This window comes from Bos javanicus, chromosome 13 (assembly GCF_032452875.1).
Source record: "Bos javanicus breed banteng chromosome 13, ARS-OSU_banteng_1.0, whole genome shotgun sequence".
Taxonomy (NCBI): Eukaryota; Metazoa; Chordata; class Mammalia; order Artiodactyla; family Bovidae; genus Bos; species Bos javanicus.
Genome location: NC_083880.1, coordinates 47,234,435 through 47,453,837, shown reverse-complemented (window position 1 = coordinate 47,453,837; position 219,403 = coordinate 47,234,435). Strand labels below are relative to the sequence as shown.

The window sequence follows — 219,403 nt, the reverse complement described above, 5'->3', positions numbered from 1 at the left end:
CAGCTTTGAGCAGAATTGTCCAATTCACTGCAGTCCCCACCATTGCTTGGTTTCTTTTGTATCAGACCTGTTAGTTTTCTTCATTAAGGGCAAAGAGTGTATCTTACAGTTCCACAAAGTCTAATACAGTGCTTTATGGGCATTTAGGTTATTGAATGAAGAACCAACACATTTCTGCGCCAGGATGCAGTGTTGTAAGGTACAAACAGATGGGCTGGTATTGTTTCAATTTCCTAAATGACCCTCTTCAGCTGCTGGGGAGGCCGGCTACTCTGTAGACAGAGTTGATACTACCTGGTGAGTCAAGTCTGCGAGACACCCTCTGCTCAGGCCAGTGAGCCCAGTTCACAACCACCTCCAAGTCCCCTCCTCCAGGCTGTGCACAGAGGAGCCTCCGTTACTGTGTACAGTGAGGGAGGCAGGTAAAGGGCCAAGAACAGCTTTGACTCTGCTGACCTTCAGAGGGCCACCTTATTTGGTTTGCTCTGTCATCTAAATTCCTATCCTAAGGTTTCTTTCCTGGATTCAGTCCCACAGGCTCCTAGCCTCACAGTGCGTAGCTCAGTTACGGTTTAATGCCAGCATGGGGTGCGTGCAGACTGTCTCATTTGCCACGAGGTATTGCACAAATTTCTTCTGGACCCTCAGTTTCCTTATAACGTGGGGATAAACCCGTTCTATAGGGTTCCTACCCCATAGGGTAATTGTGTTGCTGTTTAGTTGCTAGGTCCTGTCCACCTCTTGTGATCCCATGTACCTGCCAGGCTCCTCTGTCCATGGGATTTCCCAGACAATACTGGAGTGGGTTGCCATTTCCTACTCCATGGGATCTTCCCAACCCAGGGATCAAACCCGTGTCTCCTGCATTGGCAGGTGGATTCTTTGTCACTAAACCACCAGGGAAGCCCAGGGTAATTGTGAGGGTTTAATAAAACAATGTGGGAGGGTGTTTCACACACAGCCTGGCACCCAGTAAGTGGAAGCTGCTGTTTGAGAGTGAAGACGTTCACTCCTTTGGCTACGGGGAGTAGTGCTGGGAATGAAACAGGGAGAGGAGAGAGCCTATCTGTTATCCCTGAGGCCAACCTGGGAAAACTGTTCCATGGTGGAGTGAACCCAGAGCCAGGGGGCAGAGCCAGCAGGGCAGTCCTGCCCTCTTCCCTGACAGCTGCCTGTGGGAGGGGGTGAGGAGGTCTCCAGCCCCCACCCTTCTCCAGCATATAGTTGCTCTAGTCCTCCTCTGGTTGAACACAACAGGAAGGGAAGGACCATGGATTCTAATTTTAAGTTCATCCATGAAATATTTGGGGACATCTACTATTAACATTTGCCTAGACATCAAATCAGAGAAGGTAATGGCACCCCACTCCAGTACTCTTGCCTGGAGAATCCCATGGACAGAGGAGCCTGGTAGGCTGCAGTCCATGGGGTCGCTAGAGTCGGGCACGACTGAGCGACTTCACTTTTACTTTTCACTTTCATGCATTAGAGAAGGAAATGGCAACCCACTCCAGTGTTCTTGCCTGGAGAATCCCAGGGACAGAGGAGCCTGTTGGGCTGCCTTCTATGGGGTCGCACAGAGTCGGACATGACTGACGCAACTTAGCAGCAGCAGCAGCAGACATCAAATAGGAATGTCCACTTCCTCCAGAAGTTTTCAGCTTACTGAGAGAGAAAGAGATCCATACCTGAACTGGCTAAATGCAATAAGTACTATTAATGAGTAATTCAGAAAATTTTGCTCTTCTAAGTACATCAGAGAAGAAAGGAGGCTCAACAGTCTCTGAAAAACATCTGGCTGAGACAAGGCTCAAGGGCAGGTGGAAGGGAAATTTGGGCTGGTCCCAAACTGATGATGGGTGCTATGGTCTGGGTGCCCAGGATGGGCACTGGGAGAGCTGGGGATTAAGGTTGCCAGAGTGACACAGAACTAGGTTGTGACCAGCTAAGGAATGAGGAACTTTGGTAATTTTCTTTTTAAATTTTGTTTTCTTTTTCTCAAAATTATCAGTGCATATATCTGACAAAGTCATGGGGTCCCATCAGGCTGGTCATGAAAATCAGTAGTCTTCTGCAAAGGAAGAGGAGCCCTTTTCCCTTGCTCCCCCAGAAACACTCACCTTCAATTCTTCCAGCTGAAACCTTTCGTACTGACTTCTATATCACCGCATGAAATATTTATATTACCATTTAACAGTGTTTCAGTATTAGGCCGAGTCAATTGATTTTCTCCAGTGGAAGATGGATATTTTGCTCTGTTCCCTCATCATCCCCTGTGGTACATACTTCCAGGCCCTACCTTTTCTCCATAAAATTGTGTCACTGTGATTGGATCAATATTAAATGTTGACATTACCAAGAATGCTCCTGCTAAGTCGCTTCAGTCATGTCTGACCCTGTGTGACCCCATAGATGGCAGCCCACCAGGCTCCCTGATCCCTGGGATTCTCTAGGCAAGAATACTGGAGTGGGTTGCCATTTCCTTCTCCAATTCTTACCAAGAATATATAAGCCCTATTTTACAGATAAGCCAGGACAGATATTTATGACTTCGCCTTTAAAAAGAAACAACTTGAGTTTTTCCTGGAATTAACAATCTTGTTTTGTTTGTTTGCATAATTTTCCATATCAGTTAGGTTCAGTTCAGCTGTTCAATCATGTCCAACTCTTTACAACCCCATGGACTGCAGTACTCCAGGCTTCCCTGTCCGTCACCAACTCCTGGAGCTTACTCAAACTCATGTCCTTTGTGATATCCATGGTGATGTCATTCAACCATCTCATCCTCTGTTGTCCCCTTCTCCTCCCGCCTTCAATCTTTCCCAGCATCAGAGTCTTTTCCAGTGAGTCAGCTCTTTGCATCAAGTGGCCAAAGTATCGGAGTTTCAGCTTGAGAATCCATTCTTCCAATGAATATTCAGGACTGATTTCCTTTAGGATTGACTGGTTGGAGTTCCTTGCAGTCCAAGGGACTCTCAAGAGTCTTCTCCAACACCACAGTTCAAAAACATCAATTCTTGGGTGCTCAGCTTTCTTTATAGTCCAACTCTCACATCTATACATGACTACTGGAAAAACCATAACTGACTAGATGGACCTTTGTTGGCAGAGTAATGTCTCTGCTTTTAAATATGTACTCTAGGTTAGTCATAACTTTTCTTCCAAGGAGCAAGCGTCTTTTAATTTCATGGCTGCAGTCACCATCTGCAGTGGTTTTGGAGCCCCGAAAAATAAAGTCTCTCACGGTTTCCATTGTTTCTCCACCTATTTGCCATGAAGTGATGGAACCAGATGCCATAATCTTAGTCTTCTGAATGTTGAGCTTTAAGCCAACTTTTTCACTCTCCTCTTTTACCTTCATCAAGAGACTCTAGTTTTTCTTCGCTTTCTGCCATAACAGTGGTATCATCTGCATATCTGAGGTTATTGATATTTCTCCCTGCAATCTTGATTCCAGCTTCTGCTTCATCCAACCCAGCTTTTCTCATGATTTACTCTGCATATAAATTAAACAAGCAGGGTGACAATATACAGCCTTGACGTACTCCTTTCCTGACTTGGAACCAGTCTGTTGTTCCATGTCCAGTTCTAACTGTTGCTTCTTTTTTTTTAATTAATTAATTTTTTATTGGAGGATAATTGCTTTATAGAATTTTGCTGTTTTCTGTCAAACCTCCACATGAATCAGCCATAGGTATACATATATCCCCTCCCTTTTGAAACTCCCTCCCATCTCCCTCCCCATCCCATCCCTCTAGGTTGATACAGAGCCCCCATTTGAGTTTCTTGAGCCATACGGCAAATTCCCATTGGCTATCTATTTTACATATGGTAATATAAATTTCCATGTTACTCTTTCATATATTTCATCCTCTCCTCCCCTCTCCCCATGTCCATAAGTCTATTCTCTATGTCTGCTTCTCCATGCTGCCCTCTAAATAAATTCTTCAGTACCATTTTTCTAGATTCCATATATATGTGTTAGAATACGGTATTTATCTTTCTCTTTCTGACTCACTTCACTCTGTATAATAGGTTCTAGGTTCATTCACCTCATCAAAACTGACTCAAATGCGTTCCTTTTAATGGCTGAGTAATATTCCATCATGTATATATACCGCACTTCTTTATCCATTCATCTGTCGATGGACATCTAGGTTGCTTCCATGTTCTAACTATTGTAAATAGTGCTGCAATGAACAATGGGATACATGTGTCTCTTTCAATTTTGGTTTCCTTGGGATATATACCTAGGAGTGGGATTTCTGGGTTATATGGTAGTTTTATTCCTAGTTTTTAAATGAATCTCCATACCATCTTCCATAGTGGCTGTATCAATTTACATTCCCACCAACAGTGCAAGAGTGTTCCTTTTTCTCCATGCCCTTTCCAGCATTTATTGTTTGTAGACTTTTTCATGAGGGCCATTCTGATTGGTGTGAGGTGATATCTCATTGTAGTTTTGATTTGCATTGCTCTATTAATGAGTGATGTTGAGCATCTTTTCATGTGTTTGTTAGCCTTCTGTATGTCTTCTTTGGAGAAATGTCTGTTTAGGTCTTTTCCCACTTTTTGATTGGGTTGTTTGTTTTTCTGGCATTGAGTTGTATGTGCTGCTTTTATATTTTGGAAATTAATCCTTTGTCAGTTGTTTCATTTGATATTATTTTCTCTCATTCTGAGGGTTGTCTTTTCACCTTTCTTATATTTCCCTTTGCTGTGCAAAAGCTTTAAAGTTCAATCAGGTCCCACTTGTTTATTTTTGTTTTTATTTCCATTACTCTAGGATGTCAGTCATAGAGGATCTTGCTTTGATTTGTATCATCGAGTGTTCTGCCAATGTTTTCCTCTAAGAGTTTTATAGTCTCTGGTGTTACATTTAGGTCTTTAATCCATTTTGAGTTTATCTTTGTATGGTGTTAGGAAGTGTTCTAATTTCACTGTTTTACATGTAGATGTTCAGTTTCCCAGCACCATTTATTGAAGAGGCTGTCTTTGCCCCATTGTATATTCTTTCCTCCTTTATCAAAAATAAGGTACCCATAGGTGCATGGGTTTATTTCTGGGCTTTCTATCTTGTTCCATTGGTCTATAGTTCTGTTTTTGTGCCCGTACCATACTGTCTTGATGACTGTAGCTTTGTAGTGTAATCTGAAGTCACAAAGCTTGATTCCTCCAGTTCCATTCTTCTTTCTCAAAACTGCTTTGGCTATTCAGGGTCTTTTTTGTTTCCATATGAATTGTGAAATTTTTTGTTCTAGTTCTGTGAAAAATACCATTGGTAATTTGATAGGGATTGAATTAAATCTAATGGCACCCCACTCCAGTACTCTTGCCTGGAGAATCCCATGGACAGAGGAGCCTGGTAGGCTGTAGTCCATGGGGTCGCTAAGAGCGATTTCACTGTCACTTTTCACTTTCATGCATTGGAGAAGGAAATGGCAACCCACTCCAGTGTTCTTGCCTGGAGAATCCCAGGGACAGGGGAGCCTGGTGGGCTGCTGTCTATGGGGTCACACAGAGTCGGACACGACTGAAGTGACTTAGCAGCAGCAGCAACATTAAATCTGTAGATTGCTTTTGGTAGTATAGTCATTTTCACAATATTGATTCTTCCTACCCAGGAACATGGAATATCTTTCCATCTGTTTATGTCATCCTTGATTTCTTTCATTAGTGTCTTATGATTTTCTGTGTACAGTTCTTTTGTTTCCTTAGGTAAGTTTATTCCTAGATATTTAATTCTTTTGTTGCAGTGATGAATAGGATTGATTCCTTAATTGCTCTTTCTGATTTTTTATTGTTAGTATATTGAAATGCAAGTGATTTCTGTGTATTAATTTTGTATCCTACAACTTTGCTAAATTCACTGATTAGCTCTAGTTATTTTCTGATACTATCTTTAGGGCTTTCTATGTACAGTATCATGTCATCTGCAAACAGTGAGAGCTTTACTTCTTCCTTTCCTTTTATTTCTTTTTCTTCTCTGATTGCTGTCGCTAGGACTTCCAGAACTATAGTGAATAATAGTGGTGAAAGTGGACACCCTTGTCTTGTTCCTGATCTTAGGGGGGATGCTTTCAGTTTTTCACCATTGAGAATAATATTTGCTGTAGGCTTATCATATATGGCCTTTACTCTGTTGAGGTAGGTTGCTTCTATGCCCATATTTTGAAGAGTTTTAATCATAAATAGGTGCTGAATTTTGCCAAAGGCTTTTTTTGCATCTATTGAGATGATCATATGGTTTTAATCTTTCAATTTGTTAATATAGTGTATCACATTGACTGATTTCTGTATATTGAAGAATCCTTCTATCCCTCAAATAAACCCAACTTGATCATGGTGTATGAGCTTTTTGATGTGTTGCTGAATTCTGTTTGTTAAAATTTTGTTGAGGATTTTTGCATCTATGGTCCTCAGTGATATTGGCCTGTAGTTTTCTTTCTTTCTTTTTTTTTTTTTTTTTTGGCCTGTAGTTTTCTACCACCATGGACCAGTGACAAACAACTCATGGATCAGCTGTGGTCCAGAGGCCATCTTGATTACTCAGTACAAAGGCTTCATCACTTCCACGTCTGCTCTTCTAAATCTGGTAGACATTTCAAATTGCAAGCTCCAAGAATTTGACTTCCTTTTCCTATGTATTCTGCTGTGTCATCCATTCCCTAGGCCCATAAGTGCAGAACGTATTAACTGCTGGAGAGAAATATTGGAAGAAGTAGCAATTAGGTCACAGAAAACAGTGGAAATAAAACTGCATCGGTTAACTCTCCAAGTTTCACTCTTGATGCAGAAATGAGAAGTATAAAATTGGCTTTTAAAAAAGGAAGAGAACAAGAGACTAATCATAATTTGTAAATTAACGACAACCTACAGAAAAAAAAGTGTGTTTTTTTTTTTAATAGTAGGATGGATTATTCGGAGAAGGCGATGGCACCCCACTCCAGTACTCTTGCCTGGAAAATCCCATGGATGGAGGAGCCTGGTGGGCTGCAGTCCATGGGGTCGCTAAGAGTCGGACACGATTGAGCGACTTCACTTTCACTTTTCCCTTTCATGCATTGGAGAAGGAAATGGCAACCCACTCCAGTGTTCTTGCTTGGAGAATTCCAGGGACGGGGGAGCCTGGTGGGCTACCACCGTCTATGGGGTCGCACAGAGTCGGACACGACTGAAGTGACTTAGCAGCAGCAGCAGGTTGGATTATTACAAACAGTAGCAAAATCAAGAACCCTTCTACTATACTAGACTAATGGTTAGAAACCATAATAAGGGTTCCACTCCCACTAACTGTGAAACAAAACACCTAGAAATCAAATTAATAGGAAGTCACTGAATGCATTTGAAGAAAATAAAGAAAGCTTACTGAGATACTTGAGAGATTAGTTTACTCACCAAGTTGTGTCCAACTCTTTGAATCCCCATGGACTGCAGCATGCCAGGCCTCCCTGTCTTTCACCATCTCTCAGAGTTTGCCCAAGCTCATGTCCAAATTAGTAAGTTTATATTGTAAAGAGTTATACATTTGTCTACAAATATAATTCCATCCTAGTCAAAATCATGTAGAAGGGGTAAGGAGGACTTGACAAAGTGATCCTCAAATCTATCTAAAAATTAAAGGGGTGATACTAACCAGAAAAAGATTTCAACAGAGAAACTTGAGGGAGTACTTATTATCCTTTTTGATATTGTATGACATTGAAAAGCTACAGAAATTAAAATAGAATAATTCTGCACATACATGAAAAGAGAAGTAAGTGAAACAGAAAGATTCAAAAAGAGGCCTAAATGTCAATAAAAAATTTAATATATGACAAATGCACAATAAAAATCATGAGAGGAAGGATGAGTTGTTTAAAAAATGGTGTTAGAACAATTGGTTAACAAATGTGCCCATTCCTGGACTCCTCTTTGTATTTCCTTGTTCGTTTGGGCTGGGTGTCCTCATGTGACTTGTATTGGCCAATGAAATGTGAGTTCGAGTGATGCATGTCACTTCTGATAAGCTGTAAGAGCCAGTGCACAGTTTCCCTTGTTTCTACTTCCTCTAGTGAGTCCTGAGTAAGAATGATGCACAGAAGAGCTCCTAAGTGACGCATAATAAATGTGTAGTGTGAGAGAGAAATAAACCTTTGTTTAAAGCCTCTGGAATTTAGAGTTTCTATTATGCATCATAACCCAGCCTACCCTGACTGATATAATTTCTATCTCACACTTTAAACTTGTCCTGAGGCAGGAGGCAAATGAGCCCCGCCAGGGTAAAGCAATTGGAGATTCATTCTATATTGATGGAGATTCATCTCTATTGACAGAAATTCCAAGATAAGAATAGCAGGACAATTAGGGAGGAGGCTAGATCTGGCACATACAACATATTTCTCATTCCCAAAGTCAGGAGATCTCTCTGATCACACAAACACAGAAAAGGCTCCTAGAGGCCAAAGGGGAGTCATGTCAAGGGATATTCTACCCAGCTGACTTTTCAGTAGGATCCATCTTAGCTAAGAGATGTGTGCACACACAAGGAAGGATCCTGAGATATACCAAATATGGAAAGTGAATCATAATGATATGATTTGTATATGATTTCCAGGTGAATCATAATGATTGGCCAAAGGAATCATAATGATTGGCCAAAGGAAACCCAGAAGAAGTGCCTCATATAAGTGATTTTAAATGCCATGTGGGTGCAACTTAAGCACTCTCCCTCTGCCTGTGTGTCTCTCCACACATACTATACTCTTTTCCCTCCTACTAAATACTTTACTTGCTTCACTACTTTCCAACTTTGTGGAAATTCTTTTCTGCAAAGTCAAAGAGCCAGGGCCCTTGTCACTGACCACTGGTCTAGTGGCTAGGATCTGGTGTTTTCACCACTGCAACCTAGCCTTAATCGCTGGTTGGGAATCCAAGCCCTGCTCCAAGCCATTGCAGGCCACCCAAGATCAGTTAGAAGAAAAACAATTCACACCAATATTTTAGAGATGCAAATCATTAATATTCAGAGTATTAATGTTTTGGAGTATTTGTGGTTTTGAGAGGAGTGTTAGGGGGATGGCATTCAATTCAGTTCAGTTCAGTTCAGTTCTATCGCTCAATCGTGTCTGAGACTTTGTGACCCCATGGACTGCAGCACGCTAGGCCTCCCTGTCCATCACCAATTCCTGGAGTTTACTCAAACTCATGCCCATTGAGCCAGTGATGCCATCCAGCCATCTCATCCTCTGTTGTCCCCTTCTCCTCCTGCCCTCCATCTTTCCCAGCATCAGGGTCTTTTCTAATGAGTCAGTTCTTCACATCAGGTGGCCAAATTATTGGAGTTTCAGCTTCAAAGGCATTGCTGAACCCCCAAGATAAAGTGCTATATGCAGGGCCAGCTACATAATAAAGCACAGAATTAAAATGCAGGGTCCCTTGTTTTAAAATTTATATAATTTCAAGATGGTGACCACAGAGCATAAACTATGCATTGGGGCATCAGATCAGATCAGTCGCTCAGTCATGTCCGACTCTTTGCGACCCCATGAATCGCAGCATGCCAGGCCTCCCTGTCCAACACCAACTCCTGGAGTTCACTCAGACTCACGTCCATCGAGTCAGTGATGCCATCCAGCCATCTCATCCTCTGTCGTCCCCTTCTCCTCTTGCCCCCAATCCCTCCCAGCATCAGAGTCTTTTCCAATGAGTCAACTCTTCGCATGAGGTGGCCAAAGTACTGGAGTTTCAGCTTTAGCATCATTCCTTCCAAAGAAATCCCAGGGCTGATCTCCTTCAGAATGGACTGGTTGGATCTCCTTGCAGTCCAAAGGACTCTCAAGAGTCTTCTCCAACACCACAGTTCAACAGCATCAATTCTTCGGCACTCAGCCTTCTTAACAGTCCAACTCTCACATCCATACATGACCACAGGAAAAACCATAGCCTTGACTAGACGGGGCATAGTTTATGCATAAACTATGGGAGATCAGCCCTGGGATTTCTTTGGAAGGAATGATGCTAAAGCTGAAACTCTAGTACTTTGGCCACCTCATGCGAAGAATTGACACAATTTCCTAACTATGCTGCCTCAGATTATACTTCCACAAGGCAGTGAGGTTGATGTTTGTGTTTCATTCATGAAGTCTTTACTCCAGTGTTGCCTTCTCATTTAAGCTAACCTCTGTCCTCCATACTCCTTATTTATTTTTCTCCTGTAATACTTTTCACTATCCATCATGGTATACATTTACACATTTATCTTATTTATGTGTATCTCCCCTACTAGAATGTAATCCATGAGGGCACATATTTTTGTCTATTTTGGTCATTATTATATCCTCAACACCTAGGACAGTGCCTATCATATAGTGATTACTCAGTAAATATCTATCGAAAGAGTGAACAAATGAATTTAAAGAATATCAATAAGAATATCTAACAGGCATCCACACATTATTGGTTCACCTGCTCAACAATAGTTAATGATTTTGTTTCAAGTCACAGTATCATGTTATCCCCTGTGAATAGGGTAACAACTGCACCACAGCATCCTCTGTCTAATAACAAAATTGGGTCCTTGGCCCATTGCTGGAAATCCTGACGGTAATTGTGAAATTGCTCATTACACAGGATGTCATGAGGTTGGGACTCTATAGAACAGAGGGTCTCCGCCACCCACGCCTGTTAGGAATTGGGCTGCACAGAAGGAGGTGAGCAGTGGCAAGCGAGCAAAGCTTCATCTGTATTTACAGCTGCTTCCTATCACCGTCTGAGCTCTGCCTCCTGTCAGATCAGCAGCAGCATTAGATTCTCTTAAAAGCACAAACCCTACTGTGAACTGCACATTCCAGGGATATACATTGTGTGCTCCTCACGAGAATCATCCTGAAATCACCCCCCACCCCTGCCCTTATCCCCAGTCCATGGAAAAAAATCATCTTCCATGAAATTGGTTCCTGGTGCCAAAAAGGTTAGGGACTGCTGCTACAGGGAAAGAGTCTTTTTTTAAAAAATAATTTTACTAGGTTGTAATTTACCATAAAATGCACTCATTTGAATGGTATGGCTTGATGCACTTAGATATATGTATAGATATATGTATATACTTACATTCTATGTTGTTTTATTTGGTAAAAATACACAAAATTAAGTTTACCATAATAACGATTTAAGTGTACAGTTCAGTAATGTTAAGTATATTTACATTGTACAACAAAGATTCTCTAGAATATTTTTATCTTGAAAAATTGAAACTGTATACCCACTAAACATGAAATCCTCCTCCCCAGGGGAAAAGTTTCCTTTTAATTCATCCTTATAATGAAGCATTCAGAATGCATAAAGAACTCCTTAAAGTAATCTCAAAATCGGACTACTTCCAGAAAGAGTCAAGGAATCATTTACTACTCTTAAGTGTACAAATAAAAGAAAAACTATCCAATTCAAATCAACTACTAAATTAATAAAAAGAATTTAGAGGCTCCTGTAAATAATAGTCTTCTATCTGGGGCTCAAATGATGGGACCAGGACTAGCTTCTCTTTGCATTTCAGTTCTTTTTTTTTTTTTTCTAATTTTATTTTATTTTTAAACTTAACATAATTGTATTAGTTTTGCCAAATATCAAAATGAATCCGCCACAGTGCATTTCAGTTCTGTCTCTAGGTATTATAACCCTTCCCAGGGTGGTGGGAGCAGCCAACCTTTTCTTCCTGGGCCTTGTGAGGAGGCTCTTCCTTCCTGGCAATCCAAACAGATGACTCCTCAGTCCAATGGTAAGATGACTTCCCATTAGATCAGTCTGGTTTCCTGCCCAAGATGGAACTAATCTCTGTGGGCAGAGGAATGGAGTCTATTGATAGTCTTAAACCAATTAGGATCCATGAGGGAGCTTGGGTAGGAGTCTACCTTCTATGCACTGACTGGCTGAGAATGTGAGAGTGATGATTTTAATTAAGAAAATTGAGTGCAGGTGATAAGGGGGAATGGCTGCTGGGGCAACATCAGAATGTCATCATTGCTATGTACTTTATACAATTATATCAGTCAATCACTTAGTATTCAGTGAGTTCCAGTTGCAAAATGAGCACCTTGATGAACTTTGGAGTTGTGGATCAGGTTGTACCTGAATTTTCATTTAGGGCTTCTGAAAGAAGTGTTTCCAGGACAAACCTGTAAGGTGGTGAGGTGGGAGAAACAGGACAGGGAAGGAGAGGAAGCCCAGCAAGAATGTCAGCCCTGGCCTGATCATTCCAGAGCTGAGAGTAAATTACACACCCAGGCAAAGGAACTAGGCTATTGTACTCCCACACCAATGTTTGTCTACTGGCCATGGAGAAGGGGGGAAATTTCCAGGTACTTCCAGCCCTCCAGGTAATCACGGAGGCACCTATACCCAAGGGCACTCTTCTGAAGGTTTCTAGTGGTAGCCATTCACAATGAAACTGACTGGAGATAGGTGCGCAGAGCTGGTCAAAGATGGGCTTTCAACAGAAACCACTACAGAATAGATGTGACCATGATTTTCTGTGAAAGCTGGTGCCAGATGAGCAGGCTCAGGGGCACAACACCAGGGCAGAGGTCAAGCATCCTACCTTGAGAGGAGTTGTTACCAAAAGTGCCACACAAAGGAGTAAGGTGCAAGGATGGCACTGGGAACAGCCACCATGGGCCTAGAAGAATGTAGTTGTGGAACAGAGAAGAGTGAGATGCAGGTGTCAAGAAGGACAGTCAAGAGTGGGTGGGGGGCTTCCCTAGTGGTCTAAAGGTTAAGAATCCACCTGCCAATTCAAGGGGCACAGTTTTGATCCCAGGTCTGGGAAGATTCCACATTTGTTGTTGTTTGGTCACTCAGTTGCGTGTGATTCTTTGCAGCCCCATGAACTGCAGCATGCCAGGCTTCCCTGTCCTTTACCATCTCCCAGAGTTTGCTCAAATTCATGTACATTGAGTCAGTAATATCATCCAACCATCTCATCCTCTGTCACCCCCTTCTCCTCCCGCCTTCAATCTTTCCCAGCATCAGAGTCTTTTCCAGAGAGTCACCTCTTTGCATCAGATGGCCAAAGTATTGGAGTTTTATCTTCAGCATCAGCCCTTCCAATGAATATTCAGGGTCGACTTCCTTTAGGATTGACTGGTTTGATCTCCTTGCTGTCCAAGGGACTCTCAAGCATCTTTTCAGCACCACAGTTCAAAAGCATCAGTTCTTCAATGCTCAGCCATTTTTTATTTTCCAGCTCTTACATCTGAGAGTCCAACTTTGAAGGTCAGCAGGATTTAATTACAGAACTTCTACAAGACTGGGGAAACAGAGACTCTTGGAGGGTACAAGCAAAACCTTGTGCACACCAGGACCCAGAAGAAAGTAGCAGTAACCTCACAAAAGACTGAGCCAGACTTGGCTGTGTGTGCTTGGGAGTCTGGTGGAGGTGTGGGTCAACTTGGCCTACCACAGGGTCAGGGGCACTGACTACAGCAATCCTGGGAGGCCCAGCATGCTGGTGTCAGTCCCTCTGAAGGAGGTCACCATTGCCCCTACCATGGCCTCAGGTCAAACTACAGGGAGGGAACACAGCCCCACCCATTAGCAGAAAATTGGATTAAAGATTTACTGAGCATGGCCTTGCCTACCAGAACAAGATCCAGTTTTCCTCATGGCCAGTCCCTCCCATCAGGAAGCTTGCACAAGCTTCCACATACCTTGAAGCAACTAAGCCTGTGTGCCACAACTACTGAGCCTGTGCTCTAGAGCCTGGGAGCCACAGTAAGAGAAGAAAAAGGTGAAAGTGTTAGTCGCTCCACTGTGTCTGACTCTTTGCGACCCTGTGGACTGTAGCCTGCCAGGCTCCTCTGTCCATGGGGTTTTCCAGGCAAGAAGAGAAACCCCCTCAATGAGAAGACCATACACCACAGTGAAGAGTAGCCTCCACTCACTGCAGCTAGATAAAGCCCACATTCAGCAAGGAAGACCCAGCTGAGCCAAATAGAGAACTATAAATAAATAAATTAAGCAAATAAATCTTTCAAAAAATTTTTCCTACTTCTTAACAACATAACAAAAAAGTGAAAAGGACAAGATAGCTTTTTTCCTATTTTCTCACCTTGCACCATCAACACTCACCAACCCAAGCCTCAGATTGGCCTTGGGCTCACCCATCCCAGAGCACGTCTGGGCTTGGCAAACTGCTCTTCACCTGGGCTCCAGAGATGCTCTCCCAGTGCTGTCACTGGTGCAAGGCCTCAGTCTCAATCCTCAGCTCTACCCCTCCCGCAGTGCCCTGACAACACCCAAGCCCTCCAAGCCGGCTCCAGCAGTTAACTTTCCAGATAGTAACTTTGGCTGTGCAGCAGTTACTATCAGTGTGGCATCCAGATCCTCTGGCAGTCCTTTCACTGGTTATGTGTGCCCAGCCCTGGGGTTTCTGTTCTTTTTCAAGTCTGTGACTTTCATGGGAGGACTGTTCTGGAGTTCTTGGAGCTCTTCTGTAAGTTCTAGGATTCTACATTCCCTGCGTGCTAAGCATCTCAGTTGTGTCTGAATCTTTGTGATTCTATGGACTATAGCCAACCAGGCTCCTTTGTCCATGAGATTCTCCAGGCAAGAATACTGGAGTGGGTTGCTATTTCCTTCTCCAATGCATGAAAGTGAAAAGTGAAAGTGAAGTCGCTCAGTTGTGTCCGACTCCTAGCGACCCCATGGACTGCAGCCTTCCAGGCTCCTCCACCCATGGGATTTTCCAGGCAAGAGTACTGGAGTGGGGTGCCATCGCCTTCTCCATATGTTTCCTGGGACAGCCCTTAATCAATGAGTGATAGTATAGGAGAAGGAAAAGTCCAGTTCTCTTGCCTGAGGGCAAGGTAACTCAAGAGCTCAGGTGAGGCTGGACTGCACCTGAAAAGCTGCCCTAAATCAGATTTGCTTCCCCATCTTCTTCCATCTAATTTCCCCTAAGAAGCCCTTCCTCAGGAATCTGTTGCACATAACTCTTTTCAAAGTCTGTTTCCAGGGAATAAGACCTAAGTCACTATGCTGGTTGGCTCCAGTTACTTGGGCCATCAGTCTCCATAAGAAGGCTGGAACTGAAACTGTGCAACTCGGACTGGGACTTGAACCCATGGTCTTTTAATTGAGATCACACATGTGGTCTCAGGACTCCATGAAACTCAGGTTCTTGATATCTCATTTCAGAAAGAATTCAGTGAGAGACAAAGTATTGGGGAAGAAGTGGATTTATTTAGAGGAACACAGTCCACAAACAGAGTGTGGGCTACCTCAGCAGGTGAGAGTGGCACCAGAGTACAGGGCCGTCAGTTTTTATAGGGGTGGCTAATTTCATAAGCTAATAAGTGGGAGGAGTATTTCAGCTATTTAGGGGAAGGGGTGGGGAGTTCGAAGAATCAGGCTATGACCCACTTTTGACCTTTTATGGTTGACCTTGGAACTGTCATGGTGCCTAGGGGTGTGTCATTTAGCATACTGATGTGTTACAATTAGTGTATGCTGAGGCTCAAAGTCTAGTGGAAGTCTTGTCTTCCATCTTGGACCTAGTTGTTTCTAACCATTTATGTCATGACCTATGGCTATGGCATTCTTTTAAAGTTTGTGCCCTGTCCCCTTCCCTCCTATTTCAGAACTAGATCCTTAGGAAGCTTCAGTTCATGCTCTGATAGCCTCATAACTGGTAAGGAAAAGTTTCTTCCCTACCAGCTTCAGGTAGAAAAATCCCAGAAAGCGTTCTGTTTAGCCAGAGTGTATCCAGTGTCCATTCCTGCAACCATTACAATGGACAGGAAAATGGGACTCTGCAGACTCCCCAAGAATTACATTGTTAGAAAGTAGGAAAGCATTCCCTAAGTGATAGGGACACTGTTCTGGTTAGACAGAGGAATAAATGGTAACTGCATTTGTGAGAATACAGGCTTGGCTGCAAGTGACAGAGATAAAAAATAATACCACCTGAAGATGATAGAAATGGGCTTTTCAAGCGCACTAGTGGTAAGGTGATGCTGGGAGGGATTGGGGGCAGGAGGAGAAGGGGACGACAGAGGATGAGATGGCTGGATGGCATCACTGACTCGATGGACGTGAGTCTGAGTGAACTCTGGGAGTTGGTGATGGACAGGGAGGCCTGGCGCGCTGCGATTCATGGGGTCGCAAAGAGTCGGACACGACTGAGCGACTGAACTGAACTGAAGTGGTAAGGAATCCGCCTGTCAATGCAGAAGATGCAAGAGACACAGTTTCGATCCCTGGGTCAGAAAGATCTGCTAGAGTATGAAATGGCATTCCACACCAGTATTCTTGACTGGAAAATTCCATGGACAAAGAAGCCTGGAAGGCTAAATTTCATGGGGCTGCAAAAAGTTGGACATGACTGAGCACAAACAGATAGAAATAGTTTTTTCTCTCACAAAAAGGTCCAAGGTGGTATAGCATCTCAGCTCTATCATGTTGCCAGAAGCTCTGGCATCTTCTTTCTTCTTGTTCTACCTTTCCTGCTCTGTGTTGCTTTTGACCACATGATTCAATATAGCTCCCCAGCCCTCTGCCTTCCATCACTGTAGTAGAGAAAGGGGGAAAAACAAGGGAGAGCATACTCCTTTTTTTTTATGAGTGAGATCCAGCAGTGAGACCTATGGCCACATCTAGCTTCAAGAGAAGCCAGGCAGAGCTGACTTTATTCTTGGCGGCCATGTGCCCAGCTAAAATTTGTTGTTCTGGAAAAAGGGGAGAAGAAATATTGAGAGACACCTGGTCTCCCAAGACTCTTTCCAGATATTTATATTTGTGGGCATTTAGGGAAAAGACTACTGGGATTTTTGAATCCCAGTGAAAAAGGACCGACTTAAAGTAATATTTCTCAGTCATATCCTATAAAATGCTTCTTCTAAGGGATTCTAATAGGTGTAACAGTAAATCAGAGTTCCATAATCAAATACATTTGGGAAATTCTGGACTAAATGCTAGGGTTTTTTTTCTTTAATCACATGACTTCCGTCATGCCCTCATGGACACTATGACACTCCCAGGAGGACACAGATTGCAATGACATGTACTGATATCTCCAGGAGGAGTGTTTTTAGGAAACTGTTTGGAAAATATTTTCTTCAAAAAGGGTCATCTTCTCCAACTCTCTCATTGGCGTTTTTCCACTGTAACTCCTACATTCACAAAGATAACTACCATACTCCTGGTCGTTTTTCAGTTCATTTCTACTGAAACTTTTGTTGTATGCCCCAAGCTGGTTCAGTTTGGAGAGGTGGAGAGACCTGTGCACACACAGTCCCAAAGGTAGGGAGGAACAAGCAAGTATCTCAATGGGGTGCTGACTAGGTTGATTTGACTGAAGTCAAGTACCTGTAGGGGCTCAGCCAGTGAAGAATTTACCTGCAATGCAGAAGACCTGGGTTCAATCCCTGGGTCAGGAAGATCCCCTGGAGAAGGGAATGGAAACCCACTCCAGCATTCTTGCCTGGAGAATCCCATGGACAGAGGAGCCTGAAGGGCTAGAGTCCATGGGATCTTAAAGAGTCGGACATGACTGAGTGACTAACACTTTCACTGTCTTTCAAGTATCTGCAAAGTTGATTAATGTCAGATGATGACAGACTAGGAAAATAATTTGACTATCCAGCAGGCACTGAGGAGTTCTTGAAGGGCTTTTTTTTTTTATGAGGGAACCAATACACTTAAATTTGTATTTTAGCAGGAGAAGGCAATGGCACCCCACTTCAGTACTCTTGCCTGGAAAATCCCATGGACGGAGGAGCCTGGTAGGCAGCAGTCCACGGGGTCGCACAGAGTCAGACATGACTGAGGGACTTCACTTTCACTTTTCACTTTCATGCATTGGAGAAGGAAATGGCAGTGTTCTTGCTGGGAGAATCCCAGGGACCGGGGAGCCTGGTGGGCAGCTGTCTATGGGGTCGCACAGAGTCGGACACGACTGAAGCGACTTAGCAGCAGCAGTAGGATTATTTCTTGGATGGCATTACCAATTCAATGGACATGAACTTGGGCAAACTCCAGGATACAGTGAGGGACGGGGAGGCCTGGCGTACTGCAGCGCATGGGTTTGCAAATATCTGGACACGACTTCGTGACTGAACAACAAGTAACTGTGACAAGCTGGGGATGAGAATAGGACCTACAAAGTCAATGAAAGTCACTTTTGGAACCATCCAAGTTCATGTGGTACCAGGCTGAAACGTTTCTCTGTTCCATCTACCAGTTTGGGCAGATTAGGAGGGACCTTGAAGACAGGGCAGTGCAACTCAGCAGGCAGAGCCACAGCCCTCTAGGAATGTCCTCAGACAATAAGCTACTATTTTCTGGAATTAAGGTGGACCCCAGGGCTGCAGTTTGACCCATCTTGGTACTTGTTCTTCCACTGTTTCTTAGCCTCAGCTCCATTCAGAGCTTTGTCTCTGTGGATATCCCTAGATTATTAATATCCTTCACCCTGATTCCTGGACCTTGGGAGAGGTTAAGTTGCCCTCAAGAGTATCACAAAGGTCCACGAGTTTAGGTTGTCCAAAGGCTATTCTGGGCATATAGATGGTCCCAATACAGACCACAGAGGGCCAAAGTCTGCTGACTTTGTGCAGCCCAAATATTTACTTGTCAAGCCCCCTAAAATGAGGGAACAAGAGCAGAAATGAGTCAATGCATTCTTGTGTTTATTTTTTGACCTGGTTTACTATAGAAGGACTCAGAAAACCTCAATGTGGCCAACATCTGCCCATCACCATGCTGAAGTTGCTCCAGTGACCTTAGAGGCCAAACTAAGTGAATTCTGGGTCTTGAGACATACCAAAGCAGACCACTCCTCCTGCTTGGGTGAGCCAGAATTTTAAATTTCAGTGTTTAACTTCCTCTCTCCTTTTTCTCCTTTACTTTTTAATTGTTGTTATTGAAAATAATGCAACATTTAAAAATTGTACATAAAAATAATTACCCTCAGGAAATTCCCTGGTAGTCCAGTGGTTAGGACTCAGAACTTTCATTGACAATGACCTGGGTTCGATCCCTGGCTAGGGAACTAAGATTCCACAAGCCTTGTGGTGTGGCCAAAAAAAAAAAAAAAAAAAATTTACCCTCAGCCCTCTCCCTTAACACAATCCCACATATTTAATGTTTGATTTCAGTTTTTGTCATTTGAAGATATTTTTGTATGTAATTCTATTCATAGCACACACACGATTGTGTACCAATATTTAAACTTGCTGTTGATTAATTCCTAGGTTGTTTGAAAATATAACCATAGTTTTTAAAGATAAGACAACCTAATAGTAGTAAAAAAATCAAAATTAGAAATACTCTTAGTATTACCAGCCCTCTTAATTTTCTATCCCAGTCTTGTGTCAAGAATTTATTTTCTGGAGTCAGTTAATTTGGGGCTCAAATTCTGGGTCTGCCACTTAATACTTTGTGTAAGGTTACAAAAATTACTTGACATCAGATGTAAAGTTGACATAAAGTTATGAGAGCTCAGTTGGTAAAGAATCCGGTTTGATTCCTGGGTCAGGAAGATCTGCTGGAGAAGGGATAGACTACCCACTCCCATATTCTTGGGCTTCCCTTGTGGCTCAGCTGGTAAAGAATCCATCTAAAATGCAGGAGACCTGGGTTTGATCCCTGAGTTGGAAAGATCCCCTGGAGAAGGGAAAGCCTACCCACTCCAGTATTCTGGCCTGGAGAATTCCATGGGCTATATAGTCCATGGTGTCACAAAGAGTCGGACATGACTATATGACTTTCACTTTCACTATGGCTATAGTGAAGAGTAAATAAGAGAATGTACATGAACTATCTGGCACATTTTTGGTCATGGTAAGCTTTCAAGACATCTGAGTTCCTTTTCTTTGGTTTTACTATACACACATATTTCTGTAGAGTTGCAGTTATGAAATACTTGTTAGTTTCCCATTGAAATTGTATTGTAACTAATTTCTGTTACTGCAGTTTTCAGAATTACTATTTAAAAGTGGTGGACGGACTCTCTCTCTCTCTGCCCCTCCCTCCCTCCCTCCTTTCCTCCCCCGCACGCTCCTCCGCTCTCTTCTCCTGCTATCTTGGATTCTCCTGCTATCTTCTAAATAAAATGGAGCTGTAGCACTGATTTGCCTAAGAGCTGTGGCATGGTTTGTCTAAGACCCGAGAGCTGTGACGCGCTGAGGGCTTTGATGTCCGTCGCTCCAAATCTTTTTTGTGACGAGACAAAGAACCGAGGAACATACACTCGCGTGACACACACATGAAGCTAACACAACACTGTAAATCATCTATACCCCAATAAAAATTTTTTTAATAAAATAAAATTAGCACTATTGGGAATTCTCTGGCGATGCAGTGGTTAGGACTGTCACGCGAGTGTATGTTCCTTGGTTCTTTGTCTCGTCACAACAAAGAGTTGGAGCGACGGACATTGAAGCCCTCAGCGCATCACAGCTCTCGGGTCTTGGACAAACCGTGTTACAGCTCTTGGGCAAATCAGTGTTACAGCTCCGTTTTGTTTGGAAGATAGCAGGAGAATCCAAGACTCGAAGACAAGAGAGTGGAGGAGTGCGTGGGGAGAGAGAAAGAGAAAGAGAGAGAGAGAGAGAGAGCGCGTGCGCATGCCCGCGGGAGAGAAAGTCCATGAGAAAGCGCTTTGGCTCCTCCTTTTATATGTTTTTTCCTCCACCTGGGCCTGCCCTATGCAAATTGGGCTTAGCCAGGAGTGCTATTTGTTCTGCCTGAAGTCTTCACTCTGGTCCTTGGACCTTCCTTTGACCTTCCTTGTCTTATAGTCACCGCCATTTAGGACTCCTTTTCCCTATTCTACCTACCTAACAGGACCAAGCATTTTCACTGTGGTGGCCCAAGTCTGGTCCCTGATTTGGGAGCTAAGATTCTGTAAGCCGCAAGGTGTGGCCAAAAAAAACTAGCAATATTTTCAGAAATCTTTGAGCTTTCTTGACTACAGCTTCTCCTGGCCACTATCTCTATGGCCTAACAGACAACTCTCTTAGGAATACATAGATTATCCCCCTATGAATTGATAACTGGAAGGCATATGCATTGGGACTTCCCTGTAGCTCAAACAGTAAAGAACCTGCCTGCAATGCAGCAGACCTAGGTTTGATCCCTGGGTCGGGAAGATCCTCTGGAGAAGGGAATGGCAATCCACTCCAGTGTTCTTGCCTGGAGAGTCCCATGGACAGAGGAAAAAAAAGAAAAAAAAAAATAAAAAAAAAATAAAAAAATAAAAGTGGTGGAGTTAGGATCTGAAGCTAAGCACTTCAAATCCTGCTGTCCTACTCTTGATTTTTTTTTTTTCCATCAAATGATTTGGAAGCTATATATCTCATCTTTATTTTATGTAGTTACCTTTGAAATTTAAAGACACCTGAACTTATATTTTTTAGTCAGGTGTCATCAATGAAACGGAATCTATTGCTTTCATTTGGTAAGGTAATTTAAGCACGATTTTTCTTCTTTCCTCTTCTCTTGCCTCCTAGTTTCTATTTAAACTTTTATTATTCATAGTGAAAAATTTTTAATTCTTTTAATAACTATTTTTATATCAGTAATGTTTTTAATAGCAACATAAACAAGAATTACTTAGACTTAGTTCAAAGTTTTATTAAGTTTCATTGTTCATCATTATTTATTTTATACAACTCTTCTTTTAAAAACTGTGGTAAAGTACACATAACATAAAGTTTGCCATCTTAACCATTTTTGGGCTTCCCAGGTGGCACTAGTGGTAAAGAACATGCCTACCAATGCAGGTAGATGCAAGAGACACAGGTTCAATCCCTGGGTCAAGAAGATCCCCTGGAAGAGGGCATGGCAACCTACTCCAGTAACTTGCCTGGAGAATACTATGGATGGAAGAGTCAACAAAAGAGTCCAAAATGCAGTACTTGGGTGCAATCTCAAAAATGACAGAATGACCTTGGTTAGTTTCCAAAGCAAACTGTTCAACATCACCGTAATCCAAGTCTATGCCACAACCACTAGTGCTGAAGAAGCTGAAGCTGACCTAATACACGACCTACTTCTCTCATGATCGACTTCACTGAAGACCTACAAGACCTTCTAGAACTAACAACGAAGAAAAAAGATGTCCTTTTCATAGAAGATTGGAATGCAAAAGTAGGAAGAGAAGATACCTGGAGTAACAGGCAAGTTTGACCTTGGAGTACAGAATGAAGCAGGGCAAAGCCTAACAGAGTTTTGTCAAGAGAACACACTGGTCATAGCGCACACCCTTTTCCAACAACACAAGAGATGACTCTATACATGGACATGACCAATGGTCAATATCGAAATCAGATTGATTATATTCTTTGCAGCCAAAGATGGAGAAATGCTATACAGGCAGCAAAAATAAGACTTGGAGCTGACTGTGGCTCAGATCATGAGCTCCTTGTTGCAAAATTCATGCTTAAATTGAAGAAAGTAGAGAAAACTACTAGGCCATTCAGGTATGACATAAATCAAATCCTTTATGATTATACAGTGGAGGTGATGAATAGACTCAGGGAATTAGATCTGGTAGACAGAGTGCCTGAAGAACTATGGACAGAGTTTCATAACATTGTACAGGAAGTGGTGACCAAAATCATCCCCAAGAAAAAGAAATGCAAGGCAAATTGGTTGTCTGAGGAGGCTTTACAAATAGCTGGGGAAAGAAGAGAAGTGAAAGGAAAAGGAGAGAGGGAAAGATATACCCATTTGAATGCAGAGTTCCAGAGAAGAGCAAGAAGAGACAACAAGGCTTTCTTAAATGAACAGTGGAAAGAAATAGAGGAAAACAATAGAATGGGAAAGATTAGAGATTTCTTCAAGAAAACTGGAGATATCAAGGGAACATTTCATGCAAGCATGGGCACAATAAAGGACAGAAACAGTAAGGACCTTACAGAAGCAGAAGATATTAAGAGGTGGCAAGAATACATACAAGAACTATACAAAAAAGGCCTTGATGACTGGGATAAGCAAGATGGTGTGGTCAGTCACCTAGAGCCAGACATCCTGGAGTGTGAAGTCAAGTGGGCCTTAGGAAGCATTACTACAAACAAAGCTAGTGGAGGTGATGGAATTCCAGTTGAGCTATTGCAAATCCTAAAAGATGATGCTGTTAAAGTGCCACACTCAATATGTAAGCAAATTTGGAAAACTCAGCAGTGGCCACAGGACTGGAAAAGTTCAGTGTTCATTCCAATCCCAACGATGGCCAATGCCAAAGAATGTTCCAAGTACCATATAATTGCACTCATTTCACATGCTAGTAAGATTATACTCAAAATCCTTCAAGCTAGGTTTCATCAGTACATGAACTGAAAGCTTCTAGAAGTACAAATTGAGTTTAGAAAAAGCAGAGGAACCAGAAATCAAATTACCAACATCCATTGGATCATAGAGAAAGCAAAGGAATTCCAGAAAAACATCTACTTCTGCTTCATTGACTACGCTAAAGCCTCTGATTGTGTGGATCCCTTGGGAAGATCCCCTGGAGAAAGGAATGGCCAGTATTCCTGCCTGGAGAATCCCATGGACAGAGGGGCCTGGTGGGATAAAGTCCATGGGGTCCCAAAGAGTTGGACATGTCTGAGCAACTATCTCTCTCAGACATTCAGATGATACCACTCTAATGGCAGAAAGTGAAGAACTGAAGAGCCTCTTAATGACGATGGAAAAGGAGAGTGAAAAAGCTGACCTAAAACTCAATCTTCAAAAAACTAAGATCGTGGCATCTGGTCCCAACACTTCATGGTGAAAAGAAGGGGAAAAAGTGGAAATAGTGACAGATTTTATTTTCTTGGGCTCCAAAATCACTGCAGACAATGACTGCAGCCATGAAATTAAAAGACACTTGCTCCTTGGAAGGGGACTATGACAAACCTAGACTACATATTAAAAAGCAAAGATATCACTTTGCTGCCAAAGGTCTGCACAATTTAGTCATGTAGTCATGTATGGATGTGAAAGTTGGACCATAAAGAAGGCTAAGGGCCAAAGAATTGATGCTTTCAAATTGTGGTGTTGGAGAAGACGCTTGAGAGTCCCTTGGACTGTAAGGAGATCAAACTAGTCATTTCTAAAAAATCAACCCTCTATATTTGTTGGAAGGACTGATGCTGAAGCTGAAGCTCCAATACTTTGGCCACCTCATGGGAAGAGCCAATTTATTGGAAAAGATTCTGATGCTGGGAAAGGAGGAAAAAGGAGAAAGGGGTGGCAATGAATGAGATGGTTAAATAGCCTCACCAATTCAAAGGACATGAATCTGAGCAAACTCTGGGAGCTCATGAAGGAGAGGGGAGCCTGGCGTGCTGCAGTACATGGGGTCTCAGAGTCGGGCACGACATAGGGACTGAACAACAACTGACAACCACTCTATTGCCATTCACCTGGAAACAGGACTTTGTCAGCTGCTAACCAATAAGGAACAAAAAACAAAAAAATTCCGTATGTCTTCTGAGAAGTGTATTTCTTTTCCTTTGCCACACTTGGTCCCAACAACAATAACAACAAACAAAGCCTGCCAGATTATGTGCCCAAGAGGGACAAAATCCTTTTATGCAAATAATTTTTAAGTCTTCTCCCACTCAATAATTACCGCTTTTCACTTCCACTTGGTGAGTATAACCAATGTGGTGGAAGAGTGCCACCTGTCCACAGCTAAAGCCTTACTGCACCTGGAAAAGGGGTATGGCAGAGCAGGTGCCGGGCTGTGCTTTCTCACCAGTGAGATTCCTGGTTATCAGGACAACTTCTTCAGGGTTCTCCTCTTTAGATTTCCTTCTTTCCATGTATCACTTCCCCACTTCTTCCTGCAATCACTTCCAAACTGCTCATACCTAGATCCTACCTTTGTTGGGATTCACACTAAGACTAGTTGGAGGTCATCGGGTGCACCTAGAAGTTTCAAACAAGGGCTTAGTTGCATGAGAGTTGGCACTGGGGGCCCTAGAGGCATGGCCAAGAGATGGAAACAAGGTCAGTCAGGAGATGAAGACACTCCTATCCAGGAGGGGTGATGAAAGCCAGCCCAAGTCAGCGATGTTCTGTCTAATCCCAGAAACATTCACAGTAATTTAATGAATCACAGGAGGGTGTAACTCTGGAAGGAGGTTCTTTGGGTATGGTGAGGGTTTTGACATTGCTTCCCAGTCTTGCTTTTCCTGGGATGTTCCAGGACTCTAGGAAGACAAAACACCATTTCACATGCTCCATCAGGGAAAGCAGCATCTTGCAAAGAATGATTCCATCCTGATAGGCCAACAGAGTGGTCCAAGGTCGTCCAAGCCCAGTCCATAAGAAGGCTTGCCAGGTTGGCAATGGTGTGTCACCTACTTGGTTTATTGGCCTGACTATGACTTAGCAAAGCTAAGTGAACTTTTCCAGTCTAAACCAGTGTGGGTACATGGGCAGAATAGAGCAGGGGGTGAGGGCATAGACCTGAACAGAATGCCAGAGCTGGGAAATTTTGTGGATGCCTTCTGCTATGCCATAGCTTCTTACTCAGTTTGGCTCCTGCTTCTCTGGTCCTCAGGGATGGGGTTTCCAATGCAGCCCAGCCCACATCATGGTACTGCCATCTCCAGTGCAACTTCAAGCTGACCTACAATTGTGGCTTCCAGAACAACAGGGGCACCACCTGCACCCCAACAACCAGTGAGTCACAGCCTGGGTGGTCCGGTGTGTGGTCTGATCACTCCATGTCCTTCATGCTGGAGCCCTGCCCCAGAGTTCAGTCATTAGATATGCCCTGGTTTTAACCCGATTATTTCAGAAGTATCCCCACCTGAGTCCAGGGGACCTGAGAAACTGGTAGCAGTTAGCGGTCTCTACTCCAGCCGCCAAGCCTCCTCTAGGCCAGGCAAACAGGCCACCCCAACTGCCCCTCTTCCCTGCCTGCTAGTCTCTAGGAGATCATCAGAGCAACTTTGCTGTCCATAAGAATAACAGCCTGTTGGTGAAAACAACAGCCTGCTAAGGGAGGTAGATCAGGGAAATCAAAGAAGCAGAATTCTCTGTTTCAGTCCCTCCAAAAGCACCAGCCTGATCTTGCCAGGAGCAGTGTCTGATCCATCTCTCAGACCATCTCTCAGACCACATGTCTGGCTTACCTCTCGGGAACAACTGAGCCTGAAATATTCCCTTCCTTAGCAACAAAGGTCACAGCATTCATGAATCATTCCAACTTGTTATGAAGTTACTCCTTATAATGAAACCAAACCTGCTTTCCTATATTTTCCATCATTTCGTATGTTTATTGTATATTTGTATTTCATTCACAAAATATTATAACTTTTGTTTAAATTTTTAAATTTATTTTTATAAAGTTGTGCCAATTTTTGAAATCTATTCATGTATCTATAGTTTATTCTCTCTCATCCATCATGAGGGAATTGAACCCACTAGACTACTGGGAAGTCCCAATAATTTTTTCTTTTTTTTTTTAATAATTTACACCAGGCCTGATATGGTCAACATTGGCCCACGGATGGGTCAGCCATGCACTCTGCCTGCAAATCCTAGCCTCGTGTTCAGCCAGAACCTGAGTGTTGACTGCCTGAGCGCTTACTCTGGGCCAGGATTTCGCCCATTTTTTTCTTATTAACATTGTCAAATGTTATTTTTGTTTTCTCCTTTTTGCTTTGATATTAATAATACTTTTCAAACTTGTCTATTTTATTGTTTTTCCTCCAGTTAATTTTTAGTTTTCTTTGGGGATTTTATTTGTTTCCATTTTATTCATTTATGCTTTTACCTTTAGTGATTTCTGCTTATTCTTCCTTTGGATTTATTTTGCTATTCACTTGCTAACTTCTTAGGTTGAAAACTTAATTAATCTAATGCCAGCCTTTCTTGTTTTGTCCTCAATGCATCTGTGGGTATGCATTTTCCTGACTACTGCTTTGACTACATGCCAAGATGCTGACATATAGGTTTATAATTATTGTTTATTTCTGAATAGTTTATTAAAAATTCCTTTTGCAAACAAGAATCATTAAGAAAGCTTTTCCAAAAATTTTGGAAATAAATCTTTCTTATATTTTAATTTTGTTGCATGGTGGCCAGAGAATATGGCGCATGTGAATTTTCACTTTTCTATAACTCTCATCCACCTCAAATCTGTTCTTTGATCCCCCTCAAAGAAACTCTCATTTCTTTTTCATGGAATGCTCCAGTGAACATGTGCCAGCAGTTCATGTGGCAGGAGAGGGGTGTGGTTCTCCCCTGGAAACTCCTTCATGGTGAGCTCTGCAACTGCCCACTTCTCTGCTCTCTATCCCATCACGGTCATGTGTTGACCCAGGAAAGGGAAACCTGCTCTTAGACATTCAAAGTGGGACATGTGTGGTTTGCCTCTACTTCCTGCGGTGCTTCTCTGGAGATGTTTCAATCCCTCCTCAATAAACCTAGGAAATCAAGATGGCATTCATTAGTTTTCAGGAAACTGGTGCCTCCTCTCTTTGCCCTGAAAACTATACTTCTCTTAATGTGTTCCAAAAGCAGCTTTCTCTTTTTCATGGCCCAGAGCATAAACTAAAACACCAAGCCAGTGTTTCCCACACTGTGTTCCATAGTATCAGTCCTGTAGATATTAATAGGTGATGTACAGAAAGGGTTCTGTTTGGGCACTGTTGAATCAAACAAAGAGGAAATGACCCCTTCAGAGCCTCTGTATTTTTTAGTGCATTAATTGACATAACAAAAGGAGAGGAGAGCATGGTTGTGGGTCCCAAAGTAATCTGGAATGCAGCCTTTCTGTGGGACAAGGGTAATGTTTCACAGCAGACACTGTATGCCACTGCTATTTTCTTCTTTATTGTTGTTAAACATTTATTTTTTTTAAATTTAAGTGCAGTTAATTTACAATGTTGTGTTAGTTTGAAATGTACAGCAAAATGAATCAATTATGCATACATATGTTTATATGCCACTACTATTTTCAAATATGCTCCTACAAAGTCTTTAGTCTTGGTCAAATTTTATTTAGCCCAAAGGTTAGAGCCAGTCCTTCACACCACACTCTGAATGTGCTTGTATCTTGATTTTGAAATCCAGTGTTTCTGCTACCCCTCTAGATTTCTTACTGTGGGTATATCAGATCAGCTTGCCATCTATGTTCTCATGCAGTGCACAGATAAGCACTTGGGAAGGACAGGACCAAGGACAGAGCCTCGCAGTGTGTTTCTGGAATAGGGAGGACACACACATTTCACTGATACTTTTTAGATATTGCCTAAGCCATCCCAGGGACGGGGGAGCCTGGTGGGCTGCCGTCTATGGAGTCGCACAGAGTCGGACACGACTGAAGCAACTTAGCAGCAGCAGCAGCAAGCCATCACTTCTCATACTTACTTGTGCAGGTGATCATCTGAGAATATTTTTAAATGCAGAATCTGGAAGATTGGACAAGAGTCTGGTATTCTGCATTTCCAACAAGCTCCCAGGAGACGCTAACGCTGCATGCCCCAAGACTACATTTTGAGTAGTAAGAGCACTGAGTTGAGGTGGATTCTAAGGCTACATTTGTACTCAGTGAGAAAGAATACCATAATCAATTAATTAGTAATGCTTGCCATGGACAGAGGAATGAGTTGATAATACATGTCATCTTTGTCCTATAACTCTATCTCTGTTTTGAAAATGATGTATTATTCAAGAGAGTAGAGAAAGAAAAGTTGTAACATCCTGGAATGCGAAGTCAAGTGGGCCTTAGGAAGCATCACTATGAACAAACCTAGTGGAGGTGATGGAATTCCAGTTGAGCTATTTCAAATCCTAAAAGATGATGCTGTGAAAGTGCTGCACTCACTATGCCAGCAAATTTGGAAAACTCAGCAGTGGCCACAGGACTGGAAAAGGTCAGTTTTCATTCCAAACCCAAAGAAAGGCAATGCCAAGAATGTTCAAACTACTGCACAACTGCACTCATCTCACATGCGAGCAAATTAATGCTCAAAATTCTCCAAGCCAGGCTTCAGCAATAAATGAACCATGAACTTCCAGATGTTCAAGCTGGATTTAGAAAAGGCAGGGGAACCAGAGATCAAATTGTCAACATCCATTGGATCATGGAAAAAGCAAGAGAGTTCCAGAAAAACATCTACTTCTGCTTTATTGACTATGCCAAAGCCTTTGACTGTGTGGATTACCACAAACTGTGGAAAATTCATAAAGAGATGGGAATACCAGACCACCTGACCTGCCTCCTGAGAAATCTGTGTGCAGGTCAAAAAGCAACAGTTAGAACTGGACATGGAACAACAGACTGGTTCCAAATCAGGAAAGGAGTACATAAAGGCAGTATATTGTCACCCTGTTTATTTAACTTATATGTAGAGTACATCATGAGAAATGCTGGAATAGATGAAGAACAAGCTGGAATCAAGATTGCCAGGAGAAATATCAATAACCTCAGATACACAGATGACACCACCCTTATGGGAGGAAGTGAAGAAGAACTAAAGAGCCTCTTGATGAAAGTGAGAGAGGAGAGTGAAAAAATTGGCTTAAAACTCAGCATTCAGAAAACTAAGATCATTGCATCTGATCCCATCACTTCATGGCAAATAGATGGGGAAACAGTGGAAACAGTGCAGGCTTTACTTTGGGGGGCTCCAAAATCACTGCAGATGGTGACTGCAGCCATGAAATGAAAAGAAGCTTGCTACTTAGAAGAAAAGTTATGACCAACCTAGACAGCATATTAAAAAAGAGAGATATTACTTTGCCAACAAAGGTCTGTCTAGTCAAAACTATGGTTTTTCCAGTAGTCATGTATGATGTGAGAGTTGGACTCTAAAGAAAGCTGAGTACAGAAGAATTGATGTTTTTGAACTGTGGTGTTGGAGAAGACTCTTGAGAGTCCCTCGGACTGCAAGGAGACCCAACCAGTCCATCCTAAAGGAAATCAGCCCTGAATATTATTGGAAGGACTGATGTTGAAGCTGAAACTCCAATACTTTGGCCACCCCATGCGAAGAACTGACTCATTGGAAAAGACCCTGATGCTGGAAAAGATTGAAGGCTGGAGGAGAAGGGGACGACAGAGGATGAGATGGTTGGATGGCATCACCAACTCAACGGACATGAATTTGAGTCAACTCTGGGAGTTGGTAATGGACAAGGTGGCCTGGCGTGCTGCAGTCCATGGTGTCACAAAGAGTCGGACACGACTGAGTGACTGAACTGAACTGAACATGGATTCTCTAGTTGCATTGCCCAGGCTTGTTTCTCCCAGGCATATAATATCTTAGTTACTCAACCATAGATCAAACTCGTGTCCCCTGCATTGCAAAGTGGATTCTTAACCACTGGTCTACCAGGGAAGTCCCCTATCATAGGGATTTTTATCAATTGTTGATATCCAATTAAAGAATTCAAAATAAAATGACACTGTTATATTACCCTAAAAGGGGCAAGCTTGGAGAATGAACTTTCTATGACTTTCCTATTTCTGTAAAATAATAATATATTCTGACAATACCAAGAACTAATAAAGCTATTGAAATTTCTTATACTGCTGGTGAGAATATAAACAGTTACAAACACTTTGGAGAACTGTCTGACAGTATTATTAAAGTTGAAGGTATTTGTGCTCAATTCAAGCTAGGCTTCAGCAGTATGTGAACTGAGAACTTTCAGATGTACAAGCTGGGTTTAGAAAAGGCAGAGGAAACAGACATCAAGTTGCCAACGTTCGCTGGATCATAGAGAAAGCAAGGGAAGTCCAGAAAAACACCTACTTCTGCTTCATTGACTACACTAAAGTCTGTGACTGTGTGGATCACAATAAACTGTAAAATTCTTAAAGAGATAGGAGTACTGACCACCTTATCTCTCACCTGAGAAACCTGTATATGGCTCAAGAAGCAACAGTTAGACTGAACTTGGAACAACTGACTGGTTCAAAATTGGGAAAGGTGTATGTCAAGGCTGTATGTTGTCACCCTGTTGATTTAACTTATATGCAGAGTACATCATGTGAAATGCCTAGCTGGATGAGTCATAGACAGGAATCAAGATTGTCAGGAGAAATATCAACAACCTCAGATATGCAGATGATACCACTTTAATGGCAGAAAGTGAAGAGGAACTAAAGAGCCTCTTGATGAAGGTGAAAGAGGAGAGTGAAGAGTTGGCTTAAAACTCAACATTTAAAAAACTAAGATCATGGCATCTGGTCCCATCACTTCACGACAAATAGAAAGGGAAAAAGTGGCATCAGGGATAGATTTTATTTTCTTGGGCTCCAAAATCACTGCAGACAATGACTGCAGCCATGAAATTAAAAGATGCTTGCTCTGCAGAAGGCAAGCTATGACAAAGCTAGACAGCATATTAAAAAGCAGAGACATCACTTTGCTAACAAAGGTCCATATAGTCAAAGCTGTGGTTTTATCAATAGTCATGTATGGATGTGAGGAGTTGGACCATAAAGAAGGCTGAGCACCAAAGAATGGGCACTTTCAAACTGTGGTGCTGGAGAAGATTCTTGAGAATCCCTCGGACAGCAAGGAGATCAAACTTGTCAATCCTAAAGGAAATCAACTGAATATTTATCAGAAGGACTGATGCTGGATGAAGCACTAGCTGGAATCAAGATTGCTGGGAAAAATATCAATAACCTCAGATATGCAGATGACACCACCCTTATGGCAGAAAGTGAAGAGGAACTAAAAAGCCTCTTGATGAAGGTGAAAGAGGAGAGTGCAAAAGCTGGCTTAAAACTCAACATTCAGAAAACAAAGATCATGGCATCTGGTCCCATCACTTCATGGGAAATAGATGGGGAAACAATGGAACCAGTGACAGACTTTATTTTGGGGGGCTCCAAAATCACTGCAAATGGTGACTACAGCCACAAAATTGAAAGACACTTGCTCCTTGAAAGAAAAACTACGACAACCTCAGTTCAGTTCAGTTGCTCAGTTGTGTCCGACCCTTTGCGACCCCATGAATCGCAGCACGCCAGGCCTCCCTGCCCATCACCAACTCCTGGAGTTCACTCAGACTCATGTCCATCGAGTTGGTGATTCCATCCAGCCATCTCATCCTCTGTCGTCCCCTTCTCCTCCTGCCCCCAGTCCCTCCCAGCATCAGAGTCTTTTCCAATGAGTCAACTCTTTGCATGAGGTGGCCGACATACTGGAGTTTCAGCTTCAGCATCATTCCTTCCAAAGAACACCCAGGACTGATCTCCTTCAGAATGGACTGGTTGGATCTCCTTGCAGTCCGAGGGACTCTCAAGAGTCTTCTCCAACACCACAGTTCAAAAGCATCAATTCTTCAGTGCTCAGCTTTCTTCACAGTCCAACTCTAACATCCATACATGACCACTGGAAAAACCATAGTCTTGACTAGACGGACCTTTGTTGGCAAAGTAATGTCTCTGCTTTTCAATATGCTATCTCGGTTGGTCATAACTTTTCTTCCAAGGAGTAAGCGTCTTTTAATTTCATGGCTGCAGTAGATAGTATATTAAAAAGCAGAGACATTACATTACCAACAAAGGTCCATACTATCAGCCCTATGGTTTTTCCAGGAGTCATGTATGGATGTGAGAGTTAGACCATAAAGAAGGCTGAGCACTGAAGAATTGATAACTTTAGAACTGTGGTGCTGAAGAAGACTCTTGAGAGTCCCTTGGACTACAAGGAGATCAAACCAGTCAGTCCTAAAGGAAATCAGTCCTGAATATTTATTGGAAGGACTGATGCTAAAACTGAAACTCCAATATTTTGGCCACCAGATGTGAAGACCTGACTCATTAGAAAAAATCCTGATGCTGGGAAAGATTGAAGGCAAAAGGAGAAGCGGGCAGCAGAGGATAAGATGGTTAGATAGTATCACCGACTCGAAGGACATAAATCTGAGCAAACTTGAGAGATAGTGAGAGACAGGAGAACCTGTCTCTGCATGGCGTGCTGCAGTCCATGGAGTTGCAAAGAATCGAACATGACTTTTTGAAATTTTGAAATTTCCATGACTTTTTGATTTTTGAATCTCTTTAAGAATTTTCCACAGTTTGTTGTAATCCACACAGTCAAAGGCTTTGATGTAGTCTATAAAGCAGAAGTAGATGTTTTCCTGGAACTCTCTTGCTTTTTCGATGATCCAACAGATGTTGGAAACTTGATCTCTGGTTCCTCTGCCTTTTCTACAAACTCAGTTTGTACTTCTAGAAGCTCTCAGTTCATGTATTGATAAAACCCAGCTTGAAAGATTTTGAGTATAACCTTACTAGCATGTGAAATGAGTGCAACTGTGTGGTAGTTTGAACATTCTTTGGCCTTTCTTTGGGATTGGAATGAAAACTGACCTTTTCCAGTCCTGTGGCCACTGCTGAGTTTTCTAAATTTGCTGGCATATTGAGTGCAGCACTTTCACAGCATCGTCTTTTAGGATTTGAAATAGCTCAATTGGAATTCCATCACCTCCACTAGCTTTGTTCATAGAGATGCTTCCTAAGGCCCACTTGACTTCACGTTCCAGGATGTCTGGCTTTAGGTGGGTGATCACACAATTGTGGTTATCTGGGTCATGAAGATCTTTTTTGTATAGTTCTTCTGTGTATTCTTGCCACCTCTTCTTAATATCTTCTGCTTCTGTTAGATCCATACCATTTCTGTCCTTTATACAAACACTTATATCTTTTAACCTATTCCCTCTAGGAAAAGATTAATGACTATGAGTGATCACAGTGGTTTTTCAGGTGTTCAAAAGATTGAAATAAGATCCTCTGAAGTTTAAAGAAAAATCCAAATGGATGGTCATGATGGAAAGGACTGTCTTACACGTTTCCACATACGTGGACTCTTAGATGAGGGATAGTATGGTTCCCTGTGGGGAGGAAGAGAATGAAGGTTACAAGAGGGAAAAAGGATGCTGATGAGGCCTACTCAGTGATAAAAGGATTTTTCTTACTTAGTTCCTTTGCATTGCTTTCTCCGTAACCCTAAAGACCCTCCTAGTCTGGCCCTGGAGAGAAGATGCAGGACCTGGAGAAGGGTCTACAGTTCAGAATGGACTATCAGACACAGGGAAGAGGGAACATATACCAACAGTGACTGAGCCACGCGTGCTTTCTTTAAATAATTTTATTTATTTATTTTATTTATTAATCTTTGGCTGTACCAGGTCTTTGTTGCTGCATAGGCTTTTCTCTAGTTGTGGCGAGTAGGGGCTACTGTCTAGCTGCCATGCACAGGCTTCTCATCACAGTGGCTTCTCTTGTTGCGGAGCACAGGCTCTAGGATGCGTGGACTTCAGTTGTTGGAGCATGTGGGCTCATTAGTTGTGGCTCCCAGGCTCCAGAGCACAGGCTTGGTAGTTGTGGCACACTGGCTTAGCTGCTTTGTGGCATGTGGCATCTGCCCAGATCAGGGACTGAATCTGTGTCTCCTGCATTGGCAGACAGACTCCTTACCACTAAGCCTTATGCACGCTTTCTAATGCAAGGAACATGTGAGTTGAAGACTTAGAAGACTACGTGGATCTGAATATAGGCCTACCCATGGGAATTGCCCTAAAACCTTGTGTTTTTGGAGCTGGGCCAGGGGTCGAGGGGAGCCTTGGGCTTCCCAGGTGGCACTAGTAGTAAAGAACCCACCTGCCAATGCAGGAGACATAAGAGGCTCAGATTGGATCCTGGGTAGAGAAGATCCCCTGGAGGAGGGCATAGCAATCCACTCCAGTATTCTTGCCTGGAGATTCCCTAAGGACAGAGGAGCCTGGCAGGCTGCAATCCATAGGGTCGCAAAGAGTCAGACACGACTGAAGTGACTTAGCACACTGGTGTTATTATCTGATGTACTAAAACTGAAACTAAACATTTCTTCAGTTTTTCATTTCAAATCACTGATTAAATGGAAGCCTGTACAGTTCATGCCTGTTTAACATACTAATCAGTATGAAAGTAAGCCTCCATTAATAAAGAAAGTGAAAGTGAAGTTGCTCAGTCGTTTCCAACTCTTTTCGACCCCATGGACACCAGGCTCCTCAGTCCACGGAATTTTCTATGCAAGAGTACTGGAGCGGGTTGCCATTTCCTTCTCCATTAATAAAAGATCCACACAATTCCTTGATTATGTTCACAAGGGTATCTCAAATTCAGATAGCTTATTATCAGGAAATGTTGGGATTTGGCTCCACCAGAGGATACTATGTAAGGCTATGGGCTTCTATCTTTGAGATCCATGAGTATTTTGAAATATTGTTTAGTAAATGATAATATTATTGATTAAGCTTCCCTTGTGACTCAGATGGTAAAGAATCTGCCTGCAATGCAGGAGACCTGGTTTGATCCCTGGGTTGGGAAGATCCTCTGGAGGAGGGCATGGAAATCCACTCCAGTATTCATGCCTGGAGAATCCCATGGACAGAGAAACCTGGTGGGTTACTGTCCATGAGGTCCCATAGAGTCGGACATGACCAAGTGGCTAACACACACACAATGCTGCTGCTGAGTTTGAAATTCTCTCCTCCTTCTGGGCATGAATACAATTATTTCCAGCCCTCAGGATTATAGGAACAACCTTTGGAAGATAACACATAAGGTCTACTAATCATCTGGTTGTATTCTTTTGTTTCTCTTATCATGTAGGTATATAAAAAGATACATTGTATCTCTCAGTCTAGTTGCAGTCATCAGCCTTGAAGAGGGTCCTCATGATAATCACCTCATGGTATTCATGCCCTTGTGTAATCCCCTCCCAACCTGAAGCAAGCCTGGCCTGCGTGATCAATAGAATATGGCAGAAGTAATAGTAATGGTGGATGTCTTCCAAGCCCAGATAAGAAAAGGCAACTCTGCTTCTGCCTTGGTCTCTTACTTTGCTTTCTCTGGGAGAAGCCAGCCTCCAAGCCATAAGGCCATTCAGCAATTTCACAGAAAAACCCATATGGAGAGGAACCAGCTTGCCAACCCTGAGAGAGCCTTGGCCAAGCTTCCAGGTCACTGCAGTCCTGGCTGACTGTGACGTCAAAAGAGATCCTGAGCCAGAAACACCCAGTGAAGCAACTCCCAAATCTCTATATGGCAGAAACCATGGGAGATGCCACTAAATTTAGAATATTTTTCACACAGCAATAGTAACTTGTATAAAAGTCCTTGAGGTCATGACATTAATCAATATCATAAAAGATGAAGATTTTGAAGAGAATAGTGCAGCAAAAAGACAGAAAGGTAGGTTAGGGACAAGCCCTGCTTACCAGCCTTACCAAAAAAAATTCTCCCAGCAGTTCCCAGGGGGAAATCAGGTTCTTTCTGCCCCTAAAACATGTTCAGTTCAATTCATGAGAAATTCAGTGAGCACCTGCTATACGGCAGGTCCTGCATGAGATTCTGGGGTTTCAAGGACAAAACAAACTGCTTTTCCTTCAAGAGCCCACATTTGAGCTGGAAAGGCGGCCTCACATACAACTAGCAAGTGGGTAGTGAAACAGCAATTCCTAGCATTCTGTGATAATGAGGTTGGGGGGCTCAGGCAAGAATGGGGCACACAGGTGGTGAGGCTTTGGGGAAAAGCAACATCTTCCCAGATGAAGTGGAATGCAAGGGCAGGAAATAAACATTCATTCTAGGTAGAGAGGGCAGGCAACACCAGTTAACACCCTGTGATGAGTCTGGGGGAAGGGTGAGGTAGAGCCAGTCTAGGAAGGGCCTTGAAGGCCTTGCAAAGGAATATGGACTGTCTCTCCAGTAAGCAAAGAAAGGTAAGTGATGAAGGATGGTATTAGGAGCAAGCTGAGTGGTGGGTATTAAACAGTTTTAAGCTGGACTAAAGTTTTAATCCTAACAGTTTTATGAAAAGGCACCATGCACCTCTGTACTTTAGTTGAAGTTAAAAAGAATAAAAGAAAAAGTTATTCAAATGCTGAGTTAAAAAAATTAACATCAACAAGACATATGAACAGTAAGCTTTGCTGTTATAAACAAGCACTTCATATACTGTATAGCGTTTTGGGTCAAATACATTTAGGAACATTTATACTTTGGGTAGCTAGATCATTAATATGGATATAAATATATAATCTTTGTCATTGCATTATAATAAAAATATGATATACAATTGAGCTCATCAACACCAAATATTAATTTAGTTAATATTTATAATTTATTAATATTAATTTGGTTTAATATCTTAAACTGGTTCAGGTTCAGCAAATTGTTACTATTAAGTAGCAAAGTGAAAAAACATTTTTAAGGAAATATTTATTATAAGGATATGAGGTATGTTTTTATAATGCAGAAATGCACTAGGCTGCAGAAAAGAATTGGAACCAGAAAGACAGACAAGTCAGGAATCCAGGCCATAGTTCCTCTTTCTTCTTGGCCTTTCTTTGCATTATAGCCTACTTCTCCTTCTCTTTTACTTTGTCCTCTCTCCCTTCCTCCCCCTCCTCCTCCCTCTCCTACTTCTTTTTCTCTGTCCCTGCAGATTGGCTTTCTCTGTTTCTTGGGCCTTGCAGCTGCAGTGGTATGTTAGAGTTAGCACCTTATAGATTCTTGAAAGCTAATTGCTATTTTCAGGAATTTTGTAGGCTAGTGCTTAAACACACTCATTAAAAATTGTTGTATAAATTAAAGATAGACATATTTTATTAAAGATAAAAGTAATAAATACTTGAAAGTCATCAATTCTTAATTATGTATTTTACTACATTTTCTATTGCCTATGCTCTGGAGGCTATTTGTGTCTATTTTATTTGTATGTTGAGAATACAATATAATGGTAGAGCATTGTGCATCTCTTCCCAACTCTGCATTTGCTCACCTTCATGTCTGTAGCCTGAAATCAGCTATGATAGGAATTTTTACATCACAGAAATTGGCAAAAAATATAATTGATTCATTGTTTTGTTGACTGTCAAAACTTAAGAAATTAATGATAAAATGTTAATAACGCAGAAAAGACCATGTGAAAGGATTACCCATTCAAAAATTAAGCTTAAAATAGTATTTTTTAAAAATTTATTTGGCTGTGCCAGGTTTCACTGTCCACACAGGACCCGCCATCTTCCCTCTGGCACGTGGCACCTTTTGGTTGAGGCACGGGGGAATCTTTGTTGCAGCGTGTGAACTCTTAGTTGCTCATGGGGGATCTAGTTCCCTTACCAGGGATCAAACCTGGGCCTCCTGCATAGGGAGCTCAGATTCTTAGCCACCGAACCACCAAGAAAGTTCCAAAATAGTATATTATGAACTACAAAAATAGTATACAATTAACATATTGTATATATGTAACCTTTGCACTGAGAATAGCACAAAAATTTAAGGAAATATTTTCCAGTGTTCAAAAACATTGCCTTTTTTAGCAAAGAAGTTTTGGGTTGGTTTTTTTTTTTTTTTTTTTGCCACTTTATATTTTTAACTGAAGGATATTTGTTTTACAGAATTTTGTGGGTTTTTTGTAATACATCAACAAGAATCAGCCATAGGTACACCCATGTCCCCTCCCTCCCATCTCCCTCCCCATCTCACCCTTCTAGATAGTCACAGAGCCCCTGTTTGAGTTTCCTGAGTCATACAGCAAATTCCCATTGGCTATCTATTTTACATATGGTATTATAAATTTCCATGTTTCTCTCTCCATACATCTCACCCTCTCCCTCCATCCCTCCCCCAGGGTCCTTAGGTCTGTTTTTCTATGTCTGTTTCTCCATTGCAGCCCTGAAAACAAATTAATCAGTATCGTCTTTCTAGATTCCATACGTGTGCATCAGTGTATGATATTTGTATTTCTCTTTCTGACTTACTTCACTCCGTATAATAGGCTCTAGGTTCACCCACCTCATTAGAACTGACTCAAATGCATTCCTTTTTATGGGTAGTATTCCGTCGTATTCATGTACCACAGCTTCTATATCCATTCATCTGTCGATGGACATCTAGGTTGCTTCCACGTTCTAGCTATTGTAAATATTGCTGCAGTGAACATTGGGGTACATGTGTCTTTTTCAGTTTTGGTTTCTTCAGGGTATATGCATAGTAGTGGGATTGCTGGGTTATTTGGTGGTTTTATTTCTAGTTTTTAAAGGAATCTCCATACTGTCTTCCACAGTGGCTCTATCAATTTACATTCACACCAGCAATGCAAGAGGGTTCCCTTTTCTCCATGCCCTTTCCCGCATTTATTATTTACAGACTTTTTGATGATGGCCATTCTGACTGGTGTGAGGTGGTATCTCATTGTAGTTTTGATTTGCGTTTCTAATAATGAGTGATGTTGAGCATTTTTTCGTGTGTTTGTTAGCCATCTGTATGTCTTTGGAGAAATCTGTTTAGGTCTATTTCCCACTTTTTGATTGGGTTGTTTGCTTTTCTGAAGTTGAGTTATATGAGCTGCTTGTATATTATGGAAATTAATTCTTTGCCAGTTGTTTCATTTGCCATGATTTTCCCCCATTCTGAGAGTTGTCTTTTCACCTTGTTTGTAGTTTCCTTTGCTGTGCAAAGGCTTTTGCATTTAATTAGATCCCACTTGTTTATTTTTGCTTTTATTTTTTATTTTTTTTGAAAGTCACAAAACTTTTATTTATTTATTTTTCAGGATTGATGGCAATGTCTATTTTAATGGGGTTGAATTTATATAAATATAAAATCCATTTGCAAAAATTCAGCAAATGAACACTTAATTTTATGCAGTTTGTTGTACATATATTTTACATTAAAAATTTGTAAGCAAACATTAACTAATTCGCTCTGAAATACTTTTTTTTTAATTTAATTTTTAAAAATTAAAAAAAATTATTTTTTAAAAATATAAGTTTATTTATTTTAACTGGAGGCTAATTACTTTACACTACTGTAGTGATTTTGCCATACATTGATATGAATCCGCCACGGGTTTACATGTGTTCCCCATCCTGAACCCACCTCCCACCTCCCTCCACACCCCATCCCTCTGGGTCATCCCAGTGCACCAGCCCTGAGCACCCTGTCTCATGCATTTTTGCTTTTATTTCCATTACTCTAGAAGGCGGGTCATAGAAGATCTTGCTTTGATTTCTATCATCGAGTGTTCTGCCTATGCTTTCCTCTAAGAGTTTTATAGTTTCTGGCCTTACATCCATTTTGAGTTTATCTTTGTGTATGGCATTAAGAAGTGTGCTAATCTCATTCAGAAACGTCTTCTTATCACTGATAAACCTGTCAGGTGTTTTTTTGTAAAGTTCTAAAATGTGTTTTTGTTGTTTTACTTTTGTCCTCCTTGGTTACATAAATGAAAACTCATATTCATAACATTCATATCAGAGCTATCAGTTCAGTTCAGTCACTCAGTAGCGTCTGACTCTTTGTGACCCCATGGACTGCAGCACAGGCTTCCCTGTCCATCACCAGCTCCCAGAGCTTGCTCAAACTCATGTCCATCAAGTCAGTGATGTCATCCAACCATGTCATCTTCTGTCGTCCCCTTCTCCTCCTGCCTTCAATCTTTCCCAGCATCAGGGTCTTTTCTAAGGAGTCAGTTCTTCGCATCAGGTGGTCAAAATATTGGAGCTTCAGCTTCAGCATCAGTCCTTCCAATGAATCAGGACTGATTTCCCTTAGGATTGACTGGTTTGATCTTCTTCCAGTCCAAGTTACTCTCAAGAGTCTTCAGCACCACGGTTCAAAAGCATCAATCAGTTGGAGCTATACTCACTTTTAATTGCAACTATAGTTTTGCTACAAATACAAGGGTTCAGCAAAAATCAATGAAAGTTTTCTGTTAGAATCAATTGGCTAAGTGGAATTTGCAATAAACAACATTGTATATTTTATTATCTATAAATTTTTTGCCACACATCCTTTATGTCAGAAAGGTTTGTAATAAATTTATGTATTATTATAAGCATTTATTTTTCATAAACATCTACCAACATACCACTTGATGGTCACCTTATTTTTATTTTATTTTGATTTTTTTTGGTGGTGCTGGATCTTCATTGCTGCACTCGAGCTTTCTCTAGTTGCATGTGGGGGCTTCTCACTGCAGTGGCTTCTCTTATTGCAGAGCACAGGCTCTAGGTGCACAGGCTTCGGTAGTTGTAGCACTCGGGCCCAGTAGTTGCCTCTCTCGGGCTCTAGAGCATGGGCTCAGTAGTTGTGGCCCACAGGCTTGGTTGCTCTGTGGCATGTGGAATCTTTCTGGATCAGGAATCAAACCCATGTCCCTTGCATTGGCAATCGGATTCTTAACAATTGTACCACCAGGGAAGTCCTGGATGGCCACCTTACACTCCTCAAATTTCCAACCAGATTAAAACATTGCCTTTAAATTTCAATTTCATATTTCCATGGCAGGTAATCTTTCAGTATGAGTCAATTGGTTGCCTTTGGTTTAGTCAGCTGAACTGAGGATGCTGGTCACATAGTATTTAAATCTTCCTCCAAGGCCAGGGAGCCTTTTCTTAGAGAAGAGGGGAGGGCAATGGGCTGAGCAGGCATTCCAAAAAAATGTCTACTCTAACATACTCAGTAGACAAACTCACATTTCTTCAAAAAGTAAGCAAAAGTCACACAGAAGGAAATGGCTGAGACAAAAAGATAGTAGGGTAAGTTAGAAGAGGAAATATGGATGAGATCAGAAAATATTGCAGAAAAACTAAAATTTAAGAACAGAATTAAAATCCATTTTGGAGAATGACCTTTAGAAGCTGACGTCTAGTTTTGTTGGAGTTCACATTAAATACATTTTACCATCTCTCTTAAAGAAAGCTGAGTGCCGAAGAATTGATGCTTTTGAACTGTGATGTTGGATGAAGACTCTTGAGAATCCCTTGGACTGTAAGGAGATCCAACCAGTCAATCCTAAAGGAAATCAATCCTGAATATTCATTGGAAGGACTGATGCTGAAGCTAAAGCTCCAATACTTTGACCACCTGATGTGAAGAGCCAACTCACTGGAGAAGACTGGAGAAAGATTGAAGGCAGGAGGAGAAGGGAACGACAGAGGATGAGATGGTTGGATGGGCATCACTGACTCTACAGACATGAGTTTGAGCAAGCTCCCGGATCTGGTGATGGACAGGGAAACCTGTTGTGCTGCAGTCCATGAGGTTGCAAAGAGTCAGACACTACTGAGCGACTGAACTGAACTTGCCCCCAGATGACATTTATTTTTACAACATTCTTCTGTCCAGTGAGATATAAGCTGAAGACTTCTGGGAATTACTGGGCCAGTTTTGTTTTCTTGATTTAGGTGCCATCTCTTCCTCTCTCTAGCTTCTTCTTTTTTTCTTGTTGAATTATGGGTTGCATGCTCCTTATGATACTTTAATGCCTGATGATCTGAGGTGGAGCTGAGGCAGTGATGTTAGGATTGGGGATTGGCTGGAAATACAGATTATCATTAGCAGAGAGGTTTGACTGCACAGAGACCATAGTAAATTAATTGCTCTCAGACTCATATTGAAACCCTACCAGTGAGGGGCAAGTGACAATTAAGCTGCATCTGGTGGCAGACTTTATAGTGGTGAGTTTGATGTATTCCAATTCTACAGCTGCATCTGCCAGCAGGCTTTAAGTCAGAATCTGAAACTTATTTTAGAGTGTGTGTGACTTGCCCATTATTTTATTTACCACTTGTATCTGTTGCTCTTTCCTGCAGTACACACTTGTCTCAGTCACAGTTTTGGCCAGCTCACAAGCTAATCCTAGCCAAAATATAACACCCTGTAGATACTACTGTTAAGACTAGGCTGATAATTGTTTCTTTGTTGATATCCTTGTCTTTTCTACCTGGACCCCATTATTTTCTCAGATATTTTTGTTGATTTTATTCAGTACATGGTAAGCTCTTTTATCTGCACACTTCCTCATCTCAGGATAATATTATTCTCATATAATTTCAGTTACTAGGTCTAATCCACTTGTTCTGGTCTCCTTCTAAGAAATTAATTATAGTCATGCTAGCACAGCAGTCAGGGATTTTGAGTTCATGTTTCAGAAAACTTGAATTACTAATGGCTTAAATAAAACAGGAATTTATTTTGCTTACATAATGACATGTCCAGTGATAGGTAGTTGCTAGTCTTGGTCTGGTGTCCTAAAGGACATCTTGGTCTTTTCCCTCATGGTCAGAATATTGCTGCTTCAGCACCAGCTATCACATACCTAAATCCCTCACATATGCAGTTCACAGTAGAGTTCATGCTCCTATGAGAATCTAATGCCACCACTGATCTGGCAGAAGGTGAAGCTCAGGTGGTAATGCAAGCAGTGGGGAGTGGCTGTAAATACAGATGAAGCTTTGCTCACTCACCAGCCACTCACCTCCTGCTGGGCAGCCCAGTTCCTAACAGGCCACAGACTATATTGGTTTTGGTCCATGGCCCAGGGCTTGGGACCCCTAACATACAGGACAAAACAAATGTCCTCATATTTACCGTAGAGCTGAGCGCCGAAGAATTGATGCTTTTGAACTGTGGTGTTGGAGAAGACTCTTGAGAGTCCCTTGGACTGCAAGGAGATCCAAACAGTCCATTCTGAAGGAGATCAGCCCTGGGATTTCTTTGGAAGGAATGATGCTAAAGCTGAAACTCCAGTACTTTGGCCACCTCATGCGAAGAGTTGACTCATTGGAAAAGACTCTGATGCTGGGAGGTATTGGGGGCAGGAGGAGAAGGGGACGACAGAGGATGAGATGGCTGGATGGCATCACTGACTCGATGGATGTGAGTCTGAGTGAACTCCGGGAGTTGGTGATGGACAGGGAGGCCTGGCGTGCTGCGATTCACGGGGTCCCAGAGTCGGACACGATTGAGCGACTGATCTGATCTGATAATAATACCAAATAACAATGCCAGATAATTGAAAGAATATATATAATATAATAATTCAATAATAATCATGTTGACCAAAAAACTTGGATTATATTATACATTTTATTTAAGATGAAATAATGTCATTCCTAATTCTAACAGAAGATAATAGATTAAAGAAAGTTTTTTATTCCCAAAGCATACTTTATTTTTATTTATTTTTTATTATTTTTTAAAAAGTTATCTTTCATTTTTAATGGTAGCATAATTGATGACAATATTATGTAAGTATCGGGGTACAGTATACTGAGTCACAATTTTTGAAGGTTAAATTCCATTTAGAGTTAATATAAAATAGCAGCTGTGTTCCCTGTATTGTATCCTCACGGCTTATTTACTTTACACACAGTAGTTTGTACCTCTTAATTCTCTCCCCTTCTCTTGCCCCTACCTTCTTCCTTTTCTCCACTGGTAATCACTGCTTTGTTCTCTATATCTGTGAATCTGGTTCTTTTCTGTTATACTCATTATTTTATTTTTTAGAGTCCACACATAAGTAATGTCATACAGTATTTGTCTTTCATTGTCTGACTTGTGTCACTTAGTATAATACCCTCCAAGTCCATTCATGTTTCTGCAAATGGCAAAATTTCATTCCCTTTTTTATGATTGAGTAGTATTCCATCAAATTGCTGACATCCGTTGGATCATAGAAAAAAGCAAGAAAATTCCAGAAAAACATCTACTTCTGTTTCATTGACCATGCTAAAGCCTTTGACTGTGTGGCTCAAAACAAACTGTAGAAGATTCTTAAAGAGATGGGAATACCAGACCACCTTATCTGCCTCCTAAGAAACCTGTATATGGCTCAAGAAGCAGCAGTTCGAACTGGAACAACAGACTGGTTCCAAATTGGGAAGGGAGTACATCAAGGCTGTATATTGTCATCCTGCTTATTTAACTTATATGCAGAGTACATCATGCAAAATGCCGGGCTGGATGAAGCACAAGATGGAATCAAGATTGCAGGGAGAAATATCAATAACCTCAGATATGCAGATGACATCACCTTTATGGCAGAAAGTGAAGAAGAACTAAAGAGCCTCTTGATGAAAGTGAAAGAGGAGAGTGAAAAAGTTGGTTTAAAACTCAACATTCAGAAAACTAATATCATGGTATCCAGTCCCATCACTTCATGGCAAATAGATCGAGAAACAATGGAAACAGTGAGAGACTTCATTTTCTTGGGCTCCAAAATCACTGCAGATGCAGCCATGAAATTGCTCATTGGAAGAAAAGCTATGACCAACCTAGGCAGCATATTAAAAAGCAGAGACATTACTTTGCCAACAAAGGTCCACATAGTCAAAGGTATGGTTTTTCCAGTAGTGATGTATGGATGTGAGAGTTGGACCATAAAGAAGGCTGAGCACTAAAGAATTGATGCTTTTGGACTGTGGTGTTGGAGAAGACTCTTGAGAGTCCCTTGGATTGCAAGGAGATCCAACCAGTCAATCCTAAAGGAAATCAGTTCTGAATATTCATTGGAAGGACTGATGCAGAAGCTGAAGCTCCAGTACTTTGGCCACCTGATGTGAAGAGACAACTCGTTAGAGAAGGTCCTGATGCTGGAAAGATTGAAGGCGGGAGAAGGGGATGACAGAGGATAAGGTAGTTGGATAGCATCACTGACTCAATGGACTTGAGTTTGAGTAAACTCCGGGAGTTGGTGATGGACAGGGAGGCCTGGCATGCCGCAGTCCATGGGGTCGCAAACAGTTGGACATGACTAAGCGACAACAAAACTGATACACATACCAATTCCATATATGTGAAATTCTTCAGGATTTTCCCTAAAGACAATTATATTATCTGCAGATAATGGTAGGTTTTTGTTTTCTTTCCAATGCTTTCACTTTTCTTTTCTTTTTTGATCTTTCTTTACTGTGAACAATGTGCTGACAGAGGCTATTCTTATTTGTATCTTTAAAGGTAAAACTTTTAATTTTTCACCACTGAGAAGGAGGTGTTTTTCTTTTGGTTTAGGTTTTTTCCACTTGTTTGTTTTCTTTATGGTAAAATTCTTAATGATGAAAGATAGGTTAAAGTAATTAAGTGATTCTCTTCTGTTTCTAGTGTGCTGAGTGCAGCCCCTTCCATATCTTACAGCTTCAGGGTGTGTAGTGAAACCGCTCAGTCATGTTGGACTCTTTGTGACCCCGTGGACTGTAGCCCACCAGGCTCCTCCAAGAATACTGGAGTGGGTTGCCATTTCCTTCTCCAGGGGATCTTCCTGATCCAGGGATCGAACCCAGGTCTCCTGCATTGCAGGCAGACGCTTTAACCCCTGAGCCACCAGGGAAGCTTCTCTTAGGAACTGGACTATAAATCCCCTTGTTCCCTCATCCCTCTGATGGGATTATTGTGAGGGTCTGTAGACTGTTTTCATAAAATGGTTGTTGAATTTATTATTTGTGGGGTTTTTTTCTGAATCTATTGAGATGATTTTTTGCTTTTCAGTCTGTAGCTGGGTAAATTAATATTGCTATTTTCTAGTGGCTAAATGGCATCCTTTTCTTCTTGGGATAAACACTCCTTGGGAACATTTGTTTTCTACAGTTGCTGCATTTAGTTAGCTGTGCATACATGCTCAATCACTCAGTCATGTCCAACTCTTTGTGACCCCACAGACTGTAGCCCACCAAGGTCCTCCTCTGTCCATGGGATTTTTCCAGGCAAGAATATTGGAGTGAGTTGCCATTTCCTACTCCAGGGGATCTTCCTGACCCAGGGGTCGAATCTGCATCTTCTGCATTGGCAGGCAGACTCTTTACCTTTGTGCCACCTGGGAAGCCCCATTTGGTTAGCTAGTGGTTTATTTATACTTGTTACATCTGTAAAGTGAGGCTGAACTATCAGTGTCCTTCTTTCACTGTCCTTTCTGATTTGCTGTGAATGTTACACTAGCAGTGGTTAGTGACCTGGTGTTGTTTGGTCACTAAGTTGTCTCTGACTCTGAGACCCTATGGACTACAATGCGTCAGGCTTCCCCATCCTTCACTATCTTCCAGAGTTGTTCAAACTCATGTGCACTGAGTCAGTGATGCTACTCAACCATCTCATCCTCTGTTGCCCCCTTCTCTTCTTGCCCTCAATCTTTCCCAGCATCAGGGTCTTTTCCAGTGAGTCAGCTCTTTGCACCTGGTGGCCAAAGTATTGGAGCTTCAGCTTCAGTATTAGTCCTTCCAAATCAGGGTTGATTTCCTTTAGGATTGACTGGTTTGATTTCCTTGCTGTCCAAGTGATTCTCAAGTCTTCTCCAGCACCACAATTTGAAACCATCAGTTCAGCAGTCAACCTTCTTCATGGTCTATCTCACATCCATACATGACTTTTGGAAAAACCATAGCTTTCACTATATGGACCTTTTTTGGCAAAGTGATATCTCTGCTTTATAATATATTATCTAGGTTTGTCATAGCTTTCCTTCCAAGGAGCAAGTGTCTTTTAAAATCATGGCTGCAGTCACTGTCTGCAGTGATTTTAGAGCCCAAGAAAATAAAATCTGTCATTGATTCCACTTTTCCCCTTCTATTTGCCATGAAGTGATGGGATTGGATGCCATGATCTTTGTTTTTTGAATGTTGAATTTTAAGCCAGCTTCTTCACTCTCCTCTTTTACCTTCATCAAGAGGCTCTTTAGTTTGTCTCTACTTTCTGCTATTAGAGTGGCATCATCTGCATATCTGAGGTTGTTGATATTTCTCCTGGAAATCTTGATTCCAGCTTGTGATTCATCCAGCCCAGTGTTTTGCATGATGTACTCTGCATAGAAGTTAAATAAGCAAGGTGACTATTTACAGCCTTGATGTACACTTTTTCCAATTTTGAACTAACCTGTTGTTCCATATTTCATTGTAACTATTGCTTCTTGACCTGCATAAAGGTTTCTCAGGAGGCAGGTAAGGTGGTCTGGTATTCCCATCTCTTTAAGGGATGGTTAGTGACTAGCCTCACACAAATTGGTGAATCTTATTTCTGAATTTGGGTAAGACAGAGTTTTTCTGTTTCTTGAAGGTAATATAGGTGCCTACAAAGACATCTAGGTTTGGTGAAGTACTTTTGTGCCTAGAATTTTTTATTTGGATTCAATTTCTTTAATGTATAAATCTATTCAAGTTTTCTATTTCTTGAATAATTTTTTGGTAAGTCATATTTTTACCAGTAATTGTCTACTTTATCTCATTTTTCAAAGGTATAGTTTAAAATACTGAGTTCAGAGTTTTAGGAGAGCTGCTCATCTCTCCTCCCTTGCAGGGTTGGGTAAACATGGAAAGGTGACAAAGAAAGATATGCTTTTGTTCTGTTCTGAGATAAGCCTCCAAAAGACATGGGGGAGGAGCTGTTAATTTCTCAGATACTCCTAGTTATAGTCATTAACAATTTTAATTGCAATTTAAAAAGAAAACATTAAATGCCACATTCTAAGTGTGTAGGGGACAGGGAAAACAAGGGTCCATGGGCTAGGCAGAGGCACCAAAGGTGACTTCAGGTGAAGGTGAGAGATAAGTAAGGCGGGATGCTTATTTGGCACAAAGGCCACAGCCACGTGATGGAGACCTACAGGCCAAGTCAAGGAGGTAGAACTTCATCCTAGTTACTTGGTTTCCCACCTTTTGCCAAAATGCACCATTTTGGAGAGAATGGTAGGAGAAGGGTGAAAGACACAGACTTTTTTCTTAGTACTTTAAAGCCTTGTTTTAACATAACTTGAGGTGAAGGAGTGATAAGGATAAAAAGAGATGAAGGAGAGGCTGGATCAATAGAGTGCCCTTAGAGTAGCTAAGGATGTGGTGTGACCAGAGTGACAAAAGCCTGCAGTCAAATGGGAGAATTTGACCTGGGTGTTGGGAGGAAAGGGTGTGAATGGAGCTTTGGGACAAGAATGCACTAGGGGTTCAGGAAATCAAGTGCTTTGCAGCTGTGTGACCTTGGGCAAGTTACTTAATTCCCAAAGCCTTGGAATACCAGAATAAGGTCTCTGACTTTCAACTGAGTTCCATGCAATTTGAAATTTCTGTGGCTACGTCACAAGGATCTGAGGATCAATGGGGTGGGTGGAAACTCCAGGGGTGTATTTCCCAAGGTCCCGTCTTTAACCTCAGTAGCACCCACATTCTTTCTCATTTGTGCAGCAGGGGCCCGAGCGATAGCATTGTTTGGGAAGCCAAAAGATTCTGCAGTATGAAACATTAAAGTAGTAAAGAGTAACTGCCACGGCTGATTCATGTCAATGTATAGCAAAAACCACCACAACATTGTAACACTCCAGTTAAAATAAATAAATAAATAAATAAATAAATAAATACCACCACCACCCCCCCCCAAAAAAGAGCAACTGCCACGGATATTCAACCACCACTGGGATTTTTAAAACAGTGAAACACAGCATTCTAGAAAAATTAATGCACAATGATGTGCAAAATGGATTAGAGAGGGGAGAAACTAGAACCTCGGTTCTCAAGGAATGGTCTGTTGACCAGGAGTATCAGCATCCATCACCTGGAAGCACGCAAAAAAGGCAGGATCTTGAGCCCTGACTCAGAACTGCTGAATCAGAATCTACATTGACTTTAGATGATTTAGAAATACTTCAAGCCTTTGTTAATGAGGGACCAAACCAGGGACTTCAGATTTAGTGAACTGCTGGGACTAGGAACGTCCAATAAATGAATGATGAGCCCACTATGTGGGACTGATGAATGGCAGGGAGACGCCACCCCTTACCCCCAGTGGGGAAGGACCCTCAGATCCAGCCCCAAAGGTGGTGGTCATACCACAGCAGAGGGATCAACAGGACTTTTGATTTTTCACGAGAAGCATGAAATCCTGATTCCAATGTTTAATCTTCTGACTTTTTAACCTTGACAATGTTAAATTTCCTGAAAGTGATATTGTGGTTGTATAGAATGTTTTTGTTCATAGGAGACTTACGGTGAAGTGTTTGGAGGTGAAATATGATGTCTGCTGCTGCTGCTGCTGCTGCTAAGTCGATTCAGTCGGGTCCAACTCTGTGCGACCCCATAGACGGCAGCCCACTAGGCTCTCCTGTCCCTGGGATTCTCCAGGCAAGAACACTGGAGTGGGTTGCCATTTCCTTCTCCAATGCATGGAAGTGAAAAGTGAAAGTGAAGTTGCTCAGTCGTGTCTGATTCTTAGTGGACCCCATGGACTGCAGCCCACCAGGCTCCTCTGTCCATGGGATTTTCCAGGCAAGAGTACTGGAGTGGGGTGCCACTCCCAAATGGTTCAGCCAGGTGAAAAAAGGGAGAATGAGAGAGAGGAGGTACAACTGGAAGATCTAGTATTTATTATAAATAAATGAGTATTTATTATATCTTTCTTACAAATTTTTTTTTAGTTCTACCAGTTTATTGCTACCAACCTGTGACCCTCCACCCTCATGCACACATGCTCAGTCATGTAACCCCATGGACTGCAGCCTGCCAGGCTCCTCTGTCCATGGACTTTTCCAGGCAAGAATACTGGAGTGGGTTGCCATTTCCTTCTCCAATATCTTTCTTACAACTTTTCCTGAGGGTTTGAAGTTTTCAAAATAAAAATTGTTATGGTATTGATCTCTAATATCAGTCTATATTAAAATTTCCTTATTTGTCCTAATAATGTCCTTTATATATATGTTTCTTTTAGATCTTAAATCCAATTAAGGTTCACATGTTGTATGTTGCATTTAGCTGTCACACCTCTTTAATATTTTAATCTGCAGGAGTTTTTTTTTTTTGTCTTTCATGATGTATATGTGTATGATTTGCAGTCCTGATGTTTGGCCAGGCTCCCCTACTTAAAAACATCTCTGCCATCCCTATCACAGTGCCTAACAAGAGAGACATTGCTATACTCTCACTATAAACTCTGAGCCAGTCTTGAGGACAGATGACGAAATGGTGTGATAAGTGATTTGGAAAGGCCCCTTAATATGAGCTGGTGAGGGAACAGTGAAAAGGGGGCAGTGAAGAAGGCACCCCAGAGGAAAGTAACTGACAAGTTGGGGAGAAAGATAAACTAGCTGAGGTTTATGGGAGATGAGGGTGTTAACAATGAAGAGAATGAGAAAAAAAGTGGAGAGAGAGAAGTGAGAGTTATTGATTTAAGTATGCTTTCTTCAAGGGACAGAATTCAGACAGCTTTCTTAGAATTCTAGCTCATCACCTTAAATCTTGTGCAACATTGAGCAAGGTTACTGAACCTCTCAGGCTCTGTAATCTTAGAGTGAAAATGGAGGAAATAATGCCTCCCTGCAAAGGGATAGGGAGAAAAACATGGTGCAAGGAGCACCTGGCACCCGGTAGACACACATAAATGTTCATGTGGTATTCTTGTCTCTTCTCCACCATCCTGTGTTCAGTTGAATATGCTCCTTGCTGCATCATCTCACAAGACTTTCAGGGTCAATGATTCCTGGGAAGAAACAAAAGCAAGGTTTTCCTATTCCCTAACGAATTAAAATGAAAGCTGGCAATAGAACAGGTACAACTCCAAGAGAAGACGCTGGAGCAGAACCAAGCTGGGTCTGTAAGGGGCCCCACACACGAGGCAAGCACACTTATGTTGTGTCAAGGTCACGTGCATCTTATCATACCACTCTGAGAACATCACTACCTGAACAGCTGGCTGTGTTCTACTGCGGAAATGATTTTCCTCTTTGTGTCAGTGTTTCTGCACTAGTGCTTTGGCTTGGTAACAAATATGTAAGAGCTTTTGTTGGAAGGAAAAAAAATCTTAATGTGACCTTCAGTTTCACAATTTTGCCTGAGGCCAGTTCTTGCAGTACTTGTAGATGTATCTGAGAAAGTCTCCGTGTCCAGAATGTCCAGAATGTATAAAGAACTCTTTTTTTAAACCATGATGAAGTGCTGTTTATTACCATAAAACCAATTACTAATTTTCTATACACACATAGCACAAATTTCCATATTTTAAGTTACCCGTTGGCCATTTTATATTCAAAAAATAGCTTTATTGATGTGCAAATTAAAATTGAGTGTATTTTACAGAGTGTGTGCAATTATGATCACAATCAAGTTCTGAGCCTTTGCATCACTCCCATTAGCAGCCATTCTCCATTTCCTTCCAATTCCTCCAGCCTTAGGCAACCACTGACCTACTTTCTGTCTTTGTGACTTTGCCTATTTTGGACATTTTGTATAAATGGAATCATACAGTGTGTGGTCTGTTGTGACTTGCTTCTTTCACTAAGCATGTTTACAAGGTTCATTGATATTGTGGAAGAACTCAGAAATTAGTAACAAGGGGCAAATAATTTTTAAAAATGGGCAAAAGTCTTAAATATTTCACAACAGAACATATTACAATGACCAATAAACACATGACAATATATTAATCTTCACTGTAATTGAGAAAATATAAGTTAGGGACTTCCCTGGTGGTTCAGTGGTTAAGACTCTGCGCTTCAAAGCAGGGGCACAGGTTCAATCTCTGATTGGGGAATTAAGATCCCATATGGTTGATGGTGTGGTCTAAATAAATAAATAAATAAAAATAAAATACATCTTTAAAAAGAAAATATAAGTTAAAATTACTTCAAGGTATCTTTTTATGCATACTAGATGGTTAAAATTTTTTTAAATTAATAATATCTAGGATTGGGGGTGTGTGAAGCAACTAAAAATCTCATACACTGATGGTGGGAGTGTAAAAATGTTGCAATCACTTTAGAAATCTGATTGCTCTCTAACCCCATAACCAGTAATTCCACTCTTGGTATTTATCCACATGAACGGAAAACATTTATCTGTAAAAAAAATAAAAAAACAAACACTTGCACATGAGTATTCATAACAGTCTTAGTCATAAAAGCCAAAAAATTAGATAAATAATTCCAAATATCCATTAACAGTATCTTCATACAATGGAATGGGACATCTATCAGCAATAAAAAGGAATGAATGATTGCTGCTTGCAACAATACAGGTAAACCTCTAAAACATTATGCTGAGTGAAAGAAGCCAGACACAAAAATTGTATATACACTGTGTTATTTCATTTATGTGGTAAACCTAATCGATGATGAAAAAAGTCAGAAAATGGTTACCTCTTGGAAGGTTACTAACTGGGAAGTGACATGGAGGAATTCCTAGAGTGATGGAGACATTCTGAATCTTGAAATGGGTGGTGATTATGTGGGTATATATAAGGGTAGATAGTCACCCAGATGTCTACTTAAGATCTTCACATTTTCTCCATGTAAATTATACCACAGGTAAAAATATTAAAGGTTATTCCTTGACTTTGGCTGGCAGGCAACTTATTCTTGTTTGGTTAAACACCCCGGCACCACCCCCCCCCACCCCCACCCCCCCACCGCCCCGCTTCTGTCCCCTTCACCCTGTGCTGTACCTTTAGTTGTAGTAATACTAAAAGATGGGTATTCTGCCTTTTGAGCAGGATTAGGGCTGGCTCTGACCTGGGGAGGGGGCTGGGGCTCAGGGCAGCTACTCAGCAGTGCCCTACCAGGAGGGAAAAGAGATGAGTCACGATGTAAAGGGACTTTTGACTCAGAAAGGAAGGAACTTGCTAGAACAAAAAGTTGTATGTAAAGCACCTGGCACTGGTCTAGGAATCTTGTTGTTTGACCTCAAGCTTCCTTCAGCTTGTTTTTGAGGTCTTTGCACACCTGCCTGCTCTTTTGACCATACAGAATTTTGTCTGCAAAGTGGTATCTCTGCTTTTTAACACGCTGTCTAGGTTTGTTATAGTTTTCCTTCCAAGGAGCAAGTATCTTTTAATTTCAGGCAATTCACTGTGATTTTGGAGCCCAAGAAAATAAAACCTGTTACTGTTTTGACTTTTTCCTTTCCTGACAAAGGTCTGTATAGTCAAAGGGATAGTTTTTCCAATAGTCATGTCTGGATGTGAGATTTGGACCATAAAGAAGGCTGAGTGCCGAAGAATTGATGCTTTTGAATTGTGGTGCTGGAGAAGACTCTTGAGAGTCCCTTGGACAACAAGGAGATCAAACCAGTCAACCCTAAAGGAAATCAACCCTGAATATTCACTGGAAGGACTGAATACCCATTGGAAGGACTACTCCTGCTCAAAAGGCAGAATACCCACCTTCTTTTAGTATTACTATAACTAAAGGTACAGCACAGGGTGAAGGCGGCAGGATAGGGGATGCTGGGGTGTTTAACCAAACAAGAATAAGTTGCCTGCCAGCCAAAGTCAAGGAACAACCTTTAATATTTTTACCTGTAGTATAATTTACATGGAGAAAATGTGAAGATCTTAAGCAGACATCTGAATGACTATCTACCCTTATATACATCCATATAACCACCACCCATTTCAAGATTCATCAGTCCTTCCAATGAATGAAGGATTTGAGGCTGAAGCTCCAATACTTTGGCCACCTGATTCAAAAAGGCAACTCACTGGAAGACCCTGATGCTGAGAAAGACTGAGGGCAAGAGGAGAAGGGGGCAACAGAGGATGAGATGGTTGGATGGCATCACTGACTCAATGGACATGAGTTTGAGCAAACTCTGGGAGATAGTGAAGGACAGGGAAGCCTGGCATGCTGCAGTCCATGGAGTCAGAGAGTCAGACACAACTTAGCGACTGAACAACAAATCCTCTTTTTGGTCCCAGGGCCAAGAAGCCTCTTCAGAGAAGCTGTCCTGGATGTTGTATTAACATGGATTCATCTCTACTCACTCTCATCTTGCTCTATTTGAATCAGAGTGCAGTACCCTACCCACAGTAAGTCTTCTACAGGTATTTATGGCATCAGTAAATAGTAGCTTATTATTAAGCTGGGGCTATTATTGATATCACCTTTGTTGAATCAAAGAAGAAATAGGTGATTTTGAGAAAGAGCCTAGAGGAAGCTGAGGGGTGGCAAATGGTGGGGAAATCCAAGGTTGGTGAGAGTGAGAAAAACTCAGTGAAATTGGAAACGGACTGGTGATGATGGAAATGGGGGCTGATGAGAGATATTGAAACTCAGGGGAGGACTTCCCTGGTGGCCCAGTGATATGGTCTTCTAATGCAGAGAGTATGGGTTTGATCCCTGATGGGGGAACTGGGGAACTAAGATCCCATATGCTGGAGGGTGTGACCAAAAAAAATTTTTTAATGGATAAATAAAACCTGTTAAAAAAAAAAAAAAAAAAAAACTTCAGGGAAAAGTTTCCTTTTCACAGAAACAAAAATCAGAAAATTTTGAGTCCCGTAAGACCAAGTCAGGTCTTGGCTGACTCTCCCTTCTTCTGTCTCTCCAGGATGAGGTGTCCCTGCTGCTCTGTGGCCCCCTAATATCCTCTGGGTAGATTTATGGAGATGAATAAATCTCCATAAATGGCCAAGTCTTTATCTCCAGCCCTAAGCTGTCTCCCAAGCTCCTGACTCGTGTTTCTAAATATCATCAGGCATTCCTAGTCTGGTGTTCCACAAACATGCAAACCTTAACAAGAGTCAGACACAAAGTCCTTTTTGCCCTCTGGTCTCCAGCCTCTCAACCCTCCATTCACACTCCCATGTTCCCAATAACACCACGTCATCTGTGAAGTCAACATCTAACCATCCACCAAATTGGACTCTTAGATGATTTTCATCTTTAGCCTTTCTCCCCAAATCTGCTGTCTTTTAAATCTTGTCACTCCTAATATCAGCAATAATAAAAATAATGATGATAATTATTATTTATGGCTGCCATTTTATTGTTTCAACCATATTTTGAGAAAGGTGCTAGTCATGGGACCTTAATCTCTCTGAGCCTCAGTATCTTTGTCATATGGGGACAAGAACCGTGTACTTCATGGGGTGGTTGTGAGGGTTACACTAAAAATAACAATTGTGAAGTATTTGGAACAGTCAGTATCTTGATTGTAGTAAAGTGCTCAACAAACATTATTGCCACTAATTTTATTTTTTCATTATTATTAAAATTGACCCATTTCACAGGTGATGACCAGATAGGTTAAGTAACTCTTCCAAGCTCAGCTAATTGAGTTTTTCCAGTCTGGCTCTTCATATCTATCCCTATTGCCATAGCATTAATGAATCACTTCTCATATAGACTTTTCATCACCTTCTAAGCAGTCTTCTCTCCATCCATTTCTTTGTCCACCTCTCCATCCTCCACACAAGAAACACCTCAAATGCCTATAAGGGGTGCTTAGTAGATGCTCTCAGTGTTCCACCCAAATGCTCAACTCCCCCTGGGTTCCACTGACAACAGCTGTTCGTCATACACCTGGCTTCTCTGTGCTTTTGTTTCCAAAGGTCTACATCTATTTAGAGGACTATCCTACATCTGTACTGGGCTACTGGAATTGTTCTGCCTAAAAGCACAGAGAGGACAGGAGCTTATGTCTTGACTGTCAAGTACTGGGTACGAGCACCCAGCTCCCTTATTGAGATATAACTTCTTCTCCAGAACTCCCCTATGAGATCAGGATGAGGCTGAGACCTTACCTAAAATCACTTCTCTCTTAGCTTCTGTTCTCCTCATTTTGCATTCCCCACTGTCTTAGCAATTTCTCCTGGCAGCCTTTCCTTCATAAATCACCTGCAAACAAACCTTTGTCTGGTTCTGGAAAATCTGATCGAAGACATTGGATCTTACAAGGCTCTCAGGAATTTCTCCTGGTTTCTGTTTTTAGTTTTGTAGCACTTGACCTCTATGAATGAACTATGTAGTATTAGCCTTGTGGATCACCTGGAGAAGACAGAATTTGACTACTAGGTGAGACATCATGGTTTCTTGGCCAGCCAAGAGACACATGGCATTGTACAGGAGACTAACCTGAGTACTGTGGAAAAGCAGGTGGGAAGAATCGACTAGAGAGAGAAAGGTAATATGAAGATTCTAGTATATGTTCATTGCATAAACTTCAGAACTTCAAGTACAACAAAGAAATTGAGTCACTTGTAATCCGACCAACTCATGGATAATTACTACTCATAACTGATATCTTATTGTATTCCTGTTAGTTATCTATTGTTGTACAATAAATTATCCCCAGATGTAGAGGCCTAAAACAAAACTAAACATTTATTATATAACTTCTGTGGTCAGGAATTCAGGAACAGCCTAGCTGGGGTTCAGGCTTAGGGTCCTGGGAGGTTGCAGTTTTAAGACATTAACTGGGTCTGCAGTCAGCTGAAGGTCTGACTGGGACTGAAAAATCCTCTTCCAAGATGACATGCTCACAAGGCCTTTGGCAGGGGGCCTCAGTTTTTTGTCACATGAACCTCTCGCAAGAGCTGCTTGAGTATCCTCACGGCATGACTGCTAGCTTCCCCTAAAGCAAGGGATCCAAGAGAAAACAAGATAAAAGACACAAGGTGTTCATAGCCTTAGAAGTCACACATTGTTCTTTTTCCAAACTTCTTTGATTACACAGGTCAGCTTTGTTCATTGTGGGAGGGAACTACCCTGTAAATCATTCACCTACCCAAAAACCATTCACAAGTGTATGAATAATAGAAGGAAAGGATCATTGGGGGCCTTTCGGGAGGTCGGTTATCATGATCCCCTTCCATTCTTCTCTTTCATTTTGTATTTCTCTGTCTCTCTTTTTCAATTGTACACACTATCTTTTATAGGAAATTATACTGGTTGCTCACTCAACTGCCATTTCCTTTTTCTTTATTGTTAACACAGCACCAACTCATTAATGTTTTATTTTTTGGGATTCTTAGCAGCAGACAACATAATCTTCTCTAGCAGAAAGTATGTTGTTCACAGAATCATTGGCAGGGCTGAAGAAACATGATCTATGTTAGAGGTGGGTAAACTATGGCCAGCAGACTTACTGCCTATTTTTACAAATAGAGTTTTATTAAAACATAGTAACACTCTTTTGTCTACATATTGTCTATAGTTGCTTTCACACTACAATGCAGAGTTGAGTAGTTGTGACAGAGACCATATATAATACACAAAGCTTAAAATATTTACCACTTGGCCCTTTAAGAAAAAGTCAGAATGGTGAATCCACTATAGTATGGAGGTTCTTCAAAAAAAATAAAAACAGAATTACCATATGATCCAGCAATACCACTTGTGGGTGTATATGTCCAAAAGAATTCAAGGCGGGATCTTAAAGAGATGTTTGCATACCCATGTTTATTGCAGTACTACTTACAACAGCCAAAGATGGAAATAATCTTAATGCCATTGACAGAGAAATGGATCAAGAAAATGAGATTTACCTGGTGGTCCAGTGGTTAAGACTTGGTGCTTCCAATGCAAGAGGCATGAGTTCAATTCCTGGTGAGGGAGCTAAGATCCCACATACCACATGGCATGGTCAAAAAAACACAAACAAACAAGATAATGTGGTATATCTTGTTTGTGTTTATGATACAGAGAAATAATCTTCCTGCAATATAGGAGACCAGGGTTTGATCCCTGGGTCAGGAAGATCTCCTGGAGAAGGAAATGGTAACCCACTGCAGTATTATTGCCTGGGAAATCACATGGATAGAGGAGCCTGGTAGGCTACAGTCCATGGAATTGCAAAGAGTCAGACACGACTGAACGACTAGCACACCAACACACATACATACAATGGAATATCAGATTAGATCAGATCAGTCGCCCAGTCGTGTCCGACTCTTTGCAACCCCATGAATTGCAGCACGCCAGGCCTCCCTGTCCATCACCAACTCCCGGAGCTCACTCAGACTCACGTCCATCGAGTCAGTGATGCCATCCATCCATCTCATCCTCTGTCGTCCCCTTCTCCTCCTGCCCCCAATCCCTCCCAGCATCAGAGTCTTTTCCAATGAGTCAACTCTTGGCATGAGGTGGCCAAAGTACTGGAGTTTCAGCTTTAGAATCATTCCTTCCAAAGAAATCCCAGGGCTGATCTCCTTCAGAATGGACTGGTTGGATCTCCTTGCAGTCCAAGGGACTCTCAAGAGTCTTCTCTAACACCACAGTTCAAAAGCATCAATTCTTTCAGTGCTCAGCCTTCTCCACAGTCCAACTCTCACATCCATACATGACCACAGGAAAAACCATAGCCTTGACTAGACGAATGGAATATCACACAGCCTTAAAAAAGGAGGAAAACCTGTCACATGCTATAACAGCAATGAACCTTGAGGACATTGTGTTAAGTGAAATAAGCCAGCTTCAAAAGGACAAATACTATATGAGTTCACTAACATGAAATTTCTAAAGTAGTAAAAAGCATAGCAACAAGGTCAAAAATTGGTTGCCAAAGGTTAGGGGAGGGAGGAATTCATGTTTAATGGGTAGTTTCAGTTTTGCAAGAGGAAAAGGTCCTAGTGATTTGTTGTACAACAATGCAAATATACTCAACATGGCTGAACTTAAAAATGGTTAAGATGATAGTTTTTTTTTACCAGAATAAAAAAAAAAGGAGTCACAGAATGACTCCCCAAACTGCACTGAGAACTGGGATGCCAACGACCCTACTGCCCATGCCACAGTCAGGATACTGCAGATGAGGAAACTCCTGCCACCTCCAGAATCCTAACCCCTGTGCACCATTCCCAAGTGGCTCAGTGATAAAGAATCCACCTGCCAACGCAGGAGATGCAGGAGAGGCAGGTTTTGATGCCTGGGTTGGGAAGAACCCCTGGAGGAAGAAATGGCCACCTACTCCAGTATTCTTGCCTGGATAATCCCATGGACAGAGGAGCCTGGTGGGATGCAGCCTATAGGACTGCAGACTTGGACACAATTGAGCAACTGAGCACACACGCACGTGCCATATTCACACCAGCAGCCAGTCTTTTCTGAGTCCTGCCTCTCCTGCACATGATTCAGCTTTCATCCACAGGTCCACAGGAGCATTTTGAGGGGTGGAAGTTCTGACGGGTGGGAGTTTTAGCTTCTAGCCTTCTTTGTCCAGGAAAATATGCTGGGAAACCAATCCCAGTATTAACCATGACTGTCCATCAACCTCTCCCTAGTCATGTGCCACAGTCACATTTTTCAGGTATTCCCTATTCAAGAGTAAATCCTGAATAGTCTAAGCCAATGATTTTCAAACATTATAATTACCTGGAGAGTTTGTTAAAACATAGATTACTGGGTCGTACCTCCAGAGTTTATGAGTTAGAAAGTCTGGGATGGAACCCAAGAATTTGTTTTTTTTTAAAAAAATCCCAATTGAAACTGGTGGTTTAAGTATTACCCTTTGAGAACCATTGGTCTAAGTCACTGTTTCCTAACCTTTTTCACACCCTGCCCACACCCTGGAAAGAATCTGGGTCCTCAAAGGTGGTATGAAACTATTAATCAATCCTAAATCCATCCTTACCTCTGGGCTTTTGTTAGCAGAGAAAATACATTTTCCTTATGCCCTTACATTCTTTATTCCTTACGCATAAATAAGATTCAGCATTCTTTGTTATTTTCAGTCAAAGGTAATTTAATTTATATGCACTTCAAACTGCTTTTGATTTATGTTTCATGAACACTGTTTCCAATCATTTGATATTTTTCTACATCATCAAACAAAATAGTTGCATAACACTTGTGTTGAAATGTATTTAGTAATTCCTCTTGAGAATTCTATGGTAGCCCAGTGGTTAGGACTCCACCACTCCACTGCAGGGGCCTTGGGTTTGATCCTTGGACAGAGAACTAAGATCCTGCATGCTGTGCAGCTCAGGCCAAAAAGAAAAAGAAAAAACTTAAAAATCTCTCTTATTAGATGTTTAGGAGATTTCCCATTTTTTATTATTACAAATTATGCTACAATAGACATCCATGTCCATAAACCTTTGCATACATTCATAAATATTTCCATAGGATAAACTTTGATAGGTCATACCTGAATGGTCTAGTGGTTTTCCCCACTTTCTTCAATTTAAGTCTGAATTTGGCAATAAGGAGTTCATGATCTGAGCCACAGTCAGCTCATGTTTTTGCTGAGTGTATACAGCTTCTCCATCTTTGGCTGCAAAAAATATAATCAATCTGATTTCAGTGTCGACCATCTGGTGATGTCCATGTGTAGAGTTTTCTCTTGTGTTGTTGGAAGAGGATGTTTGCTATGACCAGTGCATTGTCTTGGCAAAACTCTATTAGCCTTTGCCATGTTTCATCCTGTACTCCAAGGCCAAATTTGCCTGTTACTCCAGGTGTTTCTTGACTTCCTACTTTTGCATTCCAGTCCCCTATAAAGAAAAGGACATCTTTTTTGGGTATTAGTTCTAAAAGGTCTTGTAGGTTTTCATACAACTGTTCAACTTCAGCTTCTTCAGTGTTACTGGTAGGGGCATAGACTTGGATTACTATGATATTGAATGGTTTGCCTTGGAAACGAACAGAGATCATTCTGTTGTTTTTGAGATTGCATCCAAGTACTGCATTTCAGACTCTTTTGTTGACTATGATGGCTACTCCATTTCTTCTAAGGGATTCCTGCCCACAGTAGTAGATATAATGATCATCTGAGTTAAATTCACCCATTCCAGTCCATCTTAGTTCACTGATTCCTAGAATGTCGATGTTCACTCTTGCCATCTCATGTTTGACCACTTCCAATTTTCCTTGATTCATGGACCGACATTCTAGGTTCCTATGCCTAGAATGCAAAGATGTAGAGGAAAACAACAGAAAGATAAAGACTAGAGATCTCTTCAAGAAAATTAGAGATACCAAGGGAGCATTTAATGCAAAGATGGGCTCAATAAAGGACAGAAATGGTATGGACCTAACAGAAGCGGAAGATATTAAGAAGAGGTCACAAGAATACACACAAGAACTATACAAAAAAGATCTTTATGACCCAGATAATCACAATGGTGTGATCACTCAACTAGAGCCAGACATCCTGGAATGTGAGGTCAAGTAGGCCTTAGGAAGCATCACTACGAACAAAGCTAGTGGAGGTGATTGAATTCCAGTTGAGCTATTTCAAATCCTAAAAGATGATGCTGTGAAAGTGCTGCACTCAATATGGCAGGAAATTTGGAAAACTCAGCAGTGACCACAGGACTGGAAAAGGTCAGTTTTCATTCCAATCCCAAAGAAAGGCAATGTCAAAGAATGCTCAAACTACCACACAATTGCACTCACCTCACACGCTAGTCAAGTAATACTCAAAATTCTCCAAGCCAGGCTTCAGAAATACATGAACCATGAACTTCCAGATGTTCAAGCTGGTTTTAGAAAGGGCAGAGGAACCAGAGATCAAATTGCCAACATCTGTTGGATCACAGGAAAAGCAAGAGAGTTCCAGAAAAACATCTATTTCTGCTTTATTGACTATGCCAAAAGCCTTTGTGTGGATCACGATAAACTGTGGAAAATTCTGAAAGAGATGGGAATAGCAGACCACTTGACCTGCCTCTTGAGAAACCTGTATGCAGGTCAGGAAGCAAGAGTTAGAACTGGACATGGAACGACAGACTGGTTCCAAATAGGAAAAGGAGTATGTCAAGGCTATATATTGTCACCCTGCTTATTTAACTTCTGTGTAGAGTACATCATGAGAAACTCTGGGCTGGGAATAATCACAAGCTGGAATCAAGATTGCCGGGAGAAATATCAATAACCTCAGATATGCAGATGACACCACCCTTATGGCAGAAAGCAAAGAGGAACTAAAGAGCCTCTTGATGAAAGTGAAAGAGGAGAGTGAAAAAGTTGGCTTAAAACTCAACATTCAGAAAACTAAGATCATGGCATCTGGTCCTATCACTTCATGGCAAACAGACAGCGAAACAGTGGAAACAGGGTCAGACTTCATTTTTTGGGGCTCCAAAATCACTGCAGATGGTGATTGTAGCCATGAAATTAAAAGACGCTTATTCCTGGAAGGAAAGTTATGACCAACCTAGACATCATATTAAAAAGCAGAGACCTTACTTTGTCAACAAAGGTCTGTCTAGTCAAGCCTATGGTTTCCCAGTAGTTATGTATGGATGTAAGAGTTGGACTATAAAGAAAGGTGAGCTCCGAAGAATTGATGCTTTTGAACTGTGGTGTTGGAGAAGACTCTTGAGAGTCCCTTGGACTGCAAGGAGACCCAACCAGTCCATCCTAAAGGAGATCAGTCCCGGGTGTTCATTGGAAGGACTGATGTTGAAGTTGAAACTCCAATATTTTGGCCACCTGATGCAAAGAGCTGACTCATTGGAAAAGACCCTGATGCTGGGAAAGATTGAAGGCAGGAGGAGAAGGGGATAACAGAGGATGAGATGGTTGGATGGCATCACTGACTCAATGGATATGAGTTTGGGTAAAGTCCAGGAGTTGGTGATGGACAGGGAGGCCTGGCATGCTGCAGTTCATGGGGTAGCAAAGAGTCGGACATGACTGAGTGACTGAACTGAACTGAACTGAACTGAAACTTCTATAGACTTGTAAGATTAAAGTGTAAGCAGTTTTTAAAGATTTAAAATATACCTTGCCAAGGTTTCCAGAAAGGTTGTACTGATTTAACTCCTGTCAAGAGTGTGGGAGGGTTTTAATTTCCTCATGTCTTCACCAACATTGGGTATTATGCAGTCTCCTGTGCTGGTGAAGACTCTTTGGGCTCATCTCTGGGACTTCACTCCTCTCCATCTGTATACTCTCCTACATGATCCTATTGGATTCATTGGTTTTAAATATTACACAGAGCTGATGACTCCCAAGTGTTTAAGTCCAGCCCAACCCTCCTCCCTGAGCCCATAAGAGTGAATCTGGATATAGCTATCCAATTGTTCCCTCTTGAGATGTCACAGATAGAAGACTTTTCCAAAGCTCCTCCATTCATCCTGTCTATGAAGTAGTTCCTCACCTATCTGACTGCCTAAGCTCCAAACCCAAAAGCCTTCCTTGATACCTCCCTTTCCTTTGCACTCCGTATACAGCCTGTTAGCAATCCCTGTCATTTTATCTTCCAAGGATATTTTGAATTTGCCTCCTTATGTTCATTTGTACTGCTCTCACTTTAGGTCAAGCCACCTTCTTCCATCTGAGCTACTATAACTCCTCCCTGTTCTGTGTTTGATTTACTTTTGATGTATCCCAAACCACATAGCAACAGAGTGATCATCTTAAAACAGAAATGAGATCATATTATTTCCCTGCTCATACCCTCTAATGATTTCCTATTATACTTAGAAACCCTGTGTCATCTGGGCCTCTCATGACCTCTTCCCCAATCTCATTTCATCTCTGTGTCCTAATCACATCAACTGCTTTTCAATTTATCAAACATGACATGCTTTTTCCTGCTTCAGGACATTTATACTTGCTATTCCTCTTTTTGGAATGGTCTTTCCCAACTGAGTATAATTGACTTTGAGTCACAGCAACAATGTCCCTTTAGGCCTTTTTTACTACTTTATCTAAGATGGTGCCCCAACCTGGATTATAGTCAGCCCCTTTTATTGTCCCTTTTTAGCATTTATCACAGACACAAATTTTACTTACTTACTGGTTACCATTTCATGACTTAGAATACAAGTCCACTAGGTACCAGGAGCCCAGCTAGACATTGGGTATACAATTATTTCTCTCCTGACCTCCCATACTTACCAGTGTATAGGCTCACTGCGGCAGGTGAGGTGAGCTTTGTCAGTGATGCCCAGTGCCTGCCTGGTATCACGTGACCAATGACGTGGCTATACTAACTTAGATGAGTAAGTGGAGCAGTCAACAATCTGGGCACAAAGGACCTAAATTCCAAGTGACCTTATATAACTGGAGATCTTATCAAAAACAAAGAGAATGAAATTCATTATAGATAGAATGTAAACATAGTCTAGGGAAAGAATGAGTGTGTGGTATGGCTCATTTTTATGGCTCAAAACCAGCTATGGGCTCAGTTTTACAGCTAGATTAGGCCTCTTATACTAATATGTAATTTTTATTTGTAAAGGGCTATGAAAAACATTTGTAGAAAATATTTTCACAGTAATTATATCATTTAATCCATATATTCACTAGGTGGTAGATAGAGTAGACAGAATTATCTTAAGTTTGCATAATGGGACACCTACACGTAGCCTGGTTAAATGGTTTCCCCAGGGTCATTTAGCAAGGCAGAGATGTGGAAAGGGTAGACCAATTTAGACTTCCTCCCACAGATTCCCTTTGCCATAACCAACCTTCTTATTAATCTTTGCCAATCTGATAGCTGGAAAATGATACAACGATGCCTAAATTTTTGTTCCTTTTTAGGGAATAGAGGTCCCAGCTCTCAGAGAGGGACTGAGTCATTTTCTATAGTGATCAAACGCAAAGCACAAGTCTCTCCAAGCCTCAGGCCAGCTCTCACTTTCCTGCTCACTCACCACCTGGACATCTCCACCAAGCCCAGCCCTCCTGCTGAAGAAGCCTCAGCTTCTTATCTTTTTATGTTGACTTCTCTGGCAGATTTCTCACCTGTACTCCCAGTCCTGGCCTGCACCTTGAGGACACTGCTACCCACAGCTGTCTCTCTTGGTGTCAGCCTGGTGGTGAAGATGTCATCTTATGGTATATCTATATATAGAATACATTCTGACCTTAAAAAAGAATGAGAACTTCCCTGGTGGTCCAGTGGCTAAGCTTCTGTGCTCCCAATGCAGAAGGCCTGGGTCTGATGCCTAGTTAGGGAACTAGATTCCGCATGCTGCAAGTAAGAGTTTGCTTGCTGAACTTTAACCCAGTCCAGCCAAATAAATAAATAAGTATTTTTTAAAAAAGAATGGAATTCTGATATGTGCTACAACCGGGATGATTGTTCACTTAGGCTAAGTGAAAGAAGTCAGATACAAAAGGACAAATATTGTATGAGTCCTGTTAGATGATATACCTAGAACAGGAAAATTCAGAGACAGTAAATAGAATAGTAGTTACCTGGGGGCATGGGAAGTTATTGTTTAATGGGTACAGAATTTCAGTATGGGATGATAAAAAAGTTCTGGAGATGGATAGTGGTGATGGTTACAAAACAACATAAGTGCACTTAATGCAACTGAATTGTACATTTAAAAATGACTAAAATGGTAAATTTTATGTTGTGTTTATTTTACCACAATAAAACAAGGAATGAAATACGGACATGCTACAATATGTTTTAACCCTGAAAACATTCTGTTAAGTGAAAGATGCCAGTCACAAAAGATAACATGTCATATCATTCTATTTATATTAAATATCCAGATTAGGCAAATACATAGAAATAGAGTGTAGATTAGTGGTTGCCAGGGGCTGGCGGGAGGCAAGGAAGAGTGAATGACTGCTAATAGGTATGATGTTTCATTTTGGGAGTGATGGAAATGTTCTAAAATTAGATAGTGGTGATGGTTGTACAGCTTTGTGAACAAATTAAAACTATTGAATTATGTACTTTAAAAAGGTGAATATTATAGTATGTGAATTATATCTCAATTAAAAAAAAGGGAAGTAAGGAGGTGGGATTGGGGAGAGGGCTACATGATACTCCATACAATGCTATACCACAGTTTATAGAGCCATTCCCCAGTTAATGGACATTGGGTCTTTCTTTCCCTTTTATTCTTTCTTTCTTTCATTTTAAAAAATGATGCAATGTACATCATTGAATATGCAAAAAAAAAAAAAAGATACGGTTTCAGGTAGGTCTTGGGCCCTCCCATGCTGTGCCATGCCTAGGTATGTCTCAGTATGGGACTGATTTAGAAAGCGTCAGTTCCCCTGACACCAAGAGATGGTGTAGGGAGGAAGCTTTTGCCCTCCTCTCCAAGCACTTTCTCAGGGGTCAGCAAACTACAATGCATGTGCTGTTCTGGTCTCAGCTAAGAATGATTTTACAGATGAACACATTTGCAATCAATTTAATGGTAGGACTCCAACAAATTAATTGGATCCCAATTAAGCAAAATCTCCCCTTCCACTGCCAATTCTATTCTCATTAGTGCCCTGAATTACAAAAATATTATATCGATGATTATTGTATTTTGAATTTCATCAATAAAAATTTTGTGGAGATGCCATATTTAAAATTCCTAGATAGTATCCAGGAGAGGTTATCTGGAAGACAATTGGAAATGTGTGCCTAGAAGTTCAGGAAGATGTCTGTCTGGTCTGGAGAGAGATTTAGGAATCATAAGGAGATGGCTGACTTTCAGAGAAGGACAGGGCAGGGGAAAAGATGGAGAGAAAGGAGATACTAAGGAAAACTAACATTTCTAGAGGCATGAGTAATTCACTGAGAGGCAATGGGTGTAGAATGATAAGTAAGACCCAGTGGTATTATTGCTAGAAAAGAGTTTTGAGAAGGAGGGAGAAATCAATGGAATGTTACAGAGGCATCAAGGAAGAAAAGGTCTGTATACAGGTAGTTGGATTTGGCAACTAGAAGGTCACTGGTAACTTTGTCATTAGGAAAAGCAAAGGGTGACAGTACCTGAGGAGTGAGGAGAAGGACAGGAAAGGAAGAAAGGTAGGAGGGTGGGAGAGGCCAGGATAGCGCAAGTTTTTCAGAATAGGAAAAACCTGTACATGTCTAGGGAAGGAGAGGGAGATACTGAGGATGCAATAGTTAGCTCCCTTTCTCTATTAGAGATCTCTCATCCCTGGCTGAACAAAACAGTAGTACCTCCTGTCCACATTCCACAGCCCCCCATAACAGATTGGCTGGAAAAGGCTCTCTCTGGTATAGGAGGATGGTGTAGATGTTAAAACGGACAGGCAGTGTGAACTTTTCTTCAGGTACTGGTCACAGAATTTTTGTCTCATTTTCTCCATCTTCAGTGTGGATCAAAACACCTGGCCTTCCAGGGTGTACTGAATTTTACAAGCCAACTCTTGTATTTTAAAAACACAAGTTATTAGAGAAGTAAATAGGATGACATTGATTCTCAAAGGCTCTGCTGCTGCTGCTAAGTTGCTTCAGTCGTGTCGGACTCTGTGTGACCCCATAGCCGGCAGCCCACCAGGCTCTGCCTTCCCTGGGATTCTCCAGGCAAGAACACTGGAGTGGGTTGCCATTTCCTTCTCCAAAGGCTCAGACCACATCTATTTTATGAAATTCCCACAGTTGCTGGTCACCACCCTCCATCATTGACATCTGTGATATCCATAACACCGAGGCCCCCAAACTGTGTAAAACAGGCAGAAATTCGATGATAAAATCTCCTCCTAATGTAAGATCAGACACCGTCCACTGTTCTTTAGCTCTCTAGAGTTGTTTGGGGGCACTAATCAGTTATTACTCAGTTGTAACAACAACTAGACAAACTTCAAGATGGAAGGTGCTATGAGAGTATTAATTATTAGGTTTTTGTTTGTTTGGGCTTGAGTTCAGATAGTCTTCAGCAGTGGCTCGCAAAGTGTGAACCCCAGAGAACAGCATGATCATCACGGGGAACTTGTCAGAAACGAAAAATCAGGAGCCTCACTCCACACCTCTGGTCTCAAAAGCCCTAGGGGTGGGACCCAGCCATCTTGATATGGTCAAGGTGAGGCTGCGGTGCGCTAAAGACTGACGGCCACGGATTTATTTGCGGCCTTTCCGCTAAGCCACCCTTATCCAGCGACATCGCTTTTTTTTTTTTTTTTTTTTTAATAGAAATGTAGACTCTCAGGCTGCATCCCAACGCACTGAATCAGAACCCGCAACTAAACACGACCTTCAGGGGAGTCTGAGAAGCCTCGTTCTGCACAATGTAACGAGGACCTCTTCCCAAGTTCAAAAAAAAAAACAAAACCCTGACAGCCTAACTGGAGAAACAGTGAAAGTGCCTTAAGACATCCAATCCACTGAGCCCAAGGCGCCGCAGATTGCTTTATTACCTTCTCTGAGAGACGACAGGGCTCGCTCGGTGTCAGGCTCGGTAAAAAGGGGATACGAGGAGGGCGAGACTCCAGGCAAGCGCTCTATAGTCCAAGTGGGTCCGCAAGAGCGATGAGACTGGAAGGCACGAGAAGGGGCGCGCTTCCCACGCGAGGGGCGGTGGGAAATAAAAGGAGAGCGGCGGGGCAGAGAGGACGATTAGGGGAGGGCATATGGGGGGCCTGACGGCTGGCTTGGCTTTGCGGACGGGCGGGGAGCCCCTCCCGCGGGGGAGACAAGAGGGCGGGGGTCGGGCGCGGAGAGAGAGGTGGGTCCAGGTCCGCGCGGGGGCGGGCGGCTCCACGGCTCCCCGCCCCCGGCCCGCCCCTCCGCGGCGCCATTTTGCAGGCGGCAGTCGCGGGAGCCAGAGGCAACGGCTGGTACTGCGGAGCGGAGGCGCAGCCGGCAGGACTGGAGCCCGGCGAGCTGCAGCCAGGTGAGAGCCCGGCCGCCGCGCCCCCTACCTGGCCCGCGGGCCGCACTTGCCAGGCCCGGCAGCGAGGGGCCTGCGGCGCCCACGAGGCCAACCAGGCACGGCCCCCGCGCGCTGTCAGTGGCCCCGCGGTGCGGCCTGCGCCCCCATACCCGGGCCCATCTGCCGGGTCCCCGCACCGGCAGGTCATCCTGGCCGCGGGACCCAGGGATGCCTGGCGACCCCCAGCCCCCGCCGGGCCCCTGAGCGCTCACCTCTGCTCGTGGCCGGAGCCGCGGGGCGCTCGGGCCCTCAGGCCGCGCGGCGGGCAGGCTAGTGGGGTCTCCCCGGCCCTCGGCCCGCGCAGCCTGCGATCGCTCTCCGGTCGGCCCTCCGCAGGCGGTGCGCGCGGGCATCTCTGTGCCCCCAGGAATGCAGGGCCATCAAGAGGGACGGCAGAGGCGGCGGGGGAGGGGGGGGTGCCCTTTATATTTTTGCTTTCTTTCTCTCCTACAGTGGCTGCGCCAAGTAATTTTAGGAGCTCCTGCCCAGTCCCCAGGGCCGTTCTTTCTGACAAGACTCTCGGGGGTCGGGGTCCCCCTGTTGCCACCTTCTTGTTAAAAGAAATTGACATTTTCGAGTATGACTAGTTTATGGGCGCAGAATTTTCTCCTTCCTTTGACTCTAGATGTCCCTTTGATGGGTAGCTGACAGGAATTCGGCCTGCAGGCTGGGGGTTTTAAACATGACTTAAAATTCTTGATTGTCAGTGCAAAGGGTAAATGAGGGCAACTGCAGGTGGAAGCAAGTCACCCATAGGGGATTTCTGGGTCTGAGGCATTAGGAGTCGCTCTACTTTTAGTCTTGCGGTGCTGTAACAGAGGAGAGGGAAGATGCTAACCCAGCTAATATTTGGACGTCCATGTTCAGAGAAGGCTGGACAGTGTGAGGACATGGCTGGGAGTCCTGAGACAGTCTGGTATGAGCTGTCATGAATTGCCATGTGACCTTCCTTTCCCAGTTTGTTCCTCTTTGAAGCCAGAGGCTAGAGGCAGTGGTGGTTGGAACATTTTAATTTTTACATTTTTTGCATTTGGATGCTGTTGGACTGAGACTTCTCTCTGCCAGTTGTCTGTACCTGCGTTTTCACCTTTACAAATGACTTTGCCTATTTAGCCCCTGAAGGTGAGTCTTATATGAGATTTATAAAAAGAGCCTTTCAGCTCAGAATTCTGAATTCTCTGCACTCATCCAGAATTTAATAGCTTTCTGGGCACTTGTCTTTTAAAAGCCCAGCAGTGAGTGTGCACAGAGTAAGCCTTCATGGCACATGTTTTAGTTAAAAGGGGGTGAGTGGGTGTGTCCAGCTGACTACTTGTTTTACCTGACAGCCTGAACATGAGCTATCTGCTTTCTAGACTATTTCCTTTGCTGAAATGTTGACCAGATTCTTTCTTTGAATCCGAGGGCATTTCACTTCTTTGCTTGGAGTAGGGAGTGAATTTTTTTTTTTTTTTTAAAGAAACTTGGTATCTTAATACCTTTTTGTATTAGTTCTCCACCCCCATGCCTCAAATGGTTGTGTGGCAGTTGTATTTTCTGACTGTGGCAAGTCACTTAAGTCGATTTTTTTTTTTTTAATCTTTATTTAAAAAAAATATTTCTCTATTTGGCTGTGCTGGGACTTAGGTGCCTCACAGGGATATAGTTTTCTGCCCCAGGGTGGAACCCTAGCCCCGCAGCCCCCTGCATTGGGAGTGTGTAGTCTTAGCCAATGGACCATCAGGGAAGTACTAATTAAGTTGAATTTTAATGTCTGTTAGGATATTTCAAAAATGCTTATGAAAGTACCTGTCTAGAACATTGGCTAGGTTTCAGACCATACCGCCTATCTCTTTTATGTAGCAAAAGCTCATAGCATTGCAGAAATGAGTTAGGTGTACCTCAGCTAATTTGGTGACTGATGCTATTAATCCAAACATTATTGACTGAAACCTAGTCTTTAGATACTGGAAATTCTGAGTTGGTTGTTGCCACCCTCTTCAGTGTCTCCATAGAAAAACCTGGGATCCATTTGGGGACTCATTTCTTGTATTACTGATGGCTTAAGGAATTTTCCCATTATGATTAAAGGAATTAGAAGTTAGCAGTCATAATTTGTAGTTCTATAGAGCTTGTACTTGTAAATGGAAGCTTTTAAAAAGCTGATTTATTTTTATTTAATACTCTTAGGTTATTTTAATTTAAACATTTTGCAATCCTTCCCTGACCTGTTTCCAGGTCTTGCCTAAAGAACTCCCAACACACTAGCCTGTTCCCAATGCGAGGTAACCTTATTTATTCTTTTTCACTCCCTGCTTTTCTTCCAGTTATTCTTCCCTCAGAGGGCCTAACTCTGGACTTTCTTTCATTCTTTTGCTGGGGAAGAATTCCTGCTTAAGGTTAGGCTATGAGCTACCACCATGGGGTTTACTGGTCATTGGTGCTCCTTATGGTACTCTCTTCATTTTCTCCCTGGCTTTGCTGTTTCTGGCCTGTTGTTTTGTAACCAGTTCTAGACTGTTGGCTGTCCAAGATTTGAGATCTGCTTGCAGCTTAGGCTTTTCATAGCCCTCTCCACATTTAGTGCATGTATTGACTGCAGACTGTGTGCCAGGTAATGCTCTTGGTGCTCCAGATGCTATATGGAGATTTCCTCCACACACACAGTTCACACACTAGTATGGAGGCAGACAATGAGACTTTGTGGTCTGAAGAAGAATCTGGCAGGATTGGGGGTAGTAAGTGTTGGGTGGGAGCTGAAATTTTAGGAAAGGTAGAACAGGAAGCTCTGAGTCATCTTTGAGTGGAGACGGTAGGAAGCGAGTCATGTGGATGTCTGGGGTAAGAGCATTCCCAGTGGAGGAAACTGCAGATTCAAAGGCCCTGAGGCAGGAGGAAGAGAGAATGATTTTGAGGTCAGAAAGACTATGGGAGTTGAGTCATGGTAGGCCACAGGCACCTAGGAGGAAGGCCTGTAGATTTTACTTTGAAAGCGGGGTTGGTGGTGGGAGCCATTGGAGAGTTTTGAACAGAGAGGGGACAGAGACATGCTGATTGTTGATATGTGTGAATAGACTGAAGTCTGGGTGAGCAGGGTAGGTCTGCAGGGGAGCTAGCTAGTACAGGGCTGAAGATGGTGATTGAGTGGAGGGGGGTGGTGGTGAGAAGTAGTCATATTGTGAGATGGGGCTGAGGAGATTGCTGATGGGCCATATGTGGGGAATGAGAGAGGGAGTTGAGGGCAAGAGTAGAGTTCTGGCCCAAGCACCTAGAAGGAAAGTGGCTGCCCTAGGAATCACACATTCCATGGCATGTTAAGTTGCCATGCCAACCTGGTGTGACCAAATGCAGTAGTAAAGGGTGGGGTGAGTGTTTGATGGGGGATTCTGTTACTTAGTCAAAGCTTGCTCTGCTTGCCACAGGTTGTTGTTTTAGTTGCTAAGTCATGTCTGACTCTTTTGCAAGCCTGCTAGGCTCCGCTGTCCATGGGGTTTCCCAGGCAAAAATATTGGAGAGGCCTTTTCCTTCTCCAGGGCATCTTCCTGACCTAGGGGTTAAACCCTATTCTCTTGCATTGGCAGATGGATTCTTTACCTCTGAGCTACCAGGGAAGCCTGCTTGCAGTAGGACAGGCCAATAGATCAGAAACCAGATGTTGAAGGAAGGAATAACGACTTTATTTGGAGAGCTGACAGACTGAGAAGATGGCAGACTAATGTCTCAAAATAGCCATCTTATTGGAGTCTGGATGCTAGGTTCCTTTATAGAGGGGTGGGAGGTAAGGAAGTAAAGTAAAAAGGCCATTAATCTTGCAAATATCTCCTGGAATGGCCAGCCTTGTGGGGGAGAGCAGATATGTTAATTTCTTCCTTCCCTGTAGCTATCCACAGGTAGACAGGGTTCTGAACAAAGATTCAAGCAGAGGGACAGGGTTCCCCTAGGCAGACCATTATGTGTGGACAGGAACCTTTTAGCGAACAAAAGCAACTGGAAGCAAAGGTTAAAGTAGAAGAAACAGATCCAATATGGAGTCAGATTTTGTTCTTCCTTGAAACAGGTCTTGCATGGAAATGTAAATCTTCTTGGAACTTCTCATCGTCCTTTGTCTTAATTCTGTCCTCTGACCTCAGGCAGGCAAATCCCTGACCTCAGGTCTGGGTGGCCTCTAAAACCTTCCTTGAAAGTTTATCCCATAAAGGAAAATTCCATCTACTTGTTTTTTTTTCCCATAACTGTCTCTTGCATTACTTCTTCTTTTTTTTTTTTTTGCAGGCCTAATATAGAAGTATTCAAGTGTAATGGGTGCAGTAGTGGGCAGTGCATAATCTTGAGGATCATACTTAAGATTTCAACTAATTTAGTCTCACTGCCCATGAACTTTTCAGCAACTTCAGAGTGCAACTCACAGCCTCTTTCTGTTGGCTATGGTCTTGACTCTGGTTCTTCCTTCATCGTTGTTTTTCTATAGCATTGATGAGTTTTTCACTTTCTTCTTTTCATATGAGGAGGTCAAGGTTGCATTGGACCATAAGCCATGGCTTTTTCTGTTCTGCGGTCCAGAAAGCCTTCTTTAGTCCTGGGTTCTTTCCACAGGCTTTTCCGAAAGCAGCTGATCCTTACAGTCTCCTCGTGTCAGTTGCCCTGGGGTGTCTCAGTGAGTGCCTGGTCTAGGCCTGCCTATCTGGGTGGCGACCGTTCTCATTTGTGTGCATGTGAATCTTGCAGGGTTGAATCTTCCTATCTTGTAAGCTGAACTCAAAAGAAGTTTTAAAATTGTTCTTCTCTCCAGGAACCTCTCTAAGCAATAGAGGGGACCCAGGAAAGACCAGACAGTACTGATGGGCACTAGCTATGTATTGAGCACTTGAGGTCGTTATTGTTGATTCCAACTGGCAGCCAACGTGGTTCTGGTCTGCATCTTATCAATGAAGAAACTGGAGCTTGGTTAACTTTTCTAAGTTAACTCTTGGGTCTTGAATTCTGCTCTTAATGCTTCAATAAAGCTTGGGTCCCTTAGTGATAGAATGCTGTACCCAAGTCTTGCTTGAAGGTCTATGTTTCTTAGCTCCTTTTGGCATAGAAGAGAGCAGAGAAGATAGTGTCAATTGGTCACCAGGTGCTTAGCCTGGCACTTCTTGTATTCACTAACAGCAGCCCTGTGGAAGTAGGTATTATTCTCATTTTACATCTGAGAATGCTGAAGTTGGTGGTGGTTAGCTCCTTCCCCAGGATCATGGTAGCTGAGTCAGAATTTGACCCAAGTCTGGTCTGCACCCCAACTTGGAGTTCTTTATTCCTTCTGTTCCCTCATTTGTTCCTGTAGGAACATCCCACAAGCCCTCAACCCCAACACATTCACCTTTCTTTTATAGTCTTCCTTTGAGGTGGCTTCCCTCTAACCCTTTGTTCAAGTAACAATATACATGCCCCAGTGTTAAACTTGCGTGAACTTTTCCATTCTGGACCAAAACTTCATTACAAAGGTGTTGGTATAATAACTCTGTGGGTGGTCTTCTCCTGCTTCTGATGAAAAGCACTACTTGAAATGCTGTTTCTTCTGTGGTTGATATTTCAGTATCCAATTTGGAGACTATTGTCCCCTCTGCAGTGCTGGCTTAAATCCTTTGCTGTCTCCAAAAGGCACATCACCTGGCTGGGGGTACAGGCTCTTTTTTGTCTGACATGGTAGATCTTAAACTTAAGAGTTTCTCATTCAGAAGTTCTGGGGTGAGGCCTGGTAATCTGAATTTCTAACCAGTTCTCAAGTGATGAGAATATTGCTGATTGGGGAACCACCAGCATCTGTTTTTGTAAAACAAGTTTTATTGAAACATAGTTGTGACCATTCAGGACACTATATGACCAGCAAGCCTGAAATATTTGCTATCTGGCTTTTTGTAGAAAGTTTGCTTATTCCTGCTTCATAGTAATAATTAATATTTATGTGATTAGTACTGAAAAGTTTGAGTTCACATTTTATTGTCAAGAGCTGTTTCTATATTAAGACACCGCTTCACAAATTACTGTACAAAAGTGTGGTATAGGGGAATATTTGCATATTTTGAAGTGCTGGGAGTATGAAAACTCTGACACTTTTAAGTCTTTTTATCTAAAATTAATGTGAATATTCTATTCTATTCCAGAAACATCAGTACTTGGCTTAACTTTAAACACTTTTCCTCTCTAATCTTTGAGTAAAGTTGATGCTGCTAGACAAGTTATATTTGATTTTGCTTTCACTCTGTTTGAGAAATATGCTATTAAGATTTGCATTTTTTAAACAAATGCTGGAGAGGGTATGGAGAAAGGGAACTCTTCTGCACTGTTGGGGGGACTGTAAGTTTGTACAGCCACTATGGAAAACAGTATGGAGGCTCCTCAGAACACTGAAAATAGATTTACTGTATGATCCAACAGTACCACTCCTGGGCATATATCTTGACAAAACTATAATTCAAAAATATACATGCGCCCTATGTTCATAGCCACACTATTCACAATAGCCAAGACATGGAAGCAGCCTAAATGTCCATTGAGAAATGAATGGATAAAGAAGATGTGGTATATATAATATATATAATAGAATACTACTCATCCATAAAAAGGAACAAAATTAGGGTTTCAAAATAACTTTTAATGGGCAGTTTCGTTGAATATATGTTAATTTGGGGAGACTTTTCATCCTATAATATTGAATTGTTCTGTCTATGAACAAATCTTTTGATTCATGCAGATTTAATAGCTCTTATTTTTAAAGTTCTCACTAATGTATGGTCTACAGATCACTTATTTATTGCTCTTTATTTTAAAATATTTGCTATTTAGAGTGAGATGATTTTCTTCCTCCTCCCTTCCGTACCCTATTTCCTAATTTTATAAAGCAAGTGTAAAGAAAGTATGTATATGCAGTCCATATATTTTATACCTGACCACCTATATTATTCAGCTTAATTAATTCTAGCCCAAATCTGTACACTAACAAAATAAAAAGTTATTTCTTGCTCACATTTTTCTAGGTGATTCTCCCCTAACAGGTAAGTTGGGAATTTAGGCTCCTTCCATCTTATATCACAATTGACTTCAAAATCTGGCCTTTAATTTTGTGAGATTTTGTCAGATTTTGTGCATGGAAGGGTTTTCTTATGGGCTGAGCTTGGAATTAGTAATATTTTCTCCCATAGGCCATATCCTAGATGCAAGGGGAGTCATTTGTGTGTCCTCAAGGGAAATGAAGCAGCACTGTGTCTGGCATACGACCTGACCAAACTCTGTGAAGTTTTACTTTTCAGTTGATTCTCTTGAGTTTCTTGGATAGACAGTCATGCTAGCTGCAAAAGGTCTTGTTTTGTTTTCTTCTTAAATACTTCTTTTTCCTAATACAAACTGCAGAGTACTTACAGAACAGGTCTAAATGTGATAGTGGTCCTTTTTATTTTCAATATTTATTGGTGTGCATTAATGTATATAATATTTAATGATATTAAAGTGTCCTATTTTCAGTGTATTTTTGACTTAATTACAATATCGTACTTAGTGTTTGAATGAACAAAAAATTTCTCATCTTGAGATTGACCCTGGAAATAAATTTTTGGTAGAATCTGTCCCTGTTTTTGTAATTCTCCAAATTCATTTTTTGTGCTGTTTTAAGGATGAGCTCAGATTTTTAGCTGGAAGGAACTACACAATTTATACCTTTGCTTCAGGTTCAGGTATCCTGTGCTGTTCATATCTTTTGTATCAGGGATTCTGACCCTCAGTCTTTGAAAATGTTCCTTCCCTCAGAGCAGTTTTGTGGGTTCTTGTTTTCTTTTTTTTCTTACCTGTGGAGATAAACTGAATATACTAGCAGTATCGATTTTTCCTTTTCTGTTGAAGTTCTCCTATTTGTACATGCTTTTTGACACCCAGTGTAAGTTGGGGTCCTGTATTTCCAGCAGTGATCCTGAACTTCCTGGGAGCAGGAGGCTCCTCTGAACCCTCTCAGAAGTCCTGGGAAGTTAACAGGGTAGGGAATCTTTTATTCACTTGACCAGTAAAAACAGACATAAGAGTCCAGTTCACTTCTAGTGTTTAGTTCAGTGCCTAGGGTAATGCTCCAAAGTGGTTTCAGCTTTCTTGCATTTTGTTTTCAACTCTGAGATCTTGTACTTTTCGTTTTGTTCCTTGAGTAGGTGTCTGTCAACTCCTAAAATATGTTTTCCAGACTTTGTCTTGACTGACTCACTTTTCACCGACATATATATGTCTGTGTGTGTATCTCAAAAACAAGTTTCACAAAAATATTATATGATGTATATTCTGATATTTACTTTTTCTACTTAATGGAAAAAATTAGTTGTGACATCCAAAGTGATTTTTTGATCTGGTTGTCAAATATAAGACTCTGAAGTAAGGCCTTTGGGTTAGTATGAATAAATAACCTTTCTATCTTATGGTAAAGGAACCACATGAGGTTCTGTGGGAATGACAGGGAAGGGGCTCTTGACAGAATAACCTTAAAAGAAAAGCTTTATTGAGATAGAATTCACACACCATAAAGTCTTCACTTTGAAAGGTATGTTTCAGTTGTTTTTAGAGTTGTGTAACCATCACCACTGTCTTAATTTGAGAAACCACATACCTATTAACAGTCATCCCCCCTTTTCCCCTCCCCAGCAGGCCTTGGCAACGCTAATCTGCACTGTTTCTGTGAATTTGCCTTATCTGGGTATTTCATATAAATGGAATCGTACAATATGTGGTCTTTTGTGATTGGCTTTTTACTTAGCATAGTGTTCTTAAGACATCTGTATTGTTGCAAGAATCAGTGCCACATTTTATCTACTAATGAGTTGATGGTCATTGGGTTGTTTCTAGATTTTAGCTACTGTTAAGAATGGTGCTGTGAACATTGGTGTGATCATGTTTTAAATTTTTCTTTAGTAAATATCAGGGAGTGGAATTACTGGATCATATGGTAATTCTTTGTTTAACATTTTGAAGAACTGCCAAATTTTTTCCAAGTGGAGGCATCAGCAATTTATGAGGGTTCTAATTTCTCCACATGTGTTATTGTCTGTCTTTGAGTATAGCCATCCCAGTAGGTGTGAAGCAGTGTCTCACTGTGGTTTTTATTTACATTTTCCTAATGATGTGGGGCAGTTTTTCATGTGCTTGTTCAGCAGTTTTATGTTGTTTTTGGAGAAATGTCTTAAGTTCTTTGCTCATTTTTCAGTTGGATTGTCTTTTTATTGTTGAGTTATAAATTTTCTTAATATATGTGACGTGTCCCTTACCTGATACATAATTTTACAAATAACTTTTTCCATTTTATGGGTTGTCTTTATTTTTTTGCCGATGTCCTTTGAAACTTTCCGAGTTTTAAATTAAGCTAAACTTTCTGAAGTTTTAATTAAAAACTTCTGCTTTTTAATTTTGATAAGGTACTATTTATCTTTTTATTGCTTATAGTTTCGTTGTAATTTCTAAGAAGATTTACCGCTTTGTTTTCTTCTAAGAGTTTTATAGTTTTATCTCATAGATTTGCGTCTTTGATCCTTTTTGTATATGGTGTGAGGTAGGGGGGCTCCAACTTCAATTCTTTGTGTATGGATTTCCAGCAACATTTTTAAAAAAGGCTATTCTTGAGGCAAGAATATACAATGGATTAAAGACAATCTCTTTAACAAGTGGTGCTGGGAAATCTGGTCAACCACTTGTAAAAGAATGAAACTGGACCACTTTCTAACACCATACACAAAAATAAACTCAAAATGGATTAAAGATCTAAACGTAAGACCAGAAACTATAAAACTCCTAGAGGAGAACATAGGCAAAACACTCTCCGACATACATCACAGCAGGATCCTCTATGACCCACCTCCCAGAATATTGGAAATAAAAGCAAAAATAAACAAATGGGACCTAATTAACCTTAAAAGCTTCTGCACATCAAAGGAAACTATTAGCAAGGTGAAAAGACAGCCTTCAGAATGGGAGAAAATAATAGCAAATGAAGCAACCGACAAACAACTAATCTCAAAAATATACAAGCAACTCCTACAGCTCAACTCCAGAAAAATAAACGACCCAATCAAAAAATGGGCCAAAGAACTAAATAGACATTTCTCCAAAAAAGACATACAGATGGCTAACAAACACATGAAAAGATGCTCAACATCACTCATTATCAGAGAAATGCAAATCAAAACCACTATGAGGTACCATTTCACACCAGGCAGAATGGCAGCGATCCAAAAGTCTACAAATAATAAATGCTGGAGAGGGTGTGGAGAAAAGGGAACCCTCTTACACTGTTGGTGGGAATGCAAACTAGTACAGCCACTATGGAGAACAGTGTGGAGATTCCTTAAAAAACTGGAAATAGAACTGCCTTATGATCCAGCAACCCCACTGCTGGGCATACACACTGAGGAAACCAGAAGGGAAAGAGACACGTGTACCCCAATGTTCATCGCAGCACTGTTTATAATAGCCAAGACGTGGAAGCAACCTAGATGTCCATCAGCAGATGAATGGATAAGAAAGCTGTGGGACATATACACAATGGAGTATTACTCAGCCATTAAAAAGAATACATTTGAATCAGTTCTAATGAGGTGGATGAAACTGGAGCCTATTATACAGAGTGAAGTAAGCCAGAAGGAAAAACATAAATACAGTATACTAACGCATATATATGGAATTTAGAAAGATGGTAACAATAACCCGGTGTACGAGACAGCAAAAGAGACACTGATGTATAGAACAGTCTTATGGACTCTGTGGGAGAGGGAGAGGGTGGGAAGATGTGGGAGAATGGCAATGAAACATGTAAAATATCATGTAGGAAACGAGTTGCCAGTCCAGGTTCGATGCATGATGCTGGATGCTTGGGGCTGGTGCACTGGGACGGCCCAGAGGGATGGTATGGGGAGGGAGGAGGGAGGAGGGTTCGGGATGGGGAACACATGTATACCTGTGGCGGATTCATTTTGATATTTGGCAAAACTAATACAATTATGTAAAGTTTAAAAATAAAATAAAATTGGAAGAATAAAAAAAAAAAAAAAGGAAAAAAAAAAAAAAGGCTATTCTTTCCCCCCGTTGAATTGTCCTGGCATCCTTGTCCAAATTTACCTGACAAACATTAAGATTTATTTCTGAATTCTCAATTTTATTCTGTTGATTTGTATGTCTTATCTGTATGCAATGCAGGTCGAGAAAATCCCTCGGGAGAAGGGAGTGGCTACCCACTCCAGTATTCTTGCCTGGAAAATTCCATAGACAGAGGAACCTGGTGGGTTATAGTCCGTAGTGTTGCAAAAGAATCGGACACAACTGAGTGACTAACAGTTTGTACCAGGACTATGTTGTCTTAATTATCACAACTTTTTATTAAGTTTTGAAATTAGAAAGTGTGAGTGCTCCAGTTTTGTTCTCTTTCAGGATTGTTTTGACTATTCTATGTCCTTTACATTTCCATTTGAATTTTAGGATCAATTTGTCAATTTTTTCCAAAAAGACAACTGAGATTTTTGATAGTGATTACATTCAATCTGTAGGTCAATCTGGGTAGTATTGCCAAGAATTACATATTATAAACAAAAAATTTCATGGGAAAATATGTATCTGTGCTAGCAGTAATACATTCTGATATTTTCTGATGTATTCATTCCATTCTTTTTTTTTTTCAATATTTATTTATCTGACTGAGTAGGGTCTCAGTTGCGGTACATGGGATCTTGGTTGAATCATGCAGGATCTTTCCTTGCTTTGCATGGGACTAACTCGAGTCTCACGGGCTCAGTAGTTTCGGTGTGCGGGCTTGGTTGCTCAGGGGCATGTGGGATCCCAGTTCCCCGACAGGGATGGAAACTGAGTGCCCTGCATTGCAAGACCACTGGTCCACCAGGGAAGTCCCATTCTTTTATTTTTATTGATTTTTTAATTAAAAATATTGCTGGCCCCGGTCTACTGAATTGATTTCTCTACTCACTCTGGTATGATGTTTGGAAAAAATGCTTCAAGTCAGCAACCTTAACAGCAAATTAACAGCCTTAATTTCCTTAACAGCAAATTGGAATCAGCTAGGGTGCAGTTGATCAGAGTATAGCATATAAGTGTAGGGGTTAAAAAAAACTCTCCCAGGTGATTACAGTGTGCATCTAGAGTTTGCGAACCATTGCTATAAAATAATTTTTGTAGTAGTGAGAGCCTCGTGTGAAGCTTTCAGTCATTTTGGTGAAGATTGTATTCAATATTAGAGAAGTCTGTGCATTTCCTCTTTTTTTTTTTTTTGCATTTCCTTTTAATATTATCACTGATGTCATTGTCTCAAGGCGTGGTTTTGCTTTAGCCTTCCTGCTAGGTGTGTATAGTTGTACCCAGTCTGTACAGAGAGCAAAGACAGAGTGCACTCCCTGGAGAGTGTCTGTTATTTCTCAGGAAGTTTTGTGTCCTTTTTCTTTTTGCTATAGGAAATGGGCTGATTTGAGAAGAATATGCAGGAAATTCACAGTAATTAATTATGATATGGGGTTAAAATTGCTACTGAAGTATATGAAGGCATTGGTCAGGATTAAGATCTGAAAGTGGGACCAGTGTCCCATCTTAGAGATTTTAAGGAATTTGGGAATTGTGGTGAAAACTTATACACAAAAAAGCTTAGTTTACTCAGTGATGTTCCCTCTTTTTTTCTGATTTGTTTGAATGTATACTGTCTTTCACTTATGCATATATATATATGTTTATTTGTGTATGTTTCAAAATAGAGATCTCATGGGGCCTTTTATTTTTGTCCTTGCCACACAACTCGTGGGATCTTAGTTGCCCCTTCCAGGATTGAATCTGGGCCGCTGCAGTGACAGCCCCGAGTCCCAACCACTGGACTGCCAAGGAATTTCCATACATACGGTTCAGTTCAGTTCAGTTCAGTTGCTCAGTCGTGTCCGACTCTTTGCGACCCCATGAATCGCAACACGCCAGGCCTCCCTGTCCATCACCAGCTCCTGGAGTTCACTGAGACTCACGTCCATCGAGTCAGTGATGCCATCCATCCATCTCATCCTCTGTCGTCCCCTTTTCCTCCTGCCCCCAATCCCTCCCAGCATCAGAGTCTTTTCCAATGAGTCAGCTCTTCACATGAGGTGGCCAAAGTACTGGAGTTTCAGCTTCAGCATCGTTCCTTCCAAAGAACACCCAGGACTGATCTCCTTCAGAATGGACTAGTTAGATCTCCTTGCAGTCCAAGGGACTCTCAAGAGTCTTCTCCAACACCACAGTTCAAAAGCATCAATTCTTCAGTGCTCAGCCTTCTTCACAGTCCAACTCTCACATCCATACATGACCACCATAGCCTAGGCTAGGAAAAACCATAGCCTAGACTAGACGGACCTTTATTGGCAAAGTAATGTCTCTGCTTTTGAATATGCTATCTAGGTTGGCCATAACTTTCCTTCCAAGGAGTAAGTGTCTTTTAATTTCATGGCTGCAGTCACCATCTGCAGTGATTACAGGGGCCTTTTAAATCCCGTTTTTAAGCTTAGCAATGTGTCTTAGGCTTATAACTAAATCATTAAATAGTCCCTTAAAACATATTTTTTAACAGCTCATTTGTGCTGAATACATCATTTTGTATTAGACAGATCTTTCTACTGTTGGGTATTTAGTTTATGAGCTATTTATTTCCCCCCTGTAGTGAACAGAATACAACAGTGAATAGCCTTGTATGGAAATCTATATGCTTTTTTCTGATTTTTTTCTTCAGACTACATTTTTAGAAGAAGGGATATCATTTGCATTTTTAAAGCTTTGATACATGTGTAACATATATGCCAGATATTTCTGCATCCAGGTTAGGGAATTAATCTTACTATTTAAACTTAAAAATTTTTTTTAAACCAAGAAGAACCATGTTTCTTTTGCTTTGATAACTAGTGAATTTGAACACTTTTTAATGAGTTTTTTTTTGTTTGACTTATTTCTTTCACTAGTTTTTATAATCCTGTGTTCATCTTTTTCCTGGTGATTTATAGCAGTTCTTTTTATATCCTAGATATTAACACTTTAATACTTGCCCACCCATTTTTTCTTGTAATTTTATGATGTATTTAAGACATAAGCTTTTGATTTGTAGATCGTTTTTCTTGGGATTTGGTTTTCAAAATAAAAATCTCATTTTTCAAAGGAAATATTTTTCTTATGGATGAATGGTCAGAACATGATTTTGTTTAAAATTTTTTCATATTTCAAATTTGCTTCTCTTTTAAAATATGCTTGGGTTAATCACCTGAATTAAAAAGTAAAATTTGAACTTTAGAAGTTGTCAACATCTTGGTCCCAATAAATGGGAACTTAAACTGTTATGGTCTGGAAGTTGGGTGCTCTTATTCTAAGCAGCCAGAATGGGAGACTGGGAGTCATTTATAAGCTTTTCTACCCAAGTTTTAAATTTGGGTACTTTTGGTGCTTAGTACTTGTCTTAGTGCATAGGCTTCCCTGGTGGCTCAGAGGTTAAAGCGTCTGCCTCCAATGCAGGAGACCTGGGTTCGATCCCTGGGTCAGGAAGATCTCCTGGAGAAGGAAATGGTAACCCACTCCAGTATTCTTGCCTGGAGAATCCCATGGATGGAGAAGCCTGGTAGGCTACAGCCCACAGGGTCACAGAGTCGGACACGACTGAGTGACTTCACTTTCACTTTAGTGCATAGCACACATACGATGTCTCTTTTGGGTTGATGGCGCTCTTGTGCCTTAATTCCTTACTTTTGCTCCAGTACTATTAAAAAGTAAAATCTGAGACTTTTGTGTCATATTTTGGTAATAGCCTTGCACGCATGTGTTCTAAGTCACTTCAGTCGTCTCTGACTCTGCCACCGTATGGACGGTAGCCCTACAGGCTCCTCTGTCCATGGGATTCTCCAGGCAACAATACTGGAGTGGATTGTCATGCCCTCATCCGGGGGATCTTCCCGACTCAGGGATTGAACCTGAGTCTTCCACATTACAGGCAGATTTTTTACTGTATGAGCCACCAGGGAAGCCCGTATACTTTAGGCTACTGAAGCCTGCCTGCCCTAAGGATCCAGGGGCTGCAACTGCTGCTGCTGCTGCTAAGTCGCTTCAGTCGGGTCCAACTCTGTGCGACTCCATAGACAGCAGCCTACCAGGCCCCGCCGTCCCTGGGATTCTCCAGGCAAGAACACTGGAGTGGGTTGCCATTTCCTCCTCCAGTGCATGAAAGTGAAAAGTGAAAGTGAAGAGTGAAAGTGAAGTTGCTCAGTCGTCTCCGACTCTTAGCGACCCCATGGACTGCAGCCCACCAGGCTCCTCCAGCCATGGGATTTTCCAGGCAAGAGCACTGTAGTGGGGTGCCATTGCCTTCTCCAGGGGTGCAACTACTGAAGCCCAAATGCCCAGAGCCCATGCTCTGCCATAGGAGAAGCCATGCAGTGAGAAGCCTGCACACTGCAACTGGAGATGCCCGCGTACAGCAACGAAGATCCAGAGCAGCCAAAAATAAAATTAATTAATTTTAAAAATCTAGAAATTTATTTAAAAAAGAAAAAAGGCATTTACAATTCATAGGAGAACTATATACACATGGATCAAAGAAATCAAGATTAAAACCAGGTGTCATTTTTTGCATGTCAAATTTGCAAAAGTTAAAAAAATCTAGAAATGGCAAGTGAGGTTAACATACAGTTTTCTTCTGTTCTTTCTTTGTTAGCTTGTCAATTTTTCTAGAAGAAATTGGGAAGGTTACCAATTTCCCATTTCTTTCCAGAAAGTTTAGGAAGTAACTGGCCTGTGAATTTGTCTGAGGCTGACACTTTCTTGAGAATAATTCTTTTGCTTTTATATTTTTCTGTAGTTATTATTACTTATTCAGGATCTCAAAAAATAGTTTTACTAAAAATTTGCTCATTAATGTAGATTTTCAGGTACATACAAGTGCTTTTGTAAATTCTTTAAAAAAATATAAATGTAAAAGCATGAAAAGTGTATTTTGTGTTTGCCCTTGTTTTCAGAAGATATTCTTTGTCATGTTCAGCAAGTATCATTTTAATTTTAATTGAAGAGGTTTTGTTTTTGTTTTTTGAATCCAGAGTAGGTGGGACTTCTCTGGTGGTCCAGTGGTTAACATACCACACTTACACTGCAGGGGGCATGGATCTGGGACATTCTGCTTGCCGCATGGTGCGGCCAGTAATAATAATAAAAATCAGAATAGGTGTTTTGACAGCCTATTTGGCATCTACTGAATTGATGTAATAATTTTGCTTCTTAGAGTTTCTGGCCTGTGAATTATATTAGCTCTGGGGTTAGATTTGTCCTGCTTTTGAAGTGTTAATGTTCCTTTTTAAAGAAATGGTGAATGCAAAAATGACAGTTCTGTATTATTCTCACTACATTTGAAAAATGTTTTTATTTAGTTGACTGCACCGGATCTTAGTTATGGCAAGCAGCATCTTCGGTCTCGCTTGTGCACGCAGGATCTTTTAGTTGTGATATACAAAGTCTTAGTTGCTGCTTGTGGGTTCTAGTTCCCTGCTCAGGGATTGAACCCAGGTCCCTTGAATTGGAAGTGTGGAGTCTTAGCCACTGGGCCACAAGGGATGTCCCTCCCATTTTTTTTTTTTTTGATGATTTTTTTCTCTAGGAAATCACAGTTGGAAATCACTGCATGTAGTACTTGGGCCTAGGCTGTGACGTCAGCTGTGTAGCCTTGTGTGCAAAGGACAGGTTTTCAGAGTATGAAGGGAGAGGTGTTCCAGTGGCACTGTGGATGCTCATTTGATAACTCAGTCTTGTTTTTGTTGAGTGGCTTCTGCTTAATTTCTTTCTCCAGATTCTTTTCTTTAAAATGTTTGCATTTCCCCAATATTAGAACCTCTGACCCAATTCTGTTTTGGTTTCTGATAGTTGTTCAGTAGAGTAGAAAGTGAGTTCTTGTATTCAGCTTTACAAAATATTTTCCAAAGATAAGTATTCAGAGTCATAGTTCTTTCACTTTCAGAATTTTTCTATCATATGTCTAAATGATATTTTGTTAATTTGCAGCTTTGCTATCATGGAACCTTTTTTTTTAAAACAATTTTTTTTCTAACTTTCTAAAGGATTTATAAAAGAAGCATATGCATGTTGGAGAATAACCAATTCTGACTCTAATCAGAATTCTAACTAATTCTAAATAATCAGAATTGGATAACGTAAATTTTGAAAGTCATAGATTCTTATATATTTATAAAACAAGCATATGCATGTTGGAAAATAACTAATTCTAACTCTAAATAATGAGAATTCTAACTAATTCTAAATAGTCAGAATTGGATAAAGTAAAATTTGAAAGTTATATAGATTCTTACACCCCCTACACTCAAGGCAGTTTAATGTTTATCCTTTTCAGCTCATTCCTGTGTCCACAAATATGGTCTTTGTAATTATAATAAAAGTCAAATGACGCTATGCATATTGTACAGCTTGCATTTTTCAAAATACAAAATGTATAATTTATTTCACTAAAAACAAGATGTTCTTTTAAAGCTTTTCTTACTTTTTTTCCCATGTTCTTTCCAGTATTCCTCTTCTTGGCTAATCTTCATTGATTGTTACCTCCCTTTTGACTCTAAGTTTTTAATAAACATAGATTAAAGTAGATTTATGTTTTTGAAGATTTAGTTTTGGAAAGTAAATTATGCTTTTTTTTTTCCCCCTTGTATGCAGAGTATGTTTTAGATGGAGAAAACCATAGTTTCTCTATTCATATTCTGTATCATTTAAAATGAGTAGTGTCTTTTGTTCCAAACAGCAAAAGACCATTGTTTAGTTTCTGAAGTTAAATATACAAGATCACTGGAGGCTTCTTGAAGGCGACTGGTACAGCTCTGTTGGCATTTATTTACTTATTTACCTAGAGTCATCTGTGAGTGGTAATGCTAAGTTGGCCTAGAATAATCAGTGATGTTGAAAGATTCAGAGCCTAAATATTTCCCAGTGAAGAACTTGTTGGTATCTGGCTGAACTGTAGTCATCTCATGCATTTCTCGTTATAATGGAGAGCCAGGCTCCTAATTGCACTGGCCGTTCCAGAGATGCTGCCTAAGTCAGGCTCTGGGTTTTTATTGTGAAATTCATGCATACGTACAAGAGTACATGAAATGGTTTCATTTAATAAACATTAAGATGTTTATTTAATAAACATTAAGAAAATGATTTTTGAGTAATTAAGTCTTCTATTTTCCTCTCAAAATATATTAGCCTCAGTTTATTCTAGGGGTGGCCTTGAAGGCAGTGTAGAGTCATAATGAAAGGTGAAGGTTCTGCTGTCTCAATCCTCTTGGGGCTCTGTTCTGTGTACTGTCACACCTCCAGGACCTTGACCAGGAGGCCTCACCCCTTCTGGGTTTTCTTATTCGTAAAGTGTGGGCCCAGTTATCAAGGGTTGTTTGAAGATGAAATGTTACACATACGATGTAGAGTACAGTGCCTGACACATAGTGAGAACTGAAATCTTTAAAAACTTTAAAAATAGAGGCGTTGTGTTAAGGCATGTGGAGTTATCAAAAAAGCCCATTGGGTACAAAATTGCTTTCTCCTGCCACTCTAAAATACTGTCTTCTAAAATATTTTGTGCAAACGGGGAGTTACTTTTTGAGGGACTGAAGGTTCAATTTGTAATCCTGCCCAGGGATGGTTTAGGGCCTTGGATATTTTCCTCTGGAGGAAAGAAGTAAGAGAGGGAGTTCTAGGATTGAGCATGGCCCAGTGAAAAGTAGACTGCATTCATGCCTAGTGCCTCCTGCCAGGTTTATTATTACTTTTTATTTTGATTTACCGTTTGCTTTTCTCTAGCTAGGTTTTGACTTCATAACCGGGACTCCACATGCTCCTCTGAGCTTGGACTTTGGCAGCACAGGGAATTATAGCTTGGCCGCTGGTAATGGAAAGCGTATGGACATGTCTGCATTTAGGTGCATCCAAAACACAACCTTGCCTGTTGTGCGTTTTGTGACAGAGTTGTGCTGAGGGTCCCTTTGCGCTTGACTTTGCCCTTTGCACGGGTCAGCAAAGATCTAAATGCAATCCTGGGAATAATCATTAGGTTGGTGCTAATGATAAGGTAATGGACTTCTTTGAGGCCAAATTCCACATAAGTAGATTAAACTAGAAAACAAACAGGCACAGTCTTGCCACTTATACTAATTACAAGGTAGGAGGTAAATATTTTCATTTTCATTTACGTGGGCTTTTGACTTTTTTTTAATCCACAGACATTTAAACGTCTATTGCTGTTGGAGTTCTTGGTCAGGGTCACAGATGTGAAGCCTGGGGGGTAAAAAAATTGAAGACCTGTCGCCTTGCTTTAATTCAGGTACTCACCAACTTAAGTAGTGAGACTATGCACAAACACCTTACTAAGAAACATTTCTTTTTTTTCCTCTTGTTTCCTCCTACCATTTCCCTCAACCCAAAGCTTGAGGGCCATTTTGGTCATTTAAAATTTTTTGCTGTTATAAATAACACTGAAGTGAAATTTCTTGTATGTACTTTGAAGAGACTTTTCTTGTATGTACTTTGAAGAGAAATTCTAGGAGTAAAATTGTTGGGCACAGTGATAAGATTTTCCAGTTAACTTTGATGGATTGGCAAACTGAGAATTGAGACACTGCAAGAATTTATAAGCAGAGACATTACTTTGTCAACAAAGGTCCGTCTAGTCAAGGCTATGGTTTTTCCAGTGGTCATGTATGGATGTGAGAGTTGGACTGTGAAGAAGGCTGAGCACTGAAGAATTGATGCTTTTGAACTGTGGTGTTGGAGAAGACTCTTGAGAGTCCCTTGGACTGCAAGGAGATCCAACCAGTCCATTCTGAAGGAGATCAGTCCTTGGATTTCTTTGGAGGGAATGATGCTGAAGCTGAAACTCCAGTACTTTGGCCACCTCATGCGAAGAGTTGACTCATTGGAAAAGACTCTGATGCTGGGAGGGATTGGGGGCAGGAAGAGAAGGGGATGACAGAGGATGAGATGGCTGGATGGCATCACTGACTCGATGCACATGAGTTTGACTGAACTCCAGGAGTTGGTGATGGACAGGGAGGCCTGGCGTGCTGCGATTCATGGGGTCGCAAAGAGTTGGACAGGACTGAGTGACTGAACTGAACTGAATGGAAGAATTTATGCTCTGCTTTGCCTTGTTACAGCTAAATTTATTCAGCATGGTGAATGTAAAATATTTTTTCAATGATAATTTTAATTTACATACAGTAAAATTAATTCGCTGAGTGAAAACTTACAAGAACTTTCAAAAATGCTCAGAGGGAGACTTCCCTGGTGGTCCTGTGATAAAGAATCCTCATGCCAGTGCACAGGACACAGGTTCAGTCCCTGGTCAGGGAGGATTCCACATGCTGTGGGACAGTTAAGCCCTAGCATCACAACTACTGAGCCTGCTCTGTAGTGCCTGTGAGCTGCAACTGCTGAGCCTGTGCACCACAAATACCGAAGTCTGTGCATCTTAGAACCTGTGCTCTGCAACGAGAGAAGCCACCACAATGAGAAGCCTGAGCCCTGCAACTAGAGAGTAGTCCTCACCTACCGCAACTACAGAAAGCCCGCTTGAAGCACCAAAAGACCCAGCACAGCCATAAATAAATAAAATTTAAAAAATACTTAGAGGAGATCATTCCTTTTTAAAACATTTTTAATTTTCTAATGTTTTTGTTGTTCATTTGCCCAGCCGTGTCTGACTCCTTGCGACCCCGTGGACGGCAGCACTCCAGGCCTCCCTATCCCTCACCATCTCCCAGAGTTTGCCCAAGTTCACGTTCATCGCATCAGTGATGCTGTCCAGCCATCTCATCCTCTGACACCCTCAATCTTTCCCAGCATCAGGGACTTTTCCAATGAGTCATGTGTTCCCATCAGATGACCATAATAGTGGCGCTTCAGCATCAGTCCTTCCAGTGAATATTCAGGGTTGATCTCCCTTAAGATTGACTGGTTTGATTTCCTTGCTGTCAAAGGAGCTTTCAGAAGTGTTCTCCAGCACCACCAGTTGGAAGGCATCAATTCTTTGGCGTTCTGCCTTCTTTACAATCCAGCTCTCACAGCCATATGTGACCACTGGGAAGACCATAGCCTTGACTATAGGGACGTTTGTCAGAGAGTAATATCTCTGCTTTTCAACACACTGTCTAGGTTTGTCATAGCTTTCTTGCCAAGAAGCAATTGTCTTCTGATTTCATGGCTGCAGTCACCGTCTGCAGTGATTTTGGAGCCCAAGGAGAGGGAATCGTCACTACTTCCACTGTTTCCCTTTCTATTTGCCATGCAGTATGGGGCCAGATGCCATGATCTAGTTTTTTTTATTATTTAGTCATAAGCTGGCTCTTTCACACCCCTCCCTCACCCTTCTCTAGAGGCTCTTTAGTTCCTGTTGGCTTTCTGCCATTAGAGTGGTATCATCCACATTAGAGGTTGTTGATGTTTCTTCCGCCTGTCTTGATTCCAGCTTGTAACTCAGCCCAGCAGTTCTCATGATGTACTTAGTGTACAGGTTAAACAAACAGGGTGACAGCAGACTGCCCTTTTGTGCTCCTTTCTCAATCTTGAACCACACAGTTGTTCTATACGGGGTTTTTACTGTTGCTTGACTCACAAGTTTCTCAGGAGACAAGTAAGGTGGTCTGGTTTTCCGTCTCTCTAAGAGCTTTCTATAGTTTGTCACGATCCATGCAGTCAAAAGCTTTAGCGTAGTCGATGAAACCGAGATAGATGTTTTTCTGAAATCCCCTAGCTTTCTCTATAATCCAGCAAATGTTGGCAATTTGATCTCTAGGTCCTCTTCCTTTTCTAAACCTAGTCTGGACATCTGGAAGTTCTTGGTTCGCCTAATGCTGAAGCCTGTCATGCAAGATTTTAAGCATGACCTTATTAGCATGGTAGATGAAAGCAGTTGTCCGATGGTTATCATATTCTTTAGTACTTCCCTTCTTGGGAATTGGGATGAGGATTGACCTTTTCCAGTCCTGTGGCCACTGCTGGGTCTTCCAGATTTGCTGACATAATGAATGCAAAACCTTATGGCATCATCCTTTAGGGATTTGAACATTTCTGCTGGAATTTCATCACATCCACTATCTTTATTGATAGCAGTGCTTCATAAGGCCCACTTGACTTTGCAGTCCAGAATATCTGGCTCTAGGTGACTAACCACCCAGTTTTCTAATAGAATTCTATTTAAAAATTAAATAAAATTTGGGAAATAACAAAAATTAGGAAGAAGAAAATATCCTTGATCCTGTTTTTAACAACAGCACTGTGAATATTTTTGTGTATTTATTTCATTCTTTTTGTTTTCTGTGTGTAGTTTTTTTCACATAAGACATCATTAAATTGTACGTTTTGCATTCTTAAAGTGACAGTTACTAATGAAAAGGGAGGTGAGGGGAAGGCAGTTCTGCCTGTGGATATCTGCAAAATAAATGGTCTCCTAGCTCCCAGAGTTTCAGTTACTATTTTCATATTTCAGTTGACAGATCTTTCTCTGCTATGTTCTTTCACAGAAGTGAAGTGAAGTGTTAGTTGCTTAGTCGTGCTGGACTCTGTGACCCCAAGGACTGCAGCCCACCAGGCTCCTCTGTCCAGGCGGTTTTCCAGGCAAGGATACTGGAGTGGATTGCCATTTCCTTCTCCAGGGGATCTTCCTGACCGAGGAATCAAACCCAGGTCTCCTGCACTGCAGGCAGATTCTTTACTGACTGATGAGGGAAGCCTTTCACAGAGCTTCTCTCAATTTCTGGTGGTCTTTGATGACCCCTTGTCAAATGTACATGCCACCACCAGCTCAAATTCACAACGTTCAAACTTCATTCACTACTCGCCATCAAATCTGTTCCTTACGTATTTGTGAGTAGAGACAGTCTTGTTTTCCCAGAGGTCATCTTTAACACTAAGTCTTAGTTATTTTTGGAACTGCTCCCTCTAGCCATCCCTTTTTATCCTTGTTGCTTCTGTCGTCCCACTTGCCAAGATCCATATACTTGGATTAACGTGGTGGCTGCTTTATCGGCTATCTTGGTTATCCAGCGGTGGGCTCTTTCTACTCTCCTCACACACCCAGAAGCTCATGTGTCATAAAGCTGTGTTGCAGTCACATGGACTTCAGAGACTCCAGTGACCATGTGAGGGGTCTTCTTCCTCCATCGCCCACTGTGTGCCCTCTTTAACCTGTTTTCATGCCTACCTCTGGACTCCATGATGACCTCCTGCTCAAGACTCTCCATCCTTCAAGGCTGGTGCCAAGTCCCACTTTCCAAAAGTCATTTCTAACAGTTTGAAGCCTTGTTGAGTTGCTACTTTTCTGAGCTCTCATGCACTGTTTGATAATTATGCTGTGTTTTTTAAATTCAGTAGTTGTCCCAGTCTGTCCAGTTAGGTGGTATGTTGCTTCACGTGTACTCTTAATTTCCATCCCAGTGCTAAGATAGTTGTGGTTCAGGAAGCTAGCTGAACAGTTGGTTTATTCCATTTTTTTGAGATTATCAGTACAGATGATAAACTACTGAGCTCTTACTGAGCTAAGAAAAAGCAAAGGCTTAATAGTACTTTTCATTATTGTTATCAAGAGCACACAGGTGACAGTTCACTGCCTGGGTGTTCATGGCTGAGAACAACAGCTCTGCCCAGTCCCTGGAGCCTGCAGACTGGATGCTGATTCACGTGCATTTTAGGAGTTTATTTGACTACTACAGATCTGAAGGGTCTCGGATAAATATACTGAATGAAAAACTGAGCAGGGAAGGGAAATTTCTGTTTTATTGGAGGCTGATTTCTTTTCTTTTTTTTTTTTTTTGGAGGCTGATTCTGAGAGACCTCACTGTGTCCGGTAATTCTGGTGTTTTTGGTTTATAAACTCTTCGTGCTGTTGACATCAGAGTCCTATTTTCTCATGACTAAAAACGTCATATAGAAATGCTGTGTTGTTTACATTAATAGTTCAATCAGTGGCAACAAGGGAATTAAATATTTATGAGAGAAATTGCGTAGTTTCAAAAAACTGTATAAACACTAATGATTACAGAGCTTGCATAAGAAAGAGGAAGATGGAAGAGTTATGTAATGGTTATACGAAAGAGATTCCAAGCATATTAGAACAGCTGTGGTCTTTTCAGTTGGATATATTTTAAAATCAACATGTTAGTGTTGAATTAAGACATATAAATTGCTTAATTTGTTTGGTATAGACAGTAAATGTCCCATTCCCTCTGATGGGACAAGTTCCCATCAGATTCCCTTTTAAATACAAGTATTTTGTTTTAGGTTAGCCATGTAAAACCTGAACTTACAATTCAGTAATTATAAAGCCCCTTTGGGGTCTCCTTGGTGGCTCAGTGATAAAAAAAAAATCTGCCTGCCTGTGCCAGAGACACGGGTTCGATCCCAGATCCCACAAGCCAAGGAACAGCTAAGCCCCTGCACCACAACTATTCAGCCTATGCTCTAGAGCCTGAGAACAACAAGTGCTGAGCCCATGCACCACAACTACTAAAGCCTGTGCATCCTGGAGCCCCTTCTCTGCAACAGGAGAAGCCACCACAATGAGAAACTCGAGCACTGCAACTAGAGAGTAGCCCCTGCTCACCGCCACTAGAGAAAAGCCCAGCTCAAGCAGGGAAGACCCAGCACAGCTCCTGCAAAAAAAAACACCCCTTTAGGTTTGTAGTAGAGTTTACCCTTGGATGGGCCCTGTGTTTTTATTTAGATTTATTCTGGTTCTGAGCTTCTTAAGAAGAGCTCCTGACTCCTCTTTTGGCCTTTCAGCTTGTGCTTGTTACCACATGGATTTCAGCTTTGGCCTTTTCCCTTCCTCCTCTCTGTGCTATGAGTGAGAAATTAGGTGAAGGCACGTGTTCCCATCTATCACAGAGCCGGCTGCAAAGTTGATTATGTAGGACATGATATAGGATTCGCTTTGATATTTGGACTAAGATGCCCGTGTTGTGTACATGTGTATTTATAGAAAGGTGTCAGAATACGCTCTTTGAATGAGTCTGATTACGTACTGGTTATGTACTATGAAATAGCATTTACTTTTTTCCCTGATACCTACTTTTTTTAACCTTGGTCATATTTTATTACTAGTAATACCCACTTTCTTAGACTGGGCTGTCTGATACAATTACAATGGAAGTCACATACATAATTTTCTGGTAGCTATGGTGAATAAAGTTAAAAACAGGTAAAATTTATTTTAGTAACATATTTTATAAAATGTTAAAAAATTGATTATTATTAGTAATTATTATTATCGCTTCATTATTATTCTCAATTGGGCTGACCAGATCTCAGGTCTCAGTAGTTACACAGGGCTGGTGGCATTGGGTGGCACAGCTCAAGACCACATTACTTTATCTACTACTGAGTTGTCAAGTTCTAAGCTTCTGGATGTTTGAATATTTAATAATGGAGGCCACTTCCATTGAAGGACTGGGTAATAAAATGTACTCATAGTTTAGGATGTTTCTATCAGCTTCCCCTTTCTCATTTTTTTCCTGTCAAATATAGAGGTTTCCCATTGTCCAAAAAATGTTACTGAACCACCAAAATTAGATCCGTTGATAGGCAGTATTTCTAGATGTTAATCCATTTATTCCATAGCCTGAGAAGTAGAAAAAAAATTTTTTTGTAAATATTTTTTTATTTCACTATTTGTTGCTACATGTGGGGTTTCTCTAGTTGTGGCAAGCATGCAACTAAGACCCAGTGCAGCCAAATAAATTAATAAGTATTTTAAAAAAGAAATAAATTATTTAGTAGTTATATGGTTTGTTGAGTAAATTTTATTTATGCACTTTTGGGTTTCTTATATTATCATAAGAAAAATTACACATAATTATATTCCCATCAGCAGTATAGTGAGAATCACATTAAAATAAAAAAGGAATCTTAATATGTTAGAAATTCTTGCCAAGTAAACTACTTTTGAGTGTGTATGGCTAAGGTGTCCTTAGCCATAACAAAACTAGTTTGTTAGAGAACCTGCCTTCCTGACCTGGCAGCTCTGGATAGATTCTTGGGTATACCCTTCCCTTTCTGAAATCCTATTTTGCTAGTCCAAACTTAGGAACCAGATAGATTAAGGAAAATGTGGATTCCTTGCTGTATGAACTCAGGAAGAACATCAATTTGTGTAAAGAATTGGTATGAGTTGTGTCATTGCTTTGAAAGGAACAGTGAAGGGAGATGAGCAGTTTAATTTGGCTTTTGAGGCTACTGCTAAGAAATTGCTGAGCAATTGATCATTTAAACAGAGGTCCGAAGTATGAGTAGGAATTCTCTAGATGTAGCGTTCCAGGTAGTGAGAATAGCTGGCTGTATTCTCTAGCCATAATCCCTGTCTGTTTGAAGTTCATACCAATTTTTGATAGCATTCTCCCTTTACTTTTTTGCCATCATCTATAAACTTGGCCATTATGTGGCCTTGGATGTTGGCTCCTGCCTTGCTCTGTTTCTTTGCACTGTGTCTTCTAACATCATCTCTAAGTTGTTGGCTCATCCAGTCTTCCAACCTTGTGTTCCTTCACATTATCTTTTCCAGGGAGTTTTACATCCAGTTCACTTAAGCTTTCTTGGGCCTTGTTATCTCCCAGATGATACTTTCGAACCTTGAGCTTGGAGAATCTCCCATCTACAAACATCCTGTCCTTCATACTCTCATTTGTTCTCCTCCAGTGGTCCTTGATCTTTGGGTACTTGGGTGTTCTCTGGCTTCCTCTAGGCTTCCCAATCTGTCTTACCTGCTGTGGACTCCAGGGAGTCATGTGACTCTCATCTCACCAACAGCTTGGTTTTCTCATTCTCTGAACTGGCTGCATAACTTGCCAGCTTTTGTCCGTGGTGCAGTCCTACTTATGTAACTTTTCTGTCTTTTTGTTGTTGTTAGTTGCGCTCTGCTGGAGAGAAATCGGCTAGCATGATGACTTTCTTTACATATTTCTAAGTTTTGGACTCCGTTAGATCCTTGACTTTTTTTTTCCCTTTGTCAGTCATTTTACTCATCCCTTTCCCAGATTTCATCCTTGGCCTCCTTACTTTTCACCGTGACCTCCACTTTTTAGATCAGTAAGAAAATAAGTCATCAGATAAGTGCTCCCTCAACTTCCTGCCTCATTGAGTGTTGAGTAACAGTGAATATCTGTGTACATCTCTACCCACGTTTTTCCACAGAGGACATGAGGCAATCACTGCAGATGGTCTATGTAGACCTGTTATAACAGATTCTAAAAGTTTTCCACCCAGGGTTACAGGAAAACTGCTTATTGTTCCTTGCTGGTGTACTTAGAACTTCTAATCTCTCATTTATGGAGAGATGTTTGTGTTTTCACAGAAGGTAGGATTTTAGAAGTGGCACAACACTTGGAGAAGGGTGGATTAAATCACCTCCCAAGATGACAGAGCTCATTCATGGCAAGTCTGGGCTGGAATCTCCATTCGTGGCATTTCTTTATCCAAAATAAAAAATACTTTAGTTTTCTTTTTCCCCCTTGGAGGTGAAGAGTATGTCAAATTTATTTGTAATTAAAAAAAAATAGTAGATATACATGGAACAAAATTCAGAAAGTACATGAAGACAGACAGGGAAAGTAAGTCTCCCTCCTGTCTGATCCCAGCTTACCTCTCTGGAGGCAACTGCTTTTACCAGTTTTTGTCTGTGTTTTGTGTATACTTCTAGAGATTCTTTGTTAAAAATTTGTTTTTAATTGGGACATTTCAAATAGAAAGAAATTGAAAGAATGAACCCTCATATGTCAGATACCTCAATCTAATAAATAAATATGTTATCTTCGCTTCAGGGTTTTTTTTTTTTTTAATAAGAAAATGAAACATTTTAAATACCCTTTTTATATCCTAATCTTTCTCCCTCTTTCTCTCCTATAGGTAACTTTGCAATCCACATTTTTACTTTTGTATCACATGTTTCTATATCCATAAGCCCACATATAATATTGACTGATTTAAAACCTATAATCATAATAAAAGATTTCATGTGATATGTTTTCTGCAGCCTACTTGCTCATTCAAGTATGTTTTCAAGCCATGTTGATCCAAGTAGCTAGAGTTCACTTGTTTTAACTGCTCTGTTTTATTCTGCTGTGTAAACATACCAGGACTTATTTTTATATTGTCCTATTGATGTGTTGGTTGCATACTGGTAAATTAGGGGAGAAGTGTCATTGCTGGATCATAGGGCACACACATCTTCAACCTGCTGCTGTTGCTAAATCGCTTCAGTCGTGTCCGACTGTGTGTGACCCCATTGATGGCAGCCCACCAGGCTCCTCCGTCCATGGGATTTTCCAGGCAAGAGTACTGGAGTGGGGTGCCATTGCCTTCTCCATTCAACCTGCTAGATGTTACCAAATTATTCTCCCAAGTATTTCAACTAATTTACACTTCTGGCAATGGTGGGAAAATTCCTGTTTATCAGCAGCCTCACTAACACTTGGTATTATTAAACTCTTTTATTCCTGCATTATCTGATAGGTGTGAAATGTTATCACATTTTAATTGGCATGTGCCATGGTTTGTTTATTCATTCACTAGTCAAAGGTGAATGTTGTTTCCAGATTTGGGCTATTATAAACCACTATAAACATTTATGTTACAGACTTTGTTTGAGCATAAGTTGTCATTTCTCTGGAGTGTATTGCTAATAAGATACCCAGGAGTATATTGCTGGGTTTTAGTGATTGTGCCATTTTAACAAACCCATCAGAAGTGTATGAGAGTTCCAGTTACTTTGTGTCCTTATTAGCATTTGGTGTTAGCAGTTTCTTTTTGTTTTAGCCATTCTAATAGGAATGTCATATTTTTTTAACTCAAAGAATTAAATTTAAAAATGGATTATATTTTTAGATTAATTAAAGTAGTTGATATTTTTGCCTTCTTTGGTCTTGCATATTCTCCCCATTGCCTCCCCCCCCCCCCATTTTTTAAAATAAATTTTTTAAATGGTTCTTTGTTCTACTTATTTATTTATTTGCCCGTACTAACAGGCATGTGGGATCTCAGTTCCCTGACCAGGGATTGAACCCATGCCTCCACATTGGAAGGCAGAGTGTTAATCACTGTACCGCCGAGGAAGTCCCCCTTTAATTCAAAATCAACATTGTGTTATCAGATCAGATCAGATCAGATCAGTCGCTCAGTCGTGTCCGACTCTTTTCGACCCTGTGAATCACAGCACGCCAGGCCTCCCTGTCCATCACCAACTCCTGGAGTTCACTGAGACTCACGTCCATCGAGTCAGTGATGCCATCCAGCCATCTCATCCTTTGTCGTCCCCTTCTCCTCCTGCCCCCAATCCCTCCCAGCATCAGAGTCTTTTCCAATGAGTCAACTCTTCGCATGAGGTGGCCAAAGTACTGGAGTTCCAGCTTTGGCATCATTCCTTCCAAAGAAATCCCAGGGCTGATCTCCTTCAGAATGGACTGGTTGGATCTCCTTGCAGTCCAAGGGACTCTCAAGAGTCTTCTCCAACACCACAGTTCAACAGCATCAATTCTTCGGCACTCAGCCTTCTTCACAGTCCAACTCTCACATCCATACGTGACCACAGGAAAAACCATAGCCTTGACTAGATGGACCTGTGTTGGCAAAGTAATGTCTCTGCTTTTGAATATGCTATCTGGGTTGGTCATAACTTTCCTTCCAAGGAGTAAGCGTCTTTTAATTTCATGGCTGCAGTCACCATCTGTAGTGATTTTGGAGCCCAGAAAAATAAAGTCTGACACTGTTTCCACTGTTTCCCCAACATTGTGTTAAGGTAACTAAATAATGATGGTGTAGTGCAGCATAACATTTGCATGCCGCTGCTGCTAGAAAGCTTGTAAATGTACTTTTCTTGCTGCTCTCAGCAAAGTTCGTATGGTTATGGAATCTTTGATATACTGGTGGACATTTTTTATTTGGTATTCTGGAAAGTGTGTATTAAAACTTTACAGTAAAGAGTATCAAGTCCTCATTTTAATAACATCATCTACCTACTTATGTAAACCACTCCCCCTCCTAGCTTTGAATTTGAGGATGCTTATTTCATTACTAACAGCAAAAGTGCAGAAACCATAGATTTAGACCAACGTCCTTATTTTACAGAGGAAGACATCTGAGGCCCACTGGATAATGGTTTTCCTGCACTTACACCATCATTCATGGTCTGCACAATTGTGCATGGTCTATAGCATGGGCTTCTGGATGCTCAGTGAGTTCTGTTTTCCCACCCCTTGTATTCTACGCCAAGGTTCTGTTGACAGCACACCATAATGTGAATCTTCAGTTTGAAGGATGCGGTCTTCGCTATGGATTTACTTTCAGAGTGGAAAAAGTTTACTTTTATTGCTGAATTCTTCCGAGTTGTGCTCTGAGATTATGTATGAAAGGCCAGCGTTTAAGTGTTTGCCAGTGAAGCCTTTGGTAGTCAAGGGAAACAGTGAATTTATTCACCTCATGCAAATGTGTATTCTTTATTGTGATCCATCTCTGGAGAGTAGCATTCAGTCAGGTTTGAAATATGTACTGGTTTATTTCCTATTGAAAATTTAGTAGCTGGGTTTATTCTAAATATGTTGTCTTATCAGATTTTCTTTTACGTGTGTTTTGTTATTTTTTGGAGATGGGGTATAGTTTTGTTTCAATATACACAAATATGAAATAGCTTTTCACATAATCTGGCTCCTTTTTTTCTTATAGTTTCACCATTTCTAGAGTATTTATTCATTCACATGGCTCAGGATGTTTGCTTCAGTCAGTGGGAAAAGGGAAAGGAGCACATGTTTATTTCAACTTCCATCCCATTGGCCAAACATAATCACATGGCCACCTCTGGCTGCAAGGGAGGCTGGGAAGTGTTGCCTGAATTTAGTTGGTTGTGTGTTCAACTTAAAATCAAGGCTTTTTATTAGTTTAATTATTAATTGAATGGCAGCAGATTCACAAACACCTGGTAGTCTCTTGACACTTCTAATGAAGTAGAGAAGTTGCCATGTGAATCAAAACAATATATAGTCAGAAATAAATTGGATATGAAGTTAAAATGTAGTTTTGTCTACTTTTTGTGTGAAATTTTCCAAAATATTAATAAAATAATTTTCGTATTTTTTAGTTTGTCTTATAACACTAGAAAATGAAGTCGCTTAGTCATGTCCGACTCTTTACAACCCCATAGATTGTAGCCTGCCAGGCTCCTCTGTCCATGGGTTTCTCCAGGCAAGAACACTGGAGTGGATAGCCATTTCCTTCTCCAGGGGATCTTCTGACCCAGGGATCAAACCCCCGTCTCCTGCACTGCAGGCAGACTTTTTACCATCTGAGCCACCAGGGAAGCCCTTGTAACACTAGAGGGTCCTGTTAATATGTTTCCTTTTAGTGTTTACGGAATTCGCTCCCCGCTCCCCTGATGGCTTAGGATATAGAATCTGCCTGCAGTGCGGGAGTTGCAGGAGACACAGGTTCAATCCCTGGATTAGGAAGATGCCCTGGAGAATTCTCGGAAATGGCAGCCTACTTCAGTATCCTTGCCTGAAAAATCTTATGGACAGAGGAGCCTGGCGGGCTGCAGTCCAAAGGGTTGCAGAGTCTGAACACGACTGAGCACAAACACTTACCTACCTACTGCCCCCTCTGCCTCAGTTAATCTTATTACCAGGATCAGAGTAGTTTTGTCCAGTTGATAATTGTAAGCCTTCTTTATTGTTTTACTCAGTTTTACAAAAACAGGGATGCTCAAATGTCAATATGTAACATTTATCTGGAAAGGCAGAAATAGATAATTACCAAATGTGTAAGGTTTAAAAAAAGAGTTTATATTTGTCCTTAAAGGAAAAAATATAAATCAGCGATTACATTAATCAAATTAGATATTTTCAAATACATAATTATTTCTGAAGAATTAAACTTTTTTTTTCTTTCAGTATTTGGCCATGTTTAAAGCCTTTTGGTTGTTTTGCCTAATTTTTGGTTCTAGATTTACTAACCATATATAGGTGCTAAGTATTGAGCTACTACTAATTTTGCCTTCTAATACATTGGGAGGGACAAAACTAAAGCTTAAATTAAAACTTTTCTACAAAGTAAAAACAATTATAATCACACTTTGCAGAGATAACCACTGTAGCCTGCTTGCATGTATATCTATGCAGTACTTTAAGAGAGGGTTATCCTTTGAGGTAATGCCAGTCCATGGGGTGGGGTTTCCCTTTGTTTGTAAATGGCTGCTCTTTTGAAGCATCAGGTTCCAGTGCTCCCCCTCACCCCTATAACTCATTTTCTCTGTAGACAGATCTGTGAATAATTCTTTTGTCTTCCTTTTTTTATTTTTATTTTTTTGACATGGACCATTTTTAAAATCTCTGTTGAATTTGTTGCAACATTGCTTCTGTTTTGTGTTTTGGTTTTTTTTTTTTATTTCCCTTGGCAGTGAGGCATGTGGAATTTGGGTTAGCTCCCCAACCACAGACTGAACCAGCACCCCCTGCATTGGCAGGTGAAGTCTTAACTAGTGGACTTAACATGAAAGTCCCCTTCCTTTTCTGCTGTTTGAACTTTAAAATCCTTTTCGTACTGAATTAGAACTTCCAGAACAGTCTTTTCTAATGGAGACATCACACTCCCTTCTGTTTTTGGCTTTAATATGACCTTGCTGGATTTTTCAGAGAAAGTATCTCGTTGGTTTTTGGCATGAGATAGGGATTCTTTTGGGGGACATTTTTCTTCTATATTGGAATGCATGACAGATTTCATTTGAAAATTGATTTTGAGCTTTATTAAATCCCTTTTTGGTTTCTGATTTTCTTTTTGGCTCTTAATGGTTTTCTCCCTTCTGCCTGTAGATATGAAATGTAATACTAGCTTTTTCCCTTCTCTTGTGCTTTGTTAAATGTGGAGTCAGGTTTATGCTTAGATTCTAAAATGATTGACAAGCTTGTCATCCTTTACCAGTGCTTTGGCACTGAGTAGCATAGGAAGAAACTTCCTTATACTGGGAGGCATTTGCCTGGGAAATGCCTTGGGTTTCCAAGTTGTAGAGGGATGATGCACCAGGACTGGGGTCTCTGTAGCATATGCATCTGAGCCCAGTGTGTTTTTGAATGGAAGGTCTCTATCTGCTTTGGCCTTGTGCGTGCATGCTCAGCCACGTCCAACTCTTTGCAATCCCATGGGCTGAGCCCACCAGGCCTCTCTTTCCATGGAGTTTTCCAGGCAAGAATATTGGAGTGGGTTGCCATTTCTTACCCCAGGGGATCGTCCAGATTCAGGGATCAAACTTGTGTCTCTTGCGTCTCCTGCATTGGCAGGCAGATCCTTTATCGCTATCGCTGTGCCATCTGGGAAGTGCCAAAAGGCTTGTTTAAGAGCCTTCTTGGATGTATTTATCAAATTTATCAACTCTGCTGCTTATTTCTTAGCTATTTTCTCTTCCTTTATTTTTAACTTTCTTTTTTTTTATTATATAAAGTTTTTAGAAAAGTCATAGCCTTTATCACAACTAAAATATGTGCACTTAAATGTAACAAAAAGGGTAAAATGACCAATTCAGAATTTTACCCCATATTTAGACCCATCCATGTAGAAATCCTGTCAGAACAGAGCAAACTAAGTATACAAGAGTAACTATTGAATTAAGGGACAGTTACATGCAACCATCTATTCAAGTATTAAAAGGCCTCTTACTTGTGAAGCATAGTATTCCCTTCCAGTCAGAAATTGCCTCCTCTAGGGCGCATTTTCCTCTAATTTTCCTCTAGAAAAAATAGTTCCTCTAGTATGTTGGAAAAGCTGAAAATACTGCTCAAAATCCAGGTAAGTGACATCTACTGTGGTTTTTCAGGAAGATTTTATGGTCAAGATAAAAGTTAACGTAACTCTGCTGCTAAGTCGCTTCAGTCGTGTCCGACTCTACGACCCCACAGACGCTAGCCCACCAGGCCCCGCCGTCCCTGGGATTCTCCAGGCAAGAACACTGGAGTGGGTTGCCATTTCCTTCTCCAATATTTTTAACTTTCTTTAGAGTATTTTGTTGCTTATTCTTTTTTTAATTGTAAAGATATTTTTTAACAGTCTTAGTTTTACCTTTGAACTAACGTGTTTGGGAGAAAGGCAGAAAATTTTGAAGTTGTTAAATTTTCTTGGTTGATAATTCTTTTAAATCTGTTTTTAACATTATGAGCAAACAACCAGAAGTGTTCTTTTTGTGGAGGCTGAAATTTTTATTCGTCACGGTGGTCAGTTTTCACTAATGCTTCTTAGCCATTGAAAATAAAGCTCTACTTTCTGTGGTATGCAAAGTTTGATACTTACTTTATTAGCCTTATTCATGATATTGGTCAGATTCTCTAATTGATGCACAATAGAATTAACATGGAGATCAAGTCTCTGCTCATTTCCCCTCTACCCTCTTGCCTCCTATCTTCTTGGAGACCAGTAGGTATGTTTATAAAATTTTAGTCATTCTTCTGTGTTGATAAACATTATGGACCTCATTTCAGTGAAATAATGTTCAGAACATAAAAATTAACATACTTCTATTGTCAATTTTATAATTTAGCAATGTAAAATGATCCTTTTTCTCCCTTTTAATACTTTCTGGCATGAATTCCATTGTGTCTGACATTTAAAAATAACAATTGTTGTTCAGTTGCCAAGTCGGTGTCTGACTCTTTGGACCCCATGGACTGCAGCACGCCAGGCTTCCCTGTCCCTCACCATCTCCCAGAGTTTGCCCAAGTTCATGTCCATTGAATTGGTGATGCCATCCAACCATCTCATCCTCTGTTGCCCTCTTCTCCTGCCTTCGACCTTTCCCAGCATCAGGGTCTTTTCCAGTGAGTCAACTGTTTGCTTCAGGTGGCCAATGTTTTGGAGCTTCAGCTTCAGCATCAGTCCTTCCAAAGAATATTCAGGGTTGATTTCTTTTTAAGATCAACTGGTTTGATCTCCTTCCTTTCCAAGAGACTCTCAAGAGACTTCTCCAGGACCACATGTTCTTAGTTCCCACATGATTATAAAATTCTTTGGGAAACTCTTTTCTCCACCTCTTTACAGATCTCTTTTTTCTTTCGACTTCTGACATTTATCAGAAGATCCAGGGGCTAATCTCAATTATTGCTACTGTTTAAGTAAACCAGGGTTTGAACCCAAGTGTCCTGTGGAAGCTTGGAGTTATAACCACTGAACGTCCAAGAAAGTCCCTCTACCACCTCTTATAGCCTATGCCCTCAGAGCCATTAATCAAGGGACCTAGAGTGTGACAGAGCAGCCACGCCACTGATTTCCAGATTGATGCACTAGGACTGGGGTCTTGGTAGCATACGCACAACTTCTTTGAAGTCCCTTCAGTTTGATCCCTTATAAATCCTGAACTTTTAAAAAAGAGCACAGGGTCTGTTTATGTTTCATTTTTTAACCATGGGATCCCCAGGGAATTCCCCTTGCTTCGTTTTTAAGGTCTATCTTAGGCGTTTATTTTTTGACAAAACAGGGAATATTTTTAATGAAATGAATTTGATTTACAGGTTTAGTTTTAGTCTGTAGTTTTAGTCTTCAAATTCTAATAATGGTTTCTTTTAAATTTAAAAAAAAAAATGGAAAACAACTTTCTTCAGTTGTCATAGCTGAAATCTAATGGTATTTTTTCCATTCCTGTCTGTGTGGAAGGGCTTCATCATCTTCTCATTTTCTGTGTTCAGTCTTTAACGTACTCTTGTTCACTCTGCTTTGTTTTTAATTACATTTTTAACATCATGTAGTGGCTCAGATGGTAAAGAATCTGCCTGCAGTGCCGGAAACCTGGGTTCAATCTCTGGATTGGAAGAGCCCCTGGAGAACGGAATGGCTACCCACACCAGTATTCTTGCCTGGAGAATTCCATGGACAGAGGATTCTGGAGAGCTGCCGTCCATAGGGTTGCAGAGTCAGACACGACTGAGTGACTAATACTTTCACTTTCAGTATATGCTTAGAGAATAATTTGATGTACTGGGTTTATGTTTTAATTTTGATGGTTTTGGCTGCCATACATCATTAGTAGTCTTGTTTACTAGTGACCTCTCTGAATTTTGCTTCTTACGTGGCTAGAATATAGCCCCAGGCTTTGCTTTTCTATTTCATGCATTTCTGAAGTTTTTGGCTTTAACACACAAAGGGCAACTTGTTTGATTATAAAATTCTTTGGGAAACCTTTTTCTCCAGCTCTTTACAGATCTGTATTTTCTTTCGACTTCTGGTGTTTATTACTGTCTTGGAAAATCCTGGGGCTAATCTTAATTATTGCTACCATTTAAGTAAACCAAACATTTTCTCCATCTCCCTGAGTGTGTCTGTTTCATCCCATAGCTAAATTATTTTGCCAGGATATGTTCAAGTTTAATTTCTTGCCTTGACTTTTTAATGACTCTGGTGTGCCCATGTATGTGTGTACTCAGTCATGTCTGACTCTGTGACTCGTCAGACTCCTCCGTCCATGGAATTTTCCAGTCAAGAATACTGGAGTGGGTTGCCATTTCCTACTCCAGAGGATCTTCCTGACCCAGGGGTTGAACACACATCTCTTTCGTCCTGCATTGGCAGGCAGTTTCTTTACCCATTGAGCCACCTGGGAAGCCTGGTGTGCCCATCTCTGTACTCAGATTTTTCTTAATCTCAGAATTGGTTGTGATTTTTCCCTGCATCTTTTGTATCTGGTTTCATTGTTTATTTGGTTGCGTCAGGTCTTAGTTGCAGCACTAGGGAACCTTGTTGTGGCGTGTGGGTCTTTGTTGCGGCACTGGGGCTTCTCTAGTTGTGACACAAGGGCTCCGGAGCCTGGGGGCAGCATGCAGGATCTTTGATGCCAAGGTTTAGTTGCCCCGTGACCTGTGGGATTTTCGTTCCCTGACCAGGGATCAAACTTGCATCTCATGTATTGGAAGGCAGATTCTTAACCACTGGACTGCCAGGGAAGTCCTCTTCATTGTTCTTTAGAAAAAATTTTTTTATTGAGGTATAAATCAGAAACTGTAAAGTTCTCCCATTTAAAAATGTACAGTTCAGTGGCTTCTGGTGAATCAGCCTTGGGCAACTGTCACGACAATCAAGTTTTAGAAATTTTCTTCATCCTATAAATAAATCCCAAACCCATTAAATCACTCCCATTCCTGTCCCCTATTTCTACCCCAGCCCCAGGCAACCACTAATCTTCCTGTTTCTATAGATTTGTCTATTCTGGACATTTCATATAAATGGAATCCTACAGCGTGACTGGCTTCTTTGTTTTTTGTTTTTAAGTCCATTTAAGAAGCACTGGATTATTCGTGTCTTGACTTTGCTCTTTGCTTTGTCCCCTCCATGATACTCATCTCTGAACTGTTACTGCCTTTCTGGCTTTTTCCACATCTAGGAGTTTCTCAGGCTTGTCCTTTACCTTTCGTTTTTCTGCTGTTTTATGCAGTTTCACTTCTCTTTATTGCTTCTGAACTAATTCTGTGCTTTTTGTTTCCTCATAATTCTTCCCCACCCCAGCTTGTTGTCTCTTGGTCTTAGACCATTTTCTTCATGTAACTGTTTGATCCTGTTTCCTGTGTTTATACTCAACTTTTTTTTTCCTTTGCTCCTTTTTTTCCAAATTGAAATTTTGTTTTGGTTCCTTTCTGAAGCTTGTCTTCACAGAACATCCTGATTATAGTTCTTGTATTCAGGATACTGAGACTTGAGTGTTTTTTCCATAGGCTGGACCCTGGGTTAGCTCACCTTGGAGCAAGGGAGTACCTGGGCGTGTTGCCTGGTGGGTCGAGTGTGTCACATGTCACCTGTGTTTTGGGCGCTTGTAGTTGTGATCTCTTGCCCCTGAACAGTTGAAGTGCTTGGCTTCCAGCCATCCCTCTGGCTTCTGCTGTAGCTTCTCCCCTAGTCCAGTGGCATCTTCCTCTTTTGTTCATTGTTGATTTCCTTAAGATTACTCATGAATAAGTAACACTTAATGCTGCTTTTCTCTCCAGAAGTTGTCCTCCTCCTTCTTCTGCTTTTATCTCAGGGATCTCATCTTCCAAGATGCATCTTCTGTCTGGCTGTTTCTCATCTGAGTTTCTTGGTTTTCTGTTTGAATTTGGGAAGTGCAGTGGTGGTGGCAAGATGAAGGCTAGTATTTGTCCTCTCACAGCAGAGATGAGGTGCCCATTGCCCAGGTTTTGGCAGTCCTTTGGTAGGTCAGGACTGGAAAGGACAAAGTCTGATTGCAGGTGCAGCTTTTTCCCTTTCAGTGTATATCTGCCCCTTTCTGTGTCTTCATGGGCACTTCCACTGTCTGGTGGGGCCTCTGCAGCTGGGAGTGCATACAACAGGTGCCACATCCAGCTGGGCCCCAGGGGTTAGCTTTCAATGTAACAGTTATTATTGGCTCTGCCTGTCATTTAATGAAGAAATCATACCTGCAGATACATTTTTAATCTCTGAAAGTCTCTGAGTTTTGAAAACAGTTGTCTGTGGGCCCCTGATTGGGGAAATGAAAAATGACCCACCCCAAAATAAGGAGTAAAATTAATCTCCCTTTTCACTGAGCAGAAAGCAGTGTGGGTGGACTTGTTCATCTGAATGGAAGGGATTGGAAAGATAGGTTTTAATTTTCCTTATTTGTGTAAGTTTGAGATATGTAATCCCAGCAGTTGCTTGGTTTCCACAGTGGTATCCAGCTTGCCACATAGAAACCTGCCACAGATTGATGGTAAACAGACCATACTGGAGGCATGCAGTAACAGTTTGTAACCAGGTGGTGGCTGTTGTGTAATACAAAGTAGATAGCATTTCTGATTAGGTGGGGTGGTTATACAATTTTGGTAAGCCTCTGTGGGTTATAAAATCCGAAGTTCCTTCAGCACCTGAAGCGTCTCATGCTGAGCATCAGAATGATCCCATCCTTGAGCAGAGCCCAGCACAGAATTGGTGGGTGGGGGCAGTGAATACAAAGTATTTTTGGGAGATACTACAGTAAAGTTTCATTCTTCAGGTAAGACCATTTCTTGGTACATAAGCTGTACTTTGGGGAATTAGTGTCTGCGTCTGTCAGTCTGTCTGTGCATCTGAGTTCTGGGTGTCTGTTTCCATGCATATGCATCTGTGACTGTGTGTGCCCCGTCTATGACTGTGTGCTGGTTTCGGGGGTGGGGATTTTTTTTTTTTTGGCTAATACATGGCTCCGTAGGTGGGTAAGGCACCTATAGCTTGAGTTTCCCCAGCTGGGTTGCTAGAAAATCTCCAAAGTCTTTTTTGGTGCTGTCAGACATTATTTGAATATTAATAACATTAACATTTATGCAACTCTTAGAAGACAGTGCTCTTCATTAAATATGTGAGAGTGCCAATAAAAAATCTGATCTGCAGCAATTAAAATGTTAAATTCAGGGAATTCCCTGGTGGTCCAGTGGCTGAGATTCTGGAGTTCCCAATGCAGGGGGCATAGATTCCATCCTTAGATCTGTCAGGAAAGTAAGTTCTTGCGTGCCAAGTATCTTGGCCCCCCCAAAAGTTAGATTGAGTGTTTTTCAGGTGTTCATTTACCTTATTCTCTGAGTGAGGTCCAGTCCAGGAACTTTCCAGGCCTTGTGTGCTCTTTTATACAGAATTTTAGGGGTTTGAGGAAAAGTAAGTACACAGACAGCAAGGAACATAGATTAAACAACCCTCAAGGAGAGCTGGATCCTCTTTTATAGGTGAATACATCCATTTTTTAATTCTTTTAAGGTTGTGGAGGTGTAAAAATGTCAGATTTAGACACCAACAAAAGCCATATATCTGTGCCATAGGATTCTAAGTAATTGTAGTCTCTGTATCAATTGGATGTGGTTTTCTTTTCTTTCTTTTTCTTCTTTTTTAAATAGGTTAGGAGGAACATACCCCTCTGAAGGAAAAAAAGAAAGGTATGGGATGTTTATTAAAGGTCAGGAAAAAGGCTCCCATTCAATGAAAGTCGAGGAAAAGCTGTTTCAGTCACTGTGTCCTTGGTGTGAGTCTGGAGAAAAATCAGTGTCCCCACCCCAGGCATTTGCAGTACAGTGCAGTTACACCCTGGTGTGGCTTCCCTGGTCGCTCAGATGATGAAGGGTCTGCCGGCAATGCGGGAGACCTGGGTTGAGAAGATCCTCTGAAGGAGGGCATGACAGCCCACTCCAATATTCTTGCCTGGAGAACCCCCATGGACAGAGTAGCCTGGCAGGCTATACAGTCCATGGGGTTGCAAAGAGTCTGACACAACTGAGGGACTAAGCACATTCCACTATTCAGCCTTCAGGTAGTCCATCAAGGTGGGTGAAATTGCAGAGCGCCCCTTTTCTTATCTTGGGAGAGTCTGTGAGGAGGAGACAGAACTCTTAGTAAACTGGAATAGGGGGCAGCAGGGGTGAGTGAGGAGAAAAAAATTACTATAGAAGAGATTTGCAAATGGGATTTCTTCCAGATATAGGAAGAGAACAGGTAGTTGAGAGAAGTAAGTGGGCCAAAGTCCAGCAAAACAGAGCAGATATAGTGGGTAGTCAGGAAATTAGGGAAAGGTGGAGCTTGACCTCTCTCTGCAGGTGCAAGAAAGAAATTTTGTTTTGGCAGTTGGGGCAGAGGAAAGGTGAGAGCATTCCAAAGAGGAATGGATTAGTCTGAAGAGTAATTCAAGGAGAGAGCTGGTAAGTCAGTTTGAGCTTGAAGCATCAAGATGCTGTTCCCAGCACATGAACAGTGTCTTCTCTTCTGCAGTGGGGGCTAGCTGGAGGTGACAGATGAGTCATCAGCTGTGCTGGAAAGGGAGGATGCAGCAGGAGCTGAAGTGGGTACTGAGGGGCACAGAGTTAGTGGGGGCAGGGCCATCCCCTGGAGATTACTTGAGCACTCAGGGTTGCTGTTGTACTGGAAAGGTGGATGGGAGGGAAACATCAGATGACAAAGGTTACTTGGAGGTATAGAAGTGTCTTTTTATTCCCTGATAATAACTGGGACTTTGCTCAGCTTCCTCCAAAATGACCATCAGACCTAACATCTCAGGCCTTTACTGGCAGTTCATCTTTAGAGCCTTGTTCTGTTAGTCAGTCCGTGAGGGAATAGGAGCCGTTTTTGTGCTCTCAGTGATCGATGTGTTTGCCACTTCCCCTTGGCTTTTGTCCAAGGGTATGTCAACCTCTCTGTGCTTCAGTTTTCTAAACTGTGGGGATAATAACAACCCCTCCTAGAATTTGAATAAAGTTAAGTGAAATTATGCAGTTTTTCACATTTTGCCATTAAAATCGCATGTAAAATTAACTTTTCAGTGCCCTGTACATTAAAAATAACATTAATACATTAAAAATAGTGTTTCAATAAAAAATATCATTTGTACAAAAAGTGACGTGTTAAATCACACAGAAGTAAATGCAATAGAATGCATCTTGATTCTGCTTGAGTTTTCTCAAATATCTATGTATATTTTAATCCTGGCCCACAGGCTATACCTTCTCCTCTATTACCTCTCCCTCGCCTTCTCTCTTATCCCAGCCATATGTTTTCCTTGAACAAACCTGAAGAGCAGGGAATAGGTTTTGTTTTGCTTGTATGGCTAACTGGTGCTTGGAAAAATGCTGAGGATTTCTCCACATATTTGAATGCCTTTTATGTGATGAACACCGTGTCCCTGCCCAATCCCTGCCTGGATGGGGAGCTGGACCAAGAAACTATGTACTATGCAAACAGGAAAGTGGAGGGACAACTAACCCAGGAATACTTCCCTATAGGAGGAGGCTTTTTGAGCTAAGACCTGGGAACTCTGCGTGTCAGCATGGTTCACGTGGGTAGTATTTGGGGCAGGAGAGGCACAGTGAAGATGATGGATCTTAAAGTCTTATAGTTTTAAATAAAGTTTGGGGAAAAGATTTCTGTTGGATGATACTAGGCACAGCATCTGACACCTACATTAAGTCAAAAAACAGCGATCAATGATGACTTTGTATTTTAGAGCCATCAAACTAACAGAACATCAGTTGCTTTGTCCTCTTACTGTAAACTTGACTCTAGTTTTCCCCTAATGGAGCAACCAATGAGTCATTATCTTCTCCAGATCGCATGACCCATGATTTTCATGACTCAGGCTGTGTGTAGACTGTCATCAGCGAAACAGCCTATCTTGGGCTGGATCTAAGCTTCTTTAGGGTTTAGAGTTTAGTTTGGGACTGGAGGTTATTCTGTGCCAAAGACTTCCCAGGCCATGTCTCTGGAAGGAACCAAAGGGGTCTTCTGCATTCAGAGAATACTTTTTAACATCTATCATTTTATCATTTCATCTTATGCTCCAAAAAATTTGCTTTGAATTAGGAGTGGTCTTCTTTACACCATAGATGTGCCAGGAATATTTGCCACATCTTTCCAATGGCTTTGTGTCCCCTCTGTTGAGGACCCTGACTCCATTTTTAAGTGATTCCTAAGTAGTCAAGCCTCTGGAAAAGAAAATGGCAACCCACTCCAGTATTGCTTGGAGAATTGCATGGACAGAGGAGCCTGGTGGGCTACAGTCCCTGGGGTCACAGAGTCGGACATGACTGAGTGACTATCACTCACTAAGTAGTTGAGCAACATTCGTCCTGGGGCCTTTCCCTTCCACGTTCCCTGTAGGCTTGCACCATACGCTCCTCGTAGGTCCTGGGGCTTCTGAGTTTGTTAGCAGGTGGTTTCTGAGATGAAACCTGGCAGCCAACCCTGATTGCCCTTCAGAAAACCAGGTTCTATTTGACTTTTTAAAAATTCCCTTCTTGAGAACAAATTGACAAACCAAGACAGTGCCAGAAGCTTACACAACTCACTGCAATGTAAACAGATACTGTCTTGAATGCAGTTACTGAGGTGTTTTGATTTCGGGCTCTGAAAGATTTTAAAGAAAGGCCACTCTGAAGCCATGATTCTGGGCACTCTCTCCATTGTTAAGGCAAGGTGATGTTATATTTTGTTATCAGTGTTGTCATCTTGTATCACTTTGGCAAATTATTTTTGTGAGTATGTTAAAGTTTAGCAAATAACATGTATTAAACTGCCTTTTGTGTCACTGGGCAGAGCTTTAGTTTACATCACTGACTTTTAGAATCTTTTTGACTGACCCACAGTTTTTACCTTGATAAGGGTTACCCTTATCTTGTGAGGTGTGCTCTGAATTTTCTTTATTCTATTAAATTTCATTGTTGTACAAATTCTGGTTGAGATCAAGTTGATTTCTTGGCCCATTAGTGGATGATGACTTGCAGTTTGAAAAATAAGAGCAAGAGTTCTTAAGAGTGTTTTGGAAATGACTGTAGAATGATTCCCACCCCGGCTAGTTACAGCCTGTGAGCTTAACTGTAATCACAAGATCAAATAATAACCACTTCTTATTCATTTCATTACTGCTTAAATGAAATAATGATAACTAGCCAGGGTCAGAATTTTAAACTGAATTTTAAACCTCAAAGCAAGACTCTATGTTAGGCAACCATTTAAGTCATTATATTCAAAGGGAGTTTGATCAGGTACAAGTTGAGGTTATTTTTCCCGGTAATCTTTCTTTTGGCTTGAATTAAAAGTATTTAGGTCACATGTTAGTATTTAACAGAATGTAATGGAGAGCCACAGTTCATCTATAATCCCCTAATGATGGGATTTAAGCAGAGAGCCAGAGATTGACTTAAAATGTGCTTTATCATTGAACCTGGCTGGCTCTGAGAGTTCTTGTTTGTGTCTTTGGAAGGACCAGACTACCACTTGGTAAGTTCAGGTTTTGAGTTTACTTATTCCAGAGTTTTCCTTCTTGGTCATTTACTTACACCTGTTTAGATATGTTTCTGCTTGTAGAGAGCATAGCTTGATCTCACCCCAGGTTGCCCAATCCAAAGGTGTTGATCTGACCACTAGCATTAGAACATTATGTACTTGTTAAAAATGTCAGCCCCAGGTTTCAATGCAGGTCTATGGAATCAGAATTTGGGGGAAGGGACATTTTTTAATGTTGGTGGGGTGAGAGTTAATTAAGTTTCTTTTCTTCTAAAATCAATTTTATTGAGCCATAGTTTACATACAATAAATGGAAGAAGTGAAAGTGTTAGTCACTCAGTTGTGTCCAACTCTTTGATCCCATGGACCTTGGCCCTCCAGACTCCTCTGTTCATGAGATTCTCCAGGCAGGAATAGTGGAGTGGGTACCCATTCCCTTCTCTTGAGTATCTTCCCAACCCAAGGATTGAACCCGGGTCTCCTGTATTGCAGGTGGATTCTTTACCATCTGAATCACCAGGAAGCCAATGAATGGAGCCACCAGAATCATATCTAAGATATGGAACATTTCTGTCACTCCATAGGTTCCTTCCTCTGCCTTTGGAGTCCCTTCTTCCCACCTTTGCTCTGTAGGCCACCATTTTCTGCTTCCAGCCACCAAAGATTAGTTTTGTCTATAGGGAATCAGGCAACATATCTTGTGTCTGGCTTCTTCCACTCAAAGTAGTATCTGCCATTTCTCCTTCTTGTTAGGTACATCAATAGTTGCTTCCTTCTAACTGCTTAGTATCCCTTTGTTTCGACCCACCATGATTTGCTTATCTATTTGCCTGTTGATAGAGTTTTCTGTGTCTTTAATTTGGGAACGTTATCATAAAAACCCAGCTCTCCCACGTTACAGGCAGATTCTTTACCACCTGAGCCACAGGGGAAGGAAGCCCAAGAATACTGGAGTGGGTAGCCTATCCCTTCTCCAGGGGATCTTCCTGACTCAGGAATTGAACCAGGGTCTCCTGCATTGCAGGCAGATTCCTTACCAGCTGAGCTACCAGGGAAGCTCTGATAATAATAATAATAATAATAATGATAGCTTTGAATATTTTTCTGCCAGTATTTGTATAGAAGAAATGTGTATACTGAATAAGATTCCCACTTGAGTTTTAGGGATACGAACCACTGATTCTTACCCTCTCTTCTTTTCTTTCTTATTCTGTGTCATTTTAGAGAACTGTAGGTTTTGTATCTGTATCAAACAGTGGATTTGCTGTGCAGTTATGGTTTCAGTGTAGCATTTATTCAATGCCACCTTTTTGGGGTAAATGTGTACCTTATCAATATTTGTTGTGTATTGTTTTAAGAACTCCCTATCTGCCTGACAGGGGGCTTCCCAGGTGGCACTAGTGGTAAAGAACCCGCCTGCCAGTTCAGGAGATGTGGGAGACTCAGGTTCGATCCTGGGTTGGAAAGATCCCCTGGAGGAGGGCATGGCAACCCACTCTGGTTTTCTTGCCTGGAGAATCCTGTGGACAAGGGAGCCTGGCGGGCTGCAGTCCATAGGATCACAAAGAGTTGGACATGACTGAAGAGACTTAGCACACACACCACACAACAACCTGAACGCCAGACTTATTCACAAATTCTCAAAGGCTATACATGAACTTCCCTGCTATAGGGATCCCTCTCAGACCTGTGTTGTGCTGTGGCAGGAGATTCAAGTCTAAGAAATTACTATTTGAGGTGGGGTTTTTTGTGTGGTTTAAGTGCTTGGTGCTATTGTGTGGAGAGGCCATCCAAGAATTGCAGGCTGCCCGACCTGGAAAACTGAATGATTTATAACCAGTTGGTGCTGCTGAAATTTGAAGGAGCCTCCATGGCAAGATTTAAAAAGTACTATTGAAAGAGTTGGCATTTGTAGGTGTAGCAGAATGCAGGAGTCTAGAGCCTGGACCTTTGGCAGTTGTAGTGGGTTACGAAGAGTTCCGAAGACACCTGGGCCAAAGGGAAGGCTGGTCTTGGATTGACAGTTGCTTTGCAATCAGGTCTGCTAAAGCTTTTTGAATATAAAGATGGAATGTTTACGGGGGTGAAATGGTAAGTCATAGTTGAAGGAGTTGACATTGACAAGGGAAAAATGGTCAGATAAAAAAATTCAGTGCAAAAGAAACAACCACTGACTGAATAGCTGATGAATAGCTCATGAAATAAACATCGATTAAAAATTATTCTGCTTGGAAACGTATACATTATAATAGGTAAAATAGATAGCCAATGGGAATTTGCTGTGACTCGGGGAACTCAAACCAGGGTTCTGTTTTGAGGGGTGGGATGGGGAGGGAGGGGACACAGATATATCTATGGCTGATTCATGTTGATGTTTGGCAGAAACCAACACAATGTTGTAGAGCAATTATCCTTCAACTAAAAATAAATACATTTAATTATAAAAAATTGTTATTCTGCATTTGTGCATGATTATTGGTGGCCTGCCAACGCTGAAGATGCAAGAGATGCAGGTTTGATTCCTGGGTTGGGAAGATGCCCTGGACTAGGAAATGGCAACCTGCTCCAATATTCTTCCGTGGAAAATTCCGTGGACAGAAGAGCCTGGGGGTCTATAGTCCATGAGGTCACAAAGAGCGTGGTCATAAAGAGCATGCGCACACACATACACACACTCTGATGGCTGAGACACACACCCACACCCATACACACCCTGATGGCTAGAGAGCTGGTGGCTCAGTCTTTAGGGAACTGAAAGATTTGTTGAAGATCTGATTATTTTTACTTTTTATTTATAGCAGAATCTCCCAAATTGCTATTTTCCTACCATGTCAGCATTATGTTTATTGAGGTTGATTTATTATTTTTTTGAGTCTATAGTGATTTCTTACTTGCTCTAAGGTAGTGATTTTTAACTCTGGCTGCAGGAGAGTTAAACAAAATCTAGATGCCCAGGCTGGGCAGTCCTATTCGATAGACTCTAGGTATTTTTAAAGTTCTTAAGTGGTTTCAACATAGAGTCATGGTATACCTCGTTTATTGTGAGTTCCCTCCTTCACTTGCTAAGTATAATTTACAAATCCTTGGCTTTTCTCCATGCTCTTCTGACAACAAAAACTACTTTATAACTTTATAAACATGAGCACTGTATTCTATACCACTTTGCTTTGTGTCCCCTTGGTAAGGAGAAATGATTACTTCTCTGGATTTGATTTCTTAATAGCAGGGAAGAGCTGGGTGCTGATGTGGCTCTTGGGTGAGAAAGTGAGCATAGCTTTCATTGTTAAGTACATAACTTTAGGAAATACAGAGGAATAAGAGGAAGAAAATAAGTCCTTTGCTGTCCCACCAGTCAACATTACAGTTAACATTTTGGTGTGTTTATACATGTGGCACACTTATACATACACAATGAGTTATTGCCGTACATACTGCTTCTTTCATTTTTTAAATTGCTTTTAATCCTTTTCATTCATTGTATCATTTTAGGAAATTGATATTGTTATATATTGCTGAGGTCTACCCTCTTAATGAACTTTTAGATGAACAGTACATTGTTGTTAGCTGCAACAGATCTCTATAACTTATAGAGATCTTCATCTTGCATAATAAACTTTATATCTGCTGAAAAGCAGCATCCTGCTTTCCCCTCTGTACCAGTTCCTGGCAACCACCATTCTACTCTCTGCTTCTGTAATTGACTGTTTCATATACGTCATACAAGTGGAATTGTGCAGTATTTGTCCTGTGACTGGTTTATTAATATAATACTGTTTTTTTTTTAAATACCAGTTTTTGTATATAACTTAGGGCACACATTTCCCCATGTCAGTCAGTATTTCTGTGCTATCTTTTTAATGACTATAGTGGCATTCCTCTGTAGGATCATACCATGGTTTTGGGCTTCCGTGGTGGCACAGTGTAAAAGAATCTGCCTGCCAGTGGAGGAGACGTAACTGATCCCTGGGTCGGTAGGGAAGATCCCTTGGAGAAGGAAATGGCAACCCATTCCAGTATTCTTGCCTGGGAAAGCCCATGGACAGAGGAACTTGGAAAGCTAGTCTGCAAAAGAGTCAGGCATGACTTGGCCACTAAATTGCAACAACAGTCTCTTGTATCACAGATGAATTTAATATTGGCTGTTGATTTCCTTTTCCAAGATTAAATAAAAGTATTAAGCAGGAATGATTGTTACATTATATGAAAGTGAAAGTTACTCAGTTGTGTCTGACATTTTGTGACGCCATGGACTGTAGCACACCAGGCTCCTCTGTCCACGGAATTCTCCAGGCAGGAATACTGGAGTGTGTAGCCATTCCCTTCTCCAGGGGATCTTCCTGACCCAGGAATCGAACCGAGATCTTCTGTTATATTATATGATTGACCTTTATTATTAATTTTTAAGCATCATTTACTCTGCATATGTTGGGGCATGTTTAATACAGGTGCTAAGTTCAGCACTGGGGATAGTGCCTCTTGTTCTGTACTTGTCTGGCTGAGCAGGTAGACATTATCTTGCTGTGTCGTAACCATCTTTATGGTTCCCAGATGCTATGATGAACTACGGTGATCAGAGGCCAGACTGATGGAGTTACCCCCTGAGGGAAATGGGTGAGATGAATGTGTTTGGAGGAACAGCATGTGCAAGGGCCGGAGGGCTAGGATCTGATGCCATCAAGGAATTAACTGAAAGATGGAAACCACAGCATAGCAGGATCAAGTTACATAGTAGGCTTCACAGTGGACCTGAAACCTCGTGAAGCAATTTGGGTGTCATTCTTTGGCTAATTAGGACACCATCAAATGGTATGGTAGTTTCTGTAGCATGGCCATTCCTGCTGCAGTAGAGCCATCAAGATGAAACAAACAGGAGGCTTTTGTGCTGTTGAGATGATGGTTTATGCAGTGGAAGTGCACATATTTGGGAGTTCTTGGTCTGAGGAGGGCAGGCTTAAGCTCTGGAGAAGGAGCTCTGCCATCTTAAAGCTTATGTCTTGTTTGTATAAGCATTGTTAGGACAGGAATACTGATTTAAAGTTTGAGTTCTGCTGCTGCACTGCTTATAACTGGGTGTCCTTTGGCAAGTTACTTTTAATTTCTCTGAAGCTCAGTTTCCACTTTTATAGAGTTAGTGTGCCTGTCAAGTAGTAATTTTTGTTTATGTAATGAGAGGTAAGAGATGTCTCTGGCACACATGGACACATAGCTGGAAAACTACTGTCATTATTTTCATTTTCATTATTGATGAATCAGACCTTTTATCCCTCAGCCCCGTCTTTCCCCTTGTCTTGGGTTCAGGGGCAAGATAGCACTTGTTCAGTCGCTCAGTCGTATCCGACTCTTTGTGACCCCATAGACTGAAGCCCACCAGGCTTCCCTGTCCTTAACTGTCTCCTGGAGTTTGCTTAAGTTCATGTCCATTGAATGAGTGATGCAGCATGCAGACAGCATGGGCTTGCTTGTTCTCTTTGTTTTGCACAGAGTAGGAAGAAGGGTCAATTAGGCACTGGGGGAGGACACTTTCCCATTTCAGGTTTTTTGGCAGATTTTGCCTTCGGTTTTACCACAAATTCTAACATAGACCCTAAACGTCACTGTTTAAAATCTTTTGCTGTGTTTGCCTTTGGGCCTTGGCATTTCCCCACTTGAAAGTTCAACTCTACACATAAAAGACTCTCATCTCAGGTTAGTGCGTGGTTTCTGGCCTTGAGGCTGTCTTCATAAGTCTTGAGTACTTGGCTGTTGAGTGCTTTGTCATTTTGGGACTTTCAAGAATATATTTTTATTTTCAGTGGTCACCGTCTTCTCCTTTTCTTCCTCTTCTTCTTCCCTCCATTTGTCCATCTTGGACTTTGCAGCCCTCTGCCCCAAAACCTTTCTCAAACTTCCTGCCCTATACTTTCTTTGGCCCCAAAACCTTTTATGCTCACTTGGGTCTACGTCTTTAGGGCTTTCCAAAGGCTGATGTTCTGTAATAGACAGGCAAAAAGGAGTGGATGGGTCCCCTCAGTATAGCTTGTTGTTGTTGTTCAGTCGCCCAGTCGGGTCCCACTCTTTGCAACCCCATGGAGTGCAGCACGCCAGGCTTCCTTGTCCTTCACTATCTCAAACTCATGTCCACTGCGTTGATGATCCATACAACTGCCTTCTCCCCTGCCCTCAGTCTTTACCAGCATCAAGGTCTTTTTCAGTAAGTTGACTCTTAGCATCAGAATGCCAAAGGATTAGAGCTTCAGCTTCAGCCCTTCCAATGAATATTCAAGGTTGTTTGCCTTTAGCATTGACTAGTTTGATCTCCCTGCTGTCCAAAGGACTCTCAAGAGTCTTCTCCAACACCACAGTTTGAAAGCATCAGTTCTTTGGTGCTCGGCCTTCTTATTGGTCCAGTTGTCACAACCATACATGACTACTGGAAAAACCTTTGACTAGATGAATCTTTGTTAGCAATGTGATGTCTCTGCTTTTTAATCCACTGCCTAGGTTTGTCATAGCTTCTCTTCCATGGAGCAAGTGTCTTTTAATTTCATGGCTGCAGACACCATCCACAGTGATTTTGGAGTCCAAGAAAATAAAGTCTGTCACTGTTTGCATTTTTCCCCTCTCTATTTGCCATGAAGTGATGGGGCCGGACGCCATGATCTTAATTTTTTGTATGTTGAGTTTTAAGTCAGCTTTTTCAGTCTCCTCTTTCACCTTCATCAAGAGGCTCATTAGTTCCTCTTTACTTTCTGCTGTTAGGGTGGTGTCATCTGGATATCTGAGGTTATTGATATTTCTCCCTGCAATCATGATTCCAGCTTGTGCTTCATCCAGCCCAGCATTTCATATGATATACTCTGAATATGTTAAATAAGCAGGGTGACAGTATACTGCCTTGATGTACTCCTTTCCCAATTTTGAACCAACCTATTGTTCTATGTCCAAGTCTAACTGTTGCTTCTTGACCTGTATACAGGTTTCTGAGGAAGCAGGTAAGGCCGTCTGGTATCCCCATCTCTTTCCAGAGTTCCTTGTGATCCACACAAAGGCTTTAGTGTAGTCAGTGAAGCAGAAATAGATGTTTTTCTGGGATTCCCTTGTTTTTTCTATGATCAAGTGGATGTTGGTAATTTTATCTCTGGTTTCTCTACCTGTTTTAAATCTAGCTTGTGCATCTACACTTAAGGCTTCCCTGGTGGCTCAGTTGGTAAATAGTCTGTTGCAATGCGGGTGACCTGGCTTTGATCCCGGGGTTGGGAAGATCCCCTGGAGAAGGAAATGGCAACCCAGTCCAGAGTTCTTGCCTGGAGAATTCCATGGACAGAGGATCCTGGTGGGCTACAGTCCATGGGGTCACAAAGAGTCTGACATGACTGAGCGACTGACTTTACTTTTGTACACCTGGAAGTTCTTGATTCACATACTGTTGAAGCCTAGCTTGAAGATTTTGAGCATTACCTTGCCTAGCATGTGAGGTAGGTACAATTGTGCAGTAGTTGTAACATTCTTTGGCCTTGTGCTTCTTTGGGATTGGAATGAAAACTGACCTTTTCGAGCCCTGTGGCCACTGCTGAGTTTTCCAAATTTACTGGTATACTGAGTACAGCACTTCAACAGCATCATCTTTAAACAGCTCAGCTGGAAATGCATAACCTCCACTAGCTTTGTTTATAGTAATGCTTCCTAAGGCCCACTTGACTACACACTCCAGGAAGCTTGTAAGGGTCAGTTAAACATTGGGTAGAGAAATGGAGTACAGAGTACTTGATGAAAGTGGTCTTGTCCAGATGGAATTTTACCCCTCTCTGTTTCTGGTGATGAGGGCCAATGGGAAGGGTTGGCTCCTGCAGTGGACGTATACATCTGAAACAAACATGAAGATAAAATTAGCCTAGTAAAATAAATGTATTCTACACTAAAGTCCTATGTTTTAGCTAAAGTTTACATGGGTTTAGTTCAGTTCAGTTGTTCAGTCATGTTCGACTCTGTGACTGCATGGATTGCAACATGCCAGGCTTCCCTGTCCATCACCAACTCATGGAGCTTGCTCAAACTCATGTCCATTGAGTTGGTGATGCCATCCAACCATCTCATCCTCTGTCGTCTCCTTCTCCTGCCTTCAGTCTTCCCCAGCAAGTAGAATAAATGTATTCTACATTAAAGTTCTTTCATTTCCCCTAACTTGGGTAAGTGTAGATTTGAAAGCTCTGCTGGCATGCATATGGCAGTGGGGCTGGATGTACAGCAAAGAGGTTATGGTCCCTCTGGATGTGACTCTATGGCAAGTAGTCTTATAAAGACCCAACAGTTTTCACCATCCTCTTTGCTTGTCCTATCTTCTGGAAAACATAAGGTCTTGGCCCTGGTAAAAATCTGTCAGGGTCTCTTCAGGCATATTTTATTAATACATTTAGGTATGGTTGTTGTCACACTCTTTTTTTGTTCAGATCTTGGAAAACTGATGGATGGCAGTGGCCAAATCACAATGTAGAAGACTGATGGATTTGGTTACATAAAAATAAAAACAATTCTAAAAGATCATTCATAGAATTTGCGAGCAAGCAAAACCCTGGACTAAGATATTTGCATCAAATATAACAAAAAAGTATTATCTATCCTATGCATTCTACAGAATCTTTAGCAGCACACCTGGCCTCCACTTACTAGATACTAGTAGCAATTTTCCCGGAGAAGGCAATGGCACCCCACTCCAGTCCTCTTGCCTGGAAAATCCCATGGACAGAGGAGCCTGGTGGGCTGCAATCCATGGGGTGGCTAAGAGTCGGACACGACTGAGCGACTTCACTTTCTCTTTTCACTTTCATGCATTGGAGAAGGAAATGGCAACCCACTCCAGTGTTCCTGCCTGGAGAATCCCAGGGACAGAGGGGCTGCTGTCTATGGGGTCGCACAGAGTCGGACACGACTGAAGCATCTTAGCAGCTTAGCAGCAGCAGCAGCAGTTATCTCCCAGTTGTGATGACCAAAAGTGTCTTCAGACATTGCCAGATATCCCCTGGAGGGAAAAAAAAAAATCACTCCTCACTGAGAGCCACTGCTTTAAAGAGTCATGGATGAGATGTGAACAAGAATGCAGAATGTGGATGAACAGTTAAACCGAAAGAGCCACCTCAAAAATTTTTGTGTTTGTGTACCTAGCTCTATCCCATTGCGGCAACTTGACATTCTGGCAGCTATTTCTATTATTTTTCCTTTTTGCCCTTTAACTGTTGAATTCTCCAATTTTGTGTTTTCTTGTTTATATTTCTGTTTTTCTCCAGCCTATCTAAAGTATTTGTTGGTTGAGGTGTCTTAAGAAAATTTCCTAAACAGAAGGTTTTCTACTTGTCTTTCCAAACTTCTTGTAGGGCTGCCTTCTCATTTGCAGGACAACTTGTCTGGCTTATTCATTCTCTGTGGGAAGTTAATTGACGCTAAGATCTGACATTGTTCTAACCTGAGAGCCAGTGAAGGTTTCCTGTCCCTTCTCCCCTCTACCTGCATGTGGTATTTTTTTTTTCTATCTTAGGGAATTCCCTGGTGGTCCTGTGGCTAAGACTCCACACTTTCACTGCTGAAGGTTCAGGTTCAGTCGCTGGTTGGGGAGCTAAGATCCATTCATTCCTAGTACGTTGGCTGTGGCTGAGCTGTCTAGTATGATCACCGCTAGCCAAACTTAAATTTGATACAAATAAAGGTTCAGTTTCTGTATCTGCACTAGTTACATTTTAAAAATAATTTTATTTATTTATTTATGGTTGCGCTGTATCTTTGTTGCTGTGGGCTTTTCTCTAGTTATTGCAAGAGGGGGCTACTCTAGTTGCTGTGTGGGGGCTTCTCCTTGTGCCGCTTGTCTTGTTGTGGAGCACAGGCTCCAGGGTGCACAGGCTGCAGCAGTTGTAGCTCCCAGGCTCTAGAGCACAGGCTCAGTAATTGTGGCACAGTCTTAGTTGCCTCGCGGCATGTGGAATCTTCCCGGACCAGGGATCACACCCGTGTCTCCGGCATTAACAGTTGGGTTCTTTACCACTGAGCCCCCAGGGAAGACTTGCGCTTGTCACATTTTAAGTGCTTAGTATCCTGTGACTAGTGACGAATGTATTGGACAAGACAGATGTAGGATATTTCCATCATTGTAGAAAGGTTCTGTTGGATAGTGCTGGACTAAAAGATAGATACTGTAATGCATGTCAAAGAAATGCCTCTTCTATTTTTTTCCTCCCTAGTATTCTAATATTTTTGATAGTCAATTTTGGTGGTCCCCCTCTCCAGAGGGTGGTTCAGAATCTGAATGACTATAAATGAAAGTGGATGAGGACTTGAAAAGTGATTAAGTAATGAGTTTTTTAATGCTATGCTATGCTAAGTCACTTCAGTCGTGTCCGACTCTGTGTGACCCCATAGACGGCAGCCCACCAGGCTTCCCCGTCCCTGGGATTCTCCAGGCAAGAACACTGGAGTGGGTTGCCATTTCCTTCTCCAATGCATGAAAGTGAAAAGAGAAAGTGAAGTCGCTCAGTCGTGTCCGACTCTTAGCAAACCCCATGGACTGCAGCCCACCAGGCTCCTCCATCCATGGGATTTTCCAGGCAAGAGTACTGGAGTGGGGTGCCATTGCCTTCTCTGGAGTTTTTTTAATGTTTGGATATAATTGTACTCTGACTTTCCTGTGCAGGAAATACAATGTCTGTGTGTCTTATGTTGTTTGTATGCTTGACATGATTTGGCTGCTTTCTCTTTTTCTAGGTGCTAAGAAATGGCACTTGTGGGGCTCATCTCTGCCTGAGAATCGGCACTGGAAGAGCTGACTCTGATCTGGGCTCCTTGTATTGACAAGCCTTAACTTCCAACCACTTCAGTCCCCAAGCTACTCTTTTTCTCTTAATGATGGGTATTGGTAAGAACACTACATCCAAATCCATGGAGGCTGGAAGTTCAGCTGAAGGCAAATATGAAGATGAAGCGAAGCACCCGTCTTTCTTTACTCTTCCGGTAACAGCATTCCCTGTCTTCCTTTCTTGTTAAGTCACTCTAAAGTAGTTTCTGCATTGAATAGGATTAACATTAATACTTCTGTTCTCAGTGAAAGTTAAGGCGATTGAAGAGCAAATGCTTTTCACACAAGATAGTCTTTGGGAACCCTGTTGTCTGACAGTGGTTTTAGCCTTGCTCTCTGCCTAGAGTCAGGGCTTTCCTAGTGGCTCAGAGGGTAAAGCGTCTGCCTGTAAAGCGGGAGACCTGGGTTTGATCCCTGGGTTGAGAAGATCCCCTGGAGAAGGAAATGGCAACCCACTCCAGTATTCTTGCCTGGAGAATCCCATGGACAGAGAAGCCTGGTAGTCTACAGTCCATGGGGTCGCAGAGTCGGACTCAACTGAGTGACTTCACTCACTCACTGCCTAGAGTCACCTGCTGGGATTAATTCCAAGAAGGAAGCATGCCTTGCTGTGAACACTGTAAAACTGGCCCAGTGTTCACTGTGCACTAGAGGGTGTTGAAGGCTTAATTTTATCTCCAAAAATGTGTTTTTATGAAATAATCTGTGACCCAACTTCAGACTTGGATTTCAAGGTGGGAGGATGAATGAGTGCATTCATTGTTTGGAACCCAAATGTCCATGACTTATATTATGGTAATAGCATCCAAGATAGAGATATTTTACCTGGATAAGTGATATCAGATAAGTCGGATAAGGTTGATGACACACATTCATTATATTCAGTGCTAATATTTTTTTTCAGATGTAGGATTATGACTTGATGTGTGTAAAGATACCTAAAGTGTTGGTTTAAAAAAGAAAAAAGCTCTTTAGAGGGATCTTGCCTCAGGTTTTTTTCCCCTTAGTATTAGAAATGGTAATATCAAGAATACCATTCTAGGATTCTTTAAAACAGGGTCCTGGAATTTGCCTTGCTGCAAATACCCAGTAAGAAAGATATGAACACAGCATCTTTAAGTACATTGGTTGACCAAATCTGCAGTTATATTTTGATTTTTACTCTGTGAAATCAGGGAGATTTTCCACTGATTTTGTAAGTGGTGTTACTTGTTTTCTTTCTTCAAAGTAAAAATTTCTGTTATACTGAAGGCTTATCTAGAGCAACAGAGAAATCAGGTTTCCAGGTTTAAACTAGAGCATCTTTGAAAAATGAAAAGGAAAGTTCATGCCTGGGTTTTGACTTGTCTCTTCTGCACCATTTGCTCAGCAGACCATTTACCCTGCCCTACTCTACTTGAGAGACAAAAACTTTAGTTCACTTGAGTCTGCTTTGTCATTATGGTTTAGAGATTTAGGCTTATTTTAGCATTCAGGTTGTGATAGTGCACAATTAGCAGTTAAATTCACCAATATATGTTATCAGTTTTCATATTCACTGTTGTTTTTTGTGTCCCTCTTCTCTGTTCACTTGTCTTTTAAACCATACCAAGGGTCTATGAATGGCCACTGTCTTTGTGTGTTTGCACTTCTGAAAACAACTGTATGTTGCTCTGAATTCTTGAATGGACTTCTCTTAACTGTACAGTACAGCCTCCCATTCTATCTCCATTTTTCTTTAACTGCTTTCTTATGATTTGTAAGTCTTTTTCTAGTGCTTCCTTCTGGCTGGATTCCCCAGTGTTATTTTTCAGTTTATTAATTCTTTGTGTACAGTTGTGTGTTTATATTGAACTTTTATTGCCATGATTGTATTTCTTATTTCTAAAGTTACTATTCAGTTTGTATCTGCCTATTTTTAGTTCTTAATTTCTTATATGTATGTGTTTTTAAATGTTTGTGCATTTTAAAATGTACAAATGACCCTAATGTACTATTTTTCTCATTGTTCTATTATACTTTCATCTGGTGTGAAATCCTCTTGTTTCTTTTGATATTTTCTTCTCTCTCCCTGCCACTCCCTGCTTCTCTCTCTATAGTTTTGCCTTTTCTTTTCCTGGATCCAGTCCAGAACCTGGTCTTACAGTGGGAGGTCTTCCCGTCTTCCCCCGGTGGTACAGACCATAGCATGAAGGAGTGAGGAGACCTGCTGGCCCTTGTGTACCGCCTGATTCTGGCCCTCCCCTTATGCAGGGACCCCTGAGCCCCTGTTTCCCCATGGAAGTTGCCTGACCAAGGTCTTCTGGGCCCAGAGCTTCTTGGGTCCCAACGTCCACCCATTCATTGTTTTATGTTTCTTGTATTCTAAAAGACTTGTCAGTTTCTAGCCTTGCCTGTTTGGAGGTTTTCCAAATGCCATTGTTTTTTTAGGGGTGCAGTTGGGAAGGAGAATTCCTCAAAGCCTTAATTTCCAGATTCATTTTCACCAGGAGTACAACAAGAACATGGGAGCTGGGAATATAAATATACTGTGTAGTTAGACTTAAAAATAATGTGAATATAAAGTTAATTTAACACTCGAGCAGTTTCATTTAGAGATGTTATAGAATTTTTACTTTATTCTTTGGCTATAAAAGTTAAGCATTAAAAAGGGAGAAGAAATAGAGGAGTAATAGAGTTGAAATCAAAGGGATTGAGCTACTGGGAAGGATGTGACATACCAAGGGGAGAAGCTGTAAAAATCAGCACATGAGCCACCAGGATGCCATAGAACAGGGATGCCAAGAAGTGTGTTAACATGGGCTCCCTCAGAGCGTATAAGAAAATAGAATATGAAATAAAAGAAGGAAAACCAATGAAAACAAAAGCTTATCCAAAAATGTTCATGAAGAAATAGTTCATGTGTTGGAATTTGAGGTTGTAGAAAGTTTTGTTAGAAAATATTTTGTAATATAATAAAAACAGGAACAGTATGCCGCCCTTATTTAATCACTAGTTAAATTACTTACTCTAAGAAAACTGAAAAAATAAGGTAGAAGACCATTTGAAAATATTTGTTATTATTTATTTGCTGTGCTGGTTCTTGCTGTGTGTGGGGGATCTTTGATTTCCGTTGCAGCATGCAAACTGTTAGTTGCATCACGTGGGCTCTAGTTGCCTGACTAGGGGATCAGGCCTGGCTCTTGCATTGAGCATGTGGAGTCTTAGCCGGTGGAGCATCCTAGTGGGATTTTGAATCTCATTTTGAATGACTTGTTGTTGATAGGGCAGAGATAGGGGGTTAGGTTGGAGCCGGTCCCTTTTTGATACCCAGTTGGTGGGATTATTTTGGTCACTGCCTCTCTGCTCTTAGGACATGCATCTGTCTCTCCTTCCTCATTCAGAGACCACAGGGTCTGCACACTAATTTCATAGAATCTGATAGTCTTAGAGTTGAAAGTGGCTTTAGAACTTTCGTAGTGGTTCTGTGGGAAGGTGAAATGTAGGGCTTTGCCCAAAGCATCTAGCTAACATGATGTGTTAAGTTTATCAGTTGGATCACACAGGCTCTTGTCCCCAAAGAGTTCATAGCCAGGTGAGCAAGACAGGGGCTGCACATGCATTGATCATCTGAGTTTCACTGATGTTCCTGGGGATAGTCTTCCAAATAAAGAGTTGGGAGCGGTGGTGATTTAACTGCTGTAGTTGATGCTCCAGTGGGAGCAGTGGTGAAAAGTGATACTCAGTTTTGTTTCTTACAGCTATTTGTCAGTGTTAGCATCTGACTGACTTTGTGGTTCTGGTTGTGGTTTTGTTTTCTTTTCCCTAAAATGTGGCCCCTCAGTGCATTTGAGAAATGGTGTTTCGGATTAGAAGGTTAGTCCTCCTAAGAGAATCTCTAAGCCAGTTTCAAATATAGGTGATTTTTTTTCTTCTGACTATATTCTCTCATGGAAAATGTGATTGCATTAGAAAAAGCCAGGTGTGGGGAAAGGCAAGGGATGTTGAGGTGGGGAGAGGACCCTTGGCTATGTTGGTCTCTGGATGCAGTGGCAGCTGAAATGGACCCTGAAGTGAAAGGAGGCAGGGTCAGAACATGTCAGGATAGTGCAGGGGAAGGGAGCAATCTGAGGCAAGTCAGGGGTAGAAGAGTAAAGGTGTGGAGGATGGTGTCAGAACAGTAGGCTGGAAGCTGAGATTCCAGGTAGCTCCTGAATGATTGGCTAAAAAGTTTAGAACTTTATAGTCTATCAGTAAAAAGCTCTCCCAAGAGTTTTGACTAGGGGAATAACCTAAAAGGTTGCACTTTAGAACACACTGGAGTTGGGCACAATTAGACAAAGAGAAGTGTCATTTTAGTCAATGCTGGCTTCTGTAACAATTTACCATAGACTGGGTGACTTAAGGGTTTTCCTCGTGGCTCAGACAGTAAAGAATCCTCCTGCAATGCAGGAAGCCTGGGTTCGATCCCTGGGTCAGGAAGATCCTCTGGAGAAGGAAATGGCTACCCACTCCGGTATTCTTACCTGAAGAATTCCATGGACAGAGAGGAGCCTGGTGGGCTACAGTCCATGGGGTCTTAAAAGAGTCAGATACAACTGAGTGACTAACACTTCCACAGACATTTCTTTCTTACAGTTTTGTTGGAGTCAGGGAAGAACAAGATCAAGGTACTAGCAGATTTGATTCTTGATGGGGATTCTTCTTGGCTTGCAGATAGCTGCCTTCTCACAGGATCCTGACAAGACTGAGAGAAGAAGCTCTGGTGTCTCTTCTTAAAAGAATACTAAGCCTGTTATGGGGGTTCTACCCTTAAGACATTATCTAAATTGAATTACCTTTCAAAGGCCCTACCTTCTAATCATCTTGGGAGTTAAGGCTTCAACATAATGAATTTTAGGGGGACAAAACATTCAGTCCATAACAGATATCTGTTGTAGTTCTCATTTAGCAAGTATTTATTGAACACATTCTGTATTAGAGATGGCCCATATCTATGCATAAAACCTTCCAATTTACTTTTTGCCCTCAAGTAGTGGGTGAACTGGAGAAGGCAATGGCACCCCACTCCAGTATTCTTGCCTGGAAAATCCCATGGATGGAGGAGCCTGGTAGGCTGCAGTCTATGGGGTCGCTCAGAGTCGGACACGACTGAGAGACTTCACTTGCACTTTTCACTTTCATGCATTGGAGAAGGAAATGGCAACCCATTCCAGTATTCTTGCCTGGAGAATCCCAGGGACGGGGAGCCTGGTGGGCTGCCGTCTCAGGGGTTGCACAGAGTCGAACACGACTAAAGCGACTTAGCAGCAGCAGCAGCAGCAGTGGGTGAGCAGAAGCAGTAAGTGGACAGTTCCAGCACAGTAGAGTGAGCATTGCAGTAGGAATTCCTGGAGCATACAGTTGGGCTGACTAGAAGGGCCCTGCGGAAAAGGCAATGGCAACCCACTCCAGTACTCTAGCCTGGAAAATCCCATGGACGGAGGAGCCTGGTAGTCTGCAGTCTATGGGGTCGCTCAGAGTCGGATACGACTGAGCGACTTCACTTGCACTTTTCACTTTCATGCACTGGAGAAGGAAATGGCAGCCCATCCAGTGTTCTTGCCTGGAGAATCCCAGGGACGGTGGAGCCTGGTGGCTGCCGTCTATGGAGTTGCACAGAGTCAGACACGACTGAAGCGACTTAGCAGCAGAAGGGCCCTGGACTCATTTGGGGAAAACTGGTTGGGGTGAAGACAGGTTAGGACAGGGAGAGTCAGGGAGGCTTCGGAGATACCAAAGTCTTAAGTGTGGGTAAATGCAGCAGGAATGGAGATGAGGCTGATAGAAGAGATGCTGAGGAGATTTTGAGAGCTGAGAGAGAGGAGAAAGTTAAGGGTGACATTTAGATTTATATAAAGGGAACCTGGTTGTGTGATGGAACCTTTGCAGAAAAGAAGGAGTACAGGGAAAATCATAGGTTTGGAGGATGGGGGAAGATAGAAGATAATGGATTGCATTTGAGAAATTGTGGATTTGAGATGCTGATGAAATTCCTGCAGACACTGGGGCCATGGAACTTGAAGCACAGAGAAGCAGGAGTGAAATAATAATAATAAATTCTCTTAAACACATGGGGTTACGGTGGCTGCTGGCTGAATCCAAAGAGAGCTGGCATGGGAAGAAAGGAGAGTTGAGAATCTCGCTGTTGGAGATGCCAGCCTGTGGGCGTCTTAGAGCACTGGGACAAGGACATCACTGCCTGCCAGGGCCTTACTTCATCTTGGCTTTCCAAAATGTAAACATAGAAAAGTAACCAATAGGGCAGCTCTGTATTTGTTTTTTTCTCTAGATCTGTGCCACCTCTAGATTCTCTAGGTCTTGTGCTACTAGCACAGTAGCTGCTAGCCATATCTGGCGATTTAAATGCAAATTAATTAAAATTAGATAAAATACAAGTCCAGTCTCTCAGTTGGACTAGTCAACTTTTTTTTTTTTTTTAATTTGTTAGCTGATCAAGCCCTTCCTAGACTCTAAAATTCAGGCTCTTATTTCCTTGTTTGCTTTGGAGTTAGAAGTTGGGCCTCAGGCTGGCTAAGACATCTAGAGGCCAGTGTGCTGGAGTGCAGGGAGGTGGGACAGTGGGAACAAAGCTGGCTGTTACTCAGAACCAGGTTTGGTGATGGTCTCAGGAATGGGTTGCTGGGGGTACAGGTGTTCAAGATCTCGGGGCATCCTATGTTAGATAATTGTTTCCTCAAACGTTACAAGTGCTGATTTTTTCAAAAACAATTCCTATGGAAGGAAATAAATGAAAATTTATTTTATTCTTAAAATAAAACAAAGACTCATGACAATAATGAGAGAGTAAGCCATACATAGAGGAAGAATAATGAATAAATCACATTAAAATCAAGAGACATGCAAAGCCCCAAGGTTCATAGAAATTAGGTCATATGTTCAGTTCAGTTCAGTCACTCAGTCGTGTCCAACTCTTTGCGACCCCATGAATCACAGCACTCCAGGCCTCCCTGTCCATCACCAACTCCCGGAGTTCACTCAGACTCATGTCCATCGAGTCAGTGATGCCATCCAGCCATCTCATACGCTGTCATCCCCTTCTCCTGCCCCCAATGCCTCCTAGCCAGTGAGTCAACTCTTCGCATCAGGTGGCCAAAGTATTGGAGTTTCAGCTTCAGCATCATTCCTTCCAATGAACACCCAGGACTGATATCCTTTAGGGTGGACTGGTTGGATCTCCTTGCGGTCCAAGGGACTCTCAAGAGTCTCTCCAACACCACAGTTCAAAAGCATCAATTCTTCGGCGCTCAGCTTTCTTCACAGTCCAACTCTCACATCCATACATGACCACTGGAAAAACCATAGCATCGACTAGATGGACCTTTGTTGGCAAAGTAATATCTCTGCTATGTTCAGAGTTGATATTACATAGGAGAAAGATAGTAAAAGAGCTTCTCTATATCCCAGGGAAATCTTGTTAGGCAAGTTTGTGTGCTTTTAGAGGTAGGGTGCGACGCTCAATATGCCAGCAAATTTGGAAAACTCAGCAGTGGCCACAGGACTGGAAAAGGTCAGTTTGCATTCCAATCCCAAAGAAAGGCAATGCCAAAGAATGCTCAAACTGCCGCAAAATTGCACTCATCTCACATGCTAGTAAAGTAATGCTTAAAATTCTGTAAGCCAGGCTTCAGCAATACGTGAACCATGAACTTCCAGATGTTCAAGCTGGTTTTAGAAAAGGCAGAGAAACAAGAGATCAAATTGCCAACATCAGCTGGATCATGGAAAAAGCAAGAGAGTTTCAGAAAAACATCTATTTCTGTTTTATTGACTATGCCAAAGCTTTTGACTGTGTGGCTCACAAGGAACTGTGGAAAATTCTGAAAGAGATGGGCATACCAGACCACCTGAGCTGCCTCTTGAGAAACCTGTATGCAGGTCAGGAAGCAACAGTTAGAACTGAACATGGAACAACAGACTGGTTCCAAATAGGAAAAGGAGTACGTCAAGGCTGTATACTGTCACCCTGCTTATTTAACTTCTGTGTAGAGTACATCATGAGAAATGCTGGGCTGGAAAAAGCACAAGCTGGAATCAAGATTGCCTGGAGAAATATCAATAACCTCAGATATGCAGATGACACCACCCTTATGGCAGAAAGTGAAGAAGAACTAAAGAGCCTCTTGATGAAAGTAAAAGAGGAGAGTGAAAAAGTTTGCTTAAAGCTCAACATTCAGAAAACTAAGATCATGGCATCCAGTCCCATCACTTCATGGGAAATAGATGGAGAAGCAGTGTCAGACTTTATTTTTGGGGCTCCAAAATCACTGCAGATGGTGATTGCAGCCATGAAATTAAAAGACGCTTACTCCTTGGAAGGAAAGTTATGACCAACCTAGACAACATATTAAAAAGCAGAGACATTACTTTGCCAACAAAGGTCCATCTAGTCAAGGCTATGGTTTTTCCAGTAGTCATGTATGGATGTGAGAGTTGGACTGTGAAGAAAGCTGAGCACTGAAGAATTGATGCTTTTGACCTGTGGTGTTGGAGAAGACTCTTGAGAGTCCCTTGGACTGCAAGGAGATCTAACCAGTCCACCCTAAAGGAGATCAGTCCTGGGTGTTCATTGGCAGGACTGATCCTGAAGCCGAAACTTGAATACTTTGGCCACCTGATGCGAAGAGCTGACTTTTGGAAAAGACCCTGATGCTGGGAAAGATTGAGGGTAGGAGGAGAAGGGGACGACAGAGGACGAGATGGTTGGATAGCATCACTGACTCAATGGAAATGGGTTGGGTGGACTCTGGGAGTTGGTGATCTACAGGGAGGCCGGCGTGCTGCGATTCATGGAATTGCAAAGAGTCAGACATGACTGAGTGACTGAACTGAACTCAGCTGAGGATGTGTGTAAGGAATGAATGTAGACCAGCACGAAATCAGAACCAGAAACAAACAGAAGTCTTAAAGAACTGCCATACCCTAAGGACACTGGCCAGGAAGCACAGCCAGGAAGTGGTTTACTGTGCAGTTCCCCTGTGTTGCTAGCTCCTATATCTTCTGAACCTGGAAGGACATCCAAGGAAAACTAAGTAAATAGGTTGAACTTACTGTTGGCATAGAGTGATGATACAGTCTAGTGTTTCCACTGAGCCTTAAGTTTTTGTTTTTTTCTCCTTCTAACAGGCTCTGTGAGAGTATTTGAAAACTTGGCACCTCTCTTGGGTGCCAAGAATAGATCATTCAATCTGGAGATATTAAGGGGATGGTCTGAGGAGTAGCTTTATTAGGTTCAATTTTATCAAAGAATAGGAAAAATATTCATCAGTGTTCATACAAATCTGTTATTTCAGATTTCCTTGGTATATTTTCTTTAGAGCCATATAATGTTAAGAACCCGTGATCCCTAACTTGGTAGGTACCACGCAAACCTTGTAACAAGCTACTTACAGCCCAGTTGGGGTGTGAGATATTAGGGGGAAAAAAAAAGTATGTGTGTGTGTATATATGTGTGTGTGTGTGTGTGTGTGTGTGTGTGTGTGTGTGTATGTATGTCTTTGCCCCTGGCTCCTGGCACAGAGCTCTGGAACCCCTTGTAATTTCCTAAGTGAGAAGTACACTAGGAGCATCATGTTTTAATGAGGTGACTCTGGGTGGGCTTCTGGATGGCTTCTGGTTGGAGACTGGTCACCAAAAAGACCAAGCCATGATTTGAAGCTTGGAAATTTCAGCCTCATACCTCATCCTCTGGAGAGAGAAGAGTTGCTGGAAATGGAGTTAATGATTGATTATGTGTACTGGAGAGAGTCTCCATACAATCCAGTAGTGGAGAACTTGGAGAATTCCCAGGTTGGTGAAAATGTTCGCACCAATAGGATGATTGACCCTGGTTCCACAGGGACTGATGCTCCTGTCTAGACCTTGCTCTCTGTATCTCTTTATCTGGCTGTTTTCCTCTATCCTTTATTATATCCTTTAATAAACTGGCAGACATAAAGTATTTCCCTGAGTTCTGTGACCTCTAGCAAATTAATCAGACCTGAGGAGGGGGTTGTGGCAACCTCCAATTTGTAGATAAATTGGGCAGAAGTTGTGGGAAAGGCTTGGATTACTACTTGGGATTGACGTCAAAAGTAGTAGGGGGAGCAGTCATGTGGGACTGAGCCCTTAACACTGTCTAGGTAGACTGTCAGAGTTGAGTTAAATTGCAGAACGTCTAGCTGATTTCACAGAGAATTCCTTGCTGTGGAGAAAAATCCTCTCCCATTTGGTGGCAGGAGTGTCAGAGGTGAAGTATTCTGTGTGAGCAATAAAGGAGACAGAAAAGATGGGAGTAGGTAGACCAAACTGGATTTTTCTAATATAGTAGAAGACACAGCAAGTCAGCAAACAAACCATAAGTATTAGGGTTTGAATTCAGTAAGGGTGCTGTGGGCGTGCCCATGAGGAACCCCTGCCCAACCACACAGAAGATGACACGAGTCCTGAGAAATGTCTGGGTGTAGCAGGTCCAGAGGAGGGAGAACGAGGATCTTTTGACTGAGGGAATAGTGGCATCCATCTCCTGCCCTGGGTACAGGTTCATTGTAAACAATACGGTAGAGTTGGGTTGGGCAGTAGGGGTGCTCATGAACGGTTGTAACAGAAACAGTTGCACTCAAGTTTTAGGGTAGAGAATTCCTGCTGTGGGCACGAGGAGGTCTGGAGATTGGAAGGAGAGCTAGGGTTTAAAACAGTTCAGGTGGGACTGATTATGACTTGACCTGGGAGAGCAGAAAGGAAAGGAATTCTTTGCTTCCCAGATGCTTCATGTGAGGCTCTGGGAACACAGATTCCTACCCCTGTGAAATCTCCAGGTGGTGAGAGAAGACAGATGATAAATAAGCAGAAGCATCATGTGGCAGCTGGTGACAAGCTCTGTGACAAAAATAAATCAAGGAAGGGAGATAGCAAGGGATAGAATGTGAAGTCACACTGGTCATTCAGTACCTGCAGACTGTTGATTAATTTATCCTTTAAAAAATGCTCTTGGTTATTTCCCTCTGGTTCAAAACTCTAGGGAACAGCAGTGAATTAAACAGCAACCCGCCCTGACCTCACAAAGCTTTCATTCTGGCAGGGGAGACAGGTAATGTACACTAAAAATAGATCACATGTGTAGATGTATATCTAAGCACCAAGGAAAAAATAAAACCAGGAAGAGGGATAGAAACTGCTCAGGCTGATATGTTAAACTTTCAGTTGGCCAGGAAAGGTGGCACTAGAAAATGGAAGACCATCATGGCAGTGTGTGAGCTGCAAGTGCAGACACTGAGGCAAGAGGTGCCTGGTGTGTCTGAGGAGCCCTGAGCAGGAGGTGTGGCTGGACAGAGGGTGGGGTGATGTCAGTAGACTATGTAGGCCTCATGGCCCTGGTGAGGATTTTGGCTTTTCAAGTTAGATAAAAAGCTGGTAGTGGGCTTTGAGCAGAGGTGTGATGTGCTCTGCCTAATTTTAAAGGCTCCTTCTGACTGCTGAGTGGGAAGCCAACTGAAGAAGCAAGCAGAAGATCAGTCGGGAGGTGATTCCCACAGAGCAGGTGGGCTGACAGGGCTCCAGGTAGGGTGCCAGCAGTGTAGGGGTGGTGACAAGTGGTCAGGCACTGGAGGAGAGCTGACCTGGATGCTGACGGACTAGATGAGAGTAGGAACAAGAGAGAGGAACCAAGGATGGCTTCAGGTTTCCCCCCGAGCATCTGCGAGATGAATTGGCCAAGTACTGAGATGGTACAAGGCAGAGGGAGTCGTAAGTTTAGTGTGACCATGGAGACACTGGATAGAAAGCAGGGAAGGGCAGCGGTGTGGCTGAAGCTGTTCCCTGCATGTGGGCAGTGTGGAGATGGTGTAAAGCCAAGGGATTAGATGGTATCTCCTAGGGATAGATGCCCCTAAGAGAGCAAGAGTGTCTGCGGACCCTGCACTGAAGAGATGTGGTGTTTGGAAGTATGGAAGCTGAGGAGGACCAGCAGTAGGGAGAAGGAAGGAGTGGTAGCTTAGGTGGGAGGGAGACGTCAAGAGAGGTCATTGTTTGAGCGGGAGAATGACATTCTCCTTGGTGTGCATAAGCAGCCAGTGAGGAAGGCATTGCAAAAGTAAGCTGGATGAAGAGTAAGGATGGATGACTTGACTTAGCCAGGTGAGCACCAGAGAGGACAGTGAAGGTTTGTGCGAGAGTGACTGTAGTGATGTGCCGCGGTCCTAAGATGGGGTAAAGAGGGAATTAAGGCTGATGCATCATGAGCTCTGAGGCATAAGATGTTGAAAAGGCATTTGGGCTTGGCAGTCCTGCTGAGGTCAGGAAACTGGGAATTAGGGTCCTTGGAATTAGGTCATAAGATGGAATTAGGGTCCATCTTTCCTAAGAGGAAAGATGGGTAGATCGGGAACAGGCAGCTTTGAGAGGCGCTAAAGGTACAGATGTGACCAAATTTGGTGTTGTCTTAAGTGTGGGTGGTAGGGTATACAATAGGAAGTCAGGAATGACTTGAGGAGGTTGGGATAGGCCACCTGGGCGTATGGTGGCCCCTTTTGCTGAAGTAAGAGACACACAGACAGGAACATTTTTAAGTTGGTGTGAGGAAGTAATGAATTGATAGAGCAGAATCTTTAATTCTGTATTCTTTCATTATGCTTTGTGTTCACGTTCATATATAGTCAGGAAAGCCGTGATTGATTCCTTTGCTGCTGCTGCTGCTACTAAGTCGCTTCAGTTGTGTCCGACTCTGTGTGACCCCAGAGACGGCAGGCCACCAGGCTCCCCCATCCCTGGGATTCTCCAGGGAAGAACACTGGAGTGGGTTGCCATTTCCTTCTCCGGTGCATGTAAGTGAAAAGTGAAAGTGAAGTCACACAGTCGTCTGAGGTCTTTTCCCTCTTGTCTTCTAGCAGAAGTAGGCTGCTAGAAGACAAGTCATACTTGTTGATACATCTCCCCTTTATGCTCACAAGGGTCCTGGTTTGGTTGATATCCGGTCACTTTAATTATAACAAAAAGTCATGTATTAATTTTAGTTGTTCAGTCACTAAGATGTGTCCAACTCTTTGCAACCTCTTGAACTGCAGCGCGCCATGCTTCCCTGTCCTTGACTGTCTCCTGGAGTTTCAACAAACTCATATGCATTGAGTCAGTGATGCCATCCAACCATCTCATCCTCTGTTGCCCCCTTCTCCTTTTGCCTTTAGTCTTTCCCAGAATCAGGGTTTTTTCCAGTGAGTTGGCTCTTCCCATCAGGTGGCCAGAGTATTGGAACTTCAGCATCAGTCCTTCCAGTGAATAGTCAGGATTGATTTCCTTTAGGATTGACTGGTTTGATCTCCATGTTTTCAAGAGACTCTCTTCTCCAGTACCACAGTTTGAAAGCATCAGTTCTTTGGCACTCATCCATCTTTATGGTCCAACTTTCACATCTGTACATGACTACCGGAAAAACTGTAACTTTGACTATACAGACCTTTGTTGGCAAAGTGATGTTTCTGCTTTTTAATCTACTGTCTAGCTTTGTCATAATTTTTCTTCCAAGGAGCAAGCATCTTTTAATTTCATGGCTGCAGTCACCATCCACAATGATTTTGGAACCCAAGAAAATAAAGTCTGTCACTGTTTCCGTTTTTTTTCCCCTTCTATTTGCCATGAAGTGAAGGACCAGATACCATAATCTTAGTTTTTTTGAATGTTGAGTTTTAAGTCAGCTTTTTCACTCTCCTCTTTGACCTTCATCAAGAGGCTCTTAGTTCCTCTTCACTTTCTGCCATTAAAGTGGTATCATCTGCATATCTGAGGTTGTTGATATTTCTCCCAGCAATCCTGATTCCAGCTTATAAGTCATGCAGCCAGGCATTTTGCATGATGTACTCTGCATGTAAGTTAAATAAGCAAGGTGATAATATGCAGCATTGATGTACTCCTTTTTGCAGTTTTGAACCAGTTCATTGTTCCATGTCCAGTTCTACCTGTTGCTTCTTGTCCTATACACATTTCTCAGGAGACAGGTAAGGAGGTCTGGTATTCCCATCTCTTTAATAATTTTCCAGAGTTTGTTGTGATCCACACAGTTAAAGGCTTTGGCGTAGTCAATAAAGCAGAAGTAGATGTTTTTTGGAACTCCCTTGCTTTTTCTGTGATCCACCAGATGCTGGCAATTTGATCTCTGATTCTGCTGCCTTGTCTAATCTAACTTATACATCTGGAAGTTCTTGGTTTATGTACTGCTGCAACCTAGCTTGAAAGATTTTCCCCTTGGACAGCAAGGAGATCAAACCACTCAGTCCTAAAGGAAATCAACCCTGAATATTTATTGAAAGGACTGATGCTAAAACTGAAGCTCTGATACTTTGGTCACCTGATGCGAAGAGCTGATTCATTGGAAAATATGGAGTTTGGATCATGGTTGGAACATGGTTCTTTATAGTAGTGAGAGTTTCATGTTGTGGACTTAAACTTGGCTGGGAGATGTATCCTGCTGGCAGCTAGTTGTGTAGGCAAAGAAATGTCACAAACCCAGTTGTCTTGCGTAAAAAGCCATAGCATGACTTAAAGGTAGTTTTAAAAGCAATTTTTTATTTGAATTAAGACTATTTTATACTGTAAGAATTATATACTAGTGAATTGAGATTTTTTTGGAATACTTTGAAACTAGCCTTATACTTGGGTTATATAATCTGTATGACCTTGAATAAGAAATTAAAGTTTTCTGTGGCCTTATTTCTTCAACTGCAGAAATAGGTGGATTGAAATCTCTCTGGACTGCCTTAGCCAAGCCATGCTGCTCAGATCTTTATTTAGTCTTTTTAAAGTCTTCCCTGTTATAAAAATAAATTGTCTCCATTGTGGAAAATTACCAAAATCTGTAAAGAGAAAAAGAGGGTAAAAATGGCTCCATTGATTAAAGGCAATCACTGTTACTATTTTGGTATACTGGTGTATGCCTTTTATATTAGCCCTTTTAAAAAGCAGTGTACAAACAACACCTGAATGTGTACTGATTATAAAAGATCCAGGACTTCCCTGATGGTCCAGTGGTTGGGAATCTGTTTGCCAGTGCAGGAGACGGCTTTGATCCCTAGTCTGGGAAGATCTCACCTGCCTTGGGACAGTTAAGCCTGTTGCACTGCAGCTACTGAGCCCATGCTCCCTAGAACCCATACTCTGCAACAAGAGAAGCCACTGCAATGAGAAGCCTGCACACCATAGCTAGAGGAAGCCTGCATGCTACATCGAAGACCCAGCACAGCCAAAAGAGAAAAAAGGATCCAGATCCTTCTGGATCCTAGTCCAGAAGGGTTGGGAATGAAAAGTACCTATCATTACTCCTTACCCTGCTGCTGCTGCTGCTAAGTCGCTTCAGTCGTGTCTGACTCTGTGCGACCCCATAGATGACAGCCCACCAGGCTTCCCCGTCCCTGGGATTCTCCAGGCAAGAACACTGGAGTGGGTTACCATTTCCTCCTCCAATGCATAAAAGTGGAAAGTGAAAGTGAAGTCGCTCAGTCGTGTCCAAGTCTTAGCGACCCCATGGATTGCAGCCTACCAGGCTCCTCCGTCCATGGGATTTTCCAGGCAAAAGTCCTGGAGTGGGGTGCCATTGCCTTCTCCGACTCCTTGCCCTGAGGGCAGCCTATTAGTGATTTTGACTTTTCTGGATCCTTTCCCACATATTTTGGAGAGATAGAGAGGGTATTAAAATTTTTTTTTTTTTTTATCATAATCCGGATAATTGTAGGCTTATACTTGTGACTTAAAAAAAAACCAACAGAATTTCTTGGACTTGTTTCCTTGTCAGTGCATCAGTTTTATGCTTCTATTTTTTATTTTATTTTATCATTTATTTATTTTTGACTGTGCTGGGTCTTCGTTGCTGTGTGGGCTTTCTCTTCTGTGTCAGGTAGGGGCTGTTCTCTAGTTGCTGTGCACAGGGCTCTCATTGCAGCGGCTTTTCTTGTTGCAGTGCTCTAGGGTGCACAGGCTCAGCAGTTGCAGCACAACAGGCTTGGTTGCCCCGCAGCACATAGGATCTTCTCAGATCAGGGATCAAACGCATGTCCCCTGCACTGACAGGCAGATTCCTAACCACTGGACCACCGGGAAAGTCCGTTTTATTCTTTAAAATGGCTGAATATTGAGAATTCCTTAGCTGTCCAGTGCTTTGGATTTGTTACTTTCACTGCTGTTGGCCAGATTCAAGCCCTGGTTGGGGAACTAAGATCCTGCAAGCTGTGCAGCGTAGCCAAAAAAATTTTTTTAATGGCTGAATGCTATTCTTGAAATAGATACATGATACTTTAACAATGACTTTTTGATAAACATTTATGGTTTTCCAAGTATTCAGCATTTTAAGTAATGCTGTAGTCATCAACTGTGAACATATATATTGCATAGATATTTCTGGAGGATAAGTTTCTGTAAGTAAAATTGCTGGCTCCAAGAAAATGCCTATTTCAAATCCCAGTGCTAAGTTACTCTCCAGAAAGCTCATTCCACCAGGAACATAATCTCTCTACGCCCTGGTCAACACCAGATTCCTCTTTTAAAATTTCCTCCTAATTTATGTTAAAATATAAAATTATATTTTGTAACTTTTGTAGTTTTAGCTAAGGTTGAACGGGTTTTTGTTTGTCTCATTGGATATTTTACTTTTTTTCCTATGGATAGATTCCTATCCTTTGGGTTTTTTGTAGGTATTCTTTTTGAATTACTAGTACCAATCATTTGTTATGTGTTGCCCTGTTTTCTCTTACACCATCACTCATCTTTTTACATCTCCTTAGTGTGTTTTATCACACTAGAATTTAAACTTTTAATGTAGTTTTTTCTTTTTTTCCTCAGTATTTAAAAAACGTAGTTGTGTTGTTATTCACACATAAAATCACTTTCAGTATTATTTTTTTCAAGATAATTTTTAAAAAATGGAATCACTAAGCTAAAGACTGAAAATATTTTCAGATATTTGCTGCAGTCAGCCAGGACCTAAGTTGCACCTCACCAAGGGTAGGCATGAAGAAGGTCATGACCTACCAAGTGGCCAGGTTTTCTTTGAATCTCAGGATAACTTCTAGTCCTTATCTTGAGGGTCTAGAAACTCAATTTTGTTGTCATAGACAGCCACTACCCATCCACATCCCCTCAGTGCCACAAAGAAGTGGACACACCAGTGGGCTAGTTTATTTAATTGCTGTGAGAAATATAAATTAGTAAATAAGGGTAACAGCAGTGCATGAATTGCTCGAACTGGCATACATTTCTTCCCTGTAGGGACATAGAAGTTGTTAATCTGGCATTGGGAAAGGACCTTAACCAAGGCCGCTCAGGATGCTTCTCACCTGCTCAGAAATTGTAGCATTGTCCTCACACCCAAGCCTCCCTTGTCCCTAGAGGCTGCTGGGGTCCTGCTCCTTATAGTTCCTCAGAGCGTTCCATTTCTGGTGTCCTTCAGCTGACTCCCATTCATGTATCCTCATTCTATAGGACACATGATGCATTCCCATCAGAAACATGTGTGGTCCCTGGTGCATATGTGTATGTCAGGAGCTTCATTTAAGAAAACTTAAAACTTGGCTAGTCTGATAGGGGAATTCATGCAGTTATTTTCTTTGAGGGAAAACATTTTTATACAATAGAGTGGTATAGGGTGAAACAAACCTCTGAATGAATTGTTTCTCTTCAGGTGGTGATCAATGGAGGGGCCACGTCCAGTGGTGAACAGGACAATGAAGACACCGAGCTCATGGCAATATATACAACAGAAAACGGCATCGCAGAAAAGGTACCTCTTTCATCAGCCCCATCCATTCACCCACTACTATACAAGGAAGATCCTATATAAGGAAGTGGGTATCCATCTGGAGTTTTTGTCTCTTCCTTTCTGAGTGTATATGTGTTTGTGTTCTTTATAATGGAAATAGAAGGAGTGATAAGGAATAGTACTTAGAAATTTTTATTGTTTTAATGGCAATATTTAAGTGAGAACCATGTAGAGGTCTTTAACTAGATATTTTTAAACCTCAGCCAGGATCCCATAGTGAAGTGGTTAGGAGTTTGAGGTCTGTCGTTAGGTCTGGATACTAATATGACTCCAATCCTGAGGGAATTACTTAAGCTTTCTGGGTATTAGTTTCCTCACCTCTAAAATGGATATAAAAATATCAGCATCTGCCGTAAAGTTGTGGGTATTGAAATAATATATATAAAGTTATTAGCATTGTGCCTGGTACATACTGTTCAATTCTGTTCGGTCGCTCAGTTGTGTCCAACTGTTTGCGACCCCGTGGACTGCAGCACACAGTACATACTGTGTACAGTAAATAAAAGACGCCAGTAGATAAGTTATGTAGACTGTGAAAATGCCTTGAACAAAGATATTTGAGAATCACACACGGAAGTGGGTGATCCCTCATCCCATCTGCTTGGCAAATCAGTCTGTGTGACCATAGAATGTATGACCATATTCATAGGGGCCTGGAGAAAGCTGCCCAGAGAGGATCCGCATGCCGTAATTTCTTTTTCTCTTTGTATCTGCTACTGTGTCTGATACATGTGAAAAGTATAATAACATGGAATTTCCAGACTGCTTTGCAGCCCTTAGACGTCTCAATTTCATTTGAGTTTCATTTGACAAATTTTTAAGACAGATTTTATTTTTTATCATTAACTTATATAATGATGTGTTATATTCTAGAATTGCTATATTATACTATAGACAGTGTATACTGTGTATTCTAATAACAGACCCCTGGGAAGTTGATATATACAAATATAATTCCTAGCTCAGGTACTAGTGCAGTAAGTATACAGTACAATCACAAAAATGGTAAAGAACAAAATAAATTATGTTGAAATTCTTAAATAATCAAATTTTTGTGTCTGTAATTTCTTTTTCTCTTTCTCTCTTTTTCTTTCTTTTCTAGTTTGGGAGATGGAAATTTCATTTTTGGCTATCTTGACCAATATTGCTGTTGTTTGGTCAAGCTATTATAAGTTACGTGAATCTTAATTATAGATTCATGCCAAGATGTTGAAATTTCTATAGTACTGATTTCCGAGTTGCTCCTCAGAGCATGGAGATGGGAACAGCCATTGTTGAGGCTTTGGTCTGCAGCAGAGACTCTTTACATAGGGCAGGATCTGGGAGCTTACTCCTTATCTGGCTTGAGTTTCAACATCCAAGAGACACATTTTGTAGCAAAGTGCTTCTGTCTTTTACAGACTTGTTGAACTCCATCCTAACCACAGATATTTGATCCTTAATCAGAGAGTCACCAGAATTTCCAGGCTGAAGGCTGTCATGATTTTGGATGTTCATTATCCAGGAATTGATGGCTCTCTTTTGAAATGATTGATAGAGTATTAATTTTTCAGGTTGTAAAATATCTGTAGGTGTACCTTTTACTGATCTGCTGGCAGGAAAAATGTCTAGTACGGTAATGTTAGCACGTTTATGCTAGACATTTATTGTTCGGGTGAACATTTTCTTTATCATCTGAACTTTAATAGGTGTGTATTTCCTTGAACACTAGTGAAATAGAATATCTTCCTATTTTACTGGTCCTTTTTCTTTTCCTACGAAATGGCAAGAATAGTAACAGTTCTCATACCTTGAATAGTGCCAAAGGTCCAGACCCTTAGCTTCAGCAGCCTGTCACATTTAGTCCTCTTAGCAACCCTGTGAGAAAGGTACCATCACTATCCTTGTTTTAAAGGTGAAGAAAATGAAATATTAGGTCTTTTGTTGTCTTGAATTTGTGTAAAGAAAACTTGACACCAGAGATTTTACTCTTTGGGATCTTGCTTTTCAGATGGCATTGAAAGGCTCTCTGAACACTTGACTATGAAATAAGAATGAACCATTCAAGGAAAGACAAAAGAACTGAAAGCAAGAGATTCTGTCCCAAGTGTTCTCCATATCCGTAGGGTTTCTTAGCTATTCATTTTAATGTACTTACTTATTTTATTAAAAACTTTGCTTTTCTGGTGTCCATTAAAACTCTTGAATTTCTTTTCTTTTTTTTTTTTTACTGCAAAGAAAATTTTATTTTATATATATTACTAGTCATGAATTTGTCATTATGACATAAATGCTGCCCAGTGCCATTAAGCAAATGGCATGACCATTTTATGTCCACAATTCACTTCTCTATTTACAAACATAGTTTTCATAATTTATAAAAGTGTATCTCTCAGTGAAGGTTGAACATTGAGATGCAACCTAGCATCCATAATATCTGCTGTTCTGCAAATATCAATGTAGGACAGAAGTATTTATTCCCCTTTCATCTGAGTGACCTTACGTGGGAAAAAAAAAAATTCTGGCTAATCTGATATTAGCTATAAGAGACTCATTTTGGAATTTGCTCAAAGGGATTTTTTTGCTGAAAAGACCAGAAGGTTAGTGCCCCAGATCATCAATCATAAGTCCGTAGGATGATGTTGGGACTCATTTCCAGTACTTTCTTAGTATGGACCTCAGTATCATTAGGATTCTTCAGTTAGGGAGGCTGAGGGACTTGAACTTCATAATGAGGGTGTTTCTTTTTTAAGTTTTAACCTTTTTTGATTTATGAACCATGCAGATTCTCTCTCTCTCTCTTTAACACCAAAAACATTTTGTATTGGGATATAGCCAATTAACAATATTGTGATAGTTTCAGGTGAACAGTGAAGGAACTCAGCCATATGTATACATATATCCATTCTCCCCCTAATCCCCCTCTGTCCAGGCTGGCACATAACATTGAGCAGAGTTCCATGTGTATACAATAAGTTTTTGTTGGTTATCTGTTTTAAATATAGCAGTGTGTACATGACCTTCCCAAAGTCCTTAACTATCCCTTCCCCATGGCAACCATGAGTTTGTTTTCTAAGTCTGTGAGTCTCCTTCTGTTTTGTGAGTAAGTTCATTTGTATCATTTTAGATTCCACACATAAGGGATGTCATATGATATTTCTTCTCTGTGTGACTTACTTCACTCAGTATACACTCTCTAGGTCCATCTATGTTGCTGCAAATGGCCTTATTTCATTCTTTTTAATGGCTGGGTAATATTCCATTGTATATATGTACCACATCTTCTTTATCCATTCCTCTGTCAATTGACATTTAGATTGTTTCCATGTCTTGACCATTGTAAACAGTGCTGCAATGAACAGTGGCATGCATGTGTCTTTTCAGGCCATGTTTTTCTCTGGGTATATGCCCAGAAGTGGAACTGTGGGGTCATATGGTAGCTCATAGTTTTAGTTTTTTAAGGAACCTCCATACTGTTCTCTGTAGTGACTGTATTTTACATTCCCACCAACAGCACGGAAGGATTCCCTTCTCTCTACACCCTCTCCAGCATTTGTTGTTTGTGGATTTTTTGATGATAGCCATTCTGGCTAGTGTGAGGTGATATCTCATTGTAGTTTTGATTTGCATTCTCTAATAACTAGCAATTTTGAACATCTTTTCATGTGCCTGTTGGCCATCTGTAGAGAAATGTCTATTCAGGTCTTCTGCCCATTTTTGAGTGGGTGGTTTGTTTTGATGCTATTAAATGTCATAAAGAAAGAAAGAAAGTGAAGTCACTCAGTCATGTCCGACTCTTTGCAAACTCATGGACTGTAGGCTACCAGGCTACTCCATCCATAGGATTTTCCAGGCAAGAATACTGAAGTGGGTTGCCATTAAATGTCATAAACTCTTTGTAAATTTTGGAAACTAATCCCTTATCAGTCCCATTATTTGCAAATATTTTCTCCCAATCTGTGGGTTGTCTTTTTGTTTTGTTTATTGTTTCCTTTGCTGTGTAAAAGCTTTTGAGTTTAAGTAGGTCCAGTTTGTTTATTTTTGCTTTTGTTTCCATTAGTCTGGGAGATGAGTTAAAAAAGACATTGCTGTGATTTATGTCAGAGTGTGGTCTGCCTATGTTTTCCTCTAAGAGTTTATAGTGTCCAGCTGAACATTTAGATCTTTAATCCACTTTAAGCTTATTTTTGTGTATGGGGTCAAAGAATGATCTAATATTTTTTACATGTGGTTTTCCATTTTTACTAGCATCATTTACTGAAGAGACTGTCATTCCCACATTGTGTAGTCTTGCTTCTTTTGTCATAGATTAATTGACTATAGGTGCATGGGCTTATTTCTGTTTTTTTTTTTTTATCCTGTTCTGTTGATCTATTCCTATTTTTGTGCCAGTACCATACTGTCTGGTTGACTGTGGCTTTGTAATATAGCCTGAAGTCAGGGAGCCTGATTCCTCCAGCTCTGTTTTTCTTTTTCAGGATTGCTTTAGCTGTTCATGGTCTTTTGTATCTCCATACAAATCTTGAAATTTTTTGTTCTAGTACTGTGGAAAATGCCATTGGTAATTTCATAGAGATTGCATTGAATCTATAGATTGCTTTGGGTAGTATAGTTATTTTAACAATATGAGTTCTTTCAATCCATGAACATGGTATATCTTTCCATCTGTTTGTCGTCCAATTTCTTTCATCCGTATCTTAACGGTTTCGGGAGTACAGGTCTTTTGTCCCTTAGGTAGGTTTATTCTTAGGTATTTTATTCTTTTTGATGCGATAGTAAATGGAATTGCTTCTTGTAATTCTCTTTCTAATCTTTCATTGTTAGTGTATAGAAATGCAACAGACTTTTTGTGTATTAATTTTGTAACCTGCAAGTTTACCAAATTCATTGATGACTTCTAGTAATTTTCTGGTAGCATCTTTGGGATCTTCTGTGTATAATATATCATCTGTAAACAGTGACAGTTTAACGTTTTATTTTCCAATTTGGATTCCCTTTACTTCTTTTTCTTCTCTGATTGCTGTAGCTAGGACTTTCAGAACTATATTGATTAAAAGTGGTGAGAGTGAACATCCTTGTTTTGTTCCTGATCTTAGAGGGAATGCTTTCAGCTTTTCACATTAAGTATGATGTTAGCTGTGGGTTTGTCATATATGGCCTTTATTATGTTGAGGTTTGTACTCTCTGTGCCCACTTTCTGGAGAGTTTTTTTTTTTTTTTTTTTTTAATAATTTATTTCGGAGGCGGCAGGACGCGCGCGGCCCGGCGCAGAGCGCCGCTCAGGCCTCACGGCCCGGCCACCCGCGTCGACCCGCCCTCTGCCCGCCGCCCCGCCGCCTGGCGCGGCGCGCCGGGAAGCGGAGTCCGCGATAGCCCGCCCGGCCGCCGCCGGCCTGGAGAGTTTTTATTATAAATGAGCACTGGATTTTGTCTAAAGCCTTTTCTGCATCTATTGAGATGATTATATGGTTTTTATTCTTCAATTTAATTGATTTACAGATGTTGAAAATCCTTGCATCCCTGGGATGAATCCCACTTGATCCTGGTGTATGATCTTTTTAATGTGTTGTTGGATATGGATTGCTAGTATTTGTTTTGCATCTATGTTCATCAGTGATACTGGTCTCTAGTTTTCTTCCTTTTTTTTGTCATATCTTTGCTTTAAAACGAGTTGGTAAGTATTCCTTCCTCTGTGGCCTTTTGGAACAGTTTCAGAAGGATAGATGTTAACTGTTCTCTTAAATGCTTGATAAAATTAGCCTGTGAAGCTGTTGGGTCCTGGATTTATGTTTTTGGGGAGGTTTTTAATCATGGTTTCAATTTCAGTGCTTGTGCCTGATCTGTTCATATTTTCTTTCTGTTTCTTCCTGGTTCAGTCTGGGGGCACTGTACCTTTCCAAGAGTTTGTCCATTTCTTCCAGGTTGTCCATTTTATTGGCATGCAGTTGTTCATAGTAGTCTCTTTTCATTTCTAATTTTACTGCTTTGAGTTCTCTCCATTTGTTGTTTTTTTTTAATGAATCTGGCTAAAGGTTTATCAATCTTGTTTATCTTTTCAAAGAACCAGCTTTTAGTTTCATTGATCTTTGTGATTGTTTTCTTTGTTTCTATTTCATTTATTTCTGCTCTGACTTTTATGATTTCCTTCCTTCTACTAACTTTAGGTTTTGTTTGTTTTTCTTTATCTAGTTGTTTTAGGTGTAAGGTTAAGTTGTCTATTTGAAATTTTTTCTTGTTTCTTGAAGTAAGATTGTATTGTAACTACTTTTGCTGCATCTAGTAGGTTTTGAGCTGTTGTGCTTGCATTTTCATTTGTCTGTAGGTTTTTTTTTTTTTTTTCTTTTGATTTCTTCAGTGAACCTAGTGGTTGTTTAGTAGCATATTGTTTAGCTGCCATGTGTTTGTGTTTCTTAGAGGTTTTTTCCTTGTAGTTTATTTCTCATCTCATAGCACTGTGATCAGAAAAGAAGCTTGATATGATTTCGATTTCCTTAAATTTGCCAAGGCTTGCCTTGTGGCCCAGCATGTGGTCAATCCTGGAGAATGTTCTGTGTGCACTTGAGAAAAATGTGAAGTCTGCTGCTTTTGGATGGGATTCTTTATAAATAACAATTAAGTCTAAGTCGTCTAAAATATCCTAGGTGGCAAGAATACACAGAAGAACTATAGGAAAAAAATCTTAATGACCCGGATAATCACAATGGTGTGATGACTCACCTAGAGCCAGACACCCTGGAGTCCGAAGTCAAGTGGGCTTAGGAAGCATCACTACAAAGAAAGCTAGTGGAGGTGATGGAGTTCCAGCTGAGCTATTTCAGATCCTAAAAGATGATGCTATGAAAGTGTTGTACTCAATATGCCAGCAAATTTGGAAAACTCAGCAGTAGCCACAGGATTGGAAAAGGTCAGTTTTCATTCCAATCTCAATGAAAGGCAATGCCAAAGAATGTTCAAACTACCACACAATTCACTCATTTCACAGGCTAGCAAAGTAATGCTGAAAATTCTCCAAACTTGACTTCAACAGTATGTGAACCGAGAACTTCAAGATGTTCAAGCTGGATTTAGAAAAGGCAGAGGAACCAGAGATCAAATTGCCAACATCTGTTGGGTCATAGAAAAAGCAAGAGAATTCTAGCAGAACATCTACTTCTTCTTCATTGACTACACTACAGCCTTTGACTGTGTGGATCACAACAACCTGAGGAAAATTCTTAAAGAGATGGGAATACCAGACCACCTTACCTGTCTCCTGAGAAACTTGTATGCAGGTCAAGAAGCAGCAGTTAGAACCAGACATGGAACAATGGACTGGTTCAAAATTGGGAAAAGACTATATCAAGGCCATATATTGTCACCTTGCTTATTTAACTTTTATGCAGCGTGCATCATGTGAAATGCTGGGCTGGATGAAGCACAAGCCAGAATCAAGATTACAGGGAGAAATATCAATAACCTCAGACATGCAAATGACACCACCCTTATGGCAGAAAGTGAAGAGGAGCTAAAGAGTCTCTTAATGAAAATGAAAGAAGAGAGTGAAAAAGCTGGCTTAAAACTCAACATTGAAAAAGCGAAGATCGTGGCCTCTGGTCCCATCACTTCATGGCAAATACATAGGGAAACAATGGAAACAGTGACAGATTTTATTTTTGGGGGCTCCAAAATCACTGCTGATGGTGACTGCAGCCATGAAATGAAAAGACACTTGCTTCTTGGAAGGAAAGCCATGACAGAGCTAGACAGCATATTAAAAAGCAGAGACATCACTTTACCACCAAAGATCCGTATAGTCAAGGCTATGGTTTTTCCAGCAGTCATGTATGGATGTGAGAGCTGGACCAATAAGAAGGCTGAGCACCAAAAGTTGGTGTTTTTGAACTGTGATGTTGGAGAAGACTCTTGAGAGTCCCTTGGACTGCAAGGAGATCAAACCAGTCAGTCGTAAAGGAAATCAGTCCTGAGTATTCATTGGAAGGAGTGATGCTGAAGCTGAAGCTCCAGTGCTTTGGCCACCTGATGCGAAGAGCTGACTCATTAGAAAAAATCCTGATGCTGGGGAAGATTGAAGGCAGGAGAAGAAGGGGATGACAGAGGATGAAATGGTTGTATGGCCTCATCGACTCAGTGGATGTGAGTTTGAGCAAGCTCCGGAGATAGTGAAGGACAAGGGAAATTGATGTGCTGCAGTCCATGGGGTTGAAAGAGTCGGACATGACTGAGCGACTGAACAACAACAACAAAGGCCTGCATTTCCTTACTGATTTTCTGTCTGAATGATCTGTCCATTGTTGAAAGTGGGATATCAAAGTCTTCCACTATTAATTTTGTTACTGTCGATTTCTCCCTTTATGTTTGTTTGTATTTGTCTTACATATTGAGGTGCTTCTGTGTTGGGTGCATATATATTTATAATTGTTATTGAACTCTTGATCATTATGTAGTGTCCTTCTTTGTCTCTTATAACAGTCTTTGTTTTAAAGTTTGTTTTGTCTGATATGAGTATTGCTACTCCAGCTTTCTTATGATTTCTATTTGCATGAAATACCTTCTCCCATCCCCTTATTTTCAGTCTGTAAGTATCCCTAGGTATGAAGTGGGTCTCTTATAGACAATATATATTTGGGTCTTGTTTTTGTGTCCACTCAGCCAGTTTATGTTTTAGTTGGTGCATTTAATTCATTTACATTTAAGGTAATTATTGATATATATGATCCTACTCTGATTTTTTTGTTTGGGGTTTATTTTTTATAGATCAGTTCCTTCTCTTGTGTTTCCTGCCCAGAGAAGTTCCTTTTGCATTTGTTGTAAAACTGATTTAGTGGTGCTGAATTCTCTTAATTTTGCTTGTCTGGAAAGCTTTTGATTTCAATATCAAATCTGAAAGAGTCTAGTTGGGTAGGGTATTCTTAGTTGTAGGTTCTTCCTTTTTATCATTTGAAATATATTATGCCATTCCCTTCTGGCTTGTAGAGTTTCTGTTGAGAAATAGGCTGATAACCTTATAGGTTTTCCCTTGTATGTTATTTGTCTTTTTTCCCTTGTTTCTTTTAATGATTTATCTTTAATTTTTGTCAGTTTGATTACCATGTGTTTTGATGTGTTCCTCCTTGGGTTTATCCTTCCTGGGACTCTGCTTCCTGAACATGATTGACTATTTCCTTTCCCATGTGGGGGATGTTTTCACCTGTTATCTCTTCAGATATTTTCTTGGGTCCTTTCTCTTTTCTCCTTCCGGGACCCATATAATGTGAATATTGGTGTGTTTAATGTTGTCCCAGAGGTCTGTTAGGCTGTCTTCATTTCTTTTCATTCTTTTTCCTATATTCCATTTTGCAGCATTGATTTCTATCATTCTATCTTCCAGGTCACTTATCCATTCTTCTGCTTCAGTTATTCTGTGCTTGATTCTGTCTAGTGTATTGTTCATCTCTGTTTGTTTGTTCTTTAGTTCTTCTAGGTCCTTGGTAAACATTTCTTGCATCACCTTAATCTTCACCTCCAGTCTTTTTCAGAGATGCTGAATCATCTTCACTGGCATTATTCTGAATTCTTTTTCTGGGAGGTTGCCTATCTCCATTTCATTTAGTTGTGTTTCTGGGTATTTATCTTGTTTCTTCATCTGGTACATAATCCTATGTCATTTTGGGTAGTTTTCTGTGATTGTGGTATTAGTTCTAGAGGCTGATGGGATTGTGGTTATTTCTTCTGTCTGCCTTCTGGTAGATGAGAATAAGAGGCTTGTATAAGCTTCCTAATGGTAGGGACAGGCTGTGGGGGAAACTGGGTCTTGGTCTGGTGGGCAGGGCTGTGCTTAGTAAAACTTGAATACAATTGTCTGCTGATGGGTGGGGCTATGCTCCCCTCCCTGTTAGTTGTTTGGCATGAGGTGACCCAGTCCTGGAGTCTATAGGTTTCTGTAGTAGGACTATCAGCGACCTCCAAGAGGGCTTAGAGTGTCCCTGTCTCCATGGCAGGCCACTGCCAGCCCATGCTTCTACAGGAGACCCTCAAACACCCACAGGTATGTCTGACTCAGTCTTCTGTGGGGTCACTCCTCCTTTCCTTTGGGACCTGGTGTGCACAAGATTTTGTTTGTGCCCTCTAAGAATCTCTTGTTCCCCCCAGTCCTATGGGAGCTCTGTAATCAAATCCCACTGGCCTTCAAAGTCAGATTCCCTGGGGATTCCCAGTCCCTTGGCCAGATCCCCAGGCTGGGGAGCCTGATGTGGGGCCTAGAATCTTCACAACAGTGGGGAGCTTCTTTGCTATAATTGTTCTCCAATTTGTGAGTCGCCCACCTGGCAGGTATAGGATTTGATTTTATCATAATTATTCCCCTCCTACCATTTCGTTTTGGCTTCTCCTTTGTCCCTGGATACTGGGTATCTTTTTTAGTGGGTTCTAGTGTCTTCTGTCAATGGTTGTTCAATAGCTAGTTGTGATTTCGGTGCTCATATGTAAAATGAGTGGGAATTTACTACTGGTCTTGGACAGTCTCCTGGAGAGGTGGAGGTGGCTGCGTTACATGCTGGGGAGTGTTTTCTACCTTGTGAAGCCAGTGAGGGTGGGTGCCATTGCGGAGGCTCCTCCCCCTCACTTCCAGATTTTCTTTACCTTTTATTACCGTTTGTTCTTGAGCATACTTGTTTAACATAAACAGCCCAAAATTGTATTAAAAAGTTTGAAATGTGCTGCTTCCATTCTTGGTCTCCCGAGCATAACTGACAACTGGCAGTCTGATGTGTGTATTCCACATGCTTTTCCACTCATGAACACACATATCTGAGAGTGTTGTACTATAGACAGTGAGCTACTAGTCTCTACCCCACCTACATAACGTGTATACCTCACTAGGTTACTAAATGTATGTGGAATTTTTTTATTTTTAAAAATTAATTTTAATATTTTGAATAGATAATCTCATGATTTAAAAAATCATTTGCTGTATATACACCTATTATTTCTGAGCTGTTTGAAAGTAAATTACAGACATAATACTCCTTTTTCCCTAAATATTTCAGTGTGTATTTCTAAAAACAAGGACGTTAGAATATTCACATTGATAAAACTATTATTGATAATAGATCTCATTAATTGTAATTTTAAAATAAAGCTTAATAATTTTCACTTATCTACCGTGAACAATAACAAAATTGGTGATTTTTCTTCCTTCCCTTTTCTTCTACTATCTGATTTTGGTCAGAAATACTACTTACACTTTCCATTATAATTGATTTGTCAGCTTTCAGTATCATGCTTTGACTTCCAACTATATTAGATTACAATTTACTGCTTGCCTTTTTCTTTTCCTCTCTCACATTTTGTTAATTGTAATGTTTGTATCTTTTTGGTGCACGTGAGTTTTATACATTCTGGTTACCTACTTCCTACTTTTAGTTTTATTTCTACAGCTAATTTGAGTCAAACCTTTTGCTGATTTTCACCAGTAATTTCTTGGTTGACTGAAGTTCATCCTCCTGGCCCTTGATATTAAAGTGTAGTCCATGCATCAGCTTTGTTGACATCATTACCTACAAGCTTGTTAGAAATGTAGAATCTCTGCCCCAACCAAAACCTGCTGAATCAGAATTTGCATTTTCATATGATTCCTATATGATTTGATATGTTCATTAAAGTTAGAGAAATAACACTGAAGAACTGAATCAGGGGAATAATTTTGGATGAGAATTTATCTATAGCATTTAGGCTTGAAGGAAAGTTTGGCTGTATGTAAAATCTTTAGGACATTGTTTAGATCCTGACTCAAATAAATCAGCTGTAACAAAATTTTAACATAGGATGAAAAATTTGTAATAAGCATTGGGTATTAGCTGATATGAAGAAATTTGATTTAGTTTGTAATGGTATTTCCGTTCGTTTTAAGGGTCTTTATCTGCTTAAGAGACATATATGTGTTTCTGAGCAAATATATGTATTTTGAGGATTCAGTTTAAAATAATCCATCCCTTTACTCCAGTAAAGTTAGAATGAGATGGGGAATAGATTAAATAAGAATCCAGGGATAATAAATTTTGAAGCTGGAGCTGGGGATAGATATAGGGCAGGCATTTGATGTTTCTTCTACCACTGTATAGTTTTGAAAAATTATATAATATAAAATTAAGGAAATAATTGAATCATACCTTATTGTTTGCTCTTTTCTCATTTTCTGGTGTTGAAGATGGCTTTGAAGAACTCAGGCTGGTCTTTTTTTTCCCCCTTGTAAATCAATATCTTGATCTTTTTGCCTTTTCTGTGGATTATTTATCTTTTATATTCAGTAACTTTACTGACTGTCATATAATAATAGTCATAAGTTTTGAAGCTGACCTTCTGTGTCAGCTTTTCCTGGCACTTTCAGTATTTAGCTTCAAGTCTCCTGTTACTTCAGCAGTGTTGTCTTGAATTATATCTTTATTTTTTATTCTGGTTTCTTTTGGTTTTCTTATTTGGGGGCTCCATTTATGTCTGTTCTGGATCTACTTTGTCTGCCCTCTCTCACTTCTCTCTAATCTTGTTTTCTCTTATCCTTTTTTCATGTTGTCTTTCCCTCTTGTGCTCCTACCATTTTGATTTTTCTTTTTTTCCCCCTTCTGTCCAAATTCTTAAAACTCATGTTTTATTTCCCCTTTGTCCTTAAATTTCTTGACATACTAGATTCTTTTGTTGAGTTTTCAAAGATAGCTGAATCTTTTTTAATTAATTTATTGAAAACTTAGCGTATTTTTCTAATTTGCAAGCATATCCTTTAGTTCTTAGAAATTTTCTTATTTCTTTGATTCTTATATTCTGTTTTCTCCCATAAAAATTGTTCTTAACCTACATTTGTCTTTTTGTTATTTGGGGCACATGTTATTTGGGACTCTCAACCCGTTTGTTGAATTTTTTTTCCTATCCTGTTTTTAGTTCCTAAGGTCTTTTTTACTCTTTGTTTTTACTTACTGATTAGAGCTTTGAAAATGACATTTCTTTCCTCCCAGGTTCAAAATACTTTTGTGAAGAGACAGGTTTCTCCCCCTGCCAGTGTGTTTTCTTTCTACTACATGGACCTATTTCCTCTATTTGGCTCTTATTTTTGGAGGAATGTGAGGCAATAAAAAGATATGATTGTAGAATCATTGTGTGTGGATAAAGTTTTCTGTTCAGCCTTTCCACTGAATAGGGAGAGTTATCTTGTCACTGTAGGCTCTGTAGATGGTAGTGTTTTGTCTCTGAGGCTGATCAGATCATCTGGAAAGGAGTCCTCTAGTCTTCCTGTAGCTTCTGGCATTCTGGAAACAGATAAGGATCTCAACTGTTCATGCTTGTGGGTTAAAACCACACATAGTATTCCTCAGTCTGAGGTATTTCTGATTTGTATTCTTCAAATAATACATTTTTGTGTCTTGCAGGCTGAGGATAGCAGTTGGCAGGCAGCAGTGTGGCTGATTGGTTTGCAGAGTTAAATCCCATCTTTTTCCCATCCCTATCCTGTCTTCTGCCTTCAAGCATAGAGCATTTCTCAGCTTCCATTGGTCAACCAGCTCACTTCTTTATACCTTTCCCCTCCAGCACCTATGTTGTGGAGTCTTTCCCTCTCCCAGATGGGTCACAGCTCATACAGATGCTCTGCGTATTCCAGAAATAATGGGGTATAGTCAGTTAACAATGTTACGATAGGGTGAATAGTGAAGGGACTCAGCCATACATATACATGTGTCCATTCTCCCCCAAACTCCCCTCTAATTCAGGCTGCCATAGAACACTGAGCAGAGTTCCATGTGCAATACAGTAGGCCCTTATTGGTTATCCACTTTAAATACAGGGTTTGTATATGTCCACCCCAAGCTCCATAACTCTCCCTCCTTCCATCTTCCCCCGATCCTCACTCCCTCACCCTCACTGTAAGTCTGTGAGTCTCTTCTGTTTTGCGAGTTCATTTCTTTCATTTCTTTTTAGATTCCACATAGAAGGGAAGTCATCCAATATTTCTCCTACTCTGTCTGACTTAATGTGATCATCTTTCAAAGAAACTTCTCTGTTGGAGGTTTTTGTTTTTGCAGTTTTAAAATGGTTCATATTGTTCATGCTGTGATAACAGACTGTGGTACCATGGTCCACAGTGACCATTCTCCTTCTATCTCAGGGAGGGCAGTGTAGCATTTGTCTGACAGGCTTCACTGATCCCCTTGACCACACAATTTCCTGCTTTTTCTTGATATCATCAGTGGACATTGACATTAGTTCCATTACTGAGTTGTAGAACCACCCTCATTACTAAGAAAAATTGTGTGTATACAGTGTGTGTGTATGTGTGTATGTATATATATATATTTGTGTACACATCTTAATCTTAGCCCTCCAGGTTATAAAGAGGACAGATTCAGTCTTTTCAGTTCTGTTCATGTGTTTTATACGTAAAACTAGCCATTTGGGAATCATTAGAGTAATAATGCTTACAATACTATTTTAACAGATTATACTAATCTAATAAGTGTAGTGTTACTATACTCTGTTTTCAGACATTTCTTTTTGTTACTTTGTGAGCAGTAACACTCCTGCCTGTAGGCCCTATGATAGTGTTGAGTTGTCCTTTGTGTAGTGAGTCCAGTGTCCATTGTTGCATCATATCAGCAAATGGTCAGCCTCGTTCAGAGATATCCAAGACTGGTTTAGGAGTCCCGAATCAGGTTCAATGATTGGCTTGGATGACTCACACTGACTCAGTGGACATGAATTTGAGCAAACTCAGGGAGATAGTGAAGGACAGGGAAACCTGGCATGCTGTAGTCCATGGGGTCACAAAGAGTTGGGCATGACTTAGTGACTGAACAACAAAGCCGACTCATAGAATTCAGAAAAGCTTCTGGTTGTAGCTTATTTGAGAAAAAGGGTTCAGATTAAAATCGATTAAAAAAACCCATGTAGACACTGAGCAAACTTTCAGTTGTCCTCTTCCTAATGGAGTCATGTGGCAGTGCTTAATTTCCCCCAAAACAATGTGTGAGGACACTCAAGAAGCGTTGCCAGGCCCTCTGGAGTCAAACTGATACCATGTGGCCCAAGGCCCCCATCGTCAATTGCACTGTTAGAATAATCTGTGAAGGGCTCAGGTAAACAAATGCACTCTTAAGAGGAAGGATATTCTAAAAACATTAAAGTATCTTCCAGGTGTCAGGTAAGGACCAAACTTTTCTTTCAAATGTTCAGGGTTTGAACAGCCCAGACCTGCTGAGTTAATCCTTTACTGCATATCACTGCATATCATGGCTTCCCTGGTGGCAATAGTAAAGAATCTGCCTGCAATGCAAGAGATGTGGATTCGATCCCTGGGTTGGGCAGATCCTCTGGAGAAGGTAATGGCTTCCCACTCCAGTATTCTTGCCTGGAGAATCCCCACGGACAGAGGGGTTTGGGGACCTGCCGATATCCATTGTTTGAATGGAAAAAAATTATTTCAGAAAGATCATATTCAGTTCACATTTGGATTAGATCAAATGTCCGTTTACTTTTGATATTTACCTTTAGGCTTTCGAGAGTGACGCTGAAGTGTGTCACTAATACAACACTCTTGGTTCAAGAGTATTTGGCCAGTGTATGTTCAAATTCCAGTGTAAGAAAAATGGAGTGATAAACAAGGAGTCAGCATCTTTCTCAGAATCTTTCTGTGGATCAGATCCATTGGAAAGTGGAACAAATTGGGCTAGATGTGACCAAGGTTTAGAATATTGTCATCTTTATCTCTTTTGTGGTACATCTTGTAATTTTGTTTCCTCTTAGGCGCTTTATTATTAAAAAACTTTAAAAGGCACATCTTGGATTCCAAGAAATTGTTAGTATGGTTTTAGAAACAGGGTAACATTGAGGGTATATAGGGGAATCCCCCAAGTTTTCAGTTTGGCTCAGATACTGGATGAGTTCAGAAGTGACACTGAAGTTGATCAGAAATGTCTGGAGTATAACCTGTGGTCTCTGTAAAGATTCTGGTTTATAAAGCAGACAACACAACATTAAAAAAAATCTTCAGTAATGGGGGTTGGTGGGGTTATCCTCAACTATAAATATATTTTTAGTCTTTTTTTTGAGCATCTTTAAATTTTTTTTCTTTTTTAAAATTTATTTTTTAATTGAAGGATAATCGTTTTACAGAATTGTATTGGTTTCTTTGAATCATAGTATCTGTATACCTTTGCTCTCTTCACTCACATTTGTGTCTGAGCAAAAGTGTTTTAAAAGAAGGATGTTTCCTGAGATTTCCTTAGTGGTCCAGTGGTTAAGAATCTGCGAGCCAGTGTAGAGGACATGGGTTTGATCCCTGGTCCAGGAAGATCCCACATGCCGTGGAGCAGCTAAGCCCATGTGCCACAACTGCTGAGCCCTGCACTGCAGCTACGGAAACCCGCATGCTCTGGACCCCATGCTCTGTGAAAAGAGAGGCCACTGCAATGAGAAGCCTGTTCAGCGCAACTCGAGAGTAGCCCCCACTTGCTGCAACTAGAGAAAGCCCACATATAGCAACAAAGACCCAGCACAGCCAAAAATAAAATTCAAAAATAAATAAAAGAAGGATGTTTAGGTACAAAAATCTTTTTCCTTGCAGGGATGGGTTGGGATAGGAGGGGCAGATTAGTGCTATTGAAAGTAGTTAGCATTTTATAATATTTCTTAATTCAGGTTACCACCCAAGGATGGTATCACTCATGCCATGGTACTACTTTGTGGTGTCAACCTTGGGAGCATCTCTCTCTATGCAGGAGGTGCCCAGGTTTGGGAGAAGCTCTGAGCAAGCTGGTTGCTCTTGGGGATGAGTTGACGGCAAGTGATACTGAGCCCCTAAATCCTGATAACAGACCGTCCCACTGAGTGTGCTTAACATTGTGTCAAAGGTAATAAAGGCTTAATTTTACATTAGAGTGACAGCCACTTTATAAAATTGTTTTTCAGTAACAGCCTATGCTGAGTTAACCTTAGACCTTGCTTTTATTGAACAACTTCTTTTCTCCCTTGCTCACAGAGCTCCCTTGCTGAGACCTTGGATAGCACTGGCAGTCTAGACCCCCAGAGATCAGATATGATTTATACCATAGAAGATGTTCCGCCCTGGTACCTGTGCATATTTCTAGGGTTGCAGGTAAGATGATTCCTTTGGAATGTAACCACCAGCAGATGCTTGAATTGTCTGTCTAGATTATTTAAAATTCAATTTTTATTTTTTACTTATTGACAGCTTTAAATTACTCTTTTAAGGATGATGAATGGTAATTGTTAATATGAATTTCAAAACAGTGAAAGGTAAATAGGAGGAGTGGGTTAACCATGATAGGAAAAAAGGAAAATATTCAGGGAATAAGCAATAGAAATGACATGGAAGGAAGGAAAAAAGATCATAGGTGTATGGAAAGGGGGAGAATAGAGGGAAGAGAATGTAGAGGAATAGAGATAAGAAGGATTAGTGTTCATCTCTCATTCCTAGTTAACCAATCCATAGTCACTGTCAACTGCCGTGAAATATGGGTGGCATTAAGAAGTGCTATGTTGTCATAAAAAGGAATGCATTTGAGTCAGTTCTGATGAGGTGGATGAACCTAGAACCTATTATACAGAGTAAAGCGAGTCAGAAAGAGAAAGATAAACATCATATTCTAACACATATATATGGAATCTAAAAGAATGGTACTGAAGAATTTATTTACAGGGCAGCAATGAAGAAACAGACAGAGAATAGACTTATGGACATGGGGAGAGGGAAGGAGAGGGTGAGATGTATGGAAAGAGTAACATGGAAACTCACATTACCATATGTAAAATAGATAGCCAATGGGAATTTGCTGTATGGCTCAGGAAACTCAAATGGGGGCTCTGTATCAATCTAGAAGGGTGGGATGGTGCAGGAGATGGGAAGGAGGTTCAAAAGGGAGGGGATACATGTATACTTATGGCTGTTTCATGTTGAGGTTTGACAGAAAACAACAGAATTCTTTAAAGCAATTATCCTTCAATTAAAAAGAAAAAAAAAAGAAGTGCTGTGTTGGTCAGGACATAAATGTGGAGGCTTCAGTCTTATTTTTAAAGGAAGGCAGGCTTGCCTTGGTAATGTCTGCTTGCAATTTCCAGTGGGAGCAGAGCAAGGAGGCTGCCAAGGAACGGGTAGGAGGGATGGGGCGAGAGGTGACCCAAGCTGGTGCAGGACTTCTGCATCTTTGGTATCCACTCCCCCCCTCCCCCCAGCCACCACTCCCTTTTCCCACTTACGATTGAAGTGGGCTTTAGGAGAAAGGGGATGACATGGAAGGCTCTTTGCCCAGACACATAGCTCTGGTCTGTGTGTGCCTTGGTTTTGAGGTCTCACTTTGCATTCTTACTTTCTCAAGTTTGAATGATCAGTTCATGCTAAGGAAATCAGTCTCATTACCCAGACAAGTTTATTCTCTTGGAGGTGGACTATATCTGCTGACAGCTGATACTTTGGTTCAGTTTCCAGGCCCTACCCCATCTTAGGTATTAAAACAGTTGGTAAACTGGACAGAAAGGCATTCTAATAAAGAAGGCATAACCAGAGGACCTGACTGGTTAGGCAAATGATTTCCCTAGGACTGAATGTCTCAAACGAGGTTCAGGAAACTTGCTTTTTGAAATGTTGATAGATGTGTCTAGAAGTAGTCTCCCCTTTCAGATGAAATTGGGAAACTCTGATGCATCACTCCCTTCTTGACAGTGCAATCGTGAGCAGCTCTGGGAAGTCCTGATGGGAATGTTCTCTTCCCTTCACCAAACACCTGTTAGTGTTTTACAGTTGGTCTTTTGGGGCTGCAAGCAGCGCATTTTGGCAAAAATGAGCAGAGATGGGGAACTGTTAGGAAGAAAAGAGGAAATTTGCACAACAGAAGTAAGAACTCAACAGGCAAGCCTCTGGGAGGAAGGGATGTGAGCAGTGAGAGCTGGAATGTTCTGCCAGGGCTGTAGGGAATTGGGGAGGGGTCCTAAAGGAGGAGTGGGACCAGCTCTTTCTGAATGATTCCCACAGCTGCTTGTGAGTGTAGCGCTTCCCTGACTGCTGTTAAATAATGCCAGGTCATAGGAAAAGATGGAAAATGCCTTGTGCAGTGAAGCTTGTAGCTTTAATCCCCAGACCTAAAAGAATTTTTTAAAAAGGATGAATTATCTCAAAACATAGTTGTAAAATTCTACATAAAATATAGGCAAATCAAAATCTAACATGACTAACTAGGGTTTGTTTCAAGAATGGTTCAATGCCACAGAATTCATGTTAACAGATTCGAGGGGAAAGATCTATGGTTTTAGCAATTGGTGGTGAAAAGCAGTTAAAAAGCAAATATTCTCAGTAAAAATTCTATAGATAAAACATTACTGGTGTTTGTATTGCGTTTCCTTTGTGCTGGCCTGGATTCATGCAAGTAATAAGTAATAATACAGGTGAGTTTGAAGACGAGAAAATGTAATAGAAATGCTGGGGGGAGAAAAAAACAATTTGGCATATGATGAGTGTGTACCTAAAAAAACAAATTCATGTGTGCTACTTTTTAAAAGCAACAGGGGAGTGGTCAAAGTTAGGGTAAAATCAGACAAAATACAAAAAAAGATGAACTTCTCCCCTCTGTCTCTCTGTCCCCACAGCATTACCTGACGTGTTTTAGCGGCACCATCGCAGTGCCCTTTCTGCTGGCCGATGCCATGTGTGTGGGGTATGACCAGTGGGCCACCAGCCAGCTCATTGGGACCATTTTCTTCTGCGTGGGAATCACAACTTTGCTGCAGACCACTTTTGGATGCAGGTGAGATTGGGGCACTGAATTGGGAATGCTGACGTGCCCACGGGGCATTGTGCACATCCACCCAGGGCTGCTTGGAAGGACTGACTGGAGTATGGGGAAGTGTGGCCTAGGGGCCTTTGCCTTGCCTCTCCCAGTCCTGTTGTGTTTCTTCTCTAGGTGGGTGGCACCACTTCCTGGCCAGTTGTGCAGGCTGGAACTCAGCTCCTTCCATCCCACCAGCTGGCAGGGCAAGTTTTCTCTAGTACTCTGTCACTTCCCCAGTTCCTGAAGTTCAGACCTGGACTGTGTTTGACTAGGTTTCCAGTTGGTCTCCCTGCCTCCAAGGCTACTGTCCTCTGCCCCGCTCTGTGTGCCACCCTGGTGTCATTTTTTCAATGTTTGCATCTTCCTGGGTGCTAGGAGGCTACAGCCCTACTCCCTGTTTAAACACTGGGATGTGCCCATTTGTAGGCGTCTCCTTTGTTCTCTGTCCCACCCAGGTATGTCCCTGAGCCCTGCAGTCTCCTCCCGTGCACTCACCAAGAAATGAGCTCCTCCTCAAGCCCACTGTGCTGTCTTACCTGAGCTTGTGCTGCCCTGCAGCCTTCCAGTCCTGGCTTGTTCCTCTTTTCTCTGTGAAGCACCCTTGACTTCCCCACGCCTCCGTTGTTCTCTCTGAATTCCCACACATGCATCTTGTGTATGTTCTTCTAATGTGACTCTTATTCCACTTTGTCCTTTTTTGTTTGTGTCTTTTCTTGCTGATGTGTGTTCCCTCAAAGTGCAAAGTGCACTTTGCATCCCCAGGCCCCAGCTTACATGGATATGGGGCTGGCATAGGAAGGAAAAGAACTGTCTTCTTTTACCTTCTCCTGCAGTCTTGCTTTGTCCCCTCCTGTCCCCTTTTTCCACCCTCTTCACATTCAGCCTTTTCCTTTACCCTAGGATGTTGCTCAAGGTGGGGAGCCTGTGGTGACAGGACTATTCTCAGGGCAAGGACAGCAGAGTAAACGTATAAGTTCTGTGTCTCCCTGCTAGGGAAGCGGGAGCAAACTCAGAGGGCAAAGAAGGCAGCCTGGTAATCATGGACTGTATTCAGTGAGTCAGAATCCTCAGAACAACCTTCACTTACAGGGGACAGGAGAATATGGGAAGGACAGTGTTAGGGCATTTTGGGTGGCAGCTTAAGCAGTGTCCTCATAAGGAATATGACAGCTCCATAGCAGGTCTGATGACGCAAGGAAGGCTGAAAGGGCTGGCCAGCTCCTCGGATTCTCCAGTCCCCAGCCCCTGCAGGACTGCCTGAAGCCACCATGCTGAGCAGATCCCTTACCTCAGAAAGGAGGGTCGTCTTAGGGGACCCCTGAGGGAAAGGCAGCGTGTTACTCACCTGTTAGGGGAAGGAGATGTATTTGGACACTCCAGAGAGGGCTTGATTAAGTTTCTTAGTGCTCAGGTAGTTAAACTTGGCTGATAGCATCTTTCATTCTTTTGTTACAGCATTCAAGATTTTGTGTTTCAAAGCCAGGGTGGTTTAGAAAGTTTTTATTGGCTGACTCAAGGGCCTTACCTTGTACATGGGGAACTGGTTCTCTGGGGAAATACTTGTTTTCTAAACAGCTAGCTCATCAGAGAACTTGTAGCACAAATCATCTATAAATTTAGGCAGTGCCTCTAGTTGAGAATTGTTGGTTGACTTGAAGAGGAAATGAAAGACGTGTTTACCGTGGTATGGCAGGTACCAGGTACAGCTCTGCCCTGGTCTCATATCAGGAAGGCCACTCCTGACTCTACTTCCCTCTTTGTGCTAACACACAGCACCTTTTTCTTGCCTGGGATCCTTGCCTCGAAGCTTCCATCTAGTAGGGAAAAAGTGAGAAGGCACTCAGTGGCTTGGTTTCCAACTCCTCAAAGCCACAAGCTGTTGTTGATACATTCTTTTAAGTTTTGTCCAGCATACATTTGAGGGCCTGCTGTGTGAAGGCGAGCCCAGATGATGAGGTGTATGAGAGGCATTTCCCTCCCTGCTTGACTGGTCACCACCTCTGAGGCTGTTTGTTTGCTGTGCCCCATGTCCCCTGTTTGTTTGCAGTATCCCATCTCCCCCATCCCCTGCATCTCCCTGTCCTTCACCCTTTCCTGTTAAAACTCTAACTCCTCTTTTCCCAACTTCCCTTTGTTTCACTGTGCCTGAAGAGGCAGGGCTACCCCTTCCAGCTGAATCACCTCTCAGATTCTTGCCCCTAGGTCTCCTGTGGCTTTTGTAAAAGAAGAGCAGAGATCTCAAGAATGGCTAAATACCACACCCACCTAGTATTTCCAGCAGACCAAGGTTGACACTCAGACCTCAGGAGAGTGGGGACCCACCCCTGGTACTCAGACACCCAGTACTTACTCAGAACGGGTCAGGGTTGAGCATCCCTAAGTCTATTCCAGGGATGTCTATTCAGCAGAGTCAGAGCAGCAGCATTGCCAGTGTTGGTTAAAATCAAGTTATTGACCATTGTAATGATAAAACTGTAATCCCACGGGCAGTCAGATTCTATAGTTCCCAATAAAGCATTAGCTCATGCCACATGGCAAATGGTTTCTTTGCCGTTCGCACATGGGGGAGTGAAATGAGTGCGTATGAGGAGTTAGAGAGACCTATGCAGTGTTACAACTCTGGACAGAAGACCTCTCCAGCTCCCAGTTTGCTTTTGTGAAAATGATAGGAGGCTCTTCCTAAGGTGTCCCGTGGATGACACTTGCCATCGTTGTGTGTTTGTAGATTATTATATTATATGCTTCTTCCTAAAATACATTTGAAAAGTTACAAGAGTATAAATAATATGAAAAACCTTCTAATTCTGCTGCTTACTGACATAGACCCTCATCGTCGATTTTGAATTGTCATGTTTACAGACTTGTGCATTTACTTTCTGATCACAAGAGAATCAAACAAACGGATAAAGCAGTTGGGGCTGTGGAAATACAAGGGTGGGACAGTGCAAAAGAAAGGCTGACATGGCCAAGAGTGGAATTTATTCCCAGTATCACAGCCGTAAAGATTGCAGGTGGCCTCTGCGTGTTTGTTGGTGTTTGCAGTTCACACTGGAGAGCTGCAAAAGAAAAAGTTAGGTGGAGTTAGCTGGAGAGCTGCAGAAGAAAAAGACTTTCATGTTCAGCTGTCATGATTTCTAGGGCAGATTTTCAGACTTTTCTAACTGAGTGGTTTGCCATGTGTGTCTGAGTTCTGTCTATTTCTTGGTGTGTTTGCCTGACTCCCGTGTAGTACCCAGAACTCCCCTGCACTGAATGTCATGGGTAGATGGCCCATGCCTCTGAGGGATGGGGCCTTTATTGTGAAGAAGCTAAAACCATAATTGCAGGTCTAGAGCAGGGGAAGGAAGTGTAACCATTTCCATTCTCTGGGCTCTGGCCACATTTCACATGGGTGTGCTGAAGAGTGGTGTGCTGTTTCTGGAAAGCTGTTTCATTGCATAAAAATAACCAAAAGTGATATGGAAAAAGTGAGAGTGAAACAGAGGTGTGCCTTTGCAAACCTGAACCATGAGCTTGCAGTGCCAGCTTTAGGATTCAGTGTCAAAAATACTCCTTTGGGGGTCTGTTTTCCATGAGCTGGGCTGGCTAAGGCTACAGAAAATGTGTCTGATGCAGCACATGCTGCAGACCCTCCTTCCTTCCCTGAACATCTCCCCTGGCATGAACGTGGTTTCCTTTCCTCCAGAGATCATGACTTATTTTGGAATGGAGATCATGTGTCTCAGCCCCAGTTGTGTGACTTCTGTGGCTTCAGTGCTTCCCAGAGCCTCTGCCTGTTGGGGATGGGATGTTTCTGTTACAGCTGCTTCTTTCATCCCCTTTCTTCCATCTGACTTTTTCCTTCTTCCTTATTTCCTTTGACTTTGGTCCCCTGCACTTGGCTTTTAACAAGGTCTTTATTGCTCAGTGCCCTTGAGTAAGGTTTCAGCAGTTCTCATTCTGGTTGATTTCAATCCACCTTACCCCTTGGGGTCTTTCTAGGAATTAGTGCAAAGCCTTTAAAATCCCATGAGCGGGGGCAAGGGTCAGAGTCCCCCAACCCAAGTGTTAACCAGCCCGCAGCAGCCAGGCCTCCCTAGCTTTGGGGAGGACTCAGTTAATGCATCACTTTGGCTGTTATTGTCTTTTCCATCAGAGACCAAGCCTGGGTAGCAGCTCTAAGCTTCCCAAGTCCCTGCCCTTGACTGCAGGTGTTAGTGCATAGCTGGGGATGAAGGAGGGCCCTCTGGGATGGACCCTGCCCTTTGCACATCATGCTGACCTTTTCCGACCTTCCCTGAGGTGTGCAGGTGCTGTGTTTGGGGACCACATCCAGTCTTTTGTTCTAGGTTCCTCTTAGAGTCCTTTCTGTCAGCTCTCCAGAAAAAGAAAAAATTTCGGGCTGAGAGGCCCTTTCCTTGAGAGCCTCTCCTGGCTATAACAGGCCTGCTGGAGACTCACAGAATTTTCCTTTGCTGAGAAAAGGTAGGGTTTTGGCTAAGACAGTAGCTAGCACAGCAGCCTGACCTCTAACAGAGTTGTCTGTCCTGAGGAGGAAGCTCCCCTGTTTCTCACCTCCTTGGGTTCCGGGGCTGGTACATGTTGTGTGCTCACTCACTGTAGGGGGTGGCTCCAGGATACTTCAAGATCTCAAGTTGGAGGCTTTGAACTCTTCACTTGATGATATTTAGAACAGTGGAGAGATGCAGGGCTTAGATTGGGATATGGGAGACTGGGATTTCTCTCACATTCTTTCTCTGTATATGTATTTGTGCTGGGGTATATATGCAACTTTTTTAATTAATTGAGAGTTCCAGGCAGCATGGTGATACCTCACTCCTAAATACTCTCCTAGAAATGAGGGTCTCTTGTGTAACTATTTACCACACCTGAGAAATTTGAGTCATATCATCTAATATGCAGTCTATATCTAATTACCCTGCTGCTACTGCTAAGTCACTTCAGTCGTGTCCGACTCTGTGCGACCCCACAGACGGCAGCCCACCAGGCTCCCCCGTCCCTGGGATTTTCCAGGCAAAAACACTGGAGTGGGTTGCCATTTCCTTCTCCAGTGTATGAAAGTGAAAAGTGAAAGTGAAGTCGCTCAGTCGTGTCCGACTCTTAGCGACCCCATGGACTGCAGCCTCCCAGGCTCCTCCATCCATGGGATTTTCCAGGCAAGAGTACTGGAGTGGGGTGCCATTGCCTTCTCCGTCTAATTACCCTAGTTGTCCCTAAAATACCTATTATGGCTATTCTGGCCACCTCTCTGAACCAGGATCCAGTTAAGTTTGTATGGTGCATTTGTTGTGTTTCTGTGGTCTGATACATTTTTCTTCCACATGATCCAGTTTTTTTTACGTAATGATTAAAGGTTTTATTTGGCAGGAAGATAAATAATAATTCTAACCATACATAAACATAACAACAATGCTCAAGATGTAGAAATCAAGAACTAATAGAACTATAAAAAGAAATAGAGAAATACACTATCATAGTGGAAGATGTCAACCTTTTTGTTTTAAATTGAAGTCTATTTAACCTATAACACTGTGTCAGTTCCGAGTTGATATTTCTATACATTAAAAAATGATTGCCACAGTAAGTCTAGTTACCATTTGTCACCATACAAAATTATTACAATTTTTATTGACTATAAAATTGTGATTATTTTATTTATTGACTCCTGCTGTATATTTTATCCTAGTGACATTTGTTTTTAAACTGGAAGTTTGTACTTCTTTAACTCCCTCACATGTTTTACTCATCCCTTCCACCCTCTGCCTCTAATGATCACCAGTTTTTTTCTGTATCTATGAATCTATTTCTGTTTTGTTATGTTTGTTCATTTATTTTGATTTTTATGTGTTCATTGATAGATGAATGGATAAAGAAGATGTGGTTTATATATATATTTATATATATATACACACAGACACACATATATATACACACAATGGAATAGTACTCATCTATAAAAAAGAATGAAACCTTGCTATTTGTGACAACATGCATGAACCTAGAGCATGTTATACTAAGTAAATAAGTCAGATAGAGGAAGACGAATATCATGTTTCCACTTACAGGTAGAATTTAAAAATTGAAATACATGATCCTCTTTTTAAAGAGTCCAGGGCAGTTGTCTTGTTGAGCGTTCCATGGTCTGAATGTGTCTACTTGTGTTCTTGGGGGTGGTATTTGATTTGTTCCACAATTCTAAACTGGGAGCTGGGTCCAAAGGCATGGTTGATTCAGAATGAACATTTTTGCCAGCATTACTGTATAGATGATAGTGAGTGTATCATGCTAAGTAGGTTCTTAATGGCAAGTTGTAGGTTTTTCCTGCCTCCATGTAAAAAAAAAAAAAAAAAAATATATATATATATATATACTATTTAACTCAAAAAAATTTAGGTAGTATATTAAAAACATGGGCATCAGTGAAAAACTAGAGGTCACTACCTTGGAGAAAGAGGGGAGCTTTGCCTGGCTCCCCTCACCAGCTGTATAGTGGGGCTTTGGCTTCAGAGGTGACATCACTCCCATTCTCCCGTTTACTTTTTTAAAAACATTTATTTGTTTGACTGCGTTGGAGCTTTGTTGCGGCATGAGGGCTCTTCATTTAGGAATACAGGATATTTTGTTGTGGCAGGTGGGCTTCTGTAGTTACAGCAAGCGGGCTTAGTTGCTCTTTGGCATGTGGGATCTTAGTTACCCAACCAGGATTCAAACCCACATCCTCTGCACTGGAAGGTGGATTCTTAACCACTGGATCACCAGGGAAGTCCTCAGCTGTGTGGCTTTGGCTAGTTGACTGGTCTCAAAACCCCTTCTCTCCTCTCCAGAATGGTAATAGTAATAAAGTTGTTAGTAAGCATCAAATAAGATAATATCTGGCACCTGTCCACACTTGCCTGTTGGTGCTTATTAGTTTAGTGGCCCCTCGGAAGGGTGTGTAGGTGAGGCAGATGAGGGTGCACCTGCTCTGGGACACCAAATGGAGCTGCTAGTGCTTGATGACACAACAGGGGTTGAGTGCACTCCTTGGCCACACGACCACTGGTGAACTCCTTCAACTCGAGCTTTTCTGAGTGGTCTCCCCCTTCAGTTAACATGTTATTTCTCTGTTTGCTAATATTTCTGATACTTCAGATGACTAGGAGACTAAGTCCTCTTATATGTGGGGTTAATGAATTTAGTTCCCCACAGTCTTTTTTCTTTGACTGTGACATCTCACTTGCCCCTTATGTTTCCACGTGTTCTAAAATGCACGTCTTCCTCATGGCCCACTGACTCTCCCTTTTATCCTTCCTTTTCAGGCAGGTGGACTGCCTGACAAAAGCTGCACCGGGATAGAGCAGCACTACACACGAGCCACAGATAGAGCTTCTTGTCAATACCCAGAGTGAAGCTCTTTTCTTTTTCAGTTTTGTGTTTTTGTAACTATTTGACATAACTCTAGTACTTTAAGGAATCATCCCCCCATTTCTCCTCCAAGAAAGACACTTTATAGACAAAATTTTTTTAAGTCTATCGATTGAAGGGTAATTGACACAGAGTAAAATTTTCCTTTTTTCCTGTGCATAGTTAGATGAATTTTTACTCATGTGTACAGTCACTTAATCACCACCACAACCAATAGCTAGAGCATCGTCCACATCAAAGAATTCCCTTATGCTTCTCTGTGACTGACTAGATATTTAAGTAATGTAATAAACTTTTGACTTGAAATAGTTAATACTATCATGCTTGAAAAAGAGGTTATCAAAATTGGACCCAGCCAGGCCCCCTAAATTCCTGTGCTCTGTCTGGACAAAGCCTCCTGCTGGGAGAGTAGCCAGTTGGCTGCTTTCTACTGAGGTCCCCCAGGAGTGTGTCTAACTGAAAGTGTTAACTGAGCTAATTCATATAATTTTGATATTTGCATATAAGACCAGAATATCATGGACATGAAGATAAACATTAGACTTGCCTTTAGTTAAGAGTTTTCTTTGAATCAACTCAAAATGGATTAGAAATCCAAATGCAAGAAATGTGAAACCATATAACTGTTAGAATAAAACCAGGGTGAATTCCTTTATAACTTGAGTAGGGAAAGAGTTTTAAAATAGGACTCAAACTCTAGAATCAATAAAAGGATTAAAATATAATGCCATTAAGTGTTTTAAAATTTTAAGCTTTGCATTGTAAAAAATATAAAAAATGGCAAACTGGAGAAAATATTTGTAATACAGGTAAGTTCTAATATCTCTAACTGGGGCTTCCCAGATGGCTCAGTGGCAAAGAATCTGCCTGCCAATGCAGGAGACTCAGGTTCGATCCCTGGGTCAAGAAGATTCCCCATGGAGAAAGAAATGGCAACCCAATCCAGTATTCTTGCCTGGTAAATCCCATGGACAGAGGAGCCTGGCAGGCTACAGTCTATGGGGTCACAAAAGAGTTGGACACAATTTAGCAACTAAACAACAATGTGTCTAATATAGAAAGAACTCTTACAATCAAAGTTAAAAAATATATATGTATATAGAAAAAGCAAAAGACACAAATAGACAATTCTCAAAAAAGCTATATGTATGATGGCCCTTCATCATAGGAAAGGATCAAATTGACTTTATAATAAGAGAAGTACGAACTAAATCTACTCTGAGACACCATTTGTCTCCTTTGTCAATTGACAAAAAATAATTTGGACAAGCCACTCTGATGGCAAAACTGAGAGAATGGGCATTGTTACACATTGCTGTCAGGAGTGTGTGGCTCAGACAGTAAAGAATCAGCCTGCAATGCAGGAGACCTGAGTTCAATCCCTGGGTTGGGAAGATTCCTTGGAGAAGGGAATGGCTACCCACTCCAATATTCTTCCCTGGAGAATTCCATGAACAGAGGAATCTGGCGGGCTACAGTCTATGGGGTTTCAAAGAGTTGGACATGACTGAGTGACACTTTCAGTTTTTCAGAAACTAAATCTACCCTAAGACACAATTTGTCTTGTCAGATTAACAAAAATAATTTTAACAAGCCTGTAGGAGAACAGGCATTGTTACATGTTGCTGTCAGGAGTGAAAATAGTTCAGTCCCTATGAGGAGGGGTGTTACAGTATTGAGAGCACATATGCATTTACCATTTGATCTAACAGTCCTACTTCTAGAAATTTACCCTGCAGATACGCTCCCACAAATGCAAAATAAATGCAGAAAGTTTTTTTATTGCTGTGTAATTTGTAATGACAAAATAGTTAACACAACTTAAATGCCCATATGTAGGAGACTATCATACATCACAGTGAATGCAGCTCTGAGAAAGAATAAGGAAGAGCTTCTTGAACTGGTATAGAGTACGTTCTAAGGATATATTGGAAAAAGCAAGTTGTAAAACAGTGTGTATGTTTGAAGAAATAAGGATAAGTTAGAAATTAATAAAAATGGTTAATGATAAGTGAGATTTGGAGGGTGGAGGTGATAGGAATGGGAGTGACCATATGTTTTATGGTTTTATTTTAAAACTATAAAATATTCAACATGTTCAAAACACAAACTCTAAAAGGATGAAGAAACACAAATCCTAAAATTGAATACAAACAGAAACAAGTGAACCTATGACAAATTGCTGGCCACATGGGAAAAGAATTAATTCATAGACTTTAGAACATAATACTATGCACACTCTGAATGAAATATATTCTAAAGGAAAAAAAAAGAGAAACCTTAAACTTTCAGTTTGGTTCAGTCGCTCAGTCCTTTCCAACTTTGCGACCCCATGAACCTCAGCACGCCAGGCCTCCCCGTCCATCACCAACTCCTGGAGTCTACCCAAACCCATGTCCATTGAGTCGGTGATGCCATCCAACCATCTCATGCTCTGTTGTCCCCTTCTCCTCCTGCCCTCAGTCTTTCCCAGCATCAGGGTCTTTTCAAATGAGTCAGCTCTTTGCATCAGGTGGCCAGAGTATTGGAGTTTCAGCTTCAACCTTAAACTTAGTAGTCTTATTAGTAGTGACATTGGTATAATTCTGGAACTGTGGTGCTTTGGGCAAATTTGGGACAGTTTATATTAAAAGGAATAGTCATGGAAGTGTGTTATTAAACTGAATGAAAAATTAGTCCATGTGTTTATGATGATATTTTCTTTTTGGACAAAAAGAAAAGCTCTTTACAAAAGGACACAAAGGGACTTCCTTGGTGGTCCGGTGGCTAAGACTCCGAGCTCCCAATGCAGGGGGTCTGGGTTCGATCCCTGGTCAGGGAACTAGATCCCACATGCTGCACCTAAGACCTGGCACAGCCAAATAAATAAAAGCATTTAAAAACAATCAAACAAACAAACCAAAAGGACACTAATTAATATCAATGGAATGATAAAATTAAAAATTATAGTTTTTAAGCCACACTGTAAGAATGTTAATAAACTAGTGAGAATATAATATTTGTACAATTTAAGAATCACCTTATAGATAATTTATTCATTACAAAAGGAAGAGGCACTTTTAAAATGGAGAGTTCCAGTAGTCACTACCCTGACCAAGTTTTCTTACTTCATGGGACAGCCTGACAGGCCTCCTGATGTGATGCTATAAGAAAGGTACGACACCTGAGCAGTCTTTGCCAGAAGTATTTGGAAGTGAAAGTCGCTCAGTTATTTCCGACTCTTTGTGACCCCATGGACTGTACAGTCCATGGAATTCTCCAGGCTGGAATACTGGAATGGGTAGCCGTTCCCTTCTCCAGGGGATCTTCCCAACCCAGGGATCAAACCCAGGTCTTCCGCATTGCAGGCGGATTCTTTACCAGCTGAGCACCAAGGAAGTTCAAGAATACTGGAGTGGGTAGCCTATCCATTTCTCTAGTGGATCTTCCCCACCCAGGAATTGAACTGGGAGCCTATCCCTTCTCCAGGTGATCTTCACCACCCAGGAATGGAACTGGGGTCTCCTGCATCGCAGGTGATTCTTTACCAGCTGAGCTACCAAAGAAGGCAGTGACACCTGAGTAGTCTTTGCCAAAAATGTTTAGCCTGACTCTTAAGTATGATGCACGATAACCAACTGCAGTGTAGAAACTGTGATTGGATATAAGCACTTTTATAAACAATTAGGGACTTCTGTCTAGTGACAGATTTCACCTTCTAATGCAAGGGGTGCAAGTTTGATCCCTGACTAGGGAACTAAGGTCCCACATGCCTTTGGCCAAAAAAATGCAAAAAATGTAAAACAGAAGCAATATTGTAACAAATTCAGTAAAGACTTAAAAAATGGTCCACATTAAAAAAAAAAATCTTAAAAGAATTTGGGGAATTTAAGTATGGCCTAACTATTAGGCCTTGTTATTAAAATTCATGTCACCTTTCTTGGGTGTGATTATGGGGCAGGGGGCAATGATGTGGAAGGATTTATTTATTCTTAAGAGATGCCTGCTAAAGTGTTTGGGTAGAGGACTCCATGCCCACAAGCTCCTTTTCAGCAGTCCAGCAGATACATACATACATGTAGGTGTAGTAAACAGTACGGAAATATTTCCAATTAAGAAAAGAATATTCTTTGACACATTGTATTTTGCTTTTCTTAAGGCCAAACTTGCAATTGTGCTGCAGCTTAGATTCAAGTAAATGTTTACTTGGTGATGAAAGTTTTTGTTACCAACTTGATTACTTTCTTGGTAGATGGAGGAAGCCAGGCACAGAGTGTATTCTCTGTGCTGTTGAATTATGTGTTTGCTTTATTCATTTTCATTAAATGGTTTAGTTCTGGGCAGATGCATTTCATCCCTTCTTGGTGCTGCTAGTGGGACTGTTTCCTTTTAAACTTTTTGATACCTTTTCTTTGATGGCACCATAGAGGACGGCCAGCCTCTGGGGCATGGGGGAGTTATCTGATTTTATCTTGAAAATCCATGCACATTGAACTCTCTACTCTCTCTGCTGCTGCTGCTGCTAAGTCGCTTCAGTCGTGTCCGACTCTGTGCGACCCCATAGACGGCAGCCCACCAGGCTTCCCATCCCTGGGATTCTCCAGGCAAGAACACTGGAGTGGGTTGCCATTTCCTTCTCCAATGCGTGAAAGTGAAGTTGCTCAGTCGTGTCTGACTCGTAGCGATGCCATGGACTGCAGCCTACCAGGCTCCTCTGTCCATGGGATTTTCCAGGCAAGAGTACTGGAGTGGGTTGCCACTGCCTTCTCCACAGTCTCTACCCAGTGCCTTTAATCTTAAAAAAGTTCTCCCCCAAATTTGCAGTTAAAATCAACATGGCAGAAAGACATAACCTCTTATTTCTAGTCTAATAAAATTCCTCTCGAAAGATATTTGTCAATAGCACCTTCATTAATTACTAAGCGAAAGTTAGTGCTGGGGGTCCAGTGATGGGTAAACAGGCTCAGTTCCTACTGTCAGGGCAATACCACCCCTTGGGGAGATGAGCAGGTTAGCAGCAGGGAGCTCTTCAATACAGATGCTTCAGTGCTGTGAAGGGAGCTGTAGAGGCCGAAACCTGACATGGGCAGGCTGGTCATCTGAACTGCCACCACAGGATGGGTGGAGTCAGTGAAACGAGGACCACTAACCAGAGCTCTGTCACAGCCTCTTGGAATGCCTTGAGAATAGTTTTGGAGTTAAGGTCAACTTTTGCATTTTCCCCCCAGAAGTGATCCTTTCAGAGCAAGGTTCTTCACTAGTTTTTCTCTTGTTTACAAGAAAATTGCAAGGCATTTGCTCTTTGGTCCCCTCTGACCTTCACCACACCAATTCCCACCCACAGTAAAGTATCTGCAATTCTTTGAGGATTTCTGGGTCTGTTTTGTGGCTTTCATTTGCATCTGCTCTCCTCTGCCTGGATTACTAACTTCTTGCTTATGGGCCAAAGTACCTATTGTCCTTTAAGTGATAACAGACTCCCATGGCATCTTGTACCGTCTCCCTCACTACCCTTCATGTATAGCCATGATAGATAATCTGTTTCACACAACAGAAACCCCTCAAGGGCCCAGGGGTGGTTTTTCCCATTGTCTCATCTGTTCATAAGTGTGCCTGTGTCAAGCAGACACCCAGGAAACGTTCATCAAGAGACCAAAATGATAAATCACTTCATCTGGCATAGGGGTCGATGCCTAGTGTGTCAGCCTCACCCAGAAGTAATTATTCAAAATGCACATTCAGAGACTCCACCTGAGACTCTGATTAACTTGGACTGAGTGAGATGAAGAAATGTTCATTTTTAACCAGCGCCCACCACCCCCCCACGCCACCCCAGGGAATCATGAAGCAGTTCCCTGGCAACTTGGGGAGTAACTTGTAGAAATCATGGCCAGAATGTCCTCAGTAGGGGAATGCATTATAGATCCTTAGGAGAGCCAAGAATAGTTCCTGGAGGAGATGGTATTTTCTGTGGCCTTTAAATGTTGAATAGAAATGGAGCTTTAGAAATGAATTGATAACTGAAGAGATAAGCAAAGGCTCAGAGGCAAGAACATAGACTGCTTGCCTGGAGTGCAGGTGTGTGACATGATGGGTGAGAGACTAGACTGGGAAATGGATTCAGGTCACCTGGATGCTCAAGAGGAAATGAGGCACCTCCAGCAGAGTTTTGAACAAAGTAAGAACTTGTGTGGGGCTTGTTAAGGTTCTTTTTCTCTCCTGGGGCTACAAAATCTGCTCATATTTTCTTAATGACATCTGCTACTGCTGCTAAGTCACTTCAGTCGTGTCCAACTCTGTGTGACCCCATAGACGGCAGCCCACCAGGCTCCCCGTCCCTGGGATTCTCCAGGCAAGAACACTGGAGTGGGTTGCCATATCCTTTTCCAATGCATGAAAGTGAAAAGTGAAAGTGAATCACTCAGTTGTGTCTGACTCTTAGCGACCCCATGGGCTGCAGCCCACCAGGCTCCTCCATCCATGGGATTTTCCAGGCAAGAGTACTGGAGTGAGGTGCCATTGCCTTCTCCATTAATGACATCTAGTTAACACTATTTATTAACTTTTAAAATGTCTACTAAAAAAAAAATTCTACATTTTTGGGTTATCTTCACATATTTAAGATATACTTTCCCTGTAGTCAAGGTTAGCAATTTTATTTTTTCTGTAGTGTGTTAACCAGTGAATATTTTAGGCTGTGTGTTCCCTGTTGTAACTATTCAGCTCTACCATTGAAGCATAAAAGTAGGCGAAGACAGCTCATGAATGAGTGAGGGTGGTGGCTGTGTCCCAGTGAAACTTTACTCATAAAACCAGGTGGTTTTCCAACTCCTTGTGTAAAGAAAAGCACAGTTTAATTTGTTTCCTTTCCAGTCATCAGTACAGAGTAAAAGAACAGACAGTCCTGTCTGCTTGGAGAGCCCAGGGATCTGAAGTTTAGATGATTGTGTGGGGGAAGAGCCTCATCTACCTCAGAATAGTGTGTATCAGCTCTGTATTTGTAAAGTGGCTCTATGTCCTTCAGCCAGAGCCACTGTTTCTCAATCCAGTTACTGTGTCGCTCAGGGCAGGACGTACTGTCAGCTCAGAGGAGAGCCTGGCTGGGTTCCTATCCTACTGGCCAGGACACTGATTCAAGGCTGCTTAGAAGTATTTTAAGAATGATCTGGATATCTGAAAGTTCCAAACCCTGCAAACCAAAGGGCTAGTTTCATATTTTACCCTCAAAATAATGTTAAAGATAGTGATTGAGTTCCTTTGTTAGCCCATTAGAGCCACCTTAATACAACTCCAGTGGAAAACACTCTATTATACTCTAATAATAAATAATAAAATCTTTTGAATTTGAGTAGCATCCGTGCTCATAAAATCAATATGAATTATCTAGAATGTAATTGAATGATGGTATCTGAGGATCTCTGCATTTAGTTTGACAGTGTAGGCAGGAAATTTAACAGAATCTGCAAGTTTTCTGGGTCCTTTAGAAATAAGGGTACAAGCGCTTTTTTGAGTATTTTTTATGATTAAGCAGAATGTTTTATCTACTGTTGATTTGTAACTTGCAGTTTTCCTTTTTCTCAATAGATAACTAACGTAATCTTAATGCTTATCCCCAGTGATTCATGGCAGTTTTTGACTTACAAAATGGAATGACAGGGGGCGATAGGTTTTTCTCCCATGATAACCAATAAGAATTTGAAAGGGAGGAGGATGGTAAAATAGAAGAGGTACATTGATGTTTAATAAGGAGCTCACAAGCTCAGCAGGACAGAGACACCCCAATGCCTGCATTCCCCCCACCAAGGGGAAAGGTGGTAATGTCAGGGGCTGGTGTTGGGGTGCTGGCACTGACTACAGAGCTCCCCCAGAACCTACCCTGGGGCTCTCTGGGGAGAGAGCATTAGGAGGGGAGAATGGAGAAGCCAGCGTCCCTGGCTGCATGGCCGAGGATATCTTTGCAGACTGGGGCTTTTTTTCCAGGTGTGCCTGCGTTTACTCATGTGCTGTTTGTCTATGGAAAAGACTGTTAAGCTGTCAAATAGTGAACTACCTCGGTAGTTCCTGATGCCGTGATCATGGTTTTGGTCTCGTTTCTTTTAGGTTACCCCTGTTTCAGGCCAGTGCTTTTGCATTTCTGGCCCCTGCTCGAGCCATCCTGTCTTTAGATAAATGGAAATGTAACACCACAGGTAATTGCAGTTATTTCCACATATGTCATTGGGGTCCTTTAATGCAGATGATAGAAGGGAGGCCTGGATGTGCTGCCCCCAGCAGTGGTAAATCCTTTCTGGAATCAGGCACAGAACACACAACCAACAAAATAGCTTAGAATACTCCAATCTGTGGATCGTGTTTCTGTCTCTCTCTGTATCCACTCATTCATCCCTACCCCCAGAGCAAGTAAGGACCAGTAAAGGACCTCATTTCTCTGTACTAATGAAATTGATAAATACGGAAACAGAATAGAAAAATATTTGTGCTGTTTTTCTGCCTCTTTCTTTCAGTGGATTTTATGAACCACCAGTAGTCACTCTCTTTGCTGCATCAGCATCCTTTCTCTGAAACATCTTTGCTTTTTAAGGATCTGGCTGCTTTGGTTTTCTGCAAATGACTTTCATTCCACCTCCTATCCTCCTCATAGTGATTGCAAAGATCCTTAAATAACCCAGTAAGGTCAGGAAGAGATCAGATAGGGGATTTGAGGAAAGCAGATAGACCTGTTGTACTCTCAAAATACTGTTAAATTTTTAGGCTCTAGGAGCAGAATTTTCTAGTCTTTATTTCCTTCCTTGCTCCTAGGAGTTACTTTGTGACCACTGATTTGATTTAGGAACAGAAAAAGGGCCTCAGTTTTATCTAGGTTTTTAAAACCTTAGTCAGGCAACCTTGCTATTGGTCATTTCAATAAGCTGCTTGCAAAGGTTGGTCTTCGTATGAGACTGGGACTAGCAGTGTGTATCAGCAGTTCAGTCAGCTTCTGAGAAGCTGGGAGCTCTTGTTGGTGAATAAATTTGGTTATATTAGCGATAGGGAATCCACCTTTCAGTATGATATGCTGTACTGTTGTAACTTGAATTTTAGGGTTGGGTATTTATACAGATATACTTAGAACAGGGAGAAAATTCTTCTTAAAAAGAGTAAAATGAATATGTCCCATCAAACATCAGTGTCACTCCAAGAAAAATTTTGTCTTTGTTTTTGTTTTCAAGATGTTTCGGTTGCCAACGGAACGACAGCGCTGTTACACACAGAACACATCTGGTATCCCCGAATACGCGAGGTAAATGATGAGCATTGTCTACTACGGCTTCTTTGTGTTTCTTCTCATCTTCAGTGTTGGTCATGCCCAGTATACTGAAGTTGCTTACACTGAGCTCTTTTTTTTTTCCAGCTACTGATATGTTCATTTGTGTTGTGAAATTCAATTTAGATGACATCGCTATAAAATAAAGCTTGTAGAAGTGCTTTGTGCCACCAGACAGTATTGTTTCTTGCCCTCTTTTCTGTCCTTCTTTCTCTTCCTCCTCTCCTGTGCTGCCACAGACCTGTCTGCTTACACCCGCCAGCATAACCACCCGAGGGACATGGCTCCCTTTGGAGGGAGCCACAGAGTTGATAGGTTGCAAAACGATTTATTCTTGCCTCAGTGTTTGTCTGTGTTGGTTGAAGGAATTAAAGCCATTTGTCTGCTTCGGTGCACTTGGATAGAATAGGGAGGGTATGGGAGTCCTTAGATACAAAGAATGACTGACATTTTATCCAGATCTTCCAAAACCTGTAAAACCATTCACCATTAGTTTAGAATTAACAGATATGACCATTCTGTACAATAGAAATATTCCTTTAGAATTTTTGTCAGTAACACTACCTTTTAAATGTCCTGCAGGAGCTACTTCTTAAAGTCAAGAATCTTTGTACTGCATTGTACCTTTGAGGCTTGTTTTGAATGTTGTGTCTTAAATGAGAATGATAAATTATGTCTGTCTCAATCAGTGCAATAGGAAAGCTGATTTTGTGTCCAGTGCCCATTTCGGTAATACTCTTACATCAGTCTGGTGATACTTAGGTTTGCTAGGTCCCAATCACACCCACTGGTATCTTTAGGGTTTCCCAGGAATTTCTCAGCTATGTCATGCCTATTTTATAATAGCTTGATGCCTTACAGAATTATCAGTTGTGGTTGCAGGTGACATTTAAGAGTGTGTGATTTATAAGCAGCTTGCTCTTATGTCTGTGTCCTCTCTTGCTCCAGATCCAGGGAGCCATCATCATGTCCTCATTGATAGAAGTGGTCATCGGCCTCCTGGGCCTGCCTGGGGCTCTGCTGAAATACATCGGGCCCCTGACCATCACACCCACGGTGGCCCTCATTGGCCTCTCTGGTTTCCAGGCAGCAGGAGAGAGAGCAGGGAAGCACTGGGGCATCGCCATGCTGTAAGTGTTCCAAGGCCACTCAGGAGTGGACAGTAAAAAAATCTCCTTTCTTCCCAACACCGAGGGACAGCTTCTTTGAATGTTTTGAACATTTATACAGACTTTAGGAGATATGTAAGATTAGTCTGATAGTTTAAACTTTATTTGTGTCATGCCAGGGAATTATTAAAGTGCCATGCAGTCAAGGTATTCTAAAGATTGGGAGGGTTGTAAGGTTTTAAACTTAGAGAAAGGAGTAAGATGGGGGCGCCATTAACTCTTGACTTCTGGGGTCATGCCAAGTCTCATACATGGAAATTGAAATACTAAGAAGCTGAATCCTTTAAATGAGACTCAAAAATATTTCCAGACTGGCAGGAGACAGAGCTGTGGCCTGCAGTGTTGGCATCAAGGGTCATGTGGCTCTCAGGTCAGACAGCTCTGCACACCTGTCACAAAGCTGTCATTTCTGCCAGAGTCCTGCTGGTCGGTGCCAGTCCTTTCGCACAGTACTTGAAGTGAATTAAATATGTCACTTATCCCTTTTTTCAGTAATGTCAGTAAAGACATTCAGAACTTTATAAGGTTGATTATTAGAGCCACTGCTTTCTGTGTACCACAGATAGAACCCACAGTCTCTGCATATCTCTGTAGAGCATATTTCTGTAGAGCATATTTCTATAGAGCATACGTAAGAGTTGACCACCTCATAAGAAATGATTCTAAGACTCTAGAATTTTTGCAATCAGTCAGATTTCTTAAAAAATTAAGTAACACAAGAGGATTTCTAATTGTTTTTGTTTTGTGAAAATTTCTGTAATTATTCAATGAAAAACACTATGTATTGAGCCTACATATCATGCTTTACATAACACTGGTTGTATATATTATAAATGAAGGTAGGTACCAGTGTTATCCCTGTTTAACAAGTAAAGAAATCCAGGGACAAAGATGCAGTGTTAGTTTTTCAGGGTCACACAGTTAGCCAGGATGCTTTTCAAAACCCAAATAGTCTGATTCGAACTTAACCCGTGACACTTAATTCTGCCTCTCTGTGTTAGAATGTGGTTTACAAATAAAGTGAATCCTTACATAATTGTAATCCATATATCATTATAAATTAAAGTATGAGAAAACATCCAGCGTTGTTCTTAGTTTTCTCATTTCACCAAAGGTTGTCAATATTTCCATATCAGGATGGGTGTGTTGAAGGCATGTGAGAATGTTCACTCAGTGAAATGCAGTAAGTTCCAAAAAGGAGAAATTGTGTTTACTGTCCTGCTGTAAACTTTAGGAACCAATAATAAAAGAATGAATAAAACCCCCAAACCACTTAGAAGCAAGAGAATACCATTATAAATAACTCAGAGAAGAACTCCAAACTTTACAATTGCTGACAATTTAGAAAATGATGATAACAGGACTAGTCACACTTATTTAACGCTCAGTTCTCAAGAAGAGTCAAATAAAAATGAAGAGCTTATCTTCAGAAATGAGAAAAACAGGATGAAAAATGAGCGCAGTTAAAGCAGGGGAAAACATTGGTAGAGATACAAAAAATATGCTAGCAAAGTAATGCTTAAGATCCTTCAACCTAGTCTTTAATGGTATATGAACTGAGAGCTTCCAGATGTACAAGCTGGATTTAGAAAAGGCAGAGGAACCAGAGATCAAATTGCCAACATCCATTGGATCATAGGAAAAGCTAGAGAATTCCGGAAAATATCTGCTTCATTGACTATATTAAAGTCTTTGACTGTGTAGATCACAACAAACTGTGGAAAATTCTTAAAGAGACGGAAATACCAGACCTCCTTACCTGCTACCTGCCTCCTGCGAAACCTGTATGCAGATCAAGAAGCAACAGTTAGATAGAACTGGACATGGAAAAACGGACTGGTTCAAAATTGGGAAAGCAGTACATCAAGGCTTATTTAAAATCACCCTGCTTTTTAAAAAGCAGAGATGTTACTTTGCCTACAAAGGTCTGTGTAGTCAAAACTATGGTTTTTCCAGTAGTCGTGTATGGATGTGGGAGCTGGACATAAAAAAAGGCTGAGTGCTGAAGAATTGATGCTTTTGAACTATGGTGCTGGAGAAGACTCTTGAGAGTCCCTGGGACTATAGGAGATCCTAAAGGAAATCAACCCTGAATATTATTTGGAAGGGTGATGCTGAAGCTGAAGGACCAATACTTTGGTCACCTGATAAGAAGAGCTGACTCATTGGAAAATGCCCTGATGCTGGGAAAGATTGAAGGCAGGAGGAGAAGGGGATGACAGAGGATGAGATGGTTGGATGGCATCATCGACTCAGTGGACGTGAGTTTGAGCAAGCTCTGGGAGATGATGAGGGACAGGGAGGCCTGGCATGCTGCAATCCATGGAGTTGCCAAGAGTCGGACACAACTGAGCAACTGAACAACAAAATAAAAAATAAGAAACAAATAGAAGTGATGCGTGCCAAAGCTGGTTTTTTGGAAAATGGCAAACATACAGATAGACTTCGGGCAGGGCTAATTAAGGTGAGAAGGGAATGCACACACAAAGCAGTGATAAAACTTAGCTCTAGGGAGGATGAGTTAGATCTAAGTTTAAATATATATATATATATATATAGAACAGGTGGTTTTCCAGCTGTTTTTTTGGTAAATAATCAAAACTGCCCCCTTCTCCCCCAGACCTCTGGATGTTGGGGCTCCTCAGAACTTGGTCCTGGGCCTCCTTCTGTCTCCATTCTCTTCCTCTGGGGTATTTCATCGAGTTCATGACATCAGCAGACATGCATTATGCTGGTGGGCTCCACATGAACCTGTAATGTGGACCTCTAAACTCAGACTTTCAGATCAAAGCCCTGACTTGCCTTGTCCATTTGCTGTTACACAAGACACCTCAAACTTTAAGAAAACTCCAACTTTTGACTCCCTCCTTGCCCATAAACCATTTCCTTCTGAGGCCATCCTCGCAGTAGCACAGCCACAGGTGCAGTGGTAGCACAGGTGCTTAAGCCAGAAGCCCTGCAGTGATCCTTTGTTCTTCACGTCCTCATTCACCATGCACGACCCATCATTCTCTCCTACCTCCAGAAAAAAATCCTGATTCTGTCCTTGGTCATCATTGCCACAACACTCAGCCATCACTTCCAAACTGGTCTCCGATTTATTTTTTTCTCCCTTCCTTTGCATTGTCAGTCCTATAAAATGCTTGATCATTATCTCTTCAAGACTTTCTCTTCTGTCCCCAATTCTTGCTGGATTCTAGAATCTTTTAGGTCTTCCTGTCATCACGATGTCTGAAACCTTGCCTGCTACTCTTTGGTGGTCTGTTTACATCTCAGGCTTGGCACTCCGGGCTGTTTTACTTTGTAATCTTGGGTGTTCATGGGAGATGATCTTGAATTATTTCACAGATACCCCCCTGCTTCCATCCCTGCTTGTCTCTCTTTTTCTGGAACTTCTAGGATGTTGGTCCTTCCAAAGTTGTCCTCTTACTTTCCTCTTCTTTCATCTCTTTGTTTTTTTCCTCTGTTCCTAGGAATTTTCCTCAGCTTTATCTGTGACTCCTTCTCTTGAGTTTTTTTTATTTCTGCTGTCTTGTTTTTTATTTTCCAGAGCTCTTCTATTGTGCTTGGATGTCAGCTCTGTGAGGGCAGGACCTCAGCTCTATAGTAATCACCATGACACTGCCAGTACTTGGCTCACTATCTGTTCCAGAGCAGGGATCTTCAGTAAGAGCATTGTGAATAAGTTAGGGGAGGAGCAGGAGGTGTGACCACACCCTTGACTCTGGGAAGAAAAGTCGAGGATGTTGTGGAAGGACTTTCATTCCTAAAGGATGTGCTTTACTGGTTAAGCATTGAGTATATTACATCTCCAAGGAAGAGAGAATTCCTGTACCGTTTAATCTGTACTGGAGCTTTGAAAAAGAAGGGAAACTTCACAGTTTTATCTTAATGGCAAATTGTGACAGAGCTAATGCAGAAGGGAGATCCTGGATCAACTTTTTCCTTCCTAGGGTTGTATAAAACCCTAAGGAAGTATGTTCAGGTAGTAGCATCTAAAACTCAGTGTCTTAAAAGGCTCGATACAGTCTCTAAGATGCAAGTGTGTAGAAAACTTTCAGAAAAGGGCCTTACTATACAGCTCTGTACATACTTAATTTTTTTAAGTGCTGCATCTATAAACATATCTGAAAAGAATGTTCCTTGGAACATGGTTTGGGAAAATGCTGCTACAGATAATACAGTAAAAGGGCAATGTATTTGTCATTTCAGGAACTCAAGGATGATTAAATATTAGAAAATTTAATTTTATTAAAATCCACTATGTTTTTTTATTTAAAAAACATGGTGATGATTTTTAAAAATTGATCAACCTATGTTCCAACTGCAGACTGTTAGCAGTGATAAATATGATTTTTAAATGCCCCATACACCTTACTTGCGTCCTGAGAAACCTGTATGCAGGTCAAGAAGCAACATTTAAAACCGTACATGGAACAATGGATTGGTTCAAAATTGGGAAAGAAATACGTCAAGGCTGTAAATTGTCACTTTGCTTATTTAACTTATATGCAGAGTATATCATTCAAAATGCTGGGCTGGATGGCTCACAAGCTGTAATCAAGATTGTGGGAGAAATATCAGCAACCTCAGATATGCAGATGATACCACTCTACTGGCAGAAAGTGAAGAGAAACTAAAGAGCCTCTTGATGAGAGTGAAAGAGTGAAAAAGCAGACTTAAAACTCAACATTCAAAAAATTAAGATCATGGCATCTGATGCCATCACTTCATGGCAAATAGATGGGGGAAAAAGTGGAAGCAGTGACAGATTTTATTTTCTTGGACTCCAGTATTACTGTGGACGATGTCTGCCACCATAAAATTAAAAGATGCTTGCTTCATGGAAGAAAAGCTATAACAAACTTAGATGGCAGATTAAAAAGCAGAGACATCACTTTGCTGATAGAGTTCTGTATAGTCAAATCTATGGTTTTTCTAGTGGTCATGTATGAATGTGAGAGTTGGACCATAAAGAAAGCTGAGTACCGAAGAATTGATGCTTTTGAACTGGGGTGCTGGAGAAGACTTTTGTGAGCCTCTTGAACAGCAAGGAGATCAAACCAATCAATCCTAAAAGAAGTCAACCCTGAATATTCATTAGAAGGGCTGAAGCTGAAGCTCCAGTACTTTGGCCACCTGATGCAAAGAACTGACTCATTGGAAAAGGCTCATGCCGGGAAAGATGGAGGGCAGGAGAAGGGGCTGACAGAGGATGAGATGGTTCGATGGCATCGTCGACTCAATGGACATGAGTTTGAGCAAATTCTGCCAGATACTGAAGGACAGGGAAACCTTGTGTGCTGTAGTCCCTGGGTTTGCAGAGAGTTGGACACGACTTAGTGACTGAACAACAACATACATTAATGGTGAAAAACTTAAATTAGACAGCCTATTGTAATCATAAACTGAGATAAGAATGTTTATTATCAGAATCTTTTAAAGTTTTGAATGTGCTAGCCAGTAAATAAGACAAAGTAAAATAATATGGATCAATGCAGGAATAGGGAGAAGGGCTTGATGACTTGCCCTTAACGATAATTAAAGCACATTCTAGGACTTAATACTGTGATCTGGGACAGGGTAGACATTGATAGAGTAGAACATAAAGGATAGAAACATGGCCAATAAAAAAAATTAATACTTATACATGATGCTTGAAATCAGTGGAGAATGAACTGTGTAAAAAATAATTATTTGGGAAAAAGTTAGATTTCTGATTTATATCAAATTACATTTCAGTTGAATTAAAGACTCAAATGTAGAAAATAAAATCATGAAAGGGCTATAAGGAAACCTATATTAAATAGGCTAGATAAGGCAGATAGGAAAAGAGAAAGATTGGTTTTACCACTGATTAATTTAAAGCTCATATCAAAAACCATTGATAATAAATTTTAAGTGTATCTGAGAAAATACAGCAAACTCCATAAGAAAGGATAATGTTCCCAATTCATAGAATTTCACCAGTTAATTTAAAGGAGAGAGAGTCCTGGTAGAGTAATAAATGAAGGATGTAGTATGAACAACCACTTAACAAAAACATAATAATACAAATAACCAATCAGTGTTTAAAAAGGGCTATCTTCACTTGTTATCATTATGCATATTCACATGGAAGGGGACCCATTAGCAGTAGGAGTATTGGTGGTGGGTCACTGTGCTCCTAAGTCAACCAATAGATGTGGCCTTTAGAGACAGACTGTCTCTAAAGGAAGAGTCAATGTGGTGAATTACTACCTGCCATTTCTAACACTGTACATAAATTCTGAGTGGGAACTGTGTTTTTCCTGAAAATATTTTTCTGTTTACTTTTCTTATGGATAACTTAAAATCTATTCAAAAGTAGAATAGTTTAATAAATTGCCATGTACCATCACCAAACATTCCAGAAAAGTCTCATTTTACCTATATCCTCAAATTCGTTGAGATTCTTGGCATTTGGAGTTTAATAATAATTAAACAGAGAAATCTAAAGTAAAATAATAGTCCCTCCCACACACCCCATCCCTCAAAAAAATCTTCTCTTGAATAACTAACAATAATATAGTGTTTCTCCTTCCATATTTTGCATTATTGCAGAAATACAAACGTGTACATATACAGCTTTATCATTATTTTATAACTTCTCATCTGAATAATTTGTTGGGGTCACCTTCCCAAGACAATCTGTTTAAATCTATTTCATTCTTTCTACAGCTGCACAATGTAAGTAGTATCAAATAGTCTATATTAAATTACTCCCAGGTGATGCAACAGTAAAGACTCCACCTGCCAATGTAGAAGATGGAGGTTTGATCCCTGGGTCAGGAAGATCCCCTGGAGGAAGAAATGGCAACCCACTCCAGTATTCCTGCCTGGGAAATCCCATGGACAGAGGAACCTGACAGGCTATAGTCCATAGGGTCACAAAGAGTCAGACATGACTGAGCACACACACGCACACAAGCCATTTCCCAGTTGATACACAAGCATGTTATTTAAAATATTTCCTGTTGCAAACAATGCTGAAATACCTATTTTCATGTTAAAGAATGAATATTAAAATGATGATAGTGTTTTTAAATTGATGAAATTGGTAGGGATTTAAAAGAATAAAGGGCTTCCCTGATAGCTCAGTTGGTAAAGAATCCACCTGCAATGCAGGAGACTCCAGTTTGATTCCTGGGTTGGGAAGATCCCCTGGAGAAGGGATAGGCTACCCACTCCAGTATTCTTGGGCTTCCCCTTGTTTGAGGTGGTAAGGAATCTGCCTGCAATGCAGGAGACCTGGGTTTGATCCCTGGGTTGGGAAGACCCCCTGGAGAAGGGAATGGCTACCCACTCCAGTATTCTGGCCTGGAGAATTCCATGGACTGTATAATCCATGGGGTCACAAAGATTCAGACATGACTGAGCAGTTTTCACTTTCACTTTTAAAAGTATAAACCCCCCTGCTACAGTGAATAGGAAATGGATATTTAAAAAAATTTATTTCACAGAAGTGTAGTTTATTTACAGTTTTGTGTTAATTTCTAATGTATAGCAGTGATTCCGTTATCCATATATATGTGTGTGTATATATACACACACACACATTTTTCATTATGGTTTATCACAGGATATTGAATATAGTTTCCTGTGCTATACATTAGGACCTTGTTTTCTCGTTTGGTTCTGGTTTTTTCTGGCCAGGCCATGTAGCATATGGGATCTTAGTTCCCCAGCCAGGGATTGAACACATGTCCCCTGCAGTAGAAGCATGGAGTCTTAACCATTAGACTGCTAAGGAAGTCCATGACCTTGTTGTTTATCCATTCTATATATAATATTTTGCATCTGCTAATCCCCAAATCCCAGTCCATCCCTCCCTTACACCGCCTTGACAACTACAAATCTATTCTCTGTGTCTGTGAAGCTATTTTATAGATAAGTTCATTTGTGTCATATTTTAGATTCCAGATGTAAGTGATAATGGTATTGTCTTTCTCCTGACTTATTTTACTTAGTATGATAACCTGTAGAGCCATCCACGTTGCTGTGAATGGCATTGTTTCATTCTTTTTTATGGCTGAGTAGTAGTCCATTGTGTGTGTGTGTGTGTGTGTGTGTGTGTGTGTGTGTGTGTGTGTCTGTCACATCATTTTTTTTTAGTATAGGTTATTTTAATTTTGGGCTTCCCTTGTAGCTTACTCGGTAAAGAGTCTGCCTGCAATGCAGGAGACTTGGGTTTAGTCCCTGGGTCAGGAAGATCCCCTGGAGGAGGAAATGGCAAACCACTCCAGTATCATTGCCTGGAGAACCCCATGGACAGAGGAGCCTGGCAGGCTACAGTCCATGGGGTCGCAAAGAGTCGAACATGACTGAGCAAATTTCACTCGATTTTAATTTTCATTGAAGTCTAGTTGATTAGTTTCTATACCACATCCTCTTTGTCCATTCACCTGTTAATGGACATTTAAGTTGTTTCCGTTTCTTGGCTATTGTAAATAGTGCTGCAGTGAACATTGGGGTGCACGTATCTTTTTAAATTTCTCCAGACATGTGCTCGTGAATGGGATTGCAGGATCATATAGCAACTCTATTTTTAGTTTTTTGGGGAACCTCTATACTGTTTTCCATAGTGACTGTGCCAGTTTACATTCTCACTAACAGTGTGGAGAGCTCTCTACACCCTCTCCAGCATTTGTAGAACTTTTTCGGTCTGATCTTCAGATATATTATTTCTGGACTTCTTAATGATGGCCATTCTGACCAGTGTAAGATAATACCTCATTGTAGTTTTGATTTGCATTGCTCTAATAACTAGTGATGTTGAGTATCTTTTCATATGCCTGTTGGTCATCTGTATATGTTCTTTGGAGAAATGTCTATTTAGGCTCTCTGCCCATTTTCCAGTTGGGTTTTTTGTTGTTGTTGAGATATATGAGCTGTTTGTATATTTTGGAAATTAAGCCTTTGCTGATCACATTAGCACATGGACATTCTTGGTCTCTGAATGTGATTGTAAATTCACCCAACGTTTCTGTATGTATTTAATATTTAGCGGTTTGTATCAAAGCACTTTTCAGTAAGGTATTCATTGTTTGACAGATCTATTCTAGTCCTGGGAACTTGTCATAAGCAGATATTCACACTGGTGCCAGGGAAAGATGATTCATTGCAGTTATGTTGCTCCCAATGTCATACTTTAGGGACGTGTTTAAATAAGATGTGGTATGGTACAGCCACTAGATGGAATGCTGAGCAGCCACTAAGATGCTGATGGAGGTTGCCATCTCTTGAGGTCAGGCCTTAACTGGGGCTGCAGGGTAGTTGGGAAGCAGCATGTAAAATATGATTGATTCCTTTTGGGGCCAATTGATGACCTGTTTGTGCTCCAAGGGCAAGGATAACATCAGATAGTCCTGTTTCCCTTTCTAATCCCAGTGCCTGGGACCCAATAACATGCTCTAAAAGCCCTGGGATTCAGTCATCCAATATGAGATGATGAGCAGTCTTCAAGATTTTGAGTCTTTCTTTTCACTTATCTGCCTTTTATAGTTTTTCTACATTTTAGTATGTATTGCTTGCATAATATAGGTAAAGTTAAAACAAAGGTAGACAGATAAGCAGAATGTCACATGAGATGGAAATCCTGGTGTGGTGGACAGAACTGTGGGCTGAGCATCAAGTCTCAGATCCTGTCTCTTCTGTGCTGGGCCAAGTCTTGTGAACTCTGACACAGCATCCAGTGCTGAGCCTCTGCTCTTGCCTTTCTGCAATGGGGCTGCCTGCCCTACCTGTCCCACAGGTGTATTCAAGGATTAAAATTAAAACAGAAGAATCCTGCTCAGTTCACTTTTCAATTTCAGTTGCCAGATTTGAACCTGAAGTGTGGGTGTCCTTCCTTGGACTCTGTTATGTGTCCCCTTTCCCTTTTGAAACGTGCTTTGAAAAGTGGACACCGTAACTGTCAGATGTAACTGTCAGGTGACATGTCACCTGCACTAATAATAACAGTAATAACAGATACCAGGCTTTTTGGATCTTAGTATATAATTGGAAGTAAATCAGTAACGTTTTTTAAGATGTGAAAAATTTATGTTGATCTAAGTTTAAAATACACCTCTTTTCGTATCCTTCATTGTCATACTGGTTTTTGTTAAACATCACCCATTCATGGGGGAGTTGGAATAACTCGGGCACCATGTATGTCTTCATCCTTGAACTGGTACTGATCTGATGACTTTGTGGTGGCACCAGGTCAGTGAAGTGCCTGCATAGGTGAGGAAATGGTAGAGTGGCAGCCAGCTGCAATCCACACCTCATTTGGAGTGTGACTGTGAAGCGGCACTTAACTGGCTGTCAATGGAACTGATAATTCCATTTCAGCAATTAGAACTGTTCCCAGGAACAGTTAAGCTTAACTTTGAGAATCCTCTCTTCCTGTCAACTCTAAGGTAATAAGAGAAAGAATGAGTCCCTACAGGTGATGAGACATATTATGGTATACCTTCATTGTTTCAATATGGGAAGCTATCCCACACGTGCCATACATGGGGCACCAGACACGTGAGGATGTGTTGGGTTCTGCTCCAGGGGGTCACTGGACCACCTGCTTCCTACAGCATTCAGCATAGCTGGATCAAGAGTATAGGACTTGTTACACATAAACTTTTGAGTCAGCCCAGACATCCCTGCCCTCACAATGTGGCAGCATAGTTCAGAGCCCAGGCTGTAGAGCTAGACCCCTGGCCAACATAGCTGCATGATCTTGGACTGCTGGCTTTGTCTGTCTGTAAAGTAAATGATTATAGAAGCTACTGTGGAAGAGTAGGCTAATGGGCGGGAAGACCAGTGCATAATGTCTTGAGACAGAAATCTCTCAGGAATATTGTTTATATATGAATATATTTCATGGGCTTCCCGGGTAGCTCAGCTGGTAAAAAATCCACCTGCAATGCAGAAGACCACAGTTCAGTTCCTGAATCAGGAAGTTCACCTGGAGAAGGGATAGTTAGCTACCCACTCCAGTATTCTTGGGTTTCCCTGGTGGCTCAGATGGTAAAGAATCTGCCTGCATTGCAGGAGACCTGGGTTCGATCTCTGAATTGGGAAGATCCCCTGGAGGAGAGCATGGCAACCCACTCCAGTATTCATGCCTGGAGAATCCTTGTGGAGGGAGGAACAGGAACATGGCAGGCTACAGTCCATGGGGTCACAAAGAGTCAGACACAACTGAGCGACTAAGCACACATGCACATATATACGTATATATATATATATAATTTTTAAAAATTTATTTTTGGCTGTGCTAGGTCTTTGTTGCTGCTTGGGCTTTTCTCTAGTTGTTGCAAGCAGGGGCTATTCTAGTTGCAATGTATGGGCTTCTTATTGAGGTGGTTTCTCTTGTTGCAGAGCACAGGCTTCAGTAGTTGAGGCTCCTGGGCTCTAGAGCACAGGCTCAGTAATTGCGGCACATGGGTTTAGTTGCGTTGTTGCGTGTGGGATCTTCTTGGATCAGGGATCGAACCCATGTCTCCTGCATTGACAGGCAGAGTCTTTATCACTGAGCCACGCTAGGGAAGCCCAGGAATATTATTATTAATATTGAATGCTATTGTATATAGCTTTCTTAAATATTTAAGTTTAGTTTTTTCTTTTTAAAAGTAATTTATGTTCCTTCCAAGTAAATCAGAACATACAGAAAAATGGGGACTAAACCATCCTTGTGAGCATCCGGATCATGTCCTTCTTACCTGTTTGCGTTCATGCATGTGTATACACATGCACTCTTGTGTGGTAGCTGCTTGTTTTTTAGTTAATTCGTAGTTGTAATTTTGTATTGTTGTATCTGGCATCTTGTCTTTTTCTCACATAGCGTGAACTTTTCCTATCAGTATGTACATTCTTCAGTTTTTCTTCATCTCCTAAGGGATATTTAGCTGAAGCATTTACATGACAATCTCATTTCCATATTTGGAAATGTTAAGATGTAAAAATGACATTTCCAAAAGACATTTCCCAAATAATAGAGGAATAGCAGCTTTCTAGAGAAATGAATTGAACACATGTGGTCAATTTTGTCATTGAAACTTTGAGTATTATTTTTAACGTAGATGTAACAGCCTTTAACCTAGTTCATTTTCTTTCTCTCCTCAGGACTATTTTCCTAGTATTACTATTTTCTCAATATGCCAGAAATGTTAAATTTCCTCTCCCAATTTACAAATCCAAGAAAGGATGGACTGCATATAAGTTACAGCTTTTCAAAATGTTCCCTGTGAGTAATTACCTTTTTTTTTTTTTTGACACTATTGCATTTGGTTCATATGTAAAAAGTTTATAATGAGAAGAGGGGGTTAGGCATGTTGTCCTGAGGGACCATGTCTGTGTGATGATCTCAGACTTCTAATGACCATCATGGACCTAAATTTTAGAAGTGGTAGAAGTTTCCAGTCCTGGAGTCCTTTTCAGTTCAGTCACTCAGTTGTGTCTGACTCTTTGCAACCCCATCGACTGCAGCACGCCAGGCTTCCTTGTCCATCACCAACTCCCAGAGCTTGCTCAAACTCATGTCCATCAAGTTGGCAATGCCATCCAAGAGACCATGGAGTCTTTTTAACAGTATGTAAGAGGACATTGATTCTCCTTGGAGCTGAGGGAGGTCTGACTCCACGTGGCCTTTTCAGGCCCATTGTCCATTATTCTTATTTTACTAGCCAGTTTCAAACTAAATAACTTTACTATATGAAACTACTGTCTCTAAATTTGATTCCATTCAAGGAATAGGTTTTACACAGATCCTTTATATGTTTTTTTCTGCAAAGTACTGTTGGGCTCTGAGATATAATAATCCCATTGCAGGAAGGCATGTTTTGCTAGCAACCACCAGTTCTGTTGGCCTGACAGAGCTTTTTCCTTTGACCACTTCAGATCATCCTGGCCATCCTTGTATCCTGGCTACTCTGCTTCATCTTCACAGTGACAGATGTCTTCCCTCCTGACAGCACGAAGTATGGCTTCTATGCTCGAACTGATGCCAGGCAGGGTGTGCTTCTGGTAGCCCCGTGGTTTAAGGTCCCATACCCATGTAAGTATTCTGGTGGTCATGAGTGGTCAGGAGCTCACACGGGTCCAACCTAGAGGAGTTGGGAGTTGGCAGGAAGCTCTGCAACACCAAAGGTCTTCTTTGTTGCAGAGCATGCCCCGAAAGTCGTACCATTCTGGCCTTCAGAGGATTAGATTAGCAGAGAAGGGAGGCAGGAGGCTCTGTTTCCAGAGGACTGTAGAGACTAACCAGCTCTCTTCTCAGTTGTACTAGTTGATTCTTTTGGTTCCATTAGGACAAAATCTCAGGCTCAAGGAGCCTCTTGCCAGATTTGAGCTCTAATGGCCAGGATTTGAGGTCAGCTGCTTAGAAAGGCAAGTATAGAGCTGCACAGTACCCAAACCACCGAAATGAACAGACTTGAGTAGGAGGGGCCTGAAGATTAGTAGACTGCTCAAGCCTGGTGGAATTTGTATAATCTTTCAACAGGTAGCCATAATCATTCTTTTTTTTTTTTTTTTTGGTCACAGCTGTCAGGTAAACTAATATTCACAAACAGACAATGGATCTTAAGTTATAATTTCATTGTTGGGTAACTCTTGGCCAGGTGGCAGGGGTGTATGAACCCCAGCTGTGAGGTGTCACTTGGATTCATGTGTAGCATTTTCTGGACCCTAGCCCCAGAAGCGTTTTGTGTGAACCCAGTGATTATTACATACTTGTTGTAATGTGAAGACTGTTCCCAGCATTTAAGGTTTTTGTTAGAATAAGGCCTGAGCTTAGTCAGATTGTTTCAGTTTACACCCCTATCCAATTGTCACATTTTCTTATTTTCTGACAATGAGGAAAAGCCAAAAATATTAAGATTGGGTCAAAGATAAATGTTCTAAGCATGTTAAACGATAGTGATTCTGGAAGTTGTTCGTCCTGGTCTTAACACATTTACAAACACTGTAAAAAGTTTAGTCTTTCTAAAGCATTCTGAATCTCATCAGATTATATGGTTTAAGTATGTATTTATGTATGCCTGTCCCCTCCATACAAGGTTCATAAACATACATGAAATCTGAGATAAAATGAGATTAAAAGTCTGTTGATGAGGGAGTCAGTTGAAGCCATGGGAAGGCAGGTAGCCCCCACAGCACATATGGGTGGTCCTCTCTGCCTATACATGTGGCTCCCAAGATGAGCACAAATATTAATAGAAACACAGAGCGGGCTGTCCCAGAGAAGCAGCTGTGCGTGTGTTGAGAGATGAGACTTTGCTCAGGGACCATGGGGCCTGTGCACAGGGAGGCATAACCAAGTGGGCAGGTCCTTAACATTATGATTGCAGAGGGTGCTGTCTGGTTTCTTTTCACAACAGCCCTTGAGTGCTACCAGCTCCTCTATTGCCAGAGCTTCCCTAGATAAAGAGCTGTTCCCTGAGCCAGAAGGGTGTAGTCTTATGTACTTCCTAATCCAGAGATAAGTTTTCATGTATCTTAATCCAGAGACAAGTTTTTATATATCTAGACCAGTGGTTCTTAGTCTTTAGTATGCTAGGAATTACTTGGACTGGTTGTTAAAATACAGATTTCACATCCAAAATGTCAAAAGTGCCAGGCTGAGAAACCCTGCTATCAAGTAACAAACTAAAAGTTCTAGATGAAAAGAAAGATGAAGTAACAGGCTTAAATAGAAGGCTGGAGGCCAACAGGTTTAAATTTTAAATAAATAATCTGAAGGAAAAGGGGTCAAAAATTAAGATTATAAATTTTAAATGTTGAAGTAAATAGGATAAAGATTTTAAAAATCTTGCTGAGGATTTCAGGCAAAGTGTGGGGGATAAGAAAGCAATTAAAGTAAAAAGTCTGAGAAAATAAAAGGCAATTTCTGATAAATAATAAATGGCAAAATAAAATAAGACTCCCATCCCAAAATCTAGACACATAAATGAAACCATATTGCTGCCTTAGTAAAGAAAACTGTATCAAAGGTTATTTAGAAAACACAAAATGTTGCTTGATAAAGAAATCATCTGCATGAGAAGAATCCATTCCAAACTAGTCCAGGGACGAGATGTTGACCAAACCAGTTGCTGGTGGGTCTGGACCTTGAACCCCTGAATATAAACTGCCTCAACATCCCCTGGTCAGCTCCCATGGGGCAAAGTGAGCTCCAGGAAGGAAAAGTTCTGTCCATACACACACACAAGGGATATTCTGTACATCTTACTTTATGTGTTATCTTTCCCCTCCTAAACTTGGGGTTGCTCCATCACCCAGGAGCCAGAGGCCAAGCCCCTCCAGGAGGTTGGTTAAGGCCTTCCAAGCCCACCTGCCCCAGGCCTCCTCTGGTGAGCAGCAGCCTATTTCTCCCCGGCTCTGTCCATCCACTGATTGCCCCTCCAGAACGCCTTCTCCGCTCTGTGTGCTGCTTTCCAGACTCTTCTTCAACAGAGACTGTGGCACTTCCTGACTTCCTAACTGGTACTGATTGCGACATCCAACCATTGCACTGTTGAAATCTTTTAGGTATATTGTTGGCCCCTGCACAAGACATTCTACACATTTCTCTTCATGTACTTTCTACTGAGTAGCTCTGTAATAACTAATGGTTCAGGGAAAGAAAGTCTAGGTACTTCACAAAGAAGTCTATTCATTTTAGCAGTGAAGGTTCCTCATGCTGTTTTTATTAAAGAAGATCAGTGGTTTTCAGTGTCCAAATAGATACACTTTTAAATCCGGATACTCAAAATGAATCTACCTGGGGTCTTTGCTTTGCTTTCTTAAAGGAAACTCTTTAGTTTTCTGTAACATGATGTACTTTTAAAAAAGTGCTGGTATTATACTAGAAAAGGGTTGTCTATACTTTGTGCCATGCTCGACTGTTGGCATTTAAATTTACGTGATGACTTTTCACTGCTTTTCCATTTGATGCCTCCCTCTGGACAGGAGCACTGTTTTGTACCATGCTTTGCACAGCAGGGCTAAACATTCTCTGCATACAAATACCAATCCCAACACAGCAGGCTGTGTTAAATTCTAATTTAGCAGACACTGAGTGTGGCTTTGAAGCAAGAAAGAGGAGCACCCGCCTCTTCCAGTCAAACAATTTCTTTTAAATAAAGCAGATCAATCCTGATTATTACTGTTTTCATTCAACTCAGGAACTATTCCCAGGCATTTTGCACTGATGACTTATGTGTAAAAATAGTTACCATGAGCTTTAAAAATCTGAGTGGTTCTTATAGAGTCCTGACATACTGAATGGCTCAATATCCTGATAACTTTCGCCTGCCCCTCTAAGAAAGTTTATGAGGCTTTCATGCTTGTTTTTCTTCCTTAGTTCAGTGGGGACTGCCCACTGTCTCTGCAGCTGGTGTCATCGGCATGCTCAGTGCGGTTGTTGCCAGTATTATCGAGTCTATCGGGGACTACTATGCCTGTGCAAGGTTGTCCTGTGCCCCATCACCTCCCATCCATGCAATAAACAGGTGGGTTCCTGAGAAAATGAACTCTTCACTGGGCCCAGTGCCTTATACTTTGCTCTTTGGTTTGGACAGTCAAGAGTTTCAACATGAAGTAGCCAAGCATCAGGGCTCTTTATTGGCTGTTTGTTTTGAATAAGTAACTGCCCCTGTTTTGCTCTCATTTTCCACATCCAAATAATATAGAGCAGAATTCCCACCCTTCTTTCTCATGGTGACAATCGTATAAGACATTCTCTGTGAGATCTCGCCAGACCTTAAACTCAGCAAAACAAGTGCCAGACACTGCCATTGTTCTTTGCTTGGTTTGGGATCATGGATGTATTGTCCCCTTTGATTTCTTGTTTTCCCTACTGTTCATTTCACAGTTACAATTCGTATAGAGAGAGACAAGAGCAGAAATAAATGAAGTCTATAAAATCTAGAGGTTTATGAGCTGTGAAGTTTATATTCTCAGTAGATATAGTCTTCAGTTTCTCAATGCTGGGGTTAAATTGGGCTGTATAGAAGCTGTAAAGAAAATAAAGTAGCCCAGATCATCCCACCTTTCCCAGCCAGCTGCCACCCTTCCAGAAGGAATTGTGTGTGATGAGAACGAAAGGGCTGATATCTCTGCATCTTTTGCATTGCTTCTGTTGGTGTTTAGAGCCCTAGTTTTTCCATTTTTCTCTAATGGAGCTAGTGCATATGAATAAATTATTTATATATTGGTTCTTTTGAAAGTTCCAACATTTATAAAATTACAAAGCATTTTCTTTCTGATAAAACTGTATTAATAAGAAAGGAATCAAATCTATGGATGACCTATGTTGTCTTAGATTACCACAAATGATTATTTTCTGGCAAAAATATTTTAATTTGGAATAATTTTTAAACACTTGCATCTAATGTGTGATTCAGAGATGTGCTTCTGAAAGCACATCTTTCATTTCTCCATGAATGAGCATGGAGAACCCTGTTAAAATGTGCGTCTTCAGGCCTGGGATTCTGCATTGTTAACCCCTCCTGGGGAGAGTAGAGGCTACAGGTCTGTGGACCCTGCCTTTGGGTCATAACCATTTAGACTATTTCAGAGTGTTTCTCCCATTGAATTAATGTTTTTCTTTACTCCATTCCTTTACATTTTAGGGGGATTTTCGTGGAGGGTCTCTCCTGTGTTCTCGATGGCATTTTTGGAACTGGGAATGGCTCTACTTCATCCAGTCCCAACATTGGAGTTTTGGGAATTACTAAGGTACAGATATTTTTATAATTAAATGGTTGGGCCTCTAAATGTTGATCCGTTTTGTTGATTGGTCTGGCCACTGTGAGTTCCGAAATGATGGCCTCCAATTCTGAGATCATCTTCTTCCCCATCTCTTTTTGATTCATTGATGAGTTTTTGGAATGCTGATAGAGGTCTCTTTCCCCTTGACTGGCCTGGGTAGGCAGGCATTCAGGTGCTATTTCTTCATGCATTCTACAAATTTTTATTAAGCACTGACCCTTTGTGAGGCCACTATTCTAGGCACTTGGGATACATCAGTGAATGAAAAAGAAAAATATTTCCATCATTTATGGAGTTTACATTCTATCAGAGGAAGACAAGCAATAAATAGTAAGCATAATAAGTATGACAGAAATATGGGGCAAAATGGGGGGATCAGAGGGGTAAGTTAGGGTGATCAGGCTAAGCCTCACTGAGAAGGTGACCTTGAGCAAAGGCCTGACAGAACTGAGGGAGGGAACTGTGCAGGTACCTAGGGAAGGGGCTTTCAGACAGGGGGCAGAGTGCTATCACAGAACCACCCTGGTATGCTGCAGCTCAGCAAGGAGGCCAGTGGGGCAGGAGCAGAGATGGGAGTGGGGGTCATTGGGTAAGAGCAGATGAGGTTCTTGAGGTAACTGAGGACCAGGTCATGTAGGCCTTAAAGGCTGCCAAAGCCTAAGTGGAAGTAGTCAGGGAGAGAGTCCCGCCGGGTGTGAGTCCATCTGGTTTTGTTTTGGGTGTTTTTTTTTTAGAATTACTATGGCTGCTATGATGAAAGTAGACGACTGGGGTCTGGGAAGAGGGTGGAAACAGGAGACCAGTTAGGAGATGGCACTAATTCTAGATTAGAAATTGCATTCTATCTCTGTGGTTAGTTGCTCAGTCATGTCTGACTCTTTGCGACCCCTTAGACTGCAGCCCGCCAGTCTCCTCTGTCCATGGGAATACTCCAGGCAAAAATACTGGAGTGGGTTGCCATGCCCTCCTCCAGGGGATATTCCGAACCTAGGGATCAAACCCAGGCAGGTTGCAGGCAGATTCTTTACTATGTGAGCCATCAGGGAAGCCCGAGAATACTGGAGCGGGTAGCCTATCCCTTCTCCAGGGAAACTTCCCGACCCAGGAATTGAACCAGGGTCTCCTGCATTGCAAGCAGATTCTTTACCAGCTGAGCTACCAGGGAAGCCCCAGAAATTGCTTTACCCATTACAAATAAATCAATCTTACAGTAAAGAATTAATGAAGTTTTCAAACTGTAGCAGCATCATTCTCTTTCAGATGAAATCTGTTGTGGAGTTAGTGAACACAACAAGCCATAGCAAGTCACTCAGGTTGAAGCGGTACCTGGTCTGAAGTCCTCCCCACTTGTCTTTCCCCCTAACCCCACTCCAAGCATACATACCATAATCTAGCTTCAGGAACAAGGAGGCTGCTTCTCGGCCTTTCAGATTTACTAGGAAATAAATTTTATATCCCAGTTGCTTTGGGCCAATGCTTGCTGTTAGCCCAGGGTGTTGAGGAATGCAGCTCGGCCCTGGCCATTGTATGCTGCGCAGCTAGACACGGTTAGAACTGGTTCAGCATCATCCAAGATGGACTGCATGGGTCAGAGGTCTCCCTCTCCTCAACCTTGTATCTTGAGAACTTGGGGGTGAGTTGGAGCATTCTGGAATCATTTGACCTCTTTAAAATTAGAAATCTTCCTCCAGCTCTTTGCACTATTCTATAACCAGGAAAAAGAAACCAGATACTTGGTTTGGGTAATTTTAACTGCAAATCCAGGTCAGAGGGAGTAGAGCATACATTGTACAAGCCTGACTTGCTGGTTGGTTTTTCTGTAAATTGGCCAGGCCATCACAGAGCTCAACCTTAGGTGTGCCAGTGGCCACGCTGGCTGCCTGTCTCTCCTTGTGCATGACATGTGAGGGCTGCCTGATGGGCATTTCCTTCCAGGATCCCTGGGTCCTATTGCTGCAGATACTGAGCACACAGAGCTAAGGAGAGGGTCAAATGGGCACCAAATGGGGTGTAAGCCATTAACTCTCTAGCAAGTTTGCTGCCATGAACCTGTAGACCTGTAACTAATCCAAAATAACATAATGGTAAAATTATTATAGATGGAGGGACTCTTGGGGAAACAGTTTAATAAGCTAGCTCTCTTTCTGCACCTCTTTAAAATACATCACAGATAATTTAACTAGAGTCACTATAGGGAGTAAGTAGTGCTGTCATTAGGGTTCCTTCTAAAACATTACTGAGATGGTTTGAGAAATAATTACCTTTATTATAATTTAGATGGTGCTGGCTTATTCTGAAAAGGCACCCTGCCAGCATTTTTTAATTGAGCCAATTGATCTTCTCTCTGAATTCCTTTGGAGCCACTTCCCCTAGCAGAGGCCTTATCAATTTGAGGGAGTTGGCTCCATTACTCTTACTCACAAGGGGCTATAATTGAGACATCTATACAAATGCCTTGGGGTTGGGAAGTAGGACTAGCACCAGAAACTTCTCTGTGGCCTAAACCATGTGGCTAATGGAAGATCCCTGCCCAGGAAAAAGGAAGCAAAAGTTTTAAGGCTGTATCCTGCCTTTTATCCAGCTGAAGGGCTTGGAACAGTTGCTTTTCTGATAAGAACTCATATGTGAAATCTAGCAGTTCTAGATCTAGGTCTATGTTGTACAGTATGGTAGTCAGTAGCCACATGTGGCTGGTGGATGCCAAAGGAAAGCACAGATACAGAACATTTCCATCATTGTGTGAAATTCTTTCAGACAGCATTAGTCTGGACCATTGTACCAGTCTTCCAGAACATATAGAAAGAGGGTGATCTGTGGCTCTTTCTGAGGATCTGTCTCCATTTCCTGGCAACTCTACTATTTACTGTCCTTTATCCAGTTATGGCATTCCATGTACAGACATGGACATTCTGACTACTTGATTAGAGGTGAGGCTGCCTACCCTGCTGTATGTTCTGAAGTTCTGCAGGTTGGATGGGTTGGATTCCATGTGCAGGACTGCTATGTTGAGAGTGTCCCACTGTCTGTCCCACAGAAAAGGGCGGCATGACATGGTAGGGAGGTGGTTGCTTTGGATTCAGCCCTGGCTCTGTCATATTCTTCTGACATGACCATGGGCAAGTTACATCTCCTCTCTGAATTTCTTGCAGAATTTTGGAATTACTTCATGTAAAGCATTTAGCATGTGCTTAGATAAGCAAACTAGAGATATTGTTATATAATATTTAGACCTAAGTTTATTTCTAGGAAGAGTAAACACCATCTTCTTGGCCATACTATCTTTTTTGATGGTATCCAAAAGGAGATCATTTCTCCTCTGCAGCATACCACCCTGTTGAACACTTTTGGAAAGTCAGAAATGCAGTGTCAGTTTTTCAGTGGCCCTGGAGGCAGAGCTGCAACTCAAGAAGGAGATCAGAAGGGAGCCTAGGAAGTGGTTCCAGGGAGAGTGCAGTGAGAAAGATGTGAAGGCTTCACATAAGCACCAGGAGGGCAGGGATTTTAGGGCTGTGTCTCTGGTGTTTAGAATAGAAATGTATAACAGGCACTTGGTTAATGTTTGTTGAACAAAAGAGTGACTAACTTGCTGCTTTTTTTGGACAGCGTCTAAGGTAGATCAGCCCTCCATGCATGGTTTTCATACAAGATTTATTGTTTCAGCATCCTTAGGGCCAGCCCAGTCCTCCCCACTGCACATCTAACAGGACTGACTCTGCTGGGAGATGGATCCCTCTGTCTGGTTGCTCTTTGTCTTACTCATCCCTCAAGACCATCTCTAGGGAATCCTCCCCAACTTCTCAGAGTTTTTTCTTCCCACTGGACAACCCACAACCTAATAATTGCAGCAGTATCATTATTTGATCATAAGCTTATGATTTACTTGTATTTGTATCCATCACCTCCCCCTCACTCTGAAGTGCTGGTCCTTGAAAATGTTTGCTGAAAATGCTTGCTTTTTGTAAATGAAAGGCTTCCTTATCATGTAATATAGCCAAGCGTCAGTCATTTTTGCTCCATTGCCAATTTGCATGACCCTTTTTGCTGCATCCCTGCACTTAGTGGTGGTATAAGGGGATGAGCTGTAAATTGGAATAATGGAAGCTAGGCTCCAGCATCAGCTGTGACTGATTCTAGCTGGGTAGCTTAGTAAAAGATTTGCTTCTTACTCTGAACTTGACCCTTGGGCTCATTGAGAAGCTCTTGCAAGGTCTAGCCCAGCAATCATCCAGGAGAATGGTGCAGCAGTGGAAATGTTCTGTACTTGCACTATCCCCTGAGGGAGCCCCCAGCCGCTTATTCCTACTGAACACTTGAAATGTAGCTAGTACAACTGAGTCCGGTTTTACATTTCATTTCATTTTAATTATTTAAATAGCCATTTCCTATTCATTGTAACTCCCACATAAAGCATTGTGGACACTATTCCATTTCTGGAAGCTCTTTAATCCAGTTTATGTCCTCAGGATGTTCTCTTGGGAGAGGCAGCACAGAGTAGAGACCAATAGTGCAGGATTCTTGAGCCCAGTGCCAGCTCTGTCTCTTGTTACCTGAGTGACAGTGAACTAGATGGACGCTTCTAGAAGGCAGAGATCAAACTTAACCAATAAAGTTGAGTCCACATGTGAAATGCTGTGTGTGATGCTGCAGAAGTCCAATGTTGGGAGAATCGAGCCTTGGAATGAAAGAAGGCTTTGCAGGGGAGGTAGCTTTAGGGTAGTATCAGTACTTTGATATGTGTCAGAACTGGCCAGGAGGGGGATGAGCACCAGAAGACTTAGGCAGGGACCTGATCTCCTAAATCATGATATTAAAGAGGTTACTCCGTTACAATGGAGAGGACAGGTGGGCAGAAGAAAGGCCAGAGGAAGCAAGTTCAGGTGGGAGGCTATCAAATAACCTAATGCTTGCCAGATGTTGTTCAGACTATTTTACATGGAGCTTATAAATCCTCAAAGCAGAAGCACGCTGTTCATTGTCACGGAGATGAGGATCCTGCCACGCAGAGAGGCTAATGCCCATCATATGGTTAGAGATGGAGCAGAGATAGGAGTCAGGCCTCTCAGCTCTAGAATCCTGCACACGGTGGTCTCTAGGCTGTGCCGCCTCTCATGATTAATATGCTGGGAGGAGAAGTTCCAGAACTGTTTTGTCTCATCTGCCGGAACCCAGAAGAAAAGCAGGGGTCAAGTGTACTTTTCGCATTTTGTATTTGAGACACTACCAGATCATCCTGGCTGGTGGCTGTAGGCATTAAGAAACCCAAGACCACAGCTCAGGAGTGAGTGCAGAGTGAGGTGACATTGCCCAGGGCTCAGAGACCCATAGGTCAAGCCCTGGAGTCCCTATAGTCAAATCCAGCAGGAACCAGATGGGACGGGAACAAGGAAAGGTGGTGAGAATCTTTTTACCCTGGATGTGTTTTCAGTAGTTATGTATTGATATCAATCCTCATTGTAAAGTTAGACCCTCTTAACTAAAAGTTTTAAGGGTAACCTAGATTTTGTCTGTGGGTTTTGGTCACATTTGCCTGCTAGGACCTGAGTGTGCTCTTGGAGGACCTCAAGGTGAATGCCTGTCTCTGCCCTCTGTGTGTCCTGCAGGTTGGCAGTCGTCGCGTGATACAGTACGGCGCAGCCCTCATGCTTGCGTTGGGGATGATCGGAAAGTTCAGTGCGCTCTTCGCCTCCCTTCCAGATCCTGTGCTTGGTGCCCTCTTCTGTACTCTCTTTGGTAAAATTCCATTTCTTTGATAGTTGGCTTTCTTCTCAAGCTCCTTTTCTTTCTTCACGTTGCTAAGGAATTCCTTCAGTGAGACTGAAGATAATGATAAATTTCTATTTTAAAATACAAAAGGATATACCTTAAAAACATATAAATGCATATCACTTTCTGAGTTGAATTGATATTAAAGGTAGAATAACTGAGCTAGGAAAAATCAGATTAAATTTTAGTCTCTAGTTGCCATTTTTTTAAGGTTCTTATCATGCTTTATTGAAACCATACTGCCTTGAATATCCTCTGCAGATATCTTTGGATATCACATTTTTTTAATGTGGTATAGAAGCTGTTTCTTTTCTTGTATCTGAATTATTCCATTACAAATTTAGTTGCAGATAAGACCTTCAGGAGCAACGTTCTTTTCTTTTCTCTTTCGTTTGCCCATACTGTACAGCATGTGGGATCTCCCATGCAGGTACTAACTAGGCTGAACCCTGCTTGGTTTCTGAGATCAGATGAAATAGGGCATGTTCAGGATGGTATGGCCATAGACAAGCGTGTGGGATCTTAGTTCCCAGTTCTCTGACCAGGAATGGAACCCACACCCCCTGCATTGTAAGCACGGTCTTAACTACTGGACCACCAAGGAGGTCCCTAGTTGCCATTTCTAATTGATTTGAGCTCAGATATCGTCTCCCTGTAGGCCATTTAAAACTGTCCGTTTTTGCAGAAGGGAGTCAATTTGATCTCTGTGCCATTCACGTTAGTAATCAGGGACCTGATATTCAGGCCCATATCCTGATGTAATTGAAATGTTTGAATTGAGTTTTTAAGGGGAACCATTGTCTTTAGTTTTCTGCCTGGTCTAAAGAAAGTGTAATGTTTATACCTCTGAATAAACCCAGATAGTGCCTGAGTCAGGTGGTCACTTTCTGGTTCCGTCCTGACACTACACAGGTCTCCCAACTTGTTTCTGATGGGACAGAGAAAGGCCATTGTAGGGAGTCTGCCCTGGACAGCATACTTGTCATCCATGCCATAGGTGAGATAATGGAACTTGTGGTCTGATGTTTTCTCTCTAGGAATGATCACAGCTGTTGGACTCTCTAACTTGCAGTTCATTGATTTAAATTCTTCCCGGAACCTCTTTGTGCTTGGATTTTCAATCTTCTTTGGGCTCGTCCTTCCAAGTTACCTCAGACAGAACCCTCTCGTCACAGGTAGGAGAAACAGGCCTTGAATCTTGTGGCAAAATTGGAACCACAAACACCAGTTCATGGAACTTCAGGAATCATTTCAGTGAATGTTCATGTGTGTATTCATTGCAGTCCGCTTGGCCGAAGTTTAACTTGAATCCCTTTGCAACACTCCCCACTTGAGTTGGCACATGCATGTAACTGATGTGCGTGGCAGTCTCCTTTTTTCCTTCTTCCTCTCCCTGCTTCCATCTGTTCATTTTTTGAAAAAAAGCCAAACAAATCAGGACCCTACCCTTTGGGAGAATGCCTCTGTAAAACGTTTTGATTTTTCAGACTAAGGCTATATTAAAATTTAGAATTTCTTGAAACTTAACTTCATATACATGTTTTTCTGTTGGAATTACAACTATTTTGAGTTCAAGATCAACCTTCTTAAAAAAATTTTTATTGAAATATAGTTGCTTTACAATATTGCATACATTTCTATTGTACAGCAAAGTGAATCATTATACAAATATACATACCCCCCTCTTTTATGGATTTCCTTCCCATTTAGGTCACCACAGAGCACTGAGTAGAATTCTCTGTGCTATACAGTAGGCGCTCATTAGTTACCTGTTTTATATGTAGTAGTGTGTGTATGTTTAATTCCTTTTTTAAAAAGTTCTTTGTGATGTGGCGTATTTTTAAAGTCTTTATTGAACTTGGTGACAACATTACTTCTGTTTTATGTTTTGACTTTTTGGCCACAAAGCATGTCGGATCTTAGCTCCTTGACCAGGGTTCAAACCTGCAACCCCTGCATTGGAGGACAAAGTCTTAACCACTGGACCACCAGGGAAGTCCCTAATTCCTTTTTATGTTAATACCCAAATATCATAAAGAATGAACAAAGGAAGAACATCTTAAGAAACAACTTTTGCTGCTGACATTTTATGCAGAATTGGGGATCATTTTATATATGTGTGTATTTTTTTTTTAGCTGATGTTCACATAACATAAAATTAATCATGTTAAAGTGAGCAGTTCAGTGGTATTTTAGTACATTTACAATGTTGTATAATCACCATCTCTCTCTGGTTTCCAAAACATTCTCATCAGCCCAAAATAAAATTTCATACCCATTAAATAGTTAACCCCCATCATTTCCCTTCCTGTCAGCTCCTGGCAACCACCAGTCTGCTTTCTATTTCTATAAATTTACCTATTCTGGATGTTTCATAAATGGAATCCTACATTATGTGACTTTTTATGTCTGGCTTTCACTTGTCGGAATGTTTTCAAGATTTATCCATATATAAGTATTTCATTTCTCTTTATGGCTGGATAATATTCCATCGTATGTGTATACATGATCTGTTTATCCGTTTTCCACTGATGCACATTTGAGTTGTTTCTGCTTTTGGACTCGTGTAAATAGTACTGTTACGGACATTGATGTGCAAGTACAGGCAGTTCTCACTCATGGTAGTTATGTTCTATGAAATCCCCGTGAATATAGACCTAGCAAATCCTGAACCATAGCTCTTGGGAGAACACAGTCAATAGCACTAGATCTCATGCCTGAATGACATTCATCTCACATATTTTCTCCATTAGGCACATCATGGCCATCTTGCAATGGGGCTGTTTTAAATAGCAAGATCACCAATGAAGAAGCACAAAAATGCAAAAAAAAAAAAAAAAAGTGTTATTATACAGACTGCTAAAAGAATATTGTTTACGGTCTGAGAGCTGAAACCAGAAGGCAGAGCATTACCTTGTTTAACCTCAGCTGGGAACATGTGTGTTGGGTGACTCAAAATTTTCACTGCTTTGTACATGTCTGTGAATGACTAAAAGCACCACGAGTATTCATTTTGGGTTTACAAATAAATTTTAGTGTGTAGGCAATTCACAAACAGCAGAATCTGCCTGGTAATGAGGACTGTTTGAGTACCTGTTTTTAATTCTTTTGGGTGTATGGCTAGGAATAGAATTGTTGGGCCATTCTGTGTAACTGTTTGAGGAATACCTGTTTTCCATAGCAGGTGAGCTATGGGACATTGCTCACAACATTCCCATCAGGTATGTTGAACACAGTGATTTCTCTTTCTCCACATTCTCACCAAACATGTTATTTTTCTGTTGGAGATCATTATATTTTTAAATATAAAAAGTGTGTGAATTTCTATTTTAATGTATCTCATTCATATAATGACATCTTTAGAAATAAATTTGCTCTAAATTAAAAGCAGCTAAGCACTAATTAGTAACCCAGAATTTTGAAGCCCTTCATTTGATTGCTGATCTCACGAATATTTTTGTCATCTTGTTATTCACTTTGTAAACTTTTCAACCTTACAGTAGCCATCTTTTATATTGGTTTTTTTTTTTTTTTAATAATCTGCAAGCAGCGCTCCCCCACACCCCTGAAGGCTTCATAGTTTATTATAGAATGAACTTCATTCTATGAGATTTGGGGTGGGGACTGTGCTGGGTCTTAGTTGTGGTACACAGGATCTTTCATCGAGCAGAGTGCAGGTTCTCTAGTCGTGGTACACAGGCTTAGTTGCTCTGAGGCATGTGGGGTCTTAGTTCCCTAACTAGGGACTGAACCCTCGTCCCCTGCATTGGAATTCTTAACCATTGGACCACTGAGGAAGTCCCCTCTGTTAGATTTACTTTCTGTGAATCATTGTTAGAAATTTTCCTTATGGCGATAACTTGATTATTGTTGAAAGTAGTTTAAATAATTTATTTACTATTATTGTCATAGTAGTTTAAGGCATTACTGGCGAAAATTTATACATGCGCAATAGAAATTTACACTTTCATGCACTGCATTGATTGGCAATTAGGGTCCACCCCAGTGTTCCTTTTTAAGTCAAGGACAAGTCTATTCTGTCTGTGACCTGTTGCTATGTTGTTTTTAGGGATAACAGGAATCGATCAAGTGTTGAATGTTCTTCTCACAACTGCTATGTTTGTAGGAGGCTGTGTGGCTTTTATTTTGGATAACACCATCCCAGGTATGTGGCATATATCAAACATGCTTATTATATATGTGACTTACCTTTTTGCCAAATAAATATGGGAAGCAGGAAGCATGAATCAGTTCAAAGCCATCACTGATTACACTTTTCTAAAGTGGTTAAGATGATACCTTGAGCCACCTTTCATGAATCACTTTTTTGCTAGTAAACTTAGTTTTTTTCCTTCTTGCTGAGTTATTTCTAAGAGAAAACAGGTGAATTCTTTGTATATGGTGATATGGCAGCAGGATGCCTTGAGCATGCTCCAGCTACCTGCCCTCCTGCTCAGCCTTGCCTGGAGCCCTGCAATTTGGCTTTCATTGACTTGTTCACATACTTCTGAGCCAGCTGCTACCAGCGGACAGCACTCCTCCTCCTTCTATGCCAAGTGCTGGGTGACAGACTTAAGGTGCGATGTGGGGCCTGCCTTGTGGCTTCCTAGAGAAGGCTACTTTATATTATTGTGAAATGCCACCATGGACACACTGGTAGATTCATCCTGTCAAGGAAGGGTGATGTTTATTTTTGAGCTTAAAGGTTCTGTTGAGATTTTGCCCTTAATCTACCTCCAAAAGCCTCAATCAAGAACAGGTCACTGGGGAAATGAGAGATGAACACATCGGGCAGAAGGAATCACACACATGAGTAGGTGGAAGGTGTTAAATTTGTGGGAGGTCAGTAATATCCTCTTTCTTTCCTAAGTCAGCACTTAATAGAAAGAGAGACGAAGGAGTCAGGCAGAGTTTCATTACTGAAATGCCCATGGGAGGGTATAGCTTATATATGCGAAAATAATGAGAAGTTCTTAAGCCCTGCACCATAGGATAGACCTCATCACCCAGGCTCAGGCAGAGAACTATATTGTTAGGGCTCCCATGGAGCTAAAAGCAGGTACCAGTGCTATCTGCACTGTAAAGACTTTTGGAAAGGAGCCCAGGAGTACTGAGCCATGAAGATCCAGATCTTTCTTGTTGACTCATCTGTCAGGGTGCAGAATTGCCAAGAGTGTTACACCAGTGGAAGTTCATCCTCATAGGACCACAAGTGGGGAATTTGTGACAAATGCACCCCACCCCCCAGTAAAATGGAGCAAAGCAATATAAAAAAGGTATGTCTACATAAAGAAAGCTGAGTGCCGAAGAATTGATGCTTTTGAACTGTGGTGTTGGAGAAGACTCTTGAGAGTCCCTTGCACATCAAGGAGATCCAACCAGTCCATCCTAAAGGAAATCAGTCCTGAATGTTCATTGGATGGACTGAAGCCGAAACTCCAATACTTTGGCCACCTGATGAGAAGAACTGACTCATTTGAAAAGATGCTGGGAAAGATTGAAGGCGGGAGAAGGGGATGACAGAGGATGAGATGGTTGGATGGCATCACCGACTCAATGGACATGAGTTTGAGTCATCTCCAGGAGTTGGTGATGGACAGGGAGGCCTGGCATGCTGCAGTCCATGGGGTTTCAAAGGGTTGGACATGACAGAGTGACTGAACGGAACTGAACTGAACTGATGTCTAGATGAGGGGGGTCGTGGGTGTGCAGTGACCGAGTAGTGAAGTCATTGTGAGATGTAATAAGGATTCTGATCCTATTTTGCAAGATCAAATCTGTGTTTTAGAAATATTTGTTTTGAGTGGTTAGTGATTCTTAGATTTCTGGCTTAAGCATCAACTACTACTTCCTCAAGTGCTCTTTTCTGTCATCCTATTCCATTCAATCTACAGGACAACAGAAGCAGAGAATCTCAATTCTTGGTAGAACTGTTTAACTAAACATTCCATTGTTCTGTTTTTGTTTTGCTGTGTGTGTTCCACAGGTACTCCAGAGGAAAGAGGAATCAGAAAATGGAAGAAGGGCGTGGGCAAAGGGAGCAAGTCTCTCGATGGCATGGAATCCTATGATTTGCCATTTGGCATGAACATTATTAAAAAATACAGATGTTTCAGCTACTTACCCATCAGCCCAACCTTTGCAGGCTACACATGGAAAGGCCTCGGGAAGAGCGCTAGTAGCCGGAGTTCAGATGAAGACTCGCAGGCCACAGTATAGCCGTAGCTCATCCTGTGGCCTGGCCACAGTGAGGCATGAACCTATAGTTCCTTGCTGAGTAACAAGCAGTAACATATATGTTTGTAGATCTGCATTTACATTCTCCACCCCAGAGCTAAGACAGATTACAGGTAGCTTTTTCTTGTGGGTTGTGATCATGTCTAATACGATGTCTCATCTATCTTTTTATTTAAGCCCTTGAGAACATCCGTTGATAGTCATGGTCACTGAATTTGAAGTTCCTGCTCTCCTGTGGGAGTGGATGCTTGAAGTCTACAGTGACTCCTTGTTTGCAGTCCCCTTCTAACACCCTGTGCTAGCTTACTTACAGGGCACCTCCAGGGCTTTCTGTCCTTGAAAGCACCAGGACCTGTACCTATAGAGACCTCCTCTGGTCAGGAGGTACCAATATCCTTGCATTGTCACAACTGACTGGTCAAGTGTGATTTTATGATGCCTGATACTGTGTGTAGGTGGCTGCTGGCCAGTTGAAAACAGTGAGATGCTTTACACTGTGCCCAGATCTGTGCATGGGTAAAGTCTGTACAGATAGAATGGAAATTGGGGGATTGGACAGGAAGGGAAAGTACCTTGAAATCAGTATCTGATTCTCAAGTACACTTTCTTGGTGCCACCCTGGCCCAAGCTAGGCCAACCCATCTCTTATTGGTCTCCTTTTTACTAGTAGCTGAGACACTCTATTTGGTATTCATCACTCCTGGCTGGTGTGACGGGTATAGAGTGCTGCACAAAGGCACCAAGCAGATATTTATGAGGATCTTGGCTCTGCTGACATGTGGATGTCAGTTATCGTTGTGTGTATTTGTAATTACAAGATTTTATTCCTATTTAATGTTACTGATTATGGATTTTTTAAATCAGTGTTTTTCCATGTGACCCTCTTACCTTACATCCCTATTACTTGTCCCTTATCTCCTATCCCCCATTAAGAAAGGAACCAGCATTTGTTAAAGCTATGGACACCAACAGGGAAGTTTGTTGTCATGGCTCTAGAAGGCCAGTAACCATTTTTGTGGTTGTGTTTTGTATTGCTTGATACCATGAAAGTGTAAATACATAATGCTTAATCTGTTTATCAAACTGACTGCTGGACCAGAGCCCAGAAACCATGAGTTAAGTTATACGTTGATTTGTTTTCTGAAGAAGGGAAGCCAGGGCAGGTGACAAAACAGCTGCCGTATTGAATGGTTCCGCATCCTGGTAAATTAATCACTGCAGTTAAGTTGCCATTCACATCTGGCAGTTAAGGCTTAAGGAGACTTTCTGTGGGTTGTCATGTTGAATGTCCACTGGATTTTTATTTTCCAGAGGGGAAGACTAGATCCCCTGACCAAATGCTTCCTTTCTTGTTGAAGGGGTAAGAAAAGCAGCTAGCAGTCCCCCTCTCTTAAATTCTTATTAATAACATTATTTCTGACAAAAATGACTTAACTGAATTTGGCTTGAAATTTTCAGTCAAAAGAAAAACCTGAGTGACCTTGTTTCATGAGATAGTACTTCTTGAGTGTTTATTTACCTGATTGTTTACAGGCAGTGGGCACATGGCTCTTGGCAGCCTTGAATCCACATGGTGAATTTCTGGCCCCCACAACTGGCCTTGACTCCTATAAAGTTTGGGGCTTTAAGGCCTATTCTGGCAAGAACACTCCAGAGCAACTGCATTGTTTTGCCAAAACCTTATTGCAAATTAAGTAAAGAAAGACTCTAAATTTAAATTTGTATGGGTTTTTTTTGGGGGGGAGCATATTTAGAAGCACACTGGTTAATGATTTTCATCCTGTTGACTTGGTGAGTCCTGAAGACTGACAGCCCTAGTTGTCACCTTAATTGCCTAGTTTATTCTGTTTGTATTTTGCTTAGCATCTCCAATTTCTCTCCTCTGAACAGTGGGGAAAACTGTTAAACATCCCAGAGATTTGCAGTATTCTTGCTCTCTAGATGAGCAGAATGACCAAATACCCAAATGAAAGCCTCTGAACCATTGGTAATTCAGGAACAAGTTCCCTTCAGCTTAACTTGACCAAGGCATCTTCTCTCCCAATGGGTAACACTCAGGACGTGTGCAAGTCTTCAAAATGTGCAAAGAAGCCCTGTGCCCACACCTCCTATTGGAAAAAGAGGGTTTTCCCCCTTCTCGTTCCATTGGGGCCAACTTAGATTCTCTGTCCGTGGTGGGGGGGGAAGGCATAGGAGGTTAGAAAATGTCCTCTTGCTTGCAGACACACTGCAGAATGAGTCTGTAGTTGAAAAAAAACTATATTCATCTGCTTCTTGGTTTGAGCACATACCTGAAAAGGAGGTTTTGGGGGATACTGTGCCTGTGCACCTGCCATGTGCGTTATTGGGGCCACATACACCCCATGCTTTGGCCAGTTGAATGTTGTAGGATGTTTTGAATGTGAATGTCCTTGGACATAGCATTCATTCTCCAATTCCCACTTGAACACCTACCCCCGCATTTTCCCATTTATATTGGTGATCATGATGTGAAAAGTAGAAACTTACAAATAGGACAAAAGACGCTGCAGTATCACTGGTTGGGGGGCAAGGGAGAAGCCACACTGGTTTTGATAACATATCTAACATGGATCATAGAAAAATGGGAAATGGCTCCAGTCTTTGTAGGCAATTTTCATTCTTATTCTCGCAAATTTCACATAGATTTACTGATACAGAATATTTCTTAAGAGGGCTTCAGTGTTAGATTGTAGTAAGTTTCTTGTGATTGATCAAGGCAAGGGTCCTGATGGTTTCTCCTTTTCATGGTAACAAATTCATACACAGAATTTACTTCATACTGTAGAATACTGACTTTCATAATGATAACCTGGTTTATGCATGAATATTGCAGTATTTCCATATAGTAAAATAATATTTCTACCCAGGATAATAGTCACAGTTTTCCAGGGAGGGAATGTAATTTTCATGACAATGTCATGTGATGATAGAATTTCTCCATTGATGAATCTCTAGTATGTGTTTATACTTTATTTACCCACGCATATATTTTATGACCATGAGCTAAGTTGTTATTTCTTTAATTCATGTCCCTGCTGAAATATTAGTACTAGCAACTTGGACTTGAAGTTGACAACTATAATCTTCCATAACAATCAATGCCACAAGAGTGGTCAGGCCAGATAGGAGATGAATAAGGAACTGAGGCAGAAGCCTCATCCCAGAACCTGTCTGATGCACAGAAAGGCAGCATCCTGCATACTCACCCCCACAGCTTGGGGTGGACACACAGCTGCGGGCAGCATGCCTGGCATAGCTGTTGCTGCCTGCTGGTTTGCTCACCCGGCTGTGCCCCCTGAATGCCCTGGCAGCCTGAGCTCTCACAGGGCCCACTTCTCCAGGGAGCTACCCCTTGGTCTTAGGAAAACACTTGGGGCCTCATATGTTACTTGTATTGTGCTCTGTCCCCTTACGATTTTGACACAGAGAATAGGACCTCCTCTACCCTCCATTCCTCCTGCAGTCACAAGTGGAGTAGTGCAAGACAGTTGCCCATTTTTTGCCAGTCCTCAGCTTCTGCCCTTGGACCCTTGAAGCATGTTAACACTGAAGATCCCTTTTCAGCTGCCTCTCACACATTCCTGTCCTTTTAGTCTATTCTTGACTTCCTTGTCCTCACCCTACACTGGTGACATCCAGCCTCCTTAGAATTGCTCTGTGTGTTTCCTGGCACTTAGGACACCCTCCCCAGTGGTGCCATCTTACTGACGGTCAAGTTAAAACACTTTTTGTTCATTCATAGCAACCTTTGTCATGTTAGTCAGTTTCTGACTGTTCTTAAAACAGTAGGGATGCCTATATTTTCCTTAAGTTTTTGTGACTGACTTTGGCTATATACCTTTCTGGGATTTTGTTTGGTTTTTATTTTTATTTTGCATATTGAGGGTATTTGGGGTGGGGTTGTTTTTTATGTCTAATTCTTTTATGGCGTTTTTAAAAAGAATTTTCATATTGTTTTTCTAACATACCTTCATTAAACGTTTAAGTATTTTAATATGTAATATTTGGACCAGATGTTGTGAATAATAGTAGAGATAAAGCTATTTTATTCTGTATTTTTAAAACTGTTCCGTACAAATAAAAGCTCTCCTGGACGTAATTCTGCTCTTCATGTACTTTGGCTGGTCTTTAAGAAACTTGTCATTAATTAAAAGTCATCACCTAGGAGAGGGAAATCAACTAATAAAAATTTCAGTTCAGCAGGTTCTAATACATTAAAACTCAAAGGAGGATAGCAGTTGCTGAAGTATCATTGGCCCCCATGGCTAGAGAACATTTGTCTCCTTGGGAGAATACCTAACAGGGAAAGGAGACCTTGGTTGGAGGATGCCCTCATGCTGGGCTTTGGGGTGAAATTATGAGTCTCTTAGTAAGTTAGTGACATCTGGAGGCTGGAGACCTTTTAGGTATTGGTGACCAGAAAGACTGTCGTGTCCACACAGTGGAATCTAAGGTTCCCAGAGCAATCTTGGCCCCTTTAGGATTGAGGCTGGTACAGGAAATGCAGAGGTGTGGGTGCCAGAAAAAGCTCAAAGCCAAGCTTGAGAGCTGCTCATTCAGTCAAAGGCATGGTTCCCAGCGGAATATGAAGACAAATCCAAAGGTGCTTTGGGGCATATTTCTTAATTTAGAGCAGACTTAGAGCTCCTCCATCCCCATCTTTTCTCCAACTAGTTGCCTTTAGTCTTTCCCAGCATCAGGGTCTTTTCTAATGAGGCAAAAGGAGAAGAGAGTGGCAGAGGAAGAGGTGGTTGGATGGTATCACTGATTCAATGGACATAAACTTGGGCAAACTCCAGGAGACGGTGAAAGACAGGGAGGCCTGGTGTCCTGTAGTCCATGGGTTCTCAAAGAGTCAGACACAGCGACTGAACAACAACAATAAATCCACATCTGTATCCCTCGTTTGTCTCTGGCAGTTTGAGCCATAGTGAACACCACAGCTGCTTCCATAGGAATTCAGCCTGCTGCTTCCAGTTCCCAATATCCTGACCTATGAGTCACTGCTAAGCATCCAGTTACAAGATGAACTGTTGCACCTTACACCACTATATACGTGAGGAAAATACATGTGAGGTATTTCATGCCCATGTTCTCACCCCTAGTTAGGACAACAGCACGTGTCAGTATTAAAGCCCCACCCCCTATCCCATGGACCTCTCACCTGGTACACCCCCATTCCTCCCCAAGAGAGGCCCACTACCTGGATTTTGGGTTTATCCTTTACTTGCTTTTCTTCACAGTTTTGCATATATATACATTTCTATACCACTTACTGTTTAGTTTTGCATGTTTTCGGACATTTAAAAGGTGTATGAGCTGTCACATTTTACTATTGTGAGATTATTTCATGTTGGTACATAAGCTTCCAGAGAGAATGAGCAAGAACGAAGCCCTGTAGAGCTAGGATCATCCCATGAATGCCAAATTTTCCATCAACCCTGTTAGTGGAGTTACATTTTTCACTTCAGTCATTCAGTCGTGTCCCACTCTGCAACCCCATGGACTGCAGCACGCCAGGCTTCCCTGTCCATCACCAACTCCCAGAGCTTACTCAAACTCATGTCCATAGAGTCGGTGATGCCATCCAACCATCATTCTCTGTCATCCCCTTCTCCTCCTGACCTAACTACCCCCCCAAAGCCCCACCTCTTAGTACCAACACACTGGAGATTAGGTTTCAGTATATGAATTTGGGTAGACGCAATATAGCACTTGGTCGTTAAAATGTAGTGAAGGCCAAAGGAAAAAAAAATGCCAATAATATGCTCAAATTATATTTCAGGCCATATCAACTTGGTGATGGAAGGAGAGAGACTTACAGAGATGAGAAAAACAAGCCCAGTGTACCAATATCAATAAATGGACTAAACTTGTCAATTAAAAAGTAGATTGTTAGACCAGGTAGCAGAATGAAATCCTGATCATATACTGTTTGCAACACTGAGTTCATAAGTGTGGCTGTGATTGTTGAAGGCTGCAACAACTTATGTCCAGAAGTTGATAAAAGCTATTTGCCTGTCATTTTTATATATGTTGAGTCCAGTACTAAAATATCTGGCCTGTAGTTTGCATGTCTTTAATTCTAGGAATTTATTTTTTGGTATATTTTACGAAAGTCTTAACCTATAATGGATTGGGAAAAACAAAAAAAACGATCCTTCATCACAGATGTGTCTAGAAGTACTATTTACAGACTGGTTTACATAAGAGTGTACAAAACTGAAAGTAAAAGCATGGGTGAAAGAATCTCAGGGGGCAAATACTAACCATCTATTATATTATTTGCAGACAAATCCTAAGACGAAAGTTGCTAAGGATAGGGAGGTTCTGGGAATTCTTTGGTGGTCCAGTGTTAGGACTAGAGCTTTCACTGCCATGGGCCTGGGTTCAATCCCTGGTTGGGGAAATAAGATCCCACAAGCTGTGTGGTGCTGCCGAAAAACAGGATGGGAAAGTTCAACTGACAAAGAGGAGTATTTTAGACATATGCACCTAATCAGATAACCTCAAAATTTATGCAGTATAAATGGGTGGAACTAGAGGAAGAAACTGATAAAAGTCCACCAGCCAGTGGGAGAGTCCAGTACTTCCGTTTTGATATGTCAGGTAGACAAAAATTAAGCATGATCTTCTTTTTCTGAATGTTGAGCTTTAAGCCAACCTTTTCACTCTCCTCTTTCACTTTCATCAAGAGGCTTTTTAGTTTTTCACTTTCTACCGTAAGGGTGGTGTCATCTGCATATCTGAGGTTATTGATGTTTCTTCCAGCAATCTTGATTCCAGCTTGTGCTTCTTCCAGCCCAGCGTTTCTCATGATGTACTCTGCATAGAAGTTAAATAAGCAGGGTGACAGTATACAGCCTTGACGTACTCCTTTTCCTACTTGGAACCAGTCTGTTGTTCCATATCCAGTTCTAACTGTTGCTTCCTGACCTGCATATAGGTTTCCAAGAGGCAGGTCAGGTGGTCTGGCATTCCCATCTCTTTCAGAATTTTCCACAGTTTATTGTGATCCACACAGTCAAAGGCTTTGGCATAGTCAATAAAGCAGAAATAGATGTTTTTCTGGAACTCTCTTGCTTTTTTGATGATCCAGCGGATGTTGGCAATTTGATCTCTTGTTCCTCTGCCTTTTCTAAAACCAGCTTGAACATCTGGAAGTTCACGGTTCATGTACTGCTGAAGCCTGGCTTGGAGAATTTTGAGCATTCCTTTACTAGCGTGTGAGATGAGTGCAATTGTGCGGTAGTTTGAGCATTCTTTGGCATTGCCTTTCTTTGGGATTGGAATGAAAACTGACACTTTCCAGTCCTGTGGCCCCTGCTGATTTTTCCAAATTTGCTGGCATATTGAGTGCAGCACTTTCCCAGCATCATCTTTCAGGATTTGAAATAGCTCAACTGGAATTCCATCACCTCCACTAGCTTTGTTCGTAGTGATGCTTCCTAAGGCCCACTTGACTTCACATTCCAGGATGTCTGGCTCTAGGTGAGTGATCATACCATCGTGATTATCTGGGTCATGAAGATCTTTTTTGTACAGTTCTTCTGTGTATTCTTGCCACCTCTTCTTAATATCTTCTGCTTCTGTTAGGTCCATACCATCTCTGTCCTTTATTGAGTCCATGTTTGCATGAAATGTTCCTTTGGTATCTCTAGTTTTCTTGAAGAGATCCCTAGTCTTTCCCATTCTGTTGTTTTCCTCTATTTCTTTGCATTGATCGCTGAGGAAGGCTTTCTTATCTCTTCTTGCTATTCCTTGGAACTCTGCGTTCAGATGCTTATATATTTCCTTTTCTCCTTTGCTTTTCGCTTCGCTTCTTTTCACAGCTATTTGTAAGGCCTCCTCAGACAGCCATTTTGCTTTTTTGCATTTCTTTTCCATGGGGATGGTCTTGATCCCTGTCTCCTATACAATGTCATGAATCTCCATCCATAGTTCATCAGGCACTCTATCTATCAGATCTAGTCCTTAAATCTATTTCTCACTTCCACTGTATAATCACAAAGGATTTGATTTAGGTCATACCTGAATGATCTAGTGTTTTTCCCTACTTTCTTCAATTTAAGTCTGAATTTGGCAATAAGTAGCTCATGATCTAAGCCACAGTCAGCTCCCGGTCTTGTTTTTGTTGACTGTATAGAGCTTCTCCATCTTTGGCTGCAAAGAATATAATCAATCTGATTTCGGTGTTGACCATCTGATGATGTCCATGTGTAGAGTCATCTCTTGTGTTGTTGGAAGAGGATGTTTGCTATGACCAGTGCGTTCTCTTGGCAAAACTCTGTTAGCCTTTGCCCTGCTTCATTCCGTACTCCAAGGCCAATTTGCCTGTTACCCCAGGTGTTTCTTGACTTCCTAGTTTTGCATTCCAGTCCCCTATAATGAAAAGGACATCTTTTTGGTGTTAGTTCTAGAAGGTCTTGTAGGTCTTCATAGAACCATTCAACTTCAGCTTCTTCAGCATTACTGGTTTGGGCATAGACTTGGATTACTGTGATATTGAATGGTTTGCCTTGGAAACAAACAGAGATCATTCTTTCGTTTTTGAGATTGCATCCAAGTACTGCATTTCGGAATCTTTTGGTGACCATGATGGCTACTCCATTTCTTCTAAGGGATTCCTGCCTGCAATAGTAGATATAATGGTCATCTGAGTTAAATTCACCCATTCCAGTCCATTTTAGTTCACCGATTCCTAGAATGTCAACATTCACTCTTGCCATCTCCTGTTTGACTACTTCCAATTTGCCTTGATTCATGGACCTAACATTCCAGGTTCCTATGCAATATTGCTCTTTACAGCATCGGATCTTGCTTCTATCACCAGTCATATCCACAGCTGGGTATTGTTTTTGCTTTGGCTCCATCCCTTCATTCTTTCTGGAGTTATTTCTCCACTGATCTCCAGTAGCATATTGGGCACCTACCGACCTGGGGAGTTCCTCTTTCAGTATCCTATCATTTTGCCTTTTCATACTGTTCATGGGGTTCTCAAGGCAAGAATACTGAAGTGGTTTGCCATTCCCTTCTCCAGTGGACCACATTCTGTCAGACCTCTCCACCATGAGCCGCCCGTCTTGGGTGACCCCCACAGGGCATGGCTTAGTTTCATTGAGTTAGACAAGGCTGTGGTCCTAGTGTGATTAGATGATTTTGTGAGCCCCCCAAAATAAAGTCTCACAGTTTCCATTGTTTCCCCATCTATTTGCCATGAAGTGATGGGACCAAATCTCATTATCTTAGTTTCCTGAATGTTGAATTTTAAGCCAACTTTTTCACTCTCCTCTTTCACTTTCATCAAGAGGCTCTTTAGTTCTTCTTCGCTTTCTGCCATAAGGGTGGTGTCATCTGCATATCTGAGGTTATTGATATTTCTCCAGCCAGTCTTGATTCCAGCTTGTGCTTCATCCGGCCCAGAGTTTCTCATGATTTACTCTACATATAAGTTAAATAAGCACAATATACAGCACAAATACAGGTGACCATATATAGCCTTGACATACTCCTTTTCCTATTTGGAACCAGTCTGTTGTTCCATGTCCAGTTCTAACTGTTGCTTCCTGACCTGCAAACAGATTTCTCAAGAGGCAGGTCAGGTAATCCAGTATTCCCATCTCTTTAAGAATTTTCCACAGTTTGTTGTGATCCACACAGTCAAAGGCTTTGGCATATAAAATATGTATTCCTCTGACTGTAGTTGACATTAAAATAATCGTAATCAAATATATCTCAGTAAAATAATGAAAGTGCTAAAGCTAATGCATGTATATTTACCACCTTTTGTCCTGCATAGGAAGGTTTCACCTAATAAATGACATGGCTTGTTGGATGAAGTCTTCCAGAACATTCCAATAGTCTTTTTTGGTATTTTACATGGGCTATATATCCAATATCTATTTCTCTGCATGTATTGTACAGACTAGATATTTATTTTTATATATTTGTCTTATATCTAGTCAGATACGATTAAATTATTTTCTTAATCACTTTAGTGTTTTTTAGTCAGTTAGATTTTCTTTTTTTTTCTGTCCATATTGCAATTACTAGAGTTCCAAGGTGATACTGCATAATAATAATGAAGTTGGGCATCCTCTGAAGTTGCTTATTTAGGTTAAGTGTTTGTTCTTAGAATATTTGTCACTGAATCTTGGTAAATTGTCTTTATTATATATTTAAAGTTTTTAATTTTATTTAGCATTTTAATTGGGTGGCTGCTCACTTTTATCAAATGGCTTTTCACCATTTAATTATTTATTATATGTTCTTGGTCCTTTAATTTATTATGATGAATTAAATTGCCAGATTTGCTGATTTTGAACTCGCCTTGCATTCTTGAAATATATCACACATTGTCACAGTGTCACACTCTGGGTACATGGATGAGTTCTATTTGCTAGCAATCTTTAAGGATTTTTACAACCATATTCAGAAGGGCAATTGATTATAGTTTTTAGTTTTTGTATTTCCAAATCAGAATTAAATGTTCAGGTTATTGTGGCTTCATAAAAGAAATTCAGTTCAGTCACTCAGTCATGTCCGACTCTTTGCGACTCCACGGACTACAGCACACCAGGCTTCCCTGTCCATCACTGACTCCC

General features: G+C 41.3%; 1 protein-coding gene and 1 non-coding gene across 3 annotated transcripts; both read left to right on the top strand.

Annotated features, from left to right (window-relative positions):
* Window positions 1-68,916: 68,916 nt before the first annotated feature.
* Window positions 68,917-212,898, top strand: SLC23A2 (solute carrier family 23 member 2). Of its 2 annotated transcripts, none has more exons than XM_061436583.1 (16): window positions 68,917-69,004; window positions 123,509-123,754; window positions 141,256-141,354; window positions 158,369-158,485; window positions 160,990-161,147; window positions 176,655-176,743; window positions 177,764-177,834; window positions 178,807-178,988; window positions 191,151-191,271; window positions 191,925-192,081; window positions 195,370-195,517; window positions 196,640-196,745; window positions 202,379-202,508; window positions 203,579-203,716; window positions 206,611-206,706; window positions 208,528-212,898. In XM_061436583.1, exons 2-16 carry the CDS (start codon window positions 123,647-123,649, stop codon window positions 208,758-208,760), a joined length of 1,953 nt encoding a protein of 650 aa, XP_061292567.1. In that variant the 5' UTR covers window positions 68,917-69,004; window positions 123,509-123,646; the 3' UTR covers window positions 208,761-212,898. The 2 variants fall into 2 exon arrangements, with proteins under 2 accessions (XP_061292567.1, XP_061292568.1); XM_061436584.1 differs by lacking the exon at window positions 68,917-69,004 and adding an exon at window positions 70,025-70,165.
* TRNAW-CCA (transfer RNA tryptophan (anticodon CCA)) lies at window positions 83,498-83,570 on the top strand. Its single transcript has one exon. It is a non-coding gene; the product is annotated as a tRNA-Trp (tRNA).
* Window positions 212,899-219,403: the final 6,505 nt, after the last annotated feature.

Coding starts and splice junctions, on each gene's coding strand:
- SLC23A2 (XM_061436583.1), top strand. CDS start 123,647: ATGATGGGTATTGGTAAGAACACTACATCCAAATCCATGGAGGCTGGA. Junction 191,272..191,924: donor AGCTTTTCAAAATGTTCCCT/GTGAGTAATTAC, acceptor TGACCACTTCAG/ATCATCCTGGCCATCCTTGT. Junction 206,707..208,527: donor TTTGGATAACACCATCCCAG/GTATGTGGCATA, acceptor TGTGTTCCACAG/GTACTCCAGAGGAAAGAGGA.